Source organism: Bubalus kerabau, chromosome 4, assembly GCF_029407905.1.
Source record: "Bubalus kerabau isolate K-KA32 ecotype Philippines breed swamp buffalo chromosome 4, PCC_UOA_SB_1v2, whole genome shotgun sequence".
Classification (NCBI taxonomy): Eukaryota; Metazoa; Chordata; class Mammalia; order Artiodactyla; family Bovidae; genus Bubalus; species Bubalus kerabau.
The window spans coordinates 2,586,924-2,875,281 of NC_073627.1; the positions used below are offsets into that span (position 1 = coordinate 2,586,924).

General features: G+C 45.4%; 3 protein-coding genes and 2 long non-coding RNA genes across 10 annotated transcripts in view; 2 read left to right on the plus strand and 3 right to left on the minus strand.

Moving 5' to 3' along the window:
* Positions 1-735: 735 nt before the first annotated feature.
* Positions 736-67,140, minus strand: ABCA5 (ATP binding cassette subfamily A member 5). Of its 3 annotated transcripts, none has more exons than XM_055575007.1 (39): positions 66,987-67,140; positions 52,591-52,702; positions 51,358-51,562; positions 50,440-50,601; positions 49,096-49,184; positions 46,977-47,206; positions 45,104-45,245; positions 43,055-43,243; positions 41,134-41,281; positions 38,121-38,289; positions 36,722-36,780; positions 35,602-35,712; positions 32,210-32,385; positions 31,345-31,464; positions 30,182-30,320; positions 29,570-29,660; positions 29,007-29,146; positions 27,845-27,964; positions 25,082-25,283; positions 24,343-24,512; positions 21,261-21,388; positions 18,366-18,503; positions 16,727-16,840; positions 15,142-15,312; positions 14,040-14,153; positions 13,260-13,394; positions 11,808-11,882; positions 11,226-11,317; positions 10,188-10,314; positions 9,754-9,871; positions 9,560-9,651; positions 7,854-8,029; positions 7,398-7,473; positions 7,215-7,309; positions 6,408-6,527; positions 5,680-5,829; positions 5,223-5,302; positions 3,531-3,586; positions 736-3,026 (listed from the first exon to the last, which is right to left on the minus strand). In XM_055575007.1, exons 2-39 carry the CDS (start codon positions 52,690-52,692, stop codon positions 2,919-2,921), a joined length of 4,929 nt encoding a protein of 1,642 aa, XP_055430982.1. In that variant the 5' UTR covers positions 52,693-52,702; positions 66,987-67,140; the 3' UTR covers positions 736-2,918. The 3 variants fall into 3 exon arrangements, with proteins under 3 accessions (XP_055430982.1, XP_055430983.1, XP_055430984.1); XM_055575008.1 differs by having other exon boundaries at positions 52,591-52,740; positions 66,987-67,121; XM_055575009.1 differs by lacking the exons at positions 46,977-47,206; positions 49,096-49,184; positions 51,358-51,562; positions 52,591-52,702; positions 66,987-67,140 and having other exon boundaries at positions 50,440-50,570.
* LOC129650351 (proline-rich protein 2-like) lies at positions 66,732-67,866 on the plus strand. The gene is made up of 2 exons (XM_055578734.1): positions 66,732-67,393; positions 67,764-67,866. Exons 1-2 carry the CDS (start codon positions 66,732-66,734, stop codon positions 67,864-67,866), a joined length of 765 nt encoding a protein of 254 aa, XP_055434709.1.
* A 43,733-nt stretch (positions 67,867-111,599) lies between these two features.
* MAP2K6 (mitogen-activated protein kinase kinase 6) lies at positions 111,600-230,382 on the plus strand. Of its 4 annotated transcripts, none has more exons than XM_055575012.1 (12): positions 111,600-111,892; positions 183,368-183,434; positions 193,619-193,667; positions 194,665-194,778; positions 196,400-196,519; positions 197,733-197,849; positions 198,524-198,575; positions 201,844-201,971; positions 203,030-203,107; positions 204,972-205,111; positions 211,537-211,582; positions 217,638-230,382. In XM_055575012.1, exons 1-12 carry the CDS (start codon positions 111,877-111,879, stop codon positions 217,713-217,715), a joined length of 1,005 nt encoding a protein of 334 aa, XP_055430987.1. In that variant the 5' UTR covers positions 111,600-111,876; the 3' UTR covers positions 217,716-230,382. The 4 variants fall into 4 exon arrangements, with proteins under 4 accessions (XP_055430987.1, XP_055430989.1, XP_055430988.1 ...); XM_055575014.1 differs by lacking the exon at positions 111,600-111,892 and adding an exon at positions 140,794-141,012; XM_055575013.1 differs by lacking the exon at positions 111,600-111,892 and adding an exon at positions 141,030-141,615.
* Positions 230,383-247,936: 17,554 nt separating this feature from the next.
* LOC129651087 (uncharacterized) lies at positions 247,937-252,799 on the minus strand. Its single transcript, XR_008713990.1, has 3 exons — positions 252,706-252,799; positions 248,477-248,697; positions 247,937-248,232 (listed from the first exon to the last, which is right to left on the minus strand). It is a non-coding gene; the product is annotated as an uncharacterized LOC129651087 (long non-coding RNA).
* Positions 252,800-284,203: 31,404 nt separating this feature from the next.
* Positions 284,204-288,358, minus strand: part of LOC129651088 (uncharacterized) — a 4,334-nt gene continuing 179 nt past the window's right edge. Inside the window, exons 2-4 of the long non-coding RNA XR_008713991.1 lie at positions 288,227-288,280; positions 288,005-288,144; positions 284,204-284,364 (exon numbers count right to left, since the gene is read on the minus strand). This is a non-coding gene — a long non-coding RNA (uncharacterized LOC129651088). The remainder of the gene's footprint in view (positions 284,365-288,004; positions 288,145-288,226; positions 288,281-288,358) is intronic.

Consider the following 288,358-nt stretch of genomic DNA (forward strand, 5'->3'; position numbering starts at 1 on the left):
GACACGACTGAGTGCTAAATAACCGAAGTTTCTAACGTCCTCCTACTGGACTGTAAGATCTTATAAGGCCAAAGTGGAGAGTTAACAGTTTTATCCAAAGACCCACAGCTTGAAACATGATCACTAAAATGTCAGTGGAATTAAATTACTCTAAAAACATTTTAATGATAAAAATACTGGTTTTAGATAGTTTGGGGCGATTTAAAGGAAAGAAGGCGTTTAGGGGAACCTGCAGCCTTTTACTGAGAACAAGCCCGCCGGAAAGCTAAAGCGGCTCAGGGAGGGACAGAGTGGAGTCTGCGCATTGCTGTGCTCCTCCCGCCTCCTTCCTGGGGCTGCAGACGGACCTTTGCCAAGTTGGTCACTGACCACCGCCACTCCGTGAAGTCCAGCCTTTACTGTTAAAATCTGACTGTGGACGGAAAACATAAGCCAGGGCGTGTGGCTTTTTTCCTAGCTTCTTCCTAATATATGTATTTATATTTATTTGCATTGATACAAAAAAAAATAAGCTTTGAGGTTATAATTTAAGACATTTGAACTGTACAGTCAGTAAAGCTAAACTCTGTATTTGACTTGCTGTGCCCTTTTCTTCCTACTCCACTCACCCTGGTTTTCCTAAGTAGTAGTTAAGCTGTACTTCTGATTAGGAAAAATGCTCCTACTGTGAAAAAATGGGAACAGATCATTCCTATGAATAATGCATGACCAAGATGTATCCACTCGAAGTATGTAAATACTTAAAAAAAAATTTTTTTTTAAATGCTTACAAGAGCACAATAACAGTACAATAATGAACCAGACAGATGCGAATTATGACCGGTGAGCACAACTGCAAAACTGTATCCCCAAAGAGAAGCCCCGGGTGTTACATTAACATTAGACACTAAAAGATATCTCTTTAAATTTACAGCAACCAATTTGCCATGACTTGCTTAGAAAGTACAGTGTGTTGCTTATTAATTTATCTATAAAGGGAAAGGTCTTCCCTCAAATGTTTCTGGACTTGTATTCATCATGCAGTGCTACAGTTTAAAAGTGACAGCTTTTACTAAAGATTCTAAGAGTGAGATTCTCAGGTGAAGAACCAAAGGTTAGTAGCGGGAGGTGAGTGCCGTGATAACAGGAGGTTAGACCCTAGTGCCAACTGAATCCTACAAGGAGAAATAACTTTGATGTGGGTTGCAGATGCCAGTGGAGGCTCTAAGACAGCTCGTTTAGTTAGAAGGAAGACCTGAGACACCAGGCAAGGTCCCTGTACTGTTAGGAATGTGACGGGAACAGCAGAGGAAATTGCCAGTCGCACACTTGTCCTGAGGCTGAGGAAGGTGCTCCGCTGTATCCTCAGCTGCACAGCCGGACTCACAGCTGTCTCACCGCACAGCACAGCGAAAAGTTCAGGTTCACCACGTGAGTTAGCAGCCTCATCAAAGGGTTTGCATCTTCAGAGAAACTCGGCACCAAACCCTTCTGTTGTGATTGCTGTTCTCTAAGACTCTCTGTCACACAGTATAGTCACACCCCAATATACCTGTTTTCCCGAAGTTGGTAACTCTCATTCATCTGGTTGAGATATAATGTCAACTGGGACTTCCCAGGTGGCACAGTGGTAAAGAACACGCCTGCCGACGCAGGAGACACAAGAGACACAGGTTTGATCCCTGGATTGGTTAGATCCCCTGGAGGAGGGCATGGCAACCCACTCCAGCGTCCTTGCCTGGAGAATTCCATGGACAGAGGAGCCTGGTGGGCGACAGTCCAGGGGGTCGCAGGGAGTCAGACACGACCGAGCAACTGAGCTCACAGCACAGTATGCTTTACATTATATCCCTACCGTCCACACACGGGGTCTACACAGAAGTATTTGTACGGATACCTTAACCAAAATCTCACTTCAACTCTTGTCATACAAGGAAACTGGTTTCTTATTAAAGAGAATTGTGTAGAATTTACTTTTCCTTAATTTAATGACCACAAGTTTATCTATGTTCCACCATATTCCAAAGTGAATCTGAGGTGAGTAACTAAACAAATTCACAGTGATATACTTAAAACTCTACAAAGGAGAGATATTCAAATAACAAAGTTCATTTATAGACTAAAACATATTCTTTGTAATGAAGAAGACAAAAGATTTCCATTTTCCGTCAGGGTGGAGGAGAAGGTATGGATTAATTCTTGCAGCCCTATAGATGTCTGTCATTCTAGCCCCAAACAACCGAAGGATCAGATTGGTACATGGTAAGAGTCTAGACACAGTCTTCCACAATAACTGAAACATCTCTGAATTTTACCGTAAGCAAAGGAACTGTACCTGAGTTACTTACGTCTACAGTCACCTACCAGAGCAAGGTCTCATTTCAGTTATTTCGGCGAATGCATCTCGCCCAGTGAACGCCATGGCCTGCAAACCTCTCTCCGCAAGCAGCCTGTCCAGTGTTTAGCTTTTTAGGAGGCCAACTTCCATTCAGTTTCTCTTAGAAATTAAAAAGGAGAGTGGACTTTCGCTTTATGCCTCTGTTCTACGTACTTGTCTTCTTATTTAGATTGGGGCATTACATGCTTATGTAACTAGATGGTATAAACTTACAGATAGCTACTCAAAATAAAATGATTCTATCACTATGTCTTCAAATCATAAATTCACAAGCACTGCTTCTGAAAAGTGAACAAGGACATAGCCAACTTCACGCACAGACTATAGCACCACACACTGCAGACGCCAACGCGCAGGCTCACGTGGCTGCACGCAAGTTTATTTGAAGAAAAGCGAAACACACAGCTGATGGCATCAAGGGAGTGAGGGAAACCCCAAGTGCTCTCTCGGCTCTTCGACTATTGTTCAAGCAATAAACTGTTAAACCAAAAACTAAATCGTAAACGAAAGAAATGCGGGAAGCGGGGTGAGCAGCATGAATTCAAAACACGACTCTGTCCTCCTGCGCCCTTTCCCACCAGAGCGCGCTGCTCAAGGTGCCACACGTGTTGTCTTCCTCCTCCTGCGCTTTCGTGAGTTCCACAAAAACCTACGTGGAGATAAATGAGTACAGTATTCTGCACTGCGATTATCCTAGGAACACTTTAACTACATCAGCAGTGGCATGAGGCTGTACCTAAATACACGAACCACTCAAGTATCAAGAGATACACTTAATATTATTTAAACAGAATGATCCCCACTAATCTATATACTGATGAATGTCATTTTAGAGGATTAATAGATCATTTTTTTTGACTGATAAAGTAGCACTGTGGTAAAGGATAATTTATAAATATTTAAGCAATATAATTTCAGATGTGCCAATATGAATGCCATCCATCATGACTCATTTTCTTGAAGCTAAAAAAAAAGAGCTATTCAAAACAAACAGATGGAGAACCTCAAGTTGTTGAAAATTCACACAGTTGAGGAACACTCCACAGTAACCGGTCTCTGGCTCACAATCTCCTTCCCTCTCCATAACAAACCTAAACACTTAGATACTGCACTCTTTCTTCTACAGAAGTTTTAACAGTTAACTTTGGGGTACCTGTTCCAACGTTGCTTGAGAAAAGCTGTACTCTTCAACAGCGAATGTATGTTTAGCTGTGAAAACACAAAAAGTAGTATTTCACTTAATAATATTTTTGAATAATCAAGTGGCAATACCTACTGAGTGACTAACCACTTGCGCTTTTTTCCTCTCTCCGATGGGCCCACTCAGCTTCAGGATGTCAGTGACGTCACCCCCTACCGGCCTCCCCTCCCCCGCCCGGGCCGCCGCACAGCCCGGGGCCCCACAGCCCGGGGCGTGGGCTCACGGGGGCGCGGGCTCACGGGGCCGCCGCACAGCCCGGGGCGCGGGCTCACGGGGCCGCGCAGGCTCACGGGCCGCCCCACAGCCCTGGGCACAGGCTCATAGGGCCGCGCAGGGTCACGAGACCGCGCAGGGTCACGGGGCGCCCCACAGCCCTGGGCACGAGCTCATGGGGGCACGCGGGTTCACGGGCCACACCACAGCCCGGGGCGCGGGCTCACGGGCCGCCCCACAGCCCTGGGCGCGGACTGAAGGCCGCGTCCCGCTGCCCATTCTCCCAGCAGCTCCTCGACCCCTCCTCCGCTTCTGCCGCGTTACTCCTTTTGGTTCATGCTTCTGTTGATCCCTGCTCTCTATCTCCCACCCCCACAATTCCAGCACAGTCTGTCCTGGACTTCTGCAACTAGATTCCGGATATCAGTTCTGTGTCCATATACTTCTTTATATTTATTTTAGATCCTTTTGCAATCTAATCCAGTATCAAAGTTCTGGTTTTCTATTCACTCCCTTAATTCTCCCGCATTACTTCTAATGTCCCCTTTAATCATAAAGCAAGCACCAGGAAACATAGGCTGCTTCATGGTTTTCAGGTACTTTTTTATAAACTGACCTGGACCTGAACACATGCCCGTCCAGAAGATGCCTCTCTCTCCTGGTGAGGTGTCTGTATCCCACCTAACATTTATCTTTAAAACGCTGACATCCCACAAACGTCTCTGCAGGTCGGTTCAGGAAGGCCCACCCTTCTGCACCATGAACTCTCCTCTCCTTTCTCCTGCTGCCCCTGGGTCTTGCTCCCATGGCTCCTTCCATGGCCTAATACAAAGTGAGGACTCAAGAAATCCAATGCTCTGGCTTCTGGACTGAACTGCTGCTGCTACTGCTAAGTTTCGTCAGTCGTGTCCGACTCTGTGTGACCCCATAGATGGCAGCCGGTGCACCAGGCTCCCCCGTCCCTGGGATTCTCCAGGCAAGAACACTGCAGTGGGTTGCCATTTCCTTCTCCAATGCATGAGAGTGAAAAATGAAAGTGAAGTCACTCAGTCGTGTCCGACTCTTAGCAACCCCGTGGACTGTAGCCCACCAGGCTCCTCCATCCATGGGATTTTCCAGGCAAGAGTACTGGAGTGGGGTGCCATTGCCTTCTCCGCTGGACTGAACTAGTGCGGGCTAATTAAATTGAACTTTCTCAGACGCAACGTAAAAGCTGGGGTGACGTCCTCTCAAGAGGGTGAAAGGCTTACACGACAACACAGCTCATCGACAAAATCCCAGGCTGTATTTTCCTATAGCTTAGATTCAGTTAACAGAAGGTCATCTTACTGTAGTTTCTGCAGTAAACTGAGACCCAACTTCTAAACTTTTTCATAAAATTCCCTCATAATTTGAAAGCCACCTCACAGTGTTTTTCAAATTATTACTCACCTTCTTCCAGCTTAGAAAAAGACTGTGAAAGGGACTGAACGTCTTCCTTAGGAACTTTATAAGCCAGAATAGTAGAAAAACTGAAAGCAAAGAGGAAGGAAAATTCAGAAGTGACCACTAACTGTGTGTTCCAAAGCCAAAATTCAATACTTTAAAACTTCAAAATAAAACTCCCATAATTTGACACTTATTTAGATAAAAATCATTTTAAATCTTAAAATATTTCCACACACAATAAAATAACTCTTTCCTTACTACCAAATAAAAGCTGTCAAAACTTTAAATACTATCACATATTGAAAGATCTAACATTAAAAATAAGTTAAATGTGAAGGCCATTCATCAAACTACATTAGTCCAATAATGACAGCATTTCCCCCCCAATCCTTAATACAGTAACCAATTTTCATGATTACTGCTCTATAGAGAAATGCAACTACATTTTTAAAAACTTCACCTTTCCTGACGGCTTGCGTTTGGGAAAATACACTGAATTTCTCTTTGAAGACGGTCTACTTCCAGGTCTTCTATCCAATCCTTTAATTTGATTTCCAAAAAGTATCCTTTTCCATATTTACTCTTCAGATGCTGGACTGTCCCAATACACCTGTAGTGAATTTTAAAAGAATGTATAGATATGAAAGAACCTGATAGTTTCAAAGGTATTTCTCACTTAAGGATAATTTAGGACTTCTGTGGTGGTCCAGTGGTTAGTCTGCCAGTCACCGCCGGGGACATGAGCTCAGTCCCTGGTCTTGTTCCAACTAAGCCCGTGGCCGCAGCAAGCCCGTGTGCCTCCACCAGAGAAGCTACCGCAGGGAGAAGCCCACACCCGCCGTCGAGTAGCCTCCTCCTCACAACTAGAGGAAGCCTGCTCACAGCAACAGATCCAGCGCAACCAAAAATAAAGTTCATTATAGAGAAAAGAACAGATGAGTAAAATTCTTATGCTGGAGTCCTTGGCCAATTTATGTAAAAGTTGCAAAGGTTAGAGAGAACAGGGAGTCTGCACCGGCAGAACAGCTGGCCAATTTTTGGGAGAAGTAACACATTCCCAAGTAATTCTATGGAAAGCTGATTAAACAAGGAAGCATGTCTCAACACTTAAACTGATACGGATCATACGACCTCTCTGAAATGCCGCCGCCGCAGCCCATACCCCGCCTCCCACCGGCTGACGCCCACCTCAGCCGCCCAGACACCATGATGGCCACTCGGTCGCAGACGGCCTCCGCCTCCTCCATGTAGTGAGTGGTCAGGATAGCGGCCCGCTTCCTGTTTTTGAATGCGGTTCTAATCGCTCTCCTACAAAATACAAATGAAACGAACAGAAGGGAAGATGGCACCTGAATGTTAACGAAAACACCCAAGTTTTTAAAAATCCAGCTCTTGGGGTCACAGATTTACCAAATATCAACTGCTATACTTATTATACTCTGCCCAGCTATGATTCCTCTATCCTAACTAATTTACCTTATTTCTGAAAGCCTGTCAAGTGGAAAGAAAAGTTCATGATTTCAAGTGTCCCTATGGGTTGAAAGTGTGTTAACCAACCAGTTATACAAACTGAAGAACTTTCATGTTAGAAGAACATAAACAGCCACAGAATCACAGGGAAATCTTAACATGTGTCTGACCCAAACCTCACATTTCACAGACGTGGAAACCTAGGCTCAAACAGTCTGTCAGCTACTTAGCAGAGAGTTTCAATGCACATAATGTACATTCTAGACAGTAGGTTATGAGATGTTCACTTACGTATGTTACTTTAGACGAGAAGAAAACCATGTAAAAACTATTCAGACAACACTATTCTCATTTTGGTCCCAGAATACATAATGTATTGTTAACACTTCATGAAAAATATGATTAAGTTTAAGGGGATCTCTAGAAACCCTTAATCACAATTTTTCCTTCCGTGCAGGACTTTGAATGAGTATGTACCCGTAACTGACAGGAACCCGAGTGACGGCGTCCCCGCCTCACACTCACCACATGTGCTGCTTGGCTTTGGGATCCATGCCTGTGGATGGCTCGTCCAGCAGCGTGACCGGGGGGTTCCCCAGCATGCTCAGGGCGAAGCACAGCTGGGGGACGACAAACACGGGGGGCTGTAAAACACTCGCCGGCGCGGTGCTGGGCGCTGGGCTGCACGCGCGCGGTCTGCAAACGCACCTTGCGCCTGATTCCTGCAGGAAGTTTCTTCACCGTTTTCTGCAGGTGTTCTTTTAGATCAAGTGCATTTGTTATTCTGCAAAAGAAATGGCATGAAATGAGCATGCCATGATACCCACAGATACAATTAATAATACAGACTGTGGTCCCTGAGGCTGTTTTTTCTTCTTAAAACAGTTGGTGGAAGCTCATTTCAAATAAATCAACATCATGACTATAAGTTTCGCTTTAAATTAAAATAGGTTTCGTGGCAATTCATAAGTACATTTATTCTATATTCAGAAACAGAAGTGTTTTCATTTTCATAGCTGTCATAAGTTGGTAAAAGAATACATGGAAAAGTAATGATCTTTTTCCATGAAAACTATGATCCAGGGAAATGCCTGTTGTGAAATTTTGAAACTGTGTGTCATGACCTTCCGCAGGTGACAGAGGGTGCTGAAGGCAGGGCCTTACCGATCCGTGACCTCCTGCACGTCACTGGCTCTCATCCCTTTCACAGCTCCGTAGATCTGGAGGTGCTCCTGCAGGGTGATGTCTCGCCACAGGGGGTTGATCTGGGGACAGTAGCCCATACACCTCACAGAGTCGTCATCTTCAGCTGGGTGTGGAGAGTAGTCGCCTAGGAAGACCTGCAGAAAGACAAACCGAGTGCAAGGACTGCTTCTGGTTCACCCAACGTCAAAAAGGAAGTGGCCGGTGGATTGACTGACTCCTTCCCGGAGTCAGGATAACGCCAGGTCAGACTCTCTCTCCTTTCTGAGGAAGATGGGACCTACACTGCTGAGCTGGAGGTGAGTGACCTGGTCAGAAACGGGGACCAGGGATGCAGGGCTTGGGGTGTGGGGGAAAGAGGCACAGATTTAACCACGAGGGTCAGGGGCTAGTTTTATGTGTTCATTTATTTATTTATTTATTTCCGGCTGTGCTGGGTCTGTGTTGCTGCAACAGCCTTTGTCCAGTGGCAGCGAGCAGGTTTCTTACCACGGTGGTCTCTCTTGCTGTGGGGCACCGGCTCGAGGGCACGTGGGGCTCAGTAATGTGGCTCCCAGGCTCTCGAGCACATGCTCAGATGCAGCGCACGAGCTTAGTTGCTCGGCGGCACGTGGGATCTTCCCAGATCAGGGATCAAACCTGGGTCTCCTGCATTGACAGGTGGATTCTTTACTGCTGAGCCACCAGGGAAACCCTGAAAGGTGCTATTTGGGCCAAGGAAATAAGTGAACTTGATCACCTGGTTTTCTATGGGATAAGGAATAGCCAACATAAGCAACACCCAAGGCAACAGAGTCAGGTGTGCTGGATGTTTTCTGGGAAAGCAGTGAGCCAGAGCCGCTGGCGAGGAGGAAGCGGGAGGTGGGATCAGGGCAGTCGTGCAAAGTTCATGCAGAGAGCTCAGGAGGCGCGCCCGTCACCAAAGGCTGGCTGAGGGCAGGCTCAGCTCCGCTCCTCCACTTCCTGAGGTCAACACAGGGGTGGTTGTTAAAGTCAGGGGACGAGCCACCTGGGCTTGTAATCACCACAAAACAGGAACACTGTATACATGTGTGCTCTGCATGTCCACACGGAAAGTTCACTATGTACAGTATTCTCAAAAAGAGAGCATAATTTGATCAAGCTCTCCTAAAAAATTAACACCAAAACCATAAAATTTGAGCACTGAAATCCCATTTGTCACTGTCATATTGTTAGTCTGTCACTAAGTCGTGCCTGTTTCTTTTCGACTCCATGGACTGCAGCACGCCAGGCTCCTCTGTCCTTTACCATCTCCCAGAGTTTGCTCAGATTCACGTCCATTGAGTTGGTGATGCTATCTAACTATCTCATCCTCTGTCATCCCCTTCTCCTCTTGCCCTCAACCTTTCCCAACATCAGGGTCTTTTCCAATGAGTCGGCTCTTCTGATCAAGTGGCCAAAGTATTGGAGCTTCAGCTTCAGCATCAGTAGTTCCAATGAATATTCAGGACTGATTTCCTTTAGGATGGACTGGTTTGATCTCCTTGCTGTTCAAGGGACTCTCAATAGTCTTTTCCAGCACCAATTCGAAAGCATCAATTCTTTGATGCTCAGCGTTTTTTATAGTCCCAGCTTTCACAGCCATACATGACTACTGGGAAAAAAACACAAACTGTATTCAATATAGGCCACACCCTGGACCATACCTGGCCTGAAGTTGGCTCAATGTCACCAACCAGGATATTAATAGTCGTGCTTTTGCCTGCGCCATTTGGACCCAACAGTCCCAAGATCTCTCCTGAGGGAATGAGAAGAAAAGTCATCAAATGCAAATCAAACTGAAAAATGAGAATTACTCTTCTGGGAAAGTTATTTAAGAAAAAAATAATTAAATACCAGCCTTTTTTCACACAGAAGGAGACATATTTATTTGCCACTTTCTTTACTTTTCTTGTAGGAAGAAAATCTTTCTTGTCTTCATATTCTTTATGCAGATTATTGACCATAATGGCTGGTTTCTAATAAGGAAAATAGGATTTTAAAAGAGAGTTATAAATCAAATATCTATCACTAAATGAAAGGCAGTATACACCTCATGTCCATGTCATAAGAACTGTATTTCCTAATGAGGGGTACTATACAAATAAATATCCCATTTATGGCTGAAGTAATGGCTTACTCAAAAGTAAGTGGACAAAAATAGTTTTTCAAAGACAGGACTTTTTCCAGATTGATGCATATGAAAGAGGACTGTTTTTCCAGGTTAATTCCTGTGCGCGAGGAGCTGACCATTGCTGACCACTGCAGACAACCCAGCGCTAAAGACTAACTCACCTCCTCACAACACTGACAGCTCATCAGCTCTTTGACCTTCAGCCTTTCAGCTTTGACATCTTCATCTTCATCCTCATTGTTGGGTGGTTCTGAAAACTTTCTGTGTTTGGACTTTGTCGAAAGAGTCCTAGAAGTATAAACAGATTTTCAGGTAATACTAAGAAATTCAAGCACTAAGTACAGAAAAGACCGGGAAGAAAAAAAAACAACACATCAACATGAGCTCTGATGTTAGAGAGAGCTCTGTTAACCAGGTAAGGAAACTGGAGTGGATTGCCATATCCTCCTCCAGTGGATCTTCCCGACCCAGGGATCGAACCTGCATCTCTTGTTTCTCCTGCATTCTATACGGCTGAGCCTCCTGGGAAGCCTCTACAAGGTAGCATCACTTGGCAAAAACAAACAAACAGGTAGTGACGTCCTGCCACCAGCTTCAGCGTGGGTGAGCTTTCAGGACATTATGCTAAGTACAAGAAGCAGACAGGAAAAGGCCACGCCTTGTGTAAGTGCACTTATGTGACTGTGAAACTGGCAGACGTGCAGACAGAAAGCAGGTGAGCACTTAGAGAGGCTGAGGGGAAGCTGAGGGGGAAGGAAGTGACACCTAACGTGTACGAGGTTTCTTTTTGGGTGGGGGTGATGCAAATGAGAAAGTAAAGTGAAAGTCACTCAGTCGTGTCCGACTCTTTGTGACCCCATGGACCATACAGTCCATGGAATCCTCCAGGCCAGAATACTGGAGTGGGTAGCCTTTCCCTTCTCCAGGGGATCTTCCCAACCCAGGGATCAAACCCAGGTCTCTTTCACATTGCAGGCAGATTCTTTACTAGCTGAGCCACAAGGAAGGCCAAGAAAACTGGAATGGGTAGCCTATCCCTTCTCCAGTGGATCTTCCCAACCCAGGAATTGAAGCAGGGTCTCCTGCATTGAAGCCGGATTTTTTACCAACTGAGCTATGAGGGAATTAGATGACGGTGTGGTTGAACAGCTTTGTCAATATGCTAAAAAAAAAAAAAACCATGAAAATTAAAAACTGACCTGAAAAAGGGATCCTTCCTTAACGATCTGCCACCATATTTTTTCTCGTAGTACTGCAGGAGAAAGACCCACAGCACACAGTGCAGGTACGGCTGAAAGAAAAACAGCTCGTGACTGGACAATTGTTGGTTATTTTTTCTCCTGCCTGTACCAACAAAACCGAAAACCACCATCAATACATCAGGTTCCTTACCATCACTGAGAACATTCATCATCTTTTTTTTGCATGTAATACAGTGAGGCAGAGATGAATGTGAATGCAAACCAAGGCAGACCTTTAGTAACGATCTCTGTGTAGTTTTCTACTGGAAGGTTCATTTGCTGTCAGCTTCGTAAATTATAGAATTTTTCTAAAAAAGCTGTTTTTTGCTTCTATGGAAGCCAGATTTATTGTTAAATAGAATTAGTGGCATGTCAAAAAGCGCAGTGTATTAAAGTGGGTGTGTGCAACATGCAAAGCACACATTAGGCAGCAGAACTCACACGCCTAACTCCCCATGTGCCTTGTTTCTATGCAGCGGGATAACAGCTGAACACAGGGTTAGGACCTCTTGACCAAACTATGGTCAAGTGACTTCTTACCGATATAACAGCCACCAGAAGGCTATCCCACGGGTCGTAGGTGTCCTCAGTTCTCTGAAGATTCTTCCAAGTAATCTGAGACAAGAATGTTTGGAAATTTGTATGCAGCTGTAACACTGTGATGCAATGCGATCTGGTGTCTGTCCACAGTCCCTGGCACAAAACTTCTAAAGCCCTTGGGGTTTCCCAAGTGACAGGTGAGGAGAACCAGCCCCTTCCTGCTCACGGAGTCTCTGCTCCTGATGGGACCCTCCGGGGACGCAGGCTGACCGCCAGAGGAGCCAGCCAGACCCGAGAGCTGGCACTGCCGGTCTGGGCCACCGTCCCGGAGGGGAGGAGGGCCTGGAGACTCATCACTGCCTCCTCGCCAAGGGACGGAGCCACCCGGGGCTCAGGGAGCACCCCAGGCGGGGGGCGGCTCACCGCCGACGGCACGGGGGCAGGAGCCCTGCCTGCGGCCCTCGGTCCCTGGGGTCTACTGCAGGTCCACTGTGACACTCTGGGACGGGAATCCAGGGCTCCCCTGAGTTCTGGGAGCCGCTGGGGCAAATCACCGAACCTCCTAGAAGGGGGTCCAAGTCAGAGAGAAGGTGGGTGACGGGGGGCACCCACAACCTGCGTCTGGAGTCTGAGGTGGGGGGCAGCCTGCAGGATTGACCCCTCGACCCCCTGAGTCTGCACTAACTCTGCTCAGGGTCAGAACGGCAGCACGCGAGGGAAAAGCCCACATGTTTGGTGTTAGAAGCACTGTGAGTAGAGGAGACCATTTTCTTTGCTGCAATGTGTAGAAATAGTTGGATTAAAATTTTTAAAAAATGTATTTAATAGCAAACATGTCTCCTCCATAAACTAGCTAGCTATTCATATTAATGGCCATGTTTTGTAGTTAGATGAAAATCTTCCTCACTCCAAAATATGCCTGTCAGGGCAGGTATAAATTAAACCTATAAACTGAAGCTAAAAAAGGGGAGGGGAGGAAAGTAGATACATGGGCAGAATTAATCAGCAATCATCCCAAACTAAGAACTCATCACTTAATTTTTTTCTAATCACATAGCAATTGTATTCAATTAACTAGGCTTAATAAAATTTTTATATATTTTTCCTCAAGAAAAATTCTCTCACCCCTTTAATACAATGTTTAATCTTTGAAAAACTCCTCCCAGACAAATACTGACTGCAGTCAGATCATCATTCTAATTTAGGTACATTGTTTTGGGGCATAAAAGATGTCATAATGAATACAATCCTTCTCCTTTGAGAACTGACAGCTTAAATATATGCCTGAAAAGATTCCAGTCATTTTAAACTGCTGCATTAATAACATTTTAATCAAGTAGAAGCAGCTAACTTGATTTTTTTATTATTTCAGTACAAGAATTAAGATCCCAAAGATTTAGGCAGTATTCATTTATGCTTTTCTAAAAATATTCAAACATCGAAGAGACCTACCTTTATGAAACTAATCAGGCAACCTAGAAGCGGATAGATTGGAATGGTAATGCAAAAGATATAATGAAGAATAACTGTAGCTGTGTTTCCCATGAAGTAAGTTATTTCGGTGACTGCAATGCAAGCCAACGCTGTCTAGAGAGAACGACGAGAGAACAGGTGAACAGGTGTTTAGAAATTTCATACAAACTTCCTGTGTGCCTCACCATTAACTGAGCCTTGACTGCTCAAATAAAACAAGGAACCATAGTAGATGTTTGGCCAGGAAGCACCAGTTAGCTGATACCAGCTGTTTGTGGCTGGCACCTTGGCATTTGGTTGCTGTTGTTCAATTGCTGAGTCTGTCTGTGTAAGTCTATACTGTTGACTCTCTGCGAGCCCCGTGGACTGCAGTTCCTCCACTATCTCCTGGAGTTTGCTCAGATTCATGGCCATTGAGTCGGTGATGCCATCTAACCATCTCATCCTCTGTCATCCCCTCTCCTTTTGCCTTCAACCTTTCCCAGCATCAGCGTCTTTTCTAATGAGTGGGCTCTTCACATCGGGTGACCCTGGGCATGCTACGTGCAGAATGCAACAAAATACCATCCTGTCTTGGAATGGATGGGGCTGAAAACAAGCAGATACACAGACAGACGTTGCCAGCCAGCTATCTAAGTTCTGTGCTTAGAAAAGACACAGCAACCTTTATGAATGTAACCACAAAAAGGAAAAGAGCTTGTGACTCTCAAATTGTGTGCTATGGAAAGCTGAGACAAAATAGTATAAAATGTGACTTACCACAGAATAGATAAATGACCAAAATTCTTTGGTATTTACAATTTTTTTAAAGGTGAAAGACGTAATGTAGGTAAACAGAACAACTGATGGAACATAACCGATAAGACAAAAAACCTGGAAAACAGAAATTTGTATTTTTATTTAAAAATGAGTAGCTAACCATACATATGATGTAAAATACCAGTCACATTAAAGTATCAAGGAATAATTATTTTTCAAGTTTTACTGCTCTACAAATCGCTCCAAAAACTGAAATTGTGGTAACCTAAGGTGTTATCATCCACCCATCCACATTTCTCCTAAATCAATAAACCTCATGTTTTCAACTGTTCATACAACCTTGAATAAGTCATTTAAAATGAAATACTATTTGTAGTTCTTTTTTATGCCAAGTAAAATACTAGTTCATCATTTTATTACAAAAAAAAAACAAGCATAATGAGTTACAATTAATCTCAAATAAACTATTAGCTTCTACTTTAATATACAGCACTTAATGCATTTTATAAATTTGTAAGAAAAACATTTATTAATTTATAAAGTAGAAATTAACATGCAAGGTCAGTATGGTCCCTGGTTAAAGCTGCCATGTTTATTTTCAGCAAATCTAACTGACCAACCTCTGTCTTCCCTTTTTCCTAATATAATTCACAGGAAATTATCCAGTATCAGTCACTCACTGACATACAAATATGAATCCAAGTCATTTTCCTCCTTAGTATTTTAAGCCATATTTTAAACTATGGAATAAAAGAGCTTCCTCTTCATGAAATTATTCTCAGGCACAGAGACAAAGGAAATATTTAAAGAAAAAACTGTTTACGTGTTCCTGACAACGTACCAGTAGGCCCTCTGCATGAAGGATCACCTCAGCTCCGAGGAATTATTTTATAATGGTGAAATCATTGTTTTTAAAAGCCACTTAGGGCAATACAACCTGCACTGGTTATAGGTACCATATACAATAATTAAACAGACACTGGTTCTGTTTTCTGGAACATCATAATTACTTAATCAGACAACTGTCACATCTATAAACATTTAGCTTTTTAAGATAACATTTTATTTATAGATAGCATAAGCACAACTGATGTTAACTTACCACAGAAAGGAACTTGACAGCATAAAAATATAATCCATAATGAAATGCAAACAAACTGCCTATCATCAAAGTAAGGACCACAAAAAATAAGGGGATGTCAACAATAGCCTGTCCGAGCCAATATGCAGAAGGCAAGAGACCTGAGAGTTTAAGCTGAGTATAAGCTTTGATCTAAAAAAAAAAAAGGAATAATTGATTATAATTTGAAACATACTACAAACAAAAATCTCTAGCAAATGATTGCAGAACTCCTAATTTTACATCAACAAGAAGGGTCACATTGCATCAGTAGGTAATAAAAGCCCTCTGACAGCTAAATATAAATTCCATTTAGCCTTTAATCTGGTTCATTGTTTCTGAGAAATAACAATCTCAGCAGCATTTTTCAGCATCAGAACGCAGCAGTGCCGCTAAGAAACAAAGCTAAAATAAAATAAAAGGGCCACGGGAGTCACAGTTGAGCAAACAGCGAGCTGCCGAAATGAGACTGTTCTGAAATTCTGTGAAACAGAAAAAACATGTTTAGGAAACAGGATGCTTACTTTTAAACATTGACCTTTCATGAAAACACTAATAAATGGCCGAGTATCATCAGACTTACACAGGGCTTTCAGCTTAAGTGTGAAACTTGTACGTGGATGCATCTGAAACCTCTTATGCATTCGTGTGTAGAACAAGAGTGTCAATTGTGATTATTACCACGAGGGAATACCATTTTCACCTGTATGAACAGGTGAAAATTTAAACAATCATTGTTTTCCTAACATTCTCATTACATAATTTGAAATTTTAAGATCTTCCATAAATGCAAATACCTAACAATCCTGTTCAGGTGATTTTTGTCATCTATAAAAACATCTACTCATAATAAAAAAAAATCTACTCCTAGTAACTCAATGTCTGATATGAAAGAGCTGGCCACAGAGGATGAAAGAGGGATATAAACATTTGTTAAGAAGAAGAAATGATTTTCTGGGCTATAAACATTAGTTAAAAAGAAGAAATGATTTTATAAGCGGACAACATTAGTGTTCAATGAACACAGGAACAAAAATATTAATTCCAATATACATATAAAAACATAAAGCACGTCAAATACAATCATTTTTTGAAAATTCACGTTACTGTCCCTCACACGCTGCTGGTGGGAGTGTAAAAGGCTTTTATCCACCCTGAAAAACAGATCAACGATGTCTTATGGAACTAAACATGTGATCACCATGTGACACGGCAGGTGTGCTCACAGGCGTTCACGCCAGAGAAAAGAAAACACGTTCACCCAGGAGCCTGCAGCAAACGTCCAGAGCAGCTTAGTTCATAACAGTCAAAGCTGAAACAGTTCAGATCCGCACCCTGGAACACTTTTAAAGTGCACGACAAGCGCGCAAATAATAAGTGACAGTTGTTACTCTTACTGTAATAAACATACTTATGCTCCATTTACTTACTCTCGAAATAACAGCTGCACATAAGTCTTGCACTCACACAGAAAAGCTCAGTCTCTTGTCTGAGAATTCTTTTTTTTTTTTTTGTCTGAGAATTCTTAGCAGTCAATTGCACCTGTGATTTTTAACTGAGTCATTACCTTGTGATTCTCTGCATTTTCCATGGCGAAGTAAGGAGGCATTGCGGTAACAATAACCCCAAGTAAAGCTGCTTGGAAGTACAGCTCGATTTTGAAAACGATGTCTGTGATTTCCTGAAAGACAACCTCAGAGTGAGAAACAGAATGGAGGATCACTTTATATCAAGTTACTAAATACTTTCTAACAGCCCATCAGAACTGAAGAAACACACCAGGGTACCAGCCCTGGACAAAGTCTCTGTGAAGAGACAGGTGCAGAGTAGTTAACATGCAGCGGCTCCAGTGCCAACTCCAGTGCAGTCGCTCAGTCGGGGCCGACTCTTCGCGACCCCATGAACTGCAGCACACCAGGCCTCCCTGTCCATCACCAACTCCCAGAGTTTACCCAAACCCATGTCCATCGAGTCGGTGATGCCATCCAACCATCTCATCCTGTGTTTTGCCTTCTCCTTCTGCCCTCAATCTTTCCCAGCATCAGGATCTTTTCAAATGAGTCAGCTCTTTGCATGAGGTGGCCAAAGTACTGGAGTTTCAGCTTCAACACCAGTCCTTCCAACGAACACCCAGGACTGATCTCCTTTAGGATGGACTGGTTAGATCTCCTTGCAGTCCAAGGGACTCTCAAGAGTCTTCTCCAACACCACAGTTCAAAAGCATCAATTCTTCAGGGCTTGCTTTCTTTATACTCCAACTTTCACATCCATACATGACCACTGGAAGAACCATAGCCTTGACTAGATGGACCTTTGTTGGTAAAGTAATGTCTCTGCTTTTGAATATGCTGTCTAGGGTGGTCATAACTTTCCTTCCAAGGAGTGTCTTTTAATTTCATGGCTGCAATCACCATCTGCAGTGACTCGGGAGCCCCGCAAAATAAAGTCAGCCACTGTTTCTACTGTTTCCCCATCTATTTCCCATGAAGTGATGGGACTGGATGCCATGATCTTAATTTTCTGAATGTTGAGCTTTAAGCCAACTTTTTCACTTTGCTCTTTCACTTTCATCACCAACTTGGTGCTCATTAAATAGCTGTGTGATCCTGGGCAAATTATTGTACTTTTGTGTTCTTACAGATGTATACAGGATAATATAGCATATTAATTAACATTCACCATTTATTTAAAAACAATAGTGCACGTGAAGTGCAGTTAACCTGTGCCCGAGTGGTTCTAGCAATGAACGTGACTCTCACAAAGTCTTCACTGATGCCTGGACTATAAGCCAGCAGGCATCCTGGAGACTCCTCTTTTCCACTAGGAAAGTCACGCCCAAGCTCAGTTACCGGGGGAGCCAGGAGCTTCATATTCCCAGCAGGGTGGATTGTGGCTCCGTCAGGCCCGTGGATCCAGGTGCAGACAGCAGATGCTTCAGACAACCTGGTAACCAGCGGGTGCCCCAAACAAACTACCCAGAACCACTCTCAGCAAAGCCGTCTTCCAACCTGAGCCGGTCCTGCAGCAGACCCCAGACCCAGGATGTGAACCACCCCCAACTCAAGTTTTAAGAAGAGGAGACATCACAAGATGAATGTCTATAGGTTTCATTTGTTATTATCACTGGTTATTTCATACACACACACACACACACACACAAGCACACACACACACACACACACACACACTCTTCCACATTTGCTCACCTGAAAGAATGGGGTATTCCAGACCTGGATGCTTTCAGTGACGTTTGAATGGTAAAGATAGTAGTTACTAATGATATTCATCAACACGGGTAAAGAGTAAACCATAGAACTGTTGAAAACAGCAGTAAAAACATAGTCCTACAATTCAAAAAAAGAGAGTTGTTATACATAGCATATATGTAAATGGATGTATGATGCTGTGTACCCAGCACATGAACATGATTGCTTTTCTCACCAGCTAAGTTAGAGAAGACCCTACACGTGACATCACCAGATGGTCAACACGGAAATCAGACTGACTATATTCTTTGCAGCCAAAGATGGAGAAGCTCTATACACTCAGCAAAAACAAGACCAGGAGCTGACTGTGGCTCAGATCATGAACTCCTTATTGCCAAATTCAGACTTAAATTGAAGAAAGTAGGGAAAACCACTAGACCATTCAGGTGTGACCTAAATCAAATCCCTTATGATTATACAGTGCAAGTGAGAAATAGACTTAAGGGCCTAGATCTGATAGATAGAGTGCCTGATGAACTATGGACAGAGGTTCGTGACATTGTACAGGAATCAGGGATCAAGACCAACCCCATGAAAAAGAAATGCAAAAGAGCAAAATGACTGTCTGGGGAGGCCTTACAAATAGCTGTGAAAAGAAGAGAAGCGAAAAGCAAAGGAGAAAACGAAAGATATAAGCATCTGAATGCAGAGTTCCAAAGAATAGCAAGAAGAGATAAGAAAGCCTTCCTTAGCGATCAATGCCAAGAAATAGGGGAAAACAACAGAATGGGAAAGACTAGAGATCTCCTCAAGAAAATTAGAGATACCAAGGGAACATTTCATGCAAAGATGGGCTTGATAAAGGACAGAAATGGTATGAACCTAACAGAAGCACAAGATATTAAGAAGAGGTGGCAAGAATACACAGAAGAACTATACAAAAAAGATCTTCACAACCCAGATAATCACGATGTTATGCTCACTCACACTCACCTAGAGCCAGACATTCTGGAATGTGAAGTCAAGTGGGCCTTAGAAAGCATCACTACAAACAAAGCTAGTGGAGGTGATGGAATTCCAGTTGAGCTATTTCAAATCCTAAAAGATGATGCTGTGAAAGTGCTGCACTCAATATGCCAGCAAATTTGGAAAACTCAGCAGTGACCACAGGACTGGAAAAGGTCAGTTTTCATTCCAATCCCAAAGAAAGGCAATGCCAAAGAATGCTCAAACTACTGCACAATTGCACTCATCTCACACGCTAGTAAAGTAATGCTCAAAATTCTCCAAGCCAGGCTTCAGTAATCCGTGAACTGTGAACTTCCAGATGGTCAAGCTGGTTTTAGAAAAGGCAGAGGAACAAGAGATCAAATTGCCAACATCTGCTGGATCATTGAAAAAGCAAGAGAGTTCCAGAAAAACATCTATTTCTGTTTTATTGACTATGCCAAAGCCTTTGACTGTGTGGATCACAATAAATTGTGGAAAATTCTGAAAGAGATGGGGATACCAGACCACCTGACCTGCCTCTTGAGAAACTTATATGCAGGTCAGGAAGCAACAGTTCGAACTGGACATGGAACAACAGACTGGTTCCAAATAGGAAAAGGAGTACATCAAGGCTGTATACTGTCACCCTGCTTATTTATTTATTTATTTATTTTTATTAATTAATTTTATTTTATTTTTAAACTTTACATAACTGTATTAGTTTATTTAACTTATATGCAGAGTACATGATGAGAAACGCTGGGCTGGAAGAAGCACAAGCTGGAATCAAGATTGCCGGGAGAAATAGCAATAACCTCAGATATGCAGATGATACCACCCTTATGGCAGAAAGTGAAGAGGAACTAAAGAGCCTCTTGATGAAAGTGAAAGAGGAGAGTGAAAAGGTTGGCTTAAAGCTCAACATTCAGAAAAGAAAGATCGTGGCATCTGGTCCCATCACTTCATGGGAAATAGATGGGGAAACAGTGGTAACAGTGTCAGACTTTATTTTTCTGGGCTCCAAAATTACTGCAGATGGTGACTGCAGCCATGAAATTAAAAGACGCTTACTCCTGGGAAGGAAAGTTATGACCAACCTAGATAGCATATTCAAAAGCAGAGACATTACTTTGTCAACAAAGGTCCATCTAGTCAAGGCTGTGGTTTTTCCAGTGGTCATGTACGGATGTGAGAGTTGGACTGTGAAGAAAGCTGAGCGCCGAAGAATTGATGCTTTTGAACTGTGGTGTTGGAGAAGACTCTTGAGAGTCCCTTGGACTGCAAGGAGATCCAACCAGTCAATTCTAGAGGAGATCAGCCCTGGGTGTTCTTTGGAAGGAATGATGCTAAAGCTGAAACTCCAGTACTTTGGCCACCTCCTGTGAAGAGTTGACTCACTGGAAAAGACTCTGATGCTGGGAGGGGCTGGGGGCAGGAGGAGAAGGGGACAACAGAGGATGAGATGGCTGGATGGCATCACCGACTCGATGGACGTGAGTTTGAGTGAACTCCGGGAGTTGGTGATGGACAGGGAGGCCTGTGTGCTGCGATTCATGGGGTCGCAAAGAGTCGGACACAACTGAGCGACTGAACTGAACTGAAGTTAATTCTCACCAACTATATTTAAAACTGATGCAACAAATCATAGAAATAATACTTAATGATAGATAAAAATAACCTAATTTGGAATCTAGATATTCTGATATTTTAAGCAAAAAAAAATATGATAAATATAATTGTATTCCTCATAGCTTTATATATTGGTTTTCCATCATGGCATAAAATATATTACAAGTAAACACAGCAAGCTATTTCCCAAAGTAAATTTTAATTTCCAACTCATAAGGTCAATCAGCAAACGATTAATTTTAGAGGAAAGACTTCAATCACATGCAATGCTCTCACCCTTTCTGACCGCACCACGTTCAGAGCTGCGCTGTGGGGAGCGGCGGACATGTAGTCAGTGTCATTAAACATCGTCACCATTATGTTCTGATTTGTGAAAAAGCTAAGAAGGTCACTGATATCCGAGTCTGGTATCAGAAAAGAAGCAAATGATAAACCATTAGCTTAAATGAAAAACAGACATGGACTTTTAATAATGTTGCAAAGCGCTCCTTTCTGAAGACCTTTTTCCTGTTAGGTAAGACGTGAGTAAGAACACTGGCTCTGCAGCCTGTCTGCTGAATCCAAACCCACATGGATGCACACTGACCTCAGAGCAGAGGCTGACACGCAGCAACTGTGCCACGCTCAGCTGCTGCTGCTGCTGCCGTGACTCACGCTGAAAGTGGCCCATCACATAAGAAATCCGGCTGAAGACTGCTCCAACCAGACTTTTGTGAGAACAAAAGTCCACCTGGCAATTTTATGTAACGAGGTAACCTACCAGGCTCAGAGATGCCGAAGCCAGGGTCAGGGTTAGGTAACATCCCACCTGGAGGGCTGCTGAGTGTTCTGAACAAACTGTATGGACGTCAACTGCCTTCAAACAGTGACACTCAGATGCAGGTCTCCATCTACAGCCTTCAGGACGCGTGGAGCCCAAGGGAGATGCCGTGTCCTGCCCGAAGCCTAGCCTGTACCATAACACCTGGGGAGTGGGAAGAGTTCTCTGTCCATCACCGGAAAGGCCAGGATTCAAGCAAGAACGAGTGTGAATTTGAGAGGAACCAAAATCAAACAAATGAAAACTCTATGGGTGACTGAGTGGTACAGCCGGTAGCTCAGACTCAGCAACAAGTGTTTTAGTGTCAGAGACGGGCGCTTCTGTGACATGATCTCTACTGATTCAGTGCGTTAACAGCACATGATTCAGAGTCAGAGAGAAGGGCCCTTCCTGTGATATGGTCTCTACTCCAAATCCAGTGTGTTAACAACACAAGTTTCAGGTTCAGAGAGACGGGCGCTTCCTGTGACATGGTCTCTACTCCTGATCCAGTGTGTTAACAATAAGTGTTTTAGTGTTAGAGAGACAGACGCTTCCAGTGATACGGTCTCTACTGATTCAGTGCATTAACAACACTTGATTCAGAGTCAGAGAGAAGGGCCCTTCCAGTGATACGGTCTCTACTGTAATCGAGTGTGTTAACATGCATTTTAGTGTCAGAGAGACGGGCGCTTCCTGGGATATGGTCTCTACTCTAATCCAGTGTTAACCACCTCCCATTTCCAAATACTAGAGCGGTTCTGTCTTCTCGAGACAGCACTGCATCACCCATGATACAGAAAGCCTCGCCAGGAGGGTAGGGTGCCCACCAAGACACAGACTCAGAGGCCATGATTCCTAGAGGAAATGAACCTTTAGGACCAACAGCAAGGCCTGGGAGATGTGAGATAGACAGATAAATAGACCGATAGGTAGATGGCTGGGTGGATGGACAGATACGTGGAGAGACAGACAGACTGATAGTGTAAGTAATTCTAGATATACTTAAAAATATCAAATGGGACAAAACCTTGAAACCACTAGAATTTTTGGAGATCAGTGAGAGTGAAATCCAGGCAGAAATACTTGAGATGACATACAATTCCTCAAATACCAAAAAACGGTCACAGCGTCACAGTGTAGGGCTCCATGTGGTCCTGCATTTCAGCAACGTGGAGTGGATATTAAAACCAGAACAAGAATTCTAATGAAAGAAATGAAAAACACAACGCTTTCTATTCAAGTGTGTTTTCTATCACTACATACCTTCTTCCTCCAAAAGAAGAGAGGTTACATCATAAACTGATAGTTAGAATTTAGGAGCGATGATTTTAACAGTCGTCTGTAATCATCCCAAACTGTGATTATAATGCAGGGCAAAAGTTTTTGGCTGATAGTGAATCAAAAAGGAAAGATATGAGAATATAGGTGAAGTGCTGGGAAGTGTTAAACTACAGAGAATTTGTGAGTGTACAAGGAGTCCAAGAAATGCAACTCTCCAATGTGTTTCGGCAAGATAAGCAAAGAAGCCGCTTGTGTTGTACTGAAAATTTGTATTGTTAGCTCACTTTAACTTCCTCCTCAAGAACCTTGGGACAATAAACCATCTACACAGATAGGAGATGTTGTAGCAACATCTAATTCACGTCAAATTCTGAATTAGGTTTTAACGTTTTGAAAATCAAAGTCTTGTTTATTGGGTTTTTAAAATTTTATTCTGAGCTTTGCTCAAAGCCATGGGCTTTAAATTTTCTTTCATACTGGATACTTATGTGATAAAAATAATAACAAATCCAAAAATATCCACTGTAAATTTAGTGTATTTGATTATAGAGATTTCCATGACAACTGTCCTTTATTCTAATTTTTCAGATAGTCCTTAAAAACTGTTTAAACACTTCTTTGTAGATATGTAAGTACATTAAATATTGTATGTCATAACTCTAAAGAGTTTTCAAGTTCTGAAGTTTCTTTTGCTCATTATAAACTTTTGAGATGAATTACGCTGCTCTGAGAATAATGCCACTATTAAAAAAGGAAATTTTATGAGTATCAACAACATATATCAAGATATTTTAAAAAGTGTTTGATCAGTCCTGGGTGTTCACTGGAAGGACTGATGCTGAAGCTGAAAGTCCAATACTTTGGCCACCTGATGTGAAGAGCTGACTCTTTTGAAAAGACCCTGATGCTGGGAAAGATCGAGGGTGGGAGGAGAAGGGGACGACAGAGGATAAGATGGCTGGATGGCATCACCGACTCAATGGACATGAGTTTGAGTAGGCTCCAGGAGTTGGTGATGGACAGGGAGGCCTGGCGTGCTGCAGTCCATGGGGCTGCAAAGAGTCGGACATGACTAAGCGACTGAACTGAACACTTAAACCAAAATTTCCTTAATCTATTACTCAGCATCAATGAGGGGTTTTATTTAACGTAGGTTTGTGCAGACAGACCATGCCTTTATCTTAGGTATATTTCTAAAATCCAAATCTCTGACCTATGTCTACCCCTCACCCCAGGCGGACAAGCACACGCTCACAAACCTTCACACACTCTCACCAGTGGAGTTCTGAAGGAGCAGACTGGTTCTGTATTTATCGGGTTGATCTCCGGGTTTGAGGAAGTATAAGTCTGGAACAAGTCTGATGGGAACCACAGCATTTTTCAAAGAGTGATGTACCAAAAACATGAAAATCTGAACTGTGAAAAATATTAAAAGTAGAAGCAACCTGAAAGGAAAAAAAAATACAATTGAAAGCATATTAACATGTAAATATACAAAATAATCTTCCTTTCCATGACAGTTAAAAGGTACTCATTTGAAAAAGAAGCTTCTCACCAGCTCTCTGCTTCCCACGAGAGTACGTGATGTTGGGGCCACTCTCTCCCCTTGCCGCCCCGCCCCGAACCTGCGTCTACAGGCCCGTCATCTGCATCTGGGCCTCTGCTCCTCCCCTGTGAGCAGGCTCATCTGTGCCACGTTTCAGGATTCCACAGATATGTGTTACTAGCGTTACTCGCGTTTCTCTTTCTGACTCACTTTGCTCTGTGCAACAGGCGGAAGGCTCTCCCACCTCATAGAAGCGACTCAGTGTGTTCCTGTTACGGCTGATACAGGGTGGCTTGGAGGGAGGGGACTTATGTATACTTAGGGCTGATTCAGGCTGTGGTACAGCAGAAACCAATACAACACTGTAAAGCAATTTTCCTCCCATTAAAAAATAAAAAAAGAAAAAGAAAGAAAAATCTTAAATTGAAAAAACCCCAGCTCCTCGGGCAGGAGAGTGCCTGTGCTTACACAGATCTCAGGGACTTGCTTTCACGTCTCAAGTTGAGGAAGTGAAACCTGGCGATGGTGAACACCTGCTGCCTCCAGAGGCCCTTGGCGCTCACCAGAGCAGCCTTACTTTCGGAGAGAATAAGCAAGCTCTGCTCCATCTCGTCGAAGGATTTTGAATCCAACTCTTCCTCTTGCGGCTGCTGAGAAAACACGCTGTAATCTATGTGCCGAAACAGAAGGATGGAAAGTTATGTTATCGCCCTTCAGAAGATGGAAACCTTCTTGAAGCATGTAAATTTCAAAGCAGCACATGCCTGGTGGGGAGCGACACGGGACGGAGGGGCTGTCACGGACTTTGGCTACAAGATCGAAACTGAACGTGTGCACAGCTCATGACCAGGACGTGCTCTCTCTGGTAGGAGCCCAACAGAATTAGATGCAGAGGCTCACGGAAACACACGGACAAGAACATCTGTAGCCAGTGCCCTACCCAGCAGCCACACGTGGGACGGAACCCACATGTCCATCAACAGGCGAGAGCATAAAAAGCCATGAAGTTCACCTGTAACAGAACAGTGTAAAGCTACGAAAGTGAACAAACTATTGTATAACTGTAACAGCTTGATCTTACAAGCATTATATTAAGTAAAAGAAACCAGAATATATATAAGTAAGAGACACGTTATATGGTTGATGCCAAGAGACTGAAACCAGGTGAAACGTCTTGATGGGGATAAAAAAGAGTGATTCAAAATTAAAAGATGTGAAAAATAATAAAAGGAGATGAAGACTGGCTTCAGCATGAAGAAGGACTTAAAGGTGCTGTAGAAAAAGCCAGCAACACCTGAACAGAGCACAAGCCTCTTATCTCCATTCCCACGACACAGACATTTTCTAGAAACCGCCTTGTGTCCCTCAGGCTGTTAGCACCACACACACGAGCGCCTTCCGCGTGGCGTGCTCTGTCAGCCCCAGGATCACACCTGCTCACCGACAGCGTCCTGACGCAGACTCCCTCTGTCGCCCCTGCTCCCACACCTGTGTCTCTGCTCAACTCCATCGAACTGACGAATGCCCGCACCTCTCCAGCTGTCTGAGATCTAGAGACTTCCTGTGAGCTTTCCTTCTCTAATTACTATATAAAGGAGGGACTTACAGACACAGTGGGGGAAGGAGAGAGAGGGACGAATGGGGAAAGCAGTGTGGACACGCATAGCTACCACGTGTAAACAGGCAGCTAGTGGAAGAAGCCGCACAGCAGGGAGGCTCGGCTCGGGGCTCTGCGACGACCGAGAGGCTGGGCCGGGGAGGTGGGGAGGGGCACACATGCACTCAGCTGATCTACCTCATGTGCAGCGGACACAGACAACACTGTACCGCAACTTCCCTCCAATTAAAAAACCAACAGGAAGATTACAGTCTGACACCACGTTCTCATCGTAAAGTGACTTTCCTCCACGACCGAGAGGACCACCCCACACCCACCCTGCTGCGGTCAACCCTCCACTCAGCCTCACCCTGAGACGCACTCATCTCAGCCGCGCCATTGACGGTACGTCAAGCTCACGACCAGCTTCCGCACTTCCAAGTTTCTCCATCTTCTACGTTACCAAAACCACCCTTTCTGTTATCACCCAATTCTCACAGCGATCAGCAAGAAGCAACCGCCTTCTTTCCTTAAACACCACGTGGTCCTGGTTCCCGCCTCGCTTGTGAAGAAAGAAAGCGCAATAATGGTGCCTTCCCACCAGCGCTTCCTGCCCTTCACTGCCCACGCTCGGGCGGCCCCTCTACTCCGTCTAAGGGGCCGTCTACACACAAGGGGCCGCAGAGTGCGTGTCTTTGGCCCTAGCAGCCTCTCCTGGCTCTAAGCATGTGCGTCACAGCCCATGGGCATCTCACAGGGATGTCTACCAAGCGTCTCAAACAACACAAACGAAATCACGCCTGGAATCCTTCTTTCCAGGAACTGGCTGCTCCCCTTTGGTCAGGAAACGGCGATTCCATTTCCAATTCTCAGGCTGAAAGCTTAGACACCTTCTTGACTCCACCCTTCCCCAGCCCCCGACAGGAGCCCAGCAGTAGGTCACCACCATGCCTCTAACAGGACCCAAATCTGTTTGTGTTTCCCTGTTTTCACAGCCATCCAAGTTCAAACAAGGATCAGCAGTAATAGCTTTCTGACCGCTCTTCCTGCTTCCAGACTTCCTTCAAAATCCATCCATCATCCAACAGCCGGAACGTGCTTGTTGAAGAAGCGTATCAGCTCATGTTGTCCCTTTGCTCTGGAACTCTCTGCGAGCTGCACATCACACAGCACAGAGCCACACGGAGCGCTCTTGCAGAGCTTCGGGGGCTGCACATGCCCCTCCCTTGCCTGCACCTCCGAGCTCCTCACGCCATGCTCTCCCTGGCGCTCTGGCAGCCTTTCTCTGTCACCAAAAACATCAACCCATTCCTGAGTCAACACTGCTATGGCGGCACTCCCTCTACCTGGGAGGCTCTGCAATACAACCTGACCTTTCCTACCTCTGGATCTCACTTTAAGTATCGTCTCCTCACGTTCCCCTGAGATACAACCTAAGTTACCTGCTTCCCCAGACCGCCCCACTTTCCTTCACAGCGCCTACCACTACCTGTAAACATCGGAGCTACTTATTTACCTGCTTACTCCTACCCTTTCTTTCCCCAAGTAGACATTCCACATGCTTACACAATCACTGTCTGGATCACTACCTGTCTCGTTCACTGCCTGAAATGTTCTGTTAGATTTGTTTTTACCTGCTTGGTCAATTTCCGCTTCAACTTCTAGCTTTAAGAATACATCTTCCAAAGTCGTCATGGAGACACCATAAGAAATAACACCTAAGTTTGAATGACTGTCTAGAGCAGAAAATAAGCCTAAAAGGAAAAAAATGAAAGAACTTTGTGTAGCTAAGCATGCCGTCACGAATGATTCTCGAATGCCCTTTAAAAGTAGAAAAGGACGAATTTACTGTGCTGCCACCATGGTTCCCAAACTTTCTGGTCTCAGAACCCCTTCAACATTCCTAGAAATTGCTGAGGGCCCCACAGAATGCTGCTCAGGGACACGTACCTGTTAGATGTGAACCATGACATAAATTAAAACTAAGGAATGTTTTACAGACAGAATGATAGGCAGAGTACACTACGTTGACATGTACACTTAAGTTAATTAGTGATTCCTTTTCTTCAAACTAATTCAACTAACATAGAAAATTTCTACCTAACTATAGGAATGCGATGGGATTTCTGTATAACTTATATTCAGCAGTAATATCCTTATGGTTATTAAGAGATCCCTCAACAGATAAAGGAGACTGAGCTTGAGTTCCTCATCAGAATGCAGAAAATTAAGGCTACAAATAAGATAATTCAAGAGTTTACTGTATAATAATGTAATTCGTTATGAAATCATGAAACTGAAAAGGCAACTGAGGGCTTACACAACCATATATATGTGTGTGTTGTGTGTATATGTGTACACATTTGTGTATATACACATTTGCATGGGTATATGTGTACACATTTGTATGCGTGTGAGTGCATGTGTGTATGTATGTGTGTACATATTTGTATGCACGTGTGTATGTATATATGTGTGTATATTTATATTCTTATTCCCAGGGGACCTACAAAGGGAGCAGTTTCTTTCCTGATAACACAAGCAATTATTTACATAAGTTAACATACTAGTTAGGAATTTCTTGCATGATATTTATGAAAAAAAAAAGAGACGCTGGCTTACAGCATTTCTGGTTGCCAAAAGTAAAATAAAAACAGAATATTAACTCTGGGTACCTGGGAGCATGTAAATATTACACAGAAAAATAAACCAAGTAAAAAACCAAGTAAATTAAGAGTACTGGTTCCCAAGGCAGGATCTTAGTTTAGCAATCATGAAACCAGAAGTAGGGAATACCTGAAAATTTGTCCATGTCCTTGAAAGGCAAGCTGTACACAAGTTGCTGCTCATTCTGTTGCAACAAAGTGGCCGCAGGTATATGTTGTTTAACCAGAGAAGAAAGAGATTCTGTGGCACAGTATCTGTCTATGTACATGCTGGAGAAAACCAAAACCATGATTTCTTATGATGACTCTGAACAGCCCAAAGTAAATTCTGAATGCTTTTAGCAAAAGTCTGTGCCACAGGGCTTCCCTGCTGGCTCAGTGGTAAAGAATCCAACTGCCAAAGCAGGAGACACGGGTTTGATCCCGAATCCAAGAAGGTCCCCCATGCCCGGGAGCAACTAAGCCGTGCGCATCACAACCACTGCGCCCGTGCCGAGGAGCCGCACTGCTGAAGCCTGCGCGCCCTAAAGCCTGAGCTCCGCACGCGAGGCCACGGCGATGAGAAGCCGCACACCGCGCTGAAGAGCAGCCCCTGCTCGCGGAAAATGGGGGAAGCCCGCACAGCAGGGGAGACCCTGCAGCCAAAAATTTAATAAACAAAAATAATTCAAAAAAAAAAAGAAGGAACGATACCTCAGCCGGTAGCCAATTCCCCATTTGCTTTTGAGAAAAATTGAAGAACCAACACATTTTAACATTCCTTGTGATATGACAGCCTTCCTATCTGCAAAGAGAGATTGGCGTTTCAATTTTACCATCTGTGACAGCATTAATAACTAGTATTTGCATTTTCTGGATTATCCTATGAGACACAAATGTTAATACGGTAAATTATCACATTAATTATCATTACATTGTTAAAACAACTTCCCACACGGTGGAACTGCGTGCGTCCTGGGCGATTCTGTGGGAGGGGCCCCCTGGAAGTGTGTCTGGTTCCCACACAGGGTCAGCAAAGCCTCTGCTCTCTGCTGACCCTGCCCTGCACCCTGTCCGCTTCACTGTAGTAACTCATGCTGGGAGTGGGACTGCGTGGGGTCCTGTAAGCTTTCGTGGCAGATTGCCGAACCTGGAGGGTCAGGGGCTCGCCCCCAACATGAAAACGTGATTTTAAAAGCAGTATAATAATACCTTTTTGGTAAAAAACGCACAATTTATTTACTCCTCAGAATTTAGCATTTCTATGTCTAATTCCCATTTGGCCCCAAGACCTCATCCTTTAAAAAAGCAAGTAACAAATCTCACCAGCAAGAATGTCGGCTTCATCCATGAAGTGAGTGCTAAGCACTGTCACCCGGTCCGCTTTTCTGTGTTTCAGAAGATTCCAGACAATGTGACGAGAACACGGGTCCATTCCAGCTGTTGGCTCGTCCAACAGCAGCACCTGCGTGCAAAGGGGTGGGGGAGGGAAGGAAGCCTCAGGAAAATGAAAGTATATAAAATCTATGTGGACCCTGAAAAGCCTCCCCATTTAAAGTTACTGTATTAAAATGTATTAGATCTGAGTTTTTCACTCACACGTGAGTTAGCATCAATTTAAAAAGTCATCAGTTTGGCATGTGAATCCTTTCTTGGTCTTAATTTTAAAAGACTAGTGTCTGTAATATATAAGTTGTAAGTGTAACAACAACCAGATAAATAAACTGAGAAACAAAACACTGAAAAATAAACTGAGAAACAATGTTGAGTGTATCGCTTTTGGCTAAACAGTTAAATTCTGTAGATGTAACAACTGCTCGTTAGAGGATTATGTTCTACATTACCTCAAGGAAAGCAGTTTAAGACTATTTTTCATTTCAGAAACATGGAGGAGGAGGGACTGCCATGAGCCGGGACCCCGGGTCCGCCCCGGCCACAGCAGCGGGGTAAACAGGGCAGGGTGGAGGACCCCGGGGCTCCTGGCTGCAGGCGGGCACGTGGAAGCCTTCTGACCCAGGGCCCAGCCCAGCTTCTACAGGACTGAGAACAGCACGGAACAGACATGAGCAGAAGCAGGCCAACAGAACAGTGGACGAGTCCTTCAATTCTGTCCAATAAGGACAGAATTAGATTATTACTGTAACCGTAACAAACGTACAGAAAACTGCAGAGAGGAACAGAACAGTACTTCTACAGCCACCACCGAAATGTAACAAATGTTAGTTTACTTCAGATCTTTTTTCAGAGAAATAAAAATAAGTGAAGTCCATCTGACCCCTTCCCCTTCTGAGAGATGACTGCTGTCTTCAAGAGGTTGTGTATCTTTCTGACTTCAGTTTTAAAACTTTATTATTATAATTACATCCATAATAATGTATAGTATTTTATGTACGTTTCATATACTGTGTCTATGTATATATTTCTACAACTTGCTTTTTTATTCAAATTAATTTAAAACTATCTCATCGGCAACACTATTATCTGCTCACCTTTGGGTTCCCGAGAATAGCGATTCCTAAAGACAGTTTTCTTTTTTGGCCACCACTTAACTTTTTAGCCTGATTATCCTTGATAGCCTGCATGTCTAAATCCAGTAAGACTCTCTGCACCTATGAAAGGCAAGTGTGAATAAAAGTTGTTTAAATCTCATTATTTACATAATTATCAACACTACTTTCTAAGTGTTCCAATTTAATATCAACCTTTAAACTGTTCTCCCGGTATAGAATTTAACTTTGACATATCGCTGCTGTTGTCTAGTCACTAAGTCTCATCTGACTCTGCAACCCCAGGGACAGAGGAGCCTGGCGGGCCACAGCCCATGGGGTTCTCCAGGCAGGGACCCTGGAGTGGGTTGCCGTGTCCTCCTCCACGGGATCTTCTCAACCCAGGGATGGAACCCATGTCTCCTTCATTGGCAGGCAGATTCTTTACTGCTGACCCACCAGGAGAAGCCCAATTTGGACACATACCCACCTATAATTTTGAAATAAAAAAAAGATTCCTGATGGGAGGGCCTGTTTTACTTCTGTAATCCCTGGCCAGTGGGGAGAAGGGGGTCAGTGCATAGGCTCAGTGTGTATGCGTTTGTCTGGCAGGGGAAACCGGTAGGAGTGAAAAGAAAAGAAACCCACACGGAGAGACTGGAGTCCTCCAGACGGAATGAGGACGTTTTCTATGCGTTGCAACTTTTGCTCCAAATTCCATCTGATTCTTTATGATGACTTTCTGCTCACTGGCTCAGAAGAGGTTTTTATATTTAGATTTTCAAGCATATTTTCATTACACAGGTTACTGCAAAAGGTTACTAATTTATAGTGAATAAGAGTAATGGTTTCTACACAGATAACATACTTCCTGTATGACATCATTGGCTGGTATTCCTTTGATTGATGCCAAAATGGACAAGTTTTCCTCTACCGTCAGGACATCAAAGTGTATGTCTAGCTGTGGACAAATGCCGATCATTTTCCTGGCTTCAAACATTTCATCTATTTCTGAGACTCTGTGTCCATATATGGATGCGAACCCTAAAAAGCAAAAAATACATTTACATTAAATATATTAAATACTAATACGTATGTTTTCAGATCAGATCAGTCGCTCAGTCGTGTCCGACTCTTTGCGACCCCATGAATCGCAGCACGCCAGGCCTCCCTGTCCAACACCAACTCCCGGAGTTCACTCAGACTCACGTCCATTGAGTCGGTGATGCCATCCAGCCATCTCATCCTCTGTCGTCCGCTTCTCCTCCTGCCCCCAATCCCTCCCAGCATCAGAGTCTTTTCCAATGAGTCAACTCTTCACATGAGTGGTCAAAGGACTGGAGTTTCAGCTTTAGCATCATTCCTTCCAAAGAAATCCCAGGGCTGATCTCCTTCAGAATGGACTGGTTGGATCTCCTTGCAGTCCAAGGGACTCTCAAGAGTCTTCTCCAACACCACAGTTCAAAAGCATCAATTCTTCGGTGCTCAGCTTTCTTCACAGTCCAACTCTCACATCCATACATGACCACTGGAAAAACCACAGCCTTGACTAGATGGACCTTTGTTGACAAAGTAATGTCTCTGCTTTTGAATATGCTATCTAGGTTGGTCATAACTTTCCTTCCCAGGAGTAAGCGTCTTTTAATTTCATGGCTGCAGTCACCATCTGCAGTGATTTTGGAGCCCAGAAAAATAAAGTCTGACACTGTTTCCACTGGTTCCCCATCTATTTCCCATGAAGTGATGGGACCGGATGCCATGATCTTCGTTTTCTGAATGTTGAGCTTTAAGCCAACTTTTTCACTCTCCACTTTCACTTTCATCAAGAGGCTTTTTAGTTCCCCTTCACTTTCTGCCATAAGGGTGGTGTCATCTGCATATCTGAGGTTATTGATAATTCTCCCAGCAATCTTGATTCCAGCTTGCGTTTCTTCCAGTCCAGCATTTCTCATGACCTACTCTGCATATAAGTTAAATAAACAGGGTGACAGTATACAGCCTTGACGTACTCCTTTTCCTATTTGGAACCAGTCTGTTGTTCCATGTCCAGTTCGAACTGTTGCCTCCGGACCTGCATACAAATTTCTCAAGAGGCAGGTCAGGTGGTCTGGTATTCCCATCTCTTTCAGAATTTCCCACAGTTTATTGTGATCCATACAGTCAAAGGCTTTGGCATAGTCAATAAAGCAGAAATAGATGTTTTTCTGGAACTCTCTTGCTTTTTACATGATCCAGCGGATGTTGGCAATTTGATCTCTTGTTCCTCTGCCTTTTCTAAAACCAGCTTGAACATCAGGAAGTTCACAGTTCACATATTGCTGAAGCCTGGCTTGGAGAATTTTGAGCATTACTTTACTAGCGTGTGAGATGAGCGCAATTGTGCGGTAGTTTGAGCATTCTTTGGCACTGCCTTTCTTTGGGATTGGAATGAAAACGGACCTTTTCTAGTCCTGTGGCCACTGCTGAGTTTTCCAAATTTGCTGGCATATTGAGTGCAGCACTTTCACAGCATCATCTTTCAGGATTTGGAATAGCTCAACTGGAATTCCATCACCTCCACTAGCTTTGTTTGTAGTGATGCTTTCTAAGGCCCACTTGACTTCACATTCCAGGATGTCTGGCTCTAGGTCAGTGATCACACCATTGTGATTATCTGGGTCGTGAAGATCTTTTTTGTACAGTTCTTCTGTGTATTCTTGCCATCTCTTTTTAACATCTTCTGCTTCTGTTAGGTCCATACCATTTCTGTCCTTTATCGAGCCCATCTTTGCATGAAATTTTCCTTTGGTATCTCTGATTTCCTTGAAGAGATCTCTAGTCTTTCCCATTCGGTTGTTTTCCTCTATTTCTTTGCATTGATTGCTGAAGAAGGCTTTCTTATCTCTTCTTGCTATTCTTTGGAACTCTGCATTCAGATGTTTATATCTTTCCTTTTCTCCTTTGCTTTTTGCTTTTCTTCTTTTCACAGCTATTTGTAAGGCCTCCCGAGACAGCCATTTTGCTCTTTTGCATTTCTTTTCCATGGGGATGGTCTTGATCCCTGTGTATACTAATAATTCAGTTATTTGTATGTATTAATAACAGACATAAAATAAGAGTTAGTATACAGCTGGAAGACACAACACACCCTGATTTCTATACAAATGGTGATCTGCTTCCACTTATATTCCAGCCTCATTTATATTCCCTATAAATGGCCTTCATTTTCAGGGCATATTACAGAGCAGAGAGAGCAAGGGGTCAGAGGTTTCACACTAACTGCCCACTGATGCATGACTTACACTATTAACAATACTCCAGCAACAATTTCCCCTCATTTCTAAGCACTACGCAGTGGCAAAGAGAACAAAGAAGTTAAAATTTACCCCTGACCAGCTGCGTGACTTTGGGAAAATCACCTGATCTAAATTCGAGCCTTGTTATCCTATAAGCTGAATATTAATACATCCCGCTTTACTTAAGAACTAAGTAAATCAGTGTGATAGTGTGGGAAATTGTATCAAAAATACACAAATCCTTACATCAATGAAAGATATTATAAATACCATCAGAGAGTGACACAGAGATAAGAGACAAAATCAAACTAATTTAAAAAGTCAAACCCCTGCTGGTGTGTGGCAGAGGCCGACACAAGATGGTACAGCAGTTACCCTCCAATTTAAAAAAAAAGTTAAACCACATCTAAAAAGATGCAGATTCGATACACGGACACTCGGCCCCTTCTTAAAGTGAAATATTTACCGCCCTGCAGCTCTATGTGATTGTGGAAAACCGGAGCTGCTGTACTAGATTCTTGCCTACAGGGCAGCCGCACGCAGCAATTACACATGTGAGGTATTGCTCTAAAAGCTAAGGAGACTGTGCTGACATTCGTCATTCTTTCCTTCTGAACTGACTGGTGCTCACTTAGAAATGTTCATCTTCTCAACCAAAATGTCTATAGGCCTCATTTAATTTCCAATTAATTGGTTTAATCCTTCCTTGAAAATGAACAATAAATATAAACACAAGTAAAACATCTGATAAAACAGGCACAAAATTAGATCATTTTTACTTAAATATGACTGAATCATCTTTATTTTCTGCTGAAGAACAAACGAGTGTAATAAAAAGGAGAAAAAAATGAACACAGAAGTTGATACCAAATCACTGACAAAAATCAATCAGTACATATTTCAAGGATAAGTAAATGATCACGGTCCCTTAGTTACTAACCCTAATAAAACAAATTAACAGATTCTTAAGTCAGAAAACTCTTACCCTCCGAGGGCGGGCACAGCCCGCACAGAATATTCATCAGGGTGCTCTTTCCTGTTCCGCTGTGGCCAAGCAGGGCAGTGATCTGGCCCTCGTATATGTCAAACGATAAACCTAGTGCAGGGAAAAAGGACATTCAAATGTGATCTTTATTTGCTGAGTCTTGCACAATAAGATAAATCATAATACTTGGGCAATCTTGAAATAAGTCAATAGATTTAAAGACAGAAGTTACCAGCATATTTAATAATATAAGATTTAATATTGTAATACAACAATAATTCTTTCTTATAGTCAACAGTATGAACAGTAAGAAAAGGTAACACAAAATAAACTTTTATTTTTTTGTTACACTGACAGAGTCAGAGGGGGCACAAAATATCGGGAGGGAGGTTTCTAGGTACCCACTTTTGGGAACTCCCGAGGGTATTAAGAAAGCCCATGGACAGAAGGAGCCTAGTGGGCTAGTCCATAGGGTCACAGAAGAGTCAGACACGACTGAGCGACTAAACAACAAAGGGAATTAAAACAAAGAGAAGAACAAAAGTTTGTTTCCAAAGGTATTTAGAGGCATGTTAAAAATATTGGCAAAAAATTATGAGTTAACCAACAGCATTTTGTTGGACTCACTACGTCGAGTCTGACTCTGCGTCCCCGTGGACTGTAGCGCACCAGGCTGCTCTGTCCATGGGACTCTCCAGGCAGGAATGCTGGAGTGGGTTCCCATGCCCTCCTCTAGGGGATCTTCCCGACCCAGGGACCGCAGCCGAGTCTCACGCCTCCTGCGCTGGCAGGCGGGCTCCTTACCACCAGTGCCGCCTGGCAAGCCCTGTGTACACATGCGTGACAGTAAGGTTAAGAAGGACACAGATTTGTTTTAAGAATTGACAACTTTTCATCTTAGTAGATATTCCTTTTTTCTTTTACTACTTTGACGTTGAACTTTTCATCTTAGTAGATATTACTTTTTTCTTTTACTACTTTGACATTGTTAAATTTATTCTGAACATTAATCACATAAAGAAAGTATCTCTAGAGAAAAGATAGAAAATTGTGGTAAAGGAGTTTAAATTTTCCATTTGTACCTTAATCCTACAGACTGAACACTAGGAGAGTTACTCACTTCTCAAAGCCTCTACATTTTCACCTTTCTTTCTGTGGGTCTTCTGAATACCACTGATTCTGAAAAACACCATTTACTACTTTAAGTATTTAAAGCAATCTCCAAGTGTGTGTCTCTGTGCATGATATTTTTAATCAAAGCTGTCATATTTAATGGGAATGAAGTATCTTCCTACTAAAACAATAAATCAAAGAAACCTGGCAACAATAATAAAAGTATTTTAAAGAAACTACAAGAAAAGAGTATATTACTTCTCTCCATTTTAAGTGTAATTCATTCATTTTTCATGACAAGCCAACCTCTAAAAAGAAACGGAAACATTTGACTTAAGCAATTTACAGATTTCTTATTTCATATTTGATTCTTTTCCATTTGTAATTAATACTTGTCATGTCGGTTAAGGGAGCTTAAAAATCAGATGCTATTTCACATCAGTACATGTTTCAAACTGTCTTGAAGTGATTCTCTCATTGCACTTGAAATGTTTTACATAATTTTTTAAAGAATTAACAGTCTTGCTCATTAGTTTAATTTTTACTCTTAAGAAGGCTGACCACCAGTCCACTGATTGCATCTTAAATACCTAATTTTCCTTTGCATTTATATGTTTTTCTTAAATTTAAAAAACACAAACTATACTCTACTTTTTCTTTCACTTTTCTCTTTTCTCCTTCTCCTTATTTTTTTAAATTTGGTTTTGACTGAACTAGTAAGGAATAGTTATGAATTTCTCTGGTTCTCTGAAATTAAGCCGGTGTGACAAGTTAATTATGTCACAGTTTCTAAGGGTCTATCAAATTAACAGCACAGTTTAATGTCTGGCATGTCTCAGACAATGCAGCTCGAATAGAAATAGAAAACTAGTATCTATTGCTTTAATTTACATGGTTTTAGTAGCTAAGTAGTGTCCAACTCTTGTGACCCCATGGACTGTGGCCTACCAGGCTCCTCTGTCCATGGCATTTTCCAGGCAAGCGTATTGGAGTGGGTTGCCATTTCCTTCTCCAGGAGATCTTTTCAACCCAGGAATTGAACCCAGGTCTCCTGCATTGCAGGCAGATTCTTTATCAACTGAGCTATGAGTGAATCCCTCTTAATTTATATAATGAAGAAATTTTAAAATGGCTTAATTTTATAAATACTAGATTTTATTACTTAAAAAATTTTCTATTCAAACGTAAAATGTCAAACCCAGCAGAAAATTTATTCTAAATGGTTACAAAGAAAATAAAAACTTAAAAGAGAATTAGCCCTTGATACTGTTTTTTAAAAATCACAAAATGTGCACCAAATCTCCTAAAATACCATGCTTACATACATTACATAAAAGACAGGATTTACACATGGCATGTCCCATGAGCAGTTCTTAAAACCTAAACTGCCAGAGATTAAATCATACCTGATGGCTTCTTTTCCTATAAATTCTGAAGAAACAGGCTCAACAATTTCACTAAAACTAACATTCCCATTCACGTTGCCCTCTGATAACTCCTTATAATTCCTTTTGCTCTTCGACCAATATGATGGCTTCAGAAAATAAAATGATGATCTCCGTAAGCCAAATTCTCCTGAAAAATAGAGGAAAAAAAAAACACACACACACACACACACACAACTGAGTTAACCTAACAAATTATTTCTGAAAACTAGTGTTTAAATCAGAAAGGCAGTCTGTGTAAACTAAGACAACCTAAAGTTCAGACATAAATTACTAAGTCATCAATGTGAGAGAAAAAGAAGTCTTACTGACAGATAACTCTTATCCATAAAGAGTTTCAGGGCTGCTGCGAGTCCATGGAATGTAAAAGGTAAGCAAAGCACATTTTCCAGCCTAGAGACTTCCCTCATCACGAGGACACGCACACACCTAACGGCTAGCACGCGGCGCACCACGTGCGGCATGAGCGCCGGCAAGAGCTCAGAAGGGGAAGCGTGCACATCGCGGTGTTGTGAAGGCTTGAGTCAGCATCAGCTTAGTCTTTGGGAGCAGACAGTATTTGGAAAGGCTGCTACAGCTCACAGAAAGGACTTTTTAGATGCAGGAGAGTAACAGGGCAGGACCAACACAGGAGACTCCAGTCTAGCTAGCTGCCCACGGCACAGGCAGACTTTCTCCCTTTCTCCCCAAGGAACCAACATTCCCCATCCTTTCTAACACGCCCCCCACTGATGACCACGTTTCAGAGGGAGCCGCTCCCAACTAGAGAGAGTCCAGTGGACCAGATGGGCACCATGCAGGCTCTGGTGACTCCTCTGCTTCAGCCACAAGCAGGCACCAACTAAAGAGAAGAGAAGGGCTTGCTGGGCACAAGTCTCCTGTCCCTCTCCCACTGGATGTGAACGAAGAAGTGCAACCCTGTGCAGGCACGAGGAGATAAATCCACCAGACTCTGAGACAGGAGCAGCAACATGGAGAAGGTGGCACCCTGATGACACAGCCAAGCAAGGCAACCCACTGGGAGCCCACCCTGACTCTGGACTCTGAATGAAGAGATTGATTTCCTTCTTGTTTAAGACAATTAAAAAAAGGTCCTCTGTTACATGAGTAACTAAACATAATCTAACTGATACACTGGAGATGTGTTTAAATAAACAGGACTGAATGGATGGATATAAAATACAATAAGGAGAGGGTAACAGTGGTAACAAGGGACTGAATGTATAAAAGCATCGTGCAGGACATCAACACTCGACAAGTTTCTTTTTAATTCACCAGGATGTGCTCAGCAAGGTTTCTGAGCAGGTGATCAGTTTGACTAAAGGCAATGGCAAGGTTCTTAGACAGACTTGAGGTAGGTAATTAGATGAGCACTACTGCAATGGTCTAGAACAGTGCAACCAAACAGGACTTTCCAACAGTGGACAAGACCTCGTCTGCGTTGTAACCAGTGACCAGGCGCAGCTGCTGACCCCTCGGCAGGTGCCTGCGCTGCTCCCTGGGGGCTCAGCTGGTAAAGAATCTGCTGGCAACGTGGGAGACCTGGGTTCAACCCGTGTCAGGAAGATCCCCTGGAGGAGGGCGAATCTGCCAGCACTGCGGGAGACCTGAGTTCAACCCCTGGGTCAGGAAGATCCCCTGGAGGAGGGAAAATCTCCCGGCACCGAGGGAGACCGGAGTTCCATCCCTGGGTGGGGAGGATCCCCTGGAGGAGGGTGAAGCTGCCGTCAACACAGGAGACCTGGGTTCCATCCCTGGGTCGGGAAGATCCCCTGAGGAGGGCATGGCTGTCCACTCCAGTATTTTGGCCTGGAGAATCCCGTGGACAGAGGAGCCTGGCAGGCTACAGTCCATGGGGTCACCAAGAGTGGGACACGACTGAGCGACTGAAACAACATTCGCCCTGCTGAGGAAGGAATTGCTCATTTGTTCAATTATAAGTAATTAAAACTTAAAAGTCACGTGTGTCTTGTCATGTAAGACTGCAGATCAAGAACACAGACAAAATGAACGAGGAACTCAAGGGGGAAAGGAAAGAGGGCAGGAGTTATTTAACAATATTTTGAACCTGCACAGGTTTGAGGTAGGTGGAGGATAAGAGACACGGGGATGGGAGAGGTTACAAGGTTGCTCCACTGTCTCAGACCTTAGAGGGTACAATAGTGAAGCGCTTCAGCCACAAAAGTGGACATGGGGAAGGACTGAGTTAAGAAATTCAATTAGGGATTTAAGGCTTTCAAAACACTGGTCTCTTTTTGCCCAGTCTCCTTACATTCACTGGAAGTTAAGGTATAAGGTACAAGATACAATTACAATTAAATTAAAAGCTGTTAACAGTGAAAACGACTTAGAGTGCTGCTAAGTCACTTCAGTCGTGTCCAACTCTGTGTGACCCCACAGATGGCAGCCCACCAGGCTCCCCCGTCCCTGGGATTCTCCAGGCAAGAACACTGGAGTGGGTTGCCATTTCCTTCTCCAATGCATGAAAGTGAAAAGTGAAAGTGAAGTTGCTCAGTTGTGTCCAACTCTTAGCGACCCCATGGACCACAGCCTACCAGGCTCCTCCATCCATGGGATTTTCCAGGCAAGAGTACTGGAGTGGGGTGCCATTGCCTTCTCCACGACTTAGAGTACTCAGCTAGAAAAAAGCTAAAATTAGGTTAACCCACAGGGAGCTCAACCTGGTGCTCTGTGACAACCCAGAGGGGTGGGATGGAGAGGGAGGTGGGAGGGAGGCTCAAAAGGGAGGGGACATGAATACATGTGGCTGATTCATGTTGACGTATGGCAGAAACCAACACTATATTGCAAAGCAATTATCCCACAATTAAAAATAAATGAATATTTCAAAAAGAATATTAAAAAATCAAAAACAATAAACCATTAATCTTGTAAGAAAAAAAAATAAAGGTAACTTTAGGTGGACAAAAACCTGAAAAATCTTTCAAGTAAAATTCAGTGACTATCTGCGTACCTGGAACAACTTGATCAAGATAAACAGCCAAGAGGGCGTAGAAAATGCTGTTAAGAATCAGCATCATAATAGCAATGATTAGAGGACACGGGCCTTCAGCCAAATTAGAAACTAAAGCACCTTCATCAACGTCTTCTAAATGCATGACCTGAAAAACAGAAATGTCCACCCGATAATACAAAAATAGTCAAAAAATAAGCAAAAGCTAACATTATGTCCAGAGTCAAGAAACTGGGCCGCTTAGGAGATTAAATGGTCTAGCCAATGAGTAATATGAACTTACAAAGAAAACAATAAAAACTTGACCAAAATATGAGTTAATCACAACCCTTTCTGATCCTGTTTTTAAAGCTGTGTGTCGGTTCTTGCAGCATGTCTCTTTAGTGCTATGGCTATCAAATGAAATGAAAACTGATGCTAGCAAAAGGGTTTACGGTCCAGAGAAGTCAAACAAGTTATCAGAGGATAAACTTATGGTCAGCACCTTTCAACCCTGAAAAAGGAGAAGGTTCTATAACTAATTAACGCTATTAAATTATTCATAGCAGATGTACTGACAGAGCAGGGGGAAGGACAGTAGTGCTGAGGTCTCGCCCAGGTTGCAGGCCCACCATGAGGCAAACAGACTCTAACTGCACATGGAGGGTTTCAGCATCCCCGTCCGTGAAATGAAGGTGGATTACGTGGCACCGAAAGTCCTTCCCACTCAACACAAACCCGTGAACCTATAATCCTGTCTTCCTCAGTGAAGGGGAATGCAGTGGATACTCAGAACATGCAACACCAGCTTTGAGGTCTCAAATAATTCACATCCGTTAGATTTGATATTCACCAACAATTCAAGTCCTGCAAATAGAAGTCTATCCAGCCAATGTGAATAATCTCTTATATGAAGTAATCACATTTTTTCTTATTTACACATTAACTAAATATATGTTCTAATATATAAAGCAGTTTTTTGTGAGAATTTTCCTCTTAGAACCTCACTGCTCTTAAAAAACTAAGAAAAATCACATTATAAACACCAATGAAAATGAAAGAGAAAGTTGCTCAGTCATGTCCAACTCTTTGTGACCCCATGGACTATACAGTCCATGGAATTCTCCAGGCCAGAATACTAGAGTGGGTAACCTTTCCTTTTTCCCAGGGATCTTCCCAATCCAGGGATCAAACCCAGGTCTCCCGCATTGCGGGTGGATTCTTTACCAGCTGAGCCACAAGGGAAGTCCATAAACACCAATACTATTCAGGTAAAGACAATCCCCTGAGTCCTGGACTTATAAAATCCACCAGGGTTTCCCTCGTGGCTCAGATGGTAAAGAACGTGCCTGCCAATGCAGGAGACCTGGCTTCAATCCCTGGGTCAGGAAGACACATTTTTCATGACCGTAGTAGTGAGATAAGAACTGTGGTTGTCCAGGTACTAAGTCGTGTCCGACTCTTTGCAACCCCATGGACTGTAGCCTGCCAGGCTCTTCTGTCCATGGGATTTCCCAGCCAAGAATACTGCATGGAAGAGGGTTGCCATTTCCTCTTCCAGGGGATCTTTCCAACCCAGGGGTCAAAGCTGTGTCTCCTGCGTTGGGAGGTGAATTCTGTACAACTGAGCCACCTGGTGTTTTAACCAGTGACTTCTAACAAGCTGAGTTGTTCCAATGAAACAGACTACTGAGTTTCATTAAAACAAAAAGTGGAGAGCTCGTTGATAAAAAGGTCATACAAATGAAAACCTTAAAAATGGAGAAAATATAAATGAAATCAATATAAAACGTTCTCTGGTTTTCAAATAGCATCCTTTCCCATGTTTATTGTAAAATAACTTTTTGCAAACCAAAGGCAGGATTCATGGTAGTATAATACACTGCATGGAAGTGGAGAGAAAGCAAGCATCTGGGAAAGCAGGATTAAACACTTCACGTACCTGTGCGATGCCAATCAGGAAAGTGCACTGACAGAAGGGACTGAGGAGCCACACTAACGATGGGGGGAAACTTTCCATGAGGACTATCAAGAGGCCAACAAATCCAAAAGCCACCGTGACTAAAAATTCAACTATTCCCACATGCTTTGATTTTTTAAAAAGAGGCGTCAGCATTAAAGCAAAAAATACCTGTAAGATACAAATGTTAATGTTAATGCATTGTTCATATACACTGATGTAAAAACAAGATTAAATTTTTGCTTGTGAAAATACAAGCTATTTTCATTAGAAACTACATTCACTAAAATTCAATTAATTTCTAATTAATTCCTTGGTGGCTCAGTGGTAAAGAATCTGTCTGCCAATGCAAGAGACACAGGTTTGATTTCTGGGTTGGGAAGATCCCCAGAGGAGGAAGTGGCCACCCACTCCAGCATCCCTGCTCGGGAAATATCAAGGACAAAGGAGCCTGGTGAGCTATAGTCCATGGGGTCCCAAGGAGTTGGACACACATGTCTTAGCAACTAAAGAACAACAAATTTCTAAAGGTCATGCTGAGATATTTAATTTTCATACAAACAGTGCTATACATTAACAATATAAACTGACAAATACTTAAAACTGCTCTTTATCTATGTAATAGGCAAACATGACCATCTCAATTCCACAGAAACCAAAAATTATCAGGCATCTCTGCAGTTAGACATGTTCAAATACGAACAAAACAATTCAGCAAGCTTTCAAATACAGGACCCAGCTTTTAATGTGTTGATAAGAAACAGAGGCAGTTAACAACCATGAAACTATATAGAGAAGCATACACGTTATTTGAGGCAGGCTTCCATGCTGGCTCAGCTGGTAAAGAATCCACCCGCAATGCGGGAGACCTGGGTTCAATCCCTGGATTGGGAAGATCCCCTGGAGAAGGCAAAGGCTACCCACTCTAGTATTCTGGCCTGGAGAATTCCACGGACTGTATAGTCCATGGGGTAGCAAAGAGTCAGACACGACTGAGCAACATTCACTTTCACATACATGTTATTTATAAATTATCATGTTAAAGAGCAGAGATGATAATCAAAATATTTCACAACTGATACAGCATGGGCACGTGAGCCAATCAGAATGGAAACTAGGACCACGGAAAACAAAGGCTGGGGGCTTCTCTGGTGGTCCAGTGGCTAAGACTCCATGCTCCCCATGCAGGGGGCCCAGGTTGGATCCCTGGTCAGGGAACTAGACCCCACAGGCTGCAATTAAGACCCAGCGCAGCCAGATACATCCTTAAAGATTAAGCAAGCAGCGCCTGGTGGTGCACAACCACATTTAGCCAAATACCCGGCCCGTACCAGCACTGTCAAAGAATTAAATTTACAAGGACATATCTTTACCCAGCATCATCCTGTACACATATTACCTTGAAACGTTTAGGATTTCACGAAAACAAAAATACAGTCTAGTACAAGACCATCTTGCTGCTGCTGCTGCTGCTGCGTCGCTTCAGGCGTGTCCGACTCTGTGCGACCCCGTAGACGGCAGCCCACCAGGCTCCCCCGTCCCTGGGATGCTCCAGGCAAGAACACTGGAGTGGGGTGCCATTTCCTTCTCCAATGCATAAAAGTGAAAAGTGAAAGTGAAGTCGCTCAGTCGTGTCCAACTCTAGCGACCCCATGGACTGCAGCCCACCAGGCTCCTCCGTCCATGGGATTTTCTAGGCAAAAGTACTGGAGTGGGGTGCCATTGCCGTCTCCACAAGACCATCTTAATGGTGTATAAACCCAGTTATATGAAGATCATAAAAGACAGACTCAGAGGAAATATGTGTGGAATACATCATATGAAAACTAGTTAAATTTAAACTTGAGAATATTTTGTAACTTTCCTAAAAATGAGGAGGTACAATGATACAGCTCATTCATCAGAATTAACCGAGGAACAATCCTGTCTTTCGTGGGAAGTCAACTGGAAGTAAATCAAAACATAAGACTTTACTGTATTAATCAAATATTTTGACAGTTCTTTATTCCCATTTCAAGTGAAAGTACTTACAGATGATAAGCCATAGAGGAAAAAAAGGAGAAATATCACAAAGCAGCTACTCTGAGGGAATAAGGAAGACGCTGTTGCGATGACTGCCATGAGCAGGGACATGAGAAAAATCAAACTTGTGTAGAGAAGAACCCAGGAAAGCCTAAAAGGGGAACAAAGACACAGTTATGGCTAAATACACGGGCCTTAATAATTAAAAAAAATCATTTTAAACAAAACTTCAGCTTTATTTTAGCCGTTTCATTCTTAAATTTAAGCCAATCACTTCATTTCTATGTATGCTCATGTACTGAAAATTAAAGCTCTTGTATGTAATGAAAAATATAGTACTGGTTAAGCTGTAGACAAAATTATCAAGTTATCATCTCATATAGAGATAAAATGGTGATTATCTTTCCAGGAGTCAAAAAAAACTTACAGATTTATAGCAAATCACAATTCATTTAAATCTAGTACTTTCAGAAGTTCAACAATGCACATTCTGATTTTCTTAAAATACAAAAGAGTTTAATGACTGACGATTTTCTTTATGGTACATGCAACAACTGAACTCTAATGGCTTTTGGTACTTTAGATAGTTGTAAAGGCCACCTTGCTAAGCAACAACGTTATTACTATGGAACTCAACGTGAGACCAAGATCAACAACAGATTCATCACAGGACTCAACATTTTCCCTCAAATCAGAGCTCAGGGGAACTGCCCCACAGTCTATTATTTTGCTTTTGTTTTTCAAGTTAGCAGGTAACTTACTGCACAGTATCATAAAAACCACGAAAAGAGGGCCAAAAGATACCTAAACTACCAAAATTAAATCTAGCATTTTACAGAGGCAGAAATGAAGCACTGAGAAACTGATCTGCCTAAATTCTTCCAGCTACTGTCTCCTCACAAAACATTTAATATTCCAGTGTGTCTCAGAGACTGACCATTAGTGATACCCCCAGAGTAAGAAATGAGCAAAGACGATGTCACATGGGATAACCCCATTTGTAATACGGTTCAGCTGCTGCATTGAGCTAAATGGAATAAAATGGTTAATAACAACTCATATTTGATAGTACTAACATCTCCGTCTAGTCAAGGCTATGCTTTTTCCAGTGGTCATGTATGGATGTGAGAGTTGGACTATAAAGAAGGCTGAGTGCAGAAGAATTGATGCTTTTGAACTGTGGTGTTGGAGAAGACTCTTGAGAGTCCCTTGGACTGCAAGGAGATCCAACCAGTCCATCCTAAAGGAGATCAGTCCTGGGTGTTCATTGGAGGGACTGATGTTGAAACTGAAGCTCCAATACTTTGGCCACCTCATGTGAAGAGCTGACTCATTTGAAAAGACCCTGATGCTGGGAAAGATTGAGGGCAGGAGGAGAAGGGGACGACAGAGGATGACATGGTTGGATGGCATCACCAATTCGATGGACATGGGTTTGGATGGACTCCGGGCGTTGGTGATGGACAGGGAGGCCTGGCATGCTGCAATTCATGGGGTCGCAAAGAGTCGGAGACGACTGAGTGACTGAACTGAACTGAATGTTTCCCCCAAAGTAAGGTCAAAATAAATGTTCTTACCACATAGTGGGGAAAGTACGGAAAACATACTTGGAATTGTTTAAAAAATTTCATGCCTCTATAAAATTATCATTGTACAAAAATGTTAATGTGCTCATTGGTGAACTTTTTCATTTGCTTCTCTGGAAATAATTATTTGCTGGAGCTTTGTGATGAGTCTCAAACTCCATGACGAAGGTGGGAACTGCAAGAAAAGAGGTTCAGGACCTCGTCGAGTCCAGTGAGTAACAAAACTGCAGTACTGAAGATTTGTAGAACTTTCGCAATTATTAACCACACTAAATAACAAAGTTTTATTAACATACCAAAAGGCCGTGTCATGAAGTCCCATTATCTTTAAAAACTCTTTTAACTTCTTCTCTTTTTCTGCTACGATATGAATTGCCAAAAAGTATCCAAAAGGTGAAAATGCTATAACTAGGTATATTAAAATTACTCCTCGGGGAAAGGTGTCTATTTCTACAACAGCCGTTTCTCCCATAAGAACAGCTTTAGTTGACTCCAGCTCTTTCCAAAAAGAAACATTGGTCTTCATCTACAATCAGAAAATGTAAACACACTCAGTTAACTTAGTTCTGAGAGCAGCCCCTGAAATAATGAGACAATCACATCCCCAGAGTTAGTCCATAACCTACTGCAAACACAAGCCTCAAAACACTACAGACCAGAAATCAAGTGGCCGACCCCAGTACCACAGTACTGCATAGAACACTGCTTTCACTCATTCTGGAAGCATGTTAGAAAGTTTAAAGTTTGAAGTTGGGAAGTACACATGTTTTTATTAAATAATTTGTGAAAGAAAATAAAACTGCACAATAACCATCTTTAGTGACAGCTATGTATGCAACTTAATAAAAATACATGTTTATAAAATTGAGGAGTTAAAGAATGATGACAAGTGCCATGAAAGAATAACTCTCTTTTTAAAAAATGTTCGTTTAGGTAGTAAGTTCTTCTATTGTTTACAAAAACATATACATATGCAGCATGCATAGAGACAGGATAATAGAACTGTGCATGCCCTATGGCACTCTTCTGCCTCATGCTCACGTGAGCGGCCACAAGGAGCTCTGCCCCACGTGTTGGGGTGGTGTGGCCTGGGCTGTGGCTCCACCTGTTGGTGTGGTGCGGCCTGGGCTGTGGCTCCACGTGTTGGGGTGGTGTGGCCTGGGCTGTGGCTCCACCTGTTGGGGTGGTGTGGCCTGGGCTGTGGCTCCACCTGTTGGTGTGCTGTGGCCTGGGCTGTGGCCCCACCTGTTGGTGTGGTGTGGCCTGGGCTGTGGCCCCACCTGTTGGTGTGGTGTGGCCTGGGCTGTGGCCCCACGTGTTGGGGTGGTGCGGCCTGGGCTGTGGCTCCACGTGTTGGGGTGGTGCGGCCTGGGCTGTGGCTCCACGTGTTGGGGTGGTGCGGCCTGGGCTGTGGCTCCACGTGTTGGGGTGGTGCGGCCTGGGCTGTGGCTCCACGTGTTGGGGTGGTGCGGCCTGGGCTGTGGCAGCCGAGGTCTTTGGCCAAAACACAAATAGGCACTTCAGCACCGTCGATGCAACACGCCCTCTACTTATTTCACCGTCATCAGCCTGGGCCTGTGTGTTACTGAATACTGTATCTACGATACGTTTCTACCGTGCTGGGAGAGCCTGTAGGACACGTGTGTACTGTCTCATGTGGCTCTAACAGCGACCCTGTCCAGTAAGCATTACTTCTGCAGTCGTTTCCCGCATAGCAGTCTAACCACCGACAGTGACAGGGCTCCTACCCAAGGTCTGCGGTTCATTTCTACTCAAACGAGAAACACTGGGTCAGGTCTTCAGAGTCTAAACACAACATTTATACACAATGTTAGTGGCAGTATACTACTAAAACACAGGAACGAGAGCCCAACAGCCACAGTCTGAACTAGCTCTGCCACTGATCCACCGAGGTTTGGAAAGTCACTTCATCTTCCTGTGTGTCAAGTGCATAAATGAAATGCAGATGAGCACCAGCCTCACAGAGGTGTCAAGACTCAACGGGCTGGTGCTAGAACACAAGGGGGAAACAACGTTTTGCAGACGAGTGCCAAATATCTGTTAAAAATAAGATCGACCGCTATGATTAAGATAATAAAGGTGACTTCTTTAAACTAAGTTATTCTTATTCAAGGGGGAACACCTGCAAATACAGGCCTTTCATAAATATTGCCTACAGACAGCACAGACAGGATAACACAGGTATAGACTGCTGAACAGTGTGCTTGGAGACCATGAAACAAAAGTGGGTTTCAAAAAAAATTAAATCAGAAAATATGACTTCTTCCTTCTCTTTTTTTGTAAAGGAGCTGACCTGCGCGATGTACTTTGGTACACGTGACCGCGGTGAAATGAGCGTCAGTGGTGAAGGCGTGGGGCACGGTGTGCACCCTGGCCTTCCTCCAGCACCTTTACCTGTATGATGGCTGCGTCTATCGAGGCCTGCAGAACCGTGAACCCTGAGGACCAGAACTGGACGGCGTCACATGATGGGGAACAGCCAGCTACAGAGGAGACACGTGAGGGGCAAGGCTCAGCACAAGCAGGCAGCACGCAGTGGGCCGCCACAGTGACACAGCTGGCCCAGCTCTAACAGAAGCGAAGGAAAGAAGCAACTGGCCTCCAAGGCAAACAAAGTCTATCACATCCCTTACCGTTTATTTGAAATGTTTGAAATCAGAGAGTTACACGTTTTAGGATACTGAGTAGTAAATGCACACAAATGGAAGCAAAGAAATCAGTGGCTGCTGCTCAGGTGCTAAGTCGTGTCTGACCCTGTGCAACCCCAGGGACAGCAGCATGCCAGGCTCCTCTGTCCTCCACTAACTCCTGGAGCTTGCTCAACTCGTGTCCTTTGAGTCTGTGATGCCGTCCAACCACCTCATGCTCTGCTGCCCCCTTCGCCTTTTGCCTTCAATCTTTCTCAGCATCACGGTCTTTTCCAATGACGTTTTTTAAAACAAGTCACTTTTCTGGCTTAAGGTAAGTCATTCTACAATGAATTATCAGCTTTAAAAGCTTTCCAGATGCAAAGGCAGGTCCCAGTGAAGAGCACAGAAAAAAAGGAAAAGTATCTGAAGGCTTTTTGGAATCAAGTCACAAATGTAAAACTTAATATGGTGACTTTAACATTGTTTCAATAAATGTTTTTGGTTGATAATTATTTTTTCAGAGGCTTAGGCATTGAAGGCTGTTTTCCATGTTTCAAACATAGAATTAATAAAGTTTATTGGTGGAAGAACTTGAGATTTTAAAATATGTACCATACCATGTACAAAAACAATTATGTGGAGAAAAGAACATAGACTTAGAAAGTCATATAACTCAAGATAAAATTGTTTAATATAAATTACGCGTGCATGACTGCTAAGTCACTTAAGTAGTATCAGGCTCTTTGCAACCCCATAGACTATAGCCTGCCAGGGTCTTCTGTCCGTGGTATAATCCAGACAAGAATACTGGAGTGGATTGCCATTCCCTTCTCCAGAGGCTCTTTCCAATCCAGGAATGGAACTGCAGGTGGATTCTTAACCAGTGAGCCACTGGGGAAGCACAATATAAATTATACTTCATATTATATATGTAGCTGTGGGTACAAAGATATACACACATGTTCTTATGCTAGAGTTGACAGTCTTCTGATCTGAATAATTATAGTTGGAAATTTCAATGTAGGACTCCATCAAAATTTGCATTTGAACTATGAGCAATAAAAACATGCATTTAATTGATTTTCATTGACCATTTAGGGCTACTTGCCTCTTGAATCCATATAAACAGAAGATACTGGAATTGTATCAGGAAAAAACCGGAGCTCGTAGGACATGAAGTCTTTGAACACAACGCCTACAAAGGTATCAGACTTGGAAAGACTAGATGTTACCAATTCTTTTTCATCTGCATATTCTTCAATAGTTACGACTATAAAATAACAAAACAAAATCAGCTCAAATACATGAATAGTTTATTATAGTACAACAGACCAAATTTACCTTTATACTTGATGAATGTAGTATTTTATAAGCATTTGTTGAATGCTCTAACTTCTTAGATAATGAATACAGCGCTTCTAAAAACCAAACTAAAAAGTAACAAATATTAAAGTTGTGCAATTTTACAGACACTATTTCTTTCTTATCTGTCATTTGACTATACATAAGTTATGTATCAGTGTAACACATAAGCTATTAACATGATAAATTAGAGCATACACTTTACATGTAATATATGTAGTTCATTTACCTATCTCAAGTGAAACCATGAAATAACTCCTTGATAAATGAATGGATATTTTATTTTCAAATATTCCTTCTTAGGAAGAAAATTCCAAAATCCTTCTCAGAAACAAAATACATATTTTAGTAACTATGATACAACTCTTCTTTGAATAAAAATTGACATTTAAACCCAATATTGCTTCTTTTATCCTATACGAATATGCTTACTTGATAAATGGCCCATGATATAAAATATTAAAACATAAAGTATGCTATAAATGAAAGTTTCACAAGAAACATAGGCCAGCAGAATCAAATGACGTTAACATTTTTATAAAATTCTGTTATGGTGAAAGGATATATACCTAAATGTTAAGACTGGTATTTACTCAATAAAGCAAACAGCACAACACAGAAGAGGCTGTCTGTAAGGGACAGGCCCCACGCCAGCTCACAGTACCGTCAAGAAGGTGATCCACAGACACTTTCTGCATGATGCTCCTCGTGATGTTAGTCGCGGGCGTGAATCCAAGCACGACATTGGTGAGGACGGACGCGTCCAGGGCACTGAGTTCTACATCAGGCACTTCTTCATATTTCTTATTTGGATGCATCATGCTAATTAATATTAACCAAAACAAAAAAAACAGTGGAAAAAGAATTTCCTGCAACAAAGGAAACAAAATGATTACAAAGCATAACAAAGGCAGCAAAAATCATCAAGCTTTCTATGAATATAACTAATACTAAGAAAAAAACATGAAGAACTTGGGTCTCCTTTCTTAAGCACAAAAAGTAAAAGCACTTCTATCCTAAAAGATATATTGTGCTGAACCAAACCCAACAGCAATAATTTTTCCTTTACATTCAATTTCACTAAAATATTTTAAAATTCAAGTCACCATAATATATTTAAGTGACATAAAAGCTAGTATTTAAACATCTGAGATTAATAATATCAAATATAATAATAAATTTATTCATGTATAACTTTAAAGTGACTTACCAATTATCTGTAACTCAAAGACACCATAAAAATGTTTTTGAGTCTGAATTAAGACTTATGTTAAATTATACCTAAATTTCTACTCCTAAAACTATACTCAGTTACATTCAATAGCTGACTTTAATGGGGATGAACTATTGACTGTTTCATCTTGCTGTTTAATTGTTCTGCCGAAAGAATAATACCATTCTGTCCTTTAAAATCATTATTGACTGGTCGTCCAGAGTTCTTACTTCCTTTTATCTCTTAGACCAATGTATGCTAAACAAATAAATATACAATAAAGTGATGCATGCTTGTGGAGACGGATATGTGGCATAATTGTAGTAATCCTGGCCAATTCAACCCAGAGTCCGAAATATGGGAGGCCATGGGGAGGAAATGTGGAATAATGTTCCAGGAAGTTATTTGCAGAATTTATTTTTCACCTCATGAAACAGGAAATACATGAAGTTCAAAATCAAGCACTGACATGAAAAAGTCACTAAATTTGGAAATTTATCAACATTTTTGACATTTAGAAAACGTTGGATAATTTAGGTATTTTTTTCGGAGGCTAACAGTAAGTTTTCACTTCGCAAGCAACATTATGATAAAAGTGCATGCAGCAGAACAAATCATCTCTTAAAGATAGGACATAGTCAGGTGAAACACGCTGCAGCGATGCACGGCGGCCGGGCAGCTCACCTGAGCACTGCTCTTCTTGGTCCTGCATTTCACCAGGTAATTCTTGAGGAGCAGCGTTCTCGTCTGCCTCCAGACCCCGTCTTCCCGAACTGTAGTCGCCATGTTTTCTAGGCTAGTTTAATAGAGAAGGGAGAGTAGAGGGAAAAAACACTGCAACCACACAGTCACGTCTAGGCCATTTTTAATGTTAAAAACAGACAGACAGACAGACAGACAGATGTCTGAGTCGCAGATCAGATAGTTAAGCACACTCCACACCATCTCTCCCACCTGGACAGGATGCACTGAACAAAATGAGAAGGTTCTGAAAGGTAAACAGCAGCACGTGAAACCAGCGAGGGCCCACCGGGAATCTGAAAGCGGCAGGGAGGGCAGATGGGCAGACGAGCTTGGGGAAGCAGACCACTGCCCATGCAGAAGGGTAGCTGGGTGGCACACTTGGGCAGATCCCGGCTGCACTGCAGAGGCTTCTGAAAACTAAACTGAAATTAGACCTGCAGCTCACAGACTGTGGGCAGAAACTTAAGACCCGAACCTAACCAACCAGGTGGACGGCATGTTCGCAGGAGACACCAATGCTCTCTACAGGATGGAAACAAAACTCGAGGTCTCACACCACCCAGCGTCATTCCACTCATGAGGCGTGTGGAAAACATCAACTCTGTTAGGAGAAGAAAACCCATAGATGTCAATACCAAGGTGACGCAGATTTTCAAATTATCTGACAAAAAACCCTAAAGCAGCTGTTTAAGAGGTACTCCAACAAACAATGGTAAGAAGACAATGAAAGAAAACACTCATTTCACTCTCGAAAACGACCCAAGTGTCAGCAAAGAAACAACACTTTAAAAGCAGCACCAAATAGTAATTTCAGAACAGGAAAACACAGTAACAAAGCAAATCCACAGAACGGGCGCAACAGCAGAATGGAGACAAGAGGAAAACAGTCAGTAAACTTGACATAACAAGAGAAGCTATTCAGTCTCAAAAAAAAGAGAGAACAAGCTGTGTGTGTTGTTTTTAAACAATTAACAGTATCGTTTCTCAGAGAACTGAGATAGTAAGAGTCTAACATTCAAATGGCCAGAAAGGGAGAAGTGTGTTAATGCTGGACAAATACTTAAAGAATTAATGGCTAAAAACTTCCACGATGTGGCCAGAGATGCAAAGCCTCAGAGTTTCAAGAAGCTTGACAAAAGCCCATACAGGATCAACTGAGGGAGCCCACACTGAGACACATCACAGCCCAGCCGCCAAAAGTGAAAGAGAAGTCCTGAGAGCAGCCAGAGATTAACCACGCGCTTTGCTACAGGGCAGTGATGCTCCGAATGAGAGCAAATTTCTCATAAGAAACTCTGCGGCTAACGGGGGGCGGGGGCGGGGCAGTCCTTGTACAGAGCTGGCGAGGAGTAGAGAGGTTCCGCTGCTGAGACAAACGCTGCGGCTGGTCCCCGAGGGGAAACCAGAATTCCTGTGTGACTCCACTCCTCCACTTGTAGGTCTTCACCCAAAAGAACTGGAAACAGGGGCACAGACAAATGCATGTGCACGCAGGGTCAGAACTGCCAAGACACGGAAACAGCCTGAATGTCTATCAACAGAGAGGGGGACAAGTGGAGGCGGTGCGCACACACGACTCACTGTTCAGCCGCAAAGAGGAGTGAAGCACTCACACACGCTATGACGTGGGTGAGCCCCCGGAACACTGCAGTGAGCGCTTAACAAGCCAGACCTGAGAGGTCAAGCGTGAGCCCATCTACACGACATTTCCAGAACACAGACATCCATAGACAGGGAATGTGGACAGCTGGTTGCTGGAGCAGAAGGGGAGAAAGCGCTTAGTGAGTCAGGGGTATTACTCTGGAGCAACAGATACAAACCTCATCTCTTTTTTTTTTTTTGAGCTGTATGACCTAAACCACCGCATCACAGGCCCAGTATCCCTCTCCCAGGGTAAGCTGATCCTCTGGGGGCCCTTCTGGGAGTGGACCTCTGTTGGAACTATCTCCGCTCTTCAAAGAGGCTATGTGAAAGCAGCAATCGGAGTGGCCAGCCCCCACCAGTTCCCTCCAGGGGCCCTATCCCCATCTGCTTGCCCCCGTAACCCAGAATGCCTGTAAACTAAAAGGCATTCAGCGGGCAGCTCAGAGGAGATGCCGAGAAGGTTCTGCTAAGCCTCCTTCCGGGGCAGAATTCGCTGCCTTGCTTTATAGAAACGCGTCTGATGGGAGCCACTGGGGTGACTCCCGTCCACAACAAGCACCACCTATTCCAGGCTGGCTGGCCACCGCCTCCTAGATAAAAAAGCAGGCGACTTTTTAGAGGCAGCTCATCTTAACCCCCAAAAGTCAATATACATAACTAAAGTTGGGATCAAATAAACATCCTCTTTACAGGTACAGAAGACAGACAAAAGGGTTATTTTTTAAATTTAACGACTGGATTACAGACAACTTTTCTCTGTGCTTTTTTTCTATTTTCCCATCAATATGTGTTCTTTAGACAGTGGGGAAAAAAAACAAATTACACAATTAGACATACTGTAAAAATATGAAATGAGTAAATTAAAAAAAGCAAAATTAAAGCAGTCAGGAAAGGAAGATACACTAAAAATAAATTCTTCTAACAGCCTCATGGATGTTATATCAGATTCTGTAAAGAACTGGTAATCTTCTCGAGGCTGATGAAAGAAAAGAAGAATGGAAGGAGGGGGCTGGGAGGGAGACAGGCAGATGGGTCATACTTGTTCAAGGATGACTTCCTACAAAACAAACATAGAAACATTAACCAGCGGAGCGGCAAGAATGGCCTCAAGTCCTCTGCAAAGCATACTGATTTAGCGTAGTGGGCGCCACTGAATTATTCCTTCGAATTGAACGCTGCATGCTTAGTTCTTTGTTTTTAGAGAATGGGCCCCTCATAAGGCAGCTGACGGACTCCCAGTAGTTTTCCTCCTTTGAGAAGTGCTCCCTGAACTCAATTAGAGTTGATGGCCTTGCCTGAAGTCCAGGAATCTCTGCACCTGCCCACCGCAGTCAGGGCTTCTTAAACCATCACCGTCACCCCTACTGCCACTGAGCTGTGCCAATTAAATCTTCTTCTGGCAGCATGGAAGTTTTAACTAAGAGAGCAGGGCTTGGGGATCGTGGAACAGAGTAATAAAAACATCTAAGAGAGTTCATACGCTCTTGGTACTAAGTTTTCCCCTAAGGTTTGGTACCTACTGTGCCCAAAACTTGATTCTTCTTCCTTGGAGTATGTGAAATGCCCTGATACCCACCCAAAGTACTTCATTTTCCCTGAAGGCAGCCAGACCAGACAGTTCCTGTCTCTGCTATCAATGGACTCAACCAGCGTAACAGGATAATGTGCTCCTAACTCCGTGGTTAGGACACTCCCAAGGGTAACCAAGACTGTCCAAGTGAAGCACGGCAGTAACCCAGAGAGACGCTCCACGCCTGCCCACCTCCCCACCACGAAGGGCAGGGCACTGACGGGCTGAGCGTGCAGGGCGGCAGAAAGCTGAGGACTGCTGCTGCAAAGGTTTTCAAGTGGCTTAAAAAGTGAGATTAACAGGGACGCATCTCTACAGAAGGTGACACAAGACAACTAAGCAAAGAAGTCACGCTGGTGTCTGTTCAGCCTATTTGCCCCTTTCTTCCAAAGCAAAGTCCCAGGGCTTCCCTGGTGGTAAGGTGGTTAAGACTGTGTGCTCCCAAGGCAGGGGGCCCGGGTTTGCTCCCTGGTTGGGGAGCAAGATCCTGCGTGCCACAAGTGCAGCCACATACACACACACGCTGACACACGCACAGACGCATGCACACACACAGTCCTGCACACACATACACACAGACACACACACACACACACAGTCCTGCTGCACACACACAGACGCGCATACACACACACACACACAGTCCTGTACACACATACACACAGACCCACACAGACACACACACAGTCCTGCTGCGCACACACACAGATGCACATACACACACAAACACAGTCCTGCTGCACACACACAGACGCGCATACACACACACAGACACACACAGTCCTGTACACACATACACGCACGCACACAGACCCACACACACAGACACACACACACACATGCTGACACACGCACAGACACATGCACACACACAGTCCTGCACACACATACACATAGACACACACACACAGTCCTGCTGCACACACACAGACGCGCATACACACACACAGACACACACAGTCCTGTACACACATACACACAGACCCACACAGACACACACACACAGTCCTGCTGCACACACACAGACGTGCATACACACACAGACACACACAGTCCTGTACACACATACACACAGACCCACACAGACACACACACACAGTCCTGCTGCGCACACACACAGACGCACATACACACACAGACACACAAACACAGTCCTGCTGCACACACACAGACGCGTATACACACACACAGACACACACAGTCCTGTACACACATACACGCACGCACACAGACCCACACACACAGACACACAGTCCTGCTGCACACACACACACACAGATGCACACAGACACATACACACAGTCCTGCTGCATACACACACACACACTGACACACACACAGACGTGCACACACACAGACACACAGTCCTGCTGTACACACACACACACACACACACACAGATGTGCACGCACACACTGACACACACAGTCCTGCTGCACACACACACACACACACACACAGATGTGCACGCACACACTGACACACACAGTCCTGCTGCACACACACACACAGTCCTTTCTTCAGCAGGTGCTTTCCCCCTGTCCTCCTCCCGCCCCGAGCTCCATCCCAGATGGACTACCTCCCTATCGCTCTTCCTCAGCCAGAGTGCCCTCCACCACTTTGTGCTCGAGTCTCTCAGGGAGCAGGGCTTCCCAAGAGGCTCAGTGGTAAAGCATCCACCTGCAGTGAAGGAGCCCTGGGTTCGACCCCTAGGTCGGGAAGATCCCCTGGAGAAGGAAATAGCAACCCATTCCAGTACCCTGTCTGGGAAATCCCATGGACAGAGGAGCCTGGCGGGCTACAGTTCACACGGCTGCAGAGAGTCAGACATGACTTAGTGACTGAACAACAACAAGAAAAATCTAATGGTTCTAATATTCTAAAACTCTAATCATGTGAAAAATGTAAATGTCAATAACTTTGATGTTCTATCTACTCAAGTTATTAAAGTGAAACATCCTTTTTTTGTTTTTGGTTGTTTACAAACCAGCTGACATTACTTTCTTTGTAGCAGCCTGAAAAAAGACACACTACTCTGAGAATGAAAACATCTTTTTTTTTTTTTCTATTTTTAAAAAAATTTATTTATTTTACTTTACAATATTGGTTTTGCCATACATTGACTTGAATCCGCCATGAGTGTACATGTGTTCCCCATCCCAAACCTCCCTCCCACCTCCCTCCCTATTCCATCCCTCTGGGTCATCTCAGTGTACCAGCCCTGAGCACCCTGTATCATGCCTCAAACCTGGGCTGGCAATTCATTTCACATGTGATATTTTACATGTTTCAATGCCATTCTCCCAAATCATCCCACCTTCGCCCTCTCCCACAGAGTCCAGAAGACTGTTCTATACATCTGTGTCTCTTTAGCTGTCTCGCATACAGGGTTATCGTTCAGTTCAGTTCCGTTCAGTTGCTCAGTCGTGTCCGACTCTTTGCGACCCCATGAATCGCAGCACGCGTTACCTTCTTTCTAAATTCCATATATATGTGTTAGTATACTGTATTGGTGTTTTTCGTTCTGGCTTACTTCACTCTGTATAATAGGTTCCAGTTTCATCCACCTCATTAGAACTGATTCAAATGTATTCTTTTTAATGGCTGAGTAATATTTCATTGTGTATATGTACCACAGCTTTCTTATCCATTCATCTGCTGATGGACATCTAGGTTGCTTCCATGTCCTGGCTATTATAAACAATGCTGCACCCTTCTGGTTTCCTCAGTGTGTATGCCCAGCAGTGGGATTGCTGGATCATAAGGCAGTTCTATTTTCAGTTTTTTAAGGAATCTCCACACTGTTCTCCAGTGACTGTACTAGTTTGCATTCCCACCAACAGTGTAAGAGGGTTCCCTTTTCTCCACACCCTCGCCAGCATTTATTGCTTGCAGACTTTTGGATAGCAGCCATTCTGACTGGCGCGAAATGGTACTTCATTGTGGTTTTGATTTGCATTTCTCTGATAATGAGTGATGTTGAGCATATTTTCATGTGTTTGTTAGCCATCTGTATGTCTTCTTTGGAGCAATGTCTGTTTAGTTCTCTGGCCCACTTTTTGATTGTGTCGTTTATTTTTCTGGAATTGAGCTGCAGGAGTTGCTTGTATATTTTTGAGATTAATTCTTTGTTGCTTTGTTTGCTATTATTTTCTCCCATTCTGAAGGCTGTCTTTTCACCTTGCTTATAGTTTCCTTTGTTGTGCAGAAGCTTTTAATTAGGTCCCATTTGTTTATTTTTGCTTTTATTTCCAATATTCTGGGAGGTGGGTCATAGAGGACCCTGCTGTGGTTGATGTTGGACAGTGTTTTGCCTATGTTCTCCTCTAGGAGTTTTATAGTTTCTGGTCTTATGTTTAGATCTTTAATCCACTTTGAGTTTATTTTTGTATATGGTGTTCTATTTTTGTATATGGTGTATATAAGTGTTCTAGTTTCATTCTTTTACAAGTGGTTGACCAGTTTTCCCAGCACCACTTGTTAAAGAGATTGTCTTTTCTCCATTGTATATTCTTGCCTCCTTTGTCAAAGATAAGGTGTCCATAGGTGGGTGGATTTATCTCTGGGCTTTCTATTTTGTTCCATTGATCTATATTTATATTTGTCTTTGTGCCAGTATCATACAGTCTTGATAACTGTGGCTTTGTAGTACAGCCTGAAGTCAGGCAGGTTGATTCCTCCAGTTCCATTCTTCTTTCTCAAGATTGCTTTGGCTATTTGAGGTTTTTTGTATTTCCATTAAAATTGTGAAATTGTTTGTTCTAGTTCTCTGAAAAATACCATTGGCAGCTTGATAGGGAAATGAATTGCACTGAATCTATAGATGGCTTTGGGTAGTATACTCATTTTCACTATATTGATTCTTCTGAGCCATGAACACGGTATATTTCTCCATCTATGTGTCCTCTTTGATCTCTTTCACCAGTGTTTTATAGTTTTCTATATATAGGTCTTTTGTTTCTTTAGGTAGATATATTCCTAAGTATTTTATTCTTTTCGTTGCAGTGGTGAATGGAATTGTTTCCTTAATTTCTCTTTCTGTTTTCTCATTGTTAGTGTATAGGAATACAAGGGATTTCTGTGTGTTAATTTTATATTCTGCAACTTTACTATATTCATTGATTAGCTCTAGTAATTTTGTGGTGGAAAACAAAACATCTTAAAGAAGGAAAATCAACTAACTGCTTGTTTTCTTTGAGATATGAAGTGCCTGGCTGGGCTGTTTGAAAACTCAAAAGAAACATTCTTAATGTCGATTAACTTTTCATGTGCATCTAACTGGGAACTTCAAAGCTGGAGTCGGGTTTTTGTGAGCTGACACAACTCTGATCTTACCTGCCCACCCCTGCGCCCACGCGCGCAGCCATGCTGGTCTAACCAGGTGCACCGTGAAAAGGGCCAGGGGGTGGGGGTGGTCAAGCCGGGAAGGTGGCTCTGCATCGGGATGGGAAGCACCAAGGGCCGTGAGAGCTGCCCGCACATCACAGGTGTGGGGAGATGCCCTGCAGCTTCTTCAAGTGTGAGGACCACAATGTCTCTGGGGGTTCCCTTCTGTCAAGAGGACAGAAGGAAAAGCAACAGAAGAAGGGAGCCTACGCCAGACTGGCAGGATGATCCCAAGTCCCCAGGGTGCCCCCTTGTCCCCACTGTTTAGCAGGTTGGGAAAGAGGGTTCAGGGTGGGGGTGGAGTGTGGGAAGGCAGTGCTGTCTACACTGAAGATCTGGGCCAAAGATAGAGAGACCTGTCTGAGCTGAAACCAAGCCCTACAGGTTGGCGGGGCAGGGAGGTTTCCTGAAAGCTGGGAATCCTCCCCGCAGAGAGGACATGAAAGTGGTTCTTCTGACAGGAGGGCACAGCTGGAAAGGGGGCTGAAAAGCTAGAGATGAGGCGTGGCCAGTGAGGGGATGTCTGTAAAAGCTTTAAAACTTGTGCTGCACCTGTTCTTGGTCCCAAAGAAAACCTGTGTTTAGCATCAAGTTCTAAGTTCCTCCTCTTTCTACACTATGATGCACCTTGATTATTCAAAACATTATAGCCTACGTGTGTATACTCAGCCATGTCCGACTCATTTGCAACCCCATGGACTGTACCCGTCAGGCTCCTCTGTCCATGGGATTCTCCAGGCAAGAATACTGGAGTGGGTTGCCATGCCCTTTTCCAGGAACCTGAGTCTCCTGAATTGACAGGTGGAGTCTTTACCACTGAGCCACCTTGGAAGCCCACAGTCTACGTGGTGGCCTTCAAAAGGACAAAAGAGAAAGGGACTGATGGATGCCTGGCCTGCCCCCCATTTATCACTGGCTGCAAGTGGAAAATAAGCAGAGAGCCAACATCCAGAAGTTCCCCCACTAGGAACACAGTTCACACAAGCCCCGGGCATCCTAAAGAGAGGACAGACAACCACAGAAAGTGGCTTTTTGAGTAGACACCACACCTAAGACCTTCTCTTTTGCAACATATACTAGAAGATGATCCTTAGAAGCATAAGTTGACAATTAAAAGGACAATAAGTCTTCTCGTGGCATGTTTTTAACAAACTGTACTTTTTTGGAAAACTCATAATACTTGATCCAGTTCCCAAGTCTTTCCAATACAGTACCTTGAAAACTCTTTAACAAAGGCAAATTCTCAACTAAAAAAGAACTGGCTAAAGAACTATGACAAAGACAAGGAAATAAGAGCACAAAATTATTTTTATAAACCTCTGAAGTTACTTTCCATTGCTCCACAGTATGTCTGGGGAATGTATTGATACGTTATAGAGCATGAAATGATAATTAAGTAAGTTTTAAACACCCAGTATCCCTGAAGGTGTAATCAAACATTCAACTTCCTGTTGAAGGATGGAGGGGACAAAAAGTGCTCACAGAACCAAGAAAGCTATCTTGAAACCAAGAAACGAGGCAGGAAGCTCTGTGTCATCAGTGGATCAGTTTGTTACAGGGTAACTTTGTCACATGGTGGGCCTGGGGTCAGGAGAGAGGGTGGCAACCTGGAAGCATTTGCAATTTGCACTCCTGGGGCGAGAGGGACAACTTTACAGTTACCCTAGAGTGGTGGTAGGTGGGGCTTCCTTGGTGGCCCTGCCTGAGATGCAGAAGACTCAGGTTTGGTCCAGGTGGGGAAGATCTCCTGGCGAAGGGAATGGAGGTAGGTGCTCGGATAATGGAACGTGCATTTCTAAGTCAAGATTCACGAATGAGTGACGAGACTCATGGACTAACGGAGCACACAGGGCACCTGATCCTAATGATTACTAAACAGTTTCTAGTAACTGCAAAGCCCTTAACAACAGAGAAGTGACCCTCTGCACAGTTCAGTCCTGGGTCAGGGAGGGGATAGCACAGGATCGACTGTAACGGTACAAGATGGCATCAGTGATGCTAACGGCCATATATTTTTCCCAGAGAGAAATGACTCAGAGTAAATCTAATAAGTAGCAAGGAAACTGAAAGCCCACTAAAGCCATCTTCCTTTTCTAATGCATTAATAATTGACTTAAGGACTAAATGTTACAAGGCCCAAAATTCAATATCAGAAATTCATTAATGTATTAAACAAACATTGATTACTACATTAGATGCACTATGAAATATATTTCACCTTTTTCAAAGCAATAAAAAATATGTGCATGACCTTTGGAAATAACTGTTAGGAAAAAAATCATTTGGAATGTATTAATTTTATTTCTGAGAATAACAAATGAAATTACATCCTACAAAACAGAGGAACTGAATCATCTTGAAGTTCATAGCCATCCTGGCAAAAGATGTGGTCAGTCACCTTCTCATCAAGTTTGCAAAGATTCTTGGAAAGGATCTTAGCTGAAGATGTTCCGAAGTCCGCAGCAGAGGACCATTAGATGTGCCTTCTGATCTAACCAAGCAGAACTAGTTATGACTCCTTCGCTCCAATCAAGAAACTGTAACTGCAGTTACCATGCTGTGTCATCGTTATCTGTCTACATCTTAATCTTGAACTTGACCATGAAATCCTTGACAAAGAAGACTGCCTTCTTTATCTTTGCTTCTCTACCACTAATGTTAATACTAAAACCAGTATCATCTCACTGCAAATCCCTCTATCGAGATTCATTGTCTTTACAAATCAAAGGTCTGCAAAGTACAGTGGAGGATGCGGGGGTGAAATGCAGCCCAAAGCCTGCGTGTGTACAGCCCGGGAGCTAAGCCTGTTTTTCACTTGTTTAAATGTATGGGGTTGAGGTGGGAGGGAATCAAAGAACAGTAATATTTTGTGACATGTTAAAATTATATGAAATTCAAATCTCGAGTCTATAAATAAAGGGTTCTTGGAATGGAGCCACGCTCACTTGTTTCTACGCTGCCTACCCCTGCTTTTGTGTGACAATGGCAAAGTCAGGTAGTGAAGAGAGAGACAGTACAGTCCACAAGATCTACAGTATTTATTAGCTGCCTCTTTACGGGAAAAGTCTGCTGACCGCTGTTTACAGATTAAAGGAGGAAGAAAAGTGGCATACTCATTAAACATTTACTGAGGGGTTTACTCAGCAAACATTAAAAAAAAGGAAGTGTTAGACACTGTTACTGACTTTGCAGACAAGATTTAATATAATGTGTTAAGTGCAACTGGGGAAAGCGCTTGGGGACGAGTGGAATGCAAATTCCAGGCAGAGAAAAAAGAATGAAAAAACTAGACTCTGCAAAGTGGCTTGACCTGTGTAAAGAACAGTGGAAGTGTTAGTCGCTCAGCCCGCCAGGCTCTTGTGTCCATGGAATTCTCCAGGCAAGAATCCTGGAGTGGGTAGCCACTCCCTTCTCCAGGGGCTATTCCCCACCCAGAGACCAAACCCAGGTCTCCTGCATTGCAGGTGGATTCTTCACCATCTGAGCCACCAGAGAAGCCCAAGAATACTGGAGTGGTTAGCCTATCCCTTCTCCTGGGGATCTTCCCCAGCCAGGGATCAAATTCAGGTCTCCTGCATTGCAGGTGGATTCTTTACTGTCTGAGCCACCCAGGAAGCCCCGTGTAAAGAACAGGGGGACCTGCCAAGAAGGCAGAAGCCAGGCAAAGTGAACCCAGGACATGGATGGTCAAGTACCTTATGTGCAAAGTTAGATTAAATACTTTTATTTTGCTCATCGCTACTTCCCTGACTTCACTTTTCACATCTGAGAACCGTTTAATTACCGGAATATCCCATATTTCACTCGGAGAAGGCAACGGCACCCCACTCCAGTACTGTTCCCTGGAAAATCCCACGGATGGAGGAGCCTGGTAGGCTGCAGTCCATGGGGTCGCTAGGAGTCGGATACGACTGAGCGACTTCACTTTCACTTTCATGCATTGGAGAAGGAAATGGCAACCCACTCCAGTGTTCTTGCCTGGAGAATCCCAGGGATGGGGGAGCCTGGTGGGCTGCCATCTACGGGGTTGCACAGAGTCAGACACAACTGAAGCGACTTAGCCCATATTTCACTAGCCCTTTCACTCTAATCTCCAAACCTCAAACTTCCACCCACGGCACCACCCTCAGATTATGACTTTGACTGCTACTTTACTGAGCAACTGAAGCCATTGGGAGAAATTTCCTAAATGCCCCATGACCCCTTCTATCCACCCACCTACAGCCATGCCAGAGGCAATGTAACCCATTTCAGCAAGTTACCATTTCTGCCTAAACTAGAGACTCTGTTTCCACTAGGTCTCTGAGCAATAAAGCCTAAATGGAATCTGGTGTTAATGGTACCTTTAAGATTTAAATTTTGGAAGAAGAGGTTAAGAACATCTTTGGCAGAGGACTTGAAAGAAATTCCTGCCCCGCTACACATACCACTGGCTTCTCCATTAATAAAATAAAAGCACTACTGAAATCAAGCTCCTTAACGGGGGATAAATTATAAATGTTCTCTTCTTCTCTAGCATTTTAAAATTTACTGAAAGTAGCGTAATGATAAAAGAAAATAATAACCATCAATATGATTTAACCTAAATTTTTTGACAGTATTTCTCAATGAATGGGAAAATAATGCCAAGGTACCCACATGATAAGTCACACAGTACCTTTTCTTACACAGAGTGTTAGCTGCTCAGTTGTGTCTGACTCTGCAACCCCATGGACTGTCCCTGGAATTCTCCAGGCAAGCATACTGGAGTCAGTTGCCATTTCCTTTGTCAGGGGATCTTCCTGACTCAGGGATTGAACCTGGGTCTCCCACACTGCAGGCAGATTCTTTACTATCTGAGCCACCAGGGAAGCCCTTTCTTATACATAACAGGTTCCTAAAAACTTGTGCTTAAAACTACTCTAATCTGGTTAATTCACACACTAGCAAAGATTCCAATTTATTAGAATACTATGAAATTCTTTTATACAATCATCCCTCTCAAACTCAAGGGCAGAGGTTACAAATTGTCTTTATCTTGGTATTTCTGGCACATAGTTTAGTATATGGAATATAAAAGACACTTGACTAAATCTGTATTAATAAATTTGTTCTTGCCTTGAATGTGAGATTTCTCTATACTAAATCCTGTCTGAAGGAAAATACACTTAAACAGCACATATTCGAGGATTAATTGATTTCCTAAAAGAAGTGAACCTTAAATATCCATTGGAAGGACTGATGCTGAAGTTGAAGTTCCAATACTTTGGCCACCTGATGCAAAGAGTAGACTCACTGGAAAAGACCCTAATGCTGGGAAAGTTTGAGGGCAGGAGGAGAAGGGGTCGACAGAGAACGAGATGGTTGGACAGCATCATTGACTCGATGGAAATGAGTTTCAGCAAATCCAGGAGATGGTGAAGGACAAAGAAGCCTGACTTGCTGCAGTCCACGGGGTTGCCAAGAGTCGGAATACGACTTAGCGACTGAACAACAACAATAATGCCTTACAAGTTAGCGTTTAACCCAAATACGCCCAAAGCCCTAACTGCCTAAATAATGTCCTTTTGTATGGAATCTTCCCTAAAAACATGTAATATTGCTCTCTGGTTGGAAGCAAAAGAATTTTGCTAAATTCCATGAGAATTTAGAGTCTGGCATCCCTGGGTTGGAATCTCAGCCATTCTTGCTAGTTGGGACCTAAATAAGTGACTTAATCTTTTGCGGGGACCGTTTTCCACATCTGCCCCGTGGAATAAAACCCCTCCGACCTCAGAAGGATGCAGGTGAGACTGCGTAAGATAATACTGAACCTCGCCTACGGCCGGGAGTCCAACATACACTCTCTGACTCCCCTTCTGCTCCTGCAGAACCAGGACGTCCTCCCTGGAAAGTCGATTCTTCCAGACTTATTTATTTAGAAACGCCTTATGAATACATTATGACACATTCATGCAACAGAATACCAGGTAACTGTTAAAAAGTTACATATCATATGTACATATGAAACTAAAGGGCCAGGATATCAGAAGAGCCAGAGGTTAAAGCGTCTGCCTGCAATGCGGGAGACCTGGGTTCGATCCCTGGGTCGGGAAGATCCCCTGGAGAAGGAAATGGCAACCCACTCCAGTATTCCTGCCTGGAGAATCCCATGGACGGAGGAGCCTGGTGGGCTACAGTCCACGGGGTCGCAAAGAGTCGTTCACGACTGAACGACTTCACTCATCCACTCCTTGGGAGCCAGGAGCAACCTTGCTGCAGCTCCGAGAGCCTCCAGCCTCCTGAGCATTCGTATTTTGAGTACTTTCACGCCTGGAGCCCGTCCTGGCGTTTACGGAATGAGAATCGGGTGTTTCTCCCCTGACTGCGCCCGGGCTCTGCGCATCTCCGCAGTCCTCTTGAGGCGCGGGGTGGGGGGCAACCAAGCCCCCAGGGGACCCCGTTCGGGGCCGGGTCAGAGGACCGTCCTTCTCCACACGTCCCCTCCTAACGACGCCGGAGGATGGAGCCCGTCCGGCCGAGCCCGGGGGCCGTCCCGCGGCCGGACGCCCCGAGCCCTGGAGGGGAGCGGGCAGCACCCCCACAGGACGCACCCTCGAGCCTCGGGGCCCATCCTGCCCCCCAGCGCCCGCTCGGCCGCTCCGCGCCCCGGACCCCCGGCTCGCCCGCCGCCCCTCCTCGAGCCCTCACGCCTCCCCGAGGGGTGACAGCTCCACGGCGGGGCTTCCCACGCCGCAGTCCCCAGCGCCCGCCTCACCTCACGGACGGGCCGCGGGGTCCGCGAGCACCTCAGCTTCTAACTGGATCCGAGAGTGCGGCCGCGCGCGCGCCCCCGACGCCGCAAGCCCGCGAGAGGCGGGGCGGGGCGGGCGCGGCGCCGGAAGTCGCGCTCCGCCCCGCGCCCGACGCACCTGGGGGCGGGGCTGCCCGAGGACGCGGCCTGCGGGCGCGCGCGCTCCCGCCTCTCGGCCCCGAGAAGCGTGTGGGCGGGGCTACTAGGAGGCGGGGTTACGGGAGAGGCCCTGAGGAGGCGGGGTTACGGGGCGGGGCGAGTGGGCCCGCTCGGCCGCGCGTCCCCGGAGGCCCCTGCTCTTGGGATGTGGGTCCTCCGCGGAGACCTCGCCCCGCTCCCCTTGGAGGCTCAGGCAGAAACCACGGGTTGAGGTCAGGCCTTCAGTTTGAGCCCAAACCCTGCAGCCTCCTGGCGGGTGACTTTGGTCCACACTGCCCTTTTATCTGCCTCCTGAGCCACATCTACTTCAAGACTCCTTTATTTTCTGCTTCCCGGCTTTTGAACGGTCCTCTCCCAGGTTTTCCCAGGAGGCTCAGTGGTAAAGAATCCACCTGTCAATGCTGGAGACGCTGGTTCGATCCCTGGGTGGAAGAGATCCCCTGGAGGAGGAAATGGCAATCACTCCAGTATTCTCACCTGGAGGATCCCATGGACAGAGGAGCCTGGCGGGCTCTAGTCCACGGGGTCATAAAGAGTCGGACACTACTGAGAACTCACTCATGCTCCCACATCTGCGTCCAGCAGCCCCTTTATCCCTCCCGTCGCCCGCATGGGGTGCAAGGTGCCCCTGTCCCCACCAGACCCAGACCTAGGACATCTGGACGCCAAGGATGTGGCGTCCTGAGAGTCTGGCATGTGGCAGATCCTGACTCTTCCAAATGGCCTGAGACATATGGCATCTGTGGGAGGTTCTACACTGCAGTTATTTTTGGTAAAAGTGTAAACTGGTGTTCTGAGTTTTATTGCCCAAGTGACCTAAATGCTGGTCAAAATTATTGCAAAGGAAAGAAAAGCTCACAACAGACTTTGTCCCCCAGATTTCTGTAGGGTCACATTTCTTGGCACAGTTTTTCACTTTTGGGGAATTTAAGTTCTAAAAAAATTCCCTTGATCCTGTATACATCAAGTAATTTTTAAAAATCTTATCTTAGTTTTTCTGCTTCTTGAATTTAAACCAAATCTCCACCACAGCCACTCTACTAAGTTCTACCCAAAATATACATAAATATGTATGTGTGTGTGTGTGTGTATATATATATATATATCAAGAAAACAAATGTTATTTCTCCTATTTAATATGGATTAAATAGGAAATTCAAAGAGCTACAGTGAAATCCATGTTGATTGAAAACCTGACAGTGAGACATGGAAGAAGGGAGATAGAACGTCCTAGGAACTAGGACGTCGGAGAACCGAGGAGGACAAGTAGTGAAAACTATACATGATACATTTTTTTTTCTTGAAATATCTAAGACATTCTAGTTACAAATTCAGAAGAGTACATTCTTAATGCCCTAGGATTTGTGGGCAAGTAAATAAATGGAGGTCAAAAATAAATCTATTAAATAAACAAACCTACCTGTGAAAATGTGTTACTGAAAATATACATTCACCCCAGTTCTCCAGCTGTACTTCTCACTAGTAGCTTCAACCAGCTTTAACATCAGAAGTCTAGGCATCGTTTCTACCGCTATTCTAGACATTTGTTTCCTGGTTTCTTACCCTTGCAATGTTCTCTGTCATTCAGTCTGCTCTTACTTCTACTCTTGCTTCAAGATACCATGACCAAAACCCTAAAAAACTCATCACCCTAGACAAAACGATCTCACTTTCCTCTACTAGACACAGGCAACCCTCTTGTTCACATGGTTTTCCTTATGTACTCTCCCTTCAATTGTATAGATACAGTCTGAGATTAACAACTTTTTTTCCCGCTTCCTTTTTCTTGATTTACTTTTAATTGAAGGATGATTACAATATTGTGTCGGCTTCTGCCATACATCAACATGGATCAGCCACAGGTTTCCATATAACAGCTGTTTCTTGTGCCAACTTAAATCCCCAGGTCTATGTGCATGGTAACAGTGGGCAGTAAATGTTGCGGCTAACCCTGCTGATGAGAAAACGTGTCCAACAGTATGCAAACATTGTCATTAATATTTCCACAAAAGGTCACACCATGCACTGCACAAAATCTACCTAATAAAAGCAAGACATTAAACTCCTCTCAGGGATGGATGAAAAGTTATGATGATGACACGGTTTCTGGAACCCTATAACAGAGAGAATACTAAATAAGACCTTTTTAATAAAAAGACGACTGCAAAGTGATGCACTGGTCATACCATGTTCCACCGTCTCTTTGAGCCAGCTGCTTATCAGCCTGCGTGTACCTTGTAAACAATTTATTCACATCATCTTGATCTACATTTCCATGGTTACCAGGTCCCAGGACTCAATAAGTAACTGCAGGGACGATGTTCCTTTCTGAGACTCTGTCTCTAGGAAACAGCAAACAAGCTATACTGCCTGGTTGTCATGGTGGCAACCCAAATGCCCATATCTCATTAATAGATTTCTAGACAAACAAGTCACACGGGAACACACAGAGCGTAGAAGTTGTAGACTGAGATGCAACAGGTTGCTGGTCAAGCAAAATAAATGAGGACACAAAATTTTCATGCATTTAATGTAGAGAAAAAGAATTTGTTTTGCTTGCTGAACACCAGACCTGCTGCTGATGAACAAAGGAGTCTATTTATGTTGCCTTTTTACTTGCTAGAGACCAAAGCCTTTCTTCATGGCTTTTTCATGCTAAGAATTTAAGAACAAAACTGCTAAGTTGTTAGGGCATTTTTTTTCTGACATCAAATCAGTACATTATTTTGCATGCTATCAATACACTGAAATTACACAATCCATTATGTAAATCTATTACTCTGAAACAATTTATTATTATTATTTGTTTTTAAGCGCTTATCATTTCTACAAGCTAAAAAGAGTGCCAAGAGAGAGATGTGGTTTCTAAAGTTAGGGTTTAACTCAGGTGTAACTTTGAAGAATTTCAAATTGGTAGTTTTTTCTAGAGTACAGCAAAACAAATCAAGAAACACAGCTTTGACCAACAAAGCTGAAAGAGAATCTCTTTAACAATAGATTTAACGATAGTCTTGAAGGATAAATTTCCAAACTACCATCTTTATTGAATTTGTACAATATTGTTTGTTTTCTGTTTTGGTGTTTTTTTGACCATGATGCATGCGGGATCTTAGCTCCCAGACCAGGGACTGAACCCACACCCCCTGAATTGGAAGGCAAAGCCTTAACCCCTGGACCGCCAGGGAAGTCCCCACACTGCCATCTTAAATGGGGCTGAGATTGTTAATAAATGGCTTAGGGAAGTGACTAATGATTGGTGGAAGGTCAGACAAGGGAATGACTTCCAAAGGTAGTTTTAGTTCATTTGGCTTTTAATACTTGCTATTATTACTAATTACCATCATTGTTTTCATTACCTTGAGAAGGATTTCAAGTATTATATTCTTTCTTTGTGTTTCCCCAAATGGAAAAATTACTCAAGAAGATAAATATTTGAAAACCTAGCCAAATTTGATATGTAAAAACTCAGTCAACCAACAGTTAACTCTGGAGTGGCTCATTGTCTTGCTTAGCAAGAACCCCAACTTTGCAGGGGAACCAAAAATGTCAACAAATCAACAATTATTCTAAGACCAAATAATAACAGTAATATAAAGAGGACCCCCTGCTCCATTGTTAAACCACGTGGTACAAACGATAAAGTACCATAGGAAAAAATCACTGAGAGCTAGAGTTACCAGGTGCCCCAGAGGGGACGATGGGCAGATAAATTTAACCAGAGTGGAGAATATATCAAAGGGCACAGAGAAATAGGCCTGCATAGGTTTTTATAAGCTCTGAATTATCAACTTACCTAAAGAATACTCTATGCGCGGAAGAAGAGATGACTTAGTCTGTGCGTTCTCTCCCTCTACAGTAAGGAAAACGGGCTCGAGTGCTGAAGGCAAACCAGCACAGGAAGAGAGCTGAAACTCCAGATGGCTGAGGAGACAGTAAGCGAACACCTAGCTATTTCAAATAAGTTCATGTTTCTGGGCACAAATTACATCCCACAGCTGCTTATGGGAACCTGAGACCTACTGCATTGCTGATAAGCTCAGTGAAACTGTAAAAAATGAAAAAATGATAGATCAGCTTTCTAAAAAAAAAAAAAAAATCATTAAAAGACAGTGAAAACTTGAAAACAGAAAAGTAAAACTCCAGAGTCCTTCATTAAATATATTTTATGAATGTTTAGCGGAGAAGGCAATGGTGCCCCACTCCAGCACTCTTGCCTGGAAAATCCCATGGATGGAGGAGCCTGGTAGGCTGCAGTCCATGGGGTCGCTAAGAGTCGGACACAACTGAGCGACTTCACTTTCACTTTTCACTTTCATGCATTGGAGAAAGAAATGGCAACCCACTCCAGTGTTCTTGCCTGGAGAATCCCAGGGACGGGGGAGCCTGATGGGAGGCTGTCTATGGGGTCGCACAGAGTTGGACACGACTGAAGCGACTTAGCAGCAGCATGAATGTTTAGAAGAGAGTGGTCGCTAAGAACCAGTATAACTAAATTAAAGCTAAGTCATACTATTCTTCTGTTTTGATCCTCACATTAAAAATGGGAATTATATAGTCATGACATAAATTAATTTCAAAGCATTTAATCTGATCCTTCATGATATTTGTGGATGAGGCTCTAAAATAAGGTTGTTGTTGTTGTGAATTTGCTAAGTCATGCCCAACTTTTTTGCAACCCAATGGACTATAGTACGCCAGGCTCCTCTGTCCATGGAATTACCCAGGCAAGAACCGGAATGGGTTGCCATTTCCTTCTTCTGGATCTTCTACCTAGGGATCGAACCTGTGTCTTCTGCATTGACAGGCGGATTCTTTACCACTGAGCCATCTGAGCTAAAATAAGGACTCAACATAATTATAATTAGGTACACTCAAAGTCTGTTGGATAACTGTAGCCAATTTTTGTTGATAGTTTTTGATAACTTACATAGGTTTGGATGTAGAAAATCATTTTCTGGTCAAATCACAGTATGAAACAAAACCTATATAGCATAAAAAACAGGACTGAAGGCAGTACTGGGGAACTAAATTATTTTAACAATTTTAACACTGAGCCAAAACCTAAATATAACACTTAACAGAAATATAGAAGACTCTTGAGAGTCCCTTGGACTGCAAGGAGATCAAACCAGTCAATCCAAAGGAAATCAACCCTGAATATTCATTGGAAGGACAGATGCTGAAGCTGAAACTCTAATACTTTGGTCACCTGATGCGAAGAACTGACTCATTGGAAAAGACCCTGATGTTGGGAAAGATTGAAGGTGGGAGGCGAAGGGGGTGACAGAGGATGAGATGGCTGGATGGCATCACCAACTCAATGGACATGGGTTTGAGCAAACTCTAGGAGATGGTGATGGACAGGGAGGCCTGGTGGGCTGCAGAGTGGGACACGACTAAATGACTGAACAACAGCAAGGAACAGTGACTTTAAAGGACACGAGTGTGTTAGCTTAGAGTCCTGCAGGTTAGAAGTCCACCACGTAGTCCCTCTGGGCTAACACTGAGGTGCTGGCCCAGCTGCATGCCCTGCTCGAGGCTCTGAGGCAGAGTCTGTGTCTGATCTCTCCTGTCCCTCCCTGCATCTTCATGGCCAGCAGTGGGGGGTCACATCCTCAGCCTGCTGACAGGGCTCCGTCTTCCTCTTCTACTTTTAAGGATCCTTGAGAATACACTGGGCCCACCCAGATGATCCAGGATAATCTCCCTATTTTAAGGCAGGCTGATTAGCAAATGTAATCCTCTTTTTCCATGTGAAGTAACATATTCACAGGTTCTGGGGGGGTCAGGACGTGTATGTCTTTGGATGGATGGGGGCATTATTCTGCCTGTTCCAGAGGCAGGTGAATTCCAAGGGGGAGCCTGGCAAAGGGATCCTCAGGTGAAGCAAGGGAAGTGTTAAGAGATGTGACGGTCAGCTCCCCGAGTGGACTAGTAAACGCCCACTGGGAAGATACTAACACCTCTGGGTGGTGGTGACGTGGCTACACCAGCATCCAGCCTATTTTGTGTTTCTGCAGCTTTTTTGTTTTTTTTTTAACTGGAACAAATGTTGTAATTCAGTCGCTAAGTTGTGTCCAATTCTCTGTAACCCCGTGGACTGCAGCACACCAGACTCCTCTGTCCTTCACCTTCTCCCAGAGCTTGCTCAAACTCATGTCCATTGAGTCGGTGATGCCATCCAACCATCTCATCCTCTGCCATCCCCTTCTGCTCCTGCCCTCAGTCTTTCCCAGCATCAGGGTCTTTTCCAGTGGGTCGGCTCTTCCCATCAGGTGGCCAAAGTATTGGCGCTTCAGCTTCAGCATCAGTCCTTCCAATGAACATTCAGGACTGATTTCCTTTAGGATGGACTGGTTGGATCTCCTTGCAGTCCAAGGGACTCTCAAGAGTCTTCTCCAACACGACAGTTCAAAAGCATCAATTCTTCGGCGCTCAGCTTTCTTCACAGTCCAAATCACATCCATACATGACCACAGGAAAACCCATAGCCTTGACGGACCTTTGTTGACAAAGTAATGTCTCTGCTTTTTAATATGCTGTCTAGGTTGGTTATAACTTTCCTTCCAAGGAGTGAGCGTCTTTTAATTTCATGGCTGCAATCACCATCTGCAGTGATTTTGGAGTCCTCCAAAATAAAGTCAGCCACTGTTTCCACTGTTAAGGACTTGAAAATGCTAACGCACCAGAGATGACAAGTAAATGGGCTTCATGGGTGGAGTCAACATACAATGAAGAAATGCGTTTGAAGCAGGGGGACTCCCCTGCTTGGTCCAGCGATTAGGACTCTGCACTTCCACGGCAAGGAGCGGGGTGCGATCCCTGATCAGGGGACTAGATCCCACAGCCCCCCCACCCCAAAAAAGCTTTTTTTCTACTAGTACTGTTTTTTTTTTTTAAAGATTTTTCTTTATGTGGACCATTTTTTAAAAAGTCTTTATTGAATCTGATGCAATATTGTTTCTGTTTTTTTTTTTGTTTTTTTTTTTTTTATCGGAGAGGGATGTGTGGTCTGAGCTCTGGACCAGGGATGGAACTCGAACCCCCAGCAGTGGAAGTCAAAGTCCCAACCACCAGACCACCGGGGAAGTCCCTCTGCTTGTAGTTTCCCTGAAAACATTCTTTTTTAATTTAAGCTTTACTGATATCAACTTTCAATATTTGTTCCTTGAACATTTCCACCACATTCTTCTCTTCATGAATCCGTCCCTTCATTTTGTCAATAATACACGCGGGGTGCCTATTATATAGCCCGTACATATTATATATCCCTAAGCATTAGGGATAGCAAAGTAAACACCAATAGCATGGGCCAGCTGTTCAGGAGTTTAAATTGTACTGAGGTCTATCGATAAAAGCGGGAAGTGGCAGGGCGGTGTGGTCAGAGCATCGAGGAGAGGGTGGTGGTAAGAGGACCTTAAGGGATTCATGTAATACAGACCCGAGAAGTCCAGAAGTCACTGTACATTATTAATAAGATCTGAAGGCAAAGATGGAATTAGGCTCAGGGAAAGAGAGGCCGTTACCTTCAGCATTTCAGCCTCTTCCTTCTTTACATTTTTCATTCCCTCGACTCTCTACAAGCTCAACTAGATCCTGCTTTAAAGTTCCTTCCAAAAGACAATTTGATGTCAACTCCCTTATGTGAAATTTTCAAAGGTTTCCTATTTGAGAAGCCCTTTGTCTATCATCCATGTTTATCCAACCCAGTATTCTCTTAAATCAATGATCAAAGTTATTTCAGAACACTTGATTTCTCTATCCAGTTAGGCATTTTTATTATGGGCACTTTTATTAGCTAATCATGATACAATTAGAAAGTGAAAAACACGTTTTCTGGAGTTTCATTCCAGTGCTTATCTTCCTTGGCCGCTAGATGGCGCTCGCATGCCTGAGAGACAAAAATGCTGATTCCGTTTACCTTGGAAACAAGTGAACCTGAGCAATCAGGACCCGAGAAGAGGAAGCAGCCCAGACTACATTGTAGGTGTTTCTGGCTCTTAAATTTATCCTTAAAAAGTAAAACCGCACACCCGCCAATCAGTCCAGTGGTTAATACTCCACACTTTCAATGCAGGGGACACAGGTTCCTCCCCTGGTCAGGAAGCTAAGATCCCACATGCTTGCCCTTTGGCCGAAAAACTAAATTAAAAAAAAAGTAAAACAAGCATATTCCTTTCTTTCAGGAAAGTAAGAACAGTAAGAAATTTTAAATTAAAATACATGCCCATCTTGTATCACCTCATCCTGACCCAAGCTTTATTTTCATTTCTTTTATTTTGACATTCTAGTAATATAGTGTCTTGTAACATCCTAGCCTGGCAAATGGGCTTCCCTGGTAGCTTAGCTGGTAAAGAATCCTCCTGCAAGGCAGGACACTCGGGTTTGATCCCTGGGCTGGGAAGATCCCCTGGAGGAGGGCATGGTAACCCACTTCAGTATCCTGGCCTGGAGAATCCCAGGGACAGAGGAGCCTGGCGGGATACAGTCCATGGGGTCACAAAGAGTTGGACCCGACTAAGCCACCTGGCAAATGGCACTACTTGCTTGTTTGTGCGCCCCCCTCTCCCATCTTCTTGTCTAAATGGAGGCTTTTCTCTCCATCTGGAAGCCCCACTCCCTCCCTCCTAATCCCCCACCTCTGTTATACTTTTAGAAACCCCACTCGTTCTCCCAGACACACTTCAAGTGGCCCCTCTTCCAGGACACCACTACTGCAAGAAGATGCTTTCTTTGGGTTCCATTTCCCCCCTTTTAGCAGGCTTATTGTTTTGTTTAATAATAAATGTAGCATGCATCACTGCACCATGATATGCACTTCTCTAGCACGTAAAGATTTTCTGCCTTACGATTATTTATGAACAGTTTTTCATCTCTGGGCTATAAAATGTTTGCCTCATGCGTGTGGAGACTCTCTCAGTCATCTTTATATTTCCTTAAGTATTTGTGTGCATGCTCAGTCGCTTAGCATGTTGGTTGACTGAGTGGTGTCTGAATCTTTGCAATGCTATGGACTGCAGCCCGCCAGGCTCCTCTGTCCAGGGGATTTTCCAGGCAAGAGTACCAGAGTGGGTTGTCATTTCCTCTGGCTCTTCCTGACCCAGGGATCGAACCTGCATCTCCTGCATTGGCAGGCATGTGGATTCTTTACCACTGAGCCACCTGGGAAGCCCTCATGAAGTATTTAGCACAGTATTATTTACTAAGTTGATTTGAACAATATCCATACATTTCGTTGCCCAGAACTCATAAGAATCAAAGTGAGATGATGATTCTTCATGATGGTCTCTTGAATAATTTGGATAAAGTTCATTAAGCAGGACATGTGGAACCGAATCATCTTTCCATCTAGAAATGACAGTCATGACATGAGACACCAATGTTTTAGAAATGACAGGAGCAGTGTAACTATTTTAAAACATAAAGGTGAGCTCAAAAGAGAGAAAGCAACAGCTTCAGATGCTAGAAATGAAGAAATTCAAATTCACAGTAGTAAAAAGGTCCAGAAATTGAGGTTTTAACTCCATGTAGATGTGACCCTCGAGCCACTTAATGAGAAGCTGGAGATGAAATTCCTGTATAAATCAGGATCCAAAAGAGACTGTCAGTGTTTGAAGGCTCAGGATGTTGCCAAGCTTATTCTCTCGTAATAGCCTCAGTTGGGTAGGGAAAGTAATCGTTCCCACGAAAATTCCAAGTCCCAGTCTTTGGAGGTCCAATTTTACATGTTGGGGGAAACTACAATACACAAATGTTGATTCTTGTACAACCAACTTTGATCATACATTATAACTTTGATCACTGATGCAGGAGAATATTGATTTAAGAAATAATGCATTCTAATGAAGGAAATTAAAATGTTGTGACATGAAAAAAAGGGAGGTTGCAGTTGAAACATTCTGTGTTTCTCAATTCTGGTTTTTCTGAGAGGAGGTTCAATCACCGGTTAATTTCGGGTATTATAAAATCAAGTATGCAAGTTAAAAGCTTATAGTCGCCTGTTTGTTGCAACATTTCAGTTCAGTTCAGTTCAATCACTCAGTCGTGTCTGACTCTTTGTGACCCCATGAATCGCAGCATGCCAGGCCTCCCTGTCTATCACCAACTCCCGGAGTTCACTCAGACTCATGTCATTGAGTCAGGGATGCCATCCAGCCATCTCATCCTCTGTCATCCCCTCTCCTCCTGCCCCCAATCCCTCCCAGCATCAGAGTCTTTTCCAATGAGTCAACTCTTCTCATGACGTGGCCAAAGTACTGGAGTTTCAGCCTCAGCATCATTCCCTCCAAAGAAATCCCAGGGCTGATCTTCTTCAGAATGGACTGGTTGGATTTCCTTGCAGTCCAAGGGGCTCTCAAGAGTCTTCTCCAACACCACAGTTCAAAAGCATCAATTCTTTGGCACTCAGCTTTCTTCACAGTTCAACTCTCACATTCATACATGACCACTGGAAAAACCATAGCCTTGACTAGATGGACCTTTGTTGGCAAAGTAATGTCTCTGCTTTTGAATATGCTGTCTAGGTTGGTCATAATTTTTCTTCCAAGGAGTAAGCGTCTTTTAATTTCATGGCTGCAGTCACCATCTGCAGTGATTTTGGAGCCCCAAAAAATAAAGTCTGACACTGTTACCACTGTTTCCCCATCTATTTGCCATGAAGTGATGGGATCAGATGCCATGATCTTTGTTTTCTGAATGTTGAGCTTTAAGCCAACTTTTTCACTCTCCACTTTCACTTTCATCAAGAGGCTTTTGAGTTCCTCTTCACTTTCTGCCATAAGGGTGGTGTCATCTGCATATCTGAGGTTATTGATATTTCTCCCAGCAATCTTGTGATTCCAGCTTGTGCTTCTTCCAGCCCAGCGTTTCTCATGATGTACTCTGCATATAAGTTAAATAAGCAGGGTGACATTTAAGAATGCTCAATTCTTTCCATCTGCCTGCAATGCAGGAGACACGGGTTCGATCCCTGGGTTGGGAAGCTCCCTTAGAGAAGGAAATGGCAACCCACTCCAGTATTCTTGCCTGGAGAGTCCCATGGAGAGAGGAGCCTAGTAGGCTGCAGTCCACGGGGTCACAAAGAGTCGGACACGACTGAGCAACTTCACTTTACTTTCACTTTCAATTCTTTAATAGCAAATGGAAGACACAATTAATAGATACAAAGATATGTTGCTACAGAATATATGGATACTGAACACACAAACAGAAAGGGATGGACGGACCAGGAAAGTAGATTCATGAGACACACAAGACGCCAAAAACCCATGGAGGTTTACTGTGGCCCCACGCGTCCTCTGCTCAAGCCACTGGGATAAAAATCCATGGATGCTCAGCAAGTTATCAGCGATGGGTTACAACTGTAGCTAGATATCCCAGTTGCTAAGTCTGGTAGAGAAAGGACGAATTGGCTCCAGACACGTTCCATCTGCTCTTCCTCAACGCTGGTCCTCCCAGCCACAATGTTAGCAGAGAAAGATGATGCAGAAAAATGGGAGACGGGCCGCACGAGCATTTCCTAACACGGGATTCAGGTAACCTGGTCCTTCTATCTCAACTGCAGCCCTCCCTAAGGACACCCTGAACATACTCTTTTCCCTTGCCTCTGCTGTTGGCTTTAAATGGATTCAGCAAACCATGGGCTTCCAGCATCTTAATTTGCTCTGTGAGCCTTTCTGAGCAAACCCCTTGGTAGTGACCTTGGAAGCTTCCATTGCATCACAAGAATTCCCTAGGGCATACCACTAAGGAGAGATAAACATGTGCGTGTGCATGTGTTCAGTCCTCTCTGACTCTCTGTAACCCCCTGGACTAGCCTGCCAGGCTCCTCTGTCCATGGGATTCTCCAGGCAAGAATACTGGAGTGGGTTGCCATTCCCTTCTCCAGGGGATCTTCCCCACCCATGGATTGAACCCAGGTCTCCTGCATTGCAGGCGGATTCTTTCCTGTCTGAGCCACCAGGGAAGCCTATATATATATATATATATATATATATATATATATGTCTGTTATGACTGTTAAAAAAATGGTATTTCTCACATTGCAGTGGGCACAGAGGAAGAATTAAATTTGAGCCTAATTTAATTCCAAGTACATTACACACTTAATTATATATTTTCCTGTTCAATGTAAACAGCATTTGACATTTAAGAAATCAGAATTGCTATACCTGCACTTCTAAATTGAACAAAACAAGCATCGCTGAATTGACTTTTTTAAAGAACCACAAAAGTTTTTTTTTTTTCCCCTGAAATAGCACATTCTTCTATATGAAGAACTGGAATTTTTACTCTATACCCTGCCCACTCATCACTCTGCTCAGATTAGCATTTCAATTCCTCAACTCAGAGGTCTGCTGTTATTGTTGTTTCTATTTATGGCAGACGAAAACCAGTACTGATGCTATAAAAATAACATTAAGATACAAACTCAAAGCTCATAAGAAAAACTTTCTGTGCGTACTTAGTTGCATAAGTTGTGTGGGACTTTTTGAGACCCCCATGGACTGTAGTCTGCCAGGTTCCTCTGTCTGTGGGATTCTCCAGGCAAGAATACTGGAGTGGGTTGTCATTCCCTTCTCCAGGGGATCTTCCCCACCCGTGGATCAAAGCCAGGTCTTCTGCATTGCAAGCAGATTCCTTACTATCTGAACCACTAAGATACAAATACAAAGTTCTTAAGAAAAACTTTCTGAGCTGAGGGCATCTCTAGCTGGGTTTTCTATACAAAAGTCCCTTAAGATTGACTTTCGAAATATCCTTTAACGTTGGATCACTCTCTTTCACTCACTTGGTCAACCCGAGTGAATGTAATTTTCTCTTTCCTTTGTTGGATTATCAGCTGTGCAGGCCACCCTTCCACAGAAATGCAAACAGCTTTAAGAAGGCCCAGTGGAGCAGAACTGCCCTTGAAACGCTAAAATGGGGAAAACAGCTTGAGAATGTTCTGAAGCTCAACTGACGTGAAAGATATTTTCATCTGCACTCGCTTGGTGCCAGCTCCAGGCAAAGTCAGGGAAACAGAGCACTGTGTACTGTAAAGTAATCCTGAATGGAACAGGTGAGCCACAAACGGAGAATGGAAAAGTGAGTCAGACTCACGCCACACCACCCCGAACCCAACCTCAGGAAGAACCGTCCCTGGCAAGAACTGGCGACCTTCTGCTCCTATTTCACAGCAAACGAACTTAACGCTGGGAAGGTCTGCTTCCGTGCGGAGTACAGTATGATGTTCTCAGCACAGAAGCAGAAAAGAATGAACTGAGTTCTCAGTTCCAGTCTCTTAAGTTCCTGATCTCTGCTGTAAGCCGAAGCAAAGGAAATTTTTGTACAGGGAACAGTCACAACTGAAGGAGAGCGCGCTCTGCTCATAAGGGCTGCGTTTAAACGCCTGATAAAAAGTCACTGAGGGAGAGTGTAGTTTCTGTGTTTGTGACAATCTTTCTATGTTACTCTTTACTAACAAAAAGATATCTTTTGCTGCAAAATAGGTCACGGCTTTACACTGAAGAAAGCCTATGTGTGTGCACGCGTGTGCTCGGTCGTGTCCGACTCTTTGTGACCCCCGTGGACTGTAGTCCACCAGGCTCTTCTGTCCATGGAACTCTCCAGGCAGGAATAATGAAGGGGGTTGCCGTTCCCTTCTCCAGGGGATCTTCCCTACCCAGGGATTGAACCTGCGTCTACATAAATCTAATTTATTCAGCTGGGGCTGCTGAATGGAACACACAACCAGCCTCTTTTTTTGTTTTTTTTTTCATCTAACATGTTATGCTTTGCCTTATTTCTGACATTGGGATCCTCCAATTTTCTAAACACAGCTGAATTTCAAGTTTCAGTGGAAATAAAAACACACCTGACTTACTACAGCTGGAGAAAACTCTTCCCGCTTCTATCCTTAAGCTGGACGCGGTCCCTTCTGAAATTAAAGTTTCATTAGGATGACAAAAAGTTTGGCATGAAACTATAATGTGACGTTTGCTCTTCTGAACTGGTTTCTCTTTGATCTGACGCCTCTGCTCCTCACCTCTTTCTACAGAAGCACATTCAGAAGTAATTTATATGTATTTGCACCGGCAAGTGATAAATGCAAATACTCCAAAATTATTTTATGTTTTACCCTTACATAATAAATACCATCATGCTTTCATTTTTCAAGAAAAGGGTGGTTTTGTTCTGAAGCAACAATCTGTAGGCTTTTTGGTCTCTGAGTTACTTTACACTTTTAGGACGGCGTGGGTACCCTAAAGAACTTCTGTCTCTTTGAGTTATAATAATCAAGTCTTAATGTTTTGGAAACTGAAATACTGAAAAGTTATTTGATTGGCTTGAAGATAGCACCAATGAACACATTGCATATTAACGTTAACATCATCCTAGTTTAATGAGTATTATTTTGATATTATACCCTAACAAATGTAGAGCTGACTCATTGGAAAAGACGCTGATGCTGGGAAAGTTGAGAGCTGGAGGAGAAGGGGGCGGCAGAGGATGAGATGGTTGGATGGCATCACTAACTCGATGGGCATGAGTTTGAGCAAACTCCGGGAGATGGTGAGGGACTGGGAAGCCAGGCATGCTGCAGTCCACGGGGTCACAGAGTCAGACACAACTTAATGACTGAACAACAACAAGGAACTACTATCCCAAAATGTCAGGTTGTTCCAGAGAATAATTAAGCACTAAACTTTGAAAGTGAATTTATCTGCTTTGATTTATTATACCCGAGTCTCAATAAAAGCCACAAAATATTAAAAATTATAACAAAATTGTCTAAATTTTGATGGGCCAGCTTCACTGGTTTACCCATCACCTTCACCTACAATATCAGAGTTTTTGTTGACCTGATGTGTAGTCTGCCATGGACTGAGCCTGGTGGCCTACAGTCCACAGGTTCGCCAAGAGTCGGACACGACTGAGCGACTAAACACACTTGGTCCACACGCAATCTGCCTACAAAGCAGAGTCTGCCTCTAACAGAAATACTTTTCTTCATTTTTATTGGCTTTATTATGGACTTGATCATTCAAGAAAAAGAAACACAATGATCCTCGATTACAAAAGAGCTTAGGTTCTGTACATAATACTATGCCCATGCTTTTTAAAAATGTATTTAGTTATTTAATACAAAATGGAAATGAATTTCTCACATACTGTATTTTTGAGGGGCCACTTCCTGGTTCATAGATGGCCAATTTTTTTATTGCTTTTCTTTTTTTTTTAGGTCACGCTGTGTGGCTTGCGAGATCTTAGTTCCATAACCAGGGATTGAACCTGGGCCATGCAGAGAAAGCGCAGAGTCCTAATCAATGGACGGCCAGGGAATTCCCATCTATGCTTATCTTTAAATGTTACATTGTCCCATTGATTAAATAGTTTCTCAGATTCCCATTATTCTATCTTAATTAAATCCCCAAATTTCTTTCGACAACATTTTTAACAGCCTTCCCACAATTGGATATGAAATATAGATTTTTTTAAAATTCAGGCTATCTTTTATAATAAAACTATCTTTGACGTTCCCTAGAGGGCCTCTGGAAAAGCACAAAGGTCTATTACTTTATGAAAAGAGAGATGCTAGAAATAATTTGGTTAAGTTTGTTTGATGTGTTACAATAGGAAGAGTTGCACAGGAATGTTTCTCAAAGTCGAAGTGCACAGAGCCTAGCCTAGGTTAAATATGTCTAAGTATACTCTTACAAATATTCCTGAAATCAAATGGTTTATGGTTACAAAGAAAAAAAGTCCTGGAAATTTGTTAACGCCTTTGCTGATCATGTTTTACACAGAGAGTGAAAACAGACAATCAAAATTCTCAAGAAATAGTAATTTAATGTTCCCTGATAGAGAAATCCAGTGCTTTTCATTATAATATTATAGTTCAGTTCAGTCGCTCAGTCTTGTCCGACTCTTTGCGACCCCATGAACTGTAGCACGCCAGGCCTCCCTGTCCATCACCAATTCCCGGAGTCCACCCAAACCCATGTCCATTGAGTCAGTGATGCCATCCAACCATCTCATCCTCTGTGGTCCCCTTCTCCTCCTGCCCTCAATCTTTCCCAGCATCAGGGCCTTTTCCAATGAGTCAGCTCTTCACATCAGGTGGCCGAAGTATTGGAATATCATGGTTACAGCAATGAATTACGACCATGGCTTGGATCAAAGTGGTTCGGAGGTGGTGACAAAAGTCAGTTTTGGATAAATGCTGAAGGTGGAGCCTACAACGTCGTTCATGGATGGGATCTTCACGCGTGAGAAAAAGAGGGGCTATATGCACTCTGCCAGCTAGACATGGAACTCGGAAGGTCTCTGCATTTACTGAATTATTAATACTAACTCAGGACCTAAAAGTCATTTTTCTCTTCTCTAGAATTAATCCCAGTGTCATTTAACCTCTATAGTCTGTGTCCTTAAGTCCCCATTCAGAATTTTAATAGCTTTTATACAGACCCAAAGTGTTCAATATAGCATTCAGACAGTGGCCTCGAAAACTCATCCTGGTACTGGAAGGAAAACCAATCCGAATGGCAAGGACAGAGACGAGATTTCACAGCAGCCCCTCCTACATTTCTGATTTTCCCAAACTGAAGATGGACCTGAAGAGAAAAATCTCATTATGTTGGGAAATTCTGTGCCCTTGCCAGCACAGTGATTTTTTTTTTTTTTTTTTTTAGCCAAGCATGTATTCGTCCAGGACAGATCTCTATTCCAAAGAGAGATTGCAACACCCTTTTTCCTTGTTCACCAGATGTGCTCCAGCCTTTAGGTCATGTAATAGCTAAACAGTCTTTCTCCAACACTGCTGCTGACTGATTAATCACGACTTTGATCAGAGGAATGCTTTCTGCAAGTCAGAGGGAATGGTTTTGGAATACGGGCATAGAGTAAGTCCAAGAAACACAGTTCTGTGGCTCAACAGCTTTCACGTATTCCCCACGACAGTAAGTTATCGTATCTGTTTACTTACTGTTATACGGGCAGGCAGGTCTCATTTTATCATGTTTCCCAGATATTGCACTTTTTCTTTTCTTTACAAATTGGAAGGTTTGAGGCAACTCAGCATCCATCGAAGCAATCGGTGTCATTTTTTCCAACAGCAATATTTAAAATTAAGTTATCTACATTACATATCTACATAGATTACCTATTTGTTTTAGATGTAATGCTTTGCACACTTAACAGACGACAGTATCATGTAAACATAGCTTTTATTTTTAATTTGTGCTTTTATTTGCCAGTATAATTTAACTGCAAACATTTCTGATGCAAAAAATACATTTAACATCACAATCCAACAAGTGAAAGTGAAAGTCGCTCAGTCGTGTCCGACTCTTTGCGACTCCATCGATGATACAGTCCCCATGAAGTTCTCCAGGCCGGAATACTGGAGTGGGTAGCCTTTCCCTTCTCCAGGGGATCTTCCCAACCCAGGGATGGAACCCAGGTCTCCCACATTGCAGGTGGATTCTTTACCAGCTAAGCCACAAGGGAAGCCCAAGAATCCTGGAGTGGGTAGCCTATTGCTTCTCCAGGGGATCTTCCTGACCCAGGAATTGAACCGGGGTCTCTGGCCTTGCAGGCGGACTCTTTACCAACTGCACCACCAGGGAAGCCCAGATCCAGCAAACAGACACACATAAAAGTGAAACAAAAGTTGAGTCGAAAACATCTACCCTGAGTGTTATTTATGTTTTTTGAGACTTTTTGTGAAAGCAGTTTTAGGTTTACAACAAAATTGACAGGAAGGTACATCAAGTCCCCATTTTACATGCATAACCATTATCAACAGTTTCTTTCTTTTAAAAAAAATAATAATTTATTTATTTTCATTGGAGGCTAATTACTGTACAGTATTGTAGTGGTTTTTGCCATACATTAACATGAATCAGCCATGGGTGTAACAGTTGCTGTTTAAACCAGAGATGAAGCGCATTGACACTTCGTAATCCCCAAGGTCCTCATAAACATGACTTTTACATGTACTGGAAAACCAAAACATCCATGTGACGCATTTTATTCTAATATTTGCTTTATTTTAGTGGTCACGTTATCCCTGAGGTCTCCCTGTCTTGGCAATGTCAATCTGAGTAAGCAGATCACTGGATTTCCAGGACTTTCCCACTTGTGAAAGTATGTTACCTCAGGCTGTGTTGATTAGCTGTGTTTACATTTCTGTAACTAAAGAAACACTGCAACCAACTGATTTGTTTTTACATATATGAATCAAAACTGAACATGACTTGACTTTCCATTTAAATATTGTAGCACTCAGGTTGGCGTTCTGTTGCATTAAATGTCAGGCACATTGTTAATTTGCCAAATCAGTGTTCGAGTCTGTAACTGAAGTAATCTCTTTGATCAGTGTCCTTAAGGCAGGGGAATACCCTGACTTAATTAAAAAGAGAACTTCAGGTGATGAGTAGTCTTTTCAGAGAATGTCTCCTTGCAGATACAGTGAATCAAAAACAACAATAATCAGTTCAGTGAAATCTTAAGGTTAGAGGAAACATTTGTAATTTTAAAATGAACATACCATTCGTGTCATTAGGCAATGTGAGTTCATTACATTTGCTCTGATGGGATAAAATAAGTTTTCTGATACCAACATAGCCCTTGATTTTATCCTGAACTACGATCTCAGGGGATTCTCGTAATTGATAACTGCTTCAGTTTATTTCTATCATAGTGAAACTGAGTCCCCCTAAAACAGTTCCCCTGCCAAGTTTATGATTAACTTCTTTATCCAAAACTGAATTCCTTTTCTTTTGCATTCTAGTTCCCCTCAGGATTGAGGAGTAGCAAAGAAAGAGGGGGATTAAAATTGAGCAAGATCCTGCAAGGCCTACCTGGGTACAAAACTCCCCAGGTACCCCACTTCTTGTTTGCAGAAAGAGCCGTTGATCTCCTAGGCATTCTGAGCTCCAAGGAGCAGACTCAAGGAGTTAGTAATTAGGGAGGCGAGGGAACGTAGAAATAAGGAAAATCGGTCAGGGAGTAAAAGGAATGGCGGCTTAAACAACAGTTCAGGGATGGGTGCAATGGATAAGAACCCTCTGCCAATGCCGGGGACGTGGGTTCGATCCCTGGTCCAGGAAGATCCCACATGCCGCAGAGCAACTAAGCCCGTGAGCCGCAACTGCGGAGCCTGTGCTCTCGAGCCGGGGACCGTGACTACTGAGCCCTTGGGCCACACGCCCTACAGCTGGTGCACCCCAACAAGAGAAGCCAGCCCAGTGAGAAGCCTGTGCACAATAAAGAGAAGCCCCACAATAAAGAGGGTCCCCGCTCACTAGAGAAAGCCCCAGCAAAGCAGCAAACACCCAGCACAGCGGCAATAAACAAAAAGCAAAATTATTAAAAACAAAAAACAAGAGCTCAGTGATAAAACAGACTCCGAGCTCCTCCTCTGGGACGTACAGAACAATCTGACACTTTGGAGTCCTTATGTAGATACTAAGCCACCCGCCTCCCTTGCCTCCCCGCCCTCTGCTGCCCCGGCGCCACCCCCCACCCCCAGGTGGAGGAAGGTTCAGGCACACGGACCCCAGGCTGGTTGGGACAAAAAGGATGATGATTAAGATTCCAGAAACATCACCCTGTGACCTCACTACCAACCAACCAGAAAGGCGTGCACCCTGCAGGTGTCACTGGAAATGCTGCCTTTAAATGAAACCTCGCTTCTTCAAAAGCCATCGGGGAGTTTGGGCCTTCTGAACAGAAGCTGCCTGTCTTCCTTTCAGGGTGGCCTGCAATGAACGCTGGACTTCCCTTCACCTCAGCCCAGGGTCAGCAGACTGGCTTTGCTGTGCATGCTGGAAGTGCCTGAAAGAATCTGCCTGCCAACGCAGGAGATGTGAGTTCGATCCCTGGGTCAGGGAGATTCCCCTGGAGGTGGAAATGGCAACCCACTCCAGTATTCTTGCCTGGCTGGCTACGATCCACTGGGCCGCAAAGAGTCAGACACGACTTAGTGACTAAAAACAACAAACAGCAACAGAAATGCCTGGAGATGCAGAGGCTCAAGAAAAACAACGCCTGGAAAAATACGCAGTGGAGTTTGCAGGGTATTCACTCCACTGCTCACAATTCTGCCCCTGGCAGAAGTCACCCTCTTGCTGAAGATGCATTAACAATGTGGGGGAAATAAAAGAAGAAATGGCAAATCAATGGATCTAAATAATGAAGTTGAACTTTCAGCTGCCCTACCTTTTCCCTCCCAGCCTACTTTACCATCTAAATAGATAGACTTTGCAAAGCAGAGTGAAAGATATTTTATTTTAGTATGTATTTCTATGTTACTCCATGGAACAAAGAAACCTGAGCTGACGATGATGAAAGATATAGCTTGGATAAACTGCTTTACAAGGAAGGAATCCTGTTTAGAAGCTTATTACAGGCTGGAACTGGTTGGCTGCAAGTTTATTGCACCCTGGTAACAGGTTTTCTAGGAACAAGACTGGCTTTCATCAAGCTATACGGAGGTTGTTGGAGAAGATGGAGACGGAAGGATTGAAGGGGCAGAAGAAACATCGTCAAAGAATTTCTCTCCCTAGATGTCATGAGCAAGACAAAACGAACAAAACAAATAAGTCAGTTCAACCAACATTAATGAAACGCGATGTGCCAGGAGCTCTTTTAGCCAGAAAAATCTCTGCTGCCCTCGTGAAGCTTACCTTGGGAGGCAGCAGAGCAGGACAGAGTCTGTGAATCAAATGAAGAAATACATGTACTGTGTATTAGAAAGTGACAGATGCCAGGGAGGAGAGACAAAAACAAGGATTCAAAGAGCTCGGTCAGAGAAGGTCACTTTGAGGTGATATGTGAGCAAAGGTTTAAATAAAGAGAAGAGGCAAACCCTGGGCAGAATAGAAGAATAAAAGGCCCCGAGGCAGGGAACCCCTGGGGAGCCTGGGGACCAGCAAGGAGGCCAGCGGGTCTTGGTAGGAAGAGCTCAGAGGAGCGAACTGGACCAGGTCGGAGCTGAAACAGGGATGAGGACTCAGGCACAGCCTAAGGGCCAGCCAGGCTGGGAGAGCCTTCAGCTTTCCCTCTCTGAAGATGGGGGGCGGGTCCACTGGGGAACTGAATGGAGCAGTGTAACCTGGCAGGTTTGAAAAGGACCACCGAGCTGGGGATGGGGGAGGACAACTCAAAACAGTCAACAAGAAGGCTGTGCCAGTGGTAGAGAACTCGCCCGCCAGGGCAGGAGACGGAGATATGGGGTTCAGTCCCTGGGTCGGGAAGATCCCCTGGAGGAGGAAACGGCAGCCCACGCCAGTATCCTTGCCTGGAGAATCCCGTGGACAGAGGAACCAGGCGGGCTGCAGTCCATGGGGTCACAAAGTCACAGGACTGAAGTGACTTAGCTGCACGTAAGAGAGAGAAGCATTTAGTTTAACTCCCGGGCTTCCCCACCCAGCCCCCTATAGCCAAAAAGCCATCCTGAAAAATCTCCCCCACCCCTAAACCTGGATCAAGTTGAGTGGGTTCACTTTACTTTTTTTCTCTGAGGATTAGTAAAACAGTTTCTTTTGGGTTCTGCACCCAATTCCAATGAGTGGGCAGGGGGCGGGGGTGCCAGCCGGGGGCACTACGGCAATCCTGATACTACAGGCACACCTCCCCTTGTTGCTCTTTGTTATTTTCTACAAATTGAAGGTTGTTGGCAATCCTGCATCCAGCAAGTCCGCTGGCACCATTTTTCCAGCAGCATCTGCTCAGTGTGTGTGCCGTGTTCTGGTCATTCTCACGTCTCTGCCGTGTTTTGGTCATTCTCACAGTATTTCAAAGTTCTTCATTATTATAATATTTGTAAGGCTGATCTGTGATCAGTGATCTTTGCTGTTACTATTGCAAAAAGATGATGACTTGCTGAAGGCTCTGGTGATCGGTCACAATCTTTAATAACAATAATATATTTTTAAATTAAGGCATGTACTTTTTAAGGGCTTTCCATGTGGAACCATGGCAAAAAAATCCATCTACCAATGCAGGAGACGCAGATGTGGGTTTGATCCCTGGGTCGGGAAGATCCCCTGGAGAAGGAAATGGCAACTGAGTCCAGTATTCTTGTCTGGAGAATCCCATGGACAGAGGAGCCTGGTGGGCTACCGGCCATGGGGTTTGTAAGAGTTGGACACGACTTAGCGACTCAACAACAATAACTTTTTAAAGGCATCATGCTATTGCACACTTAGTAAACTGCAGTATAAACATAGCCTTTTATGGGAAACCAAACATCCGTGTGACTCACTTTCCTGGGATAATCAATTTATTGTGGTGACCTGGAACTGGACCTGCATTACCGCTGTGGTCTGCCTGTACCTTCCTGGAGACAGCGTGAGAGTCCATGGGATTCCACAGAGGAAGGGCTCCGAGCCCCAAGACCGTCCTCCACTTCAGGTGCCAACTGCAAGCCCCGCTAATCACCTGGGCTTCAGACCAACCGGCTGTCAATCAGACGTTTCCACATCCTCCTCCTGGGGTTCCATTAATTTGCTATGGCGGCTCACAGAACACTGGAAGCCCATTGGCTCACTAGGTTACTACTTTATTACAAAGGATATTAAAGGACTGAGTCAGCAGTCAGGGGAAGCACGAGATACACAGAGTGAGGCTCTGGGCAAAGGGGTGGCTGCCCTCCTGGAGGCTGGAGCCTAGTGATACAAGTGAGCATTCTGGCTCTGCAGCCTGGAAGCCCCCCTAACCTCCTCCTGTTTTTGGCTTCTTATGGAGGCTTCATACACAGGCACGGTTGATTAAATCTCGGGTCATGGGTGATTGAACTTCCTCCTCCCTCCCAGAAATCAGGGAGTGGGCCCGTTGGTTCCCCTGGCAACCAGCTTCCAACCTTAGGTGCTTTCCAAAAGTCACCTCGTCAACATAAACCCAGCCTCCGTGAAAGAGGCTTGCCACGAATAACAAGACGGCAGTTCCACTTTTACGCCTCTGCAAGTTTGTTAGGAACTGAGGACAAGACACTGAACATTGTTACAAAAACGCTGCCGTTTCTCTCATCACTCAGGATGCTGCGTCCAAGGGTCTGGGGCAGTGGTGAGCCGGGAATTGTGGATGGAGGACAAATATGTGTGAGAAATATATTTTGGTCATCCGAGGGGCCAAACATGTATATTTTCCGTAAATCACGATATCACACGGCTGTCAGGGTGAGGGAGTGAGATCAGAAGAAGGAACGAGGAACCTCACTTGGGGACGAAGGCTCCAGGGCCACGCTCTGCATTTCAGAAACGGTCCAAGTGTTGAATGAACAGGTATGATGTGTGGTGGGAAGAAGTCGAGAGGTTACCATGTTACATCTGGTGAGACGGAGGCACCCCAGCCTTCAACAGCCTTGTACTGCTTCATAACTATGCAAACATCCTACAAAGGGAAGAGGAGTATAGCCTGCAAGGGGCACGGAGCCACCTTAGAAGAGACGCAGCTCGAGAACAGAATACAAAGGGAGTTTTATTGACCAAGGAAAACCATCACGAGGTTGGAAGTATTAGTCGCTCGGTCGTGTCTGACTCTTTGCAACACTATGGACTGTAGCCCGCCAGGCTCCTCTGTTCGTTGGATTTCCCAGGCAAGAACACTGGAGTGAGCTGCCATTTTCTCCTCCAGGGGACCTTCCCGACCCAGGAATCGAACCAGCTTCTTGATTCTCCTGTATTGCAGGTGGATTCTTTACCTGCTGAGCCATCGGGGAAGCCCCTTTTAAAAGGCATAATGTCTCTAATATAATATTTTAAAAACTCACACCTGTGCTTTAAAAAAAAACCTTAGAGATATGTTTCAGGAAATGAGTTTCCTTGTGGTAAAGAGATGTGAAGTCCAACAATTCCTTCAATTTCACTTCCTTTTATTTTTCTTATACTAGATTCAATAAAATCTACTGTTTTAATTACAATAACATTTATGGTTACCATCTTTACAAAAGTAATTTTCTCTTTCAATCTACTCATCCATTATCAATATTTTGCCTATATGCAAAAAAAGTTTCCTATGCATCAGTGATGTATAGAACATTGATGAAGGTTGACAACAAAAGTTTTAGAATACTCACATATTTACACTTTTCTTGTCTAAATTACTTCAAAATAGCATGGATAATTTTAAAGATTATTTTATTGTTCTTCTTATTATATTACTTATTTTTATTTTTTCGCTGTGCCGTGAGGCATGTGGGATCTTAGTTCCCTGATCAGGGATCAAACCCAGGCACCCTGAATTGGAAGCACAGAGTTTTAACCACTGGACTATGAGGGAAATCTCAGCACGGATAATTTTTAAAAAGTAATATAGCAAAACAAATATGACAGGTTATTTACATAATTAATTGTAGGTGATGGAAATAAAGGCTCATCTGCACCCTGGACACACATAGCTCGGACGCACCAATGAACCCCAAGCCTTCAGGTCAGTTTGAAGTGTTCCGCAGTTGGTAAAACACTCCCGGGTCCTGGCAAATCTCTTTAGAAGGCCACCATCCTGAGAGGCCCTGGAGAATGGCCACCAAGGTTTTCAAAGACAACGACCAGCATTCCATCAGCAATAACCAAGACCCAAGGTAACAAGGAAACATGAATGATATCCAGCAGAAACAGCCCCACAAATAGCCAGATACAGCTTATAAGACAAACATCCGCAGCATTTAAAGGAATAAATGACACACTTGGAAAATATTTGCAGGCAACAGGCAAGTAAAAGCATGACCTTGCAGTTCTGAAAAAGAACCAAGTGGCATGTCTTAAAATAAAAAATATATATATAATGGCTGGAACTAAAAGCTCCATAGCGAATTCCCTGGTGGTCCAGTGGTTAAGACTCCTTTGCTGATTTTATTGCTAAGAGCCCAGGCTGGATCCCTGCTCAAGGAACTAAGATTCCATGAACTGCACGGTGAGGTCAAAAAATAAAAACAAGAAAAAACAAAACAAAACAAAAGCTCAACAGATGTGTGAAGAAGCAGATAATGCAATGTAGAAGAATTAGTTCATGAGGAGATTGAAGCATTTACCCAGAATTTTAATACAGAGTAAAAAAAAAAAAAAAAGTGGAAAATACAGAAAAGAGCTTAAGAAAGGTGGAGAACTCTATGTTTGATTAGTTATAGAAGAAGAAAGAAGACGCAGAGGCCAATAAACAGATAATGGCTGAGAATTATCCAGAACTGATGATGAGGTCACCAAGTCACAGACTCAAGTGTCTCAGTGCATCCCAAGAAGTGTAAACAAGATAAACACACATGTATAGTCATATATATATATAGTCTGTATAATATAACATATATAAGAAAACTTATGAATTTTTGCCTAGCTAAAAAGTTTATGACATTTTGACTCCACTTGTTGGACTTAGTATGAAGAGAATCCTAGATTCTAATTTAAAAAAAATAGATACAAAACAAGCAACAAAGGTTTACTGTATGACCCAGGGAACTATAGTCAAAATCTTGCAATAACCTACCATGGAAAATAATCTGAAAAATAATATATGTGTACATATATAACTGGAACATTGTAAGTCAACTATCCCTCAATAAAATACATATATTAAAAAAGAAGAAGATAAGTATACTCATGCATTTAGAGTGTGTAAACTACAAGCAAGCTAGGGTAGCCAGACTGATTTCAAAAAAACACATTTGTTGTTCGTTGTTCAGTTGCTCGGTGGTGTCTGACTCTGTGACCCCAAGGACTGTGGCCCGCCAGGCTCCTCTGTCCATGGGCTTCTCCAGGCAAGAATACTGGAGTGCATTGCCGTGCCCTCCTCCAGGGGATCTTCCCGACCCAGGGATCGAACCCACGTCTTCTCCACAGACAGGTGGTTTCTTTGCCACTGAGTCACCAGGGAAGCCCGTGTGTAGGCATGAGCACCGTACAGCCCAGGACTTAATTCCAGAACTTCTGAGATTAAACTGCTGGCCAATGTGGGATACATCTTGATCTGATACCAATCTTCCTCTTCCTTTATTGTTCAGGCTCCAATCCTGTTTTGTGTCCTTGTTTACATTGATCTATGACAGGTCTAGTGAAGAACTTGTCTGCCAACGCAAGAGACATAAACGATGCGGGTTTGATTCCTGGGTCGGGATCCCTGGAGGAGGAAATGGCAACCCGCTCCAGTCTTCTTGCCTGGAGAATCCCATGGACAGAGGAGCCTGGCAAGCTATAGTCCATGGGGTTGCAAAGAGTTAGACACGATTGAGGCGACTGAGCATGCATGCATGCACACGACAGGCCTGTCACTTCTTTGCTCCAGGAAAGGGCATCTCAGACTACAATGACTCAAAGTTCACGCAGTCTTGACGGCATTTATTTTTTGGTACTGTTTTCCAAACCTCCCTACCACGTTCATTCCCTTCAGGAATGCATTCTCTTCTGAGTTGTCTGATGCAGCTGCTCCTGACCTTGGATGTGACAAGTCACCTAGATGGAAGGTGACATCCAGGAAGCATTCACAGAGGGGGTTCCATCTCAGTGTAACCTGGAAACTTGCAGGCAGGGCATTCCAGGAGCGAGGAAAAGACTGCAGGAGTTGAGAACACATTTTGCCTGGTTAGCATGAAGGGCTCTTTGGAGGGTGTGCTGTGCCGTGCTTAGTCGCTAAGTCATGTCTGACTCTTTGAGACCCCACAGACTATAGCCCGCCAGGCTCCTCTGTCCACAGGATTCTCCAGGCAAGACGACTGGAGTGGGTTGCTATGCCCTCCTCCAGGGGATCTTCCCAACCCGGGGATTGAACCCATGTCTCCAACATTGCAGGCGGATTCTTTACCGTCTGAGCCTCCAGGGAAGCCATGGTGGAGGACAGAGGGACAGGTTAGTGCAGGCAGGGAGCGGATTAGCACCAGCCTCACCTTCCAGGGTGAAGAGTGAGCGTTCCAGCCGGCAGGTGAAGGCGTGCAGGTGAAGGTGTGCAGTGGTGAGCAGTCGCTGGTGTGTGAGAAGGTCTGCATAGCAATTCAGGCTTTATTTGCGCTGCAGCAACAATGGCACCCCACTCCAGTGCTCTTGCCTGGAAAATCCCATGGACGGAGGAGCCTGGTAAGCTGAGGTCCATGGGGTCGCTAAGAGTCGGACACAACTGAGCGACTTTACTTTCACTTTCCACTTTCATTCATTGGAGAAGGAAATGGCAACCCACTCCAGTGTTCTTGCCTGGACAATCCCAGGGACGGGGGAGCCTGGTGCGAGGCCGTCTATGGGGTCGCACAGAATTGGACACGACTGAAACGACGCAGCAGCAGCTGCAGGCGATAGACTCCATCTGAGCGGGATGAAAGACCACTTTAAGTATTAACCCTTCACTCCCCCCACTTCCACTCAACACACTGCAATCTCTTACAGATATTTTTAGTGTGGACTGTTTTTAAAATCTTTATTGAATTTGCTACAATATTGCCTTTATGTTTTGCCTTTTTTTCTTTTGGGGGGGCTGTGTGGCACGTGGGCTCTTAGTTCTCTGACCAGGGATCGAACCTGCATCCTCTGCATTGGAAGTCTCAACCACTGGAGCCCCCAGGAAGGCCCCCCACTACAACTGTTCCCGCTCCACCAGCCCCTTCGATTCCTGTCTCGTTCCTGTGTTCTTCTCTTCGCCCCAGCCTCTCACTCTGCAGTGCTGACTTACTTACATGCACGTGTCCTCTACAAGACTGTAAACTTCTCTCTCTTTTTTGCGTAGGTGAAAGATTTTATTACTGAATTCTTTGAAAAAGCAACTATACCCACTGCAAACCTACTGAATGAGAGGCTATTAAACCATTCAGTGGGTTCTATGTGTGGGGCTGTGGTTGGAATTTCAAGCTCATGGTAGGGGTTTGGCTCGTGGTTGCTACTGACACCGTTCATCAGTATGATTGCGGATGTGCTAAGCAGATGGTAAGCTTCTCGAGGGCAGGAAAAGTGTTGCACTCACTTTCCTATACTCGGTGTTCATCCCTAGGCCCAGAGGAAAGTAAGTGTTCAATACACTCAACATCGCATGCATTCAATATTTACTGTGTGCCGACTATGTGTTTCCTGGGCTTCCCAGGTGGCTCAGTTGTAAAGAATCCACCTGCCAATGCAGGAGACATGGGTTTGATCTCTGGGTGGGGAAGATCCCCTGAAGAAGGAGATTGCAGCCTGTTTCAGTATTCTTGAATGGAAAAATCCCATGGACGAGGAGCCTGGCGGGCTATAGTCCGTGGGGCTGCAAAGAGTCGGATACAACTGTGTACGCACGCACTATGGATTTCTGAGAAAAATGCTAAATGCACTGAGCATAGGACAGCGAGCCAAACAGGAAAATCTCCCTGCCCTGGAGGAATCCACAAACGAATTCCAAGAGACACGCAATAAATCAGGAAGGGAGTCAATTAATAAATGGGTAAAAATTTAGGATGTCAGATAGTGATAAAGGCTACGGTAAAAAAAAATAAAACAGAATCAGAAGAGATGAACTCAGGGTGTGATTTGAAATTGGATGGTCAGAGAAGGTTTCGCTGTGAAGTGGATCTCAGAATGCAGACTTGAGAAGTGAGAGGAAGCCAGGTGGACCCCCGGGTGGGGCGGTGGGGAAGTTGCGGAGACAAGGGCTGCCAGGAGGCCCTGAAGCAGGACGGGCAGGGTGTTCGAGTTGCAGCAGCAGTTAGTGTGGCTGGAACAGTGACGGGCAGTCGGAGGTCAGCTGGGGCTGGCAGTGGGGGAGGGCAGGTGGGGCGCAGCTTGTAGGGCTACTCTGGGGTCGCTGTAAGGACTCTGGCTTTTATTCTAAGTGGGACTCGAGGCCACCGAGGGACCCGAGCAGAAGAGAGACGTGACGGAACTTGCTAATTAGGGACTCCCCCCTGCCCCGGCGGTCCGGGGTGAGGGCCTCGCCTTCCAGTGCAGGGGGTGTGGGTTTGCTCCCTGCTCGGGGAGTTAGATCCCACATGCCTTGGGGACAAAAAACCAGAACATAAAGCAGAAGCAATGTTGTAACAAATTCAACAAAGACTTTAAAAATGGCGCCCATCTTCCAGGTGTGGGGAGAGCTCCTGTTGCAGTGTTATTCTGGTTGTTGGTCTGGCTGACTCAATAAAGAACTCTTCCTGCCAATCCCTGCCCCCCAAAAGAGGGTCCACCTAGAACAGTCTTTAAAAGAAAAAGCAAACAACAACAACAACACCACCCTTGGTAATTAAACAGGACAGCTCTGGCAACTTCAAGAGGGAGACAGGTTCTTTTGGGTGATGGACAGGAGGTTGGGCCAGTGTTCGGCAGTGGATATGGAAAGAAGTCTGGGGCCTGTGCACGGCCTCCAGGTGCTTTTCTTAGACTGGATTTGCTCCCAGTGAACCAGGGTCTCTGAGAGGAGGAGAGGAGCGGAGACCCCTCCAGAGGTTGGCAGGAGCGACCGCAAACTTGGGGCCGCTGCTCTCAGAGACATACCCTGCGATCCTGTGATTCCCCGTCCAGGTGACGACCCTTCTGAGAGTGCAAGACATGCTATTTGGGAAACCGTGTCAACGTGGTTTATCTTAGAGAGGTGTCCACCATTGAGCCGTGTCCACAATCAGGGGTGTTTCCCTCCAAAAGGTGGCTCAGGCATTAAAGAACCTGCCTGCAATGCAGGAGACCTGGGTTTGATCCCTGGGTCGGGAAGATCCCCTGGAGAAGGGAATGGCAACCCACTCCAGTATTCCTGCCTGGAGAATTCCATGGACAGAGGAGCCTGGCCAGCTACAGTCCATATAACAAAAACCTCACACTAGCCGACCTAAAAGCATTCTTTTAGTCCCCGTTTAGGTTCTGGCATTTTTATCCTCCCCTTCTTTTTTTTCCCTGCCAGTTAAATGAAGTCACAGAATGAGGTGACTGCGATTGTTGGCTATATCTGAATAAGCCTGCTGGCTTCTGAGCAGCCAGAAACAGAAAGCAATATCTCAACAGCTGAGCTAATAGGAAATGAAAACTTTAAAACCAGCCCTGATTTTCTGCATTCGGGTCTAACAGACAAGGGTGCATGCCTGCTCCAGTCGCGTCCAACTCTTTGAGACCCTATGGACTGTAGCCCGCCAGTCTCCTCTGTCCATAGGGATTCTCCAGGCAAGAATACTGGATTGGGTGGCCAATTCTCTCCTCCAAGGGATCTTTATGACCAGGGATCGAACCCACGCCTCTTCTGTCTCCCGCACTGGCAGGCAGATTCCTTACCCCTGGGCCACCTGGGAAGCCCAAGGGCTAAGGGTGGAGGCTCTCAAACACTCTCCTGTATCAATTTCCTCTGTGATCTCATAATGGGGTACTAAGCTTTAGCAAAATGGGCAAAAGCAGCTTTCTGCCTAAAATTCTGAGACCACAAGGTCCTGTTTTTGGCGGGAACTGTACCAAGGCTGGGTTGTGGTCCAGCCCCTCCCTGCTGGTGGCTTACACACAGGCACACCGGCGCATTTCCAGCTCTTACGTAACAGGGGCAGCGGGCGAGGGTGAGCGTGTCCACATCCGAGCACTGTGTCCTTGGTCTGGAATGCAGGAGCAACAAGTTTAAGCAGGACTGTGCCCCTGCACACGGGGCCCTGCGGGGGAGCAGGTGCGGCCGGTCGGCCGCCAAGCTCAGCGCTCCCTCGGGTCAGATGTCTGGAAAAGGCAGGAAAACTGGAAAGGATCTGTGATCCCTGAAACCCGCGGATTTCCACCTCCGATTATTTGTCAGGCAGCTACGAACGTGCTAAACACAAACACTGCCTCTACCTACGTCGTGAGGCGAAATAGTTGGCCCGTAAGGCACCCCTGGCGCCTTGAAGAATAAACAAACCCGTGTAAACATTTGAGGGGGGAAAAAAAAAAAAAACAAAACACGACAGACGAGCACACACACGGGGCTGCTTCTGAGCTCCGGAGTTCCCCGCGCGCCGGCCGCCGCCACGGGCGTCACATGAGAGGCCCGCACGTCTCCCCGAAGCGCAACAAAACAGGGGCGCCAGGTGCCAGGGGAATTAATACGCTGTCCTCGGCCGACCTTCTCCTCACTCCCGTCTGAAGGGAACAGGTGGCTCATTCCGGCCACACAGAGCTTCACGTCCCGAGCCTGCAGTCGGGACTCTGGATCCCAAGCCATGAGCGGGACACCCGTCTGCTCAAGAAGAAAAGACGCTCCGGGTCCGAAGCGGGCGCAGCGTCCTCCCATCATCCTCCCATCTTCCACAGTCTCCCTGCTCATCACTACTTGTCCACGCTTGTCAAGCATTAATTGCCTAGGGGCTTCCGTGGCGGTTCGTCGTGGCTGAGAATCCGCCTGCCAATGCAGGAGACACAGGTTCGATCCCTGGTCTGGGATGATCCCGCATGCCCTGGAGCAACTAAGCCCGCGCCCCACAACTACCTAGCCTGTGCTCACGAGCGCGGGAGCCGCAGCTACTGAAGCCCGCGCGCCTAGAGCCCGCGCTCCGCAGCAAAAGAGCCACCGCCCTGAGAAGCCCTCCCACCGCAAGCAGAGAGAGGCCCCCACTCGCTACATCTAGAGAAAGCCCTCGCGGCAAAGAAGACGCAGTACAGCCAAAAATTAAAAAAAAAAAAAAAAGATAAAAATAAAATTACATATAAAAGAGTAATTGCCTGAGTCCACTTTCAGAATCTCGTAATAAAAGTGACACGCAGCGGGCATCCCTTCTGAGGCTCCTCGAGGAGACTCGAGAGCCCAGGGCACTTCATTATCTCGATGCGACAATGTGACTTAAAAAAAATTTCTTTTTTTTGCATTTGTAAAATTGAAGAGTGCTCATAACCTTCAGGGAAATTGGTCTTTGTTCTTGGAGTCTCACAAGCGCACTGCATAAATTGCCCGCTCCAGAGAATAGAAATAGAAGAGGGGGCGCATATGTAGCTTCCTGAAAAAATGATTTCACAGGACTTGTTCCTCTGCTTCCAAAGCATTACACAGAATTGATGGGGCGGATACCTGGAAGAGCGTCCACCACAGCTCTGCTCTGCATCTCCCTTATGATTTATTTTTAAAATACTTAAAGGCTCAATTCATCTTTTGGAAGGCACTCTGATATAGACGTTTGCTCAGCTCATGCCGCAGAAACTTTTTTTTCTTTGAAGGACTCTCAGTCACTGGGAGCATGGGATCTTAAAAATGCTTTATTTTCTTCACTTTCTATCTACATCAAAGCAGCACTGACCATAAATGGCTAAAATAATTCACCCAGATCAATTAAAGTTAAAAGGCTAAAAGGCAGACACTTTTAGTGAAGCAAAAAATGCAGCTTTATGTCTCACAATGTTGTCGTTGTTGTGTTGTGTGTATGCTTAGCTACTCAGTTGTGTTCGACTCTTTTGCGACCCCAGGGACTGCAGCCCGCCAGGCTCCTCTGTCCATGGGATTTCCCAGGCAAGAATACTGGAGTGGGTTGCCATGTCCTATTTCAGGGAACCTTCCAGACCCAGGGACGGAACTGGAGTCTTGCATTTCTGGCATTGACAGGCGAGTTCTTTACCACTGAGCCACCCGAGAAGCCCTATATCTCACAACGCCTGGAGAAAATAGTAACAACATTATGCAAAGAGAGCAATAGCACGTGTTACTTACTGGCCAGGCTTTAGTGCTTCTGAACACTGAAAACTTCAGTACAAACCCACCAATCCTTTTGAAATTCTGCAGATTCTGACAGGATGCTTTTCATATCTGGATCTCTAGTAACACTAACAAGGGAAGACTATGTACTTCTTTTCTACATACTTTTAAAAATGCATCATGATGGAACATAAAATTTTCCAGCTAATAAAAAAAAATAATTTGTCTTCATTTACTGGCTCTCTCCCTTTATCCCTGCCTAATTCCAAACACTTTACATGAATCATTTTGCATAGGTATTGAACAATTATTTTAAACACAGATTCAGTTAATAAATAAGAATTTAAAAATACTTAATAAGTGAGAATTTGTCTATTTTAAAGTTATAAAATATCTGCAACACATGTTTAAATTCTCCTGAAAGTGAAAAACGAAAGTGTGTCCAACCCTTTGGGACCCCATGGGCTGTAGCCCGCTAGGCTCCTCTGTCCGTGGGATTTTCCAGTCACAATACTCGAATGGGTTGCCATTTCTTTCTCCAGGGGATCTTCCCAACCCAGGGATGGAACCTTCATCTCTTGCACTGCAGGCAGATTCTGTAGTGTCTGAGCCACCAGGGAAGTCCTTAAACTCCTCCTCTGTTTAGTTATTAAGTAATGAGGGTTTTAAAAATATACTTAATGTAAATGTTTAAGTCGCGTGATTAGTTAATTAGTAAAACAGCTAGCAACTGGAAGAAACGGTTACAAGAAAAACGTTAGCACAAAGGCAATGAATCAGAAATATGTAGATAGAATAAATACAACAGAAGGGTTTAGAATATGAAGGTCCCAGTGCATTCAAATGCCTGGAAAGAACTGAAATGCTATTGGCATATTTCTTCATTAAGGAAAGCCACATCCTAGGAGCTGATCACTGAAGTCTGACAACCGTCTTCGCTTCTCATTAACTACCACTCTGCCCCCTGCTGTTAGCTTTACAGAGCTGTGACTCTGTGGTCAAAGGCCCACATAATTCATGCCCCAGCTATTTAGCTGTCCTCAAATCCAATCCACACAGTGGAGAAGAACTGTTTTCTCCAGATGGTCCCCATTTCCTCTTCACGAACATCCAACAGAGCTCTGATTTGCTGCAGTAATAAAATATTTCTTCTCCCTCTCTCCCATGCAACTGATAAGCACTTCTGTCCCTATCTCCTTATACCCACGGAAACATTCCTGTTGTGTGTTTTTTTTTAAATTTTTTAATATCATTTTAACATTCTTATCTCTTGTCTTAAAAGGTTTTTTAAAATGTTTTTTTTTTTTAATCACCACTTGCTAGGACACATGTTGTTACATCTTCTGTGTACGCGGGCTAAGTCGTTTCAGTATGTCTGATTCTTTGCGACTCTGTGGGCTGTAGCCCACCAGGCTCCTCTGTCCATGGGACTCTCCAGGCAAGAATACTGGGGTGGGTTGCCATTTTCTCCTCCATGGGATCTTTCTGACCCAGGGATTGAACTGGGGTCTCCTATATTGCAGGTGGATTCTTCACCGTCTAAGTCACCAGGGATGCCCATGTTTAGGAAACGAACACAAAAAATTTCCTACATTTTTCTTTGAGGTTTCCACGAGCATTCTAAATCTCACCAGGGTGCTGGATGGGCTGACCACAGTCCACATGGCTTCCTTACGCAAAGCAGCATCCGATGTGGCATCATACCCCCAACACATTCAACACATGCATTTTGATATTTACTTGGATTTAAAAAAAAGAAACCAGCAACAAAAGGAGAGAAAGGGCCCTGTAAAGCGGAAACCTGTAGTTTTTACCAAGTGAGCAGGATCTGGGGTTGTCTTCAATTCCCACCTAAATGTCAGTAGGTTACGCTGCTGGACGAGGGCTCTAGAATAATTTCCAAAGATTTCCAGAGTTCCGGCAGGTACAGTCTAACATATCACTACTCTTTCACTCCTTAGACTGCAGGGTACAAAGTCACCAACAGGTTTGCAGCATGTGGCTCACAGCAGTGCCCAGTCCATAAGATACCATCAGCTGTTCAGTAGAGTCCCAAATAGCCAACGTCTAATATTATGCGTGTGTGCATGCTAAGTCGCTTCAGTCGGGTCCAGCTCTTTGCTGCCCCATGGACTGTAGCCCACCAGGCTCTTCTGTCCATGGGATTCTCCAGGTAAGAACACTGGAGTGGGTTGCCAGGCCATCCTCCAAAGGACCTTCCCAATCCAGGGACTGAACCCACATCTCTTATGTCTCCTGCATTGGCAGGCGGGTTCTTTACCACTAGCACCACCTGGCTATTAGCCCATCTAATATTATACAGTTTCATAATACTTATACTTTTGATGTGATGCTATATATTAATTTAAAGAAGACACTGAGCCTGTTTTTTTTTTTTTCCCCCAGTGAGGCTAGGGCATATCATTTAATAGTGAAATTACATAAACATACATCTGTCATTTTCCAACTGAGCATATTTGTGTATAGTCAGTTCCATGGTGACTGCTGAAGGCTTGTCTATACAGATTCAGTTCCCTATCTGAACCAATGAGAATCTAGTAAGACTGTTTTTTTTTTTTTTTCTTTTTAAAATTTTATTTATTTATTTTTAAGCTTTTTTTGTATTTTGTATCAGGGTATAGCTGATTAACAACGTTGTGACAGTTTCAGGTGGGTAGCAAAGGGACTCAGTCGTACATACACATGTATCCCAAATCCCTTTACCACTCAGGGTTCCGTGTTACATGGAGCAGAGTTCCCTGTGCTATACAGCAGGTCCTTGTTGGTTACCCATTTTAAATATAGCTGTGTGTACATGTCCATCCCAAACTCCCTAACTATCCCTTCTCCCCATCCTCCTGAACCAGTTTTATGAGTTTGTGCCAAAAATAAAATGATTAATCTACCTACATCAAAAAGAGAGTTGGAACTTCCCAGGAGGTCCAGTGGTTAAGAATTTGCCTCCCAACGCAGGGGGCATAGGTTCCATTTATAGTTGGGAAAGTAAGATTCCACGTGCCTTGTTGCCGAAAAGCCAAGACTTAAAACAGCAGCGATACTGTAACAAATTCAATAAAGACTTACAAAAAGGCCCACATCAAAAAGACCTTTCAAAAGAAGGGTAAATACGATAAATATGAAAAATCAGTAGTTTTTCCTGTGATCTTGCCACAGGTTGTTGCCAATAAAACATTCTCTTTGGCCACTAATCCAAATGGAACAATTTAAGAACCAGCTGATTTATTATACTGTCTATAGTTACTTCTATACCACAGTAATTCAGTTTCTTACTTTCCTGTGGACTTTCTATAACTTGCATATATTACCTACCTAAAATATTTCCCAGAATATTTTATAGTTTTTTAAAAGTGCAGCAGGTCAGTCTGACCTGAATTATTTAGGCCTGTGACTGAAGCCCAGAACCATCTATTAATATCAATGTAAACAGATCAAGGAGATTTGAAGGACACAGCATTGCCTTATATCAGTGTTTCTAGCTCATCCTCAGATAGCACAGCAAATACCCAATGGGCACAGTGCATTGGCCGAGGTACAGAGGGTAAAGGAGATACACAGATTTATCCTGAACTGAGCTTGTCCCACAAATAACAAATAGAAAATGAGGTAAAATGTTACCAGATTACTCTCAGCCTGAAAAAGGCACTTCTCCAGGGCATTTTAAAGAGTTACCTAGCTTAAGACTAGATTGGACAACTTAAAGGAAGGAACCAGGAATCAGAAGACACGCTTTCACATCTGCAGTCAAGACAGTTTTAAATCACATGATTTTCCACCTTGGCCAAAGGAAGCAGTGCCACGAGGTGACGAGGATAAACCGGGATGCTGGAACAATGCTGTCCAGGGTGTCACTGTGGGCATAAAACGACAGAGCAGACGGAAAGAGCTTGAAAGCCTTAAAATATCACAAAAGTGTTATTAAAACAGCCACAGGATTTTAAGCTTCTCAGACCGGGGATCATACTCTGTCCATTTTCCTAACCTACATCAGACCTGTTATAACTGTGAAGTGAGTGAAAGTTGCTCAGTCAGCGCGACTCTACTGTTACCCCATGGACTGTAGCCTGCCAGACTCCTCTGTCCATGGGATGATTCTTCAGGCCAGAATCCTGGAGTGGGTAGCCATTCCCTTCTCCAGGGGATCCCGACCCAGGGATTGAACATGGGTCTCCTGCATTGTAGGCAGATTCTTCGCCGTCTGAGCCACCAGGCAAGCTACTATATATATATATATATATATGCATGTATGTGTGTATATATGTGTGTGTGTGTATGTATATCATATATATAAGTAACAAGAGATTGATTGGTGAAAGGCAGAGGAAATATACAATTGACACTCCACCCTCAGGTTCAACCAACCTCGATGGGAAATAACTTTTTTTAATTCCAGAAAGTTCCAAAGAGCAAAACTTGAATGTGCCACACACCTCAGCAATTACTGACATAACACCGACATTGTATTTACAACTATTTACATAGCAGTGACAGTATAAGTTTTCTGGAGATGATTTAAAGTATATGGGAGGATGTGCATGGCCGCAGTTTATCTAAGGGACTTAAGCGTCTGCGGATTTGGGTATCTGTAGGGGGTGGGGCAGGGGAAGGGTCCCGGAACCAATTCCTTGCAGATAACAAGTGACAGCCGTATGCATAAGTGAGATCAGACAAGATTCCAGTTTCCTGTCTTGACCTGGCAGGATCTGAAATCTTTTTTGTTCCCTGTATTACTTAAATCTGGGCTTCCCTGGTGGCTCAGTGGTAAAGAATCCTCCTGCCAGTGCAAGAGACGTGGGTTTAATCCCTGGGTCGGGAAGATCCCCTGGAGAAGGAAGTGGCAATCCACTCCAGTATTCTTGCCCGGGTAATTCAATGGAATTACCCAGGAAGAGCCCGGTGGGCTATAATCCATGGGGCTGCAAAGAATCGGACACGACAGAGGAACTGAACGACAACACAGATGGAGTAGTTGTTAAAGCCACAGCCTTTCATCTTAGCCACCAGCCACACTGCCTCCGGATGAATGAACTCTGCTTTCCAGGTACTACTTAGCAAAATGTTTCACACCTAATACGTTCTCAAGATAGATTTGCTGATAGACTGGATAAACAAAATCTGATGTTTTGTAGTGATAATTTGTCTGAACTTGCAAAATGACCTGAAATGCCGAATTTTACAGCAAGATACTAGTGGACATATGGCTTATAAGAGCTAACGGGTGCTGTCAGAATTTAAGGGGAGGGATGCTCTTGGATGGCTTCCCTGATGGCTTCCCGCTGCCAGTGCAGAAGACACAGGAGACTTGGGTTCAATCCCCTGGAGGAGGAAACGGCAACCCAGCCCAGTGTTCTTGCCTGGGAAATCCCATGGGCAGAGGAGTCTGGTGTGCTACAGTCCGTGGGGTCACACAGAGTCGGACATGACTGAGCAAACAAGACTCTTGGATGGCACAAGAGGATGTGATCAAAGACAGCTGGGCAGAGATGACCTCGAACCTTCAATTAAAAGTAGAATTTGGAAAAATCAAGGCTTCGGTGGGGGCTAGAGAAGGCTGAAGACAGAGAACAGCAGAAGTTAACACACTGAAACCTGTAAATTCATGTCCTAAGTTAAGACAAGTAATCCGGTGTTGACCAGACTGTTTAAACAAAGGAAGCTTGGAGTAGATGAGGGGGAGATAAAGCTGAACAGGTACGGTTGCGCCATATGGGGAAGAGCGCTGAAAGCCACGCTGAATCTATTTGGGGATTTCTAGAATTTCTGCCAGTCCTCATAATACACGGTCATACTTTGATACAGTAAAAAAAAAAAAAAAGGACTAAAAGATATTGTGTAACCACAACTCACCAGCCAGTCCCCTAAACCATCTCCCATGTGGGGGAGCCCCAATATACTTAATTATATATCATATTACATTGCTGTTGTTTAGTCGCTAAGTCATGTCCGACTCTTTGTGACCCCATGGACTGTAGCCCTCCAGACTCCTCCGTCCATGGGATTCTCCAGGCAAGAATACTGGAGTGGGTTGCCATTTCCTTCTCTAGGGGATCGTCCTCACCCAGGGATCAAATCAGGATCTCCTACATCAGCAGGCTGATTCTTTACCACCGAGCCACAAGGGAACCCCATATATTAATATGTAACACACCTGTTTACATTATAATTTTCTAAAACCTAGAAAACCAGATATCAGCCCTGAATTCTTAGCTCTACCTTTGATGTCGTGGCTTGCCTTGTTCCAGAGACCGAATGGACGCAGTTGGAAAACACTCATAAATGTCAGGCGTGGGTGAGTTTTGCCTCCTGGGAGACAATGTTTCAAGCTGTGATTTATTCCTTGTCTCACCTCCGAAGAGCTTGTGACCATGGTCCTTGGTTGCCTTGCTGGAGCGGGGAAATAGGAACTCTTCTAATTCCTGAACAAAACGATATTTAGGCAGTGTAGAAAAACAGAATGCATGATTGCCCCTCTCTCTCTCTCTGTTTTAATCCTTAGTGGTTCTAATCAGATACGTGAGTGAGCTGGGTTTAGAGGTATGAATCGGAAGGGGCCTTAGTCTGATCCTCCTTATTTTAGGAGAACAAAAAGAGGTTCAGAAAGGTGAAGTGACTTCCGAGAGAAGACTCATCTAACTTTTTCTCAGTGGGCTTCCCAGGTGGTGCTAGTGGTAAAGAACACGCCTGCCAACGCAGGAGACGTAAGAAACACAGGTTTGATCCCTGGGTCAGGAAGATCCCCTGGAGGAGGGCATGGCAACCCACTCCAGTTCTTGCCTGGAGAATCCCATGGACAGAGGAGCCTGGCGGGCTATACAGTTCATGGGGCCACAGGGTCGGACACGACTGAGCACGCACGTATACCTGCTCACAGTAGCACCCGGCAGGCTTTCTCAAATGCAGTGCTGTGGACATTTGGACCAGACGCTTCTTTCTGCTGGAGGCTGCACGTGGACCGTGGTACTACGGCCACATCCCTGGTCTCTACCCACTGGATGCCACGCTTAGCATCACCCCTTGGTTGTGGCGACCCAATCCACCTCCAGACACTGTCACACTTTCCCTGGGGGTCAAAATCACTGCTGGTGGGGACACTGTACCCCCACCCTTCACCTTGTCCACCCCACGTAATCCTCTAGAGCAGTCCCTCCAGAGTCAGGCTGCCCTAACCTAAGGGCCTCTTTCCACAGTCTCCTCCCTCTCACCTGACGGCAAAGGGCCGGCAGAGGGTCCCTCCCAGGGGCTCCAGTTTCCCCTGCAGCTGTGAACTCTGGTCTCTGGAATCCAGTTATTCCAGGTCATCGTGCTGACAGGTCTCCTCTATCCCTTACTTACAGCGTGCATTTGAGTGCCTACTGTATGCTCCATGCTGGGCACGAGGGATGCAGAGATCAGTCTCCGTGATCTCCAGCAGGTCAGTCTCCCAGGGGAGACGCAGGTGGCAACAAACACCTGTCTGCCTCCAGGGGAGTGTCAGGAGGGTGTTGCAGGCAGGGCAATAGAAGGAGGGAATTTGCTCCTCGCCCTGAGGGCGGCCATAGGGATGATCCCAGGAGGGAGCCAAGAGGCTTAGAGCATCTTCAAGGACAAATCTGAAGGAGCTAAGAAGAGAATGGATAAGGCGGGCCAGGCAGAGGGAGCGGGGTGTGGGCACAGGGCGGGAAGGAGAGGGTGGGACAAATCAGGAGAGTGCTATCGACATACGTACCCTGCCACATGTGCAACAGGGCTCCCCAGGTGGCCCGGATGGTGAAGAACCTGCCTGCCATGCAGGAGACCCGAGCTCAGCCCCTGGGTCGGGAAGATCCCCCGGAGAAGGGAATGGTGATCCACTCCAGGATTCCTGCCTGGGCAATCTCTTGGACAGAGGATCCTGGCAGGCTATAGTCCATGGGGTCACAAAGAGTTGGACACAACTGAGTGACTAACACTTCATACACGGGTGAAATAGAAAGCCAGCGGGAAGGTGCTCTAGCACGGGGAGCTCAGCTCGGGGCCCTGTGATGACCTAGAGGGGCGCGGGGAGGTCCAGGAGGGAGGGGGTACGTGTGTGCATGTGGCTGATTCACTTTCTGTGCAGCAGAAACTAATGCAACATTGTAAAGCAATTATACTCCAATAAAAAAATTTAAAAATGAAGGCCAGATTTTTATTATTAGATTATCATATAATCATGTTACAAACATCTTATTTTTAGGATTATTCTGCATTCAGTTCCCATTTAGTATGACTCACTTCTATTTTTAAATTGGTCTCAATGTGTATTTGAAGTTTTTTAAATTTAATTTTTTTCTCCTTCATTATATTCTTATTTTCGGTTTATCACTTGGTCAATTCTTATATAAACTATTAATTTTCTCAAGAAAGGCATAAATTGGAATCTACAAACATAGGAACATCTGTAAAAAACAATCAGGGTTTCATGAAAAAATGAATTAGGCAGCTATAAAAGTTTGGATCTATTTAAAAAAAAAAGCGAGGACGGAGCAATCCTGGCTTCCGGCAGCAGCACCTGTAGCAGCAACACGGCGTGGGCATGAGCTGCAGAGTAGGGCCCAGGCTTCAAGGAGCCAGTTCACTCAGCTTGAGAGTTTGGCACTGATCTCGAAGGTGACAAGAAGCTGGGGGAGACTGCCTCGAGTTTTTGTACTCAAGACTGCCTTATATTCTAGAGAGATCTGAAGCACAGAAAATTTTAAAGATGAAGAATTCAAAGTAGGAGCACAGGTCACTGGAAGAGAAACACCTGCTGGCCTGCACACTCACCACCAAGGGTGGGGTTCTTCTGGTAGGAGCACGGCCACAGACTCCCGAGAAGAGGAACAGCTCGCAAACGTACAGATATATCAGTACAACCTCCTCCTCCACCCAGGATGGGGCTGGAGGGAGCCTGTTACCACCTGGACAAGAGAAGAACTTTTCCTTTGGGACTCCAAGCCTTTGCAGAGAGGCTGAGTTCCCTGCGGAAATTCAAAGTATGTTTTTCCCACAAAGAAAAAACAATATATGTTGCCAATTGTAAATCACATTGAGGGAACTCTGCCCCAAGTTATGTGGCAGCCTGGATGGGAGGGGAGTTTGGGGGAGAATGGACACATGTATACAGTTGGCTGAGTCCCTTTCCCGTGCAGCTGAAACTATCATAACATTGTGGTTCGCTATACTTCAATACAAAACAGAAAGTTTAAAAATATATATGGTTCAATTTATGGTCAAAGGTAATCAACCCTGATCCTAAAGGAAATCAACTGTGAATATTCATTTGAAGGACTGATGTTGAAGCTGAAGCTCCAATACTTTGGCCACCTGATGAGAAGAGCAGACTCACTGGGAAAAACCCTGGTGCTGGGGAAGACTGAGGGCAGGAGAAGAAGGGGACGACAGAGGAAGAGATGGTTGGATGGCATCACCGACTCGATGGACATGAGTTTGAGCAAACTCTGGGAGATATTGAAGGACAGGGAGGCCTGACGTGCTGCTGTTCATGGGGTCTCAAAGAGTCAGACACGACTGAGCGATTGAACAACAACCAAAGGTCAGAGGTGTTTTGCACAGGTGTGTGTATGTGTGTGTGTGCGCACTGGCTGTTAAACACATCACTGTCTCTATAGGAATATGAACGGCAGACCGACCTGCAGGACATAAGCCACTTGCTGTGGACCATGCACGCCTGTGCAGAGAAAGCACAAGCACAGCCACTGCAGCAAAATGCCCCAGACATGATGTGATTCAAGCTCTTCAGGAAAGAAGCGAGTCTGGGCCAATTCAAGAGAGAGCAATGCTGCTGACCACATAAAATGCAAATGGTAGTGAGCTCAGGCCCATGTCTGCTCCTCCATCGATGCCTGGAAAAGTGAACTGGATGCGCTGAAATGGATCTCCACGCCCACGTTGTCTCCTACTTAAATGAAACTTAAGGGGAAAAATGCTGGTTCAAGAAGGCTCAGATAGGATGTGCAAGAAAGGGAGGAATACACAGTATGAATTTGCTCAGAAAGATAGTGAAAGAAAGGAAGAAAGGAAAACAGCAAGTCTTTGTATCTGGGCTCATGGGACCGAGCGCCTTCATTTTAGAGCCAGAAGCTAGTATGAACATGAGGTGACCTTGATTAATTCTCATTCATGTCAGCAGAGGGGATCAACTTAAGTAAATTGATGTTAGGTCCGTGACCTACTGCATATTTGTTTTAAGAGCTGATTTGTAGCTGAAACATGGTGGCCTTCTTCCCTCTGATTCATCCATTACTCAGAAGGCCCTGGCTTCTTAGAATTCTTAATAAAATTCCAATAGTTTTCATCAGTGGTCATCAAACACAGCCGAACCCTGTTTCAAAGTGCCTCTTTTTGCCTTTTGCTACCAACTTGACCTAGCTCTAGCTTCTCCTGGCTTCAAATCTTGATCACTGAGGGCATATTTACCTTCTTAAAACAAAGCTTTGATTCCGTTACATCCCTTTCCAAAGCCATTTCACCAGCTCCTAAGTACCTGCAGAATAAAGCCCAAGCCTCTGTCTTGGCCCCCACTGTGAATCCCACCCACTCCCATGTCTGCATGCAGTGTAGACAGGCTTCCTTGCCCTCTCCTAAACAGGGCTGCTTCAGATGCCCACCCGGCTTCCCTGATGGCTCAGCCGGGAAAGAATTTGTCTGCAATGCAGGAGACGCAGGTTCGATCCTGGGTGGGGAAGATCCCCTGGAGGAGGGAGGGCATGGCAACCCACTCCAGGGTTCTTGCCTGGAGAATCCCATGGACAGGGGTGCCTGGCGGGCTGCTGCAGTCCACGGGGTCACAGAGTTGGACACGACTGAGCGACTGACACACGCAGGTGTCCACTGTGCTTGTTCATGCCTCAGGAGGTTCACACTCTCAGTTCCACCCTGGACCTGAAAAGCACCTTTCTGAGTCCAGTCCATGCAGTGAAGCGGTCTGAGCTCACTTCAGCCCAGGTCCCCTCCATCCCTTGCAAGGAATGTCCCATCCCTGAGAAGGGGTGACATCTCTGCCCACCTGCTGTCCAGCTCCTAGCCGTGAGCATTACCGGCTGACCCCAGGTCCTGGAGAGGGCCTGGCACACTCCAGGGGTTCAACAAAACTCGGTAAACTCTGCTGAACAAATCCGAGACATCTGATTGTTAATACAGCATGACCACCCACTTTCTCCCTGAGGCCAGGGGACTTTCCTAGACCCCTTCAGGTGAGAAACAACATCTAAGCAATTTAACTCTGATAAAGTTTGCTTTGACACATAAAAAGCAGAACTTCCTCCGTGATCCTTCCAGAAATGAGAACTCCCCATCCCCCCGGCCTCCACCCTGCCCCAGCACTGAATTTCAGATTCCCCAAAGCAACCTGGACCTCTGCTTACTAAATAAAACTTTGCATCTTCTCTGCAGCCACCTCCCCCTGGCCAAATCACCAGCGAATTCTCCAGGCAAGAAAAAGGTTTTTTTAAAATGGACGTTTGAGGTGGGGGAAAAGAAACGTCTTCAGGCAGGAACCGTCCAACTGGTACTGCCCTGCAAACACGTGAAGCCCGAAACTGACTTTCTGAGCCGGCCGAGTGGTTTTCAGCCAAACCAATGTTTTTTAGCAGCTGTTTCGGGGGCTTTTGGAGAACACAGATGCCCGCTCCCCTCGGCCTTGCCCGGCTTCTCCCATCACCGGGTACCGAGTGCGTGTCCAACTTGTTTACCTGGACGCAAGCTCTGCCGCCTCCAATCTTCCCGCGCAGCGACCCGCGCGACCACGTGTCCTGAAGTCAGAGCCCCGCGGACTCCGCGCAGGAACTACACTTCCCAGCGGCCCCCGCGCCCTTCGCAGGAAGGACGTCTGCGCACTAAGATACTCAGTTCCAAGTTTGGAGCTTTTAGCTGCCAGCCCTGGCCCATCATGTAGCTGCAGCACAGCCTTCCCTAACGTTGCAACTGGGGGAAAAATCACTTTCCAGTCTGCTTTGCAAGGCGTGCATTTCCATCTGGATCCCCTGGAAGTCCATCTGCTGCCTCGGTCAAGAGAAACTCCACTTGCATGAAGATTGCACGCCTGCAGCTTGCATCTTTGTTGCAAAACTAGCTACAGAAGAGAAGCCAGGCAAAGTCTTTTGTGCTCCCCTCCCCCATCAAAGGAAAGGGGAAAATGTCTCAGTCGAAAGGTAAGAGCCTATTTGCATTACTTGCAAAAAATGCAAAGGGTTGTGCATGCATTTATGAATGCATGGATGCAATTTACGCCTGGCGATTGCATTTTTAAGTTTGAGGTTTTCCACAGCTCAGTTGCATTTCCTGTTTAGTATGTGTCTTTTTTTTTTTTTTTTTGCAGACACAGAGAGTTCCTGTAAGGCAGGGCTTGCAGTTCAGCTGTGCATTGACGTTATTTGCATTCTTCTGTTAGGATTGCTGAGCTCTTTTTTGCCTTTTGCCCAGTCAGGAGAGATAGAGCAGGTTGGTAGCGTCTGAATGTGCAATGCTTTATATAATTATAAAATTCTGTAGTATGCACAGATATAATAGGTAATCTTATATGCGACAGGAATACAAACTTTTTAAAAAGTCGGTAGATGAAGATGAAAGGGAAAACTTGAGTTCAACTAGTAGGAAATTAATGTAATCTTATATTCCTTTGGGAATGAACCGTTGCGGTGCTAGTATTTAGCTACATTTCCATTGATATCGCTCTGAACATTAAGCAACTTTTGATTTTTAAAGGAAGTGAAGGTGAGTGATAGCATTTTACAAAAAAGCAGACAAGACGTCTTTCTCTTCCGAGATTTTGCACTTTACGCTAATTGCTTATTGGTTCACAGTATTTAGAAGCAGCAATAAGGGCATCGATGTTTTATGTTTTCCCATTTGGGAGATGCTTTGCATCTCCAGGGAAAATATTGGGAGAAAAACTGTACTTCTAAGCTTTACCCCAAGGTGGGGGGACTGCACGGTTTCATTGACAACCATAATGAAATCTTTTAAGTGTGTAATTGCCTATATTTAGCATAGGTCAGAAGTTCAGGGTTATGGTTGTTTTATGTTTTTTTTTTTTCCTTGAAAAAAAATTTTTATTTTTTTTACACAGTTATATTTTACAGACCTAATGTCAGGCTGGGGGGTTAAAAATATAGAGATCCTGACGTGACATTATAGAGCTGAGGGTATGTTATCTGGTGGCCCTGAGACTGTGACTTGTTTCAGAACAAATCCTTCTTGACCATGGGGAAAGCACATGCCCTGTGAGAATGTATGGAAGGGAGAGGTGGGCGCCAGGAGAGGAGGGGGCTCTGCAGGGTGAGTGAGTAAGTCCCAGGGAGTTCAAGTGTGTCCTGCATGTCCTGCAGCTCTTTGGGGGAGCTGTGTCACTTTTCAGTTCTGTGTGATGGGAGTGGGAGTCATACATTTCAGCCCAGGAAGGAAGTAGCATATATTCTCAAAAATTCAAAGTAAGGCTCTTTCTTTTCTCTGGGTATTGGGAGAAAATGGAAATCTGAAAAGCTAAGAGCGCCCAAGTACCTAGAAATTGGCATTGTGAAGTGCCAGTGTTCCTTAATATTGGTAAAACCTGTGAGTACAGTCTCCTAATTGAGCAGAGAAATAATAGCTTAAAAGGGCATTCCAGGCTTTGATGTATGAGAGAGATGGCATCTGGTTACTTTGTATCTGCTGTATATTCACTCATGCATTCGGGTCATTTTAGTATATGAGTGGCTGTGTATCTGTGTGTATCTGTGTGTGTATGTGTTGGGCACAGGATTTGGGGACATATAAAAATATTTCATATGTAAGTGTTTCATTCAAGGAATTTACTTGTGTTTGGTGAAACAGAGCGTGTATGCGTATCATTGGGATGCTAAGATAATTGCTTAGATCATGAAGCGAAATGGTGCATTTGTAATTTAGAGATGGCAGCGGTCTTCTCCTCTCTGGGAGACGAGAGGGTAGTGCTCTAGTGAGCTTATCTTTGGACCTTAGGGTTTAAACTCAGTCATGTTTCTTTGTGAATTCTGGGAGCTCACTCTTAAGGCAGCTCCATCCTAGCAGAGGAAGTTGGGAAGCTGACAGAGAAGTTAGCATGACCCTCTTCCATGATGGGTGCTCTCATCATACATCGTGCGCTGGCAGTCCTTCGCACGCATCCCCGTTTATCCAAGTGATTGTCTTGACTGGATCCCATGTGGAAGGTGCCTCTGGTGTGAACGTGGGATTCCTGTCCAAAAGGAAAACTTTTCGATGGAAGGAAGTGTGTGATTACTTCAGAAATGGCAGAGACTTTTGGCCTGGACTTTTCAGTGTGGACCTGGTCTAATTCAGCTACGGTATTCTCAAATGGCCAAGTTTTTTTTTTTTTTTTTTTGCAGTACCAAACTTCTTTGTAATACTATAACCAAATGAAATGAAGGAAAAGCAAAAGGTGGCTACAACCTCATAGTAGTGAAGAATTTAACAACATGTTCAATTCAAGGACCTTTACGAACCTTCTAGATCACTGTAATTCGGTTTTTCAGACCTCTAATTTAAGGCACAGCAGAGGCAAAAGAATTACAGACTCCCTGGGAGCTGGGAGGGCTGGCTTACTCCTCTCCAGCCTCACCAACAGTGAGATTCCCAGAAAGAATTTCTTAAAAAGAAATTCTGTTTTCCACAGTTGTAACTTTAGGTGGTAGGCTTTTCAGCTTGTTTATATTAGCTGTCTGGGGTTGAGCTGACATTTTTCAAATATTAAAGTGGCAGAATGCCTTTTGAGGAAATCTGAAATGTAAGTTAACAGGAAGGGCACCCAGAGAGTGCAGGAATTCCTGCACTTTACCGGAAGACAGGCTACAGGAAAATGTGTCATCTACGTTACCCCAGAGAGTAAAACTATTGTTATCAGCCACAGTGATCTGAGGGAGGGACAGCCAGAGGGAGGGAGTCTGGCATCCCCCAGTTCACCTGAAAAGAGAGAAAAAGTTGGACCCTGTTACCAATGCACTTTTCTCACCCCCTGCTCGACTCACCTTTAAAAAATATTAGTTTGTCTTTGTTTAAAATAGTGGTAGGTACATTGTGTCGTGGGGAGTGTGTGTCAGGGACAGTTCAGAATCCTGTAGAGGACAGTGACAGGCAAGGACTGTCAAGGGACCCACCCCTACTGTGGGCTTTTTGCTTCTGAAATTCACGCCAGCCTGGGAAATGGAAAGTGTACATTTCTCATTCTGTAAATTCCTTTGTTAAGTTGCACCCGAGAGACTTGTCATGCTTAGCCTGTAATCTGAGCCAGTCTGTTTTATAACCTCGTGCATCTCAGGACATAAAATCAGAAGAGGTGGCCTGGGTTTCCTGAGTTTGTTTTGTAGCCATGTGGCATTCACGACTTTACAACACGCAGGTCAGCAGCAGGGGCTTCCCCGGGGGTCTCTGGGCGGTAAATCTGATGCTGGAGGAAAGGGTTGAGATTCTTGTTCCTTTGTTTTTCACAGATTAGTATCATTATAACTGCTTTACATTATCTTAAAGTTTGAAAGGTCTATAAGGAATATTTTTAAAACTTAGGAAAGTGCCTAAGTAATACTTTATTGTAGAAACAGTTGAAATTGTAGGAAAGAAAAACAAGAATCATTAGTGACTGCAGTGTACATTTAGGCATATATCCTTTTGGACTTTTTTCCTATTCTGATATATATGTGAATATGAATAAATCCAAAATGTTTATAAAATGATTTAGGAGCCTGTGGTTCACTTGCCAATAATACTATGAAATAGTCAAAGTTAATATATCGCTACATGAATAATCTAATTCTAATACTAAAATTTATTTAAATAGAACATGAATGTTTATTGGCTTTCAATGTTATGGGCATTGCTGTGATAAATGTCCCAGTTCAGACATTATATATACTATGGCCTTTGACTAAATTCCAGGACATAGAACTACAGGTTATGAATCTCTAATTCTTCCCCATACTGCATTCTTTTCTTCACCTTTTAAAAATAACTCTTTTATTACTATGAAGACAATATATACTCATTGAAAAAAAAATTCAAGCGGAAGAGAAATTCATAAGAAGAAAATAAAACTCGCTCAGAGTCACAGAACCCACAGCCGATTCCTGCTGACTCTTCAGTGACTCCCTGCATGTGAACATACGTGCTCTCTTATACTGCATGTGGTATTTCGCAGCTCGCTTTATACTGGATCATGTATCATCGGAGAGCTTTCCACAGGCATACACGTACAGCTTCCTCCTTTTTAGCAGTTGCTCATTTTAATTTGTAAGAAGGTAACTGTTTTATCAGTCTCCAGTTGGACTCTCAGAGAGTTCCACTTTTTTACACCTATGCACATACTGCAGGGACTATAACACCTTGAACACGTGTGTTTGTACGTCGGCCCAGCTGTCTCTGTGGGATGGATCCCTAGGAGTGGGAGTGCTGAGCGGAGGCTGGCGTGGCTGTGCTGCGCCCCCAGGCTGCCAACACTGCTTCTTACTCTCCAGTGATGTTTGCGAGTGTTCACGCGCTCCTTTTAAGCGTCCTGGTAAATGTTGCCACGTAGGTTACTCTTCAGAGAGGTTATGCACACGCCTGTATGTAAAATGGAGAACCACCTGAAGCGCACAGGCGACTCTACGCTCGGTGCTTGGTGGTGACCTAAATGGGAGTGAAGTCCAGAAGAGGGGGCAGCACGTATGCACACGGCTGGTTCGCCTGGCTGCACGGCAGAAGCCAACACAACATTGTAAAGCAACTACATGCCGATAAAAATCAATTTAAAAATAAACAAAATAAAATAGATAATAAGCAAGGAACTACTGCAGAGCACAGGGAACTCTACTTACTACTCTGTAGTAACCTACATGGGAAAAGAACTTGCAAAGGAACAGATACATGTATGTGTATAACTGAATCATTTTGCTGGACATCTAAAACTGATACAGCATCGTAAATCAACTATATCTCAATATAAACTTAAAAAAAAAAGGTTATGCTCTCTTTCCTTCATCCTGGGTATAATAATTTGAAATTTTTTTTTTGCCAATTTGATAAGAAGTGTTACTATTTTACTCTCATTTGAATTTTTTTAGTGATAAAAAAGTTGAATTTTTCTTTTTGACATCTGTGTTTCATGTGTTTGAATTTTTTTCCCTCATAAAATGTGTCTTTAAAAATTTTAATTTGGGGATCAGATTATTTTCAGAGTTAAGCCAGAACATTCCAAGATGGCAGAGCTTAGGTAATCATGGGTTCAAAGCCGGGTTCAACTTTCATGCGTCTAAACAGTTTAATTCCCTGGTGAGTTCTAATTTTAATTTTAACCAAAATGTCTTAAGTAAACATATACTTTGTAGACTCATTTTGTTCTACTGTCTGTAGCTATTCAAATCTGGATGACAATAATAAGAAAAGTATAATGATTTGATTTAAATTCCATCTGCAATTTACTAACTTCTGGACATCTGTGCATTTTCAGTTATCTCTACAGGCAAAAGTAGTTTTTCTCTGGTTTCATGAGTGATTCTTACCTAAGCACGTGGTTGTATTACGTGCATCGTGGCAGAATACTTCTTTTTTTTTTTTTTTTTTTTAGCTTCATGCGTAACAGCTAATCATAAAAGGGGTTTCCTTTGCTAGATTTGTTGGAAGAATGAAGGCACGGATCTGTTTTGATGACCTCAGAAATTATATCAAGTCAATCACCGTTCACATATTCCTGATACAGCCTTCCTTAGTCAATGCTCCTATTTATGCACCTTGATATTAAGCAGTAGAATGTACAGCTGTGGAAAGGAGTTTTATAATCTAATCATCTCATTTTACAAAGAGCGAACGGAAGCTCTGAAAGAAGGTGATTTGCCTGAAGGCCAAGCCATGGGTGGAACTTACACCTCCTGATTCTTTGCCCCAGCGTTCTTTTCACTCAACCGCACACAAACACTAGGAATCCACATTTATAAAACATTTTTTCCAGAATCTTGAGGATATTTCACATTTTTTTGTTTTGTTTGTTTTTGTGGGAAGCATGCTGGCAGGCAGGGCCGACAGTACAATCAGCAGAGGTGCTTTCACAGAGTGAAACTGTGATACTTGATCACAGTGGTGGTTTTTTTTTTAATCAATTTTCTGCCAAAGGATATTTTGCAAATGCTCTCATTTTAATTCCAGTGCCTACACTATACAGCTGCAAATTGTAGCCACTGTAGTTGTGTGCCTTTTATGGATCATCTCTGAAAGCCTCTTGCTAGGTAGCTAACATTTCTTCTTCTGCATCTTGCAACTCTGCCTCTTTGAGCTCATGAGCAATAGGTGCTCAGTGAATGTCTGGCAGTGCCAGTATTTTTCATCAGTGGCGCTCTCTATCATTTTTCATAAAAGGTGTGGGGTAATCAAATTATAATGCAGCTTTCCTGTGCTTCCTTTTCCACACTGATGTCTCCACTCTATCTTTGCTTGATTATTTGAAAGTTGCAAGGATAGCATAAAAAGCAACTGAACCATTCCTGAAGAAGTGTCATTCTTCCTGCCTGGGCCTTCTAAGCAGGTTTAAAGATTGTGTGATGCTCACTCAGCTCAAAAAATATGCAGGACGAAGATGAGTTGTCTGGAGAGTCCAGTGGGATAGGATTGAAGTGAATTCCTTCATCCCGTGCTGGTTTTAGGAGCTGGTTGGCAAGTCACCTCTGAACTCGAGCATCTGAAAGGTTGTCAGAGATAAGCTGCCAGTTCTTAACAGCTGGCGGCCCTGTGACCAAGCAGGGACCTCTGCCCGGGTAAGGCCCAGTAGCAGTCTCCTCCTGGACCCTCGACCACCACTGGCTTTGCCCCATCTCAGTCTTGTTCCCACTCTTCTTCCTCACATATCTTCCTTCCTGTGAGCTGGTGCCTGTGGTTTGGTACACGGTTCCTAAAACCCCCTCCTGCTGTGGAAAGCTATTCACGTTATAACCTACACACACACACACACACACACACACACACAAAGTCTATCACAAACCATCATAATTTAGTCAACTTAGTTCTGAGTTGTTCCTTATTCGATCTCTCAGTCGTGTCCGACTCTGCGACCCCACGGACTGCAGCACTCCAGGCTTCTCTGTCCTCCGCTGTCTCCCAGAGTTTGCTCAAACTCATGTCCATTGAGCCGATGATCTATCGAACCATCTCATCCTCTGTCACCCATTGAATAGGCTCTTGTTGGATCCCTCTTCGTCTATTTTATTTTCTAGTCTGTATATTTATCCTTAAGTTGGGTTGGGGTCAGCCTTGCTTTTTCTTTTTTTCCCCAGAGACAATTAGCTATAGATCTGAAGCCATCAGAGCCCACACCCGTTACCCAGGGCTATCATTATCCTCATCGCTTATTATTTCTCAGTCGCTTTTCAGGTGTTATGCTTTTGAACTTCACCTAAATCCCAGCAGGACAGATAGGCGTATGTGTGCTCAATCGTGTCTGACTCTTTGCCACTCCATGGACTGTAGCCCGCCATGCTCCTCTGTCCAAGGCATTTCCCAGGCAAGAATGCTGGAGTGGGTTTCCATTTCTTTCTCCAAGGAGTCTTCCTGACCCAGCCATGGAACCTGTGTCTCCTGCATTGGCGGGTGGATTCTTTACCACTGAACCACCTGCGAAGCTCAGGAGGACAGGTAGAGTTATTGCTAATTTACAAATGCAGACGCTGGGGTTTTGGAGAGTTCACTAACATGCCTGGGGCTGGAAAGCCAGCAGGCAGCCCAGGCAGGATGCAAAGCCTGGCCTGTCTGGCTGCAGGGCCGAAGCTCATCACTGGAGCCAGGAAACCACAGCCTGAAGGCCAAAGCTGGACCCACCTGTTTTTTTTTTTTTTTAATTCATTTATTTTTAATTGAAGGATAATTGCTTCACAATGTTGTGTTGGTTTCTGCCATGTATCCACATGAATCAGCCAGCCTGTGAGCCAAAATGGTTTACACATTTACGAATGATTGGAAAAAAGAATTAAAAAGAATAACATTTCATGACACAAGAAAGTTATATAAAATTCGAAGTCAGTGTCTACTGATAAAGTTTTATTGGGACACAGCTCTGCACATTCATTTCTGTGTGGTTGAGGGCTGCTTTCTCCCCCGCAATTGTGTAGTTGAATCACTGTGATGGAGACTGCATGTCCTGCAGAGCCCAGAATATTGACTCTCTGGCCCTTTTCAAAAAAAGCTTGGTGACCTTGCCCTTTGTGACTTTCCTCAATCATGTGATGACTCCTGGTCCATATTACATTCCTCTTTGGCTTTAATTGGAAGTCGTTAACCTGGATGGCCACTCACCCGGGACGCAGCCGGTGACCTCGGGCCCCGCCCACAGGAAGCGTCTGAGTGGCGTTTCTCCCAGCTGTGACATTGGTGGGCCATTGCTCATTTCCGCCCGGCTGAGCGTCCTGGCTCGTTGGCCCATCCTGAGTCCTGTCCCCTATGCCGCACTCTTCCTGTTTGCTTTGCATTTCTTTTATGTTCTCATCTTTCTTTTCCCGCCCCTTTGAGAAACTGATCATTAGTCTTCCTCTGGTCCCTTCATCCTCCGCTTCTTTGTCCCACATTTTGCGCAAAAAGCCAATGAACTAAAACCAAGGCATGCTCCCACACTGCCTGGCTTTTTGGGTTGGTATCGTGACACAGCTCAGGGCTGCCATCATGTTTTTTGTGTGGCCGAGGACAGGACCCTCCTTCCGTCATCATCCGTCTCACCCGGGCAGGTTATCGCCTCCTGCAAAGGCTGGAGCCACTGTCCCACCTGGGCTCGCGCTCAGTCCCTCAGTCGTGTCTGTCTCATGGCGACCCCCTGGACTGTAGCCCACCAGGCTCCCCTGTCCATGGGATTCTCCAGGAAAGAATGGGGAATTGGAGTGGGTTGCCATTTCCTTCTCCAGGGGACCTTCCTGACCCAGGGACCGAACCCGTCTCCTACGTCGGCTCTGTTGGCAGGCAGGTTCTTGACCGCTGATGCCACCTGGGAAGCCCATTTTCTCATTTGAGCTCCCCCAAATCTGGATGGACAGTTGCGTTTTGTGTGTGAGGATCCTGTTGCTTTGAATCGCTGTGTATTAATATTTGAGGTTGTGTATTAATATTTATCAGGGAAGGTCCTGGCAAAGGTTCTGGAAATGAGGGAAGGGGACGACGTGGAAGGAGGTAATGTGAAGACAGAGTTGCTTTGGATGGTGGAGCCCAGATTGCTCATCATCTCCAAAGTGGGGTCTGCTTTAGCCCCTACAAAGAAATGCTGTCATTCCTGTGATCCAAGATGGTAGCACCACTGTGGAGGCTTTCATATTCCAGGTAACTGTGCTCAGCGATGAACGTATCTCATTCTCACCTCAGCAGGGCCTGATGTGATGAAGCCCCGTTTTGTATATGAGCAACTGAGGCCAGAGGTTAAATGTCACGGTTGATTGTGACAGAGCAGAGCTTTAATCACGGGCTGTGTGACCCCAGCACCTGGTTTCCTGGCTCCTCCACTTGAGGGGCCACTCCATCATAAATGTCTGAACCCATTACCTGGAAGACACGGTTGGAGACAGAAAGCATGGATGGGTTCCGTGGGAACTTGTGTGCACCAGGGTCACCTGTTGTCCTTAGGAGGGGCTGACCGGTGTCTCCCTGTGGATAGCTTCCTTTAAGCCTAAAATATTGAGTCTGACTCATCCTGAGAGCGGAGAAGGCAATGGCACCCCACTCCAGTACTCTTGCCTGGAAAATCCCATGGACGGAGGAGCCTGGTAGGCTGCAGTCCATGGGGTCGCTATGAGTCGGACACGACTGAGCGACTTCACTTTCACTTTCCACTTTCATGCATTGGAGAGGGAAATGGCAACCCACTCCAGTGTTCTTGCCTGGAGAATCCCAGGGATGGGGAAGCCTGGTAGGCTGTAGTCCATGGGGTCGCACAGAGTCAGACACGACTGAAGTGACTAGCAGCAGCAGCAGCAGCATCCTGAGAGTTCAGGTGGAATTCCAAGTACAAACTGCCCATTGGTTAAAGGAAGCTGGTTATGATTGGTCTACTGACACATTGGTGTGTACAGACCAGTAGACAGAAATTTGTTGAGCATCAGTAATGAATGGTGATTCCGTTACCTGTCTTAGAGTCTGTAACTAAGCAGATCTAAACCTTATGTGTTTCCGTGCACATCGAAGTGAAATTGGTTTAAAACAGTAAGAAAAAGGCAGCCAGTTTGGCAACATACCTCAGTAGAGGACTAATGCCTTGTTGGGTTAGTGATTTCCTTTTGTCTTGGTTGTTTCTATGCAGATGTGACAAGTACAGTTTCCTTGAAACTGTGAATGAACCTGCATCTTCCCTGTTTTCCTTTTCTACTGGAAGGTGTGGAAGAAACCAGAATTTCCTCTTTTGTGTGGTTGAAGAGGCAGGTGTGAATCTTCTTTCAAGGCGATGGATTCTCTCCCAGCTTTCTCTCCTCTCAGAGCAGAACAGTCAAACCCAGGCTCCAGCCACTTCCTGTGATCCCTGAGGAAGCCCTGGGGGTGGATGGCGGGGTGTTCAGGGACAAGCTATTCATTCCTTTCTTCTGCGCCCCCTCCTCCATCCCCGCATGGGAAGGATGAGTTAGAGATAAGGGTGAAGCAAGAACCTGGAGAACCAGTAGGAGCAGAATGGCTCAGACCTGCAGCTCCCAAGTCCTACTAAATTTATAGATCAGTCTAACTGGAACTGACTTCTTTACTGCAAGTTTAAGCCTTTTATCCCAAGATAAATATGTGATTCATTTAAGTTTTCTTTTATGTACCTCAATAGAAATATAACATTTTCTCCGAGAAGATTCTGCTGGTTTCTAGTTAAACGTATTCCTAGGTATTTAAAAAAAATGTTTCTATTGCTCCTGTTAACATATCTAGAGGTATATTTATCATAATGATAGTATTAGAAGCTCAGTTGTGTCTGACTCTTTGTGACCCCATGAACTGTAGCCCGCCAGGCTCCTCTGTCCATGGAATTCTCCAGGCAGGAATACTGGAGTGGGTTGCCATTCCCTTCTCCAGGGGATCTTCCTGACCCAGGGATTGAATCCAGGTCTCCTGCACTGCAGGGAGAATCTTTATTGTCTGAGCCAACGGGGAAGCCATATTTATCAATATCTATCTCTATATAGTGATATACAGAGTGATCTTTAAAATATATAATATATAAACAAATAACTTAAAAAAAACACTCTATTTTATATTGGAGTATAGCCGATTAACAATAGTTTATTGGCTATGAATTATAGTCAATGGTTTCAGGTGGACAGCAAAGTGACTCAGCTGGACGTTTACATGTATCCATTCTCCCCCAAACTCCCCTCCCATGCAGGCTGCCACATAACACTGAGCAGAGTTCCCTGAGCTGTACAGCAGGTCCTCGTTGGTTATCCATTTTAAATGAAGCAGCAAAGCAGATACCATTTTGACTGTTACGTTCAAGATACCTTGCTGGGTTGAACAGACAGAAATGCACTCTGCTCTATTTTTTAACTTACTAGGAGCCTTGAAGAATCTACTTAATCTTTACCTTCCATTTCCTGACCTGCTGAATGGAGGCTGACACATTCACAGCATTGTTAAAAAAATTTAGCAAGATGGGACTTCCCTGGTGGTCCAGTGGCTAAGACTCTGAGCTCTTAGTACAGGGGGCCCGGGCTGGGGAACTAGATCCCACGTGACACAACGAAAGGTCCTGCATGCCACAACTGAGGCCTGGAGAAATCAATAAATATTTTTTAAAAAGATAATATTTGTAAGGTACTTAAAACAGTGCCTGGCACATAGTAAGCACTCAATAAATCATAGCTATTAAAAAGAAAATTAAGCAAGGCTATGTGTGTGATGTGCTTTGGGCAGTGCTTGGCATTTGTTTATTTATACAGTATTTATTGAGACCCCTGCTGGGTTTGAGGCACTGGGCTATAGTAAGCTCGCCATAAACATAACCCTCTTTCTTTCTCTCCATCTGCTTAAGGAGCTTATAGTCTAGTGGGAGGTAAGATTGCAGAGAAATGTGTAGAATACAAGCTAGAATCTTAGATATGCTTAGAATAGACACTGTGGATTAAAAAGCCTTATAGATGAGGAGGAGATCAGGAACATTTTTACCATGAGTGTGTAAGTATCAATCAGATTTTCACAGTCGAAGAGAAAGTCATGACAAACCTAGACAGCATATTAGAAAGCAGAGATATCACTTTGCTGACAAACGTCTATATAGTCAAAGCTATGGTTTTTCCAGTAGTCATCTATGGATGTGAGAGTTGGACCGTAAAGAAGGCTGAGCACCAAAGAAATGATGTTTTTGAACTGAGGTGTTGGGGAAGACTCTTGAGAGTCCCTTGGACAGCAAGGAGATCCAACCAGTCCATCCTAAAGGAAATCAGTCCTGAATAGTCATTGGAAGGACTGATGCTGAAGCTGAAACCCCAATACTTTTGCTACCTGATATGAAGAGCCAACTCATTGGAAAAGACCCTGATGCTGGGAAAGATTGAAGAAAAAGGAGAAGGGGGCCACAGAGGATGAGATGGCATCACCAACTCAATGGACATGAATTTGAGCAAACTCCAGAAGATCGTAGGGGCTTCCCTCTAGCTCAGACGGTAAAGAATCTGCCTACAATGCAGGAGACCTGGGTTCGATCCCCAGGCAGGGAAGATCCCCTGGAGAAGGGAATGGCAACCCACTCCAGTATTCTTGCCTGGGAAATCCCATGGACAGAGGAGCCTGGCAGGCCTTGAAAAGAGTCCATGGGATCACAAAGAGTTGGACATGACTTAGTGACTGAACGACAACAGACACAGGCCGAACAATTTCTTAGAAGAATGAAAAAAGAGAAGATGGCCTTAGGAAAGTCTCTGGAGTTTCGAAGACCTTATGTATGTTTTCTAAGAACTTCCTTTTTCTACTTACCTCAATACTGTACTTACTGCTTATGATCACAATAGGTTAACAAGTGAAACGTGTCCTATGTCATACTTTTAGGCGGTTTTTTTTTTTGGATTGTGGAAACTCCAGGAAACCTAGAGGTTAATAGTTAAACAAGTATATCATATCAGCTGGGTTTATGGGCACAGTGTAATGATATAAGCAAGCTGTTGGTTCAATAATCAGCGTCTTTGCTAGGTCACAGGATACTTTCCAGAGCATGACCATAGCTGCGGTTTCATTTTTTTATAACCTGCCAACCTGCCTTTTCCATTTCTCAGTCCCTTCTCCCTCTTCTAGAATCATCTGAAGGCAGTTGAAAAGAAGGAAAAACATCCTTCTGAATTCGCCTTTTACTTTTGAAAAGTGAAAGTGTTAGTCGCTCAGTCGCGTCTGACTCGTTGTGACCCCCTGGATTGTAGCCCGCCAGGCTCCTCTGACCATGGAATTCTCCAGGCAAGAATACTGGAGTGGGTTGCCATTCTCCAGGGAATCTTCCCAACCCGGGGATTGAACCCTTGTCTCCTACATTGGCAGGGAGGCTCTTTACCACTGAGCCACCAGAGGTGCCCCCTTTTACTTTGACCGGAGGAGAAATGCTGTAGAAAGTTCTTTGTTTTACCAAACTTACTTACTCAAGCCTGATACCAGGGGCTGGCCAGGGAGTTCATACATTTTTGTGTGTGTGTTTAATTTCAGGAAAATTCCATGTAAAAGAGAAATATATTTAATACAGTTGGCATTTCCATACAATTGTTAGGTTACATTCGTTTTTTTTCTTTCATTATCTTGGTTTGACAAACACACCGGCCTACAGCTCTGGAGTTCACAATAGACTGTTTCTCGGTGTAGTAAGTACTGAGTCACCTTCGTTCTCCTCAGTGACTTCAGTCAACTCAGAGTCTGTGGAGTGGATTAGGTGGGCGGGTTGATCACTGCCCCGCTGCCCGCCCCCCAGTCTGAGTCAGGAAAACCATGGGGCAGTTGGTGCGTCCTCACCTTGCTGAGCAGTGAAAAGAGACCACGTGACCCAACCGGGGGATAGGACCTGCCAGGTCTGTGATCTCCCGAAGGTGGCTTGCCAAGTCTCCTTGCTTGGGACTTTGTTCCTGAGTAAGCTTCTATTTTTATAGATAAAGAAGGGGGGAAATGTAAATTTAATTCTGAAATTGATTTAAGAATGAGATGGAAATTTGGATATGTCAGGGTTGTTATTTTTTAGTCGCAAAGTCGTGTCCAACTCTTTTGCAACCCTGTGGACTATAGCCTGCCAGACTTCTGTGTCCATGGGATTTCCCGGGCAAGAATACTGGAGTGGGTTGCCATTTCCTCCTCCTGGGGATCTTCCCGATCTAGGGATGGAACCTGCGTTTCCTGCATTGGCAGGCGGGTTCTTTACTGCTGAGCCATCTGGGAAGTCCACATTAAGGGTAGGATGATGTTTTTCCAAGTTACATTTCAGTCTTTCTTTTCTGATGTGACATGTCTAAGGATAAGACCTCAGGTGGATGTGACTGCGTGTGGGAGGACGAGGGCCAGATATTGATATTTCATGGTTGACTTTAACAGGCATTATTGAAGAATTATATAAATAATCTGCAGCTTGCCCTGGGCTTGGTGACTACAAAGTCAGCTAGATTTCCATCTCTACCTTCAAGAAGCTCACCGACTGGGGGGATGTGTTGGTTTGCAGGGGCCGCCGTAATGGAGTACCGCTGATGGGGTGACTGGCACAACAGAAACGCGTTGTCTCTCGGTTCTGGGGGTGGGAAGTCTGAGATTCAGGTGTCAGCAGGGTAGATTCCTTCTGAGAACTAACCAGGGACTGTCCGCTCCGCTTCTGGGGGCTTGCCGGGGGTCTTTGGCATTGCGTGACTCCTAGAAGCAGCTCCCAGATGCTTGCCTTCACTGTTGCCTGGACTTCTCCCATGGAGGTGCCTTTGTCAAATTTCTCTTTTTATCCACACATCAGTTCTGTTGGGTTGGAAGTTCACCCTAATCCTGTGTGACTCATTTTGATGATATATTTGTTGTGGTTCAGTTGCTCAGTCATGTCCCACTCCTTGCGACCCCAGGGACTGCAGCCCACCAGGCTTCCCTGTCCTTTAGCACTCCCAGAGTTTGCTCAAACTCATGTCCATTGATGATATATGCAACCGCCCAATTGCTCTGTCAGAGAAATTCTCCCTTTCTGGGGTGCTGGGCGTCAGCAACTTGGGGGAAGGGCCACAGTTCAGTCCACAGCATGAGAAGACGAGCATGTCAGCAGGTTAACGCTATGGCGTGTGACTTGAGTGTCCGTTCTGGTACGAGGTGCAGAGGTGGGAGAGGGCACCCTCCTGGGGGAGAGCCTGTGGGTCTGCGGGGGATGCCACCTTGGCAGAACAAAACTTCGGGTTTGGTGTTTTTTGCAAGAATCAGCGAGTAAGATGGGAGACTTGCCCTGTGGTCCCTGAGCCCACTACCTGCTGTTTCGTCTGATTTTCTGTCATCAGTGACAGACTGGATTCTTCTAAATTAGGGGAGAGGGGGGAGGTGTGTGTGTGAAGTTGGAGCCCCCACACACACGCGCTGTTGCTGTCTCGATTCCCCAAACTTAAATTGTGCCTGGTGGTGATGACGAGACCGGCAGGGTGATCCTGTCAGAGGTCGTCCCAGGCCCTTCCATGTGCAGACGTGGAGGTGGGCCTGGGGAGTTGGGGCATATCCTGCTTTGTAACAAATGGTTCCAGTCCTCATGGAACAAAGCTTAAGAGGGACTGGGAGTGAGTAAGAACCAAGGATCTGCAGCCAGGCAAGGCTTATTTTTAGCAAAGGCCTGTAAGCCTTAAAAAAAAAGTACTACTCGAGTGTTACCAAGCTCTTCCAATATTGATTGTTAACAAGAAGTCTTTTCAACTTATGTGTCTATTTATTCCTGTTAATTGTTGTTTAGTCATGTCCGAATCCGTGCGACCCCACGGACCGTAGGCTCCTCTGTCCCTGGGATTCTCCAGGCAAGAACACTGGAGTGGGCTGCCATGCCGTCCTCCAGGGGATCTTTCCGACACAGGGATTGAACCCATGTCTCCTGCACTGGCAGGTAGATTCTTAACCACTGAGCCACCTGGGAAGCTCATTCATGTTAATAGGCAGTTTTATTTTCTTGATGTGGTTCTGAGTATGTTTAGCATAAAATTTTGACCTAGAGTACTAGGACCAGTTTCAGGAAGAGGGGCCAGTAAAGGATGAAATGGTCAGGATGTGTTAGATGAGGGGAAGGTCAGGGGAAAGGGACGTCCCCCCAGGTTAGGACAGATGTCCCTCATCTGTGCTTGTGCTGCCATGGGGGCACCCTGCTGATGGGGCGGGGCCAGCGGCCACCCAGAGCAAGCCGCGGGAAGGTGAGACCTCCTCCAGAGCTGGGTGGAGGGTCTGGGGGCAGGTGATCCAACAGAAAGGGGACAGGTGGGCAGGAGGGTGTGGCGGTAAGGCGAGAGTTAGGTGAGTGATGATGGAAGGGAACAAGGAAATACTCAACAGGGAGGTCAGTTGGGAAGCAGGGATCAGAGAGGGAGACGCCCTGAGGGCCTAGGGTGAAGAAGTCCAGATCGCCTGTGCATTTTTGTTGGCTCTTGGCGCTGCCTAGGTGGCGCTAATGGTAAAGAACCCGCCTGCCAAAGCAGGAGACGTGGGTTCGATCTCTGGGTTAGGAAGATCCCCTGGAGGAGGGCATGGCAACCCACTCCAGTGTTCTTGCCTGGAGAATCCCGTGGACAGAGGAGCCTGGCGGGTTACAGTCCGTGGGGCCGCACAGATTCGGTCAGGACCGAAGCGACTGAGCACACGCATGCTGCAGCTGAGAACTGAGCATCCGCCTCGCCTGTTCCCGGCAGCTTCGCAGCAGTCTCGGTCCACCTGGCCGTGGTGTGGTCTTGCCTTCCCGGCGGCCCGTGCAGCCGGGTTGGACGGATACGCGGGAAAGGAGCACCTGGAACGCGTCTGCGGCTTGTTGAGGCTCGGGATCGTCTCCCCGCCGAGCGCCTGCACACGGCTCTGACGCGGGACCAACAGGCTCAAAGGGAAACAGGAAGTGGGGAAGTCACTGGATGCTCAGGACTCTGGTTCTAGGACTGAAACCGGCCTCCGATTTTCCATCTCCAATCAGGAAGTGAATACGGCTTCATGTGAGCAAGCAGCCCTGACTCCTCTTCATCCGCTTCCGAGGCAGGGACGTCCCTGGCGGTCCAGTGGTTAAAACTCTGCGCTTCCAATGCGGGGGTCGAGGGTTCCATCCCCGGTTAGGGAACTAAGATCCCACGTGCCACGACATGGTGAACCAAAAAATAGCTGTTCCAAGGCAAATCTGGGAATAAGAAATCCAACTTCTGGACGAAAGTTTGTGCTGCTCTTCTGTTCTAAAAAGGGCCTCATGGGGCACCTTAAGCTAGGATAATACGGGGGTTGCGGATTTCTAGCTTTGGTCGTGTTCTACTCTTTGCGACCTAGACACTTTCATTCCCATTTATGACACTCCATCTTCAGTAGGGAGTGATTTTTTTGATGCCTACCTTGTGCAAGGGTTTGTAATAAGCACCAAACTTATTAGCACTACTCTTCAAAAAACCCCGAGAGGCAGGTAGAATTATCCCCATTTTACAAAGGAGGAAACTGGAACTCATGTTAATAAGTTGCCCAGGATCCTATAGTTGGTGGTTTGCAGTGCTGGGATTTGAGTCTGGTTCACTGAAATTCCACAGTCTTGTGTTTTTCACTATGTAACCGCCCTGTGAAAATAGTGAAAAACAGAAACACACTATTGCACAATGATAAGAGGAGAGCTGACATCACAGGTGCCTGCCTGGTGTAACTGTGATGATGGCGAATGAGCGCTTCAGTGGAGAGATGCTTATGACCCAGCAAGAGTGGATGTAAAAATTCAGGCGGAATGATTGCAGGTCTGTATGTGTTTGTGCATTTGTGTGGTTACTTCTACCTCAAATCAAAGAGTCTTGATTAAGGAGGTACTGCTGAGCCTGTAGGAACTGAGGAAGGCATTTCTGAGTCCCCTCCTCTGTCTTTCCCTACCCCAGGACCCTCATTCTGCTTTTTCCCAAGAGTCTTTCCTGTTTCCCCTGCAGATGAGGCGTTGGTACCTTATCGGTAGGCACGGGGTTTAGAAGAGCCGCCAGCCCAGCGTCTCTGTCACTGAAGCTGAGTCCCACCATTCTTTGACTCGTTACCATCTCTGGTCTGAGATCAGACTCTCTATTTTGCCAAAGGAAAAGAAAAAATTCCGAAGATGAGCCGCTGGATCTAAGCTAGCTGTTCTTGTGCACAAGGAGCATGAGGAGTAAACACAGGGCCCGCTGCCCACGAGGTAGGGATGCAAGTGAGGCCCGTGCACTGGCAGCATAAGGCAGGAAATACACGAGCCAATGAGAACAGTGAATACAGCTGCTTGGCCTTAAACGCAAGTGAAGCTTTGACAGTAGTGTGACCTGTGGCAGTTTATGTTTGGGTGGTATTTTTAAAACTTGCATGGTATGAATGATGGAGAACTTGGTTATTCAGGAAGGAGCTGTGTCTATTGATATTCGCTTATATTGTCTATGGGTGGAAAAGGCTCAGACCGTATATGCTATCCTTTGTCCTGTTGCTGGTTGCCTTTGTAAGGAGCCCAAGTGAGCAGTAAAAAGATCACTAATACCATCTGGTGCTACTGAGTCGATGCCCTTGAACTGATAAACGGCACAGAAAAGGCGCCGTGATGCTCTCCAGTGGCTGAGAGATAAATACAAGATTAACTTTCCACTGTTGTGACGTTGGCCGAGTGTATGTGGACAGGGTCTGGGCGGTAGAGAGACACCGGCGGAACGTGAAGAGTTTGGAACCACGGTGATCACGTCTAGTTGGGACCCTAGACGCCATTGGCCAAGCGCTTCCCTTTGAGCTGCTGCTGTTCATTTGCTCAGTCGTGTCTGACTCTTTGTGACCCCGTGGACCGCAGCTCGCCAGGCTTCCCCGTCCTTCACTATCTCCTGGAGTTTGCTGAGACTCGTGTCCTCTGATTCAGTGATGCCATCTCACCCACTCCCACCTCCTTCCCCTCTTGCCTTCAGTCTTTCCCAACATCAGGATCTTTTCCAATGAATCAGCTTTTGCATCAGGTGGCCAAAGTACTGGAGCTTCAGCTTCAGCATCAGTCCTTCCAATGAATAGTCAGGACTGATTTCCTTTCGGATGGACTGGTTTGATCTCCTTGCAGTCCAAGGGACTCTCAAGAGTATTCTCCAGCACCATGATTCAAAAGTATTAATTCGTTGGCACTCAGCCTTCTTTGTGATCCAACTCTCACATCTGTACATGACTACTGGAAAAACCATAGCTTTGACAATATGGACGTTTGTCAGCAAAGTGATATCTCTGCTTTTTAATATGCTGTCTTGGTTTGTCATAGCTTTTCTTCCAAGGAGCAAGCGACTTTTAATTTCATGGCTGCAGTCACCATCTGCAGTGATTTTGGAGCCCAAGAATATAAAATCTGTCACTGTTTCTACTTTTCTCCCCATCTATTTGCCATGAAGTGATGGGATTGGATGCCATGATCTTAGTGTTTTGAATGTTGAGTTTTAAGCCAGCTTTTTCACTCTCCTCTTTCACTCTCATCAAGAGGCTCTTTAGTTCCTCTTCACTTTATAGATGAGGCAGTTATGATCCAGAGGGTTAAGTCATTGGGAAATCCAAGGTCATAGTGCATTAGGTCAGGAAGACAGGTCTCCTGACTCTCGCGTGGCTGTTGTTAGCATCCCGGGTGCATCTTGGTGCTAAGCCAACCTGTGCCTCTCTGGAGAGCCCTTACATGCATCCCATGAAGACAGAAACTGACTCCTGAGTCCTAAAGATTAAAAATACAAGAGTGCCAGGCCCAGAAGTCAGGACCTCTGCTAATTCCGTTGGTCATCAGATGATGGAATGGGTCTGTTCAGTCCTGCACACAGTCATTCATCCATTTATCCATTCCCTGACCACGTGTTAGGTGCTTCTTGGTGTGGTTCACGGCACCCGGGAAGGTGCAGAGAGGTGATTCCAACTTGAAAGAAGCTCACGTTCTAATGAGGGAACGTGCGTGTGTACCAACATTTGTGATTTAACAAGAGCTCAAAGGAAAGGTTGGGCTTCCCAGCTGGCACAGTGGTAAAGAACCCGCCTGCCAACGCAGGAGATGCAAGAGACAGGAGTTCCATCCCTGGGTCGGGAAGATCCCCTGGAGGAGGAAACGGCAGCCCACTCCAGTACTCTTGCCTGGGAAATCCCATGATTTCCCTTTGCATCCCATGAACTCCCATGAGAGGATCCTGGAGAGCTACAGTGCACAGGGTTGCAAAGGGTGAGACACAACTGGGCATGTGCAAGCAGAAAGGCTGAGCAACTGCTTGGATCTTGGAGAGGGAACGGGAGACCTGGAGAGTGGGTGGGGGCAGGGAGTCCAGGCAGGCCAGCCCCGGGCTGGGGGGCAGTGTGTGCACGCATGCGTGTCTGGGAAGTCCTGAAGTCGCGTGTGCCAGGGGTCCTCTGGCAGGGCAGGGAGGTGAGGCAGGGGAAAAGGCAGGGCCACGGGAGGGGAGACCGTGCAGCTCATTCGTGGCCGGGCTCCCGTCTGCAGCATGAAATTCTCCCGAAAGGGGCTTTCTTTCAGCAGCTAGATGAATATAGTTTTGTATTTTAGACTCAGCGCTGCATGTCTGTCCCTTGGCAACAGGTTTTGTTAATATTCTGAGCCGGGTTTAAAGTGAAGAGCCAAATTGGCAACAAAGTGTCTTCCTTTGGCAAGTTTGACACTAACTTTATCAGTAGGGGGAAAAAAAGATATCAAGTTTTATGGGAAAGCGTTGGCAAGGGTTGATTAGTATTGGTGGTTTTCTTTCCCTCCCATCTGATGACTCAACTCATAGCTCACAGTGACGTTTTGTTGGCACTTGGCCAGGTCTTGTTCGCCCGGAGGCCTGATGATAAGGTTTTCATTCAAGGGGGCAGGTCTCCCACCCTGCTTCTTCTGGTTTTTAGCTGGGGAGCTTGACATTCCTGCCTGCTAAGCCCCCGGGGAGATGGCAGGCTTACTCTGTTGGCTTTTCTGGCTGAGGGCAGGCAAGCACTACTCACAGATAAGAGCCTCTTACTGAGCAGAAACTGCAGCCCGAGTGCTCGAGCCTGAGGTTCTAACTGTCAGAACCTTTGGACGCGAGTCCTGGTGTCTGCAAAAGGCAGACTGCTGATTTCCAGCTGCCTACCAACGTGTGAGATAGGGATTCTTCCCTGGTGGTCCATGACTAAGACTCTGAGCTCCCAAGGCCGGGGGCCTGGGTTCAGTCCCTGGTCAGGGGAATAGATTGCACAAGCCTCAGGTAAGAGCTGATGCAGCCACATAAATGTGCTTTTAAAACAGTGCAAGAGGGAGCACCTCAGTGAAGAAGAAATGCAAAACCAAACCTGAGGTGCTTTCTTCCAAACTTCATGAGCGGTTAATATTATTTTTGTGTCATTTTCAACTTTCTTTTTTTTTTTTTTTTAACTCAAAATTTCCAAAGCCTGTATCCACAGTGTTGCAGAGTTCCTAGCAACAAACTTAGCAACACATCAGAGAAAAAAACAGTTTACCAGGTTCTGTATTTTCCACTGGATTTGTAATCTCATCTATTTCATCTTACCTCCTTGGGCCTTGGTTTCCTCTTGTAAATAGGTGGTCATTAAATTCTGTTGTTTTAAAGACATGCTTAAGTTGATTGGGAAGATACATTAAAACTAGAACATGTAGAGAATACAGAGAGACAGTGCAATTCAGAAGCATGAAATTAAGACAGATGAATCCTAGTGGATGAAGTATTTCAGACATGTCACCCTTCCTGTACTCCATTTGGGTTCCAGGAAATCACCCATGCTTTCATTGTTTTTGGTAGAAGTTTGGAAGAAATTAACTACTTAAATCATACTCTAATAGTAACCTGATTTTATGTATAACTGGACTCTTATTTGTTTTCCAAAATACATTTATCCATTTTAAACCCCTCTAAGAATCAAAGATAAACATGACCTTGCAATTCCACTTCTGGGCGTATATCTGGAGAAAACTAATTAAAAAAGATACACGCACCCCTATGTTCATAGCAGCACTATTGAAAATAACCAAGACATGGAAGCAACCGTGTCCATCAGCAGATGCATGGATGAAGAAGATGTGTTACATACATACAGGGGAATATTACTCGGCCATAAAAAAGGATGAAGCAATGCCATTTGCAGCAATATGCATGGACTTACAGATTATAATAGTAAGTGAAGTAAGCCAGATAAAGACAAATACAATATGATATCACTTGTGTGGAATCTGAAATAATGATACAAGTGAACTTTTCTGCGAAACAGAACAAGACTCATCTACTTAGAAAATAAACCTATGCCTACCAAAGGGGAAGGGCAGAGGGAGGGATAAATTAGGAGTTTGGGCTTAACATATACACACTGCTGCTGCTGCTGCTGCTGCTAAGTCGCTTCAGGCATGTCCGACTCTGTGCGACCCCATAGATGGCAGTCCACCAGGCTCCTCCATCCCTGGGATTCTCCAGGCAAAAACACTGGAGTGGGTTGCCATTTCCTTCTCCAATGCATGAAAGTGAAAAGTGAAAGTGAAGGCGCTCAGTCGTGTCTGACTCTTCGTGACCCTATGGTCTGCAGCCTACCAGGCTCTTCCGTCCATGGGATTTTCCAGGCAAGAATACTAGAGTGGGGTGCCATTTCCTTCTCCAATATACACACTAGTATTTATAAAATAGATTAACATCAAGGACCTGCTGTATAGCACAGGGAACTATATTCACTGTCTTGTAATATCCTATAATGGAAAAGAATCTGAAAAAAGATATATATGTGTGTGTATATATATGTGTGTGTGTGTATGTATATATGTAAGGTGGTCTGGTATTCACATCTCTTACATATTTTATATATCTTATGTATATATATAACTGCATCACTATGTTGAACACCAGAAGCTAATACAACATTGTCAATTAAAAAAATAAGAAAAAAGCTGAATAGTGGAGACTGAGGAAGAGTTTGTTCTTTATGTAAGTTGTAGATGCAAGAGTCCATGACCAAGAAAGGTAAGGAAGTCTTTTTTAATAAAAAGGACCGATTCACCTTTATGGGTTGTTTTAGACCTGAGGTTCCTAAAAATTAAATGAAGAAAAAAAACAAACGAAAATACTTCAGTCATTTGGAAATGACTTAAAGGAAAAAATACACATGCTGCCAGCAGTGTTAGATCGTTAGAGTGCAAACACTTTAAAAGAAGTACGGCCATCACACTTCTCTGTCCTCTGCAGAGACTTCGTCTTGGAAAGATAGCAAGTTTGCAAATTAACAGATCTTGCTTGCTCCTTGTAAGAAAAGCTATGACAAACCTAGACAGCGCATTAAAAAGCAGAGACATCAGTTTGTTGACAAACGTCCATATTGTCAAAGCTATGGTTTTTCCAGTAGTCATGTACAGATGTGAGCATTTGACCACAAAGAAGGCTGAGTGGCAATGAATTGATGCTTTTGAGCTGTGGTGTTGGAGAAGATTCTTGAGAGTCCCTTGAACAGCAAGGAGATCCAACCAGTCCATTCTAAAAGAAATCAATCCTGACTATTCATTGGAAGGACTGATGCTGAAGCTGAAGCTCCAATATTATGGTCACCTGATATGAAGAGCTGACTCATTTGAAAAGACCCTGATGCTGGGAAAGATTGAGGGCAGGAGGAAAAGGGGGCGACAGAGGATGAGATGGTTGGATGGCATCACCGACTCAATGGCCATGAATTTGAGCAAGCTCTGGGAGATGGTGATGGACAGGGAAGCCTGGCGTGCTGTGGTCCATGGGGTCGCAAAGCACTGGACACACCCTAGTGGCTGAACAACAACATTTAAATTTCATTCTTTTTCCATGGAGCTTCTGCCACCAACTCCACCAGCTCCCCTCCCCTCAAGAGCACAATCATGTGGTTCTCTTGATTTAAAGAACATTTCTTCCTTTTTCTCACTGTTGAATATGCTACAGGCGGATTTTAATGATAATTAATGAAGAAACACTGTCATTTTAAAAATTGTATAATAAGGACTCTACGTTCTGCGCATATATATGTGTGTGTGTGTGTGTGTATATATATATATATTTAAATTGACTCTTGCTTTGGTTTATTCTAGACTGGAAGAATTGTAAGAAAGACTTTTCTATCTTGTTTACTGGCTTATCTTTAGAGCCATGCTCAGCGCCTGACTTGTGTGTGCTAAGTCGCTTCACTTGTGTCTGACTCTGTGTGACCCCACGGACTGTAGCCTGCCAGGCTCCTCTGTCCACGGGTTTCTCCGGGCAAGGATACTGGAGTGGACTGCCATGCCCTCCTCCAGGGGATCTTCCCAACTCAAGGATGGAACCTGAGTCTCTTATGTCTCCTGCATTGACAGGCAGGTTCTTTACCACTAGCGCCTCCCGGGAAGCCTCAGAGCCAGGCTTATAGAAGGTGCTTAACAAGTACTGTTTGAGTAAGTTATTGATTAGCAATATGCAGAGTTAGCCTTTGGGAAGCTTGTAAGGTGGGCTGAGATGGACTTTGATGAATTCATGCTTCCCTTTTCAACCTTTCCTCTTCCTTCTCACAGGAGAACTTCTTACACACCTGTAGAATCCTCCTGCATTTTCTTTATAGATGCGTAGTGTTTATTGTGGTCAAATACATGTAACTTAAAACTCAGCATTTAAATCATTGTAAAGTCTACAGTTCTGTGGTTTTAGTGTCTTCAAAAGGTTGTTCACCCATTACCACTGTTTAGCTCCAGAACATTTTTATCACCACAGATGGAAAAGCGTCTTGTCCCCCCCGTACCCCCCCAGCCTAGCCCCTGGCAGGCACTGACTGTCTGTCGCTATGGATTTGCCTGTTCTGGATGTTTCCTATGAATGGAATCATACAATATGTGCTCTTGTATCTGGCTTATTCCACATAGCCTAATTCTTTTCCGAGTTTCCGTCATGCTGTAGCATGTCATTGGTACTTTATTCCTTTTCATGACTGAGTAGCATTACACTGAACTTCCCAGGTGGCTCAAATGATAAAAGAATCCACCTGCAAGGCAGGAGACCCGGGCTCCATCTGTGGGTTGAGAAGATTTACTGGAGAAGGAAGTGGCTACCCATTCCAATATTCTTGGCTGGAGAATGCTATAGACAGAGGCGCCTGGGGGGTTTCAGTCCGTGGGGTTGCTAAGAGTCAGGATCGACTAAGCGACTAAGCACGCAGAGCAGTCCATCGTGTGGCTGTATCGTCTTCTTTTTTCTCCTTTTATTTCCTCTCAAAATCTAGTGTCTGGAACTTCCCTGGTGGTCCAGTGGCTAAGACTCCATGGTCCCAATGCAGGGGCCTGGGTTTGATCCCTGGTCAGGGAACTAGATCCAGAGTTTGCATGCTGCAGCTGAAAGACCGCGTGTGCTGCAACAAAGATCGAAGAGTCCGCTGCGATGAAAACCCGGTGCAGACACACAGAGCAGAATAGGGTAGAACAACAATGAGGGAGAAAAAGGCTGTGAGGAAACACGACAAAATGCTAAAAGAAGGCTAGTGTCTAAGAGCACCTCTTAAAAGGTAATCAGTAAAACAACATGATAAGTGGAACGTAAAAACTCACCCAAGGGGAATTTGTATTGTCGAAGTGGGAAACAGCCTAAAATAAAGCAATATATTTGTAACGGTGAAATCTCCAAGATGAGGAGATATTTCCAACGGGAAAGGGGATTTTTTTCAGTGCCACTGAATTACGTATTCATGAACATCTGACTTCTCGTCAAGCCAAGTCTGCCAATGGCCGTGGGACTGGAAAAGGTGTTAAACCAAGTAGACGGGCACAAGGGTTCTGACTGCCAGTTAGCTGTTGTTAATAGTTCACTCTGTGGCCTCGTGTTTTCTGTCCGTTTTTTGGGTTGATTTTGAAGCAAGCCTTCTGCTAAGCTCTCTCTCTTCATTTTTCGTATTTATTCATTTATTTTGTGAGTTCTCTTATTTCCTGGCTGTCCTGGGTCTTTGTGTCGCCCGGGCCGTCTCTCGTTCTGTTGAGCGGGCTGCTCTCTGGGTGCGGTGGGTGGGCTTCTCACCGCGGCGGTTTCTCTTGCTTTGGAGCACGGGCGCGTGGGCATGCGGGCTTCAGCAGTCGCAGCACGTGGACTCTGGTGCACAGGCTCAGTAGCTGTGGTGCTCGGACTTACTTGCTTTTCAGTGTGTGTGATCTTCCTGCTCCAGGGATTGAATGGTGTCCCTGCATTGCAAGGCAGATTCTTAACCCCTGGACCACTAGGAAGCCCCTGTTAAGCTCTTACTGTATTTTTTTTTAATCTCGTATACTCCTTCAGAAATGGCATGGACTAGGTATACTTTTTATCCACATTTTATAAACGAGGAGTCTGTAAATGAGGAAATGTAGAGACGGAATACCATAGCTGAAGTTTCACTTGCTGTGAATCGTTGGAGACAAGACCTGTAACCCATGTCTGATTGTCTATGATGAGCCTGAGCTCATCACACTTTGTGGCTGGAGTTGGCTCTATGTTTTTGTACAGCCCACAAGCAGAAGTGGTTTATGCATTTTAAAATGAATAGTCAAAAGGAATATTTCATGACCCATGAAAATGATGCAGAGTTCGAGTTTGTGTGTTATAAATAAACTTTTCTTGGAACATAGTCACACCTGTTTGCTTTACGTGTGATCTCAGCTCTTTCTCGGTACCATGGCGAAATGGAGTTGTTTGGACAGAAATTATGGCCCACAAAGCCTAAAATATTTCCTTGTTGTTGTTGTTCAGTCACTAAGTTGTGTCTGACTCTTTGCGACCCCATGAACTGCAGCACGCCAGACTTCTCTGTCCTTCATCATCTCCCAGAGTTTGCTCAAACTCACGTCGACTGAGTCGGTGATGCCATCCAACCATCTCATCCTCTGTCATCCCCTTCTTCTCCAGGCCTCAATCTTTTGCAACATCGGGGTCTTTTCCAATGAGTCAGCTCTTTGCATCAGGTGGCCAAAGTATTGGAGCTTCAGCTTCAGTCCTTCCAATGGATATTCAGGGTTGATTTCCTTTAGGATGTAGTGGTTTTATCTCCTTACAGTCCAAGGGTCTCTCAAGAGTCTTCTCAGCATCACAGTTTGAAGGAATCTGTGAGAGTTCCTTGCTAAAGGGTGTAGATACGGATTCTTCCTGATCTTGGCAGGAAATGAATCAGTTGAAAGAATTTGGGGTAGTTCGGAAAAGATGCCAAAGGCCAGAGAACTAGAGTCAGAGACGAGAGAGCTGGGACAGACCCCAAAATAGGCCAAAGGAGGGGCCCGGTGGAGACACCGCTGCTGTGACTAGTGGGTGCAGATACCCAGCCCACTGCTGGGCCTGGAGTGTGGTTGTCATGACAACTACTCCATTGCTGTTGCTGATCAGCTGCGAAGTCATGGCTGACTCTTTGCTCCCCCTTGAGCTGCAGACCTCCAGGCTTCCCTGTCCTCCACTCTCTCCCGGAGTTTGCTCGACTTCATGTCAGTTGAATTGATGATGCCATCCAGCCATCTCATCCTCTGCCGCCCCCTTCTCCTTCTGCCTTCAGTCTCCGTAAGGCTACCCAAACTGCGTGGGGCTGCCACCGCTGTTTCAGGTGCTAGAGTGAATCCTGTGCTGCCCCTGACTGTTTACCTCACTAGGGACAGAGCCAAGCCCACAGTGGTGCTGCTGGGCCCAGACTGCAGCGCAGAGGATGCTGAGAAAGTGAGTTGCCGGCACTCTTAGCTTTCGTCCTGGGTGGCTGGCGCTGCGTGGTCACATCACAGGCTCTCCCCACATAGGAAGGGACCTCAAGGGATCAATGTAGGACGGACGTCTGCGACCCCCTCTCAGCTGGCCCTTATGTGTGTGCCACCAGATTTCAGACGTCTGGGAAATTCAACGTGTATTGGCCTCAGGAAGAGATTTTTACCAACTGTCTGGGACAGAGGAAGGAAACTCGACTCGGAGACGTCGTGGAGGGAAGACTCCCAGTCTTAGATTACTTACTGACCTCAAAAGCAAAAGGGCTGGCTCAGCCCTAGTCAGCTCCGTCAGGGAGCTAAATCTGTTTCACTCGACAGGAGTGAGATTTGAAATGTGAATGATTTTCAGAAATCATAGCCTCAGCCAGAGACGAAGGTTTGTTTTATCCTTGAAAACCTTGAGTAGTAGAATAGGTGTGTTTCTTGTTTCCCAGAAAGGAGAACTGTTGCGGGTGTAAATGGAGTGGCTGGTCTGGGGTTATGTAACGACCAGGTGGTAGACCTGGGGCTAGGACCCTCTTTGCCTTTTGCTTTCAGCTTTTTCACCACCCCAGGGCTGTGTCTCTGTAGGAATCCCATTTTCTTTGGGTAACGAATGAATTGCCTGTAAATGCTGTAGCGCTGTGAAGAGTATTAAAAGACTGATTCTATGCCTAACAATTAGACCTGTAGGATGTAAACAGTAGCTTTGTTTCCCAGGGGTGGTTACTGGATAAAGGATATATTGCGTTCCTATACTCTGCTTGAAAAAGTAAACCTCACGGAGATCGCTCTTCCCTTTTTGGAGATATTTATGCTGTCAACTTCAGTTTCAAATGTATCAGTCTGAGCTTTGGTTCAGATTGATTTCAAGTAATGAAAACACTCGGGGCAGATGGCCTAAGAAATCAGACAGGTCCCCACACACCTAAGGAGTTAAGAGTTTAAACAGGGGAAAAAAATGCTGTTTATTTTTTACCCTGCAACAAAGGTATTTTGGGCATGTGGCATGCGGTCTCACCAGCTGCTGCCTCTTTCAGAGTTAGATTAGCTTTCCCTTGTTTTCAGCCTCCTCTGGTGATGAATGGAAACCCGGCTGGGGGTGGTGGGGGGCAGGAGCAGGGGTCAGAGAGGGGGCCAGGACAGATGTATTGCTTCTCCAGAGAATATCGAGTTTATGTAATCGAGCTGGAGACTGGCAGTTGACCGTTCAGGGGCAGGTCCCTGGCGCTCTAGGGGTTGAGGGCGCAGTGCAAGGTACAGCCTGGATTTAGTCAACAAGTGTTTGGCGTGACGCACAGGAAGCCAAAACTGTACTGGGTGCTTGGAGATTGAATTGCTGGGCTCAGAGTCACATTACATGGACTAAACCAGTCGCCCTAGGACTGGCGAAGCCAGGTAGCCCTCTGGACCTCAGTTTCTCCCCCAGCGATGAACGGTGTTTCCTGGATCCCAGCCTCTCACGTGTGCTAGCGTGTTGCTTCTTCCAGTCTAGCCTCCCGGGTGGGGGTTTTCTCTCTGTTGCAGGTGAGGACCTCAAGGCTCAGGAGGCTGAGTACTTCTCTGAGAGGTCACAGAGCTAGCTGATGGCAGGTGGGGATGCGAACGTCGCTCTGGAGCCCGTATTGCTTCTCTGCACCCCTGCCTATGGGCATCACTTCAGTGCTCCACGCAGACCTGGAAATACAATGCGTGTCTCCTCCGCTGTTTTACAACGGCGGTGTTTTGAGCTTATTGGGGAACGGGTGCTTGAAAACACAATGGCTAGACTGCACGGTGATTTTTTTTTTTAAGATGCTGAATCATGCAACTCTGAGGTAGTCATTGAATTCCATACCCTCAGCAGGTTCGATGATGTGGTGATTTATATAATTCACATGTTATTGTCTTCTTTGTTTCCCACCTACAAAGGAGTCCTGTGTAAAGGCAGGTTTGGGAAAGGAGGAATTGGGTGGCGGTGCGGAAGGCAGTTTTGTAAACAGGTAGAGCCTGGAAGAGGCAGCAGATGAAGAAAGAAGGGATCAGGGCAGTGGTTTCGCCTGGCCCATCGGGGTGTTCAGAAGGGTGAGCGGTAGCGGACCAGAAGGAAGTCAGTTCACGAAGGCATCAGAGGAGTGACCATGGGGCAAGGTTTGTGTTTCCCCAGCGGGGAGCCCACAGCTGGAAAGGCCTGGAAAAGAGGGGACAACTGATAGACCCCTCCCCGCCTAATGAAGATGCTGTGCCTTTGCCATGGCCGTGCCTCTGCAGAGCGGCAGCCTTGGGTGAAGTCAGGCTGCCTCCCCAGAAGCAGGAGGGAGATGAGAGGCCTGGGGTCCCGCTCAGGGCGGATGGAGCGGAGGCGGGGAGGGCTGCCTGGAGCGGAGGTGGGTGGATGGAGCAGAGTTGGGGGTGGGGAGCTGAGGGGGGCGGATGGAGCAGAGCAGGGGGGCGGATGGAGCGGAGCAGGGGGGCGGCGGGATAGCATCCGCACCACGCCTCACAGACGGGGCTCGTTTCTGGTATTCTAACCCGGGTTGGTTTGTCGTTTTGGCCATTCATGAAATCTTCAGACTTGATGATGAGATTATTTTTCCTGTGGATGTTTGATTTTCAAACACTTCGAGTGGCCAATTTGTTTTACGAATCACTCAACTACTGGATACAGAGCCTAATCTTTTAAATCATTTATAGTTTGTAAAACCGAGTGGTAGCTCTTCTGAAATGGGGACTTTCTGACGAGTGAGGACCCTTTTCACTTCAAGCATTTAACATTTCTCTCCTTCTACTCTCTCTCTCAAAAAAAAAAAAAAAAAAAAAAAGAAAAAAGAAAAAAAGAAAAGAGGGATGGCTGGGTCCAGGGAGATGCAGGTACACCAGACCGTTGAGGTCAGCTGGGAGCCGAGGCCCTTTCAACCTGAACTTGAGGGACTCCCCTGGTTCAGCGGGACCAGGTTCAGTTCTTGGTTGGGAACTAAGATCCCACATGCCGTGCGGCACAGCCAACAAACACACACAAAACAAAACCCTGAAACCGGAATGCCGTGTATGGAAGGCAGCAGAGAGACACAGGGTCAGGAGCAGGGAAGCAAGTCCGGCAGCCTCGGCCAGAAACAGCGAGGCTCCTTCCATGCTCGGTCCTTCAGGAGGCAGGACAGACGCACAGTGCTGCAATCACAGCGTCTCTCTCCTTTGTCTTGTCTTCCTCATTGTGTCCCCAGGACTCCCGACCCCATCATAAAGTCAACCAGCTGGCTCCCTTATCCAGATTTGTAGGCAAATATTCTCAGCATTTTTTAAACAACTAAAGTCAAAGCAAACCAGTCTATCCTAAAGGAAATCAACCCTGAATATTCATTGGAAGGACTGATGTTGAAGCTGAAGCTCCAATACTTTGGCCACCTGATGTGAAGAACTGACTCATTTGAAAAGACCCTGATGCTGGGAAAGATTGAAGGCGGGAGGAGAAGGGGACGACAGAGGCTGAGATGGTTGGATGGCATCACGGATTCAATAGACATGAGTTTGAGCAAACTCTAGGAGATAGTGGAGGACAGGGAAGCCTGGCGTGCTGCAGTCCATGGGGTCAGACAGACTTAGTGACTGAACAACAAGAAGCTTTCTAAGCGCGGAGGCCTCGCTGAACTCTGTTTTTCATGAAACTCTTTCTGAAAAGGCAGCCTTTTTTCTTCTTGTGCAGTCGTTTTTATATAAGAAACGTGACCACCTTGCTGGTCTGTTGGGTGCGGGGGGCCAGGGAAAGGTCGCTGGGTCCTGGGCTGGTTCCCGGCGGGGTGGGCGGCTCGTGACTTCCACTGCTGTCCCTCTGGCCGCTGCGGTCACTGCGCCGTCCTGGGCTCGCTCACTCGAAGGTGGCCACTGCTGGCCACGGCTCTTCCCACACTTCTTTGTACTTTGCTTCTGTTTGTTAACTCAGCCGCATCCCAACCCTGGGCCCTCTTCAGCATCTCCAGGTGACTGGAGACTCCTTCCTGTGGTCGGTGGACGAGCTGTTTTCATGGCCCGACGTTTTTGTGGTGCTTTGCCTCCTCGAGGCTCCTTCTAGCAAGGTTCAGAGAGTTTGTGTTCATTGCTGATGAGGGAGGTGCTTTGCTTTCCTTTCTTGCCTCTGGCTTCTTCTGTCCTGAGGGTTCACAGCTTTTCCACCTGGTGAGTTGCTGAGGAAAGGCTCCCCCGACGACTGCAGTGTGTGCAGGTGTGGCAGGGCCGTGCGCGTGCTCAGCCGTGCCTGATCAAAGCCAAGGTCTGGGCCAGAGGCCAGCACTCCCCTCAGAGAGCTCCAGGAGGGACCCACCTCTCGACAGTGGTGAGACGTCATAGAGGAGCCTGGTTGTCTCCTCTCACCGTGATGAAGAGCCTGGGTTTAAGTCCTGGTTCCCCTCTGATAGCCACGTGGTGGTGGTGGCTTAGTCCCTAAGTTGTATCTGACTCTTGAGAACTCATGGACTGTAGCTCGCCAGGCTCCTCTGTCCATGGGATTCGTCAGGCAAGAATCCCGGAGTGGTTTGCCATTTCCTTTTCCAGGGGATCTTCTCAATCCAGGGATTGAACCCAGGTCTCCTGCACTGCAGGCAGATTCTTTACTGACTTAGCTCCCAGTGAAGCCCAATTAGCTGTGTAGCCTTAGGCAAATGACTTGACATCTTTGTTTCTCAATCTCTGAAATGGGGATAACAGGAGTACCCTGGACATAGGGTTGATGTGAAGATTCTATATTATCTGAAACATTCTTTATATGTAAAATATCATATACAATGCATTATTACAATTATATAATGTTTAATATATTTATAACATGTTACATATAATATTATGTTACTCAAATTATATATAATAATATAATCTATAGGGCTTCTCAGGTAGCTCAGATGGTAAACAATCTGCCTGCAATGCAGGAAACATGGATTTGATCCCTGGGCTGAGAAGAGCCTTTGGAGAAGGAAATGGCAATCCAGTCCAGTATTCTTGCCTGGAGAATTCCAGGTACAGAGGAGCCTGGTGGGCTATAGTCCATGGGGTCTCAAAGAGTCGGACATGACTGAGCACGCATGCATGCATTTGTGCCAGAAAAATATAAAATAGATCCTGCCCTCAGTCTTTACAGTCTAGACTGTACAGCTTTGTAAATATACAGGTGTTGCTAGTGGTAAAGGACCCACCTGCCAATGAAGGAGACATAACAGACGTGGGTTTGATCCCTGGGTCTGGAAAATCCCCTGAAGAAGGAAATGGCACCCACTCCAGTATTCTTGCCTGGAGAATCCCACGGACAGAGGAGCCTGAGGAACTACAGTCCATAGGGTCGCAAAGAGTCGGACACGACTGAAGCGACTTAGGACACACGCCCACAAGTGTATATCATGAAATGTAATAGGAAGACAGTGACGGGAAGGTATTTTTGGTACTTGTGGATGCAAAAGCAGGAGGATTCTATTTAAACAGATTCTATTCTATTTAAATGGAACGAGTAGAGGTGAATCTTGAAAAATGTTTGTGGAAATGATTTGATTTGAGCCGAATCCAGAACTCTGAGTCGGTCTTCGTGAGTCAGTCGGGAAAGGAAGCCTGGTCTAGACAGAGGAAGCGCCCTGAGTGAGGGCGTGGGACCTCAGAGCCTCCCGGTGGTCTGGGAGCAGCGAGGATTTGTCCCGACTGGAGTGAAGTGTGAGTGAGGGACGGCGGCGACCGGTCAGGGGTCATCAGCAGCTCGCTGGAGCTGGCTCATGTCCGGTTCATGAGAGCCATTTATGAAATAGCCTGTCATTTTGCAGGGCTTCCCAGGTGACAGTGGTAAAGACTCTGCTTTCCACTGCAGGAGACCTGGGTTCAGTCCCTGGGTCAGGAAGATCCCCTGGAGAAGGAAATGGCAACCCATTCCAGCATTCTTACCTGGGAAATCCCACAGACAGAGGAGCCTGGTGAGCTTCAGTCCATGGGGTCACAAAGGGTCAGGCACAACTTCGTGACTAAACAACCGTGTTTTGCAAGCTGGTTGTCAAACTGTGGGTAGTTTGAAATGGACACTGGTGGAAATGTTTACAGCATGGAAATTGGCAAATATCTGATCTTTCCTCCCCCAGAGAGCTGCTTTCTTAGGGCCCTGCCACTGGCCATGCGCTTGGGTGTCACGGGGTCCATTGTTCTTCAGGGCCCCTGAGTGCAGGCGATGGGAAGTCAGCGCCGGTTGGCAGGGGCGCAGCGTGGTCAGATGCACAGTTAGAAACTGGGCTCTGTGTCTATGGTCTTGTCCCTCAGGAAAAAGATCGGAGAGGGGCGTTTTTCACACAGGAGGTGTTTGGGGAGCATCCTTCGGATGAGAACTGAAGAGGGGAGTGAATAAAACATGGCTGGACAGAAGGAGACTCCTCAGCACTTGTGGGCAAAGCATGAAAGGTGGCACTTTAGTGCCTGATACTAGAATCCCAGACTGTGGACATGAGCGGTGGTCTGCAAACTGTTCCCCAAAGGCCAGACGGCCGGGTCTGTGGGCATCTGGTTCCGTGTGCATCTGTGCCCTGCTGTTGTGGGGTGAAAGCAGGCAGATCGTCAGTCGGTGAGTGAGTGTGTGACGTTCCAGCAAAACTTTATTTACCCAAACAGGCAACGGGCCAAATCGGGCCCTCGGAGGCAGTTTGCTGACCCATGGACTAGGGTCTTGAGGAGGTGGGTTTACTTTAAAAATAAACAAGACTTTGACGTGCACTTGAAGGCGCAGATAGGGGGCTGCAGGTAATGTTTATGACCAACGGGGCCAAGTGTGTTCATTTCCTTTCCTTAATTTGGTCTCCTTCTGGCCACCTGTCTTTTATTTATATTTTATTTTTATTTATTTTTGGCCATGCCATATGACATGTGGGATCTTAGTTCCCTGATCAGAGATCGAGCCTGTGCCCCTGCAGTGGAAGCATGGAGTCTTAACCACAGGACCACTGGCGAAACCCCTCTGACCTTTCTTTTGCGGGTGTGTGCTTCAAGCAACTTTACTTACCCATTTTTCTGCTTTACACAGAGTATGGATTATGTAAAACACAGTCAAAAAAGAAGAGTTCCCTAAATAGAGACTCACAGGCCACAGTCACTAACTCTGCTGCAGCACAGCAGGAGAGTACTAGCAAAAAAAGTGAACAAACTTTTTTAAAACAATGGAAACATCACTCTTTAAATAACTTCTGTTTCTAAGGGGAAATCGAATTGGAAAGAAAAATTACTAATAAATTCATAAACACAGCATCAGTTCAGTTCAGTTGTTTAGTCACTCAGTCGTGTCCGACTCTTTGCATCCCCATGAATCGCAGCACGCCAGGCCTCCCTGTCCATCACCAGCTCCGGGAGTCCACCCAGACTCATGTGCACTGAGTCGGTGATGCCATCCAGCCATCTCATCCTCTGTCCTCCCCTTCTCCTCCTGCCCTCAGTCCCTCCCAGCATCAGGGTCTTTTCCCATGAGTCAACGCTTCACATGAGGTGGCCAAAGTATTGGAGTTTCAGCTTCAACATCAGTCCTTCCAACGAACACCCAGGACTGATCGCCTTTAGGATGGACTGGTTGGATCTCCTTGCAGTCCAAGGGACTCTCAAGAGTCTCCAAGACTACAGTTCAAAGGCATCAGTTCTTCGGCACTCAGCTTTCTTCACAGTCCAACTCTCACATCCATACATGACCACTGGAAAAACCATAGCCTTGACTAGACGGACCTTTGTTGGCAAAGTAATGTGTCTGCTTTTGAATATGCTATCTAGGTTGGTCATAACTTTCCTTCCAAGGAGTAAGCGTATTTTGATTTCATGGCACAGCATAGCACAACCTATAATTTATGTAGCTAAAGTCCCTCATTTTATTTTACTTTTTTTCTCCTTTCTTTAAATAATTTGCAGTGTGTGTGTGTATTTTTGAGTTGCTTGTTGATTAATAGTAATTGATTTCCTGCTCTTTTTGGAAGTGTTACATAGTGGAAGGAACCTTTTCTATTCCTCTCTATTAGCCCTCTGTTAAATGCAGTTTAGTTATTTTTCTCTTGGGTGTAGCTCTGTAATTACATACTCTTCTATTTGCCGTTGACCTTGGGTCAGTGTTTCTCAACATTGACTGTGTATTGGAATCACCTGGGGGATCTTTTGGACACCAGTGCCCAGGCTGCATTTGGAACAAGTAATCAGAACTCCAGAGGTAGGTCCAGGCATCAGCATGTTTTAAAGCTCCCTGGGGATGGGAAAGTACAGCCAAGGTTAAAAACCACTGCCTTGAATTTAAAGGTTCTGATGCCTGGCAGGTCACAACCATGAATATAGAAGTCTTCAGCTTTTAAGGGCTGTACTAGACAAACTTAGCTCCCAGTGCCATAGTAGGCTTCCTTTGTTGTGTTTCTGCGGAGGCAAGCAAAGAAGGATCGGGAAGGTGGTGTAACTTGGCCCGTGTCTGTGAGCCAGCTCTGGTTTTTCCATCACCCTGTGCAGTGACAGCCTCTGAGCTTGGTGAAAGCTCCCAGGCTCCAGTGATTAAGTCATTATCCCCAGGAGCCAGTCTTGACCAGAGTAAATGATCAGCACAGATGTTCCGACCGTGCCAGAGGGAATAACCTTCTCACGTTGTCATGGGTGCATACACGTTTGATGACATTTCTTACCGAGAGCCTGACTGACCGAGCTCAAGGTGACTTTTGTTTCATGTTAGGGAGACTCAGGACAATTGAAAAGGTACACTCAAGGAACTTTTATAAAGAGATATCGAGGTTATTTTGAACATACATGTCTGGGGATAGTATTTCATAAGTAGCAACATTTTTAAGGGATGGCGTCAACAGCATTTTGCTCACAAAAATCTTTTTATAAACGCAAGATTCTAACCTTGTGACGTGGGGATTGCTGGAGCATTTGTTAATACTACTCAAGGCTGAATTTCAAAGATTTGGAGCTTGGTTTCCTGAGCGAGAGTTAGAGAGACCTGAGCTGGGGGGACGTGGGGGACCCCCTACCTGTTCTGAAGGAGGGCTCTGCTGAGAGCAGCTTCTCCACTTCCATTTTACTGGGGATGTGACGTCCTTTACTGAGGGACAGTGGAAAGAGAGTAGGGTTCTGTTGCCTGCACTAGCTGAATCCCGACAGAAGTGGTTGCAGCAACAGAGCTTTCTTACACAAAGATACCTGGGGTGGCACTCACATTCCAGGGTTCATTCAGTCATTTAACCACGCTCCAGCTTGGGCGGGAATCTCTTCAATTTGTGACTTCCTTGGCTTTTTCTTTCTGGTATGGTTGCTCTCTGGCCCTAAATATCATGAAGGGGCAGCAGAGGATGAAATGGCTACATACCACTGACCCAATGGGCATGAATCTGAGCAAACCCCGGGAGATCGTGAAGGACAGAGGAGCCTGGCCTGCTGCAGTCCATGGGGTCGCAGAGTCGGACACAACCGAGCCACTGAACCACAGCAAGCACCTGACGACTTCAAAGGGCTGGAAAAGAAGGGGGTCATTTCTCCTCTGGGTCTTGTTTTAATCAGGAAGGAAAAGCTTTTCAGGGGCTCCCAGCCGACTTCTCAGATTTCAAACCTGGAGCTGAATGCTGTTCTTTATTTCCCCCTCAAACCCATATCTGCAGGAGGGGTTAGTTTACCGTGGTTGGTGTAAGCTAGCGGTTAGCCAGCTTTTCTCGGTAAAGAGTCCGTGAATATCTGGGCTTTGCGGGCCACCTCTAGTCTCTGTTTTAGGCTCCTCTTTCTTTTATTTAACCTTTGTTGTTCAGTCGTTAAGTTGTGTCCTGCTCGTTGCGGCCTCATGGACTGCAGCACGCCAGGCTCCCCTGTCCTTCACCATCTCCCAGAGTTGGCTCAAACTCACGTCCATTGAGTCGGTGATGCCATCCAACCATCTCATCCTCTGTCGCCCCCTTCTCCTCCTGTCCTCAATCTTTCCCAGCATCAGGGTCTTTTCCAATGAGTTAGTTCTTTGCATCAGATGACCAAAGTATTGGAGCTTCAGCATCAGTCCTTCCAGTGAATATTCAGGGTTGATTTCCTTTCGGATTGACTGGTTTTCTTAACCTTGGGAAAGCGTAAATATCATTATTATATCTGGGGCTGTGTGCCAGACATGAACTCATTAATTGCTTTTCGTCTCCTGAGGCTGCTGGAGACGCCATCATCTCTGCCACCCGTTTTCAGAAAAGCTTTGAATTTGTTAGCACACTGAGTGGGCAGCCAGCTGTTTGCTTCAGTATCTAATTTGTTAACTTTGTTGTGACGATTATTACATGTCATAGCTAAATAAAACAAAGAATGTAGTTCTGGGGGTGTCACAGGCCCTCAGCTGATGTATTTATATCATTATTGCTGTTCACGGTTCTTGTCGTTGTAATTCTTGTTTCATTCCTGTAGGATTCTGTCATCTAAACTCATCTGAGCGGTGTGCATGGAATTCTTTTTAGATTGTAGTAAAACGTTATTTGGTGATTTTTTTAGTTGGTTCAGTCTTCTGTTGTGGGGCAGCGTGTCCTCTAAACTCCATATCTCATCAATTTATAAAAAAATTTAAAGTTCTGAGATTGTCATACGAAGTGAATAGATCAGACAGAGACAAATAGCATATCACGTATATGTGAAATCTAAAAAATAAAAAAAAAGATACATATGCACTTATTTACAAAACAGAAACAGAGTCACAGACATGGGGGAAGCATGGTGGGGAGGAATAAATTAGGAGGTTGGAATTAACATATACAGGCTACTATATATAAAATAAATAATCATCAAAGACCTGCTGTACAACACAGGGGAATAACCTATATGAGAAAAGAATCTGAAAAAGAATAGATACATGTATGTGGATAACTGAATTAGTTTAAACTAGGCAATGGCACCCCACTCCAGTACTCTTGCCTGGAAAATCCCATGGACGGAGGAGCCTGGAGGGCTGCAGTCCATGGGGTCGCTAAGAGTCGGACACGACTGAGCGACTTTACTTTCACTTTTCACTCTCATGCATCGGAGAAGGAAATGGCAACCCACTCCAGTGTTCTTGCCTGGAGAATCCCAGGGACGGGGGAGCCTGGTGGGCTGCCGTCTATGGGGTCGCACAGAGTCAGACACGGCTGAAGTGACTTAGCAGCAGCATCAGCAGCAGCACAACATTGTTCAACTGTTTTTTGTTGTTGTTCAGTCACTCAGTCATGTCTAACTCTTTGCGACCCCATGGGCTGCAGCACGCCAGGCTTCCCTGTCCTTCACCATCTCCCGGAGTTCACTCAAACTCATGTCCATTGAGTTGGTGATGCCATCCAACCATCTCATCCTCTGTCGTCCCCTTCTCCTCCCCTCTTCAATCTTTCCCAGCACTAGGGTCTTCGCCAACAAGTTGGCTCTTCACATCAGGTGGCTAAAGTATTAAAGCTTCAGCATCAGTCCCTCAGTGAATATTCAGGATTGATTTCCTTTAGGATGGACTGGTTTGATCACCTTGCAGTCCAAGGGGCTCTCAAGAACTTTATTCCAATATAAAATAAAAGTTTTAAAAGAAGTATTGTCTTGGCCAAAATGTTCATTCTGATTTTCCCCCTAAAATCTCATGGAAAAACCTGAAGGAAAATTTTGGCCAACCCAATAATTAGGCAATGGTCGATTTGATGAAGAAACATTGGGGTATGAATTCTCAAGACTCCAGTAGTCTTTTCATTGAAACGGAGTTATTATTCTTACTATGTTCACCCACTTAGAGTAGCTTGCAGAAAACCTTCACATTTCAGTGGCTTAATACAAGAAAAATATTATTCCTTGCTCATGCCCTATGTCCCAAATGAATCGTCAGGAAACCCCGCCCCACACAATGACTCAGTGACCCGGCCGGAGGGTGGCTCTGTCATCGTGTGGTCGTACCATCTGGAGAAGATGGTCTTGTCCCCCGTCTCCGTGACGACGGAGCATCTTGCTGCCTCAGCCCGGAAGTGACGTATTTCACGTCTCGTATTTCAGTGACCAGAGCTGATCACGTGGGTCAGTCCAGCGGCCAGGGTGATCGTGTACAGTTGCAGCGTGTTCACTTTTCGTTGCAGGATGCAGGATATAGTTCCCCGACCAGGGATCGACCCTGGGCCCCCCTATCTTGAAGAACATGGAGTCTTAGCCATTGGACAACCAGGGAAGTCCCTCCTGCCTTATTTTAAGTTTGGACGTTTTTTTCTTAAGACCCATGCAAGAAATTTCATAATTGAGAAAAAGAGGAAGGAAGAAGAAGGTCGCCCGGATGAGCTCCCCTGGGGTGAGGCAGTAACCAGCGACCCTCAGTGACCTCACACAAGTGCTCTTTTACTCACTTCACGTCGGGTACAGCTGGACGAGGCTCCAACTGCACTCTTGCAGAAACGCCATGTACCACAAGTGGGTGTTGAAGGTGTCTGTGGCAGCAGAGGAGGGGACCAGAGATTCCAGCCTGGGCTTTTCACTGATTCCTGAACTAGAAGGGGCACCTGCCGTTTCTACTCACATCCGACTGTCCAGAACAAACCGCAGGGAGGCTCAGAAAAATGGGGAGATGTGCGTGCTTTCAGAGGGCATTCGGTGTCTCTACCGCGCGTTTCAGAAATACAGAAGAATTTGTAAAGGTGTGCTTCCCGTCCAAAGGCCCCAAAGCATTTTGATGACGGTCATGGTATTCTAAGTAAACTAATATTTGGATCTGCATGTTTCACACTTAAGAATGTGGATTTCTAGGAGAGCAGCTAAAGGATAGTGTAACCGAAGATCGTGATGACGTTGAATTAGGGACGATTCTAATGTTTGAAATTCTATGAATGATTAAAAAAATATGTTTGGGGAAGAATAGTAATTAATTACACCGACAAACATTTGTAGCCCCAGGTAAAACATACTTAGAGAGAGCCGTTTGTTCTCGTCTGAGGTGATAAATTCTGCTGTCTTGGGATGCAGCAAGCTGTAGGTTTGGCGTTTAGGGGTGCACTGCCTCAGTTTTGCATATGGGGAAGCCGCACACTCGGCGGACCTTCCCTTAAGGGCTGCAAGCTGCCCTCTCAAGATGAGACAATTCAAGTGATGCTTACGAGCTTTCCACTGATGACTAGTCATGCAGCCTTGTGGCACTTGGCTTTCTGATTCTCAGTTTGCGAGCATGTTCAGTCACTCAGTCATGTCTGACTCTTTTTGACCCCAAGGGCTACAGCCCACCAGGCTCCTCTATCCATGGAAATTTTCAGGCAAGACTACTGGAGTGGGTTGCCATTTCCTTCTCCAGGGGATCTTCCCAACCCAGGGATCGAACCTGGGTCTCCTGCATTGCAGGCAGTTTCTTTACCCACTGAGCCACCTGGGGAGTCTGATTCTCTGTTGTTGTTCTTCAGTCACCAAGTTGTGTCTGACTCTTTGTGACCCCGTGGACGGCAGCAGGCCAGCCTTCCCTGTCCTTCACCGTCTCCTGGAGCTTGCTCAAACTCATATCCACTGAGTCAGCGATGCCAGCCAGCCGTCTCATCCTCTGTTGTCCCCTTCTCCTCCTGCCTTCAGTCTTTCCCAGCATCAGGTCTTTTCCAATGAGTCGGCTCTTCATATCAGGTAGTCAAAGTATTGGAGTTTCAGCTTCAGCATCAGTCCTTCCAATGAATCTTCAGGGTTGATTTCCTTTAGGATGGACTGGTTGGATCTCCTTGCAGTCCAAGGGACTCTCAAGAGTCTTCTCCAGCACCACAGTTCAGAAGCATCAGTTCTTCAGTGCCCAGCCTTCTTTATAGTCCAGCTCTCACATCTGTACACAGTTTATTTATCTGTAAAATGGACCTCATAGAAATACTGTGGCAGTTGAATAGACGTGAACACAAAGCCCTAAGAATCTCTGACTTAATGACGGTTCCTTTGTTCTTCTTTATCTTATACTTGTTAACATGAGCTGTAAAATCTATAATCTGGATCTTTGTTAGTTACAGGATGACAAACCCTACCGATTTGCCAGGGACTGAGTGGGTTCCCAGGGAACTGGGACTGGACTTTCAGTGTTTTTGTTTTTGTTTTTTATTTTGGTTTATAAATTTTTATTAAAATAGAAAGTTGGGGAACTCCCTGGCAGTCCAGTAGTTGGAGTTCTATGCTTCCACTGCAGGAGGCATGGGTTCACTCCCTGGTTGGGGAATTGAGATCCTGCATGCAGTGCCCGATGTCCAGCGGGCTTTCAGTTTCAAAACCAGGAATGTCCGGGGCAAAGTGGAATGAGTCGATCCCTACACATACTAGAGCATCTTGGAAGCTGACTGTGGCCGAGTCACTGGAAAAGAGCCTAATTCTGGGAAGGACTGAGGGCAGGAGGAGAAGGAGATGACAGAGGATGAGATGGCTGGATGGCATCACTGACTCAATGGACATGACTTTGGGTAAACTCTGGGAGTTGGTGATGGACAGGGAGGCCTGGCGTGCTGCAGTCCATGGGGTCTCAAAGAGCCGGGCACGACTGAGCGACTGAAGGACAACCCTCGCTTCCTGTCTCTGTTATACTCCACTCCCCCGTGGTCCCTAGGGGTCCATGTGACACGGTTTCTAAACCTCTTATGGGTACCCCTGGCTCAGCCAGCAGCTTGCCCAGTGGCAGCACGTGGTTGCAGTGAAATGGAAAGAACAAGAGAAACAGCTTGCCCTGGACTTCACGCCTTCCTCCTCCCACAGACGTGTCTTTCTTTCCCTTTTTACAGCGGACTCTGCGGGTGTTGTTGGGTCCCTGTGCCCGAGGGGTGGGAAACAGCTCTCGGGGGCCGCTGAATGGCCTTGCTTTGTCCACAGGCGTGTTTTCCCCACTGTTTGTGGTGCCTGACAGGGTCGTTTTTGTTCTGGGCTGAGCTGGTTTGGGAAGGCGGGCTGCTGAGAAAGCGGCGGGGTGCTCTGGCCTCCGGGGGCCTCTCCAGGGAGCTGCCGCCCAGCACCCCCGAGGCGCCCCTCGGCCGGCGGAGGTCAGCTGGGGCCTCTGCCTTCTGTTCCAAGTCTGGTTCTGATAGTTATGGGAACTGTCACCAGCTTCTCTGGCTCCGGAGCGGCCAGGAACGAGCCCAGGCCAGCGAGATTCCACTTTAATTGTCAATCACACATCACCAAAAAAAAAAAAAAAAAGAAAAGAAGCCAGCTATGTGCTATGCACCACTTTCCATAACTTTTCCTCCCTGCTTGGCAGTCAGATTGCTTTCTTTTGCAGAAAGCACGAAGTCAGTTTCGGTCAGAATTTCTGTGTAGAAATCCGAAAGCAGGCGGTTTGGAAAGGAAGGTGAAGTGAGGGGGGTTTTCTGCTCGCCTTGGGAATGAATCGCACGCCCTGGGGGTCGGAATGTGCAAACACCAGGCTGCACCGTGCCCTGCCTGCAGCCCCTGGCCTGCAGCTCCTGGCTGTGCGCAGAGCCCCTCACGGGCAGGCTTTGGATCCCGCCGGGGGCACAGCCGGCCGGAGCGACCGTGCGGGCCGCCGCCTCAGTGAGCAGGGGCAGCTCAGCATCTTCTCTACGAGGCATGGACTCTGGTCTGCTGACCTGTGTCGCAAGGACATTCCAGCTGCCGGGAGAAGCTTGGCTGCTCTCTGGATTCCAGAACAGGCAGTGCTACCATAAAACGACACCAGAACACACTGTGCTATTCGGTGCTACTGGGTCTGCGTGGAGCTGCCTCTGTCCCCCCTGGGGCAATGACAGAAGTGGTTTCTAGACTGAACTCTAGACCCCCAGCCCAAAGGACCTTGGTTCGAGCCCCACTTCTAGCCTGTGTTACTCTGAGGGCTTTGGCTAGAGTTCTTAAGCGCTGAGCTACAGCTTCATTGTTCATCTACAGGCCAGGGGGTGTTTGTGGCCTGCTTGCGTCGCCCTGAATGATGCGGTTCTGGTATTTCTGGGCAAATCTTGTCCTTCGTGGACTTCCCTGGTGGCTCAGCTGTAAGGAATCTGCCCGCCAATGCAGGAGACATGGACTTGATCCCTGGCTCAGGGAGATCCCCTGGAGAAGGAAATGGCAACCCACTCCAGTGTTCTTGCCTGGAGAATTCCATGGACAGAGGGGCCTGGCTGGCTACAGCCCATGGGGTCGAAAAAATTGGACACACTTAGCGACTAAATAACAACAGAGGGGCTGCTGCTGCTGCTGCTAATTCACTTCAGTCGTGTCTGACTCTGTGCGACCCCATAGACGGCAGCCCACCAGGCTCCCCCGTCCCTGGGATTCTCCAGGCAAGAACACAGGAGTGGGTTGCCATTTCCTTCTCCAATGCATGAAAGTGAAAAGTTAAAGTGAAATCGCTCAGTCGTGTCCGACTCTAGCGATCCCATGGATTGCAGCCCACCAGTCTCCTCTGTCCATGGGATTTTCCAGGCAAAAGTACTGGAGTGGGGTGCCATTGCCTTCTCTGAACAGAGGATGAGTGACCATATATAACAAACATGCATAGGAAAAGACAAAAATGCTGGGATCTGTGTTTTAATACTTCTCAGGACCAATTTGTGGTGTTGAGAAGACTCTTGAGAGTCCCTTGGACTGCAAGGAGATCCAACCAGTCCATCCTAAAGGAAATCAGCCCTGAATATTCATTGGAAGGACTGATGCTGAAGCTGAAGCTCCAATACTTTGGCCACCTGATGTGAAGGCTGACTCATTGGAAAAGACCTTGGTGCTGGGGAAGATTGAGGGCAGGAGGAGAAGCGGGTGACAGGATGAGATGGCTGGATGGCATCACCGACTCGATGGACATGAGTTTGAGCAAGCTCCAGGAGATGGTGATGGACAGGGAAGCCTGGTGTGCTGCAGTCCATGAGGTCTCAAAGAGTCAGACACAACTTAGCGACTGAACAACAACAACACTTCTTGGGGAGGAATCTTGAGCTGCTGTTTTTTCGAATACTGAAAAACACCTGCTTGGCCTGCTCTGCAGGCATCACGTTGTTTGGTGCTTATGGGCTGATGTTTGTTAGGAAGTGCGTGATCTGCGACTAGGAAGGTTTGAGATGATCAAGGGGGCAGGGGAGGAAGGAAGGGGGTTGTGTGGAGCTGTGAATGCCATTGTGGTGAGCTTCCTTTCATTGTGTGTTGGTTGGTTCTTACTAGAGGCTCAGGACTGCGTTCCCTTCCACGTTCACTGCCGCCGGGTTGAGTATTAAGCAATGGTTTTCAACTCGGGCTTTTTGCTGAGACAACACAGAACATCCTGGAAATGCTATGCTGTGTGTGTGTGCTCAGTCGCTTCAGTTGTGTCCCACTCTTTGTGACCCCATGGACTGTAGCCTGCCAGGCTCCTCTGTCCGTGGGATTTCCCAGGGAATGGGTACCCATGCGAGCATTCTTGCCTGGGAAATCCCGTGGACAGAGGAGCCTGGCAGGCTGCAGCCCATGGGGTTACAGGGGTCCGACACCACAGAGGACATATGGGCATTCCCTGACCCAGGACAAAGCCTGCAGAAAGCATAACAATGTTTAGAGTAATGATGTATGATTTGAAAATTATTGAGACTTCCCCTGTGGTCCAGGGGCTGAGACTCCACACTCCCAATGCAGGGGGCCCGGGTTCAATCCCTGGTCAGGGAACTGGATCCCACGTACTGCAGCTAAAGATTCTGCATGCCCCCACCACGACTCGGCGAAGGCAAATAAACAAACAAGCTAGGAGCTGGAGTATTGGCCAACCTTCCCTCCCAGAGTGTCTTCTCTGGTCAGCCTATACAGAAATGTGTCTCATACCACCCTCATTTGGATCTCTGTCCACTTCAGAGGTCTTGATTTTTTTCTAAGTGGATTGACTGTAAGTTCTTGAAGCTGAGTGACTTAGCATATCATTTCCAACTTGTGTTTTGTTTAAAAGAGCCAAACGTATTTCATTGCAACCAAGGCATGCTAGCTATGCCACCGGTCACTTAACAATTATGTATAAATAGTCATCTTTACAACCCGTGTTTGCATATTCCATTTGAATGGAATATTTTGCAACTAAAAAAAGAAAACGTTTACAAAACTATGGTTAGTGTCTGCAGAAAATAGTCACAATAAAATGCTAAGGGATAAAAGCGGTATTAAAATTACATACACAGAGAGCTCTTAATTGTATGAGAAATTTCTGTATCTATGTTAACATATATATATTATATAGTTAAAGATATATGCACAAAAATAGTCTGCAAAGTCATGCACTGAAATACTAACATTAGCTTTGCCAGGGTGGTTGGGATTCATTTGGGTAATTTTAATTTTCTTCTTTGCCCCTTTCTTTATTCTCTAAATTTTTATAATCAATATTTTTACTTTATTTTACTCACTCAGCTTCAAGAACTTACAGTCAATCCACTTAGAAAAAAATCAAGACCTCTGAAGTGGACAGAGATCCAAATGAGGGTGGTATGAGACACATTTCTGTATAGGCTGACCAGAGAAGACACTCTGGGAGGGAAGGTTGGCCAATACTCCAGCTCCTAGTTGTGAGCTCAGAAATCCTGTGCTGTATGTTTTTAAAAGTGATTTATTATTCTTTAAGCCTCCCTGGTAAGATATCTTTTAACATTTATTTTTATTTTTTATTTTGGCCAGTGATGAAGAAGCTAGAAACCCAGAGTCCTAGATTTGAGATGTTGTTTTAGCCAAGAGGACTTGGAGAAGAGGGGTTAATGTACATAAATGATTGTTGACCCCGGAGAGGACTTGGAGATGACTTAACATACAGGAATATGATCAGGGCTCAGGAGGTTTTCGAGCGGTGCCTGCCCCATCGGGTCTGCAGGATCCCCTGGTCTCCACACGTGTTCCAGTGGTTTCTTAGGAGGTCCTCTGTCTACCCCGACACGTGTTGGTTGCAGCAAGACCCACTGCAGCTTGATTCCCAAGACCAAAATAGTCCAGTGAGTCACTTGGGTATATTCTGGATCAAAGATTTAAAAACCAAAGCATGCACATGGTCTTCATGCCTTAGTCAGAGTGAACGTCAGTTAGTTTCAGTGGAAGGCTACCAGCATGGTTGTCGCTCAAAGACAGCCAGAGTCCTGTTGCAGTGAAGACGGAAGGCTCCCTGTGAGCAGACTTTCCCGGTCACGGTGTGTTATGGTATGCTCTGTGATTTTAGTTGCTGGTTTGCATTCTCTGTGATGTTTAATGGGGCTTCCCTTGTGGCTCAGAAGGTAAGGAATCTGCCTGCAATGCCGGAGACCCAGGTTTGATCCCTGGGGCAGGAAGATCCCCTGGAGAAGGGAATGGCGACGTTTACGTTTAACGCAATGTAAGCTACATGCCAAGTGCTGGATGAAGGACATAGACCAAAGCAGAGGAGAGTAGTATTATCAAGCACGGACCAGCAGGAGGCCATGCCTCTGACTAGCAGGGCCTGCCCGTCCTCACATCACTTGTCTTGGTTTCATGCTCAACAGTATCCTCTTTCATTCTCCAAAGTGTCCCGTCCGGGATGGTCATTGTATAGGGTCCCCCTGCGGCCGAGGTGGCTACAGGGTGAGTCTGGCTTCTATAATTTCATCTCTGTCTGCACAGCAGTTGTCTGCCTGGCAAAAATGTCAGAGCCACACCCAAGGGCACAGGCTTCATAACGCCCCGCCGCTCCCTCCCCTTGAGTGGCTGCTGCCAGTGCCTTTGTATTTGTGAAGCTTTCTCAGATAGAGAAATGGAACAGCTGAGGGAGCGCTGGAAGATGAAAGCTCCAGACGGTTCCATCTCTTTCCGTCCCCACAGCTGACCCAAGTGATGGTCGTGCGTCTAGGACTCTGAACAGCGCACTTGGGGCCAATGGGAGAAAACCCTGAAGACACAGTGAAACGGACAAGCTGCCTCGACTTTTTTTATGCTGAGTTGGGAGGATATCGTAAAATTTTTTTTTTAATTTACTTTTAATTGAAGCGTAATTGCTTTACAATATTGTGTTGGTTTCAGCCCAACGTCCAGCCTTGGCTTTGATTCTTTGACTTTCAAGCCACAAATTGTCTTCTTCGTCGTGAGAATTTGCAGTCCTGTGTCTTTCATCCTTTTGTAGATGCCCCCTCGGTCCCCTTGTCCTTTAGAAGAATGAGTGTTGAACAGGCCGCATGGCGGATTTGCTCAGGATTTAACACCCCAAGGCTTCCCAGGTGGCTCAGTGGTGAAGAACCTGCCTGCCAAGCAGGAGACGCAGGTTCGATCCCTGGGTGGGGAAGATCCCCTGGAGGAGGAAATGGCAATCCACTTCAGTCTTCTTGCCTGAGAAATCCCATGGACGGAGAAGCCTGGAGGGCTACAGTATATGGGGTCGCAAAGAGTCGAACATGACTTAGCGAATAAACAACAACAGTTACCCTAGAAGCCGGAAAAATCAGTCTCTAGGGACGAATTCAAAGAGGAGTCACATTGAGACGAGTGTAGTTTGACAAAGGCCGCGCAGTTTTCTGGTTCCTGCCCTAGGAGCCGGTTAATGAGACCGGGAAGATATTTGCATCTTCTGAATTAGGGCATGTGTTTCTGGAAACCCTAGTGCTCTGTAAATTTAAGATGAAGGATTGTGCTCCTTTAAAAGGAAAACGGGTGTAAAATTTTCTCGGGTCCATGAGCCTGCTGAGAGATGATGATCACTGTGTAGCCTCTCCCTGGAAAATTATGCATGTGATGCACAAAGTCTCCCTCATTTCAGAGGGTTCAGCCCATCTCACTGTGTGGATTGCAGGTTAATGCCGCAGATACAATCAGTTGCTGCTCTGATAGCCATGCTTTGTCACTGCCCTTCCTTCTTCCTGTAAGAAGCCCTATTCCCCTTGGGTATGTCACCTCCTCTATGTGATTTGAGGGCTTGAGGGGTGGCCCCAACCCCAGCCCCGGGTGGAGGCGATAGGGAGGATGGTTGCTCTAAGCCAATCACGATGGTCCTGTGTCTTTTGCCAGAGACTGGTTCTGGCACACTTATGTGATGCTTTGTTGGCAAATGAGACAGAAATGTCATTCTGCTGGGGAGCTTTGGGCAAAATTTCACCACTGTTAAACTGAGAAGCATTTGGTAGTATGCAGTAAGCTGTCTTGACGCTCTTTTAGAGGCATTATAGGAAGGAGCAAATGCAGAGGTGCACACATATCCATCTAGTCAAGGCTATGGTTTTTCCAGTAGTCATATATAGATGTGAGAGTTGGACTATAAAGAAAGCTGAGCACCGAAGAATTGATGCTTTTAAACTGTGGTGTTGGAGAAGACTCTTGAGAGTTCCTTGGACTGCCAGGAGATCAAACCAGTCCATCCTAAAGGAGATCAGTCCTGAATATTAGTTGGAAGGACTGATGCTGAAGCTGAAACTCCAATACTTTGGCCACCTGATTCGAAGAGCTGACTCACTGGAAAAGACCCTGATGCTGGGAAAGACTGAAGGCAGAAGCAGAAGGGGACGACAGAGGATGAGATGGCTGGATGGCATCACCAACTCCATGGACATGAGTTTGAGTAAACTCTGGGAGTTGGTGATGGACAGGGAGGCCTTATGGGCTGCAGTCTATGGGGTCGCAGAGTCGGAGACGACTGAGCGACTGAACTGAACAGATACATGTTTATATTTGTGTGTGTGTGCTCAGTCGTGTCCGACTCTTTGCAATCCCATGGACTATAGCCTGCCAGGCTCCTCTGTCCATGGGTCCCAGGCAAGAATACTGGAGCGGGTTGCCATTTCGTCCTCCAGGGGATCTTCCTGACCCAGGGACTGAACCCACATCTCCTGCGTATCTGTGTATGTACACACAAATTCATATGTGTCCTGCCTCTGATGGGCGGACTGATGAACGGGCCAAGAAAAAATGACACTAAGCCATGACGACCGTGCTGACATTGACCCCACCGCCCGACACTGAAAGGAAACAAGTCTGTGTAGAAACCCCAGGGATGGAGCATGAATTGAGGTGTTGCTGGAGGAGCAGGTGGTTTTCCTCATGCTGAGGCCATACCTGAGCCTTTACCGACTCTTTTGTGACCCCATGGACTGTCGCCACCCCCCCGCCCCCTCCCCCCGCCTCCGGCTCTTCTGTCCATGGGATTTCCAGCCTGGAGTGGGTTGCCATTTCTTTCTCCAGAGGATCTTCCTGACCCAGAGATCTAAGCCACGTCTCTTGTGTCTTCTGCATTGGAAGTCGAATTCTTTACCACTGAGCCACCAGGGAAGCCTTTATCAGGCCACCCCACCGTTCCGCCTAGTGGCTGCTTTGGAACAATGAGGCCTGTGGTCAAACCAATGGATCCCTCAGTCACACACCTGTTGCACGTGCTGGGACGCAGATCTGTGCCTTGGTCTGCCGCCTCGTGGTGCCCCGGTGGCGGGCTCGGCTTTCTCGCAGCCGTGGATGCACTGGTGCGCTTGCAGAGGCCTTCAGGGCAGGGAAGGCACAGCTGTATTTGGGTTAAGTGAGCATGAAGTCCAGGAAGCATGTCACTCTCTCCTCCTTCGCTTTAGGGTACCAGTGGTCTGTTAATAATTAACCCCTTGCGGGGAGCCAGCTGAGACCCTTGAAGGTGCTGTAGGACCGACCACAGTGGCAATGGTTGGGTTGTTGGTCAGACGGAGCCTGTATCCTGGGCACAGGCATAGCCTCCCTGCCTGCCACCTGAGCTGCTCAAACCTGGGTCCCTGTGTGCCAGGTCAGGGGACGGAGAGAGGAGGCTGGCTGACGTCCACAGGTGATTCATGCATTCTTCCGAGAACACCTCAGGCACCCAGATCTGCTGACTCACGTGGCTCCGGGGGCAGGTGGATTGCCCCACGACCTCCGCTGCCGCCCGGCACTCTTGGGCTTCAGCCCACATTTCTGCTGCGTCCTGACTCTGAGCTCAGAGCCTGAAATAGAGGCTTGTGCGGGAGAGCCTTGTTTATCAGCGTGATCTCAGCCAGTAGGAGGGCCCAGGGCATGAGGCAGGACGGAGGGGCAGTCCCCACCGCTCACCGATGGAGACAGCTGGTGTTTAAACCGTCTCCTAAGAGCCCTGCTGGCGGATCTGAGAGCCGTGCGCCGCGGGTACTGTGGGGTTGCATCATGCCTGCCCATCCTGGTTCGCAGATCACAGGGGCCCCACGTGCTTCAGCCCCCGGGTTCCTCCAGTGTCAGAGAACTCAGCGCAGGAACCCCGAGATAGCAGAGGGTGCTCAGGGCAGCCAGAGAGGAGGCGCTTTGGCTCCCTCTGTTTGGAAGCTGCTCAGAACCTGTGCTGAGTTAGAAAAGCCACATCGGGGAGGCAGGTTAGGGGGGTGATGGAGAGAAACTGGGAGCCAGATACAAGTTGCACACACCCCACTCCAGGTGGTCAAGCAGGAGAATCCAGGCTGGGGCAGAGTACAGCTCGGTGCACTCTTGATCTCACTGCACAGGCTTGCGTTTGCCCCGGCCATTCTAAAGTTCAGTGCTGAGGCGTCAGGCGGGCCACAGCCCAGCTACCTCAGAGCTGGGGAAATGCCCTCAGCCCTGAGGACACAGACTGGGAGGGGTTTCGAGCTGAGCTGTAGGTTAAACGTAGTTGTCTCCATTTTTCCTCCTGGGTCAGATCAAGCTTGTGCTTGCACCTGGATTCAGTTCACGGCAAACTGATGCGGTCAGGTTAATAATGCACAGAAGGGAGGGTGGTGTGTGGTCGGTGATCACAGCTTCTGCAAGGATGTCTGCCCCAGGTTGCCTTCTGCTAGGAAAGGGACGACTCCAATAGCTGTATCTATAGCTGTGTTTCTCCTTTTATAAAATGAGTTAATGAAATCCTTACATTCATCTTGATTTTTTTATAAATATCTAGGAATTTAATTTTGATATGATACTGTTACCTATTCACATCCCATTGTCCAGTGTCATCAATTTTTGAAATAATGTCCTTTACATGTTTTTTTTGTTTTTTATTGGAGCACGATTGCTTTACAGTGTTGTTAGTCCCGCCCTACAATGAAGCGAGTCAGCTCTGTGTGCACACACATCCCCTCCCTCCTGGGCCTCCCTGCCCCGCTCCCCACCCCACCCCAGGTCATCCCAGAGCGCCGAGCTGAGCTCCCCGTGCTGTACAGCAGCTCCCCACTAGCTCTGTTTTACACTTGGCAGTGCATGTCCGTCAGTGCTACAAAAACCCTTTTTAACAAACAATGGTCTATGTATTCAGAGCAGCGTTAAATATAACAGAACTTCAGTGTCACTGTGGGACGTGAGCAGTTTCTCGCAGCCTTGTGTGGCAGCTTTTGACTGATGGTAAGCGTATTTGGGGAACTGAGCCCAGGAGATGTGCTTTCACTTTCTATAGTGGGTCTTTGGCTGCTCGGTTAGTGGTGTTTGCTCTCTTCCCCGGCACAGAAGGGTTTCGAGAGTAACCCGATATTCCCAAGTTGACAGTTTTCTTACTTGTTTGTAAAATTTAAGAAAAAAGTCATTTAAAAGAATCATTCAGGGCCGTCCCCGGTGGTTCAGCGGCTAAAGACTCCAGGCTTCCAGTGCAGGGGCCGGGTTCCGTCCCTCGTCAGGGAACTAGACCCCACGTGCTGCAACTGAGACTCGGTGCGGCCAAACAAATAGGAAAAAAGAAGTAGCATTGTTAGATCACACAGTCTCTTTCCAAGTTTTAATGAAATAGCTTGTTTTTTTTAGAGTGGCTTTGAGATTCACATGCACGAAGAGGAGAGCGCTTAGCATTGGCCTCAGAAGACGTTCAGTCTATTAGTTGTGTAATCTGTAAACTGGCCTGACCACAGAACTTTCCAGCAAAGGAATTGAGTCCAGAAAAGTCAAGCGACTTCTGTCTCTAAGTTTCTAGTTAGTGGCAGACTCAGAAAAAGAGCTGAGGTTCTGACAGCGTCTAAACTCTCGATACCACCTTGCACCACTTCTTTCTGGTCCTTTAAAGACTGTCCTTTAACTTGCTGTTAACTGTTTGCTGGCTTTTATGGCATTAGATTTTATTCTTCACTTTTTAAGCTAGTTTTCTGAATAGGTCACATGTTTACATGGGTCAGATTGAGAAAGCACACAAAGGTTTACAGTTCATTGTCTTTTTCCTACTTTGTCCTCTGGTATCCTGTTTTTACTATTACTATTTTCTAATGTATTTTTCCAAAGACTTTACACATGTATGAGCAAATCCGTTTATACATTTCTTGCCATTTTAAAATACAAAGTAGCATATAGTCTTTTGCATCTAGAGTTTTTTGCTTAATGTATTAAGGTATTTCTATATTAATGTATTACAAATTCCACATTCTCTTCTCAACTACACAGAATGTCGTTGTTCAAACGCCCTACACTTTACTGAGTCCAACCTTGGTGTTGTGCATTTGATGTGACAGATAGTGTCGTGTTGAGTAAACTTGTCCATCCATCATTTTTCATAAAAGGGAGCTACCTCTGCAGGATATGGGTCTAGTGATGGAATAGCTAGCACAAAGGGAACGTGCATTTGTAAGATAGGAACTACCCACAATAGGGCTTATACCAATTTACTCTCTTACCATCATCTTAGGGAATTTTAAATTACAAGGAGAAATTACAATACCATACTGGCCCTACTTCATTTCTCTAGTGATAGTTGTCTATTTGAGGGATTGATAGGAGTCAAGGCAAAATCAGAGATCAGGAATAGGTCAAGGACATTCAGTTTTGCTGCTTCTATTCAACTGTGTATTGCCAGGGCATTTAGGCAAGAACATGAAATAAAACCCATCTCCATTGGGAAGGAAGAAGGAAAAATATCACTATCATAGAGAAAATCCCAAGGAATCCCCTAAAAATCTATTACGCTGATACGCAAGATCAGCAAAGTTGCAAGATACAAATTCAATACACACAAGTCAATTGTATTATTATGCACTAGCAGTGAGCAATTTGAAAATGAAATTAAGAAAAACAGTTCCATTTATAATAGCACTAAAATGATATAATAATTGGGAATAAAGTTAATAAAGTAAGTACAAGTCAAACTCTGAAAGTTACATTGTCAAGAGAAATTAAAGAAGACCTAAAAAAGTATTAATAGAAAGATGAACATACAGAGTATTGTCAAGATGGCAATACCCCAAATTAATCTGCAGGTTCAATGCAATCCCATCAGAATTCCAGCCCGCTTCTTTGCAGAAATTGACAAACTGATCCTAAAATTTATATGACAATGCAAGAGACTCACAATAGCTACACAACCTTGAAAAAGAGGAACAGTCTTTGAGGAATCACACTTTCTGATTTTAAAACTTACTGCAAAGCTACAGTAATCAATCAAGATGGTGTAATACTGGCATAAGGATAAACATAGATCCATGGAGTCAAATTGAGAGCCCAGAAACAAATTCTCATTACAATCAGTTTATTTTCAACAAGGGTCCCCATACAATTCAGTAAGAAAAGCGCAGTCTTTTCAGCAAATAGTTCTCAGAAAACTGGGTTGTTGTTCAATAGTTAAGTCCAATTGTTGTTGTTCAATAGTTAAGACTCTTTGTGACCCCATGAACTGCTGCACACCAGGCTTCCCTGTCCTTCACTGTCTCCCAGAGTTTGCTCATTTGAGTCATGTCAATTGAATCAGTGATGTCATTCGACCATGTCATCCTCTGTTGTCCCCTTCTCCTCCTGCCTTCAGTCTTTCTCAGCATCAGGGTCTTTTTCCGTGAGTCAGCTCTTCGAATCAGGTGGCCAAAGTATTGGAGCATCAGCTTCAGCATCAGTCCTTTCAATGAATATTCAGAGTTGATTTCCTCTAGGATTGACTGGTTTGATCTCCTTTCCACATTCAAAAGAGTGAATTTAAGCCCCACCTTACATCACATACAAAAATTGCTTCAAAGTGAATCAAAGAACTAAATGTAAGAACTAAAACTGTGAAGCCCTTAGAATAACACATAGGTATAAATCTTTATGACCTTGAATTAGGCAGTGTTATCTTAGATATGACAACAAACCCACACGAGGGGCTTCATCAAAATTAAAAGCTTTTTTATGGCAAAAGACACCATCAAGAAAGTAAAAAGATAACCCATGGCATGAGAGAAAATATTTATAAACTATATATCTGACTAGAGACTTGTTCTAGAAAGAACTTTTATAGCTTAATAATAAAAAGACAAGTAACCCAATTAAAAAACAATAAAGAATTTGAACAGACATTTCTCCAAGAAGATATATAAATGGTCAATAAATACATGAATTATGCCCAGTGTTATTGTCAGAGAAATGCAAACCACATTGAGATATCACTTTATATCCACTAAGATGCTGCTGCTGCTGCTCCAGCTTCCATCGTGTCCAACTCTGTGTGACCCCATAGACAGTAGCCCACCAGGCTCCTCTGTCCATAGGATTCTCCAGGCAAGAATATTGGAGAGGCTTGCCATGCCTTCCTCCAGGGGACCTTCCTGACTCAGGGGTTGAACCGGCATCTCTTATGTCTCTGCATTGGTAGGCGGGTTCCTTACCACTAGCACCACCTGGGAAGCCCATTTATACCACTGCGATCATTCAAAAAAAGTTAAAGCATGATTTTTCAATGATGTTTAAAAGGAGACAGTATGTAACTGCTTGCTGCTGCTGCTGCTGCTAAGTCATTTCAGTTGTGTCCGACTCTGTGCGAGCCCACAGACGGCAGCCCACCAGGCTCCCCCGTCCCTGGGAATCTCCAGGCAAGAACACAGGAGTGGGTTGCCATTTCCTTCTCCAATGCATAAAAGTGAAAAATGAAAGTGAAGGCACTCAGTCGTGTCCGACTCCTAGCGACCCCATGGACTGTAGCCTACCAGGCTCCTCCGTCCATGGGATTTTCCAGGCAAGAGTACTGGAGTGGGGTGCCATTGCCTTTTCCCCACTAAGATGACTATTATCAAAAACATAGAAAATAAGTGTTGGCAAGGAATGCAGGGAAATTGGAACATTCATTCATTGCTGATGAAAATGTAAAATGGTTTAGCTGCTTTGGCAAAGTTTGAAAGTTTGACACTTTCAAATAAAAAATTAAAGGTTAGAGTAATTTCACTCCTGGGTGTGCATATACTCAAGAGAGTTGAAAATTTACATCTGCGTCCAACCATATTCATGAATGTCCATAGGCAGCATTGTTCATAATAGCTAGAAAGTGGGAAAATCTAAATGTCAGCTGATGGATGAAGAAATAAAATGTGGCATGTCTGTATGAGAAAATATGATTAGGTAACAGAAAGAAGTACTGGTACATGCTACAGTGTGGATGAGCCTTTAAAACAATACTTCACTGAAAACATTTCATTTACATGAAGCGCCAAGAATCGGCTAATCTACAGACAGGATGTAGGTTAGTGGTTACCCCTCATGGCTGAGCGGTAAAGAATCCACCTGCCAATGCAGGAGATGTGGGTTTGATCCCTGGGTCAGGAAGATCCCCTGGAGAAGGAAGTATCAACCCACTCCAGTATTCTCGCCTGGAGAATTGCATGGATGGAGGAGCCTGGCGGGCTAGAGTCTGTGGGGTCGCAAAGAGTTGGACACGACTGAGTGACTAAACATCAACAACAACACGACCAGGAGGAGAAAAATGAAGAGTGACTGCTAAGAGGCATGATGTTTCTTTTGTGGGTGATGAACATCTTGTAGAGTTGGTTGCAGTGATGGTTGTACAGTTCTGAATGTGCAAAAAGCCGTTGAATTATGCATTTTAAGTAAGGAACTATGTTATGTGAATTATATCTCAATAAAACTGCTGTAATAAAGATCGAAGAGCAGAAGTAATGTCCGGATCTACTGTAGACCTTGAGGTTTGCAGCTCTGGAGATGAAGGATTCCAACTCTTGAGTAACAAACTTTCTAAAATTCATTGAAGAGTAAAACATATCGTGTTCTCTCATGTGACCTTGGGGACTCACGGGCGGTTCTTGAGCTGGGAACCACTTTTGACTTTTGTTGCCAGGTTTTGTGATGAGCAGCTTTGGAATGGAAAAGTTTCTAAGAAAGAAAAAGAGTTTAGGCTGCACCTGCCTACTTTGCAATGGTACATAATTGAGCTGCTTGTTGGAATTTTCTCTCATGTTTCTCACAGAATATTAGCTACTTCCTCAAGAGCTCATGTTCTGCAAGTCTCCTTGGTAAAATTTTGTTTGAAACTACAAGAGCTCCTCTGCTGACCGACTGTGGCTGCTTCTAATGCTTCTTGGCCTCATATTTCCTGGACCCCATGGGAAATCTTGGCAGAACACCCTGTTATATGTCAATACTTCCCTTCACACTGAATTTTCTTTCTGTTGTCACTCTTTATGTCCTTTCTTCTTGTCTTGGAGAGGGACCCTCCACGCCTTTCTCCGGGTCTAACCTCTCTCCTCTGTGCTGTTGATCCCATCGCATCCACGAGGATCGCACCCACCATCGCTGGGCGTTTCTCTGGCCTCTGTCCCCCACTGACTTCTTTTCTTGGCTGGACTATTGCCCAAATTTCCCATCATTTTTTAGAAAGTAGTATCAAATGTACCAAAAAAACCCCAAACTTTCCTTAGATCCTGGTTTGTTTCATAATATACTGTGTTCTTATTTTACCCCCACAGTAACTTTTTTTTTGGAAATCGGTGTCTTTTCATAATTTTATTAATGCGTATTTCGATAAGCAGCCTGAGGTTTTAAACTTAAGAACCCTGTGCTAAAATTAGGTCTAGAACATATCATTCCTAGAACAATTCTAAGTGGGAATCAAGGTAAATTGGACGTGGTCAAGCAGAAATGGCAAGAGTGAACAAGGACATCTTAGGAATCAGCATTTATTTTATTTTGAATATTAAGGTTTCTGGCTGATTTAAGAGGCTCAGTGACCGTAGCCTGAGACTGGTAAATCCCCTGACAGGAAGTAAGAAGCATGAGGTGGAGATTCCTGTCAGGATTCGGGGATCAAGGAATTTGCTGGTGGAGTAGGAGCCCCCTTCTGTGACATCGAGAGGAGCCAACACACACACACACACGCACACACATGCACACACGCACACACACGTATCCCTAAGACACAGTGTTACGCAAACAGGAGCCATAGTCACACCTCTGAAGTAGTCACTGACATACTCCTGTCGTTCAGTCGCTCAGTCACGTCCAGCTCTCTGCGCCCCCATGGACTGCCCCCTTGTCCTTCCCTAACTCCCGGAGTTTACTCAAACTCATGTCTATTGAGTGGGTGATGCCATCCAACCATCCCATCCTCTGTCGTCCCCTTCTCCTCCTGCCCTCAATCTTTCAAGCATCAGGGTCTTTTCCAATGAGTCGGCCCCTGCTAAGAGAAATTTATGGGAACAGGGAATAGGCTTATCAATTTCAACAGAAATCCCCTTAGGGGAAGGGTGTTAGTTTATAAACACACGGCCAAGCTCTCTCATAGTAGAAACTTTATGACATTATCTATAAAGCTGATGATTCCCGGTGGATCAGCGGTAAAGAACCCACCTGCCAATGCAGGAGACGCGGGCTGGATCCCTGGGTTGGGAAGATCCCCTGGAAGAGAGCCTGGCAGCCCACTGCAGCGTTCCTGCCTGGAGAATCCCGTGGACAGAGGAGCCTGGCATCGCAAGGCTCCATGGTGGTTGCAAAGAGTCCGGCACGACTTAGCGAGTAAACAGCAGCAACAATAAAATTGGTGTAATACTCCTGTCAGATACCAGAGGACCATTTAAGGAGATAAGTACCTAGTTTACAGACAGAATGCTTTCCATTTTAGCATCAGGGGAACTAAAGTCCAGAAAGGTTAAAATACCTTAGGCACAGTCCATGGCAATATAGCTTTTCAGTGGAATCTGGCTCTCCGAATAGAACTAGGTAGCTTCACGTTAGTTCCTATAAACAGCTTTATAGCCTGGACATAGAGAAGTCTTGACATAGAAGAAGAAAGTGTGTACAGGGGATTTAATCCAGGAGTTCTTTGCATTGATTTTATGTATTGTCCTGAAACACTTCAGCAAGAATCCTTCTACAAATCAGTGGGTGAAGAGTAATCAGGGCTTCCCAGGGGGCTCAGTCATAAAGAATCTGCCTGCCAATGCTGGGGTCGTGAAGAGTTGGGGATGACTGAGCGACTGAGCACTAAGAGTAATAGTGGTCCAAGGATGAGATACACTTGTATTCTATGGCAAAGCTGACTGATCTGTTTATCTGTCTGGACAAGGCTGTTGTACTGGAGGACGTGGAGCTAACCCCGTGGAGCGGTAGTGATCACTAACCAGCCTTGCATGCTGTGCATTCTCAACAAGTGTTAGTTGGGTGTATGTTATTCTCACGGGTTCTACCTGTTAGTAAGAAAGCACCTGCCTGCCACATGGGTGGACCTAGAGATGATCATACTCAGTGAAGTCAGCCGGAAAGAGAAAAGCAGATACCGTGTGTTATCACTTCCGTGTGGAATCTAAACTTTGACACAAAGGAACTCATCTGTGAAACACAAAGAGACTCACAGACAGAGAGCAGACCTGTGGTTGTCAAGGGGCCGGGCGGCGGCGGCGGCGGCGGGAGGGACGGGGAATTTGGTGTTTATTAGCTGATGCAAGCTGTTATATGCAGGATGAATAAAGAACAAGGTCTTACCATATATCACAGGGAACTGCATTCAATATCCCGTGATAAACCACAGTGCAACAGAATATGAAAAAGAATGTATATATAGGTGTGTGTAACGGAATCGCTCTGCCGGATAGCAGAGATCGACAGCATTGTAGATCAACTAGGCATGCGTGCTAAGTTGCTGCAGTTGTGTCTGACTCTCTGCAAGCCCATGGACTGCAGCCCGCCAGGATCCTCTGTCCATGGGATTCTCCAGGCAAGAATACTGGAGTGGGATGCTGTGCCCTCCTCCAGGGGATCTTCCCAACCCAGGGACCGAATCTGCATCTCGTATGTCTCCAGCATCGGTAGATGAGTTCTTTACACTAACGCCACCCACCCCGGAAAGCCAAAATTAACTATACGTCAGTAAATAAATTAAAACAACAACAAAGAAAGCACTCGTCCCAAATAGCAGTGTACCTGAGCTGGCAACTTTCAGTATTTTTTTATTCAACACACATTTATTCAATGGTCTTGCCTGTGTTTGCTCTTCAGTCCCACCAAGCTGTTGATAGATATTGGTATTCTCATTTTAAAGTTGGGGCTTAAATTAATAACGTCTCAAGATCTTGCAGCTGATGAGCATGATGGCTTGGTCCCTTCTCTCGAGACCTCTTTCTTCTCAGCACCATATTGAGTTGTTTTCCGATTTAACCAGGCTAATTACGTATAGATGCTAGTGGGCACTGCTCTCAGGTCTTCACCCTGCTCCCCAATGATAAAAACCTGTGAGAACCACCATCTATTATATGCAATTGAAATCAACCCAATACAGACTTGCGACGTCAAGAAAATCATAAAATTAGTATTTCCAGGGATCATTATAAATCATCTCCTCTAATTTTTGGTCAGCCATTAAAACCAATTTGGAGAAATTGTATAGTTAGCTGTGTATAACACATCATGGGGCAAATTTTAAATTTATATCTTTCTCTCCCGTTTCTGATCACATAACTTCCCTGATGGCTCAGTGGTAAATAATCCTGCCAGAAGACGTGGGTTCCATCCCTGGGTCGGGAAGATCCCCTGGAGAAGGAAATGGCCATCCACTCCAGTATCCTTGCCTGGGAAATCCCGTGGACAGAGGAGCCTGGCGGGCCACAGTCCATGGGGTTGCAAGGAGTCAGACACGACTGTGTGCACACACACTGATAGGCAGGTGGCTCATTCTATGGGCGCAACAGGGACTTTTTAAAAAGTATTCAATTAACACTGTGCTGGTCTTCGTTGCTGCTCGAGGACTTTCTCTAGTTGTGGCCTGCGAGGGCTCCTCTCTAGTTGCAGTGTGCGGGCTTCTCTTTGCAGTGACCTCTGTTGCAGAGTACTGGCTCTCGGCTCATGGGCTCAGGAGAGATGGTACAGGTGCTGAGTGGCTTCGCAGCATGTGGGATCTCCCTGGGCTAGTGACTCGACCCACATCCCTTGCATTGGCAGGCTGATTCTTAACCACGGGACCACCAGGGAAGCCCACCAGAGAATTTATGTTGCCCTTGAACAACACAGGGATTCGACACCAACCCCCATCCCACCCGCCCCCTCCACACAGTCAGAAATCTGCAGACTGCTGTCTCTGCCTCAAAAACAAAGGGACTGATAAATGCAGGAATTGATAAATGACTAACCCGGGGCAGGAAGTGCAAGCAGTTTGGACAAAATCAAAACTCAAACCCTAGTTCTTTGGATTCCATGTATTGTGAACTCTGAGCACAAGCTTTCCACCACAATTACAGAACTATAAAATGAAAATACAGACACTATACTTACCGGGGAAAAAAAAATCCGCTTATAGGTGGATCAGTGACATTCAAACCAGTGTTATTCAGGGGTCCGTGTGCGGGCGTGCTAAGTCATGTCCGACTCTCTGTGACCCCGTGGACTGTGGCCTTCCAGGCTCCACTGTCCGCAGGATTCTCCAGGCAAGAATACTGGAGTGGGTTGCCAATTCCTTCTCCAGGGGATCTTCCTGACCCAGGCATCAAACCCACGTCTATGTCTCCTGCGTTGGCAAGTGGGTTCTTCCTGCTAGCGCCACCTGGGAAACCCTTTATTTAGGGGTCAGCTGTACTTTTTTTTCTTTTTTGTTATTAGTCTTAGAGAAGAACTGATTTATTTACGTGTTTCAAGTGACTGCCTGGAACAATTTCTAGACGTGTTAGGAAGACTAGAGCACTCCACTTCTTTGACACCCTGAGTTTTGGCCCCGCCCGAAGCAATATTTGTTAATAGAGGTGAGATGAGCGCCTGAATCCTTCTGTAGAACTGTGGAATTTTCCCTCAAGGGTTCCAGGAGGATCTGAAACAGCAATGAAACCTGAGTAGATGTGCATAAAAACAAGTTGTTTGCTTTCTCTTTTCAGAAAACCTCACATTTAAATTTTGTGGTTTTCTTGAAGCTTTGTCATATTCTTTATTTTTTAATCAACCATCCTGAACCTCTAATCAGAAAAATATCACCAATGGGAGATGCACTAAGCCCGCAAAGGGTGCTGCAGAACAGAAGGTGTCTTGCCAGGCTGTGGTTTGTAAAACATAACTCAAAAATGTCCAGCCTCCCTGGAGAGGAAGGTGAGAGATATTGCAGAAGCAGCCGTGGGCCAGAGGATCTTCCTGAGTTTGTTCAGGCTGGAGGGCTGGAGTGTCAAGCTGCGGAATCTTGCTGTATTTTCTGAGATTGTTTTGGCCTTGGCTTCTTTACCTTCTTGTTTCTTGCTGGCACGGGACATGAAGAATTTCAGAATGTGCCACAGGCCTGGGGAAAGGGTGTATTTCTTCCTTGGCATCGAGTTAGAAAGAAACGAAAGGAAGTCAGCATCATCTCCTTTGTTCCAGAGAAGGGCACGACCCCGCTCCCCCAAGGACCACCTAGGACTACCTGTTTCTTCCTGTTGGCATTGAATTCCTTAACTTTGTTTTGCCCCCTTGCATTGTCAAGTTAAGACCTTGTCGATGTTGCCTGAATCCCGGGATTAGCAGGCTCCAAGTTTCTACTGCCGCACGCGATGCAGACACACAGGTTCCTCAGGAAGGCCCGCGGCAGGAGCAGTTGAGAAGGAAATAGAGTGAAAATGAGGTGGCGAAAGAAAGAAAGCAGAAAGGGAAGAAGCAAGACATGCATTTGTTAGAGAGCATGGCGGCTTGGGTACAGCAGGAAGGACACTAGATTATTTCAATAAATACTGAAAAGGCATTAGTGAAATTCAGCATCCGTTTCTAATACAGGCAAACCGTGTTTACTGGGCTTCGCTTTACTGCGCTTTGCAGATACTGCAAGTTTTACGAATTGAAGGTTTGTCGCAACCCTGAGTCCAGCAAGTCTGTTCTTGTTATTTAGTCGTGTCTGACTCTTTAGTGACCCCACGGAAAAGAGGTGTCAGGCTCCCTCCAGAGGCTCTGGGATAAAGAATCCACTCTTTGCCTCTTCTTTCTGTTCCTCTTTTTCGACTATTAAAAGATAATTTTCTGTGATTCAGTAGCTATTCAAGAAAAATCTTTCTATTTTGGAAAGTTTCGATCATAGTCAAAGATAGACAGACAATGAACCACCATATGTTCATCACTCAGCTTTGACAATTACCAGCTATTTGATCTATAGGAAACCTCACCCCACTCACATACTATTTTGAAGCTTATCTTGCGTGCTCAGTCGCTAAGCTGTGTCTGACTCTTTGTGACCCCATGGACTGTTGCCTGCCAGGCTCCTCTGTCCATCGAATTCTCTGGGCAAGAATACTGAGTGGGTTGCCATGCCCTCCTCCAGGGGACCCGCGTCTCCCGAGTCTCCTGCTTTGGCAGGTGAAATCTTTACCACTAGCACCACCTAGGAAGTTTGTCTTAGAGTCGTATTATTTCACTTGGAGACATTTCAGTATTTCTCTCTAAAATATACGCGAGATGTTTAAACCCAGCCGGGATGGAGTATGCGTTTTGAAAAGACGAGACGCGTCGCTGCGTGTCTTTGGAAGCCGCTGTCTTGTTTTTATTGTGAAGTGGTATTTTTCACACCCTGTAACTGCACTTCCTTTGCTGAGCCTCATGAATGAAGCAGCCTGTGAATGAGGAAGGAGATGGGCACAGCTGTGGGGGTTCCCCGCCGAACCCCTCGCCCCCACGCCTGCCTTCCCGGGGCCCCAGACCACAAGAGGGGTGGCGCTTGGCTGCCATGTCCCTTTAGGTCCTTTCAAGAGCACAGAGTCAGCTGCAAATGGTTAGCGTGACAAAGCACATGCCTCAGCTCCACCAGGTCTGCAAAAAAAAGCTTCAGTCATGAGACTGGAGCTGTAAGGAAGCTCTTCTGAGTCCTTCACGCTTTGAACGAGGACCTTTTCTGAACGAGCAGATGGCGCTGCTCTGTTCACGCTGATTTTCCTCCTGGGACGCGGCCAGAGGTTCTTGGTGTCCTCGGCTGGTTCTTCAGTCCTCCTTCTCTCGAACTGCTCTCGCCTTGGCTGCCTTCCATGCCTGTTCCCTTCTTGTTTCCTCGCTGGTCTCAGTCGACTTTTCTGCTTCTCCCTTTGGCACTCCCAGGGCTTCACTCCCCTCCCAGCCCCTACCCATCCACTCTGAAGCTCCGGGTACCTGTTTGAAGTCTGCCACGTGCCCTTCAGAGTACCCTCTGTTGTGGTTGCTGTTCAGTCGCTCAGTCGTGTCCGACTCTTTTGACCCCATGGACTGCAGCCTGCCAGGCTTCCCTGTCCTCCACTATCTCTCAGAGTTGCTCAAACCATGACCATTGAGTCGGTGATGCCATCCAACCTTCTCATCCTCTGTCACCCACTTCTCCTCCTGCCCTCAATCTTTCCCAGCATCAGGGTCTTTTCCAACGAGTCCTCTCTTTGCATCAGGTGGTCAAAGTGTTGGAGGTTCAGCTTCAGTATCAGTCCTTCCAATAAATATTCAGAGTTTCCTTTAGGATGGACTGGTTTGATCTCCTTGCTATTGAAGTTTCTCTCAAAAGTCTTCTCCAATACCACAATTCAAAAGCATCATGTTATTCTTCAGAGCTCAGCCTTCTTTGTGGTCCAACTCTCACATCCATATACAACCACTGGAAAAACACATAGCTTTGGTTATATGGACCTTTGTTGGCACAGTGATGTCTCTGCTTTTTAATATGCTGTCTAGGTTTGTCATGGCCGCCCTCCCAAGCAGCAGACGTCTTTTAATTTCTCCTTAGCACATCTGATGTGAAGCTCCTCTGCCTTCTTCCACCTCCCACCCCAACTGGTCTGACTTTTCTCTTTTACTTAATTTTATCTAGATGGGGAAAAGCCAGGTTGCTCCAAGTATTACAACTACACCTTAACTCCTGATCTTCTCCACCTTTTATCCAGGAGATGACCAGAACCCATAGTTTTGCTTCTGCAGAGTTTAAGCAGCTTATTTTTGAGCCAAGATGCTGTGGTCTCTGCCTCATTTCTTGGGTCTATTGCTTACTGTGTTCAGGGCAAGGAATGGGGTCTGCCTCTGAAGAGCTCACGTTCGAGTGGAAGAGATGGGTGAGCAGGTAGATTCAGTCAATCAGTGAAAGAAAGACAAGACAAGCTGCCCATAGAGGGGACATTCTGGCTCGTTCTTATTTTGAAATATAAGCACAGATATGAAAGGGAGACAAGACACTTCTGTCTAGTGGACACCTGTTGTGTGCTGGACTTCACATCAGTTGTACCAGCTGAATCTCTTGGCCATCAGAGTTGGCATCTCCAGTTCATAGGTGTGGAAATTGAGTTTCAGAAGCATCCTCAGGGAGATGTCCTTGGTGGTCCAGTGGCAAAGACTCCGAGCTCCCAATGCAGGGGGCCTGGGTTCGATCCCTGGTCTGGGAACTAAAATCCACATGCCGCCTGCTAAGAGTTCGCTTGGTGCAACAAAGATCGAAGATCCCATGTTCCCCAACTAAGACCCCGTGCAGCGAATTTAGTAAATAAAAGTAACAAATATTTAGAACAAAAGAGAAACATCCTGAAGGTCCCAGTGTTAAGAGGGCCAGCTCGGATTTAAAATGAAGTCTCACTTATGCTCAAGGTTGTATTATTTCTACTCCATTCTGTGCTATTTACACGTCTATCTGTATGACTGAGCCCCTTCAACCTCCACCTGAGACTCACAACATTGTTAATTGGCTATGAAAGTGGAGGTGAGGTCACTCAATTGTGTCCTACTCTTTGCGATCCCATGGACTGTAGCCTACCAGGCTCCTCTGTCCATGGGATTTTCCAGGCAATAGTACTGGAGTGGATTGCCATTTCCTTCTCCAGGGGATCTTCCCAACCCAGGGATCGAACCTGGGTCTCCCGCATTGTAGACAGACGCTTTACCATCTGAGCCACCAGGGAAGTCCGGTGGCTAATTAGCTATACTTCCATATAAAATAAAAAGCTTAAAAAATTATTTTTTAAGAAGAATTTATTTACAGGGTGGCAATGGAGAAACAGACACAGGCAATAGACTTATGGACATGGGGAGAGGGGAAGAGAGGGTGAGATGTATGGAAAGAATAACATGGAAACTTACATTACCATATGTAAAATAGATCGCCAACAGGAATTTGCTGTATGAAAAATAATTATAGTTGATATATAATATTATATTAGCTTCAGATGTACTTCGTAGTGGCTCAGTATTTTTAGTGTGTACTTTTTCAAAGAAAAAAATTGAAGGCCTCAGTACTAAAGTTCAAAACAGTTGAGAAAAGAACAATGAATATTCTGTTCACAAATACAGATGCTGTGGAAGCACTGCACAAAATTGCCGTCATAATGGGACATTTATGGTGGGGTGGATAAGAAAATTAATAATGCACAGATTCAGAAATGAATCCATCAATGCAGAAGTAAATGATTCAAGATTGTCAGCAAAGGTGTGAGGAGCATAATAAACGAAGACGGTAGTGGACAGAGTGGGCATTTTAAATGAAAACAGTAGACATTCTGACAGTTGCATTGAGTTGTTGTTGTGTTCGAGGCCAGCACGTGGGAGCCGGCAGTGTGGGCGGTGCTTCCTAAGGCGCAGCCGGGGTCTGGGCAGATCTGGGCGAGGGGCGTGTGATGAGGGCGTTGATTTTAGCAGATTGTGTTCAGTCGGTAAGAGGGCTGGGGCATCGTGAGCACAAGGGCAGGTGAAGACGGGGTTTCAGGACCGTCAGCTGCCTGCTTGAAAGAAAAACGGCTGCGTGTTTACAGTGAGCTGTGCAGCTCTCCGTGTCTCCATTTTATGTAATTCTGGAGACACTTGGCATCCTGGTTGGAGCCTCAGGAGTGGGTGGGGCTTTCTGTGTCCCCTTTGTATCACCATCCTAGAGCCGGCTTTCTCCCTGCGCTCCCTTCTCTCTGCTCTGCTCTGTGAGTGGCTTTGCATCCGATCATTGCGATTTAATGACATTCAGTGACACTTCTCCGCTGATTTCAGCGCCAGCCGCCCTTGGAACTCAAGCCTCATATACAAGTATGAAGGTGAGGGCAGCCAAGGCCTTCAGGTTGCCAGTTCCGTGGCTGGAAATCCCATTCACGTTGGGGAACAGATTTTTAAAATACATTTGGCGCAGGGAGCAAAGCCACCCTTTTGTGAGGCTGGGTCAATGATGGTAAACCCCCGCAATCACACCCCACCAAGCCCCCTCACCCTGGCCAAGCTGGCCCACGGTGTCCCTTCTGTTGACCCCACGCCATCCTCTTGCTGCTGGGGTTGGCCCTGCAGCAGGACCTTCTGTTTTGTGTCATAAGGCTCATGAGGGGAGCCCTTCGTGCTCAGCTTCACCGAGCCGGTGCTGAGCAAGGTCTGTGTACCGTTCCCTGCAGTACGGTCAGAGCTGGTGAGTATGTCTGTGGCTCGGTGAATGTTTTCTAAGTATTGGCAAGATTTTTTTTATTCCTTTTTTTTTTTTTTTTTTCCCAATTCTCTCCCAATGCCATTTTGCTCTGGGCTGTGATCATCAGGACCCAGCTTTGGTTTAAGATGCATTTTGCAAATATATGTGTGTAGTGGGACTACAATATTTTCTGAGAAGACGGGCGTGGGCGGGCCGCTGGCTGATGTAAGATGGGGCCACATATGTTTGCTCCATCAGGCCAAGGAGATTTTTTTTTTACCCTCTGCAGACTGAACCAGTTCAGAGGACACAGCTGGTTGAGATCTGCAGAAACATACAGAATTCCGGTCTTCTGAGAAGGCTGGTTACCAGCATGTGACAAAACCTGGAGCCTCTTTTCTGAGCTAGCTTTCATTTCTGCTTTTGAATATCAAGCAAAAAGGCCATTTATCAGTCGGTCACCTCGTTTTATGATTCATTTTGCTCCCTCTGGTTAAGCTTCAAAAAAGCACAATGTTAAATGTTAGAGTCAGGTTGGTTGGCAGCCTTGCGAAGGGGAGCACATTGCTTAGAAGTAAACGCCACTGGAAGCGGACTGCATATGTGTCCCTTTCTCCTAAGAAATGAAAGAGGCATTTATAGAAAGGTGGCCGAGTGCTGGGCTCTCCAGGGTCACTTTGTTGGTTTATCCCTCCCAGTCTGGCTGATGATTAACGTCACACCTTGGTCGTTCAAACGGACGCATGTCTCCCTCCCTTGCTGAAGTCGGAGCTTCTCGGAAACAATGAACTTGCAGAGGTTTAGGGTAACGGGAGCTGGAGGAGGGTGGAGCCTCTGCAGCTCTGTCTCTCTCGCTCAAGTGTGGTCTCGGGAGCTGAGTGAAAATGCCTGCTGTGGGGTTTTCTGCGGCTCCTGCTTTTTGCAGCCTTGAAAACCGCATCAGAGTCACGTCTGCTGCTCTCTGACTGGATTGCTCTTCCAGCGATGGGCAGGTAAGTGAATTATGGAGTGTTGGCGTGTGCCTTTGTGAGTTTTCTTTTCTTTGATCTACTTTTAAAACACGAAGGTAGTGTGTTTTCTGATGGTGTAATTCAACCAGGTTTTGTTTGTCCAAAAGCATTTTGGAATGCTTTTTCTAGTTTTTGTCAGAGAAGAACCTGGGGTGGCGGTGGGGGCGGTCTTCTTTTCCTATACTGAGAAGACTTTACTGTTGTTTTAGCCATCTCTTTCTTTAGTCTCTGTGCCAAAAGTGTTTTTTTTTGTTTTTTTTTGTTTTTGTTTTTTCCTCTTTCTTTTGCTGTTTCTTCGTATGATGATTTGGTGGGTTTTAGTTGGAGTCAGTTGCTGTTAAGGAACTAACTAATCATTCATTGCTGTGATGTAATAATTCATTGGTATGTTAAAGTTTTCCAAGCTGTTTTTCTCCATAAATAGTTATCTTTCTTGACGTCTATCTAGGAAGAGGTGAGTTAGAAACGAAGAGGAGAGATGTAGGAGTTAGGAATGAAGAGGAGAGTAATGTTGCTTCATGAATCAAAAGCCATCTGGAGAGGCGTTTTCACAGGCAAGATCTACTTTAGTTTCATTCTGTTTTATCTGGGAGAGCTACAGGGCTGTATCAGTTGGGATCGGTCACCTGTATTGGAATCTGTATGTCGAGATCCAGACAAGTCACATTTGTTCATTCCTCCCTAGAGTATCTCGGGAAAAATAGCCTTCGCCGTGAATTTAGCTGAGGCCCACGGATGGGAATTGTTGGAATCAAGCCATTTATCTGTTTGAATTCTCACAATCAGATCCAGCCTTAGCATCCTTCTGGTGTACACTACAGCTCTGTGTATTGTCAGGAACTAACTCAGTGACATGTACTAAATGGCCATAGGTGCTCCAGGAATAGGAAAGTAAATGGTGAGGTTCGAATTCTTAAAAACACACGTAGGGAAATCTAAATGAGGAGAGAATTGAGAATGAAGGTGGCTCTGAATGGCTTCCTCCGGCAAATATTGTATATTAACATGTATATGTGGAATCTAGGAAAAAATGGTAGAGATGGTCTTATTTGCAAAGAAGAGATAGAGACACAGACATTTGTAGGCAGGGGTGGGTGAATTGGGAGGTTGGGACTGACATATAGGCTGCTGATTCTATGTGTAAAACAGGTAGCTAGTGAGAACCTGCTCTGTGGCAGAGGGACTTGCTGCTCTGTGGTGACCTAAATGGAAAGAAGGTCCAGAAAAGAGAGGATATGTGTAAACATATAGCTGATTCACTTTGCTGAACAGCAGAAGCCGACACAACATTGTACAGCAGCCATACTCCAATAAGAGAGGCTTTCTCTGTGTTGACTGCCATCGAGCATGTTGTCTACTGGCTTTATGCGCTTTGGCAGAGTTAATCTGGGTTTTGGATTTTGATGGCGCAGAAAGAAAGGTCTCGATATATTGGGCTATGAGATAACACAGGCGGTTCTTTTTTAAAAATCTTTATTAGAGGATAATCGCTTTATAGTGCTGGTTTCTGCCATACAGCACCATGAGTCAGCCATAGGCACACACATGTCCCCTCCTTCTTGGACCCCCTCCCGCCCCTCTAGGTTGTCACAGAGCACTTGCTTTGGCCCCTGTAACAGCCAGTTCTGGTCCAGAGTTTCTGCAATGACTTCCTTTCTTTAATGAGACTGTGCAGATTGTTTTTGACATGATTATAATTATTATTATTATTTCATTGCTCTTCCTCATGTTATCCCATGGTTCTCACATCAGGCTGGTAAGGTAGGTATTGATGTTACTATTAATACACCATATTATAGCTGAGGATAATAAGGATTGGATAACAAGTGACCCTGGAGGTCTCTTTGCATGTGGAGAAACCAGGTGTAAGCTGGTCTTTACAGACCCAGAATCCCATACTTCCCCTCTTCATTCTCTCTGGTCCCCTCTACACTTCATCCACTGGGGAATGGAGGAAAAGCTGCCACGTGGGTGCTTGGGGACCCGGATTCTGATTCTGACCAGGCCATTGTGGAGGCTAATGGTGAGCAGTCCTTGAAGTCTGCAGATGGTGTTCTCCTGCAAGGAGGAAATCAGGATTCGATTTCTTCACTTTCTGCGCAGACTCAGCATCTCTGTGCAGGGCCTTAATCAGGGCTTCTGTTGGCCCCCGACAAACAGAGAAGAGGTGAGAGAGAAAGCAAACCTGTGCGTGTTCCGTCCAGCTCTGCTCTGGGCTTTCCTGCCAAGCCCGAGAGACACAGGCGCTCCTTAGGTGGGGAAAACCCGGGGTCCTTACAAGACGAGTTGCTCTGATCACCTGTTGTTGTTCAGTCGCTCAGTCATGCCCGACTCTTTTTGACTCCATGGTCTGCCGAGTGCCAGGCTTCCCTGTCCTTCACTGTCTCCCAGAGTTTGTTCATACCCATGTGCATCAAGTCGGTGATGCCGTGCAACCATCTTGTCCTCTGTTGCCCACTTTCTCCTGCCCTCAAGCTTTCCCAGCATCAGGGTCTTTTCCAGGGAGCCAGTTCTCTTCATCAGGTTGCCAATGTGTTGGAGCTTTAGCTTCAGCATCAGTCCTTCCAGTGAAGCTTCAGGGTGGATTTCCTTTAGGACTGACTGGTTTGATCACATCTTGAGCTGGCATTTCTCAGTCTGTTCTTGTAAACTCATCAACAAGAAATGTTGGAGCCAAGCTCTCTTGTGGTTGCAGCCTAGGGACAACGAATACATCGATTACGTTCCCATCTGGCTCACAGAGAAGGGACAGCCTCCGTGCGTGAACCCTTCTGTTACCTTAATCCGTTTTGGAACAGGGCAAAAGTAAATAAAGATGATTGCTCTCCCCTTCTCCAGGTGTTGTAACTGATGGCAGGTGGCTGAGAGTGGGCAGGGCAGAGCAGTGGGGAGGGTAACTTTTGTTCTCCCTGCCTGGTTCGCTCCATCAGCTCATCACAGACCCAGTTAGACAGTGCAGAGCACTCAGAGAGGCCGGACCGCACTTGGCTGAGAGCTCTCGTCGCTGTTTGCTAGTCGCTCAGTTGTGTCTGACTCGTGACCTCTTGGACTGTAGCCTACCAGACTCCTCTGTCCATGGGGTTCTCCAGGCATGAGTACTGGAGTGGGTTGCCATTTCCTCCTCCAGGGCATCTTCCCGACCCAGGGACTGAACCCGCATCTCCTGCATTGGCACGCGGATTCTTTGCCACTAGCCACCAGGGAAGCCCTGATGGACATAAAAAAGGGAGACATCTGTAACCGACACCACCCACCATTGTCGCACGAGAAAGGAGGAAGGAGGCTGGGGTGCCGAACTCCCAGCAGAGAGAGACGGCAGGTCTCCCGGGGTAAAGAGAGTTGTCATCTTTCAGGGGCCTTTCATGGATCTGGGAAGCCCTCACCCACAACCTCCGTCTGCACTCGAAGTTCTGCCCCGCCTGGCAACTGTGCCTCGTCACTCACAGCGCTCCTGGTGGGTGCGGGGCTCTGAATGCAGGGATGAGACTCGGGCTCCCAGTTCCGTCCTTTCTCCGTTGCCATCTCTGTGCCTGCTCTCACGCTGTGATTTTTGTAGACCTTAACATTATCCTTCCATCTTTCCCTGTAGGCAAGAAGCGAAACCCTGGCCTTAAAATTCCCAAAGAAGCATTTGAACAACCTCAGACCAGTTCCACGTAAGTTGGCAAGAGTGCCCTCTTAATCCAAATGCTTGTACTTTACAGGTTTCCAGGGAATGGGAGTTCTTTTTCAGAAGGATGAGTAATGCTTTGACCGGGGAGGGAGTTTGTTAGAAAGGAGAGCCCTTTGAAGCGGGGAAGCCAAGGACTTTTACTGTTCTGAGATCTGAAACGATCTTAGTCGGTCAGTCTATATGGAATGGGTACCTTTGACTTGAGTTGGCTAAAAATTTTACAGCCGTGTTTAGCAGATGGCTTGTTGTTGTTCTTCAGTCGCTGAGTCGTGTCTGACTCTTTGTGACCCCGTGGACTGTAACCCACCAGGCTCCTCTGTGCATGGGATTTCCCAGGCAAGGATACTGGAGCAGGTAGTCATTTCCTCCTCCAGGGGATCTTCCCCACCCAGGGATGATTGAACCCATGTCTCCTGCATCGGCAGGCAGATTCTTTACCACTGTGCCACCAGGGAAGCCCTGGTAGATGGGGTCTTAAATAAATTCAGAAAGGTCACTGGATGGGGACTTTTTCCTTTTCCATTTTATCCGAGTAAACCCCTGAGGGAGCCATCACTGTGAACTTTGGGTTGGGTAGAAAGGTGGTACTTGGTGAGGACTTAGCATCCTGTACTTAGATCCTATTCCGTATGAACAGAAGGCAGATGTGAGATACGGGACCACACCTTACCAGCTAAGCTGTGGGTCCAAGGCCCCGAGACATCCCAGGCCCTGGTGATGTGGGACACCCACTCCCGGAGCCTCACTCTTTCTTTGTCTCTCCACGTTGTGGGGAGGGTATTGCCTAGCTGGGGGCAAGGTCAAGTGAAAGTCACTCAGTCATGTCTGACTCTTTGTGACCCCGTGGACTATACAGTCCATGGAATCCTCCAGGCCAGAATACTGGAGTGGGTAGCCGTTCCCTTCTCCAGGGGATCCTCCCAACCCAGAGATCAAACCCAGTCTCCCACATTGCAGGCGGATTTGTTACCTGCTGAGCCACCAGGCAAGCCCAGCTCGGGGCAGGACCACATCAAAGCATCTACAGGGGAGGAAAGGCAATTCCAATAAAAAATTATAGCAGAGGGAGCATAATAGCCATTCCAATGGAAACTTAAATTAAAAAAAATACATTAATTTGGCTAAGTTGGGTCTTCGTTGCAACAAGTGAAAGCATTACAACCTGCTTCCCAGGTGACACGGTGGTAAAGAATCCGTCTGCCAACGCCGGAGACGCAGGAGATGCGGGTTCAGTCCCAGGGTTGGAAAGAAACCCTGCAGGAGGGAATGGCAGCCCGCTGACTCTGTGGGACTGACGGGCGAGCTCTCCGGATGGGACTCATTTGTCTGTAGGAATTTACTCTCGTCTCTTCTCCATCTCCATCTTGTTGCTTCCTGATTATTGTGCAAATGGAATCATGCATATCCTTTCTGAGACCGGCCTTTTTCTTTCAGCATCATTCCCTTGAGGTTATTCGAGTTGCTGCATGTACCCACAGATTATTCTTTGTTACTGCTGAATGCCATTCCGTGGGGTGGATACACCAGCGTGTCAAAGCCTTCAGCCTCTGAAAGCCTTTGAAGGAGATACAAATAGTTTCTGGTTTGGGGCTGTTATAAATAAATGTGCAGTGAACATTCCTGTGTAAGTTCTTGCATAAAAATAAGTCTTCATTCTCTGGGATGTATGTCCAGCACTGCAATTACGGGTCGGATGGTGAGTCCATTTTTAGTTTTGAAAGAATTGCCAAGTATTTTCCAGAGTGCTAGTACCAAATTACATTCTTACCAAGAACATACGAATGGCCCAGTTTCTCCTCAGAACTGTTTCTCATTTTAACCATTCTGGTAGATGGGATGTATCATTGCCGTGTTAATTTTCATTTCTCTAACGGCTGTCGATACTGAATACTTTTGGTGTTTATTTCCCATCCACGTGTCTTCTTCAGTGACATGGCTATGCACTTATTTGCCTATTATCCAATCAGATTTGTTTTTAATGCTGAGTTTTGCGGGTTCTTCCTATATCCCCGATGAACAACATTTGTCAGGTGTGTGACTCAATTACAGTGTCTCCCAGTCATAATGGTTCTTTCCATCTCTCTCTGTTGATGAAGCCCAGTCTATCAGTTTTTCCTCTTATGAGTTACGTTTTTGGTGACAAGTCTAAGAACCCTTTCCCTATGCTTGGGTCCTAAAGATTTTCTCCTCTATTCTTTTCTAGAAGTTTATAGATTTACATATTAGATTTAAGTCTGTGATACATTTTGAGTTTAATTTCTGTACAAGGCATGGAGTTTTCAGTTGGGCTCTATTTTTTTCCCAGTGGATTTCACTGGCTAAAGTTGCTCTAACACCAATTGCCGAAAAGACTATCCCTGCTCCAGTGAATTGTTTTTGCTCATTTTTAAGATATTAATTGGGGATATTTGTGTGCATCCGTTTCTGGGTTTTCTGTTCTGCTCCATTGATCTCTGGGTCTGCTCCTCCAGTGAGAACTGGACATGGAACAACAGACTGGATCCAAATTGGGAAAGGAGTACATCAAGGCTGTATATTGTCACCCTGCGTATTTAACTTATATGCAGAGTACATCATGAGAAACATGGGGCTGGATGAAACACAAGCTGGAATCAAGATTGCCGGGAGAAATATCAGTAACCTCAGATTTGCAGATGACACATGGCACCCCACTGCAGTACTTTTGCCTGGAAAATCCCATGGATGGAGGAGCCTGGTAGGCTGCAGTCCATGGGGTCGCTAAGAGTCGGACACGACTCAGCAACTTCACTTTCACTTTTCAATTTTCATGCATTGGAGAAGGAAATGGCAACCCACTCCAGTGTTCTTGCCTGGAGAGTCCCAGGGACGGGGGAGCCAGGTGGGCTGCCGTCTATGGGGTCACACAGAGTCGGACACGACTGAAGTGACTTAGCAGCAGCAGCAGCAGCAGCCACCCTTATGACAGAAAGCGAAGAAGAACTAAAGAGCCTCTTGATGAAAGTGAAAGAGGAGAGTGAAAAAGTCAGCTTAAAGCTCAACATTCAGAAAACTAAGATCATGGCATCTGGTCCCATCACTTCATGGCAAATAGATGGGGAGACAGTAGAAACAGTGTCAGACTTTATTTTTTTGGGCTCCAAAATCACTGCAGATGGTGTCTGCAGCCATGAAATTAAAAGATGCTTGCTCCCTGGAAGGAAAGTATATTAAATAGACAGCATATTAAAAAACAGAGATATTACTTTGCCATCTAGACAAGGCTATGGTTTTTCCAGTGGTCATGTATGGATGTGAGTTGGACTATAAAGAAAGCTGAGCACCAAAGAATGGATGCTTTTGAACTGTGGTGTTGGAGAAGACTCTTGAGAGTCCCTTGGACTGCAGGGAGATCCAACCAGCCCATTCTGAAGGAGATCAGTCCTGGGTGTTCTTTGGAAAGACTGATGTTCAAGCTGAAACTCCAATCCTTTGGCCACCTGATGCAAAAAACTGACTCATTTGGAAAAGACCCTGATGCTGGGAAAGATTGAGGGCAGGAGGAGAAGGGGACGACAGAGGATAAGATGGTTGGACAGCATCACTGACTCCGTGGACATGAGTTTGGGTGGACTCTGGGAGCTGGTTGGTGATGGACAGGGAGGTCTGGCGTGCTGCGGTCCGTGGGGTCGCAGAGAGCCGGACTCGCCTGCGTGCCTGAGCTGGCTGGCCGCCCCTCTGCCTGTGTCCCTCTGTCATGGTTTCTGCAGCTATAGATTAAACCTTAATTTTGGGAAAAGTGATTCCTCTCACTTTGTTTTCTGTTTCAAAACTATTTTGGTTATTTTAGGGCTTTCATCTTTTCCTGTTAGTTTTAGAATAAGCTTGTCTATATCTACAAATAAACTCACTGAGATTTTTGGTAGGAATTGTGTTGAACCAAGAGATCGATTGAAGGAGAATTAGCATCTTTATTTTGCTGTCTTCCAATCCATGAATGTGGTAGATTTCTCCAAGTATTTAGATTCCCTTTGATGTCTTCCATTAATATTTTATAGTTTTCATCATATAGATTCTCTGCATTTAGTTTTATTAGGATTTATACCTAAGTGTTTCTTTTTTTTTTTTTTTGAAGCAATACAAATTGTATTCCATTTAAAAATTTTGATTTCCACTTAAGAAATTCAGAAATGCGATTTATTTTTAAAATATTTTTATTTTTTTGTTCTGCTGGGTGTTTGTTGAGACGTGTGCGATCTAGTTCCCTGACCAAGAATCAAACCCAGGCCCCCTGCATTGGGAGTGTGGAGTCTTAGCCACTGGACCACCGAGGAGGTCCCTGCAATTGATTTTTGAGTTGATTGCATACCCTGTGACGTTTCTAAACTCAGTTATTAGTTCCAGGAGCTTTTTTGATAGATTTCTTACAGTTTTCTGTGTAGACAGGCATACTTTCTCTAAAAAGACCATTTTATTTCTCTCTTCTGTTTGTCTTCAACCTTTATTTTCTTACCTTATCTTAGTAGCAAGAATGTTCAATACTACATCAAATAAGATTGCTGCGAGCAGGCTGACTTGCCTTGTTTTCCATCTTAGAGAGAAAGCATTTCATCTTCCACCATTAAGCACAATGTGAAGCCCTCAGAGACGTGGTTTTCGAGGTTGAAGAAGTTCCTCTCTGGTTGAAGTGTACTCAACCAGAATTCAGTTTTCACCGTGAATGTGTGTGGAATCTTGCTGAGTGATTTTTGTGCATCAGTTGATGTGATCTTGCAGTTTTCTTCTTTGTGCTGTCGATATGTATTACTTTGATTGATTGTTTAAAAGTATTTGCATATTTATTCGGCATCATGGAGCGTTAGCGGGGGCACTTGGCTCTTCATGGCCTTGTGTGGGGCCTTCCTGGTAGTGTGCAGACTCCGTGTGGCACACAGGCTCTGTAGCTGTGGCCCTCGGGATTAGTTGCTTCATGGCAAGTGGGGTCTTAGTTCTCCTACCAGGGATCGAACCCACATCCCCTGCATTGCAAGGCGGATTCCTAACCACTGGACCACCAAGGAAGTCCCAACATTGGTTGATTTTTAAAATATTGAGCTCGCTTTGCATACCTCAAATAATCCCACTTGGTTTTGGTATACTATATTTTTATACACTGCTGGATTTAATTTCTGCAAATGTTGAAGATTTTTGTGCCTGAAGTTGATAAGAGATGTTGATCTATAGTGGGTTTGTTTGTGTGTATATATGTGTGTGTGCTATTATGTTCTGGTTTTGGTATTTAAGATAATACTGACCTTATAAAATATGTTGATTAGAACACCGCCTTCTGTTTTCTGGTAGACATTGTATAAGACAGGTGGTAATTCTTTAAAAAACAATGTTGAACTATAATTTACATATAATATTATATTAGTTTTAGGGTTACAAAATAATGGTTTCATATATGCAATTAAAAAAAAAGTTTGCTAAAACTTCTCCCATGAGACAAAATGAGCTTGCATATTTCTTCTTCCAGAGCTTTTTAATGACACATTCAATTGGTTTAATAGTTATTGGATAATTCAGATGATCTATCTCATTGTGGCTAAGTTTTGGTAGTTTGTGGTTTTCAAGCAATTGGCCTATTTTGTCTAAGTTGTTGAATTTATGAAAGTAAAGCTGCTCATGGCATTTCCTTGTTATTCTTTTAATGACAGATATATTGTGACATCTTTTTTTTTCTGATACTGGTAATTCATGTCTTCTCTCTTTTTATCTGTGTTAATCTTGCTAGCGATTTATCCATTTTATTGATTTTAAAAGAGCCAACATTGTTTTATTTTCCTGCTTTCAATTTTGTTGATTTCTGCTCTTATCTTTATTATTTCCTTTGGGATGTATTCTCATTTCAGCCTTCCAGCTATCTTATATTCTTCTTCCCTTTAACATCTGCTAGTCAATGGCAACCCACTCCAGTGTTCTTTCCAGGAGAATCCCAGGGACGGGGGAGCCTGGTGGGCTGCCGTCTATGGGGTCTCACAGAGTCGGACACGACTGAAACAACTTAGCAGCAGCAGCAGCAGTCTTTCCCTTCTTCTAATTTATGTTAATAGTCCGTCTTTTTAGTAAATTTCTGAAAACTAACATAAACCCTCGCTTGGTATAAAAAAATGAATAGGAAGCTATGCAGAAGTAAAGGGAGATTCTCTGCTGTCTAACCCTCGCCTGGTGGGACAAACCTTGGCGACACTCTTGCGTTTCATCGTGTCGAGCCAGGGTCCCTCTGCGAGCCGTCTCACGTCAGCTCAGGAAGAGGCTAATGATACACTGTTGATGTTGTTATTGTTATTATATTAATCCTGAGGCTGAAATTGGTGCTCCTCAAGAAGTGGTTTCCGCATTTGGAGTTTTCCTTGGCAGTTTTGTGAGGCTGGCTTGGTGATTTTTGCCGTTTATACCCGGCCACCTTCGCTGGACCGCACACAAACAAATAGCCTGGGACAGAGCCCTGTTCTTCTTCGGGCCGTGCGTGTGGTCGCCTCACTGCATCCCTGATGCTGGTGTGTCTGTGACTCGGGTCTCTGGGCTGCTCCCTCCCTGGGTGGGCAGCAACTATTCCTAATTCTAACTTGATTCTGTGCTGGTCAGCATTCTTTCAGTTAATCCTTACGAGAAGCTCAGAGGCAGTTGTTATTCTGCTCGCGTTATAAGGGAGAAGGCAGGCCTGTCCAGGGCTCAGGTGTCCTTCTCAAAGCAACTGAGCTCAGAGCCCAGACTCCGGTGCTGGAATCCATAGGTTCACGCTTGGGAGCTGAGCTTCCTCGGCTGAATATCCTCGGCAAGTCACCCAAGTCTCCTAAGCCCCCTGTGAAAAACAGGAACAAACATGGCCGTGGTTGCCATGGGGACTGGATGTCACGGTCCATATTACGTGTCCAGCCCAGTGTGTGTTCCAGCGAGATTTCTCAATGAATGTGGCTCTCAGTGTCGTTGTTATTATTATTATTTCACTTAATAAGTGGGAGAGCTGGCCTACAGACTGAGGGCTCTCTGACCCTCAAGTACGTGCTCTTGGCCACATGTTAGACCCGGCGACCAGAGCCAAATGGCCCATGAGAGGCGGGGCCGCTTACTCTGTAGCTGAGAGGACGTCACGCGTGGCTCTGCGTTCCGGTGTCACCGTCTCACTGAGTGACCTTGAATTATTTAGCCTGTTTCAGTGTCCATTTTTCACATTCAAACAGAGCTAACACTGGGACTTCCTTGGTGGTCCAGTAGTTAAAACTCCATGCTGCCAATAGAGTTGGCAGGAAAGCAGTTAACCCAGTTTTCAGGTTCAATCCCCGGTCAGGAAGCTAGACCCCACACACCACAGCTAAAGATCCCACATGCCGAAACTAAGGCCAGGTAAATAAGAAGAATAGGTAAATAAACATTTACCTAAGCAATTACCTGATTTACCTAACATTTACCTAAACTAAGAACATGTAAATAAACATTTAAAAAGAGTAAAGCTAATACCTCTAAGAGCTGTGGAAATTAAAAAAGACTTTGGATTTAAAGGGTCTTGCATGGTCTCTGGCCCAATTAGGTGCTTTATATTATCATTAGATTATAAGTAAATATTGTTATTTATAGGCAAATAATGGATGCATGCTCAGTCGCTTGAGTCGTTTCCGACTCTTTGTGACTCCATGAACTGTAGCCCGCCAGGCTCCTCTATTCATGGAATTCTCCAGGCAAGAATACTGGGGTGGGTTGCCATGCTTTCCTGAAGGGGACTCTTCCCAACCCAGGAATCGAACCCAAGTCTCCTGCATTGCATGAGGATTCTTTACTGCTAAGCCCCCGGGGAAGCCCAGGCAAATAATTGTAATAGTAACCATTAAACTCATTACTCATGTAGAAGTATAAATAAACAATTATTTTCATAAACCAAAGCTGGCTGTTTATAGAAAACAATCATAGCAGGTGGCCTCTGGAATACCTTTGGCCTTACAGGGTTAGGAGTTTTGTAATAAGTTTGCTTCTCTTCCTGGAGGACTGAAATATTGAATAAGCGACACAGAATGTCCACCCACAGTTTAAACCTCACTGCCCCAGACAGACGAGTGTGCCCTGGACCGGTTACAGCGTCAACTAATCCAAGACAGGCTGTCCACCTCAGGCCATCATTTGATGCTTCTGGCCGCCTTGCTGAGCCCAAAGCCCTTGTGGTGGGGGTTGGTGATCAATTACACTAGAAGGGGTCTGGGTGGGGCAGGTTCCTTGGATTCAGTCGGATGTGAAGTGAGTCATATCTTCACCACTCGGGAGGAAGATAGCCTAAGTCTCAGTCAAACAGGTTTTCATCTGGAATGTGGGAATAATGACTCGTGTGTGTGTGTGTGTGTGTTTCAACAATAGGAAATGCAAGGAAAGCACTTAACCCAGTTTTCAGCGTCTGTACCCCTTCTCCGTAGGTCAAAGCTGACCTACGTGAGTTTTATTTATGACCTGACATGAGTTTTATTTTCAGCCCTGTTGAGGACTGTGTGTTCAGCATATCGCTGAGTTTTTCTGGGTTTCATTTTTCTCATTCTGGAAAATGGCACGAAACCCTCCTATTAGATAGGGTTATAATGCAAGGTTAGAATAAAACTGGAATCAGCAAACTTTTTGTGCCAAAGACCAGATAGTAAATATTTGGGGCTACCAGGCCACAATGGCTTCTGCTGAAGATTGTTTCTTGTTTGTTTTTTACAGCCCTTTAAACGTGTAAAATTCACCCATTGCTGGGTCACAGACTGTAATTTATGGGCTTCCCTGGTGGCTCAGAGATAAAGAATCCTCCTGCAACGCAGGAGCCGCAGGAGACGTGAGTTTGATCCCTGGGTTGAGAAGATCCCCTGGAGGAGGAAATGGCAACCCACTCCAGCATTCTTGCCTGGAGAATCCCATGGACAGAGGAGTCTGGCGGGCTACAGTCCACAGGATCTCGAAGAGTCAGACCCAACTGAAGTGACTTAGCACGCACGCACTGACTGTGATTTGCAGAGCCCTTGTATGAATGCTAGAATATTAGCTCTGGAAGAGGTCTTACCCAACAGCCTCGCTGGATGGCATGCCCTTGGAGGTAGCCCTGAATAATTAACTAGTGACCTTTCTGTTGCTTCATTCTTTACAAAAGGAAGGGTCTGAACAATTGCAAAGGATTTTTCACTGTTTATATTGGTCACATGTTTCAAATAATATTTGCCTTTATTTCAAAGTTCCGTTGCGATTAGTACAAGCCGGTTGTGGCAACTAAAGAAAAAGAGCTTTGGAGGTTTTAAGAGTGAGAAATCAGATTTTTCAGAAAATTTAATTCCTCTGGAAGGTGTTTCTGAAGAAAAATTCTCTGCTTAGAAACACAGGATTTATAAAAGCATCACCTCTGTGTGTGTGTGTGTGTTCATCTTTATCCCTGCCTCTCAGTCCGGGTTTTAAATTAATTTAGAAAAACCTTAGTTTGTGTTTTCTATTCATTTCAGAAGGATTGCCACTAAAGCCTTAGATTGACGTGTTATCTGCATTTATGTTCCCACATTTTTGTTATTGTTTTATTTAGTTAGTTTTGGTAGGAGGGGTAGAATTATACATGGTAACCCACGAGGCTCCTCTGTCCATGGGATTCTCCAGGCAAGAATACTGGAGTGGGTTGCCACGCCCTCCTCCAGGGGATCTTTCTGACCCAAGGATTGAACCCAGGTCTCCGAAATTGCAGGTGGATTCTTTACCCCTAGTGCCACCTGGGAAGCCTATAGACGTGTGTGTGTGTGTGTGTGTGTGTGTGTGTGTATTGTTATGTGAATAAATAGGCTATTCCAGTAAGCCCCTGTGTAAGTAATTATATTATATATAATTATTTTATATAATGTATATGTATGTTATTACATACATATAATATATGCATATATGCATAGTTTATATATATGCATATTTATATTTTGAATGTGTCATTCTGCTAATAAGCATTTTGCTTAGAACATCTCCTTTAGCAGCCACTCTTATTCTATGAGGAAGTGTACTAATATCTTCGTAATAAAGAAGAAATTGAAGTTCAGAGACTGTGATTTCTAAGAACATCTGTTTTGTTCCAGTTCCCACTCATGAGCTTTCACCTTATTTTTAAGGAGAACTCTCTCCAGTCTCGTAGGATTTGGGAAGGTCACATTCGATTAAATATCTCCTGTTTTTCCTCTTTTGCAGGCCACCTCGGGATTTAGACTCCAAAGCTTGCATTTCTATTGGAAATCAGGTGAGAAAAGTCGTGTCTGCAGTTAACGTCCTGACCCTTTCATATGTCTGCTTTGCCACCGGCCAGTGGGAAAAAATGAATTTTCCATAGCATGCTGTCAGGGGTTGGGTCAATAACGTTTGAATGTAAACAGAAGTGGTCTGTGGAGCAGTTGCTATTTTAAATGTCAAATTGGGATCCGGCTGTTGTGGTTCTGATGGGAGGTCTCTGAGGCGAAGAGATGGTTCATTTTGGGCCACGCTCTGCAAAGTCCAGGCCTAGAGCTAGCCACCAGGAGTCAGCAAGCGGACCTGAGGGGTCATCGAGGGGCGGAGCTGAAGACCCACTGTGTGGGGTCAGCGCTCCCTGTGCCGTTCGGCGCCTGAGCTGGAACTGGACCTCTGTATTGCCCGGGACAAAGGGGGGCCCACAGTGGGCATCTGCACATCTCCCAGGCACTTCTTGCTTTCAGTGGCTGCTTGGCAAAGCTTCTAGACCAGAAGGTTCTGGACCAGAAAGGACCCTTGGACTGCCCAGAGGAACCAGAGGGAGGACAGGGTAGCCTGTGTCTGGTTTCTTTCCTTTTTTCCTATTGCTGAGCACTAAAGAATGGATGCTTCTGAACCGTGGTGCTGGAGAAGACTCTTAAGAGTCCCTGGGACTGCAAGCAGATTCAGCCAGTCCATCCTAAAGGTGATCAGTCCTGAATGTTCATTGGCAAGACTGATGTTGAAGCTGAAGCTCCAATACTTTGGCCACCTCATGCGAAGAGTTGACTCATTGGAAAAGACCCTGATGCTGGGAGGGATTGGGGGCAGGAGGAGAAGGGGACGACAGAGGATGAGATGGTTGGATGGCATCACCGACTCGATGGGCATGAGTTTGAGTGAACTCCGGGATTTGGTGATGGACAGGGAGGCCTGGCGTGCTGTGGTCCACAGGGTCGCAGAGCCGGACACGACTGAGTGACTGAACTGACCTGAACTTCCTATTGCACCCTCGCTTTTGTCTCCTGCAGAACTTTGAGGTGAAGGCGGATGACCTGGAGCCCATCGTGGAGCTGGGCCGGGGGGCGTACGGGGTGGTGGAGAAGATGCGGCACGTGCCCAGTGAGCAGATCATGGCGGTGAAGGTAGCGTTCGCGTTCCCTAGACATTTTCTGGTCCTGGTCCATATGTTTGTCCCTCCCAGCTGCAAATGGGCTCCTTTCATAGAAGCAAGACTATGAGGTCTCACTCTATGGGGTGAGACAGAAAAGCCTATTTGTGGCGTACGATATTTCCCTCCAAATAATGTCAAAAATGCCGCCTTGGTATGAGTAGCAGAAACTGGGTCTTTTTGAACTGCTGAATCCTACCCCCTCTTTTTAATTGTTTTATGCAGCCACCACATCGTGCTTCCCTGGTGGCTCGCGCTTGTGATGCAGGAGATGTGGGTTTGATCCCTGGGTTGGGAAAATCCCCTAGAGAACGAAATGGCTACTCATGCCAATATTCTTGCCTGGAGAATTCCATGGACAGAGGAGCCTGGTGGGCTCTACAGCCCATGGGGTCACAAGAGTCAGACATGACTTAGTGACTAAACCACCACGACCACCAGCCACATCATCACATGTAAAAGAAGCAACAGTACTTCCTCAGTGTCATCCACCACCAGGTCCGAATGAACGTCACCTTGATCGTTCCAAAGCTGCCATTGTTGTTTTTTGTCCCGTTGGTTTTTCAAATCGAAATCCAGATGCAAGCTTGCACATGGCATTTGGTTTTCTGTCTCATGAGTCTCTTTTTAAGCTTCATTCTGTTGCTTTTAAAGAATCTGTCCCTGAAAATCAGGAAACCCAAACTGAGAGACAAAATTGCCTCCATTTGTGGAAACAGAGGAGGGTAAAGTCATCTTGAGCAAATTTGCATAGTTTGGGAGCTATAAAAAGAAATTTAGAATCATCGCATATTTCTTGAGTAGATGTTGGGAGGACCTTGGAGCGGGCCCAGTGTATTAATTCTAGATGGGTTGTCAGGCATGTGGATGGTCAGATGACCTGGATTCCTTTTATTTTTTGGAGAATGCTGACATCTTTCCCTTACCTTGTAGATTTTCCAGTTTCATCTCCTGCAGACTCTCTGCTCCGCAGGCAAAAAATGTGAAAGCCTCGTGATACTATATTGTCATTTAATGACACAGTCGTGTTGCCTGTGAGGCTGCGCTTACTGGTGTGGTTAGTCTCTCTTCTCTTAGTAGAGAGACATGAACTGTGTCTCCATTTCAGTTCAACTCCTCCTCGTCCCATTCCTCAGTCAACTAACTCTTCTGCAGTTTCTGTTTAGGGTCCAAATATTTTTACCTGTTCATAAAGAGGGAATTTCGGCTTTTTTTTTTTTTTTCCCTTGTATGAGCCCAAATCAGCCCCACATCAATGAATACTCTGGCCTCTTTGCACTAAACCCACATGATAAGTCAGACTGTTTTGTAACTTGGAAATGTCTTCCCAAACATTTGTACACTCTCTGCAGTAGATGATCAAGTTTGCTTCTCTCCTAGGGGTTATTCGGTAAATCAAGTGAATAACAGTCTTCCTTACTTTTCATTTGTTACAGATAGGTAATCCTTTAGGGTAGGTATTTGAACAGTTGTTGCTAGAAGCTGTGCTGTGAATTTTCCTACTGTTCTCAGGAGGGGATCCTTTGGGGTCCCTGCCTTGTGGACAGACCCATCCTCAGGGCAGTAACCATCCATTTTCCATGCACTCTGATCAGCGGATCCGGGCCACGGTAAACAGCCAAGAGCAGAAGCGGCTGCTGATGGATCTGGATATCTCCATGAGGACCGTGGACTGCCCCTTCACGGTCACCTTTTACGGCGCGCTCTTCCGTGAGGTAGGTGGTAGTCCCTTCAAAGCTGCAAGGCAAGCGGTAACTGAAAAAGATGTTTCCCGGATCTCTCAAACACCTGCAGTCACAGGGCGCTTCCTTGTCCGACTTGTCTTCTGTAGAGAGTTTCATGCTCGTGAAATGTTGGTGCAAAGTTAGCTGGAAACCATGATATTTTCCAGTGTGTTTAGCCCTTTCAAAATGCTGGGGTTCCCTTTCTCCTTCCTGTTCTGGTTTGTCTCTTTTGGCAGAACGGTCTCTATCAACTTGTAGATGGATTTGTATCAATCCCTTGAAATCTCAAATACTCTGGTCTTTTGGCCGCTTGATGAGCTCCAGGCAGCCTTGTGCAGTGGATTGGCCTCATAATTGCTTCTTTTTTCTAATTCTGCTTTTCACTTTATGATGGTATGAATTCTCATCCCCTCCCCTTTCTAAACACTTTTTATTAGGGTATACTTGATTTACATGTTGTTAGTTTCTGCCGTACAGCACCGTGAATCAGCTCTGTGTATATGTGCTCACGCGTTTAAAAATATTTCCCCGTACAGCCCACTGCAGGGTGTTTGAGTCGAGTTTCCTGTGCTGAACATAGGCCCTTATTGGTAGCCGTTTTCATCTCCCTCTTATAAGCAGCTTTAATGATAAAGTCTTGCCAGGGGTCAGTGCGGGAAGTCAGGCATAGAGTTGGTGTCTGGTCATAACTCCCAGAGCAGGGGTCCCCCACCTCCCAGATTTAATGCCCGATATTCTGAGGTGGATCTGATGTAATAATAATAGAAGCAAAGTGCCCGATAAATGTAATGCACTTGAATCAGCCTGAAATCATGCACCTCCCCCACCCCATGTGGTCCATGGATAAATTATCTTCCACAGAATTGGTCCCTGATGCCAAAATGCCTGGAGACTGCTGTCTTAGATAACAGTAATGGTAAAGGCTTGGGTTTCTGGCATCCTATTGCTTGTGGGTGTTAGCATTTAGAACCTAGTTTTCATTAAGGAGTGGGTGATCACAGGCATATCTGTTTGACTGTCTGCTGGCTTGCTTTTTGGAGGTAATATTGCCCATTTATAAATTTCACTGAGATCTCGAAGGACACTGTGCATTTCCTCCAAAAGCTCACACAGGGAGTGGCCTGTTCCTCCTGACAGATGCTAACTGCTTCCTCCTCTCGTCTTTCCATCCTCTCTGACTGTCTCCGAACCAACCGGCCTCCAGGGGGATGTCTGGATCTGCATGGAGCTCATGGACACGTCCCTAGATAAATTCTACAAACAAGTGATCGATAAAGGCCAAACAATTCCAGAGGACATCTTAGGGAAAATAGCAGTTTCTGTGAGTACATCGCGAGCCCCAGCTCCATCCAAGGAGCGCGGGGAGGTCTGGGCCTTGTGTGTCTCTGTTCTCTCTGTACCAGGAAGCACCGACTGGACTGGAGTGCCCATCCCGTCTGTGTGTGTTGATTGCACGAGTGTGTAAGTGGATGGATCGATGGATGCTCCTCTTTCTGGGCTTGACCTATACGAGGTTCTGCTCCTGACTCGGCCTGGGAGGCTTTCAGCTGAAATGCCTCTGAGCAGCACGTTCATTGGCTAGGACCACGTTCCTGGTGTCTTTGTTCTGATACTGGTTTATTTTGATTTTCGTTTGTGGGGTTGTAAATGTTTCCTTAGGATTAATAGGCACAGAAGGGAGCAAGCAGAGGAGGAAGCTGCTCCCTTCATGGCTACTGAGGCCCAGGAGCGAGGAGAGAAAAAGACGCTGGGGGTCAAGTTAGAGAATCAGAACATACCAGTGAGACTGCCTCTCTGCGCTCTGACGTCATCTCTCTGCTGGGCAGGGTCTAATTTGTACGACTTCCTGTGTGTTTTCCTGGCTAGGAACACCACTGTTGGAGAAAATACCCACCCTTGGGACTGTAAGCCAGGGATAATAAATGGGGATTTACTTAAGATGCAGTTGCTGTCCAGTGATGGGGGACATAAATCCACCTTGTGTTTCTCTTGCAGATTGTAAAAGCCTTAGAGCATTTGCACAGTAAGCTGTCTGTCATTCACCGAGGTAAGTGTCCATGGGGCTGCCTGGGCTGTTCCTTTTGTATCAATTTTATTTCTTTCACCTGAGTTTTATTAATTTCTTTTTTCTCCCCAGTGGATAAAATTGAGTCAGGCGAGAGAACAGAGGAGGGGCTTTCCTTTGGGATTGGATAGCAGATCGTAGAAGGAGCTGCTCAGTATTATGTGAGGACATCAGGGGACGTGAGCTGTGTATTCGGCCTCACTTGAACTGCCTGTTGCCAAGGACAGCAGTGCTGTTACCCACTGAGAATTTTAGAGAATTTGATAAAAATTCACCTAGTATTGGCCATCGCTGGAGAGCCTGTTAGAAAAGCAGAATCTTGAGTCCCAAGACCAGCTGGGTCAGAACCTCCATTTTAACAAGCTCCCTGGGTAATTCTTGGGCGGTGAGGGTCTGAGAAGTTCTGGCATAAAGCTCGGCCTGTTCAGACAGTGGGAGGCAGGACAGGGTGCAAGGCTGGCAGGACTGTCTTCCTCTTCTCCCTCCTGTCTCTCTGTTGACCTGTTGTCTCTTCATCCATCCATCCATCCACCCACCCACCCAGACATCCTTTCTTCCATCTGTCTTCCATGCCTTCATCCATCCATGTATCTTGTGTAATTGTTTCCCAGCATTTATACAGCACTATATTTATACAGCGCTACAATAGACGCCCTGACAGGTATCTATGAAGAAAATATATTCTTATCCAAATCCTACACAGGAGGAGTTCTTGGTAGGGGAGTGAGGCAAATATACAACAGACACATGGGGGGAAAAACCCACGTGAGAAATATGAAAGTAACAACCACGGAAGTAGTATAGGTAGAATACAAAAGAAGGACGTGATTAGCACGGGTGACTGGAGTCAAGGAAGGCTTCTCAGAAGAGGTGTGTATAATCAGTGCATGAACAGTGTTGGTAGCTTATAGGTAGTTGTGACCTGAACACTGTTATACTCTAAGCCTGAAATAATGTAACATGTCTCAAAAAACATGCCTATTATGATGGTTGTTATTGACTGTTACTATCAAAAATGGGAAAAATGAAAAGGAAGAAGAGGCAAAAAAGAAAGTGGGGAGAGATCCAGTTAAGAAAAGGGATGCAGATTACCCACAAATGTGAAACTGAATTTTAAAGGCTTATTTCAAAATTGTGATCCATTTCATTCATAGCAGAGAATGTTTACAAAGTGTAGAAGATAATAAAATGAAATTTGTGTATCTGCTGTTTAAGGGAAAATGATAAAGGATAATTTTTAAAGTTTTTAGAGTAATTTTTTTCTTTTGAGTATGTGCCCTTTGTGAAATGTGTCACTTAGGAAAAAATTAACTTTAATTTTCTAAATTTCTACTTTCATCATCCAGACATAACAATGGTTCATCTGCTTGGGAGGGTGTGTTTTATCTTTTCAGACTGAGGAGTTCATTTAAGAGCTGCAGAGTAAACCCTCTCTGGTGGTGGTGGTTTAGTCACTCAGGCGTGTCCGACTCTTGTGACCCCATGGCCAGTAGCCCACGAGGCTCCTCTGTCCATGGGATTCTCCAGGCAAGAATACTGGGGTGGGTTGCCATTTCCTTCTCCAGGGGATCTTCCCGACCCAGGGTTCGAACCTGCGTCTCGTCTCCTGCATTGCAGGTGGATTCTTTTCTCCGGGAAGCCCACTCTACCCACATGCATATTCTGTGACCCGCCTCCTGGCCTGGACTATCTGGGTTTATGATGTTACGCCTGTAACCTGTGACACACCTCTTGCAGAAGCATATTTGATGTATTATGTCTCAGTCTGCCTTTTCAGTCCACTAAATGCAGACTAGATCATTAGGAGCTGGGCTTTTAAAGCATCATCATCATCGTAACACTTAGCACAAGCTCCACCTTCATAATAAACGCTTGGGGGCACAACATGGACTTGTTCGTGACAGGGAGAGTGTGGTAACGTTCAGATCTCTGGGCTTATGCCTCTAGCATAACAACTGCCCAGGGAACTGGGCGTTTGGCTCAGTCATCAAGTCTTAAGTTCTTACCACCTGTATGGGAGCGATGAAGATGAGAAATTAGAGGAAGCAGTTGTTTCCATGGATGGAGTCCCAGTCTGACGAGAAGGACCAGCATGAAATAGAAAGCAGACCACTCACCCAAGATCCGTCAGAACCAGAACTAATGACATGACACTGAATGAGCTAGTGAAAAATGTTTTTGTGACTATTCATGTTGAACACTGTTATTATCATTTTAGGTCTGTCTTTCATGCATATATAAATATGTCCTTTCTCTTTAAGTTTTCCGTAACCCACGTCAACTTAGTAAACTCTGCTTTGGTAAACTGAAGTAAAAATATTAAGTCAACCTTAGAAATGCATTCCAATATATAGTCAGTTCAGTTCAGTTCAGTCGCTCAGTCGTGTCCGACTCTTTGCAACCCCATGAACTGCAGCACGCCAGGCCTCCCTGTCTATCACCAACTCCCGGACTTCACTCAGACTCAGGTCCATCGGGTCTGTGATGCCATCCAGCCATCTCATCCTCTGTCGTCCCCTTCTCCTTCTGCCCCCAATCCCTCCCAGCATCAGGGTCTTTTCCAATGAGTCAACTCTTTGCATGAAGTGGCCAAAGTACTGGAGTTTCAGCTTTAGCATCAGTCCTTCCAAAGAACACTCAGGACTGATCTCCTTTAGAATGGACTGGTTGGATCTCCTTGCAGTCCAAGGGACTCTCAAGAGAAATGCATTCCAATATATAGTAGGTGCAGACAAATATTGCTTGATGCCACTTCTACAGGGGACCTAGAATAGTCAAATTCATGGCATCAGAAAGTACACTGGGAGATGCCAAGGTCAGGATGGTGGGGAGGGCAGGGAGAATGGGCAGAGTTTCAGTTTCGGAAGGTGGAAAATCCAGGAGATGGATGATGGTGAGAGTTGCATGACAATGTGAGTGTATTCAGTGCCTCTGAACTGGACAGTTATATGGTAAAAACAGTATGTTTTATGTTATGTGACTTCTACCACAATAAAAAGAAAAACATTAAAAAATTTTAATAAGGAAATCAAGTTGCCTTTCCCCCTTTCTTCTTAGCTTTAGTGTTTTTTCTTCTTTTTTTAAAAAGATCATGTTCTATCGGAGTGTAGTTTGTGTTCTGTAACTGGGGTGGCAGTTCCTTTTGGGATGAGTCTTGAGGGCAAGCCGGGGCGGGCGTGGAGGCTCCAGGCCCCCTGGTGGCAGAGAGATGCTGCTGTGCCCCCAGGCTCCCGACTGTCTCCGCTTGCAGATGTCAAGCCCTCCAACGTGCTCATCAACGCCCTGGGCCAGGTGAAGATGTGCGACTTCGGAATCAGCGGCTACCTGGTCGACTCTGTGGCTAAAACCATCGATGCCGGATGCAAACCGTACATGGCCGTGAGTACAGTACCTGGGGGTGGCGTTGGGAGAGCAAGTGCCTTCAAACTCTGCCAGGAAACACGACCTGGGCGGCCAAGGAGGGAGCACTGAAATACGCCCAAGGCACAAGAAGTATCCTCCACTTTCTTTCTTCTTAAATGTCTCCTGTCTAAAATCCCGAGGCCCTTCCTTCTCTTGCTGCTACTGCTAAGTCACTTCAGTCATGTCCGACTCTGTGCGACCCCATAGAAAAAATCAGAGGAAGAAGTATACTCTCTGAAAAAGCACTACATAAAGCCCAGTTCTCCACTCTGTGCTGTCTGTTGAGAATAGCACAGAGAGAGGAATTTCAATTCCCCAGGCAAGTCCGTTAGGTTAGTCCCGAGGGAGCCTCGTAGCTGTGAAGATTCATTGCTTTTGGCAGAGACCTTGGGATTCCCTTTAAGTTAACGGACTTCTACTGTAAATATTCTATTTGGAAATGAACATGTGCTTGGAATTTAAAACCTTTGTGTCCACGATTACCTAAAAGTGGTTGAGGTCTGTTAATGCCAGACAGTAGCCCAGTGACTCTTGCAGATTGTTTTCACTGAGTTCTGGACTGTTGGTATTTTATTCATTTATTTGGCTGCCTTGAGTCTTAGTTGCAGGGTGCAGAACTTAGTTGCCCTGCAGCATACGGGATCTTAGTTCCTCGGCCAGGGATCGAACCCATGTCCCCCCTTGGAAGGAGGAAGCTTGACCACTGGACTGCCAAGGAAGTCCCTGGACTGTTTTAAACGAGGAAACTTCAAGGCGGGTAGCGTAATGGTAGATTGTATGTCATGCTCTTTGGAAGGCCAAACTGAAGTTGCTTTTGAGTTGTGAGGGGACTCTGATGCATTGTCGTCTCCAAGGAAAGATGTCTGTAAACCCCGTGGAGACGTTGGTCTTCACTGTCGTTGAGTGAGACTCCTGGCCCGGGAGGCATGTTAATGGCTCACAACCGCTCACTTGGCAGCCACTGCCACCCCACCCCCGAGACTTTACTGAGCCAAGAATGTCATCTCAGTTGTCTTTTTCCGTCTCCTTTCCAGCCCGAGAGAATAAACCCAGAGCTCAACCAGAAGGGATACAGCGTGAAGTCCGACATCTGGAGTTTGGGCATCACCATGGTAGTGTGTGATAATAACTGTAGGCTGGGGGGCAGGGGGTGCTGGGGCATGAAGCCGCGGTGGGGCAGACCTCGAGAGCAAGAGGTGGACGCCCTTGAAGCTGATCTGAGAGAGCAAGATAGTCTGCAGAGCGGGGGCGGCAGAAACACTGAACTGGAACTGGGCAAACCCAGTTCTCTTCATTCCACCTCCAAGGAGTTGTGTGCCCTTGAGTGACTGATGGAGTCACACAGGCTGTCTCGCTGTCCTGAGCTGTAAAACGAGAGGGTCTGGCTACTGTTCCTGAGAGTTATCCTTATGGTTTAAATTTAAACTACTCTAATCAAGCATGCAGAGGCTCAGGCTACTCCAAGAGCACGAATCTGTGTGGACCCTGATAGAGCTTTTTTAAAGAATTTTGTTTTATATCAGAGCGTGTTTTGTTAGTTGCTTAGTCGTGTCTGACTCTTCACAATCCCATGGACTGTAGCCCGCCAGGCTCCGCTGTCCATGGGATTTCCTAGGCAAGAATACTGGAATGAGTGGCCATTCCCTTCTCTAGGGGACCTTCCTGACCCAGGGACTGAACCCAGGTCTCCTGCATTGCAGGCAGATGCTCTGCCCTCTCAGCCACGTGTTGATTAACAATGTGGTGCTGGTTTCAGGTGTACAGTGAAGTGATGCAGTTTACTTGTATCTATTTTTTTCCAATTCCTTTCCCACTTAGTTTATTACAAAATGTTGAGCCGAGTTCCCTGGGCTGTACAGCAGGCCCTTGTAGGTTGTCTGTTTTAAAGACAGCACTGTGTACATGTCCATCCCAAACTCCCAATCGGTGCCACCCGTCCTAGACCCTAACATGGAGAGCTTTGTTATCCGAGCCATGGGCTCAGCTTCTCGGAATATGGTCATGAGAGCAGTCGTGGCTGCTGACTGCAGGTGCAGCCCCAGCACATACTAACAAACAGGCTCATTTCCTCAGGCACAGCCCTGAAGCTCTATACGGCGAGAGCCTGATTTGTAACTCTGCTGATCGTAAATTTTCAGTGGATCACCGAGGTCTGGAAGGATCCATGGTGGTCCTGGTTCCTTCCCAGACACAGCAGCTGAGTAAATCCCGTAAGCTATTTCACATCCTTGCCCAGAAGGCACGTGATCTTGTAACAGCAAAGCGGCCTTTGCTCAAGTCCAAAAACAGGGCAGTCATTTGGCCCAGTTTGTTTTCATTCCAGCGTGTGGCCAGCAGATGGCAGCAGAGGTAAGTGTCTTTGGGCGAGAACTGCTTTTTTAGACTAAACGTTTGACCCTTTCATCCTGAAGTTGCACGCTGCTGGCTCACAGTTTTATGAAGTGCTGCACTGGGTTTCAGTGAGGTTGTTGTTCAGTCGCTCAGTCGTGTTCGACATTTTGTGACCCCATGGACTGCAGCACACCAGGCTTCCCTGTCCGTCACCAACTCCCGGAGTTCACTCAGACTCATGTCCATCGAGTTGGTGATGCCATCCCACCGTCTCATCCTCTATCGCCCCTTCTCCTTCTGCCCTCAATCTTTCCCAGCGTCAGGGTCTTTCCCAATGAGTCAGCTCTTCGTATCAGGTGGCCAAAGTACTGGAGCTTCAGCTTCAGCATCAGTCCTTCCAGTGAATATTCAGGGTGGACTTCCTCTTAGTGAGGACCTGCTTTTATACAGGCTTGAGGGGCTGTCTCCTGGACGATGTCACCCCCGGCTCCAGGACGTGGGGGCACACTGCTAGCGAACACGGCATCGTTGGCGTCCCCTCTGCACATTTCACCGGACTGTCCCCGTCCGGTTGCCCTCCGCCTCCTGGGACGACATGGGCGCCCCAGAGTCGGCTCTCACCTCCTGTGTACCTCTCCCCTCCAGATCGAGCTGGCCATCCTCCGGTTTCCCTACGACTCGTGGGGGACTCCTTTCCAGCAGCTCAAACAGGTGGTGGAGGAGCCGTCGCCGCAGCTGCCCGCAGACAAGTTCTCCGAAGAGTTTGTTGACTTTACCTCACAGTGGTAAGAAAGCCCGTCTCCCAGAAGCCAGGGTGAAGGCGGAAGGGGTCCTCCTGACTTCCTCCATTGGTCTAATCCACGTGCCCACACCCACTCCCAGTGTTGATGGAGTGTATCCTCGTTGCTAAGCAACAAAGACGGCTCTGCCTGGTCCCCGCTGAGCTCAGAGCCACAGAGGGGAGTGTCCCAGCTCAGTCATTCTAGCCCAGGTCCAGAGGGAAACGGACACTGGGTCTTTGGGGGGAACTCAGAGGAAAGGCCTTAGGGGAGAGTTTCTGGAGGAGATAAATCCCGAGCTGGGACCAGGTGAGGTGTGTGCCAGGGAAAAGGGAAGTGGAGGAGGAGAAGGTGTTCCAGGTGGGAGGAACTTCATGCACCCTGACACAGGCGTGGGAAACTGTTTGATGAGAGGCTGAGCCGTCTGATGTGGGCCGGGGCGTAAAGAGAGAGGTGGGGGACCCACTGGAGGGCTCGGGTGGGGAGGAGATATGACGCAAAGAATTAGCCTGGAGAAGACGAGGGAGGCTACATTCAGAGCTGCCCTTAGGCACCTGGAAGTCTTACCGAGTGATTCTGGTGTTTCAGGCTGATTCTTAGAGAAGGCTTGCTCACTAATGGCTCTGCTTGCCCGGAAGTGGACAGTGGACAGTTCCGGCTGGGGAGGGGGCATGTCTGAGAAGGGAAAATAAAGTTGGGGTGGAGAGATGGAAGGAGCCATACTGATGCCGTGAGTTTGTTTTCATGGAAATTGCTGGTGGAATTGAGGAAACTAGAAGAGGGGATTGTTTTTCTCCAGAAAACCTGGTGATTTCCGTCTGCACGGGCCCCAGGGTGCCCAGCATGACTTGATACTGATGATCATTGCAAGGGATGCTGGAAAAATAATGGCATGATGGAGCGCAGGCCGTGATCCTGGGCGCTGCCGTGCAGCTGTGAGCCAGGGCAGAGGCCATCGGAGATGCTGGAAGCCCGGCTGTGGTCGCCCCGAGGACCGGCTCTGCTCACTGGAGCTAAGGAAGGGGCTGGCGTTTCGCCTCCCGTTGGAGAGGCTGGCTTCCCTAAGGTTACCCTTCCTTGGCCTCCACACGCTGTGGAAGAGGCATTCTGAATGCAGCTTTTACTGCAAAACGTGGTAACACCAAGCAGCTATCTGTTGCTTGTGAAGCGAAGGCCCCTTGGGTTTTTCACCAGCTCTAGGCCCGTCACCCCTGGTGCTTTCCCCTAAAGACATATGAGGCTGACTTGCCGTTGTTTTTGTTTTATTCTTGGCTGAATGGCCGGAGAGGCTGGAGTGATGGGCGGCGTGATGCTCGCCTGCTGGATGCTGCTGGATGTGTATCAGCACTTCCCCTGGGTGCCTGGGCAGTACCCCCTCTCTGCTCTCCTTGCCGGAGCCTCCAGGTGTGCTGTGCACCTGCCCGGCTGAGAGGGCTTCAGGATCGTGCCTTCTGGTTTCAAGGACCTGGTGCCTGTTGTTTGTTCCTCATCCTCGAGGGTTTAAAGGTCACGGAGGAAAGGGATGATTTGTCTTGGATGGTTCAGACCTGTCATTCTCCAGAGGGGTGGTGAGGAGGAAGGATCTTATTTAAGGAAGCTTTTCAGACTCTCTGCTTTGTAACCTTTCTCCCACCTGGCCCTTTTCCTCAAGATTCTGGGAACTTCAGAAAACTTTGATAAGAACAAAGCTGGTGTGAAAAGCTTGAGAAAGCCAGGTGGCCTGGTGTGAATCCAGTTTAATCTAATGGTTCTCAACTCCGGTTGCCTGCTTATACAACGTGACAGACCTTTCAGATGTGCCCCTGGGCCTCAGAGGTTCTGATTTAATTGGTCTGGGAGGGGGTGGTCCTGAATACCTGATGGGATGTTCCCACATCATTTTCCTGGAGGCCTGTCATCAGAACCCCTGACTTATGCCTGCCATCTGTGGACCGGTTGTTCTCTTCAGAAAGCTGCTTCTCTTCTACAATTCATTGAGAAATCAATCAATTACTTTACTTATCTTTCATCAACTCTTCTTCTTACTTAGAACTTCCCCTAGAGTCAAAGTGTTAAAGCTTTTCATGGGTTTCTTTTGTTTTTTAAATGAAAGCCTTGGAGAACTGAAAGTTCCCTAATTTTCACGTTTGCACGCGTTTGTGGAAGCTGCAGCTTCCTGTGTGGCCACTCTCCGTCAGCGCGCTGGCCAGCCCCGCCCACAGGGCAGAGTGTCTTCATGGCCGTAGGCAGGGCTGGCTTTGCGCGCTTCTCTTCTCTCTGTTTAGTCCCAGGAGCTGCATCCTCTGCTGCTGCGCTTTCGTCTGGGGCTTCCGCTTGGTGGTCACACTCCTCTGGTCACTGCTGGTCAGCTGACAGCTGTTGTGGCTGTTCAGGCGCTCAGTCGTATCTGACTCTTTGTGACCCTGTGGCCTGCAGCACGCCAGGCTTCCCTGTCCTTCACCATCTCCTGGAGTTTACTCAGACTCATGTCCATTGAGTTGGTGATGCCATCCAACCATCTCATCCTCTGTCACCCCATTCTCCTCCCGCCTTCAGTCTTTCCCAGCATCAGGGTCTTTTCCAGCTCTTTGCATCAGGCGGCCAAAGTATTGGAGCTTCAGCTTCAGCATCAGTCCTTCCAGTGAATATTAAGGGTTGATTTCCTTTAGGGTGGACTAGTTTGATCTCCTTGAAGTCCATGGGACCCTCAAACCCTCAAGAGTATTCTCTAACACCACAGTTTGAAAGCATCAATTCTTTGGCAGTCAGCCTTCTTTATGGTCCAGCTCTCACATCAGTACATGACTACTGGAAAACCCAGAGCTTTGGATATATGGACTTTTGTCGGCAAAGTGATGTCTCTGCTTTTTAATACGCTGCCTAGGTTTATCATAGCTAATCTCCCAAGGAGCAAACATCTTTTAGTTTTGTGGCTGCAGTCACCGTCTGCAGTGATTTTGGAGCTTAAGAAAATAAAATCTGTCACCGTTCCCACTTGTTCCCCTTCTATTTGCCACGAAGTGATGGGACCGGATGCCGTGATCTGATTTTCGTGGTGGAGTAGGGCATTCATCTGCTATCAGTCTCCAAGTTATGACTTGATAGAGTCCAGGGTTCCGCTGGCATCCTTCTTTAGCAGTAACATCAGAGGGGGTGAGGGGAGGAGAGAAAACCAAAGCGAGTCAAGACGTTTATTCCATATGAACTTGAAGAAAAGCAGCAACAACAGAGATTTCCTACAAATCCTTCCTTTCTGTACTTATTTTCAAACAAGCATTTTCTTACTCTTCCTTCCCTACACTTTTTCTTTTTTTATATGTATAATTTTCTTTTTTTATATATAATTTCATTTATTTATCTGTTTATTTTTATTTTTGGCCATGCCGCATCTTCGTTGCTGCTTGGCCTTTCCCTGGTCTCAAAGAGGGGAGCTCCTCTCCACTTGCGGCATGCGGGCTTCTCACATGGTGGGTTCTCTTGCTGCCAACCACGGGCTCCAGGCACGTGGGCTTCTGCAGCTGCCGCTCATGGACTCAGGATTGTGTCTCCTGGGCTCTAGAGCACAGGCGCAGGCTTAGTTGCTCCACGCCATGTGGGATCTTCCTGGGCCAGGGAGCGAACCCATGTCCCCCTGCACTGGCAGGCGTATTCTTCACCACTGAGCCACCAGGGACACCCACGTGGCTTTCTTTTCTCAGGGCCTTTAAAGAGTTCCTGAATCAGGAGACACTGGCCATCTAGGCCTTGTTTGGGATTCACAATAGAGAAATGGAAAGGCCTTACACCCTGGTCCTGCAGAAGGTTTCACAAATGAGTTTCTACTAAAATGGAATCTTGGCACACTTGCGTTCTTTCACCATAACCTCATTCAGCTGGACACAGGCTTGGGGACTGAGAGTCGCTCCCTAGAGACCAGCTGAGCCAAGTGCCCCAAAGCTTGACTTCCTTCCTGCTGAGCCTTCAGGCCTGTTTAAGAGCTCAGTGCCCCGTCCACCGGCCCGAAGTCCGTTGGAGGTCAGAGACCCACCCAGATGCTGGTCCTGTCTGACTCAGAGAAACAGGTGCAAAACAGAGACGATCAAACATAGTTGCTGGCTTGTTCAGGAAGGAGTAAAAAGAGGCCCTGGGTATTTACGAAGCTCAGGACAAATGTATGGCTTGGGAGGCGAGCCGTGTTTTTCTTCTGCAGATGTTCCCAGGAGTCCTTCTGGGAAACAGTCAGTTCGGGGGGATTCAGAGGGGCAGAACCCCTCGGCTCAGCACAAACTTGAAGCTAGCAGTTCTCAGCATGGCACGAAGCCGTGTTTTAGTGTCAGCTACGGTCAGGAGTGTGTGTTGTGGCATTTGGAAGGGGAATTAGGGCAGTTAGCTAATTGCACGCTTGAAAACGACAAGCCACTTGAAAATTCAAAAGTCTGACTCGGATCCAAAAAGAAATTGGTGTAGCTTTGAACTCCACAGTTGTTATTTGGTGCTGAATTTCAAGTGCTTCCTATTCAACGTGGAAAATTTGCTTTTCTCCCTAACCTCACCCTGAGTATTTTGCTATTCTTAGCCCGTGTTTTGAAGTGTTCTTGATTTAAAAGGTGGAGAGAATGGGTTGTATCAGTTATATTAAATCAATAAACAGCTTTGGTGTGCTGTGTAAATATTTTCCGTCAATACTCTGCAGTGGTGCTTGTACATTTCAAGCTTTCTAATCGGAGACCATAAGTCAAAAATAACCTGTTCAGCAGCAATCTTTGAGGTTTTAGGAATTCTTTTTTGAAAAGATAAATCTTGATGTGTGGCAGAGGCCAACACAATACTGTAGAGTAGTTGTCCTCCAATAGTTGTGTTTTTTTCCTATACTTCTCAAAAAAAGAAAGAAAAGTAAATCAAAGTGGTTGCTGGGGAACTGTCCTGGGCATTATGGGATGTTGAGCGACAGCCTCGGTTTCTACCTGTTAGATGTGAATTACAGCCCCCAGCACCACCAGCTACGTTAACCAGAAGTGCCTCCAGACGCCCCCAAGTGTGCCCTGGACGGCAAAGCCACCTGCAGCTGGGGACCGCTGGTGGAGCCTTCCGGAGTCGCAGCACGTAGGCACAGGAGGCTTCATCGGTGGGAGCTGGAGGTCTCGTTTCGCTCAGACATGCCTTCCTGGGCCAGCCCGGCCGTGATGCTGCTGGTCTCCTTTCTCACTCATTCTTGTTTGAGCCTCAGTTGAGACGGACACTGTCTCTTCGGCTGTGCAGGCAGTGAGGTCGCTGGGTGTGGATCCGCCCGCAGTCGGCTCTCTGTCCCCGCCTCTGCCTATTCCCCTTCTCAGGCTCCCTGCCCTCTACCGCAGAGCTGCCTGGAGTCCATGGGGAGGCTGCTCTCGGCTGTTTTGATTCAAAAAGCTTCCTTTTTTTTTTCGACTTTTTTTCAATCCCAAGCATTTCAGCCGTTTCCCTCTCTGGCTCTGCATCCGGGCCTGCCCTTGATTGTTGCCCTCCATGGAGCGGGGCTCAGGTCACACCTCACAGGTCTCACTTGCTCCAGGTGGTCATCAGCGCAAATCCTGGCCACCCAATATTCTGTCACTTTTTGAGTTCCTTCCACACCAGGCAGATGTCCTTTCCATTCGTGGATGGTTTTAGGGCCCGTGGGCAGAGGGCTCTGCAGGTTGCCTCGCAAATCATACTTTTCAAAACCATCCTTTCCTCCATTCTGTAACCTGGGGTTCCAACTCCAAATAAACTTTCTTTTCTCTTCCATTTTAAGGCTGCAGGTGGATGAAGGGGTGGGTCTCTTCTCACTGTGGTTTTATGACTGTTGCCTCTGGTATCAGATGTGATTAAAGGTCTCTGTGTATAGACAGCTGGATGACAGACGCCCCTTGCGTAGTGCAGGGCCAGCAGGGGTTTCTGAGAAGAACCGCCGCTAATTCCACGGCCAGCGTGCTTTCCCGGTTATCAGCTGAGCGGTCGTCAAGCCGCAGTGACCTTAGGCATTCTACATGCGTAGTGCTTCTGTCTCAAGCAGGTTCAGCAGGGAGCATATAAAAGCAAATTGTACCTGCAAGGAGATCAGAAGCAGAGAGAACCAGGTATTGGAGACAATGAACAGACAACAACTGTAATTTAAGAAATACCTGCCTGGGTCTTTGCAAGAGGGGGTGGATTAAAAGCTGTTTTGAAGGAAAGTGAATATATATTTTGATATATAATAAAAGCTAGTTTTTATGTCATTGGTAAAGAAACATAAGGAAACACACACAGCCTTACCCTTCCTGTTAAGGTACAGAGTGATTTCAAACATCGTTGGGAAGTGTAACTGAAGAGGAAAGTCAAGGCAGGAGATTTATGTTTTCAGTACATTTTTAAAGGTGGTTCTGTTTGGTCTTCTGCAGGTTCTGAAATCCTAGTCTAGTGGAAACACAGATGGTTTCTAGATTTTAATGTGATTTTTTTTTTTTCCCTTTAAGCTTGAAGAAGAATTCCAAAGAAAGGCCAACATATCCAGAGCTTATGGTGAGTATTGTTAGGGGGTGTAGATGAGTCCATACTAACAGTTGGAACAGGGGAAGTGAATGACATCTAAATCATGATCTGGACTTCCCTGGTGGTCTAGCGGTTAATTCTCTGCCTTCCTAATGCAGTGGGTGCCAGTTCGATCCCTGGTCAGGGAGTTAAGATCCCACGTGCCTTGTGGCCAGAAAACCCGAACATAAAACAGAAGCAGTATCGTAACAAATTCAACAAGGACGTTAAAAATGGCCCACATTAAAAAAAAAAAAGTCTTTTAAAAAAGAATGTATTATTAAAAAAAAAACGCAGTCAGGCATCATCTCACATCTGGAAGGTTTGAACAATAAGAGAGGAACTCTGGGGAAGATGCAGAGAAAAGAGGCTCCCTGGTGGGATGTGAACTGGTCCAGCCAGGACAGAAAACCTCACAAAATTAAAAATAGCACCATCTGATGATTAATGATTCCACTTCTGGGCACAGATCTGAAGGAAATGAAATCACTATCTTGAAGAAATAGCTGAACCCCCAAGTTCACTGCAGCATTATTTATCTCAGCCAAGATGTGGAAACAATCTGAGTGTCCATTAGTGAATGCAGAGATAAAGAAAACATAATACATATGCACATACACACACAATGGAATATTACTCAAGCATTAAAAAAGGAAATCCTGTTATTTACAACAACGTGGGTGAAGCTTGAAGGCATTATTCTAAGTGAAATAAGTCAGACAGAAAAAGCAAATACTGCATGATCTCACTTAAATGTGGAATCTTAAAAAAACAACTTACGGAGCATACACTGGTGGTTGCCAGGGGTGTGTGGGCTGGGGGCAATGGATAAAGGTGGTCAAAGAGCACAAGTTTCTGTTTACCAGATGAGTAAGACCTGGGGTATAAAAGCACAGCGTGGGCACTAGAGTTAACACCACTCGACCGTATACTTGCAAGTTGCCAGGAGATGAGCGAGCAGAACTGGATGGTCTCAGCAGATCCTGTGGATTTTCAGTTTTTCTGGTTAAGCTTGAATTTAAGTCTGAACCATATGTCGACTGGATGACTGAATAGATGCTGGGAAGAGTTTGAGGAGAGACGGACTGGGCATCTTTGTCCCCTTTAAAAAGGCAGCCCTGGGATTTTCCTGATGGTCCAGTGGCTAAGACTCCATGCCGGTACTGCAGGGGACGTGGGTTCAATCCCTGGTCTGGGAACTAAGATCCCGAAAGCCTCACAGCCTGGCCAATAAATAAATAAATAAATAAAAATAAACCAATAAAATAGAAAGGCAGCCTCGGGACTTGCCTGGTGGTCCAGTAGTTAGGACTTTGCATTTCCACTACAGGAGTCATGGGTTTGATCCCTGGTCAGGAAACTAAATGGAGAAGGAAATGGCAACCCACTCCAGTATTCTTGCCTGGAGACTCCCAGGGACAGTGGAGCCTGGTGGGTTGCCATCTATGGGGTCGCACAGAGTCGGACACGACAAGCGACTTAGCAGCAGCAGCAGAGAACTAAGATCCTACATGTCACTCGGTGTGGCCAATAAATAAATAAAAATTTAAAAAAATAACGCAATGAAATATAAAGGCAGCCCGTGGGGACTCAGCATTCAACTAACACCCACAGTTGAGGCAGAAGGGGAGATGAGTCATGCTTGAGAAGATCTTAGCCTGCAGCACATTTGGGTTCAACATTTCCTCTCTGCTTATGTGGATAGTAGCCAGTCGGGGGCCTTTTCAATCCTGGCTACTTTGTTTTAGAATTCTTGTGCAACCCCCAGAGCATTTTAAACTTGGATTCCACATAAAGCGCAACCCGCATAGAGCAGTTTGTGGGGGGTTCTCTACTCTTGTTTTCAAGGTGCCTTTGTCACTTTTTTTTCAGATGAAAGTATGTTTGCTTTATGTATCTGACTATTGAAAATGCATACCACGTTTTCCCCCTTCCAAGTGGCTGCTTATCAGAGGTTTCAACGGAGCACACTTGAGAAAAATTGCGGAGTCCTTGCTTAACACCCTTGGGCAACTGATGTTGAAGCTGCCTTTGCAATCTGTCCGGACACCATGGGCTCTGGTGGTCTGCGCATTAGGGCTGTAGGACCGTGCAGGTCACCACCCCCACCCCCGCCTTTTACGGCAGTCGTCTTCATGGCACTGGGGATGGACTTGCCTTGTGAGGTCATGACTGCCTCCTGCTTTCCGGTGGGATTGAGGTTTCTCAGTGGAAACTCTGAGTCCAAACGCTTCAGCTGAAGCCTCAGGAAAACACATGCTGAGAGGCGATTGTTGAGGTTGTAGGAGTTGGTGAAGAGGTAGAAAAAAAAAATCCTCTTTCCAGGTGAAGAACAGTATAATTAAGGCCCCAACCCAGACATGTACCTCTTATAGAAATCCCAAATGTTTTGTTCCCTGTTTGGGTTGAGGTGTGGACAGGAAGGTCATCTCATTTGCTTTCTCTTTCAAGCTCCCACTGGGGGCCGTAACTGAGTAGGACTTGTTCTATGGGGTATGGGGCCAGCCAGCATTTTTATAAAGAATTGTTGCATAGACGGGGTTAGGGCTTCCCAGGTGACTCGTGGTAAACAAACTGTCCACGCAGGACACGCAGGTTCGATCCCTGGGTCGGGAAGATCCCCTGGAGAAGTAAATGGCAACCCACTCCAGTATTTTTCGCCTGGAGAATCCCATGGACGGGGAAGCCTGGCGGGCTACAGTCCGTAGGTTTGCAAAAGATCGGACAACAAGAAAGTAAATACTTCAGGCTCTGTGGGCTGCTGCAACTCGACTTCTGTTTTAGCGTGAGAGCTGCCATGGCCAGTGGGTAGACACAGGAGTGCGGCTGTGTACCAATAAAACTTTGTTTCAGAAACAGGCAGTCCGCTGGATTGGACCCCCAGTCCATCAATTGTTGACCCCTGTCCTAGAGGAAAACCACCAGAAACAAAACCCAGGTGACGCAAGTGATGGTCCAGGGAGGTGATTATGTCCTCTGAATGTCCTGGGATGTCCTAGATTGAACCACATTGTTCAACAGAGATGATGTTGTTGTTTAGTTGCTAAGTTGTGTCCAACTCTGTGACTTCATGGACTACAGCTTGCCAGGCCCCTCTGTCCATGGGATTTCCCAGGCAAGAACAGTGGAGTGGGTTGCCATTTCCTCCTCCCGGGGATCTTCCCCACCCAGGGGTCAAACCTGCGTCTTCTGCATTGGCAGGCAGGTTCCTTACCATCGGCCTCCAGGGAGGCCCTAGGCAGGGCTGACTGACCTCCTAAACTGTGGTCTTGCAGGGGAGCTGGAGACTCTTAGCGCTGGTGGCGAGGCTCCAGGCTGGGTGTTAAGCTCTCCCTGTACCGGGCCCCTCTTCATTAATTAATTCATGGCTGCGCGGGTCTTCACTGCTGCGCACGGCCTTCTCGAGCTGCAGCGGTCGGGCGCCTCGCTTCGTCGCGGTGCGCATGCGCCAGGGCACGCCGGCTTCCGTAGTTGTGACGCAGACGCTCTGTTGCCCCGTGACGCACGGGCTCTTCCTGGACCACGGATCTAACCCGTGTGCCCTGCGTCGGCAAGCGGGATTTTCTTGACCACCAGGGAAGTCCAGTGCCCTCCCCCCCCACCTTCTGAGACGCTCAGCCTGGGTCTGTGGTCTGGGGGCGATTCCACGGCGTCTCCTCTGCTGTGTCCTGGTTGCTATTCTTAGTCGGCCGCTTCTAGAAGGGACTGGTTCCCTCCCAGCCTTTTACAGCCTCAAAACCCACACAGGAGACACGTCACAGTTCCCATGTCCACACGCCTGCCTGCTCCCCCTGCCCCTGGCTCTCACGGTGCTTTCCCAGCCTGAGACTAAACTGAGAGGTGCCTCAGGAGTTTTTTTTTTCCTTTGAGACATCAGGTGCGGTTATTGAATTCCGTCGCAGACCTAGGCTAGATCCCCTGAGCCACCCACCGACCACAAGACAGGAGGATGCGGCGGGCGGGCGTTGGGAGTAGTCCCTGAGACACGCGGAGACCGGACGTGGCCTGTTTTGATAGTGAAAGGCTTCAAAGGACATGAAAAGATCTCTAAATGTCGAGGGGATGTGGGAAAGCTAATAAGCACGATGGTAAAACACTCGGTAAGGGTGCTGTGTAAGTGGGTAGTGATCAGAGTAGTTTATTCATCCGGGGGGCGCCAGAGGCTGCGGCCACACCTGGGGCTCTGGTTAATATAGCTATGAAGCACCCAATGGCAAAGCCAGAAAACCTCTCTCTCTTTTTTTTTTTTTTTTTTTTTTGAGTCATTGTACTTAGTGGTGACCACCGACCTTATTTGGGGCTTGCTTTCTTTGTTCCTTTCCTCTTTGCATTGTTTTCTAAAATGTCCATGGGTGGGCATTCTAGGTTCCCACAGGGCTGAGTCATCCAGCTCTCTGCTCTCAGGTTTAAAACAAATATAATTAGGAAACCTAGAGCTAGGCAACACGTAGGCTGTGAACAAAAATCCTCAAAGTCAGGGGAAGCGGAGTGAGTCACCTACACGTCTGTGTGCAGAAACGCTCATATTTAGCTGTTGACGGGTCGCTGAGAGGAGCAATGCCTCCAGACAGTTGGGAGGGGGCCCTGCTAGCTCAGGCTCTCAGTTCCGCCTGGAGGAATTGTTCTTTTTGGTTTGATCGCTTGGTTCTGATTGTACTGGGAGGACTGTGGACCGTGAGCTGATGTGTCCACTCTTAACTGGAGGTGTGAGGTTCCCGTGTGTCAGCCAGGCGCTGTCCGTCACCGAGTTGAGCTATTCGAGGAGGATGGCCCTGGGGCAGAGCCTCTAGCTTCGTTTCCTTCAGAATCGTTTTGAAACGGGTGGCTTCCTGTGTTGGACCATGCTTCTTCCCCCAGCAAAGAGCAGGACGTGATGTCAAGTTTACGGAATCTGAGCAGCATGAGCAGAGACCACCTTTTTGCTTCTTGGTTTTTAATCTCCAAGATGAATTTTCTCCACCCAGACCTAGGGTTGGGCAGGCTACTTTATTTTCCACAAGGATCAGATCATCATGGAGAGACATAAGGATCACTTGTCATCAACGTGCTGTGCTTAGTGGCTCAGTCACGTCCGACTCTTTGTGACCTCATGGACTGTGGCCCTCCAGAGTCCTCTGTCCATGGGATTCTCCAGGCAGGAATACTGGAGTGGATTGCTATGCTCTCCACGGAATCCTCCCAGGGATTGGACCCAGGTCTCCCACATTGCAGGCGGGTTCTTTACGGTCTGAGCCACCAGGGAAGCCCTGTTATCAATAGAAGTGATGTAAAAAGTAGCACTGCTAGCTGTTTGAGTGCAAACCAGCTCTCCAGTGTTAAGCACGAGCAACGCCTGTTCATTGTTCCAAAAACTGGTTTCTCATTCTACCACTCACTTCTTGGGAACTGAATGAGTGTAAATCTCTAAAATTTCTTATTATTTTGCCACTTTGTCTGAAAATTACTTTCTAGGTGACAGGGTTATTTGTAAACTGAATCTTTGAGCCATCTTTGCTCTGCCTTGTATTTACCCATTGATGGGATGTATACGGGCTTCCCAGGTGGCACTAGTCGTAAAGAACCTGCCTGCCAGCGCAGAAGCCCTAAGAGACATGGGCTTGATCCCTGGGTGGGGAGGATCCCCGGGAGAAGGGAATGGCAACCCACTCCAGTATTCTTGCCCAGAGAATCCCATGGACAGAGGAGCCTGGCAGGCTACGGTCCATCAGGTAGCACAGAGTTGGACATAACTGAAGCAGCTTACCAAGCCTGCTTAGCACACATGCGTGGGATGTATATAGCCTAGTTACATACGTATATTTTAAGGCAGTGGATACTCTGGCATGGAATCAAAAAGCGATACCGAGATAGGAGGAGCAGCAGCTAAATTACATCTTTAAGAATTTGCATCCCTGAGCGTGTACTTGGTTTGGGAAGGGGTAGAAAGAATCTAGTTTAAGCCTGATGGGGATACTTGGTCTGTTAACTAACCACATCTGTCCATTGCTAATCTCATGCGTTGTCAGAGACCAGTATTAACAGAAGGCATTTTTCTTTTCTTCACCAGCAACATCCGTTTTTCACCGTACACGAATCCAAAGCGACAGACGTGGCATCTTTTGTAAAATCGATTCTTGGAGACTAAAAACAATGGACTCCATCGGTTGACCCTCCTGTGGATTGGTGGGTTTACAGGCTGATGTTCACTAAAGCGCCAATAGAAACTCATCTTTGAGATAATTTAACCCTGCCTCTCAGAAGGTTTTTTTCTTCCCCATTTTCTCTTTTTTCCCCTCCAAAGGGGGCCTTGGAATCTATAGTTATAGAATGAACTGTCTAGATGGATGAAATATGATAAAGGCTTAGGACTTAAAAAGGTGATTAAATATTTAATGATGTGTCATATGAGTCCATAAGCTTTTCAGACTTCTGTTCTTTACGAAACGGATACATTGGTAAAAAGGTAAAAACGGTGCTACAGTAATGATGAAATTGTAAGTAGATCTGTGGTCTGTCCCACTTGTTATTTTAATATTTATGTTTAAGCGGTTGACAAGGTTCCATTTGATGCGAGGAGGGAGAGACGAAAGACAAGATTGGGTTGGCAGTATTTATGGGCTTTTTTATTTTTTAAGTTCGATCGTGTCTGTGGTCCAGAAGAAATTATTTCGTGTGCATCTTTGGGATTCTGATAAAAGTAGCCACCAGGCGCTCGCGTGGCGCGTCTGTTCCAGCTGCTGTAGCTGCTGCCGTGTTCCTCCATTTCTGCTCCATCCGGGGTCGTAACCGCGTATTCCGGTGAAGCGGCAACGTTGCCTGGTCATACACTATTTCCTAACTTTGGAAGACAAAAAATCACTCTTGTCACAGCTCAGAGAGTCACAGATCTGACTGTTCTGTTGGCCTTTGTGGTGTAGGAATAATGGAATGTGATTTGCGATGTGGTTTTCCATCACCTATCTATCCTTCTATGCGCGTGCGTGCGTGCGTGCGTGTGTGTGTTTGTGTGTGTGTGAGACGTCACAAATTCTGCAAATGGCTATTATAAATAACATCCATCTTTGGTAAGGAGGAGGTTTCCCAGTCCAGAGGGGGAGTTTGTCTCCCCACCCAGAGAACCAGTGCCTGCCTCTGCTGTGGCCTCCCCAGGGACTGCCTTTGCCCTTAATGTCATCTTGCTTCTTTTGGTTTGGTCACGGAGGAAGCCTTCTTGTAAAGGGAAGGGCTGCAGTAGAAGAAAAATAAAGGCAGGGAGCAGTTTCTTGATGAGGTGGGAAGATCATGGGGGCGCTGGCTGAATTCTTGGGGACCGACGGCTGAGCCCAGGGCGCGCCCTCCTTTGGCGGTGGCTCGCTCCGCGGCGGGAGGCTGCCTCCGTGGTGGATTCCCAGCAGCTGACGGAGCAGCAGCAGCTCTTTCTCGTGGCCAGAGACCCCCGTGGGTTCTCTGCTCTGGGGTCTGGGTTCTTGGAAGGTCAAGGAGTGAAGTGGTCCACAGAGAAGATACAACCCGTGACTACCAGGGAGTGTTGCTTTGGGACGTTGTGTTAATACAAAGCTACTCCTGCTGCACAAGGACAGAGGGATTTTATTTAAAAAGAGATTTTAAAAAGTTTCCAAAGAGAACATGGTCTGCTCCTTTCTTTGCCTCAAGTTCACAAATAGGGAGAGAGCGTTGCTCCCTTGAGCGCTCTGAGTGTAGTCCTGTCTTTCTCTTTTGGCTTTTGAAGTGCATTCCTGTCTTTTTTTTTTTTTTTTCTCTGCATTTGCTCCTTGTTCTCGGCATCCGGCTCACGCCCAGAGAGAGGAAGGCACATCCGTCCACTTGTTCATCTTCGTTTCCAAGACACACCTGTTTGATAAACGTCCAACTCATCTACTTTGATGCTACTCCCGTCTCATCTTTTTCCAGCCAGAAAAAAAGGGAATTATCCCAGTGGTCATGGCCATTCACTTTCCTACTGTTCTTTCTAAATCTGGAAGTTTCTGTCTTTGAGATGCAGAGGGAAGAAAATCACAAGAATAACGCATTCATCTTCTTAAAAAGAAAATAGAAAGAAAAAAAATCAGGCCATTTCATGACAGCTTTTGGTGAAATTTTTAAGCAAAACGTCTCTCTGGTCTGAGTCAGGTGACTCTTGCCTCTTGTCCAGAGTGATTTTTACTTTCAAATATTCTTAACTAACCGTGTTCCTCATGTGTTTACCTCTGCTGTCAGTGAGTCCAGGGCCTGAGCTTGCAAAACAAGCACACTTGGGTGGAGAAGGAGTAGGTGATGGTTCTCAACCCGGATGCACAGTGGAATCCCTGGGAGCATGTTAACACTCAATACCGAGGGCCCAGAGATTCTCACTGAATTGGTCAGGGTAGGACCTGGCAGTTGGTATTTTTCACAAGTCACTTGTGTGTTCTGACCTGCAACAGGTTGAGAATACTGGTCTACTCCCCACTAAAGAGAGATGGAATACTGATTTGAAATTAGGGATACCTTTTCCCTGTAGAAACAATGTATTCCATGGTGATGGGGTATCTTATGTCCTAACGTAGAATGGCCTGATAGCCTTACAAGTCGAAATTTTATTTTTTTTTAGAACTGTTATAAGTTCTAAATAACTAATTCTGAAATAAAGAGATGCATAATCTATATTTAAGTTGATATGTTAGGAATCTCATGTACATACAGATATATGTTTGTGTGTGTATGTGTGTGTGTGCGAAGAAAGAGAGAAGATATTCCTATCCAAGGATGATATGCAAAATAGTGGACTGGCCACAAAGTTCATGCCCGTTTTCCCATGTGCTTAGATGTGCTCAGCAGTTCTGACTCTTTGTGACCCCATGAACTGCAGCCCACCAGACTCCTCTGTCCATGGGATTCTCCAGGCAAGAATGCTGGAGTGGGCTGCCATGCCCTCCTCCAGAGGATCTTCCCAACTCAGGGATCAAACCCAGGTCTCCCACATTGCAGACAGATTCTTTAGCATCTGAGCCACCAGGGAAGCCCGAGAATACTGGGATGGGTAGCCTATCCCTTCTCCAGCAGATCTTCCCAACCCAGGGATCGAACCTGTGCCTCCTGCATTGCAGGCCTATTCTTTACCAGCTGAGCTACCAGGGAAGCCCAGTTTTTCTGTAAGATGTTATATTATGGAAAAATCCAAATAAGCTTCGTGGCCAGCACACTATTTAATGTGCTATCAGCATGGACTATCTGGATATCAGCCTTGCCTATAATTATCAGTGTATTAGAAAGTCCATATATCTCTATAAAAGAGATCCTGTTCTTTTTCCCCCAAAATCTATTTGATTTGGTGTGATATAATTACCCATATTATATAGACTTATACAAATATCCATCTCTCTCTATATTGTTGACTTCAGAGGTATGCCAAAAATAATGGGAATGACTTTTAGGACAATGGCCACTTATGTGTATGTATCATTACTGCCCTTCAGAGGAGTCATCTTCAGGGTTATTTTCTAGAATATTTTGGTCACTTCTCTTTCAGAAAAGGCTTCAGTATCCATTTCCTCTCCCATATGTGTAATATGTGGAATGCTAATTACTCCTTAGTGGTTTGTTTCTTTTAATAAAAATCCTTACCAGGTAAATTTCCCTCTTTGTTTTACCTACTTGGTTTCTCAGACTTAGCATCAAGTAGTGTTTGGCAAATTCTAGAAGGCAAATTTGCCCCCAGAACTGGAGTTTTACCATTAAAACTTAAAAAATATATATTTTATTGATGTTTTTGGTTAAAAAAATCTACTACCAAGGAGCCTAACATTTCATAACCAGTGAAACTTTTAAATGTCTTAAAAAACACCATGGGCTCTGAAGATAATCTCAAATGTAGATTTCTCAAAAAAGTGTGTGTTGTGCTTTTATGCAAAGTCAACCTTCCTGGAATAAATATAGAGCCTCCCCAAGGGCGACTAAAGGAGAAAGAACTCATACAGGTGTGTGTATATGATGGCAAAATATGAGTGAGATTGTCCCGTTTCCCACCTGGCAAGAGCTCTCAGCCTCTGTGGGGGAACCATCCATTATCCATCCATTATTCTAGTGACTATGTTTGGTCACACTGATGTAATCAAAACAAATTGGTTAAATCTGCTGCTATCTTGCTTGCACAGTCTGAGATGGAAAATGAGTGTGTGTGTGTGTGTGTGTAGCTCAAAATCATTGGTCTTTTACTGTTCTTGTATATTCTGCAAGCCTAACCTCCGACGTTCATATGCCAGACAGTCCCAAACATCTGTTCAGGGCGCCAATCGATTATGTTAGTAATGTTTTCCATGGTGTTCTAGGCAAAAAGAAATACTTTATAGTTCCATTTATTAAGTCGTTGTTGTTCGGTCACTAAGTCATGTCCAGCTTTTTGAAGCCCCACGGACTGCAGCACCCCGGGCTCCTCTGTCTTCCACTATCTCCTGCAGTTTGCTCAACCTCATGGCCATTGAGTCGGTGATGCTATCCAACCATCTCATCCTCTGCCGCCCCCTTCTCCTTTTGCCTTCGATCTTTCCCAGCATCAGGGTCTTTTCCAAAGAGGCGGCTCTTTGCATCAGGTGGCCAAAAGTATTAGGGCTTTAGGTTCAGCATCAGTCCTTCCAATGAATATTCAGGTTTGCTTTCCTTTAGGGTGGACTGGTTTGATCTCCTTAGGTACTTCTTGTGTCTTAATACAGGAAAAACAAGAAAAACCCAGAACTTCCTAAGTAACCCCCAGGGTTTGTGGCTTTGGTCAGGCCGTCATGATCTTGTCTGTTTTTTTTTTTTTTTTTTTATTCCATTTGCTTGCTATTCTTCTGCTGGTTACAGATGACCTGTGACCTGCGCTGACTTTGACACTTCTGTGGAAAAGAACCGATGCAACCATTTCATTCATCAAAAGTAAGAATCAGCAGTTTTGCATTGGTCTTGGTTACAGGGACTCTATTGTTCTCAAATCTTGAAACAGCGAGGGGTAGCTAAAAGAACTTGTCACAGAGCTCCCATTGGAAAGCTAAGACCTGGTAATACAACTTCCTGTTTGGCCTTCAGAGAAGAGCATCTGGGTTCGAGAGGGCTTGCTCTGAAATCGTATTCTACTGTGACCGGAAGTCAGCAACTAGCGCCATGGGGTCACTGTCGTGTCTGTGTTGGAGCCTGCGAGCTCTGTCAACAGAGTGAGTGAAGCCACTGCCTCAGGGGCTCGTCTCTGGACTTTGGAGTTGAAGGCTGAGCGGTCATGAGAAATTATGTCTGGGCCTGGAGGAAAAGACAGGTGCCAGGACAGGAACCCCGTGGAAGAGCAGGCTGACACAGACAGGTATATCCCTTCGTATATTTTCAACGTTACTATCAAGATGATCTCCTATGGGGAAATCCATCAAAAAGCCAAACCTTTATTATTCTTTTTTTCCTTAAAAATACGGAACTATAAGAGAATTCAAAAAGTACCATTGATTTGGATGTCAGAAAATTTCCTCGTTTCCCTACTGTTACTGATTCTACGGAGACCATTTTAAACAGATGGCACCCTGAAAAAAGTACATGATTAGAGGGGTGATAAAGCCTTTTGAGATGTATCTGTCAGCTGCTTTCTGGGTAAAGAAAAATGAACACAAAACTGAGCCCCCTCATGTTATTTCTGGGGACAAATATTTTTTAATAGCGGTGGACACCAAAGTTTTTCTGGGGAACATGCTTTTTCCACAATGCAGAAAACTGTGAATGTTTATAGAAATACACTCCAGGTCTTCACCAGAAGAACTAGAATTTATAATTTATAAAAAAGAAATGCTCAAACCTAGTTTGAATTTTTAGAAATGGTGTGGAAAAATGGTGGTTTTCTTTTCTTTTTTTTTCTGATCTCAAGTTGCCTGTTGTGTGTTCCATTCTTGGAGGTGAGTGTGAGCTGAGGACACTGAAGTGCTTCCAGACTATATTCATTGGTGTTTCTTGGGGGTCTCTGTCATAAGGGGGAGGGATGAGAATGTGGAAAACGTCAACCTTGCCTTTCTGAAACCCCTGTCAAACGCTAATCAGAATATTTGGCTACCAGTCTTGTTCTCTTTAACTGGAAATCTCTGTGGCTGTTAGAGGCTTGGAAATGGGATGAAATGCCCATTGAGGACCCTCAACAGCCCAAGAATCTTGGAAATATATCCAACAATATCTTACGTGTCCTTGCTGACTGCTGTCTTGAGGGTGCCCATGGGGCTTGAAGGTGGAAGGGCAGGAAGAGAGGGTCGTGTATTTTCATTTTTAAACGTGAATGATTCAAAAGAAAATGCAGAAATTGATCTACGATGGCCATGCATGTAGATCCTTAAACTGGTTATTACTTTAAAGTGGTCAAGAGGAACCTGATCCCAGTGATGAGGCGGTGGTATGACTGGGCTCTTGATGAGCAGTGGGATTTCAGAATCTACATCTGCAGAGGCGGTGGTTGTCGTTTCTGTTCACTGACACGTGGGGAAAAGTAGAGCTCTTCGGATAGTGTTGGCACCGAGAAGGGTATGATCTGAGATGCAGGCTGGCAGCTACCATGGCTGGGCTTTGCAAAGGCTGCAGGTGGAGCCCAGGAGCGGGCTCCCCGGGGCGGCCCTGGAAGCTGAAAACACAGCATCTGTCATGAAGACGCGCTTAGACATCACGAGGATGGAATCTCGGGCCTTCTGCACACTCTTTGAGCCTGCGCTGAATTCTGACTGTTACCAAACCAAATTTGCCAGCTGGAGTTTCACAACAGCCACTCTAGAACACTATTTGTGTCAAAAATTACATTTGGCAACAATTTGTCACGCGCTCAGCCAACCTCTGTGTGAAAGCCACCTGCAGAGGTTCAGTTAAGAAAATTCAGCTTACCTGTCCGCTTATCCCTGTGTCTGTCTTATTCCCTCGTCTCAAATTTATTTTCTGAGTGGAGTGATTTTTCCTCTATGAACTGAAATGATGAAGTGATGTTTTAATAAAATAGGTATTTTTAGAGGAAAAAAATGTTTTCCTTCTGTAATTAACTTCCACTATTGGGACATATTCCCCACTCTACAGACCATCATGGGGGGTGGTCATTGAAAGCTGGAAGAGGGGTAAGGGGTAGGCTTCAAATGGTTTATTTAAGTACGTGAGTGTTTTTCTGTATATTTTGTGCAAATATTGATGATGTGCTCAGTATATACCTAGTCAGTGGAGCTTGGCTTGATAAGAATTCTAGTTTGACAGGTGGGGTTCCCCAGCTTCCTTTGTGCTTCGATTTGAAAATGCTGCTTCTGTTGAATAATCTGGGGCTTCCCTGGTGGCTCAGAGGGTAAAGAATCCACCTGCCAATGAAGGAGACCCGGGTTCGATCCCTGAGTCAGGAAGATCCCCTGGAGGAGGGCATGGCAACCCACTCCAGTATTCTTGCCTGGAGAATCCCACAGAGGAGCCTGGTGGGCTACAGTCCTTGGGGTTGTAGAGTCAGACACGACTGCAGCGACCAAGCAGAGCACAGCCTGGTTGGTTGACTGTGTTCCCGCGCTGCACCCCAGCTTTGTCTCTCAGCCATGTTTATTGTGAAGACAGCGGGTTGGCAGGTGGAAACATGCCCAGTCTTTATAGTCCTTTGATGCTAGAAGGAGCAATTCTATTTGCTGGGCAGGAGACCCTGCCATCTCTCCCCAGAACCTGAACTATCCTGAAAGGAGATTGGAGAGGGTGTCACCCTATTCTTCGAAACCCGTCTCTGATGCTCTGTCTCCTCGGAATGGGAAATAGAAGAGTGAGTCTCACTCACGGATTCCCTCATCCGCCGGCTCTCTTTCCTGCCATGAAGAGCCCCCTGCTAGCTTTCCTGGTGGAATCCATTTCTTCTGTGTGGACTGCCACGTCTTTTCTTCATGGCCGAGGCAGGCTGGCTGTAGAGGTTGGAATTCGTTAGCTGTTGATAAAGTGAAGAGCTCTGAAGGCTGTGTGTGGACTGTTTCCATGTCTTTGAGGTGCGCAAGTCTCTGTTTTGACCTTGGGAACTTTTTGCTCTTGAGCTGGGGGAGGAAAGAAGAGCTTGAGGGGCGTGTCCTCAACTCTGTTTTCCTCTATGGAAACGTGAGCTAAGCTTCCTTAAGGGGAAACCTTTCTCCCACTGTGTAAGGAAAGGGGAATTTTGAATATCAATTGAGAACTTTCAGCCAAAGCTCTGGTATTGTGTTTAAGAATACCTGTTTTTTAGGGAGGTGTGCCTTGGATAGTCTTTCCTCTATTAGCTTTTTGGTTTTATTCTAGCTTTCCTGTTACCCAGATTGTGTGTGTTGCTGTTTTCTTTTGAACCACTGCTTGTTGTGGGGGCTTCCGTGGTGGCTCAGACTGGAAAGAATCTGCCTTCAATGTAGGAGGCCCAGGTTCAATCCCTGGGTCTGGAAGATCCCCTGGAGAAGGGAACGACAACCCACTCCAGTATTCTTGCTTGCAGAATACCATGGACAGAGGAGCCTGGCGGACTCCAGTCCATGGGGTCACAAAGACTTGTTGTATTTGGGAGTGTTCTCACAAAATTTTGAAACCAAGGAAATAACTAGTGTGCAGGATTTGAGGTGGGCACAAAAAGTATTAGCATTGATGTAAGTTAACTTTTAGTAGAGTAACCAGAAATGCATTGAATTGAGCAATAATGTGGCTTGAAAGAAGTCACGGTTGTTTTTAACACTGGGGGAAGCCACCTGTCCTAGACCCTTATTCTTGAGAAATTCATTTTCTCATGCAAATTACCATTGAGGCGGGGGGTGGGGGGCATACTTCAGAACCTGGATGACTGACCTCTCAGAGTCAACTAACACGGAATTATTGCCAAAGGTGGGGTAATTTTGCCTTATCCAGGTCATTCAATGGTGGCATTTCCAGTCAGGGTATCTTGTGAAAAGCATGGCTTTATAATCCTCCCCACTCTCTGGTCTAAGAGCACAGTAAAGGAAGAATGAGTTCCTTATGTGCCACGAAATAGTTCTTTGAATCTGTGTTCTTGACCAAGGAAATGGTAAGATGTCGAACCTTGTGATGGTTATGTGGTTCCTATGGCGACCGCTCTGGCCCGCCTCCCACCACCTCAAGGGAAATGAGAATTTTCAAAAGAAAATGGAATCGGGAACTCAGGTCTCACTTGGACTCGTCGGGTGAGGAGGTGACTCTTGGACTTCCTGTCTCAGGACATTCTCCGCTTTCCTGCTGCTACTACGAATGGACTGCAGATACTCTGTCTCTAGGTGTTTCTGCTCGTGTGTGTAAGACCTCACACTGGGGATGCTCTTTTCCACGTCGTGCTCCTCTAGGAATGGACTCAAACAGCACAATGAAGGTGGGAGAAGATGGTGACAATGTCAGGAGACACTTGGCCACCTCTTTCTGTCAAAGTGCTTGCTCTGATGCTCATGGCTAGGACAAGGAACTAAGTCTTCAGAAGCCAGGGGTCCTCGAAAGAAAGGGTGTGTTGGCCTCATCAGAAAATGTACAACCAATAAAAGACATTTTAAGAAGGGCTATGAGTCCGTGTATTAATTGAGTTGTTTGTGGAAACGCTTTGTTCCAGGGATGCTCCTTTTATGTGTAAACCCCTGCAGTTGAAAGCTTGGCTGTATTCTCTTGTTTGCCTCCCATTGAAACTACCCAACTTCCAAAACATAATGGACCAAAACAGAATGGAACAGCAGTGTTACAGCCTTGAAGACGCAATAGAAAGTCATTTCATCTGTAAGGAAATTCAGAGTCAATATTCTTATAGGCAATATTCCTAGGTTAGTGAAGGCCAGTATTTCATGATTCAAATCGGACGGCTTGTGGTGGGGAGGAATCTAAATGGCTTAAATGCAAAGATGAAGATCAAGACTTCTTGGCTTCTGCGTGCTCCTGATTATGAACTATCAGGTCATCTAGTTGTTTGCATTCTTCCCAGTCCAGTATGGAATATATGTTGTTGTTGTTCAGTCACTCAGTCGTGTCCGACTCTTTGCAACCCCTTGGGCGCCAGGCCTCTCTGTCCATCACCAACTCCCGGAGTTTACCCAAACTCATGTCCATCAAGTCGGTGATGCCATCCAACCATCTCATCCTCTGTCATTCCCTTCTCCTCCTGCCCTCAATCTTTCCCAGCATCAGGGTCTTTTCCAATGAGTCAACTCTTCCCACCAAGTGACCAAAGTTTGGAGGGTCAGCTTCAGCATCAACCCTTCAAATGAATATTCAGGATTGATTTCCTTTAGGATTGACTGGTTTGATCCCCCTGTGGTCCAAGGGACCCTCAAGAGTCTTCTCCAGCACTGCAGTTTGAAAGCATCAATTCTAATACCAGGAAATTTGTTTTCCAGCATCAGGCGGTGCCACAATGTGGATGTTATGGGGGGGAAATGTTATTACAGGTAAATATGGTCGGGTCTGCAGAGTTCTCTGATTTCTCCTGAGAACCGAGTGACTGGACCTAATTGACTTGTATCCACATGACTCTAGTTTAGAGAATTGCTGGATCTTAATGTTACCGATTTGAGTGGGTCCCGATTATACTTGGAGGCACGTTCATCTCTCTCTGGATTATTGCTTAAACAAGTTGGTATTGCTGAGTCAAGAGTTGCCTCTTTTAAAAGTCCCTAGTGTTTTAGACTCTTGCTCCTTGGAAGAAAAGCTATGACAAACCTAAACAGCATATTAAAAAGCAGAGACCTCACTTTGCTGGCAAAGGTCCATAAAGTCAAAGCTATGGTCTTTCCAGTAATCATGTACAGATTTGAGAGTTGGACCAAAAGAAGGCTGAGTACTGAAGAATTGATGCTTTTGAACTGTGGTGCTAGAGAAGACTCTTGAAAGTCCCTTGGACCATAAGGAGATCAGACCAGTCCTAAACGAAATCAACCCTGAATATTCATTGGAAGGACTGATGCTGAAGTTGAAGCTCCAATACTCTGGCCACCTGATGTGAAGAGCTGACTCATTAGAAAAGACTGGGAAAGACTGAAGGCAAAAGGAGAAGGGGGTGGCAGAAGATGAGGTGGTTGAATGGTACCATGGACACAATGGACATGAGCTCAAGCCAACTCCAGGAGATAGGGGAGGACAGGGAGGCCTGGTGTGCTGCAGTCCATGGGGTTGCAAAGAGTCCAGCATGACTCAGCGACTGAACAGCAAGTATTTCATCTCAGCTATACATCATTTCTACAGTTGGTTGGAATACAAAGTGGAGGGCTTAGCTTCTGCAGACATAATTTAAGTGACTTTGCAGTGACCACAGACTATTTAGGTGGGTTTTGAAGTCCTTTTCCTCCTGGACAGTGTTGGGATTGCTGCAATCCATCATGTCTTAGGTGCTGCCTTCCTTGGCTTTAGGAATTGTAAGTTCCTCTAAGGGGTGCAGGTATGTGGAAGAGAAAGGTGCCAACAGACAGGCTTCTTGGCATCGCAGGTGAGGGGCATTCACCCACTTTGCCACAGCTATTCCTTTTCCCCACAGGAATCTAGAGCCATTCTTTATAATCATACTTTAAATTACCATTGGAGAGTTAAAATATCTTTCTTTCTATGGGCATAGTGCATTTTTCTTTGCATACCATCCAAATGACTCGTTGTTTATTTGAGATTTTGTAGGAAACTAAGTTTAATGTGGAAAATGGAGAAAGGCAATGCGGTTGAGAGCAGAAGGTATTTGTGGTGGTTTCTTGGTGTTTTGGTCATCTCTGTGCCAGAGCAAACCTCAGAACTTTGGAGTTTTAAAAACAATGCTCTCTGACTCCTTCTCCCAGTCCTGTGGGTTGATGGGCTCAGCAGGGTGGTCTTTGCTAGCATCTCCCACGCAGCTGGAGTCAGGGAACTGGGGTGAGAGTCATGAGGGCCTCTTCCTTCGCACACAGCTGGGCTGGGGTGGACCAGGGGCTAAGGAGGCCTTTCTCTCCTCCCGTGTCCTCTCCAGACGCACAGGGTCCTCACAGACCAGCTGTCTTGGAGGACTCGGAATTCCCCCATGGCTGCTGGATTTCCCCAGAAGTGTTGATCCAAAAGGTCCAGGTAGAAACTTGGAGGAAACAATATCGTGCAATTTCCACTGTGATTACTGGGACGTATTCCATGGTGTTTCACGGTGGAGGTGTCTTAGAAGACTAGTTGTCATGCTTGGGCTGTCCCATACAGTTAGAATAGACTTGGATGGTGTTCTGTCGTTCCTAAGTTGGTGTCCAGAGGTGGTGGACAAAGTGTGTTTCAATTAATGATGAAATTAGTTTCCTTTCATTTATCATCTCTTGTTCTGTCAAGGAAAGCTCTTTAGGTCCAAGGAATGTTTTCCTGTAGGAAGTGAGTTAGCCATTTCTGCCTAAGCTGTAGGTGGAATTTCAGTGGCACAGGAGGGAATTAAATATTGACACGGATGACTCACAAAACTCCAATCAGCACTTCCCCGCCCCCCCAGGTGCTTACGGCTCGTAAATGTTTGCTGAGGAGGTGTTTTCTCCTCCAATGGAAACAGTTTGGTTTTTTCTTATTTAAAAAAATAAAACATTATGTGAAAACTCAGAGACTTACATGCAGGAAAATAAATATTATCCACTCATCTGAGTTAGTTGTTCATGTACTCTTTAAAACATATTGTCCCATACTACCTACACACACATGCATGCATACAAAACCCAAGTGGGGTTGCTACCTGCCTTGCTTTGCAGATGATATCACGGGCATCTTATGTCAACGAATGTAGATGTCAGCAGCATTTTTAACAGCTGTATAATATTCCAACACACATATTTAACTGCTTCTATTGGTGGAGTTTATTATTTTCTTTCAAGTGCTTTGGCAATTATCCTTATTCCTACATACTTATGCATGAAGCTTATTGTCTTGGAAAGTTTTAAAGAACTGAAGGACCTCAAACACTGTCCCTTGTGCTGAACACCAGCAAAGGGTTCACTTGTTTCAACACAGCTCTCTCCTCCCATTCTTCTGCTGCTTGCCTCTCTCCAGGTCCAGTTTTCAACTAAGAGATCAGATTTGTCCAGCAACAAACCCAAATGAGGAATGTGTACTCCTGGGGCCTGCCTACACAATGGTGTCCTGGTGGTCATTCAGGAAATAAGTTGGGAGTGTTTAAGATTTTCCCAACCAGGGTTCAAACCCAGGTCTCCTTCATTGCAGGAGGATTCTTTACCATCTGAGCCAACAGGAAAGCCCAACATGTATGTATATATATATATATACATATATACACACACACACATTTAACACACACACACACACATTTAAACAAACATCCCCACTCAGAGTGCTGGTTAAATGCAGGCCCCACTGTATTGCAGGATTATTGGAAGGTAAAAGGGAAGAGTGCCCCTGATTCATGAACAGCTTTACACCAGTTAGAGCCGAGCAGAGTTTTATTGATTTCAAACGGAATGCTGCTTCAGGGATGCAAAGCATCGTGTCGGCTTCATAGTGAAGGAGGTGGTGACATCACAGGCTCACAGAATGACCTAAAAGAAATCTGCTTCCAAACCCTGTGACTTCCTGTATCATCTGGGCCTTCGTGCACCTCGCCTTGGGTTTCTTTGCACCAACTGTGCAGACAGAAGCTTCCCGGGAGAGTGGCCTCTCTCCCCCCCACCGGAGATGGCCTCAGCGCCTCGTGCGTCTCGCCTCAGTCAGCTGAGCTCAGGGCGGCTCATTTTCCTCCTTTCAAGAGCGAGCCTGTGGCCTGGGAGGCAAAGAGTTGTCCATAGACGAGAACGGGCTAAACCACTTGACCTTTTCAGCAGCTGCAAAACTGTTTACTGAGGACATGCCATCTCCCTTGGCATCTCCAATTTGGCAGCTGGAGAAGGCAGGCCGGTGACATTGCGTGCTTTCGAAAACTTCTGAACAATTCACAACTTTCGCCATAAAGTGGCTAAATTGGTCTCGCTAGTCAGATAGTGATCTTTGGAAAGACTCTCTTCTCCTTAACTCGTTCACTGGAATCAACAAAAACACTGATTTTTGCCAGAGCCTCTGACTCCCTAAACTATAAACAAGAATAGACGAGATCAGTTTCAAGCCACAGACCCAGGGCAAGTGGCAAAGTCTGTTTGCAATAGCAGAGAACATGAATTTTGTTCATGCATGTAAGCAATTTCTCGAAAATTAAGCAGCCTGTGAGTTTTAATTTAGCTTATCTGAAGATTACGTGCATGTGCAAAAATATCAATGATTCATAACATACTTTTGCAGGATGCTCTGAGCGGAAATACAACTAGATCAAGTTCATAAAATGGGTGAAGAATTATTCTGAAACAGTGGAAGAGGTTGTTAAGCAGCTGAGCAGAAGATAGAGCTTGAGTCGACGTGGAAACTAGAATTGCTCCAGGCTAGAGCCTCGTTGGCTCTTTAAAATCCTGGCTCCACCGCTCACTAGCCATGTGACCTTGGACATGTGTCCTCAACTCCCTGTCCTCCAGTTTATTCCATCTTAAAATGGAAATAGTAACAGGACCCACTTTAGAGCCTACTTGTGAGAATTCAGTGAAACGCAACCTGCAAAGCACTTCGTCCAGTGTCTGCCACGTTAGCACTCAGGGAGTTTTTCTTAATGTCATCCTCTGATCGAACCCTTTTCCAGAAAAGACCATTGAGCAAAAACGCAGGTATTTCAGGCCATCCAGCCCAGTGCATCACAAGAATACTTGGCTTTGTTGGCTGAACGTGCAGGAGGATACGCTGCTGCCAGATCTCATTTTGTCACAAACAAGTTTGTAGCTTTCAGTTTGTGTATCAGATTAAAAGCTTTGTTCAACTCACATCAGTGAGAAAACCGACGATAGCTCAGTTGGACAAGAAACCGCCTGCAATGCAGGAGACCCTGGTTCGATTCCTGGGTCAGGAAAATTCACAGGAGAAGGGATAGGCTACCTACTCCAGGATTCTTCAGTTCCCCTCATGGCTCAGTTGGTAAAGAATCCACCTGCAATGTGGGAGACCTGGGTTCGATCCCTGGGTTGGGAAGATCCCCTGGAGAAGGGAAAAGCTACCCACTCCAGTATTCTGGCCTGGAGATTTCCATGGACTGCACAGTCCATGGGGTCGCAGAGTCAGACACAACTGAGCGACTTTGACTTTCACTAATTCTGCAAACTGTGGTGCTGGAGAAGACTTTTGAGAGTTCCTCAGGCTGCAAAGAGATCAACCCAGTCCATCCCAAGGGAAATCAACCCTGAATATTCATTGGAAGGACTGACGCTGAAGATAAAGCTCCAATACTTCGGCCACTTGATGCAAAGAGCCAACCCATTAAAAAAGACCCTGATGCTGGGAAAGATTGAAGGCATTCTTTAAGAGCCTTGCCAAAGACAAATTCTACCATCATTCAGAAATGCAATCATATTTTGTGGCTGGAAAAATATCCCTTTTGTTCCTTTAAACTGCAACAGTGAGTGCTTTTTTCTAGCATCAGATTGAAGGATCTGGGGGCAGGGGTGGGGCTTAGCCTCCCCAGATACACAGTCCTGCCCTGATTAACATGGAAACAATCTTCTGTGTCATATCGAGTCTGACATGTAGTGAATGAATGTCTCCTGTGGTCAGAGTAGGTTATGGAAAATGTAAAGTTAATATCTTTTGCATGTGAATAGAGAGCTCATTCAGAGTGAAATGATAACCAAACATTTACTAGGTGTGTGTGGGGTGGGCAGGCAGGGAGAGGTGGGAAGATATGGTTGGGAAAAGATCCCCTGAAATTCCCCATTTACCCTCTTGTTAATCTGTAAGAGACTTTTTGGCATTCTCATATGGAAACTTCAGAAGCAGATGGAAATATTTTAAGATGTATAATACACATGGGCCTGTTACATGAATTTCCATTTTCCTTGTGAGCATGAACACAGCGAAGTTCTTCACTATTCTTTGGACCTTAGCAAAAATTCAAAGGGGAAATAATATTTTACTGTATGGCTTCTAAATGGTGTAGAAGTAACCGATTTGCAAACAATGAGCAACGCAAAAGCAGTGCTTCGATCCTTCCCATGATATTTCAAAGGTCAGTGGTCAGCTTTTAACCAGGTAGTTGATAATCCTTAATCTGGCAAACAGTCTTGCAAATTTAGCAAACTTCTTCCCCCATATCCCAAGAATTAGATCTTTTGAGGTAAGAAGTGGCCCAGCTCATAGAAAATAGAATAGTCATCTCAATGTATTTTTCATGGGAGAAAGAACTACATCTGTTTCAAATTGTAAAGTTATCTTTGGTAAGATGTTCTGATTTTACAAAACCACAATGAGGTACCATCTCATGCTGGTTAGAACACCTGCTATCAAAAAGTCTACAAACAATAAATGCTGGAGAGGGTGTGGAGAAAAGGGAACCCTCTTACACTGTTGGTGGGAATGCAAACTAGTACAGCCACTATGGAGAACAGTGGAGATTTCTTAAAAAACTGGAAAAAGAACTGCCATACGACCCAGCAATCCCACTGCTGGGCATACACACTGAGGAAACCAGAATTGAAAGAGACACGTGTACCCCAATGTTCATCGCAGCACTGTTTATAATAGCCAGAACATGGAAGCAACCTAGATGGCCATCAGCAAATGAATGGATAAGAAAGCTGTGGTACATATATGCAATGGAGTGTTACTCAGCCATTAAAAAGAATAAATTTGAATCAGTTCTAATGAGGTGGATGAAACTGGAGCCTATTATACAGAGTGAAGTAAGCCAGAAAGAAAAACACCAATACAGTATACTAACACATATATATGGAATTTAGAAAGATGGTAACGATAACTCAGTATGCAAGACAGCAAAAGAGACACAGATGTATAGAACAGTTTTATGGACTCTGTGGGAGAAGGCGAGGATGGGATGATTTGAGAGAATAGCATTGAAACGTGTATTATATGTGAAATAGATCGCCAGTCCAGGTTCGATGCATGAAAACAGGGCACTCAAAACCAATGCACTGGGAGAACCCTGAGGGATAGGATGGGGAGGGAGGTGGGAGGGGGGCTCAGGATGGAGGACACATGTAAACCCATGGCTGATTCATGTCAATGTATGGCAAAAACCACCACAATATTGTAAAGTAATTAGCCTCTAATTAAAATTTTTAAAAAAAGAAAAGGAAAAAAAAAGATGTTCTGATTTTAGCGATTCACTGGGAGTGCAGTGCGTTCTTAAAAAAATAAAAGTTTGTATGGTGTATCAGCAGCATTGCCAGTAATAATATCTATAAAATAAAATCTATATGCAGCTTGTTTGGGACTTAGTGGTAAAGAATCTGCCTGTCAGTGCAGGAGACCTGGGTCTGATGCCTGGGTCAGGAAGATCACCTGGAGAAGGGAATGACAACCCAGTCCAGTATTCTTGCCTGGGAAATCCTATGGACAGAGGGGCCTGGCGGACTATAGACCACAGGGTTGCAGGAGTTGGAGACAACTTAGCAAGTAAACACCAATAACCAAAGCAGCATGTCCATAGACCTATGAATACGGGGAAAAGACCACCTGAGCACCAAGTGTGCTGACCGAAACTGACACGGACCATCCAACGTATTGTGGCCCAGGCACCCAGCCTGGCACCTCCTTATGACGGCTTACCGGGAACTGAGACCCACTGTCTTCCTCGGGCTGGTGGGCTTGCGTCCTTCCCATCAGCCCGAGGGGCCTCACTGGTACTGAACGGACAGCTCTGGGCACGGCTGGATCGGGCTTCAGGACCCATGGGGGGCTTCAGAGGGGCTGTGGGTGGGATAAAACACAAAACTGTATGTGTAGAATGTATGCACAGTTCTCTCCCTTTTATATTTTGAAATGTGTACTTTGTGTTGGGGTATAGCCAGTCAACAGCGTTGTGATAGCTTCAGGTGGACAGCAAAGGGGCTCAGCCATCCATACACACGTGTCCCTTCTCCCCCAGACTCTCCTCCCATCCGGGCTCTGTGCACATGTTTCTGAGAAAATCCTTAGCAATGAAACTTTGTAATCAAGAAGAAAAAAGCTGTTGCTTGACTCCTATCAAAAGAAATGCTATTTTCATAGACATTAACAAATGTTTATTTTAAATTTTAGTAATGTGACCGCTCTCATATCCAGATCAGATAGATGATTTCAACCCATTAACACCCAGATATCTATGTCAACTTTCCCACGGAGTAAAGCAAGGTCTCTTTCTACACTGTACAGGGAATATGTTAATATACCTTATAATCATTTTGCTGATCCAGAGGTAATTTATCACAAGAACTTTAAAAAGTTTCCCACTTCTAATATAAGTTGGAGTGAAAGAGAGTAAATTTTGACAGAGAGCGATCTAACAAAGAGCACAACCGTCCTTTTCAATGTTCCATTATTGGCGTGGCACGGTACACAAGTCTAGCTCTTAAAATACTTGTTTTCAGTGTGTTTGGTGACAATGGAGGAAAAAAACATTAATGTTAGGCCATGTTTTGGGGGTGGTGAGAATGGGAATAAGCATTAGAGAGTTATAGAAAAGAGTTTGATAAATGTCTAACCAACTGATTTTAAACTAGTCAATAAATTTTTTTTCTCTTAAAAATTTCAGGTAATATTTTGGTCAGTTCACATTTCAGTAGGGTTTTATCATTCCATTTTTCCCTTTATCAATCTCTCAGTGATGGTGGGCCTTTCTAGCAGTTCTGTAGCAGTGATGAACGCACTGTATGAAGATAACTCATCGGTTCAGTTCAGTCGCTCAGTCATGTCCGACTCTTTGCGACCCCTTGGATGCCAGGCCTCCCTGTCCATCACCAACTCCCAGAGTTTACCCAAACTCATGTCCATTGAGTCGGTGATGCCATCCAACCATCTCACCCTCTGTCATCCCCTTCTCCTCCTGCCCTCAATCTTTCCCAGCATCAGGGTCTTTTCAAATGAGTCAGTTCTTCGCATCAAGTGGCCAAAGTATTGGAGTTTCAGCTTCAGCATCAGTCATTCCAATGAACACTCAGGACTGATGGCCTTTAGGATGGACTGGTTGGATCTCCTTGCAGTCCAAGGGACTCTCAAGAGTCTTCTCCAACACCACAGTTCAAAAGCATCAATTATTTGGCACTAAGCTTTCTTTATGGTCCAACTCTCACATCCATACATGACTACTGAAAAAACCATAGCCTTGACTAGATGGACCCTTGTTGGTAAAGTAATGTCTCTGCTTTTGAATATGCTCTCTAGGTTGGTCATAGCTTTTCTTCCAAGGAGTAAGCGTCTTTTAATTTCATGGCTGCAATCACCATCTGCAGTGGTTTTGGAGCCCCAAAAAGTAAAGGTTGTCACTGTTTCCATCATTTCTCCATCTATTTACCATGAAGTGATGGGACTGGATGCCATGATCTTAGTTTTGTGAATGTTGAGCTTTAAGCCAACTTTTTCACTCTTCTCCTTCACTTTCATCAAGAGGCTCTTTAGTTCTTCATTTTCTGCCATAAGGGTGGTGTCATCTGCATATCTGAGTATGTCTCCCGGCAATCTTGATTCCAGCTTGTGCTTTATCCAGCCCAGCATTTCTCATGATGTACTCTGCATATAAGTTAAACAAGCAGAGTGACAATATACAGCCTTGATGTAATCCTTTTCCTATTTGGAACCAGTCTGTTGTTCTATTCTAACTGTTGCATATAGCTTTCTCAAGAGGCAGGTCAGGTGGTCTGGTATTCCCATCTCTTTCAGAATTTTCCACAGATAACTCATGGCTTCTTTCTTATGCCTTGTCTCTCTATTTAAGATATAACATCTTCATAAAAAGCAGGTTACACAATGATAAGTTCACAATTCTCCTCCTGTCCCTTCCAAATGTTGTCATTGTTGTTCAGCCACTAAGTCATCTCTGACTCTTTGCAACCGCATGGACTGCAGCCCACAAGGCTCATCTGTCCTCCACTGTCTCTGAGAGTTTGCTCAAATTCATGTCCACTGAGTCAGTGATACTATATAACCATCTCATCCTCTGCCACCCCCTTCTTTTCCTGCCTTCAATCTCTCCCAGCATCAGGGTCTTTCCCAGTGGTTAATGATCAAGCTCCAATACTAAACTCTGGAGTAAACGGAGTAGCTTTACGTGGTGGAAGCTTCAGTCCTTCCTTTTCAAGTGCAGTTGAGAATTCAGTCATCACTGTTCAGTCATAGCTCGATTAAAATTCAGTGTGCTGGTGAGCATTGATGATAGCGGTACAAAGAATGCATACTTGGTGCTCTGAAGAGAGGACTTTTAATTGGAAATTAAATTGAAGATTTAATTGGAAACTTTTTAGCAAGAAATTTAAGATGGCCACAAGGGGACAGCAAAATACACAGGATTTCCTTTACCTGCTGAAGCAACACTCTTCTGTCTGGCTTCAGGGATGTCATGAAGGCAAATGAAAGAACTAATTGAAGTGCCTGGGATGTGAGCCATCCTTCAGTTCCGTTCAGTTGCTCAGTCATGTCCGACTCTTTGTGACCCCATGGACTGCAGCACGCCAGGCCTACCTGTCCATCACCAACTCCCGGAGCTTGCTCAAACTCACGTCCATCGAATTGGTGGAGCCATTCTTAAGCACTGGTATTTCTCGTAAAAGTACAAATGCAGAGGACCATACTCCTAGGACAACTGAATATGTAAGACAGCAGCTTTCCAAGTGTATCTGATGAACAGATGAGACGGCTAGATAACATCACCAACTCAACAGACATGAGTCTGAGCCAACTCCAGGGATAGTGAAGGACAGAGGAGCCTGACGTGCTGCAGTCCAGGGGTCATGGAGAGTCGGATACGACTTAGCGGCTGAGCAACAAGCACTGATGTGTGCACAGAGGGGGCTAAAACTTGGCCGTGGCTCCCTTGCTTCCCAGTGGAGGGAGCAGTTATGAATTCCCTTCCCCTATTAATATTTTCCTGTGTTTAAGGGAAGAATAACAATAGGGTAAATGGTCAATAAGATTTAATCGTTTCTTAAGTAGGGAAACAGACTCTGTTCAGAAGAAGCAGTAAATACTTACGAATCAATTAATTATGCACTCTTCAGAAGGGAGCCAAAAAAAAAAAAAAAAAAGAAAGAAAAAACCTGCAGCAGAGTTCAAGGTCCTGGAAGACTCTGGATTCTATTGTCAGAATTCCTGGGCATGGAACGGCTAACCTTGGGGAGAGTTCTTAACCTCTAGCTGTCTCAGCTTCTTCACCCACCAGTCAGTGTTAATCGCTCGGTCATGCCTGACTCACGAGCTGTAGCCCGCCAGGCTCCTCTGTCCATGGGATTCTCCAGGCAAGATACTGGAGTGGGTTGCCATGCCCTCCTCCAGGGGATCTTCCTGACCCAGGGATTGAACCCGGCTCTCCCACCTTGCAGGCAGATTCTTTACTGTCTGAGCCACCAAGGAAGCTCTCCTTCACCCATAACATGAGGATAATGAGAGAGGTTTTTTCAAAGATTCAGTAAAGGAATGCATGTCACCCACATAGCTCAGAGCCTGGCATACGTTAAGAATTCCATTAAGTGAGCAGCTGTGAAATCATTACACTGAATGACTGGCGCGTGGCAGTTCTTGGTAATTATGTCTTGACTACCTGATTGTGTTGTCTCATTCAATTCTCACAATTAGCGTAAGAGCTAGGTTTTATTTTCTTTAATTTTTATAGATGAGAAAATGGACGTTCAAAGACACTAATTAGCTGGCTAGCGTCATAAATAAGAAGAGATGAAATCTGAACCTACGACTTCATGATTCTAAGCCCATGAGCCGTCACCACGCTGGGTTAAACAGACGAGCATCGCTTCCCCTGCTTTTGCTAAGTCCTGCAGTCACCTGACAGTTGTTGGAAGTGACTCAGCAGTCTGGCCGGCAGAGGACCCATAGTTGTATGACTTTTCCCAGGGGCTAATCAGACCCGTTTGTGGTGATTCCTTGAAATCACGGAGAAAGAAATTGTTAGTCAAACATCTCAAACCCAAACCAGCCTCAACAAGGAAATCGGTCTAAGGCAACATACCTTAAACTCGAATCACATGAGTGCAATTATCCAGTACGATTCCTGTCTGTAGGAACACGGTTGCTGAAATGAGCTGACTCAGCTATGACAAATAGATCTCTGATGTCTGGGATCAGAATACCGTCTTGAGGTCTTTATGAGAAGAGCAAAGGAAATTCATAGAATCTGCTGCCTCTGCTGTTCTCTCAAGATAGTGTATACGATCCCTTTCTTTTCATGAATGGAGGCAAGCCCCTCATTCATTCCCAACCATGGAGGACACCACCCTGACTTCCAGGCTTATGGAAACACTTCACTCACCATAGGCACTGGAGGACCACACTGAAAAGTCTATTTGTGGAATCTAGAAAAATGGTCTAGATGGTCTTATTTGCAAAGCCCAGTGCACTTGTTGGGCTTCCTTGGTGGCTCAGACAGTAAAGAATCTGCCTGCGATGTGGGCGACCCGGGTTTGATGCACTTGTTCGGGGAGCTGTACACAGCGCACATGGCCGAGACGGGAAAGGACCTTCTGTGGCCCGCGCCAGTCTCTGCTGTGGGCAGTGTGAGTGGGCGCTGAAGCCCAGTGAGGGCTGGAGTTAGAAAGCGGGCAGGAAATAATTTAAAGACGAACACGTGGTGTCCATGACTCTGCCAGCTTCGAGGGCACACAGACAGGGAGGGAGAGGGAACACGCTGGAGAGCTTGCTGCACCTTTTTGCAAAGCCAGGGGGTCACAGGCTGCCACGGGTGGAGGTCCAAGTACTATGACACAGCTCAGGTGAGATGCTAAAGGGCTGAGCCTCTGAGAAAAGCGAGTAGAAGGAGGAGGAGGATGCTATGGACATTGGCCCTGAAACAGACGAAGTACCCCGTGCTGTCGTCCCCCTAATACAGAGGAAATGTGCACATCGTAATTACCCTAAGCTTCTGGCCCCATCACTTCATGGAAGGTAGATGGGGAAACAGGGGAAATAGTGAGAGACTTTATTTTCTTGGGCTCCAAAATCACTGCAGATGGTGACTGCAGCCATGAAATTAAAAGACGCTCCTTGGAAGAAAAGTCATGACCAACCTAGACAGCATATTAAAAAGCAGAGACTTTACTTTGCCAACAAAGGTCCATCTAGTGAAGGCTATGGTTTTCCCAGTGGTCATGTATGGATGTGAGAGTTGGACTATAAAGAAAGCTGAGCACTGAAAAATTGATGCTTTTGAACTGTGGTGTTGGAGAAGACTCTTGAGAGTTCCTTGGACTGCAAGGAGATCCAACCAGTCCATGCTAAAGGAGATCAGTCCTGAATATTCACTGGAAGGACTGATGTTGAAGCTGAGACTCCAATAGTTTGTCCACCTTATGTGAAGAACTAACTCATTTGAAAAGACCCTGATGCTGGGAAAGATTGAAGGCAGGAGGAGAAGAGGACGACAGAGGATGAGATGGTTGGCATCACCGACTCAATGGACATGAGTTTGAGTGGACTCCGGGAGTTGGTGATGGACAGGGAAGCCTGGAGTGCTGCGGTCCATGAGGCCACAAAGAGTCGAATATGACTGAGCGACTGAACTGAACTGAACTGCAGTTGGTTGTCAGAGAAAATTTGCATTCTGCCTTTATTTCTTAAAGATGTAAATCTTATCAAGTCCTTGAAATGTAAACACCCCAGGAGATAATAAAACACTGCCTATAGAAAAAGAAGAAAAAAAGAGAGAGAAAAAGGCTTTTTAAAATACAGATTGCTATAGAAGCTTCCTAGTCTGCAGCCTCCATATGATTACTTTGAAAAGCATAAGTGAGCACGAAGGCAGAGACAACAGAAGCAGAGAAAATGCCCCGGATTGCCTTTGAGTGAAGTGAAGTGAAGTCGCTCAGTCGTATCCGACTCTTTGCGACCCCATGGACTGTAGCCTACCAGGCTTCTCTGTCTATGGGATTTTCCAGGCAAGAGTACTGGAGTGGATTGCCTTTTCCTTCTCCAGGGGATCTTCCCGACCCAGGGATCAAACCCAGGTCTCCCACATTGCGGGCAGATGCTTTACCCTCTGAGCCAGATTGATTGCCTTTAGAAGGTGGCAAACAGCTGTGCATGTGTGCGTGCTCAGTTGCTTCGGTTGTGTATGACTCTTTGGGACCCCATGGACTGTAGCCTGCTGGGCTCCCCTGCCCATGGGATTTTCCCGGCAAGAACGCTGGAGTGGGTTGCCACACCCTCCTCCATGGGATCTTCCTGACCCAGGGATTGAACCCGGGTCTCCTGCATCTCCTGCACTGCAGGCAGATTCTTTACCCCTGAGCCACCAGGGAAGCCCGGCAAACACCTGATATTCTCCCACAGAGCAACGCCTAGCAACATGCACAATCGCTAGACCCTCTCACAAAGGAAGCACTTTCCTTCCTATCAAGGGGTGAATTGAAAATAGGTTCCAGTGACCCCCACCTCCCCTGGCACAGCTCAAATTCCCTCTCCAAGTGGCCTGTTTCCTGCAGAGGAGCTCCCTGCCTGCCAGCCCACTGTCTCTAAAAACACAGGTGCTGTGACGCCCCGTAGATCCTCCTCCGAATGCCCTGTTCCCGCGATGGTTCCTGTGGCTGCAGAGAAGGAACGGAAGAAATCCCGTTTGATGCCTTGAAGTGCAGGGACTTGGTTAATGCAGTGGCAGCATGTCCTACGCGTTCTCGAAAGTGCCTGAGGTGATGGCAAGGGTGGGGGCCATCCCCCGGGGATTTCCAGCTCGCGAGGGACCAGCAAATTGATGGTGTGGACCCCCTCCTTCTAAATATGTCTTGGTTTATGTGGACACTGAGTCTCGCCTGATCCAAGATGTCCCCTGAAATTGTGCAAACCAGGCTCTCCCACCAAGGGAATTAAGGAAGCCGACTACCGTGTACAGAGGGGCTTCCCTGGTGGCTCAGATGATAAAGAACCTGCCTGCAATGCAGGAGACGCGGGTTCAATCAGGAAGATCCCCTGGAGAAGAGAATGGCAATGCACTCCAGTATTCTTGCCTGGAGAATTCCATGGACAGAGGAGCCTGGGGGGCTACCATCCATGGGGTTGCCAAGAATCGGACACTACTGAGTGACTAACACTGCTACCACGGTACAGAAACTTTCATCCAATATACAGTGGTCAGCGCTCACATTGCAAAGGTCATGCTATGCAAGGCTGGGCAAAAGGATGTGACATTGGAGGGTCCATCTGCCCCATCACCCACAAGCAACAACACAGAGAGAGGGAGAATGGGGTATGAAAAGAGCAAACTAAGTGACTGACAGGTATGAGCACCTTGGCTGGGTAGACTGAAGTACTTTCCCAGGTGTGGATGCATTTGAAGGATCAGCCACTAGGGTGTCTTGCCCCATATGCCAGACCGTGGGCCCTTGCTGGGGAAAGACATTACCTCCTGGGATCTGCAACGGGGTGTCCCAAGGGGGGATGGGTAAGTGAGGGGGACCCCGTCAATCTCTGCTGGGACCCCAGTGCCCTGCTGCAAACTGGGCTGGTGGAGGCACACCACAGCTGGCAGGGGATGGGCACAAAGGAAAGAGGGGAGAAACCAGGAGTCCTGGTCGGGGAAGTCCCACCCTTGCCCACCGCCTCTCACATGGCGGTTCCGCCTCCCCTGGTCTGCACCTCCAGACCCCACCTAAAGCTGCCCCTCCCTGCCTCAAGGGCGGCTGAGCATCTGTTGCCATGGGAAGGGCCACTGGCTGCCCTCTGGGTTCCTTCCCAGGGCCTGGAGAACATTAGCGCATACACTGCAGTTTCTAAGTCCAGCTGCCCAGGTGAGCGTGATAGCTCACCATGCCTGTCTTTAGGGAAGACAGGCCTGTCGACAGCATCTCTAGTGACAAAGGTGGTCCTCCTGAGCACAATGGCCTTGGGTGTGACCACTGCCTGGCTAGAAGGCACCTCTGTGTTCCATCACTCACTCGGGCCTGGCTTTGCAACTGCAGGACTGCAGCCCAGCAGACTCCTCTCTCCATGGGATTTCTCAGGGAAGAATCCTGGAGTGGGTTGCCATGCCCTTCCCCAGGGGATCTTCCTGACCCAGGGATTGAACCTAGGTCTCCTGCATTGCAGGCGGGTTCTTTACCATCTGAGCCACTAGGGAAGCCCTACAGGGATCAAGACCATCCCCATGGAAAAGAAATGCAAAAAAGCAAAATGGCTGTCTGGGGAGGCCTTACAAATAGCTGTGAAAAGAAGAGAAGCGAAAAGCAAAGGAGAAAACGAAAGATATAAGCATCTGAATGCAGAGTTCCAAAGAACAGCAAGAAGAGATAAGAAAGCCTTCCTCAGTGATCAATGCAAAGAAATAGAGGAAAAAAACAGAATGGGAAAGACTAGAGATCTCTTCAAGAAAATTAGAGATACCAAGGGAACATTTTATGCAAAGATGAGCTCAATAAAGGACAGAAATTGTATGGACCTAACAGAAGCAGAAGATATTAAGAAGAGGTGGCAGGAATACACAGAAGACTGTACAAAAAAGATCTTCATGACCAAGATAATCATGATGGTGTGATCCCTCACCTAGAGCCAGACATCTTGGAATGTGAAGTCAAGTGGGCCTTAGAAAGCATCACTATGAACAAAGCTAGCGAAGGTGATGGAATTCCAGTTCAGCTATTTCAAATCCTGAAAGATGATGCTGTGAAAGTGCTGCACTCAATATGCCAGCAAATTTGGAAAACTCAGCAGTGGTCACAGCACTGGAAAAGGTCAGTTTTCATTCCAATCCCAAAGAAAGGCAATGCCAAAGAATGCTCAAACTACCGCACAATTGCACTCATCTCACACGCTAGTAAAGTAATGCTCAAAATTCTCCAAGCCAGGCTTCAGCAATACGTGAACCGTGAAATTCCTGATGTTCAAACTGGTTTTAGAAAAGGCAGAGGAACCAGAGATCAAATTGCCAACATCTGCTGGATCATGGAAAAAGCAAGAGAGTTCCAGAAAAACATCTATTTCTGCTTTATTGACTATGCCAAAGCCTTTGACTGTGTGGATCACAATAAACTGTGGAAAATTCTGAAAGAGATGGGAATACCAGACCACCTGACCTGCCTCTTGAGAAACCTATATGCAGGTCAGGAAGCAACAGTTAGAACTGGACCTGGAACAACAGACTGGTTCCAAATAGGAAAAGGAGTATGTCAAGGCTGTATATTGTCACCCTGCTTATTTAACTTAATATGCAGAGTAGGTCATGAGAAATGCTGGGCTGGAAGAAGCACAAGCTGGAATCAAGATTGCCAGGAGAAATAGCAATAACCTCAGATATGCAGAAAGTGAGAGGAGCTTATGGCAGAAAGTGAAGAGAAGCTAAAGAGCCTCTTGATGAAAGTGAAAGAGGAGAGTGAAAAAGTTGGCTTAAAGCTCAACATTCAGAAAACTAAGATCATGGCATCTGGTCCCATCACTTCATGGGAAATAGATGGGGAAACAGTGGAAACAGTGTCAGACTTTTTTTTTTTTTTTGGCTCCCAAATCACTGCAGATAGTGATTGCAGCCATGAAATTAAGAGATGCTTACTCCTTGGAAGGAAAGTTATGACCAACCTAGATAGCATATTGAAAAGCAGAGACATTACTTTACCAACAAAGGTCCATCTAGTCAAGACTATGGTTTTTCCAGTGGTCATGTATGGATGTGAGAGTTGGACTGTGAAGAAAGCTGAGCACTGAAGAATTGATGCTTTTGAACTGTGGAGTTGGAGAAGACTCTTGAGAGTCCCTTGGACTGCAAGGAGATCCAACCTGTCCATTCTGAAGGAGATCAGCCCTAGGTGTTCTTTAGAAGGACTGATGCTAAAGCTGAAACTCCAATACTTTGGCCACCTCATGCGAAGAGTTGACTTATTGGAAAAGACTCTGATGTTGGGAGGGATTGGGGGCAGGAGGAGAAGGGGATGACAGAGGATGAGACGGCTGGATGGCATCACCGACTCCATGGACATGAGTTTGGGTGGACTCCGGGAGCTGGTGATGGACAGGGAGGTCTGGCGTGCTGCGGTCCACGGGGTCTCTGGGACACGATTGAGCAGCTGAACTGGACTGAACTGACTCTCTTCTCTGTGTTTTCCGTCACCTGTGCTATACTGTCGTCCTGGCGTCTGCCCCCGCTGTAGCCGCAGGGCTGACAAGGAGCTGCCTCCCCTAAGGAGACCGCGGGGAAAGGAGGGTGGGAGACTTAGGAGCCCTGGGCGGGGGCGGTGTCTGGAGGGTCTTGGAGAGGAGCGATCCCCGTTGACCCTGGAGCTGGATCTGGGCAACTGGAGGCTCCCTGCATTCCCCCGTCCTCGGAAACACATCTCACCCTCCCCCCGCCCTGGGAGCCACTTTTAAGGACAGAGCCAGGAGATGCGCGATGTTATGATGTCGTCTGGACTGAAAATGGGCCTGAACCTTGTTAAGTCCTCTGTACACACTTGTCAGGTTCGTGGCCGTGAAGGGGAAGATCTACTCTCCCCTCGGCGCCCCTGACAAGCCTCGGAAGTGAGTCCCCTGCTTCTATCACCTGCCCCTCCCAGCCCGGAGGGGCCGCCTCTCTCCTGTGTCTCTCCTCACCCTCCGGGTCCCCCCACCCTACCCCCCGGATGCTCCCGAGGTTTTGAACCAACAGCATCACACTTGCAAACTGATGGACACCCATCCTGGTACTTCCCTTCCCGTGGACCGTGCCATCTGCACATCAGCATCACCAGGGAGGGCTATATGGAGAAGGCCCTTACAGCGTCTTCTGAAATTTATCTGTGGACTTCAGAAAGTGTGTTTGCAAGAAGCAGTCATTTATATTCTGAATGTAAATGATCTTATCTGACTCGTCTGTGCCTTTGACACTGAGGTGCCCTGGTCTGGGGAAAATTCTGAGTGCATTCTGCTCTTCTTGAGGATGAACCTTAAGAAGCAAACAGCGCTCTGCACCTTCGTCTTTCTGCAGTGGCGGGGGTCTCAGTAATCAGGTCAGAAGGTGGTGCTGGGTGGGTTAGGGAGGCAGAAAGGCAGTTGAAAGCCTCTGGTTTCCCTCCACTTTTTAGTTGATTCCAGAGCCAGAGATATGGGTTTCCCTGGTGGCTCAGACAGCAAAGAATCTGCCTGCAGTGCAGGAGATGCAGGTTCAATCCCTGGGTCAGGACGATCCCCTGGAGAAGGGAATGGCAACCCACTCCAGTATTCTTGCCTGGAGAATCCCATGGACAGAGGAGCCTGGCGGGCTACAGTCCATGGGGTTGCAAAGAGTCAGACATGACTTAGCGACCAAACCACCACCACCAGAGCCAGACATATACTGTAAAGAGAACCATTTCTGTACTGTGAAGAATGGTTCCATAATGGTTTTTTTTTTGTGTCAGATGTTTGCAAATGAAGCTACCATGAAACATCATGATCTTACCTTTGGTACACTGTGTATCACTTGTGATCATTTACATAGTGGGAAAGATGTCTACAGAATATGTACATCACAGGCAGATATGGGAAAATACATAAACTATATTTTGTATAAAGGGTCTGCTACTCATTCCTTTTTTTCTAAATTGGTAAATTTATATATGGACTTACCCAAAATAAAAGAGAGCAAAGGCACAAACACTGTTATAGAAATGGAAACAAAAATCACTACAGATTCTAATACAGTAAAAGAATAGTAAATAATATTAATAACTTTGTTGTTCAATTGCTCAGTCATGTCTGACTCTTTGCAACCCCTGTGGACTGCAGCACGCCAGGCCTCCCTGTCCATCACCAACTCTCGGAGCTTCCTCAAACTCATCTCCATTGAGTTGGTGATGCCATCCAGCCATCTCATCCTCTGTCGCCCCCTTTTCCTCCCACCTTCAATCTTTCCCAGCATTAGAGTCTTTTGTAATGAGTTGGTTCTTTTCATCAGGTGGCCAAAGTATTGGAGCTTCAGAATGTTATTATAAATTCAGTAACTTACAAGAAATAGCCAAACTCCTTAAAGCAAACTCCCAAACATAACTCAAGCAGAAATATAACCAGAATAACCTTTTATTTATTAATAAATTTTAGTTTAAATCCTTCTCACGAAGTGTGTGTTAGTTGCTCAGTTGTGTCCAACTCTTTGTGACCCCATGGGCTGTAGCTCACCAGGCTCCTCTGTCCATGGGACTCTCCAGGCAAGAATACTGAGGTGGGTTGCCATTTCCTTCTCCAGGGGATCTTCCTGACTCAAGGATCAAACCTGGGTCTCCCACATTGCAGGCAGATTCTTTACCATAAGAGCCATCAGGGAAGTCTGTAATTCCAAGCCCAGGGAGCTTTGCTGCTAAATTCTTGATAAACTGTAGAATCCTGCTTCCTTTCTCACACGGGGCTTCAATTTCAAACATGCAATGATACACTTTTAAATATTTATAAAGGAGATTTTTAGGTCAGCCTTTGAGGGAGGAACATGTTCTTGCCCAATGAATAAATCAAAAGGGACATTTGTTTATTTAATCAGAAATGTGTCTGTACAACGCTCCCTTGAAGCTGCCTGGATGGCTCACCTGGCGTGACTCACCCTAAGACATTGCCTTTACAGGTGAACATCCATAGAAAAGGAACCAGCGAGATAATCACTGGTGATCTTTCTTTTTTTCTTTTCTTTTCCTACTGTTCCCTTCCCTCTCGTTTTCTTTCCTCTCCTTCTCCTCCTCCTTCTTCTTTAAGAAATGACATAATTTAAGGCACTTCCACGGATCATTTAAAACATGTACTTACCTTCCTATTTTGGAAATGACCTAAAAGGAAAAAATGATGGAAAGGAAGAAAACAACAGATTAGAATAGTTCACCTTCTCTTGGTGAGAATGAAAATCTTTTTTGAGAAGTAAGAATGGTCTCCAGTATGTAACAGGATCCTGGAGACTGTCTGTTCATTGTCTGGGTGATGTTCGGTACTTGTTTGGAAAGTGAAAAGGTAATGTAATTGTGTGCATGTGTGAGTGTGAATGTGTGTCTGTGTGTGTGCACGTGTGTGTTTTACCAGAATCACCCCTGTCATCGCATGGGAGTGGCGGAGTAAGGATCTTGTACTGATGGCCTCAGGACATGCAATTACACGGCCAGAGGCATGTGCGGTGGCCGCCGGCCAGCCTGGACCCTCGGCCGTGTTCACAGCAGTCCCTCCGATGCCTTAATCCTTGCCCAGGTGGTAGACGGCATCTGTGTTGTTTTCACTCTCCAATCTGAGGCGGTTTTTCTCCCCTGGCGGCAGGTGAGGATAACTTCATCAGGTCAGCAGGAAAACATGAACAAAACAGTATAATCTGGAACTCTATTTGGGAGAAATCCCCTTTGTGAGGCTACAGTTATCTTGAATAGCCTGACCTATAAAACAACAAGCAAACAAAAAAACCAATAAGAACCAGAAACAGAGAAATAATTAAAAGGTGTTAATCACCAAAACAAACCAAAAACTGTCCTCTGCCTCTCTGGGTTGCTAGTTTTTTTTAGCACCATTAAGCATTATTATAAAAATAAGAGGCTTTCATGAAGGAAATGTAGATAAGCAAGAAGAAAATGAGAATCATCTCTAATTCTAGCATTCAGAAAAACATATGCTGTTTACATTTTGGGGAATAGACTTTGTGTGTGTCTGTCTTTCCTTTATTGGAGAAGGAAATGGCAACCCACTCCAGTGTTCTTGCCTGGAGAATCCCAGGGACGGGGGAGCCTGGTGGGCTGCCGTCTACGGGGTCGCACAGAGTCAGACACGACTGAAGCAACTTAGCAGCAGTCTTTCCTTTACACATCCAAATCACACAATACATAAATTTACATAACATATAAAATTCACCAAATACGTAAACTCATGAAATGGAAACATGTTTGCTTTTCTTCCTCTGACTAAGCATAATGATCCTTCAATAACTGCAAAGCACGTGACTGTACAGACACATTCTTGTGCTTGGCCCTTAGTATTGGGCCCATAAGGTGCTTTTCGATTCTTCCCTCTTATTAATTGTTTTATAAAAGGTTCTTGTAGCCACATCTTTGTGACATGACAAATGATTACTTAGGATGAATTCCCCAGAAGTAGGATTTCTATGTTAAAAGTTAAGAATATTTTAAATAGCATTTCCACTTTTTTTTCTCCAAAGCTCCAGATGTGTTTCTAATGAGCAGCCATGTTCAAAAGCAACTGGACTTCATGACGATCTGTGACTCGCATCTCATTTGTTTCACTTTTTCTATTTCATATTCAGTGCTCCCATTTCGGAGACGGCAATGGCACCCCACTCCAGTACTCTTGCCTGGAAAATCCCATGGACAGAGGAGCCTGGTAGGCTGCAGTCCATGGGGTCGCTAAGTCGAAGACTGAGCGACTTCACTTTCACTTTTCACTTTCATACATTGGAGAAGGAAATGGCAACCCACTCCAGTGTTCTTGCCTGGAGAATCCCAGGGAAGGTGGAGCCTGATGGGCTGTCGTCTTTGGGGTCGCACAGAGTCGGACACGACTGAAGCGACTTAGCAGCAGCAGCAGCTCCCATTTCACTGAGTTTATGCTTTCCAATTTTCCCATCTCTCCCTTTTTCATGCTCTTCTCAAGCCTTTCTCAAGTGTAGTACAAAACCTTATTTGTATACATAAATATAAATAGTACATATATATTTTAGGAAACTTAAGGGTTTTTCCCTAACTACAAATTTATGACATTTTGATTCTACTTGTTTTACTTAGTATGAATAGATTTCTAATTAAAAAATAGAAATGCCACAAGCAACAAAGGTTTGCTGTATAGCACAGGAAACTATAGTCAATATCTTGTAATAACCTATAATGGAAAAATAATCTGAAAAATAATCTATGTGTGTATGTATAACTGAATCACCTTGCCATGCACCTGAAATATTGTAAGTCAACTATACTGTCGTGTCCGACTCTGCGACCCTGTGGACTGCAGCCCACCAGGCTCCTCTGTCCATGGGATTCTCCAGGCAAGAGTACTGGAGTGGGTTGCCATTTCCTTCTCCATGGGATCTTCCTGACCCAGGGATCGAACCCAGGTCTCCCACGTTGCAGGCAGACGCTTTAACCTCTGAGCCACCAGGGAAGCTCATCTATAAAATATATATATTAAGAAAAAAAATCCAAAAAAAAAAAAAAAAAGAACAGTGTATGAGTCTGCCTGGTCTCATATATACTCTTCCTGAGAATCATCATTAAGGCTAAAATATCTAAAAGTGAATCATCTAAGGAGAATAACCAGACAGCTTAAGGCTCCCCTTCTGAGTATTCAGACTTCACTGAGGAACCAAAGTCTCCGGCAGGAGTTCACTGGTTACCGAATGACTCGGAGTCCTATGCAAGGCGGACATCCACCATCACGCCCAAAGGCTGTGTGTTCACTTGTAAGGAAGGTCATGTCTTTCTGGCTGAATTCAAAGGAGCGGAAGCTGGCCGGCTGCCTGGTGGGATATCCTGATTGGAAATCAACTCTGACACTCAGCTTTGCTCCTTCCTTACCAACTTTTTGGTGTAAATTCCTCAAAGAAGAGTGTGATGTCTCCACATGCTGGTCTGCACACACACGGCACAAGAGACACATCACCTAGTCATCCCGTGACACTTGAGAGCCCGAGGTGGGGGGGTCAGGAAACAGGCTGAGAAAACTGGAAGTCTTTCCTGGTAAAGCCACATCAAATGGTAGTGTTTGGCCCCCCGACAGTTAGTCCATGGATTCTTCCTCTCAACAACGATGAGTAATAATTAAAAAAAAAACAACAACAATCCTGTGTGCCTGCCAAAGCTGCATCATGTGCTGCACAGCACGCTGAGGTCAGAGTCCCTGCTGGATCTTTTATTGTGGCCTTAAAATGATGTCTTATGTTGGCACAGCTCTTTAGAGTCGACCCAGGGTTTTTATATTAATAAGCTCCTAATATGTTTTGACACGAATAAACTCATTGTGGTGAGTTGTCTGATTTGGTGGGTTTTCTGCTTTGACCTGTCTTTGAAGAATGCCCCATTTCCAGAGCTTGCTTTGGTTGCAGGTTTGTGATTGAAATCTTTACTGAAAAATTCAATGATGAGCTTGAATCTTTTATCCTGTTTCTTAGTGTTGTTCTTTAGTAGATAAGTCACGTCTGATTCTTCAGCAACCTCACGGTCTGTAGCCCACCAGCTCCTCTGCCCATGGGATTTCCCAGGCAAGAATACTGGAGTGGGTTGCCATTTCCTTCTCCAGGGGGTCTTCTCCTGACCCAGGAATCAAACTTGGGTCTCCTGCATTGGTAGGAGGCTTCTTTACAACTGAGCCACATGGGAAGCATTTCTTAATAGGATAAGAATAAAACAAATAAAAAGGCAGGTGCAATAAAATAGCAGATGTGGTAGCTGTTAGGACACATTTAAATAAATTAAAAAGAGGTAAAAGTCAGAGCGGGTTAAGACACACTTGCACTCCAGTGCCTTGTTCCCTGGAAGTCATCATGAAAAGCTCCTGTGGCCCCTGGATTAGAAAAATTCCCAAACATCTTTAATGCCTGGCTGAGAGTGTAAGACTTGGTGTCCTGGCTCCAGTCCAGGGCAAAGGGGAATTTCAAAAGCAGGTTCACGTATTTGTAATTTTCCAGTTTGAAGCACACACTTCCTGTCTTGGCCCTGTGTACTTTCTGAGAGTAGCCAGCAAACCGGCTGTGAGGAAGGACGAAGCTTCTGGATATCTTAAAACCATCAGGGACTGTGGGATGTTTTTGGATGAAGAGTTCAGGGAGATCATTAATTTTGTGACCAGGCGTGGTCATTAGTGAAGTACTAGACTTACAGTGTTTCATTAGTGTGGTTTGCATTATTAAAGTACCTTGGAGGATCGTTATGAATTATTGATGTCATTCCATGATAGGGCAGCCCAGTGAACTGGAGAAAATTAAAAGGCATAGATTTTTGTTGTTGTTTTGGATCCTGGTTTACGAGCTGCCATGCCCTGAGTACTTGGGAAAGCTATAAGATTTCTGAATTCCCAAGAGGAGACGCTGGTGCAAAGGGCAAACAGAGAAAGCTTTCAGAGAGCAGAGGAGTCCCAGAGGGTCTTTAAGCAGCAAAAGAGTATCAAGAGCCATAAAATGATTGAAATGGAGGATTCTTCCCAAAGTTAGGAGGCAGTAGGTTAAAAAGATAAAACCAAGAGCCATTTGACTCTGCAGGTTGAGAATAGCTTTTAAAAACGAGCTAAGAGCCAAGAGAAATCTGCCAAGAAAATGGACATACCTGATCTGTCCACCTGGGTGGCATGACTATCCGGGTGCTCGGTGGGCATGGTCACCAGAGGACGGCTCCCGCTCATTGGCTCCTGTGTTTGGACAGAGACCTCAGGTAGGGAGGGGCGTGGGGAGGGGCGTGGGGAGGGCCAGCACAAGGTGGGTGTGTAAGAAATGGATCAGTACTTTCTGCTTTTAGAAAACATACACTAAACCCCAGGCCTCGTTGACAGCTACCCTCAGTTCCAGCACTCTCTCCGGATCTGCTTATCCTTCTGGCCTGTTTCTGCGCTCTTTTGTTATTTGGGCTTTCTGTACATGGTACCATGGGCTTCCCGGGTAGCTCAGTGGTAAAGAATCTGCCTGCCAATGCAAGAGATGCGGGTTCAACCCCTGGTCTGGGAAGATCCCCTGGAGAAGGAAATTGTCCAATATTCTTATCTGGGACATCCCGTGGACAGAGGAGCCTAGTGGGCTACAGTCCATAGGGCCACAAAGAGTTGGACATGGCTTAAACAACTCAGCGTGCATGCAAAAGGGTTGATTTTTCTCCTAAAATCATTAAATTACAAATCCCATTATGGAGAATAATGATTTGATCACAACATCCATGAAAGATAGAAGGTCCGCTAATTAAAATGACCTAGTCTAAAAATATTTATTCTGTTCATGGGTTTTGAAGGTTTATCTTCTTCTCTGGCAGAAAGGGAGTATTTACCTAACACCAAGCAGAAAGAATTACAGGTGATATTATTACACAGGGACCTATACAGGGGGATATTTCATTTAAGGCTCCACACCTTTTATATCATAAAATAAATATTGTTGTTGTTTAGTTGCTAAGTCGTGTCCAACTCTTTGCAACCCTGTGGACTGCAGCACACCAGGCTTCCCTGTCCTCCACTATCTCCCAGTTGCTCAAAGTCATGGCCATTGAGTCGGTGATGCCATCCAACCATCTCATCCTCTGTTGTCCCCTTCTTCTCCTGCCTTCAATCTTTACCAGCATTAGGGTCTTTTCCAATCAGTCAGTTCTTTACATCAGGCAGCCAAAGTATTGGAGCTTCAGCTTCAGCATCAATCCTTCCAATGAGTATTCAATGTGGACTTCCTTTGGGATTGAAAAATAAATAGTAGGTGTTTCAAACACAATGAGAACTAGGCTTTGTCCTGGTGACTTTGGTCAGTGGCTACCATTTGAAAAAGCAGAGTGAGTTTAAGTCAGGCAATCTGAGAGCTAAGGGTACAGGTGAAAATGGCCAAAGATAAAGTGCAGCCTCCTGGAGATCCCTATGGGCAGAGTGCATCTGGTCTGGTCTGACCCGTTGGGGAATTTCAGATATCTGAAATGTCCTGATTGGAGTGAATAATTGCTTTGAATTTTGACACTCAGCTGTAACTTGGAGTTTTGGGGAAATTCAATGATGCGATCTAATGACTTTTCTAATCTGGGAAAGAGGGTGTAGTTGGGGATGCTGTGATGGAGCGGGGTGATGCTTTCTGGGAATATCCAGTTTTGATTATGTTCACAATGACTTCCCTACTGCTGCTTGAAGTCCTAACATCTTGGCCAATTCTTGTATTGCTCCTAAATCAGGCAGGGGATATCCACCTATTTTCTGGCAAAGAAGTATGGCATTTCTGGTTACCCAGGTGTGGGAAACAGAATGCTCTTCCTCCCACGGGGCTCAGCCCAGCCCTCTGCCAAGGGATTGGCCCCCATGGAGTACTTTTTGACTTGCTGGGCTAGTTTGAGAAAGGGGCACCTGAACAGGCTTGATGGATCACTGCAGATGGTGACTGCAGCCATGAAATTAAAAGATGCTTGCCCCTTAGAAGAAAAGTTATGACCAACCTTGACAGCATATTAAAAAGCAGAGACATTACTTTGCCAACAAAGGTCCGTCTAGTCAAAGCTAAGGTTTTTCCAGTAGTCCTGTATGGATGTGAGAGTTGGACCATAAAGAAAGCTGAGTGCCAAATAATTGATGCTTTTGAACTGTGGTGTTGGAGAAGACTCTTGAGAGTCCCTTGGACAGCAAGGAGATCCAACCAGCCCATCCTAAAGGAAATCAGTCTTGAATATTCATTGGAAGGACTGATGCTGAAGCTGAAACTCCAATACTTTGGCCACCGGATGCGAAGAATTGACATTGGAAAAGACGCTGATGCTGGGAAAGATTGAAGGTGGGGGAGAAGGGGATGACAGAGGATGAGATTGTTGGATGGCATCACCAACACGATGGACATGAGTTTGAGTAAGCTCTGGGAGTTGGTGATGGACAGGGAAGCCTGGTGTGCTGCGGTCCGTGGGGTCACAAAGAGTTAGACATGACTAAAGCGACTTAGCCCACAGCTACACATCAGAGAAAAAGAGATACATGAGCAAGTCCCCACCATTGATCAGGCAACCGATTAGTGTTTGTGGAGTATTTGCTGTGCACGTTCAGTCCTGCTGTGTGCTTTGGGGAAAGTGACAATAAATTATCAGAAGTTGCTGAGCCACCTTGCTCCCCACTCCCTCCCCTTCAGGCAAGACCTTCCGCTTACCTCTCCCAGAAAGTCCCAAGTCAGATAACATTCAACACCGCATCCTGGCTTCTCAGAAACACCTAGCACGTTTAGGGGGTGGGGATGGCCTGTGCTGGGCTCTGGCCTTGGGGCCGCTGGCACTTGGCTCCCTGCCTATCCTGTCTGTCTGCATCCTGGATCCTTGCCGGATCCTTGCTGCTGTTGTTTCCGAGTCTCCCGCTGGCCTCTCTGGGGTTCGTGCCTATCTGTGTGTCTGCTCCTGTCAGTTCCAAGTTGGATTCCCGGCTCTGCTGTCTTTCGGATTGAACTCCTGTCAGCTCCTGACTCTACCCCTGTCTTGGGCTCACACTGGTGACCTCAATGTTTGTTTTGGCCCCTAGATCCTGTTATATTTTTCAGCTCACAGCCTGATGCTGAGCCACAGATAATATGTGTTCAGGCTTCATCCAGCTAGTCCCAAAGGGAAGTCAATCAAGATGACATGAATGTCTTGGTGAAAATGATGATGTCTTTAGGGAAACTGGTCCAGGGTAGCTGTGAAAACACATCACTGATGTCCACTGTGGTTATTGGTTGGTGGTTAGGCTCACACTTTGGAATAAGAGCCCCAATTCTCCCTTGACTCTCCCTTGACCCTCCATCTTTGTAGACTTAAAGCAGTTTGTTGTTGTTCAGTCATGACCCCATGGACTGCAGCATGCTCCTCTGTCCCTCACCATCTCCCAGAGTTTGCTCAACTTCATGTCCTCAAGTCAGTGATGTTATGCAAGCATGTCATCTTCTCTCATCCCCTTCTTCTCCTGCCCTCAATCTTTCCCAACGTCAGGGTCTTTTCCAATGAGTCAGCTCTTCGCATCAGGCGGCCAAAGTATTAGAGCTTCAGCTTCATTATCAATCCTTCCAAAGAATATTCAAGGTTTATTTCCTTTAGGATGGACTGGTTTGATCTCCTTGCAGTCCAAGGGACTCTCAAGAGTCTTCTCCAGCTCTACAATTCAAAAGCATCAGTTGTTCGGTGCTCAGAGTTATTTATGGTCCGGCTCTCACATCCATACATGATTGAAGAGCTTATTCACCCTGAGTTTACTGTATGGAAAATGTGAATCTGACAAATCAGTCTCACAGGTATGCTGTGAGATAGAAAATGTACACACCATCCTGAGCACATAATGAACGCTTAGGAAACTGGGCCTGGTGCTTTCCTCTTCATCACCTTTGAAATTACAAGTGGTCAGGGCTTCCCTGGTGGCTCAACTGGTAAAGAATCTGCCTGCAATGCAGGAAACCTGGGTTTGATCCCTGGGTTGGGAAGATCCCCTGGAGAAGGGAAAGGCTACCCGCTCCAGTACTCTGGCCTGGAGAATTCCATGGACTAGTCCATGGGGTCGCAAAGAGTCAGACACGACTGAGCGACTTTCACTTTCAGACATTATTATTGTACATTTCAATAACCTGAAAGTTAGGACGCAAGCTTCAGTTCATCCCAGTTCATTACAACGGATGTTTATTAGGTGTCCTCTATGAGCAATGGATTATGTTAAGTGCTCTCTAGGATATGAAGATGAATGGGTGGCCATTTCCCCTGAAAGAGCTTATTATCTATTAAGAAGCACACAGAACAGTGTCATCAAAAGGCCACAAAGGGAGCACGACCTCTAGATGCGTAGCGACTGCATCCCCACGGTTCTCATCCTCCACCGGATGCTGCTTAGACCAGACTGTCTCGAATCCAGGAAGGCTTTGTGCAGAGGCCTGGACCATGGTGTGCACACAGACAGCTTGGCTTCAGGCCCTTGCCCCTTGGAGTCCCCCTCTGTCTCTCTGATGGTAATGAAGTATTTGCTCTATTGGACTCTATATAGACTCTATATAGCTCTATATAGTCTTAACTATATAGCAAGGGACCAAGGGCCTCAGGGTCTTAATGAAGAACCAATATTTCTCAAACACCCTCTCACTCATTTATTCCTGGAACATGGTGGTACTGTTGATAGAGAAAGGGCGAGAAGCCAGGAGGAGGAGGGGGGTGAGGGGTAAAGATGACCAGCCCCGTGTCGTCTACGCGGGTGCGGAGTCTGGTACCCGGGGGCCTGCTGGTGGAAACCTCTAGGAGATAGTTGGAAAGGCCCAGGAAGGTAGTTCTGCTCAGATACAGAGGGAATCTCCCTTTTTACTAAGTCCATGTAGACTTGATTCTTTTTCTTGCTTCTTGCATTCAGTATTACTTTTTGCACCATGCTCCTTGGTAACTAATGCCGACTAATGCCAGACTTGGAGGTCTGTCCAGTGGTACACTTAGAGAAATAATGGTTCTGACTGGCTTGTGTGTGTGTGGTTATTATAGCTTAGTCTGTAAGGACATGGACCATCCTTTTTAAAACATTTTATAATTAATTATATACAATTATGCATCATATAGTAAGGTACTCTGATAGGAAATAACAGTCATATAGATATGTGATTAAAAGCAGAACGTGAATGAGCTCAGTGCTGCTGAACCACACAGTTAAACATGGTTAAAACAGGATGTTTTAGGGACTTGCCTGGTGGTCCAATCATTTGGACTTCGCCTTCCAATACAGAGGGTGCAGGTTCAATCCCTGGTCAGGGAGCTGAGATCCCACATGCCTCATGACTGAAAAACCAAAACAGAAAGCAGAAGCAGTATTGTAAAATTCAACAAGGACTTTAAAAAAGGTCCACACAAAAAACCTCAAAAACAGAATGCTTTGTATTATGTGACTTTTTACTACAATAAAAACATTTAAACAAATAAATAGAGCTTCTCTGGTGGCTCAGATGGTAAAGAATCTGCCTGTAATGCAGGAGACCTGGGTTCAGTCCCTGGGTCAGGAAGATGCCCTGGAGAAGGGAGAGGCTACCCACTCCAGTGTTCTTTCTTGCCTGGAAAATCATGGACAGAGGAGACTTTCAGGTTATAGTCCATGGGGCCACAAAGGCTGGGACACGACTAAGAGACTAACAAATAAATAAATAAGGAAATAAAAAACAGAATGTGTAATATGATCCTCTTTTTGTAAAAGTAACTTCTATCTGTACATGTATTACATATGCGGCTTCAAAAGCACTGGAGGAAATTTAAAGCCTGTGATGATGGCCATCCTCAAAGGAAGATTGCAGATCACTTTTCATTCCTTCCTGTGGAGAAATATATTTTTAACACTTTGCATTAAAAAAAAAACTTATGCAGCCTTGTAATAAAGCAAAATAATACAACCCATTTTAAACTATTGATCAAGCTGAACCTTTTGCTTGGCCAAACAAACTCTGGCTATTTTAATTAGGACAACGTGTGTGTGTGTGTGGATGTGTATGTGTATGTACTCAGTCGTGTCTGGCTCTTTGCAACCCCATACAAGCCTTTAACTGATCTGACTTCAGTTTCCTAATTTGTGAAATATGGTTAGTAAGAACCAGCTGCTTTACCTCTCAGGATTGTTGTATGTCTACACTAAAATGTCCTTAAAGTACCTTCTAAAGGAATTAGAATTTAAAAATTCTAAAAGCCTGATTATATTGTCACCCTGCTTATTTAATTTATATGCAGAGTATATCATGAAAAACGCTGGGCTGGAAGAAGCACAAGCTGGAATCAAGATTACCAGGAGAAATACCAATAACCTCAGATATGCAGATGACACCACCCTTATGGCAGAAAGCGAAGAGGAACTGAAAATCCTCTTGATGAAAGTGAAAGAGGAGAGTGAAAAAGTTGGCTTAAAGCTCAACATTCAGAAAACTAAGACCATGGCATCTGGTCCCATCACTTCATGGCAAATAGATGGGGAAACAGTGGAAACGGTGTCAGACTTTCTTTTTTTGCAATCACTGCAGATGGTGACTGCAGCCATGAAATTAAAAGACCCTCACTCCTTGGAAGGAAAGTTATGACCAACCTAGATAACGTATTAAAAAGCAGAGACATTACTTTGCCAACAAAGGTCCATCTAGTCAAGGCTACGGTTTTTCCAGTGGTCATGTATGGATGTGAGAGTTGGACTGTGAAGAAAGCTGAGTACCGAAGAATTGATGCTTTTGAACTGTGGTGTTGGAGAAGACTCTTGAGAGTCCCTTGGACTGCAAGGAGATCCAACCAGTCCATCCTAAAGGAGATCAGTCCTGGGTGTTCATTGGAAGGACTGATGCTTAAGCTAAAACTCCAATACTTTGGCCACCTCATGCGAAGACTTGATTCATTGGAAAAGACTCTGATGCTGGGAGGGATTGGGGGAAGGAGGAGAAGGGGACAACAGAGGATGAGATGGCTGGATGGCATCACCGATTCGATGGACATGAGTTTGGGTATACTCCGGGAGTTAGTGATGGACAGGGGGGCCTGGCGTGCTGTGATTCATGGGGGTGCAAAGAGTTGGACACGACTGAGCGACTGAACTGAACTGAACTGAACTAAACTGAAGAGCCCGATTAAAGTCCTATAAAATATTGATAAAATAAATCATCGTCATTCTCAAAAGTCCATAAGGAATGTGTTTAGTGTGATTTTTTCACTCATTCTCCCGTTTCGTGTGTGCACGCTAAGTCGCTTCAGTCCCGTCTGACTCTCTGTGACCCCATGGACAGTAACCCTCCAGGCTCCTCTGTCCATGAGATTCTCCAGGCAAGATACTGGAGTGGGTTGCCAGGCCCTCCTCCAGGGGATCTTCCTGACCCAGGGATTGAACCCGCATCTCTTCCATCTAACCTGCATTGGCAGGCCGGCTCTTTACCGCTAGCGCCACAGGGGAAGCCCCTTCGCCCTTTGCTTCCTGTAAAATAGGAAATCACCCAATGAGGACTCCTTTTTTGGGGGTGGGGGAGCAGAGTATTAGTCTGTGGATCATAGATGTGTTTCTTCTAAGGTGACAATTAAACGTAAAGAGAAAGAAAGCCCAATAGCGTAAACATCTCTCTTTCTATTTTAAACTTCAAGCACATCACCCAGACCACAGTACCTCGGATCAGATGGAGATCCTTCTCAGCCCAGGCCCAGCCCTGGGTCTCTCCCCGAGGTGACCTGCTGGGAAGTGTCTGGGCTCCCAGCCCAGGCTGTTTGAACGGCCCCTTCCTCTCCTCCCCCCGCCTACCCCCCGGCACACCTGTTTGCAGACCGCCTTCCTCTCTGGCCCAGGGATCTCGATGCTGGGCATGACCACCTGTTAAGGATGACGCAGATCTAGCCCTACGCATATCCTTGCCTTGTTGCTGCCTTCAGGATCCCAAACGGTGTTGATTCACTGCCCTCCCCACTCCCACCCTCCCCCCCGCCCCCCGCACCGGACTTTATTTTTAGTCTTTATCTCTCAGTGGTTTTGTTTTCTTTCCGGAGCCTTTTGACCTGGGAGCTGGAAATAAAGTCTGCCTTCCATAAAGACGAGAAAGTTGTCAGCCCTTTCCTTCCGCTCACATGAAAGGCCTCCCCAGCCCAATCCGGGGAAGATGCTGAGAATGTCAGTCCCCAATCCTGAAGTCAGCTGCATGTTGCAACTCTTCATTGGAGGCTGAGCAGAGGTTTGTCTGGATTAGGCAGTGGTCCTTTCACAGGGTTGAGAAGATGCTCAGGGGTTGGAATGAAAGGAACCACGTTTTCCTCCCCCTCTGATTGTACTGTCTGGACTCAAACATCTGAGTGATCTGAGGAGCCTGTCTCCTTCCTTTTTTTGTTTTTTTGAAGTACTTAAAAGAAATTCATAGGCAAAGAGAAAAATGGTTGCTTTTGATATAAAACTCTGTGAAACTGTGGCTTCCTTGGACCAGAGACCTAGTTTTTACTCTGGAATAAAATATGGGAAAGTGTGTTGTAAATTGTAAAGCATGAGCTGTATTAAAGACCTTGAAAATTATAGACTGGAACCCCTGATTGTGAAGTGAATATATGCATGTGTGCTAAGTTGCTTCAGTCGTATCTGACTCCATGTGATCCCATGGGGTCCGCCAGGCTCCTCTGTCCATGGGATTCTCTAGGCAAGAATACTGGAGTGGGTTCTCCAGGGGATCTTCTAGACCCAGGGGTTGAACCTGCATCTCCTGCATTGGCAGGCAGATTCTTTACCACGCTCACCACTGGGAAGCCCATATATATATATGTATAGACAAATCAGATAGAATAGAGAAAGACAAAGGCAAAAATTAAAAATGAATGAATATCTAGAATCTTTTTCAATATTGGAATCCATTGTAGGGCTGTTAAAATTCAAACAATGCTTTTTGATGAATTCTTGACTCATCAGTATTATTGCAAATAATTTCCTTGTACTTTCGCTTTAGTGAATTTTTCTATCATTCTTCAACTTAACATAAAGGCACACACATTTAAAGTTTTGATATATGTTGACAATCCATCTCCCAGAAGACTGTAGCCACTTACAATTTCTTCAAAAGTGTGTGAAAATTTCCATTTCCTCAAATTCTTACCAATAGAGGGTTCATCTTCCTAATCTTTTTCACTCTGACCATCTTTGTTATTGGCTATCTTGAATGCTCTTATGTATATTTACTATTTATATTTTGGCTTTCGTTGTTGCTCAGTTGTCTCTGACTCTGGGACCCCATGAATGGCAGCACTCTAGGCTTCCCTGTCCTTCACTATCTCTCGGAGTTTGCTCAAACTCCTGTCCATTGAGTTGGAGATGCCAACCATCTCCTCCTCTGTCACCCCCTCTCCTCCTCTATTTTGGCTTTAAAGAAACAACTATTTTTATCTTTTTCCATTTTCCCCCTATGAGGTTATATCTTACTAACTGATTTATAAGGATCGTTTTTCTATCAGATATTAATTTTCTGTCTTATATACGTGATTTTCCCTTTGTCATTTGTCTTCCAACATTATAATGTCTTTTTTGTTGTATACACTTTTATTTCTTTGCTTTTTCTTTTTTTTAGGAGCCACACCTAGCAGTCTTTTCTTTCATGATTTATACTTTTTGTGTTTTCTGTTTGATGGCTTTTCCTGTCAGTGAATATAAAGTTTGCTCCTAGGCAGGTTGTGGAGCCAGACCGGATGAATTTAATCCTCTCCTCTGTCTTGTGCTGGCTGAGACTCAGAAAGGTTAAACCAGTTGCCCAAATTTGTATACGAGGTTAATAATATCCACTTGACAGCATTGTTCAATGAAATAAAGTGGGGTTGGGGCTTAGGGGCTCAGCCCTGGGCCTGGCAGCCTAGTGGGAAAGAGTATCAGTTTCCTTTCTCACTTTTATCTCCAAAACGAACCAGACATGAGTCAGTTTAGCTCCACTAAAGCAGAGAATGACCAGGCCAGAGGTCTTTTCACTAGTCTTACTTCCAATTAATAAACACTCTGCAGAGAGGTGGCCCTAAGGATGTCATCCAACACCAAGGGACTGAAAAAGAAAGAAATAATTTTGCTCCTGTGTCTTCATCAACATGTATACTTTTGAATGAATAATTACTCTTAGGGCAAAACGAAACTCTCCTTACAGATTGAAATGACTGAATGCATCTGTGCTCATGTAAAGACTGCAGGCGACACAGAAAGAAAGGAGGAAGCTGAGATGCTAAGGAGATTCTTGGGGAAAAGGGTTTTATTGCAACTCCCTGTGGAAGGAAACTCTTGAGAATTTTCTACCAGTTTATCATGTCCGGGGTTACCTTCATGCTAGTGAGAGCTAGGCCCACTTATTCCTAAAAAAAAAAAAAAGGCTTCTGCACCAGAGTCATATTCAAAACTTTAATTGTATCTTATATAGATAAAACAAAATATGAAAAATGGTCCACTAAGAGGTTGTTTCATCTCACCTACAATGTCTGCCTTCATGTTTTCATTCTCCCCAGTGCATAACGGAGTCACACCTTTCATCTCATCTCTGAGGACGTCATGGGCCCTTGCCACATGCAATAAAGGAGGGCCCGCCCCTAGCCACGTGTGATGAAGGAGGGCACCACCTCTAGCCACGTGTGATGAAGGAGGGCACTACCCCGTGCCACGTGTGATAAAGGAGGGCCCGCCCCTCGCCACATGTGATAAAGGAGGGCACGCCCCTCGCCACGTGTGATGAAGGAGGGCACCACCCCTCGCCACGTGTGATGAAGGAGGGCACCACCCCATGCCACGTGTGATAAAGGAGCGCACCACCCCTCGCCACGTGTGATAAAGGAGGGCACACCCCTCGCCACGTGTGATGAAGGAGGGCACCGCCCCTCGCCACGTGTGATAAAGGAGGACCTGCCCCTCACCACGTGTGATGAAGGAGGGCACCGCCTCTCATCACGTGTAATAAAGGAGGGCCCGCCCCTTGCCACGTGTGGTAAAGGAGGGCACGCCCCTCGCCACGTGTAAGTTTTGATGCACTCTTCAGCTGTGTCTACATTCACAAAAGGATGAAGGGAGTGAAGCCATAAACAAAGTAATCCAAGAACTAGGAGCCCACCTTTGCCTTACTTATCAGAATATCTAAATCGACATGGTTATTTCAGCCTGAATTATACAGGGTTAGTGAGTCACTTGGACTTCCCAGGGGGCACTAGGGATAAAAAACTCACCTGCCAATGCAGGAAATGCAAGGGGGGCGGTTTGATTCCTAGGTCGGGAAGATCCCCTGGAGGAGGAATTGATAGCCCACTCCAGTATTCTTACCTGGAATATCCCATGGACAGAGAAGCCTGGTGGGATATACCCCATGGGGCCACAGAGTCAGACATGACTCAGCACACAGACTGAGCGCACAGGACCGCACGGAATCACTTGTAACCCATTTTGCATGTGTAGGCAGAATCTATTTTAAGGCCCTATTCTTAAAAATCACAATTAGACAAGCTAATGTATAAAATGTTAAGCTTTGCCAGGTAATTCTTGCTTCCAGTTCCTTAATCATCCATCTTATGTTCCTCATATAATAGAATTTAAATTTCACACACTTATTTGAAACCATAACTACAGTAGGATTAAGGATAAATTTAGCATCTATGATTAAAAGGTAATCCAGAGACTGGCATAGTCGTATAGTACACAAATTAATTCTTAATAAACATAATAATCAGATTTTACGTGAGTGCCTAGCATCAAAAGGTTCATTCATTCAACAGTTATTTATTGAGTGCCTGGGCTTCCCAGGTGGCGCTAGTGGTAAAGAATCCACCTGCTAATGCAGAAGTCACAAGAGATGTGGGTTTGATCCCCAGATCGGGAAGATCCCCTGGAGAAGGAAATGGCAGTACAATCCAGCATTCGTGCTTGGAAAACTCCATGGGCAGAGGAGCCTGGTGGGCTGTAGTCCGCAGGACTGCAAGAGTCAGGCATGGCTGAACAACTGAGTGCCTATTGGACAGGATTCTAGATAGTGAGTTAGAGTGCTAAGCCGACAAGCCGCCTGCACATCTGGAACCCAAAGCTGGGAGGGAAACGGACAACACACAGGGAATTGCAGAGCTGAGATGTTTCAGAGAGTGAAAGGGCATGAAGAAAACAAAATGAGGAGAGGTAAGGGATTGTCACCAGGGCAAACAAAGTGCCCGGGGAGCTGCCACACACAGATTGGCAGCCAGCGTCTCTGAAGAGGTGACATTTAAGTTGGGATCTGGGTGAGGAAACACGTGAAGAGATGGGTCAGGGTTTTCTAAGCAGGGGCAGCAGCTAGTGCAAAGGCCCTCCGGCAGGAATAACGCTGGCAGTCAATGCTTGTGTGATGGTTAATTTTAGGTGTCAGACTGGCCAGGCCACGGTTCCCAGATATTTGGTCACACACTAGCCTGGATTTTGCTGTGAAGGTGTTTTTTACATATGGTTACAGTGAAACTCAATAGACTGAGTAAAGCAGGTTACCTTCCATGGTGTGGGTAGGCTCATCTAATCAGTTGAAGGCCAAAAGAGAAAAAACAAGGATGGAGGTCCTTCCAAGTAGAGGAGAATCTGCCTTCAGACTGTATTTGGCTGCATACTGCAGATTTTAGGCTTGCCACACTCCCGATCGTGCAAGATAATTCCTTAAAATAACACAAACGTACTCTGTCTCCCTCTCTCTGCTTCTGTCTCTCTCTGTCTTCCTGTCTCCCTCTGTCTCTCTCTCTCTCTGTCTCTCTCTCTCTGTCTCTCTTACACACACCCTGTAGATTCCATTCTCTGGAGAGCCCTGACTAATGCATTATGTAAACAACAGGCTATACGACAAGGCAGAGTAAAAATGGGAAGAGACGGGTGGCTTCGCCTGTTAAGGACTTGCTCATGAACTGGCTGTGCGTCAAGTGAGACAAGGATAGAATCAAGGGACATTCCCCTGCACTGAGGTCTCTGTATCACCTCTCATTTCCACCATAATCACCATCACTTTGCACATGAGGAAAGCAAGACTGAGAAGCAGTAAACAGCTTACCCGAGTCACGAGTCTATTAGATCACCACGTTTGTGGATTTCCTGAGGATAACTGGAAGCCACAGATTTTCCAACTGGTTCCTCTTTTCATGACTTGAAGTTGGGGCTGGGGGAAGGGATGGTTTGTTGCACTATTTTAATATCCTCTTGGCCAGATATAGGTCAGTTTATCCTACAAAATGTTGATACAACCTTCCTGTGGTCTTGTTTTTCTCAGTCTTTCTCTACCTCTTTACCCATCAATGACTCCTCACTTAAGTCTATGTATCTGGTTGGCCAAAAAGTTCATTTGGGTTTACCTATAAGATCTGATTGGAAAATCCCAAACAAAGTTTTTGGCCAACCCAGTATTTCAGTTATTACTCAATCTATGGTTGTACACATATGTGGGTGGTTAGAAGATTTTCACAATGATATTGATGATCTTTCTTTGAGAAAAAAAAAAAGTGAGAGAAATCTTTGGTCAAGAAATCTTTGTGTCTTTTTACCCATATTACAGTATGTAATACAGACTATAGGATTACAGTATGTAGTCCTTCCGTGTACCTTAACAGTCCATACTATCCTCCCCGTGTTACAGGGGTGAGCCAGGGGCTTGGTGCAGTCACGTCATTGATGTGGGTCACAGAAATGACAAAGGGTGAGAGCAGGAGACGAAAGCTATGTGTGAACAATTCCCACCATTTCATGCTGTCCATGTTAACTCTTTCTGCTTTTCCCCTCAGTATCTCTTCATATTCATCGTCACATATTGGAACTCTTGTCATTTGCCGTAGTACATATATATTAAAAACATTTCCTGATTAGTAACTCATCAATGACATAAGATGGTATTCCAGTAAGTGTGTGGGGGTGTGTGTGTATGAGAGAAGAGAGAGAGGTATCACCTGCACAATTGAAAAAAAATGCTTAATGGTGACATTTCAGGAATGTGTTCTCTGCTTATGTAGCAAACCCTTCCTGGGACTCTGAATCATAAGATAAAAGGGATTTTACTTATTTTTGAAGACTTAACAAGTTGAAACTATTGTCATCCCCAGAGATGCAATTTTTATACCACAGAAACATTTAAATTTCAAGGCTTATGAATTTGAATTTCAAGCTTCTTTTACTTCTCTTGCTTCTGTGGGACGTTGGTTCCAGTAAGGATTTTCATTTACTCTAGATTTTATTTTTTTGAGTAATGACTTTTCATCAGTTTTGCATCTTTGAGTAAACACTCTCAGGATTTCCCTTTAAAGGTTTCTGTTATATATAGTGGGTGATATGTGTGTTTGAAAATCACTCTATAATTCTAGTGTTTACCTAAATTAAACAGCCACCTTAGCATGATAAAGGCTTACTGAGGACTTTCAAACTAGACAGGGACGACGTTCAAGTCTTTACATGCTTTTGGACTCAAGAAATCATCTAAAAATAGACTTCTAATTTGATTTATTTTGAGTCCTGATAACTTTCTAGGTGACCTTGACGTGTGTGGACAGCATGGGCCAAGAAGCTGTTTGTTTTCCGGCTTCCAGACGTCAGATTTCTTCCTTTCACACCTTGGAATGTCAGAAATGTATTAATTTCTTTCTCCTTTAGATGTTTTTCTCTTGCAATATTATTATGGTAACAGTGGTATTCTGTTTCCTCGTCACTGAATAATTTCCCAAACTCAGTTACAATAGAAACAAAAATCCACATGTCACATCGGAAGGACAAGAGTCAACCCTAGCTGTCATTTCTGTCATGGAGACATTTTGCACGAACCTCCTCAAGGTCCAGAGATTGAATACGAGTTCACTCTGACATCTTCAGATGGGCCTCAGCATAGACCAGGGAAGTCAGTTCCCTAAAAATCTGGGAAAAGAATTCACTCTCTTGTGGAGGAAACTTCATGCTTTCCTTTATCTATTATCTCTTCCATCTCATCGTCTGTGAAATTCCACTAGCTGTGAAATAGCACACTTGATAGAGGGTCACAGGTTTTTAACTAAACAATAGCCATAGGAGATTTGGCAGCAGAAATATTTAGTACCCGGGGAAGTCAGGAAGCAATTTAGCCCAGGTCACAGAAATAATGACTGGTACAGGCAGTATTCCGTTGCTTCCATCTGTCACCTTCTCTTGCATTCAAAGCTGTGTTTTGGCTGTGTGAGGTCTCACCTGGGGCACGCGGGGACTTCGCTTGGGCTCCTCTCTAGTTGTGGCTCTTGGGCTCAGGAGCTGTGGTGCTCGGGCTCAGTTGCTCTACAGCACGTGAGATCTTAGTTCCCCAATCAGGGGTCGAACCTGCGTCTCCTTCACTGGAAGGTAGATGCTTCACCGCTGGACCACCAGGAAAGTCCCCAGCTGCACTTGCATTTCAGTTGGAGCCACTGACTGGCTCTAGCAAATGGGATGGGAGCAGAAGTGCCCTGTGGTGTTTTTATGCCTGGCCACAGGGCTCCTCCATGCCTGTCCATTCTCTCCTGCCAGCTGAAGTGCCCTGGGGGTAGGGGATGGAGGAAGTCTAGAGGGAGATGTCCTGGGGAGAGTTCTGCATAGCTCTTCTAAGCAGGAAATCAACATCTGCTGTGTCCACGCACCCACGTGTTGGGTTTTCCTTGTTTCCTCACCATCATCGTCGATCAACCGATTAGACATTGTCCAAATTTGTTTAATACCAGAATGATTATCCGCATTTTTATTGTGGTTCTCAACATTGCCTTGGAAACTCGCCTAGACATAAAGACTTTATTTCCACACTCTTTTAATTCTTATCCCAGCGATTTAGACGTGTATTTGGAAAAGCTTGAGTTGCAGTGTTTGGCAGCTCTTTGTGTTATGCAAAGTATTTCTGTGGATTTTGAAAAGCCCAGACGACCCCAACAGTGTGAGAGCTGAGAAGGAGAAAATGGAGAAGCAATTTCCCCTCCGAGTGATGCATTTTGCACACAGTAGAGGGTAGAAGGAACACTTACGTGCTGGAGTCATTTAAAATTATGGCTGGTAAGAGGGCATCAGTTTAGTTGAGACTGGTGTTTGGAACTGAGCCCTGGAGGAAATTTTGCCGTGACAGTCTGTCCCAGGTGTTACTTTTCTGCCTTGATCTCACTGTCTCTCCCCCTCCTGCCCTTGTGTCTATGCACGTGTGGCATCACCCCAGGTGGGCTGCCCCCATAATTGGTTTCCTTCCCCGACTTCTCAAAACATACTTGTCCTCTATGTCGTTCCTCTAGTGAACAGCTAATCAAGTAATTACTGAATCTCCATACTGGTAACCCCTAGTTTGTTCTTTATATCTGTCTCTTTTTGGGGGAGCTCACATTGTGTCTCTTTGTTGACATTAGAAAACTTTCACTGTTACACTGCTTCTATAATCATGTGGCTTTTAACATAACATTGTATTTGGGCATCTCTTCATCATTTAATTTCATTTTAAAACATTTTCCTGGTGTGTAGTTGATTTACAATGTTGTGTTAGTTTCGGGTGTACAGCAAAGTGACTCAGTTATGCATATATAAATATTCTTTTAAAGATTCTTTTCCCATATAAGTCATTACAGAGTATTGAGTAGAGTTCCCTGTGCTGTATGCTGCTGCTAAGTCCCTTCAGTCGTGTCTGACTCTGTGCGACCCCATAGACGGCAGCCCACCAGGCTCCCCCATCCCTGGGATTCTCCAGGCAAGAACACTGGAGTGGGTTGCCATTTCCTCTGTGCTGTATAGCAGGTCCTTATTAGTTATCTGTCTATATATAGTGGTGTGTACATGTTAATCCCAATCTCCCAATTTATCCCTTGCCCCCACCACCTACCCCCTGGTAACCATAAGTTTGTTTTCTGTGACTCTGTTTTGCAAACAAGCTCATTGTACCTTTTTTTTTTTTAACATTCCACATATAAGTGATGTCATATGATATTTGTCTTTCTCTGTCTGACTTACTTCACTCAGTATGACGATCTCTAGGTCCATCCATGTTGCTGCAAATGGCATGATTTCATTCTTTGTTAATGGCTGTGTCTCACTTAACTTTTAGGGCTCTAAAATCTCCGTATATGAAGCATGACTTTTCCTAGACACACTGCAGTTCTAAGTCAGTGGGAAGAGTTCTGAATTCCCTTGTGGTTTAGAAACTACCTACTTTTATCTCAGCACTGGAGACTGATTATCCCCAGGGGTTCAGGAAAGGGTTTTACATGAATCTAGAAAAAACTGATTCAAAGTAAAAGCAGTTCGGTGTATTTTCACATCTCTTTTCTGAAGTCTGCAGGCTCCAGTCGCAAGGATTACTCTAGGAAGTCATGCCCCCTCGCCCAACACCATCCATCCTCTGCCCCTCTTCTTTCCTGATCTGCCCGCAGGGGAACAATGACTGTTCACGCTCTGCATTTTGCCGTGGAGGTTCCCGTTGGTGGTTTCACCTCGAAGCCAGTGCCTGGGCAAAGGGGGAGCGGGGGCTGCTCGGGAACTGCCGGATCATTGCTTAGGACTGTCCGTTCCTGGAATGAGGCCATGAGCAATGAGGAGGAAATACTGAGACCAGCTTCGAGGAAGTGTCCTGGGCAATATTTTCCTTATTCCTAAGTCAAGTCTTTGCTTTTACTGTTAATCACTTGGTGTAACTCAGAGGATACGAGTGTGTACTTCATTTCCTTAAATGAGTGGCTTATAGAAGCAGATGAGGCTTTGTTGGCAGGCACTGGAGTGCCTGACTGGGCTTCAGTGGGACTTCCTAATGGCCCGTGTCTGCACCTCTGGGAGCTTCTGTCTACACGCTACCCTCCTGAGTCTGGGAGGGAGAGTTGGGCAGAGATGGATCTTCCCTTTGACTGGAAGGCTCAGCAGAGCAGGAGCAGTAAGATTAGGTGCAAAGTTAAGCATCCTTGCTTTCTCCTGAGCTCACGAATTGCCACTGGAGGGAAAATGGTCCATCATATCTCTGTTTTGAAGGTTAATTATCCAAGGAGGCACAACACTTCTTTCCTTGGGAGAAAGCACAAAGCTATCCACTCCATTTAGAAGCTAAATCCAAGCTGTTCTTGGGGGCAACACAATGACCATTGGATACATACACAGCCATCTAAACCTCATTGCAGAGGGCTTCCCCCATGGCTCAGCGATAAAGATTCCACCTGCCAATGCAGGAGACATGGGTTCTAGCCCTGGACTGGGAAAATCCCACATACCGCCGAGCGACTAAGCACCGCAACCACTGAGCCTGTGCTCTAGAGCCCAGGACTCACAATTTCAGAGCCCACTTGGCATAACTACGGAAGCCCATGAGCCCCAGAGCCCATGCTCCGCAACCAGAGAAGCCAGCTCAATGCAAAGCCCGTGCACCGCAATGATGAGGAGCCTGGCTTGCCGCAGCTAGCGAAAAGCCCGCCGGCGCAGCAGTGAAAGACCCAGCATGGCCCAAAATAAACACATCCATACAGTTATTAAAATATATAAACAGCAGTCATTCATTGCTTTCCCAGGAGGCCGATGCGTGGTGCGTGCAGCATCAGACTGTTGGAATCCAAGGCAGTGTCTCAACCACCTGCGCCCTGCCACCTTTTGGGTTTTGATTTTTTGCTTTCTGAACTGTCCTTGAGCAGGAGCGCTGTCTCCCCATATAAATGGTCGCCCCAGATAGTGACGGACCCCAGGAACTGCAACACAGGTGGGAGATAACCCCTGACAGCCTGCCTCCGATCTCTTCACAGCCAGTCCCACGGAGGCGGCAGGAAGTGGCTTCTAGAAGGCTGCTCCCTGTGGAGGAGCCGATAACAGTGGGAGAAGCACCTGGAGGCTGCGGCCCTTCATCCAGGAAGAAAACAGGATCTAAAACCTAAACAACATCCTTGCAACCGTGGCGCGTGCTCCGCTCACACCGGAGTTGGTCTGCCTCCATCCTTTCAAGACTCTCATGAGAATCTTTATTGAAACAGGAAGATGTCAAGAGATGAAGCGCTACAGTTTCTGGTGACCGTCATAAAAGAGTTTCATTGTTGCGTGTCTATTTTTAAGCCCAGGATTACAAGTGGCTGTGCTGGGTCTGCGGCTTTGAGCTTGTTTTCAGCTGAATAAAAAATGCCAGGGCTTCAAGACTGACACGATGTTCAAGGAAATGATGGAAACTGGGATAACACAAAAGAAGAAAGGGTTTTGAGGATCTCCTCTTTTCAAAAGCATTTCTCCTGACGCAGATGTTATCTTTGTGAAATCGTGCGGGAACAGCAAACGACGGCACTGATTAAGTGTTCGCCACGTCAGGCGCTGTGCAAAGGGTTTCGCGTGTATCATCTCACTTAATGCACCTGGGAAACTTCTGCCTAGGGCGGTGAGGCTGCTTTCCCGGTGTTGCACAGTGAGTGAGTGTGAAGGACCCAGGAAAGGAGCCCCAGGCAGCGGGTCAGCCTAGCTGAGCTGTACTCTTCTTGTTTTCTAGTAGGCATTCTATTATACCCATGCCTGCGTGCTTAGTCACTCAGTCATGTCTGCCTCTTTGCAACCCCGTGGACTGTAGTCTACAAAGCTCTGTTCATGGGATTTTCCAGGCAAGAATACTGGAGTGGGTTGCCATTTCCTCCTCCAGGGGATCTTCCCAACCCAGGGATCCAACCCGGGTCTCCTGCATTGCAGGCAGATTCTTTATCATCTGAGTCACCAGGAAAGACCGTGTTATATCCATACCCTTCCGTAAAGAGGCCCTGCACTTGGTAGATGAACATTTGTGATCACCGTGCTGATTTTTATTAAAATTAGCAATCACACATCAGTGCTAGATTCGAAACACCAGTGACATTTTACGCAGACAGTCACTTTCCGGCAGCAGAGCAGTTCTGATAGCATTCAGCCAATGCCCTGTATGTTATTTTAAGAATCAGGCCAAAGAAGTAAAGAAACGAGGAGGGAAATATTGAGAAGGTAAAAGTCAAAATAAAATGCATCATTCTTTCCTCTGAATGGGGTTGTTGTTCAGTCTCTAAGTTGTGTCCAGCTCTTTGCGACCCTGCAGCATGCCAGGCTTCCCAGTCCTTCACCATCTCCTGGAGTTTGCTCAGAATCATCTCCATGAGTCGGTGATGCCATCTAACCATCTCATCCTCTGCGGCCCTCTTCTCTTTTGCCTTTAACCTTTCCCAGCATCAGGGTCTTTTCCAATGAGTCAGCTCTTTGCATCAGGTGGCCAAAGTATTGGAGCTTCAGCGTCAGTCCTGCCAATGAATATTCAAGGTTAAATGGGGTGAGTATCATTAATTTTACAAGAACCACAATGATGGACTTTCCTCCTGGTTTCTGTTCTCAAGGCAGAACCCTCCCCCAAGCTTCAGCTGTTGCTTCTCTTGGATTTTGCTCCAGTGGTTTCTGAGAAGATGTGAACTGTCTAGGGATTAAGGCTTTCAGAAGTATGTCAGTCTATCCTGCCATCTTGAAGATTCACCCACCTGCCTGGGCTATTTAGACATGACGCTGTTTCCACAAATAGCTCATTGCACTGAAAATAAATTGGAGAGAAGAGCTCAAGGTGTTGTAGGCTGATGGTCATCCCTCTCTTGTCATGGTTGTCATTGTGTTATTACTGTGTCTGTTCAATCTGCAGATATTTATTGATGATGTACTACCTACCAGGCATTGTTTCATGGCTGGACGCAGCAGTGAACAAACACTAGAATCTTATATTCTGGCCTGGTATTAAGTGGTCTCTCTCTATGTAATAAATATGGGCTTCCTTGGTGGCTCAGTGGTAAAGAATCCACCTGCCAATGCAGGAGACACAGGTCAGGAAGATCCCCTGGAAAAGGAAATGGCAACCCACTCCAGTATTTTTGCCAGGGAAATCCCATGGACAGAGGAGCCTGGTGGGCTGCAGTCCATGGGGTTGCAAAAGAGTCTGATATGACTTAGCGACTAATCAACAGATATTACAAATATTTAATAATGATAGATCAAAACAATAAATGACGCAAAATGATAATAATAAAAATGTAATTGCTTTGTCAGATGTGAATAGGCATTAGCAATGTGCCAGGCACTATACATGTATTAACTCCTTCATCCTTGCAAACAAACAAACAAAAAAATCCCTTACATCGGCTTTAACCTACAAAAATGAATAATTTTATGATTCACCAAATGCAGTGATTATTCCCACTTTAAAGGTGAAGAAAAAGAAAAGACTAAAGAAATGGTCAGGCTTCCCTGGTGGCTCAGCGGTAAGGAATCCGCCTGCCAATGCAGGAGATGCAGGTCTGATGTCTGGGTTGGGAAGATCGTCTGGAGAAGGGAATGGCAGCCCCTCCCCAGTATTCTGGGGTAGGGGAGGATAAAAGAGTTGGACACTACTGAGCAACTGAACAACACCACCAACAAAGAAGTGGACACATGTCCTTGACATTATTCAAATACAAATGTTGGAGCTGGGATCAAACCCAGGGTCCCGGACTCATCACCACACTGCCCTGAACCGGAAAGGCAGAACTTTAAATATGACCAGAGGATAGGAGACTGGTTTTAAAAGAGGACTGGCAGCTGTTGATAATCGCTATGGATGGCAGTACCATATGCCTGGCTCCCGTTGGCTGAATTTTATTTTCGCCATCCTTTTTAGATGACAATAACAGTTAGCCCTTCTAATGACATGCAGGTGCCAAGATAAGGCCTGGAGGAAGAACTTCCTTTCTTAGTTAACCTCCGTGATTCACTCACCCTTCTCCCTATGATTAGGAATTTATTTTAAGTAACTGGCTTCCAGGGGATGTCATGGGGAGGGACGTAGACGGCTGGTCGGATTTTGCAGAATTTCATTAACTCGCCAACTCTGACCTTCCCTAGGGCCTCTGAGTAAGCTGAGTCTTTCTATGAAAGCGTCCTTGTAACTTTTTGATGCGGGTGGTGTGTGACAGATCCTTGCAAAGCGTTAAGGTGCCTCAGCTTCCTGCAGGAAATCTGTGACCGAATCTGGGGCCTGAAAGCGGAAACATTAAGTGTATCGTGGGAGAAGAGGAAGGCAAAGTGCTAAAGTTATTACTCTGAACAGAGGAAGTCAGAGCATCCTGCAGAAAACTTCCTGTTTAGCCAGTAGACGAGAAAACAAGAAGAAAAACACTCAGCCTCGATGACTGCTGTGTAAATAGATTCCCAAACTTTCATTGCCTTGGGCAGGGCTTCCTCGCAAGAACTCACAGCTTCCGGAGGTGAAGGGTGAGTCATGTAAGCAGACCCAGCTTCCCATCTTCCTTGTTTTGGCGGGCACGTCCAACACCCTGCTCCCCCAGCTCCGGCCTGTGTGGCATCCGAGGCTGGACTTTCCCCCTGGAATGCACTTCCTTCGGCTTGCGTTAAACCCTCTGCTGAGATGGATTCAGAGAATGCGATTCAAGGGCGCGGGTTCCAAGTCTCCGGCTTCCTCCAAGGCCAGGCTGTGGGAACCACCGACTCCGGAATGAGCAAGGCACCCTGAGGCTCAGATGAGGTGTGAGCAGCTATTTATGCTTCTTATAAGATACAGTTCCAGGAGAAAACTGGGCGTTCTGAATTTCTCTATTCAAAGGTTAAGCACTTAAGGGACTTCCCTGGTGGTCCAGTGGCTAAGACTCCATCCTCCCAATGTAAGGGGCCCGGGTTTGAGGCCAAGAGCTGACTCACTGGAAAAGACCCCAATGCCAGGAGAGATATCGCATGTTGCAACTAAAAGAACAGGCAATCAAAGATCCTGTGTGCCGCAGCTAAGACCTGGCAGAGCCACATTAATATATAAATAATTTTTTTTTTTTAAAGTTTAAGCATTCAAGAAAATTTCTGGTATTTGGTCCCAGGTGGTGTTATGGTGTGTTACATCCTATATTGTGTTATGTGTTACGTGTCTTATGTTATGACAGGAAGTCATTTTGAATAAAGACCTTCTTAGCTGTCTTAAGATCTTTCAGACTAGATTGCTTTGTATGGAATGAAGTAGAGTGGTTAGAGTGGGAAGGAATGACAGCTGGTCCCTTCAGGGGTGTAAGCTGCCCAGACCTCGCCGTGGATGGCAGCGGCGGCTGTGCGTGGCCCGTTGGGCTGTCTGCTCCCGAGGACGGCCTTCATTTTCCTCCTTTGCTTTGTTTCCACTCTCTAAATGAGGCTGGCCTCCCTGTTGTTCCTTTTCTTCCCCCCATATTTTCTTTTCTGAAATTTCTGATCGAAAAGCACTTGCAACAGATAGTTAAGTGTAGAGAAACATTGGCCTTACAAATCAGTAGAGACGGAAAATGTTAAAAATATTTAAATTGAAGTATAGCTGATCTACAATGATGTATTAATTACTGCTGTACAGCAAGGTGATTCAGCTATACATATATACATTCTTTTTTTCTAATATTCTTTTCCATTATGGTTTATCATGGGACTTTGAATGTAATTCCCTGTAGTGAATCACTCAGTGGGACCTGCCTGCTTGTCCGTTCTCTGTATGAAAGCCGAAATCTGTCAACCCCAACCCCCAGTCCATTCCTCCCTCAGCCCCTCCCCCTTGGCTACCACTGGTCTGTTTTCTATATTTGTGAGTCTGTTTCTTAAGAACATATTTAATCAATGGTTTTTCCGGTATCCCTATTCTCGCTCTATTCTTTCAAACACCACAGATTTGAACATCAGCCATCGTTTGAAGGCAGCACTCTGATGGTGATACTTTTATAAGAAAATTTTTAGTGGTTTCCTAAGATCCTGAGACCCTTCAACATACGTTTATATATTTCTTCTAAGTCTTCAGGCTGCCGTGATGATTTATGATAATGATAACAACATATACTCTGCAATAATAATAACATACACTCTGCACAGTGTTAATATTGGGAATAAACCTGCCTGGTGTCAGTGACCAAGTTCAGTGCCAGCTGCGAGTGGCCAGCCAGTCCAGGCTGGTCATTAATTCGGATGGCCTCTTCATCACAGCGACCGTCCTTACCCCGCTGCCAATGGCTGTACCCTGTGTTGTCACTGAGTGTGGCTCCACCTTAGAAACCCAAGCTCCCCTCTCTGACTCCGATCCCCTACGTACCTGACTCCTCCAGAAGCTCTTTTTTTAAATATTGTGTTTAAAACCATATGATTATCTCAATAGATGCAGAGAAAGCCTTTGACAAAATTCAACATCCATTTATGATAAAAGCTCTCCAGAAAGCAGGAATAGAAGGAACATACCTCAACATAATCAAAGCTATATATGACAAACCCACAGCAAACATTATCCTCAACGGTGAAAAATTGAAAGCATTTCCTCTAAAGTCAGGAACAAGACAAGGGTGCCCATTTTCACCATTACTATTCAACATAGTTTTGGAAGTTTTGGCCACAGCAATCAGAACAGAAAAAGAAATAAAAGGAATACAAATTGGAAAAGAAGAAGTAAAGCTCTCACTGTTTGCAGATGACATGATCCTCTACATAGAAAACCCTAAAGACTCCACCAGAAAATTACTAGAACTAATCAATGACTATAGTAAAGTTGCAGGATATAAAATCAACACCCAGAAATCCCTTGCATTCCTATACACTAATAATGAGAAAACAGAAAGAGAAATTAAGGAAACAATTCCATTCACCATTGCAACGGAAAGAATAAAATACTTAGGAATATATCTATCTAAAGAATCTAAAGACCTATATATAGAAAACTATAAAACACTGGTGAAAGAAATCAAAGAGGACACTAACAGATGGAGAAATATACCATGTTCATGGATTGGAAGAATCAATGTAGTGAAAACGAGTATATTACCCAAAGCAATCTATAGATTCAATGCAATCCCTATCAAGCTACCAACAGCATTCTTCACAGAGCTAGAACAAATAATTTCACAATTTGTATGGAAAAACAAAAAACCTCGAATAAATATTGTGTTTACTTGGCTGCCTTGGTTTTCGTTGTGTCATGCGGGAGCTTCATCATGGCTTAGGGACTCCCTGGGTGCGGCGTGTGGACTCAGCAGTTGCGGTCTGCGGGCTGCAGGGTGCTAGGCTTCCAGGGTTGTGGCATGCGGGCTCCAAACCGCCTGGCCTTCGTTGCTCCATTGCATGTGGGATCCTAGCTCCCTAACCCGGACCAAACCCACGTCCCCTGTGTTGCAAGGCGCATTCTTAACCGCTGGATCGCCACGGAAGTCCTTATTTTTTCATTATTGTATTCTCACCGCTGATTGCAGTGCTTGGGGTATGACAGATTCTCTCAGCAAATCTCTCTTGAATGTGTGAATGAAGACTTCGCCAGCGACTGGTGTCCTTGGACTTCCCGTCTTTGCGTGAAGGGTGTGAGGCCATCACCCCCTGTCTTAATGTGCGTCCTTCTGAGGGCTAATGCTGAGGGCAAGCACCTCTCACCCGTGTGCATTTTCTGTTCCAGGAAGTGCCTGTGCAGATCTTCCGTCTATTGAATTCCCTACTTTTTCCATTGCTGATTTCTCAAAATTTCTTGACAAATCTGGGTAGTAACTGTCTGTCAGTTTTAGACGCCACCAAGTTCTCCAAGTTCTTTGTGAATGCTAATCTTCACTCAACAAAACCCCTCCGACTGCTGCAGCTGTATCTATGGGAAAAAGCAAATCAGATTATGTAACCGTCCTGATGAAAATCCCTTAATGACACTTAAGTCCTTAAGATAAACATAAAACCTCTTAACAGGATATGTAAGCTCCTCCAAAGGCTTACTTAATTCCTTACTACTGTCCCTCTTGTTCTTGGCTTTTTCCTATAGCATGATGATACTGTCTTCTAAGCCAGGACTTTTTTGAGATGAAGGGACCCTGTTAATCAGGACATCAAAGCAGTCAGTAGGAACAGGAACTGTCTAGGTAACCTGGGACTTCTGGTCACCCTCTCTATCTGGGAGTTTCTGCTTCTTTGAACCTGAAAATATTTCTGGGCTTTTTCTCTATAGATTTTTCCTTTATCTTCAACATTCCTTCTCACTCATGCAGTTTTCCCCAGGATCACCTTCCCCTGTCATTTTTTCAGGTCTCAGAGCTACTCCAATCCGGAGAGAAGCCTTCTCTGGACATAGTCATATACTTTGAAAGAGACGTCATTTCTTCTTCTTTTTTGATTGTCATGACACTTTTATTACATTTCCTGCTTCGTGGCTCACTTCTCTGTCTGACTGTGAACGCCAGGGACTTGTCTGCCCTGCTCACTGGTGCACCCCTCGGGCCTAATAGCACTCCTATAACAGGGTTGGTGTTGACGTCACGCTTGCTGAGTGGTGCACATTCATCTGCACAGCGCTTCTGCAGGGTGAGTATTACCATCCTCAATTTTTCAGGTGAGTAAACTGAAACATACAGAGGTTGTATGACGCCATGAAGCTAGTAAAGCATGTGGCTTGGTAGGGTAAATATGAAAACTGAATTTAAAACCCCATGCTGTTAAGCACTGTGCACCTTCCCTCTGTAAATGAATTCTCTTTGTTCATTTGTACGTTCTATAAAATATACCTAACTCACTCCTGCTGATTGCTGTTTGGACTATTCATCTGAATAACTCTGCTAAGGAAAACATAAATCTGAAAGTATATTTCAAAACCTAGAAATATCTAAACTCTTTGATCTAATAACTCCATTTCCAGAGCTCTGTCTTATGGGAATAAATAAAAGATGAAGAGAAAAATTTATGCACAAAGATACATGCGGCAAAGTAATTTATATAAGCAGAAATGTAAATTTCCTGCAAGCTTAATAAAAGGAATGAAATAATTAATTAAAACATGACAGGTCCATGGAAGAAATATATGTCATCATTAAAATAATGTTTACAAAACTGGTTTAATAATGTGAGAACATACTTGCAATAATATATTATATTAGAATATAATAAAAAGTGGCTAAGACTCCAGAAGGAAAGGGGTGACCTTCGGGAGGGTAGTGTTGACATATACACACACTACCGTGTGTGAAATAGATGGCCAGTGGGAAGCTGCTGTATATCCCAGGGAGCTCAGCTCGGCGCTCGGCGATGACCTAGAGGGCTGGGGTGGGGTGGGGAGTGGGGGGAGGTTGAGGAGGGAGGGGACATACGTGTACTTGTGGCTGATTCATGTTGTTGTATGGGAGATGCCAACACAATATTGAAAAGCAATTATCCTCCAACTAAAAAAAAAATGAAGAATTTCAAGATGGTGACAACATAGAATGCAACCAAAAACGTAGTCCCTCTGAGTGTGGAACCCTGTGTCTACACACGTTTTACACTTATGAAACCAGTCCTGTGTGCATATTCCAATAACAAAATAACTGGAAAAAAGTATATTCAGTTATTTCTAGCAGTTTCCTTTTGTGGTTGCATTATGGATAGTTATTGTCTTCCCACTGCTTTACTAAATTCCCTAAAATGTTCTCCATGACATATATTGCTTTAATAGTCAGAAGTAAAGATTATTTTTAAAAGCTACAGATTTTCATAAGTCCTACAAAGCTATAGTTATATCCTGAAGCTTAACTATGAGGTTTCCTAGAATGTACTTGGAGTGTACTTTGCTGCTCAGCACCCCCAAATACTTCTCAGCAGAGTTTTGGTTATTTCAACTATTGTTGCCTCATAGTAATAAGATTAGCCCTTGGAAATGACTGAAGTTGGTAAAGGGTGTCTTTATTATCCTTTTCCTTTTTTTTTTTCCCCAGGAAGATCTCTCTGTCTCTGCATTTTTTCCTTTTATCCACACATCGACAACTTATATCCTTCTTTATCAGAAGAGGAAAAATAGTTATCCTTTGTTACAGGGTTGCTACATGCAAAAAGCCACACTACGTTAACTGTAGCGCCCCTTTCACTGTTTAACGGTCTGATCCAGTAGACACTGTAATTTCAGTTTCATAGAAGAGAATGTGGAGTCCTAGAGGTTAATGTCTAGGGCCAAGGCCGTAATCCTGGTAAGAGACTGGACAGGACTAGACCTCAGCTGGAGTCTCCAGATATGGTCACCAACACCTCCTCCCACCTCTGGGTGTGCCTGGATGCCTTAGATCAAGAGGTGGGCTCTACTTCCATACTTGAATTGGGAGTGGGGTTCAGACTTGCTTTGACCAATAGAATGAAATAGAAGTAATATTGCAGAACTTCAAAGGGTCGAGCTTAGCAGCTCCCGTTTCTTAGAACTTGGAACCCAGCCCCCAAGCTGTAAGGACATCCAGACTAGAGCACTGGAGACCACGGGTAGAGGGGTTGGAAATAAACAGGTCGCCTCACTGCATATATAAACCTCACAGTCTAGTACGGATGAGAGCTCTGGAAACTCTAATCTCAAAGCTTGTCTTATAATCTGTGTTGTCACGGAGGCGAGTAAAAAATACTGTAGAAGCAGATGAAGAGGGAGTGACGGTGTGTGTGTGTGTGCGTGTGTGTGTGTGTGTCTATGGCTGGGGGAGTGGTGAAGGTCGCTTTATGAAAGAGGTCATATATCTGGAGGGTTAGTAGGGTTTCCGAGGTAGCAAAGGATGTTCTAGGCATTTCCAAAGAAACAGAGGCGTGGCAAAACAGGGTATGCCCAGGGAATGTGAGCAAAGAGTATTTCCTATGGTTTCTTTGTGTCATACATGTCTAAGCATTAAATCCTCTGAAGGCTCTAAACTTTCTCACTGCAGTTTCCACACTGGTGAGGCTGCACGAGGCTAGGGCGAGGGTTTCCTGCAGTGATTGGTGGAGAAGGACTCGGTTTTTAAACCTTTATTCCTCTTGCTCAATTCTTTGATTGTGGTAGTATACTGTGTATTAGTTTCTGAAGGCTGCTGTAACAAATGACCACAAGCCTAGGGGCTAAAGGCAAAAGCAATCCATTCTCTTGTAGTTCTGGAGGCCAGAAACCTGAAATCCAGGCGTTAGCAGGGCCACACGCTCTCTGAAGTCTCCAGCAGAGAATCTCCCCTGCCTGGCCCAGCATCTGGGGACTCTGGATCTCCTGGCGTCTGGCCACATGACTCCACTCTCTGTCTCACATGGTCTTGTCTCTGTGTCCTCTCTCTTCTGAGAGAGACAGTATGACAGGCTTTAGGGCCCACCCTCGTCAAGAGTGACCTCATCTCAACTTCTTAGCTTAATTACATCTGCAAAGACCCCTTTTTCCAAATGTGGTCACCTTCAGGGGTTCTGGGTGAAAACAAATTTTGGGAGAATGGTCATCATTCAACTTTAGACAGGAAACCGAAATCTCTCTTGGCTAATCTCTCATTATATTTAAGGACAAATTAAAATACAAATCCTGCTTGTGTCATCATTCATAAGCTTCAAAGTTTAAAATTTCTACAGAGTTTAATTTGAAATGCGACTTCAGGTAAAGGACATTAGCAGGTTCTTCTAGGCAGGACTCTTATCAGAGCATAATTGCTCCGATGGCTAGCTGTGCCAAATTGAAATCTTAACACAATATAATGGGGTCGTATTAAATGGCAGTTGGAAGGTGGTCTATAGTATTACACGTATGTGGTTTTCATTAGATTTTACTGTCGGCAAATGCTGGTGTGAAACCCACTGCCCTGCCTCAAACAAGGAGAACCAAAAAATACACTAACATCTGGGATCTTTGTGTGGGTTATTTTGTGGGTTCCAAAGACTACAAACCGAATTCAGAGAAACATGAATGGAAATTCGATGGGGTTTATGTTGGACTTTTAGCCTTGCTTCTTTTGTCAGGAAGGAAGGACTGCCTGGAACTGGAACTTGATGCTTGACTATAGTTTTCTTTTCTTTGAGACTCGGGTTTCTATTCTTAATCCAAGAATAGAATTTAGAATAGTTTCTATTCTTAATCCAATCTCACTCCCACTTGAAGAGTGAGAGGTACTCCCCCAGCCCGTAATGATAGGGTTTTACCTGCCGTGGTAACATGCAAAACTTTAGGTGGGTTTAAGCTGCTTTCTCTTTGGAAGCAAGAGAATTTTAAGGCTTGTAGGAGCTCTTTCAGTTTTCTTCAATTACTATCATTGGGAAAGCGGAAGTCGCTCAGTCGTGTCCGACTGTTTGAGACCCCATGGACTATACAGCCCGTGGAATTCTCCAGGCCAGAATACTGGAGTGGGTAGCCTTTCCCTTCTCCAGGGGATCTTCCCAACCCAGGGATCGAACCCAGGTCTCCCGCCATTGCAGGCGGATTCTTTACCAGCTGAAGCCACAAGGGAAGCCCATCTTTGGGAACTGTAGTAATTCTAGGTGTTTCCTTTAAAGAGTCTACATCTATGGAGGCAGCTGGAGAAGGAAATAGCAACCCACGTCAGTATTCTTGTCTGGGAAATCTCATAGACAGAGGAGCCTGGCGGGTCAAAATAGTTGGACAGCACTTAGCGACTCAACTACCACGACCGCACAGAGGCGGCAGGGAGTCTGTTTTATTCAAGTCTTACAGGGAGCACTGAACGCTTTCCAATTTCTTCAACACTGTCGTCCGTGACCCTCTTCATAGTTTTCATTATCATCACTATCATCGCTGTCAGCGTCACCGTCATCAGCACCAGCTGGAGAATTCCCTCACGGAGCTCATGGCTGGTAGTCATACTCTCCTGTCCTCCGAAAGAAAACAGCAAGAAGTGCCTCCCAGAGTATTCAGGTGGGCTGTTTGCCCGCTTGCTCCATTTCTGTGTTGATTTCACTGATGTATTCAAAGCATTCACTGACTGTAAGACATGTCAACTCAGGATCCCAGATGACTGGTCTCAACAGCGCAGACCCAGCCTGGCCCTGAGTTCTGTGCCCTCTGCTTCTCGCGCTATGATGGTCTGCTCTCACGAAGGCAGGAGATCATTGTTATCTGGATGAAAGCCTTGTTACCTTCTCTAGAAGTGAGGATTGTAGCCTCCACGCAGAGTTGACATCAGAAAGGTGGAGTGCGCTTCGAAGTAGGGCAGATTACCTCGTACCACTGCCCCTGGACTTTCTAACCCTTCTGACCCTTCATCAGTGGTTCATTAGATCCAAGGAAGCGTTCCCTGGACGCAAGCCCAGCAAAGACTCTGTCCGTTGAGATATTCCCTAATTCAGGACACAGCCTCTGGAATTCAGAAGCCAGATCTCTGTGCGTATTCTCTAACTGCTTGGCACATAGAGTTTCAAATGAAAGACAGGCTCTGACCAGTCAATGCTTCAAGAAGCTGTGCAAATCCCACTTAACGTTCCACAGACTTAGAGACGTGTTTTTCCACCTGATAATTATTTAAAGCAATTTGGCTGCTCCAGCTTCCGTCTTGACTTCCATCACTCAAAATCTGGGAAACTTATATCCAGCCCTCCTGGAAGGCTCATTGAAAGGTCTGGAAATCTGTTGCGCTGGGGAAATGCTGAAGCCGGCAGCTAGGTGGCGCTGGCTGCCACGGGCTGTGCCAGACACGCTTGTACATGTCGGAACATGCCCGGTGTGCAAGGGACACAGCCGTGATGCCCTGCGAAGGGGTCTGGGCTGAGAGGCAGGGCACCCGATTTGAAACAAAAGAGAAATCTAGAGGTTTCCCTGCATCGCTCTCACGCCACACCATTACTCGCTCTTGAACGTGACCCGTGGCTTCTGACTTGTAAAAGGAAACAGAGAGCCCGATTATACTTCCCTGGTCATTTGCAATTCTGATATTCTGTTTAGTTGTTTTGGTTGTGCCATCAACACGGACCTGGAGCGCCACGAAAATGCCAGAAGCTCTGAATTAGCAGTCGGAAGAGAACTTGGTTTCAGTCCCCTTTCCATTAATGACTATTTTCCACCAGCCACATAACCTGTGCATTTCCAATTATTTCTCCAGTGGCACTTAAGCTGTAGTCAGGAAATAAAACTGCTCTGGTGGAAAGACCGGAATTGCAGTTGAGAACATAGGAATGTCCATCGAGCCTTCAAGGTCCTGAGAGTGAAAGAGAACAAAATGTCAAGGAGGCAGGTTTAACAAAAGTAGAATTTTATCAATTTCTAGTCACATTGGCTGGCAGCACCATCTTCTACAGGGTCGCTTCATTCAGGCACAGGAGATATTAATCTTGAACAGTGTTCTGCTCTGTGAATGCTTATGGAAAATGCTTTATAGATAAATAGCGCATCACATTAAAGAGGTACATTTAATCAGTTCCATTTATTGACTGTAATGTAGCTACATGAAGTGGAAAAAGTCATCAAGAATGTGCTTTTTGTTAATATTTCCAACTGTCCTCAAAGATACCAGCTTTAGTGTACATACATCTGTGATTGTGATGGGCTTATTGTGCAAGAAAAAACGGAGCATACTGTTGATTTTTTCTTTTTCTTTTCTTTCTTTCCTTCTTCATCTTTTTTTTTGGACATATTGACTGGTAAAATGCTGATCCTAATTAATTCCCAAGTGGAAACAGGCTTACAGGCTGGCAGAGGGGTCATAAACTTTATTGGTCTCAGAGATGCTGGGATCTTTGTTCTAACAGGAGTAGCTTTGGCTCAGGTTAAGAATTCTGGTGGCTCAGTGGTAAAGAATCTGTCTGCCAATGCAGGAGATGCAAGAGATGTGGGTTCAGTCCCTGGGTCGGGAAGATCCTCATGGAGGTGTTCAATGTAAGGGAAAAAAGGGAGGGGTTGGGAGGAAGAGCCTTTCAGTTCAGTTCAGTTCAGTTCAGTCGCTCAGTCGTGTCCTACTCTTTGCGACCCCATGAATCACAGCACGCCAGGCCTCCCTGTCCATCACCACTTCACCTGCCCACAAAGCCAGTCTGACCCTGATTGGACAGCAGAAATCCTAGAATGCCCTGCAGTCTAAGGGAAGTTCAGGGGAGTTGGGGAGTGCTCAAGCCAAAACTGGCCATTAGAGGACCTCCTGTCTCCAAAGAAGGGCTTTGCCTGAGTGTCCTTCGCATTGAGCCACTTTCAGGGGCAGCGGCCTGTGGATCGTAGAGCCTCAGCTGACACAGGATGCTGGATTCCTGAGCTCGGCAAGCGGGGCCTTTGTTCAGTGATCTTCCCTGTAGTTGAAGATCTGTAATGGGCATTCTCATGCTGACACACCCATCATTTTTTTTAAAAAATTGTTTACTTATTTAGGCTGCTCTGGGCTTTAGCTGTGGCACACAGGCTTGAAGACGTTGTGGCAGGCAAGATCTTTAATGGTGCCATGTGGGATCTAGTTCCCCGACTAGGGATTGAACCTGGGCCCCCTGCATTGGGAGTGCAGGGTCTTAGCTGCTGGACCACCAGGGAAATTCCACCAACACCATTTTCACTTTCAAGTGTTAGGAGATATACCTAGGACCACACACAGGCAACTATAACATGACCACGTGAGACTCAAGAGTGCAGTTTAAGTATTTAAGGAGGAATAGCCTTCTTGGGAACTAAAGGAAGGAAGGAGTACACACATTTAGAACAAGCAACATGTCACTGGCCTTGGTAATGGACCTTGCACAGGGATTAATATTCTATGGGGGAGGCAGGGGGTGGGATGGACTGAGAGAGCAGCACTGACGTCCAGACAATTGCGTGCTCGTGCCTGCTCAGTCACCCAGGCATGTCTGACTCTTTGCGACCCCATGGACTGTAGCCCACCAGGCTCTTCTGTCCATGGCATTTTCCAGGCAAGAATACTGGAGTGGGTCACCATTTCCTCCTCCAGGGGATCTCCCAATGCAGGGGTTGAACTTGCATCTCCTGCATTGGCAGGCGAGTGTAAATAGAGAGCTAGTGGGAAACTGCTGTGTAGCACCGGGAGCTCAGCTTGGTGCTCTGTGATGGCCTGGGGGTGGGATGTGGGGGGTGGGAGCGAGGCTCCAGCTGGAGGGCTTATATGCACACATGTAGCCGATTCGTGTGTAGTACCGCAGAAACCAACACAACATTATAAAGCAGTTACACTCCGATTAAAACACATTATTATAAAGTATGAAAATGATTCTATTAGCTTGATGCCAGCAGGGAGGAGGGGGCGCCCCTCATGGAGTAAACAGTGTTTACTCCAGTGTTGGGAGAGCGATGCTGTCTCTGTGTCGGGAACAGCGAGGGGCCCCATGCACCCGAGGCATCAAGAGTCTGCAGGAAAACTGATGGATTGGCCGTTAGCTGGTTGTAGGGTGGAGGGCAAGGCTGAGCAGCAGGAGTGGGAGTTAGCCAAGCAGTGCAGAAGGAAGAGCATCGGAGGCAGGAAACAGCACATGAAGAAGAAGAGGTGCTTTTGTGTGAGGATGAGGTCTAAGGGAAAGGAGTGAAGATAAGTCGTATCAGTGGAGAACCAAGGTGGGCTTGTCCTTAAATTTGAAAACTGCCTCGGAGCTGTGAGACTAAGGTGCTAAAGGTACTGTGAATGTGGCAGCCTATTGAAGTAGGGCGTGATGGACGGAGACGGGAGTGGAAAGAAAAACGGACCCGAAGTTGGAGGGTGAGGCTAGAGGGCGAGTTAGGCTTCTGTAGACTCCAGCACAAAGGAAAGAAAGAGGCAGATGTAATTAATGAAGATGACGTATCAGGATAATGAAGCGCCCGTTTTCTATGTTCCCAGACTGTGTGCATTTATCACGGACCAAATAACAATTGCAATCAGCGTGTGATAAATACTATCTCCTCTGGCAGATTGTGAGTGCCTGGGAGGCTCATTCGTCTTTGTATTGCCAGGACGTTTCTGAAAACGGACCATTGAAATATTCAATAAGCACCTACTGGACAGAAGAGCGAGGGCTGGGTATCAGGAAACGAGAGCCAGTATCATCTGAGCCCATGGTGAGGGATGAGCCCTGTCAGGCACTTTGGCCCATATCGTTTCAACCATTTTCCAACCATCTTATGAAGCAGGTGTTATCCTACTTAAGAAATGAAGAGACGGAGGCTTGCAGGGGTGGCATAAACTCGCAGTTTCCCATTGCCAGTAAATGGCAGAGACAGAGCAGGAAGCTGGGGTGGGATGGGGAAGGTCAGAAGAAGCTTCCTCCATTGAAGAGGGCTTTGATGTGGTTTTTTAAAAAGCCTGGTTTGGGTTAACACTAAGAAGTTAAAGGAGTTTGTGAATAAAAGGTTACAATTCAGTGGTAAGACGATAAACTCCCAGATAATGCACTGAGTATGAGACCGTAGGGGGGTGATTGGGAGCTAACTTGCTCCAGTAATTAAATGAGGATGAGAGAACGGAAAGATAGCTGCAGGAACGGATGTGAAAACCCAGGAAGGAGGAAGTATTTCTTCCACATCGCTTTCAGTTTGTTAAGAAACTATAGCACAAAATACAGAACAGCAGGGAACCAAGTTATGCTCGCTTCCCACGTGGTGCTAGTGGTAAAGAATCCCCGTGCCAGTGCAGGAGACAAAGAGATGAGGTTTGACCCCTGGGTTGGGAAGGTCCCCTGGAGAAGGAAATGGCAGCCCACTCCAATATTCTCGCCTGCAGAATCCCATGGACAGGGGAGCGCGGTGGGCTGCGGTCCACGGGGTTGAGAGGAGTTGGACACGACTGAGCGCGCATGCTTGCTTAACTATCCTTTGCTGGGTAACAAATCACCCCCAAATGCAGTTACTTAAAAAAAGAACATTGATTATCTCACAGTCTGTGTGGAACGTGGAGATGGCTGAGCTGGTCCTCCAGCTCACGGATTCTCATAAGGCTTCAGTCAAGCTGTCAGTCTGGGCTACGGGTGTCTGGAGGCTCACTAGGGGCGGGTCTGCTGCCAAGCTCAACACGATGCTGTGGGAAAGAATTCAGCTCCCGGTAGGCTGTAGGCTCAGAGCTCCAGTTCCTTATCCCTTAGGCTTCCCATCAGACTTACCCAACATGAGCTGGTGCTGTCAAGATGAGCAGATGACAAAGAGCCAGCCGATGCCTGCAACATGGAAGTCATGGCTTTTTATAACTTAATTTCTGAAGTAATATCCCATCACGTTTGCTATTTAGAATCAAG

Bases quoted from the DNA above. Each gene is read 5' to 3' on its own strand.
- MAP2K6 (XM_055575010.1), top strand. From the start codon at position 182,990: ATGGACATAAAAAAGGGAGACATCTGTAACCGACACCACCCACCATTG. The intron at 183,108-183,367 runs GTAAAGAGAGTT...CTTTCCCTGTAG, and splicing joins GAGACGGCAGGTCTCCCGGG to GCAAGAAGCGAAACCCTGGC. The intron at 196,520-197,732 runs GTAGGTGGTAGT...ACCGGCCTCCAG, and splicing joins ACGGCGCGCTCTTCCGTGAG to GGGGATGTCTGGATCTGCAT.
- ABCA5 (XM_055575007.1), bottom strand. From the start codon at position 52,692: ATGGCGACTACAGTTCGGGAAGACGGGGTCTGGAGGCAGACGAGAACG. The intron at 30,321-31,344 runs GTGAGCAGATAA...CTTTGCACGCAG, and splicing joins CTATTCTCGGGAACCCAAAG to GTGCTGCTGTTGGACGAGCC. The intron at 11,883-13,259 runs GTAGGTCTCTTC...TTCTTGTCTCAG, and splicing joins GCCTGATTAGTTTCATAAAG to ATTACTTGGAAGAATCTTCA.
- LOC129650351 (XM_055578734.1), top strand. From the start codon at position 66,732: ATGGAGCCCGTCCGGCCGAGCCCGGGGGCCGTCCCGCGGCCGGACGCC. The intron at 67,394-67,763 runs GTCAGGCCTTCA...ATCTGCGTCCAG, and splicing joins GGCAGAAACCACGGGTTGAG to CAGCCCCTTTATCCCTCCCG.